Source organism: Bradysia coprophila, unplaced genomic scaffold (genome assembly GCF_014529535.1).
Source record: "Bradysia coprophila strain Holo2 unplaced genomic scaffold, BU_Bcop_v1 contig_350, whole genome shotgun sequence".
Classification (NCBI taxonomy): Eukaryota; Metazoa; Arthropoda; class Insecta; order Diptera; family Sciaridae; genus Bradysia; species Bradysia coprophila.
The window spans coordinates 6,344,204-6,631,687 of NW_023503608.1; the positions used below are offsets into that span (position 1 = coordinate 6,344,204).

At 34.9% G+C, this 287,484-nt stretch overlaps 22 protein-coding genes and 6 long non-coding RNA genes across 56 annotated transcripts; 13 read left to right on the top strand and 15 right to left on the bottom strand.

Moving 5' to 3' along the window:
• Positions 1 to 2,344: 2,344 nt before the first annotated feature.
• Positions 2,345 to 4,855, bottom strand: LOC119080485 (delta-aminolevulinic acid dehydratase). 2 transcript variants are annotated; one of them, XM_037188874.1, is made up of 8 exons: positions 4,826 to 4,855; positions 3,767 to 3,900; positions 3,543 to 3,690; positions 3,217 to 3,389; positions 3,111 to 3,154; positions 2,812 to 3,044; positions 2,631 to 2,747; positions 2,345 to 2,567 (listed from the first exon to the last, which is right to left on the bottom strand). In XM_037188874.1, the coding sequence occupies exons 1-8, from the start codon at positions 4,838 to 4,840 to the stop codon at positions 2,412 to 2,414; spliced, it is 1,020 nt and encodes a 339-aa protein (XP_037044769.1). In that variant the 5' UTR covers positions 4,841 to 4,855; the 3' UTR covers positions 2,345 to 2,411. The 2 variants fall into 2 exon arrangements, with proteins under 2 accessions (XP_037044769.1, XP_037044770.1); XM_037188875.1 differs by lacking the exon at positions 4,826 to 4,855 and adding an exon at positions 3,981 to 4,110.
• Positions 4,856 to 6,303: 1,448 nt separating this feature from the next.
• On the top strand, positions 6,304 to 12,055 carry LOC119080531 (ras-related protein Rap1). 3 transcript variants are annotated; one of them, XM_037188942.1, is made up of 6 exons: positions 6,304 to 6,684; positions 8,498 to 8,579; positions 8,644 to 8,804; positions 8,870 to 8,998; positions 9,130 to 9,282; positions 10,311 to 12,055. In XM_037188942.1, the coding sequence occupies exons 2-6, from the start codon at positions 8,558 to 8,560 to the stop codon at positions 10,398 to 10,400; spliced, it is 555 nt and encodes a 184-aa protein (XP_037044837.1). In that variant the 5' UTR covers positions 6,304 to 6,684; positions 8,498 to 8,557; the 3' UTR covers positions 10,401 to 12,055. The 3 variants fall into 3 exon arrangements, with proteins under 3 accessions (XP_037044837.1, XP_037044838.1, XP_037044839.1); XM_037188943.1 differs by lacking the exon at positions 6,304 to 6,684 and adding an exon at positions 6,806 to 6,888; XM_037188944.1 differs by lacking the exon at positions 6,304 to 6,684 and adding an exon at positions 7,081 to 7,099.
• Positions 12,056 to 18,170: 6,115 nt separating this feature from the next.
• On the bottom strand, positions 18,171 to 29,914 carry LOC119080439 (probable cytochrome P450 6d5). The gene is made up of 4 exons (XM_037188802.1): positions 28,906 to 29,914; positions 28,695 to 28,840; positions 28,390 to 28,627; positions 18,171 to 18,415 (listed from the first exon to the last, which is right to left on the bottom strand). Exons 1-4 carry the CDS (start codon positions 29,874 to 29,876, stop codon positions 18,235 to 18,237), a joined length of 1,536 nt encoding a protein of 511 aa, XP_037044697.1. The 5' UTR covers positions 29,877 to 29,914; the 3' UTR covers positions 18,171 to 18,234.
• A 7,984-nt stretch (positions 29,915 to 37,898) lies between these two features.
• On the top strand, positions 37,899 to 78,372 carry LOC119080400 (probable chitinase 10). The gene is made up of 15 exons (XM_037188729.1): positions 37,899 to 38,726; positions 71,683 to 71,761; positions 71,845 to 72,131; positions 72,207 to 72,584; positions 72,647 to 73,279; positions 73,352 to 73,431; positions 73,497 to 73,584; positions 73,643 to 73,754; positions 73,814 to 74,031; positions 74,170 to 74,204; positions 75,214 to 75,311; positions 75,380 to 75,441; positions 75,512 to 76,069; positions 76,130 to 76,331; positions 76,490 to 78,372. Exons 1-15 carry the CDS (start codon positions 38,724 to 38,726, stop codon positions 76,702 to 76,704), a joined length of 3,048 nt encoding a protein of 1,015 aa, XP_037044624.1. The 5' UTR covers positions 37,899 to 38,723; the 3' UTR covers positions 76,705 to 78,372.
• Positions 44,713 to 65,269, top strand: LOC119080575. Its single transcript, XR_005088345.1, has 4 exons — positions 44,713 to 44,862; positions 50,456 to 50,465; positions 63,776 to 63,780; positions 65,258 to 65,269. It is a non-coding gene; the product is annotated as an uncharacterized LOC119080575 (long non-coding RNA).
• On the bottom strand, positions 58,402 to 59,361 carry LOC119080570. Its single transcript, XR_005088340.1, has 4 exons — positions 59,267 to 59,361; positions 59,061 to 59,210; positions 58,800 to 58,991; positions 58,402 to 58,739 (listed from the first exon to the last, which is right to left on the bottom strand). It is a non-coding gene; the product is annotated as an uncharacterized LOC119080570 (long non-coding RNA).
• Positions 60,901 to 61,740, bottom strand: LOC119080568. The gene is made up of 4 exons (XR_005088338.1): positions 61,639 to 61,740; positions 61,427 to 61,576; positions 61,167 to 61,358; positions 60,901 to 61,105 (listed from the first exon to the last, which is right to left on the bottom strand). It is a non-coding gene; the product is annotated as an uncharacterized LOC119080568 (long non-coding RNA).
• LOC119080572 lies at positions 63,101 to 64,699 on the bottom strand. Its single transcript, XR_005088342.1, has 4 exons — positions 64,608 to 64,699; positions 64,118 to 64,267; positions 63,861 to 64,052; positions 63,101 to 63,796 (listed from the first exon to the last, which is right to left on the bottom strand). It is a non-coding gene; the product is annotated as an uncharacterized LOC119080572 (long non-coding RNA).
• A 2,998-nt stretch (positions 78,373 to 81,370) lies between the features above and the next one.
• Positions 81,371 to 82,335, bottom strand: LOC119080529 (NADH dehydrogenase [ubiquinone] 1 beta subcomplex subunit 5, mitochondrial). The gene is made up of 3 exons (XM_037188940.1): positions 82,190 to 82,335; positions 81,809 to 82,026; positions 81,371 to 81,743 (listed from the first exon to the last, which is right to left on the bottom strand). The coding sequence occupies exons 1-3, from the start codon at positions 82,284 to 82,286 to the stop codon at positions 81,492 to 81,494; spliced, it is 567 nt and encodes a 188-aa protein (XP_037044835.1). The 5' UTR covers positions 82,287 to 82,335; the 3' UTR covers positions 81,371 to 81,491.
• Positions 82,336 to 83,293: 958 nt separating this feature from the next.
• LOC119080391 (DNA topoisomerase 2-binding protein 1) lies at positions 83,294 to 88,831 on the bottom strand. Of its 5 annotated transcripts, none has more exons than XM_037188706.1 (17): positions 88,731 to 88,831; positions 88,538 to 88,675; positions 88,318 to 88,475; positions 88,014 to 88,254; positions 87,707 to 87,937; positions 87,231 to 87,641; positions 87,014 to 87,176; positions 86,392 to 86,948; positions 86,064 to 86,319; positions 85,318 to 85,692; positions 85,105 to 85,245; positions 84,963 to 85,033; positions 84,565 to 84,895; positions 84,213 to 84,340; positions 83,954 to 84,145; positions 83,647 to 83,888; positions 83,294 to 83,580 (listed from the first exon to the last, which is right to left on the bottom strand). In XM_037188706.1, the coding sequence occupies exons 2-17, from the start codon at positions 88,658 to 88,660 to the stop codon at positions 83,388 to 83,390; spliced, it is 3,813 nt and encodes a 1,270-aa protein (XP_037044601.1). In that variant the 5' UTR covers positions 88,661 to 88,675; positions 88,731 to 88,831; the 3' UTR covers positions 83,294 to 83,387. The 5 variants fall into 5 exon arrangements, 4 of the variants coding, with proteins under 4 accessions (XP_037044601.1, XP_037044602.1, XP_037044603.1 ...); XM_037188707.1 differs by having other exon boundaries at positions 88,538 to 88,665; positions 88,712 to 88,795; XM_037188708.1 differs by having other exon boundaries at positions 86,392 to 86,950; positions 87,016 to 87,176; positions 88,538 to 88,813.
• Positions 88,832 to 93,981: 5,150 nt separating this feature from the next.
• Positions 93,982 to 95,382, bottom strand: LOC119080506. Its single transcript, XM_037188907.1, has 2 exons — positions 94,366 to 95,382; positions 93,982 to 94,298 (listed from the first exon to the last, which is right to left on the bottom strand). The coding sequence occupies exons 1-2, from the start codon at positions 95,004 to 95,006 to the stop codon at positions 94,079 to 94,081; spliced, it is 861 nt and encodes a 286-aa protein (XP_037044802.1). The 5' UTR covers positions 95,007 to 95,382; the 3' UTR covers positions 93,982 to 94,078.
• An 802-nt stretch (positions 95,383 to 96,184) lies between these two features.
• On the bottom strand, positions 96,185 to 103,795 carry LOC119080411 (mediator of RNA polymerase II transcription subunit 25). The gene is made up of 15 exons (XM_037188748.1): positions 103,330 to 103,795; positions 103,047 to 103,269; positions 102,835 to 102,980; positions 102,381 to 102,766; positions 102,245 to 102,319; positions 102,156 to 102,183; positions 97,767 to 97,922; positions 97,613 to 97,705; positions 97,393 to 97,555; positions 97,160 to 97,336; positions 97,026 to 97,100; positions 96,821 to 96,961; positions 96,636 to 96,755; positions 96,489 to 96,566; positions 96,185 to 96,426 (listed from the first exon to the last, which is right to left on the bottom strand). The coding sequence occupies exons 1-15, from the start codon at positions 103,620 to 103,622 to the stop codon at positions 96,292 to 96,294; spliced, it is 2,289 nt and encodes a 762-aa protein (XP_037044643.1). The 5' UTR covers positions 103,623 to 103,795; the 3' UTR covers positions 96,185 to 96,291.
• LOC119080438 (probable cytochrome P450 304a1) lies at positions 96,338 to 101,646 on the top strand. 2 transcript variants are annotated; one of them, XM_037188801.1, is made up of 8 exons: positions 96,338 to 96,449; positions 99,580 to 99,831; positions 99,888 to 100,182; positions 100,242 to 100,516; positions 100,578 to 100,758; positions 100,962 to 101,079; positions 101,137 to 101,281; positions 101,343 to 101,646. In XM_037188801.1, exons 2-8 carry the CDS (start codon positions 99,756 to 99,758, stop codon positions 101,522 to 101,524), a joined length of 1,272 nt encoding a protein of 423 aa, XP_037044696.1. In that variant the 5' UTR covers positions 96,338 to 96,449; positions 99,580 to 99,755; the 3' UTR covers positions 101,525 to 101,646. The 2 variants fall into 2 exon arrangements, with proteins under 2 accessions (XP_037044696.1, XP_037044695.1); XM_037188800.1 differs by lacking the exon at positions 96,338 to 96,449 and adding an exon at positions 98,295 to 98,464.
• Positions 103,796 to 103,922: 127 nt separating the features above from the next.
• Positions 103,923 to 105,687, top strand: LOC119080440 (lethal(2)neighbour of tid protein 2). The gene is made up of 2 exons (XM_037188803.1): positions 103,923 to 104,291; positions 104,466 to 105,687. Exons 1-2 carry the CDS (start codon positions 103,988 to 103,990, stop codon positions 105,674 to 105,676), a joined length of 1,515 nt encoding a protein of 504 aa, XP_037044698.1. The 5' UTR covers positions 103,923 to 103,987; the 3' UTR covers positions 105,677 to 105,687.
• A 2,306-nt stretch (positions 105,688 to 107,993) lies between these two features.
• LOC119080464 (PDZ and LIM domain protein 3) lies at positions 107,994 to 127,731 on the top strand. 10 transcript variants are annotated; one of them, XM_037188835.1, is made up of 12 exons: positions 108,050 to 108,212; positions 108,338 to 108,515; positions 112,816 to 112,964; positions 113,025 to 113,147; positions 113,206 to 113,398; positions 120,748 to 120,894; positions 120,999 to 121,052; positions 122,440 to 122,540; positions 122,740 to 122,778; positions 125,793 to 125,949; positions 126,230 to 126,277; positions 126,912 to 127,731. In XM_037188835.1, the coding sequence occupies exons 2-12, from the start codon at positions 108,399 to 108,401 to the stop codon at positions 127,002 to 127,004; spliced, it is 1,221 nt and encodes a 406-aa protein (XP_037044730.1). In that variant the 5' UTR covers positions 108,050 to 108,212; positions 108,338 to 108,398; the 3' UTR covers positions 127,005 to 127,731. The 10 variants fall into 10 exon arrangements, 8 of the variants coding, with proteins under 8 accessions (XP_037044731.1, XP_037044738.1, XP_037044733.1 ...); XM_037188838.1 differs by having other exon boundaries at positions 108,034 to 108,515; positions 126,896 to 127,731; XM_037188836.1 differs by lacking the exon at positions 122,740 to 122,778 and having other exon boundaries at positions 107,994 to 108,515.
• A 675-nt stretch (positions 127,732 to 128,406) lies between these two features.
• On the top strand, positions 128,407 to 131,076 carry LOC119080469 (venom serine protease 34-like). Of its 2 annotated transcripts, XR_005088331.1 has the most exons (9): positions 128,407 to 128,541; positions 128,610 to 128,824; positions 128,874 to 129,074; positions 129,197 to 129,398; positions 129,759 to 129,953; positions 130,023 to 130,174; positions 130,243 to 130,399; positions 130,534 to 130,644; positions 131,039 to 131,076. XR_005088331.1 is itself a non-coding variant. In XM_037188847.1 (8 exons), the coding sequence occupies exons 1-8, from the start codon at positions 128,517 to 128,519 to the stop codon at positions 130,557 to 130,559; spliced, it is 1,173 nt and encodes a 390-aa protein (XP_037044742.1). In that variant the 5' UTR covers positions 128,407 to 128,516; the 3' UTR covers positions 130,560 to 130,654. The 2 variants fall into 2 exon arrangements, 1 of the variants encoding a protein (XP_037044742.1); XM_037188847.1 differs by lacking the exon at positions 131,039 to 131,076 and having other exon boundaries at positions 130,534 to 130,654.
• A 627-nt stretch (positions 131,077 to 131,703) lies between these two features.
• LOC119080447 (excitatory amino acid transporter 3-like) lies at positions 131,704 to 134,817 on the bottom strand. The gene is made up of 3 exons (XM_037188812.1): positions 133,885 to 134,817; positions 132,073 to 132,720; positions 131,704 to 132,010 (listed from the first exon to the last, which is right to left on the bottom strand). Exons 1-3 carry the CDS (start codon positions 134,405 to 134,407, stop codon positions 131,748 to 131,750), a joined length of 1,434 nt encoding a protein of 477 aa, XP_037044707.1. The 5' UTR covers positions 134,408 to 134,817; the 3' UTR covers positions 131,704 to 131,747.
• An 867-nt stretch (positions 134,818 to 135,684) lies between these two features.
• Positions 135,685 to 137,878, top strand: LOC119080459 (zinc finger protein OZF-like). 2 transcript variants are annotated; one of them, XM_037188829.1, is made up of 7 exons: positions 135,685 to 135,944; positions 136,241 to 136,365; positions 136,421 to 136,661; positions 136,823 to 137,083; positions 137,198 to 137,441; positions 137,503 to 137,630; positions 137,693 to 137,878. In XM_037188829.1, the coding sequence occupies exons 1-7, from the start codon at positions 135,822 to 135,824 to the stop codon at positions 137,825 to 137,827; spliced, it is 1,257 nt and encodes a 418-aa protein (XP_037044724.1). In that variant the 5' UTR covers positions 135,685 to 135,821; the 3' UTR covers positions 137,828 to 137,878. The 2 variants fall into 2 exon arrangements, with proteins under 2 accessions (XP_037044724.1, XP_037044725.1); XM_037188830.1 differs by having other exon boundaries at positions 135,690 to 135,944; positions 137,198 to 137,438.
• Positions 137,879 to 138,529: 651 nt separating this feature from the next.
• On the bottom strand, positions 138,530 to 141,803 carry LOC119080407 (zinc finger protein 271-like). The gene is made up of 7 exons (XM_037188738.1): positions 140,186 to 141,803; positions 139,898 to 139,989; positions 139,764 to 139,839; positions 139,620 to 139,709; positions 139,481 to 139,564; positions 139,215 to 139,384; positions 138,530 to 139,084 (listed from the first exon to the last, which is right to left on the bottom strand). Exons 1-7 carry the CDS (start codon positions 141,759 to 141,761, stop codon positions 138,665 to 138,667), a joined length of 2,508 nt encoding a protein of 835 aa, XP_037044633.1. The 5' UTR covers positions 141,762 to 141,803; the 3' UTR covers positions 138,530 to 138,664.
• Positions 141,804 to 143,291: 1,488 nt separating this feature from the next.
• Positions 143,292 to 165,959, bottom strand: LOC119080436 (serine protease inhibitor dipetalogastin-like). Of its 2 annotated transcripts, XM_037188794.1 has the most exons (9): positions 164,946 to 165,957; positions 162,619 to 162,621; positions 145,589 to 145,770; positions 145,487 to 145,517; positions 145,349 to 145,424; positions 145,087 to 145,294; positions 144,683 to 144,993; positions 144,432 to 144,617; positions 143,292 to 144,364 (listed from the first exon to the last, which is right to left on the bottom strand). In XM_037188794.1, the coding sequence occupies exons 1-9, from the start codon at positions 165,004 to 165,006 to the stop codon at positions 143,821 to 143,823; spliced, it is 1,602 nt and encodes a 533-aa protein (XP_037044689.1). In that variant the 5' UTR covers positions 165,007 to 165,957; the 3' UTR covers positions 143,292 to 143,820. The 2 variants fall into 2 exon arrangements, with proteins under 2 accessions (XP_037044689.1, XP_037044690.1); XM_037188795.1 differs by lacking the exon at positions 162,619 to 162,621 and having other exon boundaries at positions 164,946 to 165,959.
• Positions 165,960 to 180,314: 14,355 nt separating this feature from the next.
• LOC119080545 (pupal cuticle protein Edg-78E-like) lies at positions 180,315 to 181,904 on the top strand. The gene is made up of 3 exons (XM_037188960.1): positions 180,315 to 180,387; positions 181,369 to 181,446; positions 181,508 to 181,904. The coding sequence occupies exons 1-3, from the start codon at positions 180,376 to 180,378 to the stop codon at positions 181,802 to 181,804; spliced, it is 387 nt and encodes a 128-aa protein (XP_037044855.1). The 5' UTR covers positions 180,315 to 180,375; the 3' UTR covers positions 181,805 to 181,904.
• A 1,271-nt stretch (positions 181,905 to 183,175) lies between these two features.
• Positions 183,176 to 188,161, bottom strand: LOC119080547 (larval cuticle protein III/IV-like). Its single transcript, XM_037188962.1, has 3 exons — positions 188,007 to 188,161; positions 183,679 to 183,747; positions 183,176 to 183,613 (listed from the first exon to the last, which is right to left on the bottom strand). Exons 1-3 carry the CDS (start codon positions 188,016 to 188,018, stop codon positions 183,329 to 183,331), a joined length of 366 nt encoding a protein of 121 aa, XP_037044857.1. The 5' UTR covers positions 188,019 to 188,161; the 3' UTR covers positions 183,176 to 183,328.
• A 9,813-nt stretch (positions 188,162 to 197,974) lies between these two features.
• LOC119080507 (ras-related protein Rab-26) lies at positions 197,975 to 232,860 on the top strand. Of its 9 annotated transcripts, none has more exons than XM_037188910.1 (7): positions 208,253 to 208,465; positions 224,735 to 225,198; positions 227,895 to 228,005; positions 229,564 to 229,672; positions 230,134 to 230,244; positions 232,348 to 232,486; positions 232,558 to 232,860. In XM_037188910.1, the coding sequence occupies exons 2-7, from the start codon at positions 224,941 to 224,943 to the stop codon at positions 232,664 to 232,666; spliced, it is 837 nt and encodes a 278-aa protein (XP_037044805.1). In that variant the 5' UTR covers positions 208,253 to 208,465; positions 224,735 to 224,940; the 3' UTR covers positions 232,667 to 232,860. The 9 variants fall into 9 exon arrangements, with proteins under 9 accessions (XP_037044810.1, XP_037044803.1, XP_037044805.1 ...); XM_037188913.1 differs by having other exon boundaries at positions 224,789 to 225,198; XM_037188909.1 differs by having other exon boundaries at positions 208,253 to 208,443.
• A 1,718-nt stretch (positions 232,861 to 234,578) lies between these two features.
• On the bottom strand, positions 234,579 to 238,661 carry LOC119080418 (sodium channel protein Nach-like). The gene is made up of 17 exons (XM_037188758.1): positions 238,292 to 238,661; positions 238,141 to 238,214; positions 238,056 to 238,083; positions 237,759 to 237,829; positions 237,678 to 237,689; positions 237,267 to 237,318; positions 236,793 to 236,934; positions 236,670 to 236,729; positions 236,499 to 236,593; positions 236,306 to 236,446; positions 236,078 to 236,249; positions 235,980 to 236,019; positions 235,853 to 235,924; positions 235,356 to 235,525; positions 235,232 to 235,299; positions 235,035 to 235,144; positions 234,579 to 234,978 (listed from the first exon to the last, which is right to left on the bottom strand). Exons 1-17 carry the CDS (start codon positions 238,642 to 238,644, stop codon positions 234,617 to 234,619), a joined length of 2,022 nt encoding a protein of 673 aa, XP_037044653.1. The 5' UTR covers positions 238,645 to 238,661; the 3' UTR covers positions 234,579 to 234,616.
• Positions 238,662 to 240,858: 2,197 nt separating this feature from the next.
• On the top strand, positions 240,859 to 249,760 carry LOC119080406 (protein Smaug). The gene is made up of 6 exons (XM_037188737.1): positions 240,859 to 241,052; positions 241,622 to 242,314; positions 244,144 to 245,099; positions 245,165 to 245,399; positions 248,341 to 248,957; positions 249,315 to 249,760. The coding sequence occupies exons 2-6, from the start codon at positions 241,752 to 241,754 to the stop codon at positions 249,476 to 249,478; spliced, it is 2,535 nt and encodes an 844-aa protein (XP_037044632.1). The 5' UTR covers positions 240,859 to 241,052; positions 241,622 to 241,751; the 3' UTR covers positions 249,479 to 249,760.
• A 914-nt stretch (positions 249,761 to 250,674) lies between these two features.
• Positions 250,675 to 277,096, bottom strand: LOC119080431. Its single transcript, XM_037188788.1, has 12 exons — positions 276,765 to 277,096; positions 262,805 to 262,865; positions 261,564 to 261,773; positions 261,428 to 261,496; positions 255,492 to 255,672; positions 255,315 to 255,398; positions 253,446 to 253,579; positions 253,239 to 253,372; positions 252,941 to 253,174; positions 252,715 to 252,877; positions 252,252 to 252,441; positions 250,675 to 252,192 (listed from the first exon to the last, which is right to left on the bottom strand). Exons 1-12 carry the CDS (start codon positions 276,785 to 276,787, stop codon positions 252,008 to 252,010), a joined length of 1,668 nt encoding a protein of 555 aa, XP_037044683.1. The 5' UTR covers positions 276,788 to 277,096; the 3' UTR covers positions 250,675 to 252,007.
• On the top strand, positions 264,735 to 284,103 carry LOC119080581. The gene is made up of 3 exons (XR_005088350.1): positions 264,735 to 264,747; positions 267,313 to 267,315; positions 283,929 to 284,103. It is a non-coding gene; the product is annotated as an uncharacterized LOC119080581 (long non-coding RNA).
• Positions 280,664 to 281,117, top strand: LOC119080578. Its single transcript, XR_005088348.1, has 2 exons — positions 280,664 to 280,768; positions 280,850 to 281,117. It is a non-coding gene; the product is annotated as an uncharacterized LOC119080578 (long non-coding RNA).
• Positions 284,104 to 287,484: the final 3,381 nt, after the last annotated feature.

Here is a 287,484-nt window from a genome sequence, read left to right on the forward strand (position 1 = left end):
CACACGACAAAGGCTATTTCTCCAAGATGTGCATTAATTCCAGTGCTTGGAGATCAAATATGGTCTAAGCTGCATACGCCAAATACGTTCTTGTTTACAACAAAAACCAGGACAACCTTCAATATCATATGCGGTAATAAAGCGACAACGTGTTACGCGGAAGGAGCGGGCATTGTTCGATTGGATCCTCAATGTGTACTACAAGCAGCGAACTACGAAATTACTTCGGAAAATGATGTTGATTACGGAGAACTTCATATTGTCATCCCTAAGCTAAATATTTCCGATATTCTAATCGAAATAAAACCCAATTCATCAAACGAACCTACACATGAAACAATGCAATTGGACGAACAGATGGCGATATTGGAAAAGGCAATTCACAATCAGAAACAACAAATGCAGACATTCCCTACTATCAGCGTCCATGACATTCACCACTACACAATGGTATATGTTATTGTAATTTTGCTTATTGTTTTCATTAGTCTATTTATTTACTGGATGCTCAAAGTAAGAAAACAGCAAAGTTTCACAATAGAAACAGTTCCAGTGACTAATATAGAGAAAATTCCAAAAGACGAATCATTAAATGTCACTTTTAGTGCATAGTCATATGTATGTTATGGATAACTGACCTAAATTTTATTTTTTGAATTAACTACTAACTGTGTGCATTTGTGTGCATTTCTTAAGGAAACTTTTGTTGTTTTCATTGCATTGTATACGTATGTATTAATTACTTGAAAGGCAGCTTATGATTTTTCCATTGTGTGTACTTGCCTATTTAAATTTTTCATGCTAAAAAATTGAAAATTTGAGTGGAAATAGAATACGCAACGGTCAGGAGCAAGTTAATTCTTACATCTTATTGTAATCCTAGAATAAATCCTAGAACTTATTTGTTGAATTAAATATTCAACGGTCGGGAGTATGTTAATGCTTGCAATGATAATGATATAAAATTATGTAAAATTTCTATTCAATTAGATCACATATAATAATTACAATATGCGCGCGCATCTTCATGCTCGCGCATGCGCAATGCATTAACAGTTCAGTCGATAGAATTGTTATACTTGAATCATATACGCGACATTATGAACAATTATATGCGCGAATGTAAACATTGCAATCATTAACGTGTAATATGAGATGCATTAAGCGAAATATGTGGTAAAAAGATGTTAAATGATTTATGGTATTCATTTCTTGGAAATGTTTATAATTAATTGTCTTTTTTTTGGAAACATTTATTCCGGATAGTTTTCGGTATAAATGTATTAACCAAATTATGGAAAAGGATGAACGTCACATCCGGTGCATTGCTTTATTACTATGTGAATCAAGCGTTAAAATACTTCCCACGATAATTATAAGTGATTGTAATTATAACAATAAGTTCTTTGTTTAGAATTAGTATAAATACTGTATCCATTCAATGGATAAGATCAGAGTTTGAGGAGAGTTTGAGAAGTATTCAAACAGGAGAGTTTGAGAAGTATTCAAACAGGAGAGTTCTTTTAAAAGAATCAGTTAATAAAGTAAAGTTTATAATTAAAATAAAACATCTTAGTCTTTTTATTCGATAAAAGGATAACCGTAGGAAAAAGCTCCTACGGGTTAAACAACAGTTGCATGTATAAAATCCCATAAGAACTGTCAAGTTACGAATATTTCGAGAATCGGCACCCTGGTTGTTTGTTCACCAATCAATTTTACTATGAATTGGTTGAGATGACACTTAGCTCAAATTATTTAGATTTTGTGATTCTCTTTTCTCTTAAAGATTTTGAATGTGTGTAGGTATTAGTGTCAGAGGTGCTGATAATTCGTGAACTTCTCAGATGCAATTGTTGTAGACTTCCTTTACTAGCAAAATTTATGAACATTCTTTTGGCAATCATTCACTTAATTCACTAAGAATAGAAAAGCGATAAGCGAGAGATGACGCTTTCACTTTCTATAAGTCAAACTTTATTCTCACTTGAAGTCTTCTTTTACGTCAAAGATGGCAGAGTAGGAAACTGCAGTTGATTTAGAAAGTATGCGAAGCGAAGTCCACTTGACTTTTTTGGTGTGATGATCATGTAGGAGTGACATATTTACAAAGCAAACTCGTGTCAACCCACCTACATCCAGAAAAATGCTTAAGATATCTTGGTTGTTTCCAGAGTGAATAATTCCTAATCTCTTCGCTATGGAATGAATAGAGTTTTTCTTTCACGTTCGTACAGCAAGGGCGTTGCTATTTTACACGTATTTGATAGTCAAAGTTATCATTTAATTTTTCTGTCTCCAACCAAAAATTTCCGCATACTTAAGGAATGAGCAAACGACATGAAAAAAAATCAATTTATTTTTCTTGCATAACTTTGACACTATTTCATTGTCGATACACCGGTCTCACATCACTTTATCAAATCTAACAATAATGGCGTAAAGTACGTTATTATACAATCAGCTCCGGCACGTCTCATCGACGTAATCACCTCCAAAACAGCCGAATTCTTATCGATTGCGCCACTGGATGCGCCGTGATGAAGCATTGCATATTCACCGGAAACCTGCAAAGATGAAAAATGTTTTCTTAATTCGTTCAACAAATGAGACTTCTTCGTCCTTCAAACCTGATAAATGAACATCGGTAGATTTGGAAATTTATTCTTTGTATCGCGTACGATGTCCAAGTACGGTAAGCCTGGTTTTACCATTAACATATCAGCTCCCTCGGCAACATCTCGCTCCTATCAGACAATAATCAACATTACAAATGAAATCGTTTAATTTTGTTAGCAATTTTGAGCTTACAGCGGCTCGAGCTGCCATTCCACGCGATCCAGGCGGCAATTGATAGCCTTTTCGATCGCCTGAACCCGGAGCCGATTTAGCTGCATCTCGAAACGGTCCATAGAAACAGCTTGCAAATTTAACGGCATACGACAGCAATGACACTTGCTTCTCCAATTTGTTTGCTATTAGGATTTGTTTGATTGCAAAGATTCGATTGTCCATCATGTCGGAAGGGGCGATTATGTGACATCCTAAGAAAAATGTATTAATCAAAAATGTTCGTTTCAATTACAATTTAGAAGGGACTCTGAACTAACCTGCTTTGGCGTAAGCCAGGGAAATTTCTGCCAGACGTTTGGTACTTTTAATCAAAATTTGGGAAAGTTAAATAATCCAGTTAAACATCATGATCATATCCTTTACCTTAAATCATTGTCGATGACATTATCCACAATAATACCACAGTGCCCATGACTCGTGTAGGGACACAAACACACATCGCAAGCAATGACAAGATTGGGAAACCATTTTCGAAGCTTTGGAATTGCTCTAACCACTGGATTGTCTTTCGAGTCGGCAGATGATCCCAAATCGTCCTGAAATGATTCAGAGAATATTCGTCAAGCTACTACAATGAGAATCGGTGTGGTAATTAGACGAAATATTATTGATTTTAGCAAGGTACGACAAGTCACCAGTAGAACGCGAAGTTGAACATATTTTGATTAATAAGTCCTAAAATTACTCACCTTCGGTGTACCGTCCATAACACCGAATAGGAGCACCGACGACAGACCATTTTTAACTAGAGGTTCCAGGAATTCCTGCAATTTATTGTTGCCATATCGAGAAACTCCTGGCATACTAGCTATCGGTTGAATAGCATCGTCGTCCTCTCTGCAATTATTTTGATCGTCTTCAAATGTTACATGATCCTTCAGGCGCACTTTTGTTTACTCAATTCAATACTCACACAATAAATATCGGATACATGAGATTATGTGGCCGTATATCAACATTGGATTCTTGCCATTTCCTCAACGTAGGATGAAAAATCGAACTGTGTAACTTAGTGAATTGCATGCTGCCGGTTTGTTTAGAATTGGGCTGATGGGGATTGAAATCAAATCGGTTGATGTGGCGGAAAAAAATTATTGTTTCGAATAACTGAATTCAGAATCACTGACACGTAAAATGCGAAAAAAGAAGAGAAAGTAAACACACAAAATATCAGTCAACTACAGTCATGATGAATTGTCTGTTTGTAAAAAATCATCGGCAAAATGACAGTCAACAAAAACTTCAGTGCTGCTGGTACTATATTGCTTTATAGTCCAGGTAAGTGACTGTGGACCTATCTGTCGTTCGTTTGTTAGTGAACATTTGAAAAGACAAGTTAAAGCTTTAAATGAGTAATTCAATTACGAAAATTGTGTGTTAATCTTCGGCAAATTTAGCCCTACATGTAAATGTAATCGCCCTTCGCCACGACAGAGTAAAGTTAACCAGGCAGGAGGGCTGATTGGACTGGGGACCTGAATGCCATCGTCGAGTGCCATCGTCAATATCCAGTGAAATATTCCACTGTTCATACCTAGGTAGAGAACGTTACGGTAGAAATAATAGTAAACTTACAGAACTATCACTCAACAATCGGAAATCTATGAAAAATATAACCGAGTTCTGGTTCTGTCATGCCGATCAGGAGGGGTAATTAAAATAAATTCCTTAAGTTTCGTCCCATAACCTTTATTCAAAAACTCTTAAGATTTTTTTTCTATCAGACGTAGATCTGATCTGCAATCTTCATGAGTACTTAACCTGTTACAGACGACAAGCTTATGACAAGTATTATTATCGTGTCTCTTACTTCCATCGATCAAAGTATCGGTTTAATCTGTTGATTTCAAATCTAGTACTTCAATTTTGTTGAACGTGCATTTTACTATATAAAGGACCATATTACCCAGAGCTTGTCATTATTTTCGTCGTCGTTTTCGATAACAGATTAATAACCTATATGTGACAGTACCTGTTGAACGTTCATTACCACAGAGCGTCTGTGCAGAGTGAACGTTGTACAATTTGTATAAGATGTCTGGACTATAGATTTATTTTTCGTTTTTCTATTGGCAACAACTTATTGTGCATGGAAGGAAGACGTAGAGTCAGAAAGGTACAGAGAGGGAGAGAGCTCGCAAAGAAAACTTTTTCGACAAAACATGACCCATGTGTAATGTACACACATTTTGTGTATGATAACACCGCTTTGTATGGGTATGATCCATTTCGTTTGTAAATCACACAAATGTACGTTCTAGGAATGTATATAATAATGGTATATTAAGTCGATGGAAATTGACTTCAAATTAAAAAATGACGATAACTGTAGCGATAGTATTAATTAATTAGAGTTCCCAAACCTGCAGCATAGATAAACGTTTTTTCACACGAACCTATAGCTGGTAATCTATTTTATATATGAATAGTGCAAGCGATACGAATAATATAATAGGAACAACGTCATCGTTTAAAATTTACCGGTTCTTCTTTGTGATGTGGACGTTTTATGCATCGTTGATTTTACATTCTTCATTCTTCTCTTGTTGAACAGCTAAACACACACAGTATATCTTCATAAAACATGAATCTTTTCGAAGAAGTCATACTAGTTTAAATGCTCACTTATACATGGGAACACTGATAACTCTCCAACACGAAACGCTACATTCTCATTTTTAACGTGATAGATCGCTTTGTGAATCAAGTCAATACCCGCACTGGTTTTGGAATTACAAAGCAGTAGAAGCAATCTATTCGGATTATTACATTCGGTATACAGTAAATAGTAAAATGTCGTGGAGGTTTCTTTTTGCTCTTTCCGCAAATCTTTTCATGTTTGCTACAGAAACTTTGTTGAAATGATTATGGGTTAGTATCGCCTTTGAGAATCTCTTCAGAGTTCGCTACAGAAATTACGTAAAAGGAAGATTCTGTTCTTATGAATCGTACTCGTTTCTCTTAACGTACGTATTCTTTCCAACTAGCATTCAAACAGTTAGTAAAAAAAGATATCTGATTATCGTCTGAGCACGGCAGAGTAAAATAAACCAGGCAGGAGCATTTCATTTTTAAAATGTCAAATAAGGGACCTAATACACGGGATGAAAATGAACTCAAATGAACACTGACATAAATTGGAAAATTTTGTTCGCAAAAAATATAGGGCTACTAGATCAATCAGGTCCCTAGTCAAATCAGCGCTCCTGCCTGGTTAACTTTACTCTGACGTGGTCTGAGGCTAGGAATCGGTAAGATTAGGAGATTAGAAACAAATCTCCAGCAAATAAAAAGGATCTTGGATATTCGGATTCAAAAGGGTTCTAATCAACAGATTTCTGATCCTCACAATATGAAGACCAAATAATCACCGTCCACAAAACATATGTAGGATCAATTTCTGTTAAACCTGTTCACATGCTGTGTGTGAAGGTATTTCAATGTTCAGAGTGGATTGACATTTAAAAAATGAACATCGTGTTGTATATTAAAAAAAACACACAAAGCCAACACAACCATAGGCAAATACACGTATCCCTGTAGTGCATATGTACTTGTTGTTCATGTCACGTTGCCAACTTGATAGACAAGAAACGTATAACTTTTAGTGACTCAGAAAATATAATATTTGAAGTCAGTAAGGGTGTGTATGGGTGTGAAAAAGATTATTAGTTCGGATTAAAACTAACTTTTTATTCATAAAATTGTTTGTCGCTTGTTCACAAAACTAAATTCGATCCGAAGCGGTTCCAGTGTAATAACGGAATAACACGTATGGTGAAGAATTCATCAAGAAAAAAAATTTTGATCGTGAAATTTTTGTGTGAAATAGTAAGTGAACCGATTGCATTTGAATTCGAATGAATTTCCTTTCTCTACGGTCGCGGATACGTCTTTTTTTGTATATATGATCCATCAAGTTGCTGTTCATGTGTGTGCACTTTAATGGTAGTACAATAATGCCTAACCGACGACCACAAGAATTTCGCAAAATTCAACTTTGTGACTTTTTGTCTTTGTCTTGAACAATTCTTGGTAATTACAAAAATTTCCGTCGAAGTCTCAAAAGGCATTTCCGATAATTAAAATGAAAACAATTTACAAAAATTCGAATGTTCCTCTTGGTGGTTATATACATTACTGTTAGGAGCCCCCATAAAAAATGTAAAATTAATGTGGACTGACTCATGTGCGGTAATAAATTCGTCGCATGATTACAATTGAAATAAATTGTTAAATAATGACGGTACACGCTCATTGATTATTTTTTTGTGTGTGGATTTTGAACGTTACACAAGGCTAAATTTGGGTAGTGCATGGTAACCAATAAAACCAATTTCGAAGCATTTAGCGACTATATTTATATCGGAATCGAATGTGAAACAAAAAGTTTTTTTTTCTTCGGTGGGTTTTTTTGCGGTGTTATCGATTCTTTTTATGCTCTAAAAATAAATTACAATACAACCGAACTTTTTGCATAGAGATGACGAGATATTGAAAGTCATCGATGGGATAATAATCGTCAATCGTTATCAAAAATCATACACTACCACTACTATACCACTACTGTTCAGTGGTTATATTATACTTTATGAAAACAAAACTAGATGAGAAGCACTGACTTCCCATACATTTCCCGAATCTCGTGATTTTTGATCATTTCCATATTCCGCTTAATATTAGTGAGTCATGCTTCCTACATCTTTAGAAACATTTCAGGGAAAAACATTGCCATAATCTGTCCAGACTGTGTATTCAATGGTACCAATGGTGTCACCAGCACACATGGTTTGCATAAAAGTTTAAAGCCGCGATTAAATTGAATCAAGCAAGTGATCTTTCATGATTCTTCGTTGAGACCTCATCGGTGCATCAAAACGCCACGGACAACCTTAGAGAAGGTGACTGCTGGTTTGAGTGCATCAGCGTATGATAGGACAATTTCTGAAAAATATTAGAATTGACCCATTCCTTCTTCCTATCCAATAGTCACGTTTTTTCATTGGATCATTACTTTTGTACCCAATACAGGTAGCAATCATTATACATACATTCGACTCGTTGGAATTGCACCGGCGACCATTGAGAAGAAATTGGAATCGCTGAATCTCGGATAACAAATGCTATTAATGATTTAGATTGTCAAATACTTTCTGAGAAAATTAAAAACATTTTTGTAATTGTCCAATCGCAATGTTAATGGTTTTGTCATAATTTGGTGCCAACAACTTCCCCACCTTACTTTGTAGACATTTCGTAGATAAAATTTGACAAAAGAAAATTCAACTGCTGGACATACCAATGAAACATACCAAAGATTACAAAAATTTGATTTTGTTGTGTGAGTCGGTCCGTTCTAATCGAGCTGACATTCAAATACGTAACGTTATAAAATCGTAATTATGAAATGGTTATCAGTTTTGAGTCGTTAAATGAGTTTTTTAAAGCATTATCTGTAAACAAAGATTAATATTTTCTTTATTGGAAGTAGATAGTTACCTTTCAATAAAAGCTGACAAAAATATTTTTGGCTATCGAATTTCAACCTCAATTTAAGTGTTTATTTAGGGAACTAATCTAAAGGCATTGCAACTTTACAAATCATCGACATTAAAGTTAAAATAAAGCAAAATCTCTTCTTCAGGTCACCTTAAAAACGGAATACTGAAAACCGCTAGACAGCAAAGTGCAAACGGACGGAAAAATGCGTGAATACAAAATAGTTGGTACGTATCGTTATATCCTGATTGCAATCATGATGGTCATCTTCAAATAATTTTCTAATTACAGTTCTTGGTAGTGGTGGTGTGGGAAAGTCAGCGTTGACAGTGCAATTCGTACAGGGCATATTCGTTGAGAAGTATGATCCAACGATTGAGGACAGTTATCGCAAACAGGTCGAAGTGGAGGGACAGCAGTGCATGCTCGAAATTCTCGATACGGCTGGAACTGTAAGTGAAAGGTGACCTATGTCGGTGTTAGGGGCAAAATTATTTTTTTTTGTCGTTCAATCTAGGAACAATTTACTGCAATGCGAGATCTATACATGAAAAATGGACAAGGATTTGTGTTAGTCTATTCGATAACAGCTCAGTCGACGTTTAACGATCTACAAGACTTACGGGAACAAATATTAAGAGTCAAAGTAAGTGCAGCATGAGGTAGAAGTCGTAATATAACTAGCAATTGTCCACAGGGCAAATATCTGTCAATTTTTTATCAAGACGTCCAAAAATATATTTTTTTAAAATTTTTCCCCTTTTTGATTTTGAATAGGATACAGACGATGTCCCAATGGTACTTGTAGGCAACAAATGTGATTTGGAAGATGAACGAGTGGTCGGAAAGGAATTGGGTAAAAGTTTAGCCAATCAATTCAATTGTGCTTTCATGGAAACATCAGCCAAAGCAAAAATTAGTGTTAATGATGTGAGTATGGAAAACCGTTTTCAATCGAAATGAGAGTGTACTACAATAAGTAAAACCCAATTTTAAAATCGGTCCAAAAATTTTGCATTGTGGAAATCGTATCAAAGCGTATCGTAGCTAACCCTTGTGCACAGGGAAACACTTCTTTCAAAACTTTGCTAATGTGTAATCAGACTAATGTGTCAATATCAAACGCCATCCTACTTCGGTTGACCATTTCACCATATCGGAATCAGAGGATGGATACTTGTACGATTCGGACGTTAAGATTTGATGTAGCTTACCGACTTAAATCTAATCTAACTTAAAAGATAAAACAAATATGGTCAAGTTTGACGGTAATGAAATCTTATTTTCTAAGGGAGAGTCGAGAGTGCCCATTCCTCACAAAAACATTGGCCGAAAACATGCTTATCTCTTGCTAGCCGATATTTTATGGTACAGTACGGTTTCCAAATTCTTACATTGACTAGTGTGAATGCGATGCACCCGTTGCAATGTTGTCTCCGACTCAGAATGCAAACTTCTCACTCGTCAAAACAACCAATTCTCCTTTAACTAAATCACAACAATGGTTTATGTGAATTTTCGAATATCAGATACCTTATTTACAACAACTTAAATGTATAAACGGAACATGATGCTTACGATGTTTTTAAACTTTCAAAGAAACTTCTATTAATATTGGAAACGGAGATTTATCAACGGAATTTCATATTTCTTATAATTCGCTAATGTGACATGTCCCGGTTCCGAATTTAATTATTCATACAACCAGTCTAACTCAGGTATGAATCAGTCCTAGTACTGAAATTGCGTGACGAAAACTATCAGATAATTTTGACCCCCTGGCCGAACGGTTTTGAACTTTACCTCTCACTGCTGCACTTAGCAGAATTGTAAAACCATCAGTATCTAGACCAAAAGATTGGATTTGCTTCATGAAGACCTTGTGGTGCACTCAATGACGTTCTCAAGCGTTTCTCTGTTTAAATTCATGATTTCTTAATGTCAATTTCCATTTTCAGATATTTTATGACTTAGTTCGACAAATCAATAGAAAATCACCGGAAAAGAAACAAAAACAAAAAAAGAAATCGATCTGTGTACTGCTATAAGTAAGTGTTTGTAGTTAAAATGGTTGACATAAATTGATTTTTTCGTTGGTTTCAATTTCAACTTATAAAAAAAGTTCACATTACAATTTACAAAAGGTAAATAGAAAATCATTTAGCGGATGTTTCCAAAATAAACCAACAACAACAACAAAACTCCGTTTGGATATAATAATTTCACAAATTTTGTTTTCTTTGAATTATTTTTTTTTATTTTCATTTTTTTTATTAATTATTTTGCTGCATTTTTTCATTCAAAGTCGAAGCATTTTTCAATGTTTAAGTCTTAGTCTTTTTTTCCTACTTTATTGGTTCATTCTTATCGAAAACAGTTGTTAAGACTAAAATTAAATTTACAAAGTCAACACACAATTATGTCGTTTAAACGAAAGAATTTTTTATTTTTGTTTTCTATGATTTAATTAGCCAACAAGCCATTGATAAAATACGTGTCAAAAAGAAAACTATTATTACTACTGCAGTTAAATAAAGATTATTTTTAAAGGAATTTTTTATTTAATCTTTTTCACTTCAAATAGCACAAAACATTTTTTGTTCGGTTAAAACGATCAGAAAATTTTTAGTTAAAAATTGAGAATCTCAAAATGATTTGAGTTCATTTCTCAACCAGCCAATTAAGAATTTTTTTTGCCAACAATGAAAAATTATTCCAAAATTAAAGCACTGTGTGTAGCCTCTATGAATGTTGTACATAATACCACACAAAGTAATATGAAATCTCGAGACTCCGGCACAATCCACTGAAAACCCAATGAAATGGAATAATATCATCAGTCCTTTTTTGAAGTCGATGAACTGACCATATATCCCAGTATTGGAGGAAATTATTCCGTTGAATTTCTTAGATTCCTTAAATTTTCTATATTTATTGAAACTTCTTCAAAAACTTCCATATCTTGTGCAGATTTAGCAAATCCAATTTTTTTTATTTCTAAGTTTCGGAATAGGTCGACCGAGGTCGACAGCGGTCAAATATGGTCGCGATCTGAAAATTCAGGTCAGGTTAGGTAATTTTTTTCAAGATTACCTGACCAGACCTGAACCTGAATTTCTAAAACCTGTCAGGTCAGCTTACCTGTCAGTTCAGCTTTTAGGCATATCTGAAAAATTGCACCGGTCGACCTGATTTACCTGACTTGACTTTCACTTTCAGTTTCAGGTCAATGCAGGTCAGGTTAAAATTTTTAGAATCAGGTTGAGGTCAAAACAGGTTTCAGGTAATTTCAGGTCAGTTTCAGGCAAACCTGTTCCGAGCCTTAATTCCCTTACCTTCCGCAATCCCAATTTTACCAAATATTCATCACTAAAATTTCCTTAAATTTATCCTTACTTTTGACCAAAATTCCGGTAGCACACGAGCCCTGCATAATTAAAGAGAATTCGTTGAAATTCAATGAAATTTAGCGAAATAATTTCCTCAAACATCACGATGGTGACAAAAGGTGACACACTGTCGAGAGATTATCTATACGCAAAAAGGTTCCCAGTTTGAAGAGCAACATAATTTATTTTCCGCTTCTACTTAAAATAATTTTAGCCAAAATTTACTGCTTATGAAATTGTGAAGAAAATATCAAGGCGAAATTCTGTTGTCAAGCAACGATGTAAAAATGATTTATACAAAAGTAAAAGAAAAATTTAATTAAAGAAGAAAAAAAATAATTTTTTACAAAAAAAAAATTAATTGTATTGTTAAGGACCAGGAATATAATTCAATACAAAAGAAAAAATGAAGAAAAATCAATTGTGCCCTATAATAAGTATTAATCTTTAGACATATTATATACATATTATGAACCCATTAATTAATTAATTTACAAATTTTTATTGCTCATTCAATCAGTTTTTTGCACCTTAATCAATAAATGATAAGAGTCAATTAATTTCTGGCGAAAGAGCACCAAAGATAAATGCAAGGGTTTCATTTATTCTCTATGCTGCGCACATACAACTCCTTTTAGCCACTGGTACGATAGTTTGTCAATCAATTGTACACGAATCCGGCGAAAATTTGGTATGAGTCTCGCCTTGGGGTCTCTTGGAGCAGTGTTATCGTCTCGGTCATTTTTAAGCACTCACCTTGTCAATCTCGATATAGAAATATTATTATTTTGACGATTGTGGCATAAGCCGAAGGCGGGGGATGCACCTACAAAAATCCAAATAATATCCAAACTTGCAAAGACCGTCCGGAAACAAGTTTCAACGCTACAGACGATCTTTCGGGAGGTGCAGCGAGTACACATGATTTTGGTACATAGTTTCTTAAAATTTTACAAGACTTGAGGAGTTTAGACTTCTTTTCGTTAATCTGTTTTGAGTTGTATTGTCATCTCAAGAATTAGCAAAATAATTGAAGAATCAGTGGCTATTCTTCATGGCTCCAAAATGATGCCTTGAAAGAAATGGGTTATCGGTCAAAGCTGGATGTTTGAGTTCAGGACTACCTGATAATGAAATTTCTTGTATCAGAAATTGTATCGTCACCGTGCAGTTTAAAATTTTCAATACGGCCATTCCCTTGCTAAAACAATGTTCACTGGGAAAAATCTCCTAATGTTGTAAATTTAGTAGTTGATTGCAAATGCATTCGAATTGAATGAAAATTATTGTTAAATTTTATAGAATTAGATAAAACTTAGAGCAATTATCAATACCTTAAAACACGGCCATATTGAAAAAAAAGCTTCTGCGTCGCCAGCTTAATTGGTACTTCGTTTAAGTATCGGTTTTTGTTTATCCATTGATCATAACGCTTTCTTTCGGATTTCTATCTTCTTTTGGTTGACGAACTGTTGTTCACATCACCACTTTCGATTGATTCATCATTGTTTTTAGAAAAAGAAAATGAAAATTATTTTTGTATGGCTTTGTTATCGATTTGATTTATTGAATGTAAAAACAAATTAAAGACAAATACGAGAGGTTATCTTTACATTAAGGTGACAATCAAAAAATAAAGAAAATAAAAAGGAAAAAAGTTCTTATGTAAAATGTTTCTACAAGTAAACTTAATGAAAACAAAAAATTTAAAAAAAAAATAAAATGAAACGCTGAATCAGCTGCATGAAACTTATATATACAATTTATATAACAATGGAGAAAGGAGAAGTAAATTAACCAATAAACAATAATTACATTTTAACGTTGTATACTTCCCAACTATTTTAAAATTTGGAACAAATGATTTTACTGGAACAGAAACAAGTATCATCGCAGTTCAATAGATTTTAAGAAGAAAATCCACAAATGAAAACAAAAAATGAAAGAGCAAATTTTGTGCTTTTATTTTATTAGTTTTTAAAAATGATTTTACGTTTTTTTTTAATTTTTAAATAAAATAATTTCTTTTTAATGCGAACAGACACATTTATTCATTTTGATTACAATTTTTATCAATATTATACCCGAGTTATCAAAATCAATAAAAAAAGGCAAAAATTGTATATTTTACTGAACCAAATTTTATTGTTGTTTCGTCGGATGTTCCAAACCAGCCAATACTTTCCTAATACTTCTCCCGTACGACGGTGAGTATGCAAATTAGCAACCGAGAGCATTACCGAAACAAATTTTATGTGGAAATATCTTTCAAAAAGTGTCCGGTAATTTAGCGTCTATAAATTCAGTTCTTTTTACATTTCCATTCCTTGTAAGGAGACTAGATTTATGAATGATGATTAAGTTAGTCAAACAGTGAGAACTCTACGTACATCTCGAAGATGTGAAAAATCAATAAGTGGTTGCAGAACTATACATTAGTGAGGGGAAGAAGAAACTCAAATGTCAGCATCATTAAAACCGAATCAGAAAATGTCGATCACGATGAGAAAAGATGGTCAAGATTTGCGGGAGAAATTGTCAAACAAGCCTGTCTTTTGGCACAAATAGCGATAGGAAATTTTTTGTCTATTTCAATGAGAGAAAAAACCTTTGACAACTTATTTTTAATCAACCTAAAACGTTATTTGAAGCAAATAACTGTTCTTCGGTATGCCTATCAAATGCTCCGTTTTTTTTTTATTTAAAAAAATATATATTGCCCAAAACGGACAGCCCAATATAAGGTATTTGACCGAGAGTGGGGGGAATCGAAATATTTTCAATTTTCAATCTTTATTGCTTGAATCATATTTACAGAAAGCAGCCAATATCGGTTTTAACTCGAGTTATTTTATTGAAGATTGATCCTTTGGCAGAGTAACTAAACAAAAATTAATTAATTTTAATAGTAGATTATTCACCACTGTCCACATGTTTATTTAGACACTTGGGGAGTTGTTGCATGAGCAAACGGCGAATGTTATAACCCCAAGTGTCTAAATAAACATTTGGACAGAGGTGAATACGCTATTTTATCTACCGACGGCGAAATAATAGCACTTTTTCACTGCTATTATTTCACCTAGGTAGATAAATGAGTTTTTTCAACATTTAGGATCACGATCACCAACTCGGTAAAGCTTCTGCCCTAGGGGTGGAAGTAAACTATTACCTCAATAGTAAGGTAAAATTGTTTTATTCAAAAACGTGAGGTAAAGTTATCATTCCGTCACGGAGCCAAAACTTTACCTCAATTTTTGGCTTAAATGACCTTATTTGGTTTTTTTTTTGTAATGGGGTAAATGATGGAAATGGTACTTCTTGTGTGAAATTTATCGATCGAGGTGTAGCTGAGATCGGTAAACACATTGCGCCATTGGTAAGTAATGTACTATTAAACTTCTATCCAGGAACACGTTTCACTTACGTATGACATCAATCAAACATAGTATTAAGGTTTTATGATTTTTTCTATGAAGGTCTGTAGATTTACCTAAACATCAGCAATTGCAACAAATATTATCAAGTGAAAAAGTCAACTTTGTAGTGAATTTGCGTCACGTTATTAAATTATTAAATAATCCAACTTTTTTGTCATACAAAGGTGTAATTACCGGAGCACTGTTTATTATAAGTTGAACTGTCTAATTGAGCAATAGTTTTTACACTCGCCAAACCATGAAAACACTGAATATCACGCGTCAAAAGTTATCGGAAACCACACTTTTATAGTTCTCTCTCAGCAGACCTTGCAAACAGGTCTAGGGATTCAGACGATGTGTTGCTTAATGGTGGAGTTTGTTTATGTTATTCGTCAAAGAGAGAAATTTGATACGAATGCGGAGCTTACTCTCCGTATCAACGAGTAGTGTGATGCACATCGAACGATCAACTCGTTCGACTTTGTATCGCGTATTTTCGGTTTCGTCTTGATTCTTATTCTTCTTCTAATTCATTTAAGTTTAACCTTGAACGATGTGTACCAATGTGATAGAAATGCTTTGTATTTGGTTTTGTTGTTTGTGTATTTCATGGTGCATCACTTGGATTGAAACCACTCAATCACACAGTATGTGTGTGAATTCGTATCCCACGAGAATTATTTTTGCAAAAATTATTCTCTCGGTATACGAATTCACACGTATACTGTAATTTCGTGGTTTCAATCCAAGTGATGCAAATAACTATTGTGATCTTTTTGAATGAAACAAATGTAATGTGGAGAATATAGGGAACGCTCTGTCTGAGAAGAAAATTCCTATTCACCAAAAAAAAGCTGTGGTACTAAGATCTTGATGTCACTCAATGAATTGAATGAAAGAAAAAGTGTCAAGTCAAAGGAAGAATGTTTAATTCCTGTGTCACTGTTAGGGAAATGATAATAATTCGTCGAATCAGACCAATAATGCGTGTAAACCAATTTTCACAGTTAAATTGTTTTGAATAAGAAAAATATAATCATGTTCTTACAGGCCAGACAGTTACGTAACTCATAAAAAAATAATTTATCTGCTCCATTGACCTTCACTTGTTGGAATTGCGGAATAATACGAAAATGATAAATACACGTGTTATAGGCACTTAAAATGTTTCATTTAGTAGAATGACTTTTTCGTAATTCAGTGACGAAAAGTCAAGGTACGGTTGCCTTTATTGAGATTAAACCCGACATATGAAAAATAATTTTCCATGGTTGACCCACGTCACCCTACTGAACACAATAAAAGATTAAATATTGAGAACTTATTCAGGAGTACAAAGAAAATTAACAGGCCGAAGTGGGTTGCTGCAGTTTCAAACGCAGAACTATTCGCGATTAGATCTCGTAACGTGTATGAACTCTGTTGAAATTCTTTTCAGGATTTTTTTTTAACAAACCTATTATGGTCATTCTCGTAACGCCTATGAACAAATTGATTACACAAAAATTATGCTGCCACACTTGCCACAATCACATATATCTTCAGCGAATCATTTTAAACAATTCAATTCCATATAAATCACAGAGTTCAAAGCACAATGTCTAGATTAGCCTCAATAGTGTCGTTTTCATTTATTTCAAAATTGACACACCAAACAGTCCCATCCAAAATCCAAACATTTCGTCACCATATGTTATGCGAAATAAATCAAAAAAATGTTTACAATTTTACAACAATATAATCCCAATAACAAAAATTTGCCTTCACATGTGGACAGAGAGTGAAGAACCTCTTTTTAGTTAATGCAAATTTTTGCGGAAGATAAAAAATGAAATGAAATACACACGAATCATTATCATCACCGCAGAGCGTGTGTGTAAATATGTACTTCTTGGGGCAACAGTTTCTCATCACTCAAATGAAAATTATAAAAATAAAGTCTTAGCATATCGAAAAATGAAATCTCATAAAAACAAATTAACGCAAATCAATTATGCATCACGTATCAGTTTTCGTACACATTTTTGAAATGATAATTTCTTCAGCTATGTTATCTAACATTTCTATAGGCATTATTTTACACTGAAACGATCGATTGCCTATTGTATAAGCTTTAACGCCAGCTTCATAAATAATAATTTGAGATTCCAGTTTCGATTAAACGATTCATGATTGAGATGATAAAGCGTTTGATGGGGAATCCGATAATCGATTTACGGCTAGCTTCAAATTAAGCAACGCACTTCAAGCATGAGTGGTACTTTAAATGGGGTACTGAAACTTGACAGTGTGTCACACAACTGTAAAATACTGTACAAATATTTTCTTGTAAAACGGAGTACTTTACTCAGCTGACCTATATGATTATTTTTGCTCAAAGTGCGTTATTTTAAGTCAAGGCACTTCAAGCAAAACTGATCATAGTCGACAGCTGCCAAATCAACTACTATTTTGTATGAACTAGTTTTTAGAGTGTTTTACAGTTATATGACATACTACAAAGTTTCAGTAATCTATTTAGAGTACCACTCATGTTTGAAGTGTGTTCTTTAAGTGGAACACATTCAAATCTCAAATCCGTATTTATTTCAGAAGAAATTTAATCCAATCGAAGATTTGATAAAGAAATATCGAAGTTTCTGATTGTTTTCCTTGCTATTCAGGATTTTTTGCCGGGAATAATTCCTTTACTGAATGAATCTGGCACTAGCCGTAGGAATTGTTAGAAAGTCGCGCATATCAGTCCCAAAACATCAAGGGGTCGCCGACTTCATAATAATTCCTAGAAGTGGATGTGACCGCTCGGAAAACACATCAAATACAGCTATTGAATCTATTACTTGATTTGACTAAGTATAAACACATTGTTAACTGGAAATCATCTTTTAATTCTTTCGTCGTTGTCGATAACATATCATGTATCAGTATCATGCATAGCAACAATATTAAAAATCATTGTACCGGCATAAAAAGGTTGAAAAGAATTCCGCGGCGAATAAAATTCATCAAGATTCAAAATTTAATATGAAAATTAAGGACAGCCCAACCCATTGGTATCGATAAAATTACCATTATGCACGCAAGTGAACTTTTAAATTAATGCCAAATGTTGGCAATTTAGCCAAACATAACGGACTTATTTCAAGCTCTTTTTCAGTGTGTGTTTCGTGGAGTTCGAATCTAAATTTGCGCAATAGAAGCACAAGTCCTAGCTTTGTTTGTAGCTTGGAGAATCTGAAGCCGATGCAACTGCAATTTTGAAAACAACGAAAAGCTATACCGCAAATCGTGGTCCAAGGTCCAACAGATCTGGACCACGCACAAGTCATGTTACAAAATTTGTACGAAGAATCAAGCAAAGTCAGTCTCAAAATGAACGTATCGAAAACAAAAATCATGATAAACATAGATCATGACAGGGACATTAAAATTGCAAATTGTATCTTGGCCACAAGTTTATGCCAGGTCTAGACAATCAGACAGCAGAGGTCAAAAGAAGGATTGGTCTTTGATGGGCAGCTTTCGGAAAACTTATAATGATTTTTAAAAGCAAAATGAAGCAACACTAACTTGATCGAAATATGAAATCGTCTATGTGAACTCAAAATCGGACTTACCAGTCGAAATTTCAAGTGGTTCTTCGGCCACCATATCTTTTATTTCGTCCATTATTTTGATTTCCAATTTTGCCATTGCTGCTTGCATTTGATCATAAATAAGATCACAAATAACTGTTGTGTCAATATGATGCCAACGCATGATTGAAATTGTAGTTCATAGATGGCGTTAATCTAAACATACTGCACTTCTCCCAGTAGTGCAGTCGATAACGCAATTTTTAATACAAACGTTTACAAGAGTTTTGCACTTAGATTTCACCCAAAAATATTTCTAAAAGTATTGTAACAAGAAGAGACAGGAAAATATAGCAAAAATAAAAATTTCTCTTCTTACTAGGACAAAATTGGAAGTTTTTTGGATGAGAATTAAGCATAAGACTGTTGTAAACGTCTTGTGTTATCGACTAGACTACAGCGTTTATTTTTGAACGTACCTTTATGCAAGGTTCTAAAAGAATCAGGTTAAGACAACCCTGAGTTGAATACGAAGGTGGTGACACACAAATTGAGCTACGAAGTTGATGACAGAGCTCTGGTTGTATTATGTCAGCCCGATTTTACTATATCTAATTTTCATGATTCATAAAATAATTCTGTCTTCGTTACCTGTGTACAACATAGGTCCATAACGTAGAAAAGGTGGACATTTATGTTATTTGAGTTTTCAGTTGACTTAAGGCCAGGTTATGCATGTTGACATCTGTGCGATAGTAAACACCATAACCTGGCCTTTGAAGGCCAAAAAATTACAACGATGACAATATTTCGATACAATTGCAGAAAATTACGATGGAGAATGCTTACAAATGTGACGTATGTGAGAAGATTATCAATACTAGAAGCAATTTCATAGTTCATATGAAACGCCATGCTGGTATGAAACTTATTAATTGAAAACGTTCAATTTGCCTAACGTTTTTTTTCCAATAATAGGCGCAAAGACCTTTCAGTGCAATCAATGTACTAAACGCTTTGTCACATCTACCGATTTACGAGTGCATTTGGACATCCATGACGGGGACAAATTATATTTATGCAATGTGTGTAACAAATCGTTCAGCAGTAAACGATATCTAACACAACATCTAGAAATACATCTGGGCAAAACATTTTGTTGCGAGCCTTGTGGCAAAACTTATAAAAGCATCCAGAGCTTACAGCGGCACCGAAAACAATCACAGTATGTTACTTAGTTCTACTCTCTATTGCAGTCATCCAATAATCCCACTTATCATAGGTGTAAATTACCATCAGCCTCTAAACAGAACGTAAAGCTTGCCACACCCTCACAAAAGGAACCATCACCAAAGAAAATTGAAACGCCTGTGCAGAACATTCAGTCACACAATCAGCATATTGAACCAGAAATTCTGTCTATTCATGGGCCGTGGATACCGGACGCTATGCCAGAAAACATTTTCGTTCAAGTTGTGATTCATTTTGTGGGCGATGACGGTATTGCCTGGGCAACATTGGCGAACAAAGTAATCGACAATATAAAACTGCTGAGATTGTGCAACGCAATTCCTCCATCTGCAGATACTATCGACCGAAAGCTCATCAAAGTGAATTCGATATATCTTGTACCATTCGACAACATTTACCATCGTGGTGTAGTTTTAGAACCCATCACCACCGAAGACACAGTATCCATCCGATTGATTGATTTTGGTAAGTTCATAATTCAATCAAATATCTAATAATCCAAAATTTACATTTTATTCTTCTACATACAGGACATAAACTTGATGTGGCCATCGAACATTTGAAGCCAGCTCCTCCATCCGTGCACAATCAGAATCCTTATGCATTTGCAATCAAATTTAACCCATCACTCAAAAATGAAATACCAACATTCGTGAAGATTAAGAAAGTGTCCTGTGAAGACAATATCAACACCGTCATTGTTAACGACGAAATGGAAGAAATCACGAAGATGAAATATGCACAGGTGCAACAGGAAGTGGCATCAAATATTGATTCAGAAAACAAACTACATCAACATGAGTACGATCCTGAAATGCCATTGTGTAATAGAACGGACGAATACGATCCTGCTCTGCCAGCGTATGATGATCCTCTAGCCGAGTACGATCCCAACTCACCTGCTTACAATGATCGTCTAGGATACTACAAAAGTCGATATAACGTAGTTAAAAAAGTCAATTCTTCGGAAGTGAAGCAGACCACAAGAGAATATATTCGGACGATTTTTTTAACTTCTCGACATGATCTGTTAGCGGAAAAAGTGGATAAGGAGATTCGTGGATACGCAATGCACATTCATAGTACAATTCAGCGACGTCGCCATACAGTAACTTTGCCAAAATCCAAAAATTACCACCGAAAACAGCTTATTCATGCCGATCAAAAAATGCTCTCCAATCAACTCTTCATACGAACAAGAAATCGAAAATTGACTATATAAAAGGTCATACAGTAACTTACGTCATTTTTTTCTTTAGCCCAAATGAAAAAGTACTGAACTAATTTAAATTGAAGAAAAACTGAATAGAATAAGCTAAGCATAAGACGAAGACATGTTTGTATATTCTGTAATAAAATGCAAAAAAGAATTAAACTGGATAAAGAAGAAATGTGTGACGTGTTTCACTTTTATTTCGAGCACCAGTACCAACCAGTGTAGGGAATAGTGAAGAAAATTTTTTTTTTTTTGTTAGAAAATTTTCCATATTTCCACCGTCGTCCGTCTCATTTAAGGTGGATATTTTCATGTAGGTTTGTAGGACGTCAGAAGCACTTTCATTTGGTACCAGTGGCAGCGAGCACCAGTACCAACCAGTGTAGGGAATAGTGAAGAAAAAATTTTTTTTTTTGTTAGAAAATTTTCCATATTTCCACCGTCGTCCGTCTCATTTAAGGTGGATATTTTCATGTAGGTTTGTAGGACGTCAGAAGCACTTTCATTTGGTACCAGTGGCAGCGAGCACCAGTACCAACCAGTGTAGGGAATAGTGAAGAAAAAATTTTTTTTTTGTTAGAAAATTTTCCATATTTCCACCGTCGTCCGTCTCATTTAAGGTGGATATTTTCATGTAGGTTTGTAGGACGTCAGAAGCACTTTCATTTGGTACCAGTGGCAGCGAGCACCAGTACCAACCAGTGTAGGGAATAGTGAAGAAAAAATTTTTTTTTTGTTAGAAAATTTTCCATATTTCCACCGTCGTCCGTCTCATTTAAGGTGGATATTTTCATGTAGGTTTGTAGGACGTCAGAAGCACTTTCATTTGGTACCAGTGGCAGCGAGCACCAGTACCAACCAGTGTAGGGAATAGTGAAGAAAAAATTTTTTTTTTGTTAGAAAATTTTCCATATTTCCACCGTCGTCCGTCTCATTTAAGGTGGATATTTTCATGTAGGTTTGTAGGACGTCAGAAGCACTTTCATTTGGTACCAGTGGCAGCGAGCACCAGTACCAACCAGTGTAGGGAATAGTGAAGAAAAAATTTTTTTTTTGTTAGAAAATTTTCCATATTTCCACCGTCGTCCGTCTCATTTAAGGTGGATATTTTCATGTAGGTTTGTAGGACGTCAGAAGCACTTTCATTTGGTACCAGTGGCAGCGAGCACCAGTACCAACCAGTGTAGGGAATAGTGAAGAAAAAATTTTTTTTTGTTAGAAAATTTTCCATATTTCCACCGTCGTCCGTCTCATTTAAGGTGGATATTTTCATGTAGGTTTGTAGGACGTCAGAAGCACTTTCATTTGGTACCAGTGGCAGCGAGCACCAGTACCAACCAGTGTAGGGAATAGTGAAGAAAAATTTTTTTTTTTGTTAGAAAATTTTCCATATTTCCACCGTCGTCCGTCTCATTTAAGGTGGATATTTTCATGTAGGTTTGTAGGACGTCAGAAGCACTTTCATTTGGTACCAGTGGCAGCGAGCACCAGTACCAACCAGTGTAGGGAATAGTGAAGAAAAATTTTTTTTTTGTTAGAAAATTTTCCATATTTCCACCGTCGTCCGTCTCATTTAAGGTGGATATTTTCATGTAGGTTTGTAGGACGTCAGAAGCACTTTCATTTGGTACCAGTGGCAGCGAGCACCAGTACCAACCAGTGTAGGGAATAGTGAAGAAAAATTTTTTTTTTTGTTAGAAAATTTTCCATATTTCCACCGTCGTCCGTCTCATTTAAGGTGGATATTTTCATGTAGGTTTGTAGGACGTCAGAAGCACTTTCATTTGGTACCAGTGGCAGCGAGCACCAGTACCAACCAGTGTAGGGAATAGTGAAGAAAAAATTTTTTTTTTGTTAGAAAATTTTCCATATTTCCACCGTCGTCCGTCTCATTTAAGGTGGATATTTTCATGTAGGTTTGTAGGACGTCAGAAGCACTTTCATTTGGTACCAGTGGCAGCGAGCACCAGTACCAACCAGTGTAGGGAATAGTGAAGAAAAAATTTTTTTTTTGTTAGAAAATTTTCCATATTTCCACCGTCGTCCGTCTCATTTAAGGTGGATATTTTCATGTAGGTTTGTAGGACGTCAGAAGCACTTTCATTTGGTACCAGTGGCAGCGAGCACCAGTACCAACCAGTGTAGGGAATAGTGAAGAAAAAATTTTTTTTTTGTTAGAAAATTTTCCATATTTCCACCGTCGTCCGTCTCATTTAAGGTGGATATTTTCATGTAGGTTTGTAGGACGTCAGAAGCACTTTCATTTGGTACCAGTGGCAGCGAGCACCAGTACCAACCAGTGTAGGGAATAGTGAAGAAAAAATTTTTTTTTTGTTAGAAAATTTTCCATATTTCCACCGTCGTCCGTCTCATTTAAGGTGGATATTTTCATGTAGGTTTGTAGGACGTCAGAAGCACTTTCATTTGGTACCAGTGGCAGCGAGCACCAGTACCAACCAGTGTAGGGAATAGTGAAGAAAAAATTTTTTTTTTGTTAGAAAATTTTCCATATTTCCACCGTCGTCCGTCTCATTTAAGGTGGATATTTTCATGTAGGTTTGTAGGACGTCAGAAGCACTTTCATTTGGTACCAGTGGCAGCGAGCACCAGTACCAACCAGTGTAGGGAATAGTGAAGAAAAAATTTTTTTTTTGTTAGAAAATTTTCCATATTTCCACCGTCGTCCGTCTCATTTAAGGTGGATATTTTCATGTAGGTTTGTAGGACGTCAGAAGCACTTTCATTTGGTACCAGTGGCAGCGAGCACCAGTACCAACCAGTGTAGGGAATAGTGAAGAAAAAATTTTTTTTTTGTTAGAAAATTTTCCATATTTCCACCGTCGTCCGTCTCATTTAAGGTGGATATTTTCATGTAGGAAAATGGACGATGAAATGAAAAAATTAAAGAAATTTTACAAAAAATTATCTTTGAAGAAGGAAATTGTCTTATCAGAATGCAGAAATATTGAATCAACATTCCACAATCACAATAATAACATTTCACATCTCAATGACTCGATTAGAACGCTTGATCCGAAATTTAATACAGAAGTTTTCACATATATCAAAGCACCTTTGCGTACACACACCACTTATACAGATATACCAGTTCCTGCCAGCATACCAGCTCCAGTGAAACTACCTGATGATATCGACATAGAGTCGTTGCAGATTTTTTGTCAAGAAGCTTTAGCTGACATTGAGATAATCGAGAATGCAACTAGCAAATACAGTGAAATTGTAAAAACACAATCGCAAATCATTGAAGCACAACAAACAAAATTGCAGCAGATACAGCACGACCAGAAACAAATGCAAAGTTCAAACTACAAAAAATACCACTCAAAAATTGTCCTGGGAAACATCTCACAATTTAATGATCTATTATCACAACCGCAACACCAATGTGTCGGTATTGCAGTCTACGCATCAGCTTACTGCAGCCATAAGAACGTTTCCCGTTGGAATAGAAATGATCTGGACAGTATTGTGATTCAAGGCGACCATTATTATCGTCATTGCTATCAACATATCCCGGATGCAAGAAAACACAATGGTTTAATAGAAGTTTGCGACTTAGTAAATTGTGACCAAATTACTAATTCACGATTTTGTGACGATATTTCCATCGATGGTAAAAGTTACCATTTACATGTAGATCCATACGGATGTGGAAATGGAAGATTCAGTAAAGAGGACTTTAAAACATCCATACTACAATTCGAAGAGCATCCATACAGCAGAGCTATCATTACAGAAGCAACAAGATCATATGCACTATTGAAACATCGAAAAGACGAACAACTTCCGTACACTTACATATTTTTCGACTCGCATGGAAGAGACAACAACGGCAGAAATGCACATGTTTTTGACCAAGAAAACGAAAACAAACAGTCATATGGCAACGTTTGTTGCATGTTTTTTACGAGAGACGAATTTATTGAATTCTACACTGAAGAATATCAAAGGACATCGTCTAAAATAACCATCATACCAATAACATTCACAATCGATGGCATTCCAAATGAAGAGACATTAGCCATTATTCCTGTAAGCAACTCTGAGCAAATATTCAAAACTAGATTCACACTTTCTAACATCTCATCCTTTTTTTAAAGATACCTGCATTGCTAAACGTTGAACCAGTAGTCGTGAATGAAGTAATGCAAATAAATGAAGACGATCAACGGTCCAGTCCACAATCCGAACGGGAATCGTTCCCATCCATTGAAATGGAAGACGATCAACGGTCCAGTCCACAATCCGAACGGGAATCGTTCCCATCCATTGAAATGGAAGACGATCAACGGTCCAGTCCACAATCCGAACGGGAATCGTTCCCATCCATTGAAATGGAAGACGATCAACGGTCCAGTCCACAATCCGAACGGGAATCGTTCCCATCCATGGAAATGGAAGAGGATCAACGATCCAGTCCACAATTCAAACGAGAATCGTTCCTATCCATTCAATTTAGTGAAGTATCAATGAATCACGCTAATATTGAAGACCAGCCACATCAATCATTACCAACAGTTAAAGATACTCATTCAAGCCCTAGCAGTAATCAAAATCAAAACGTGTGTTATGAACCACCTGCGTACGAAAATAGTGAATTGATCTTTGAGCAGCAACCATTATTGGCAGACGTTGACTTCCGTCAACTCATTCAAAAATTGTTCAAAGAGGTTATTAATGTTGTTTCACAACCTGTGAACGCAATCAGTCACAAAAAATGTAATAATAATGATTGCAATGTCTGCAAAATGCTTGCAAACGAAGATCGAACACGCGAGTGGATGCAGAAATTCAACATATATCCAGCCCAACAAACAACGTGTCATTCAAAAGGAACATACTTCATGGGACATACAGAGGTTAAAGAATCTTACGCTGGATCTACTGCATACACACACAAATCACGTCAAATTAAGCGCTTCAACTTACCACAACCCGGCTTCGAAGAAGGTCCTAAGAAATGGTGTTTTGTTGCATTTCCTTCAAATAATAACGCAAATCTGGATCTTGTACTGGAAGATGCTTTGATCATTTTAACCAGATCAGTTCGTAATAACACGCTAAATATACTGGACACACAATCTAACCGACGTGCTGGATTAAATTCATTCCTGAACAATAACATCCAGTTCAAGCCTATATATCAAAGTGTAGCCTTCTTTGAATGGTTTACAAAGACACGCCATCAAGATGCACCACATTTTCCAGCACAAAGAATTGTCAATAGGCTGCTAACAGCTATCAGCATAAGTCAAACGGCAAATAAAGAAAGCAACCGCGTTATTACAGCCCATCGTTTAGCCGTATTCAAACCGTACCAAATGAGCACTAATCGAGTTGCAGTGTACAACAAGATCAAACGCAGTGGTTCCGCAACAAATAAAAACATTGAAAAAAACCAAATATACGGATGGAGAAATTTGCAAACACCACAGACGACTTGGCAATTCCAAACATCGGCCGATACTATGTTCCGTCGATGTCACACAGACTGTCCAGTTTGCACATTCATGGAAGATTTCCTTCGATCTGATTATTTAGTCATGAACATCGTGCTTGCGATTGCAGATGAGAAACATTTACAAATAGTCGTAATGAACCAATACACGCCAGGATTGAAAGTCACTTGCAATGGAACGTCAGGAGACGGAAATAAGCAAAGTGGTGTTTTCCATTCAATAATTTTTGAGAAAGTCAATCTGCAATCAACACGTCCAATCGAAAGACAACCTCCAATTAATAAAAAAATGGATCGTTCATGCGCAAATATAACTCGAATCTTTAATAAACGCAACAACATGATAGCATTACCCAAACCACAACCTTGCCACATTCTACACTGTATGGCATGTGCCATGGTCGGTGATTCCGAACATCCTGTATTAAGGACACTAAACTTGTGGTATAACGAAGCAACATTTTGTTATTCATCTGGAATCTACATCATGATCAACCATGCGAGAAATTTAATAGAAGCCGGATCAACAATCAAATTTTACTCAACAAGAATACACAAAAAATTTAATCACGAAAGAGATCTGTTCCACAAAAACCGAGAAGAATGGAAATATTTCGGTCTCGGAACATCGGGAGACGCAGCTACAGATCGTTTTGTCGAAGATATATTCACGCTACTAATCAATCGACAAAAGACACACAACCGAATTAACCGTTCATTAAATATTTTTGAAATGTCACGTCGAAGAACAATACATCAATTGATTCGCAGCAACGAATTATATTCATCTCTATACAGCACAAAATCGTTTTACATTTTGCTGTTTCAAAACTTTATACAACCTTAAACAAATTGCCGGATAAATTTGGTCGAAAATTAATCATTACAAATTGATTTATTTCAATATTATGTCTTACTATTCTCTGAAAATGAATAAAATATGATTCACTGTGTTATTGTATACGGAAATATAATTGAAATTATAAGTCAACAACCTCATCTCTATTAACCTGTTACAGACGGCTGTCATCTGTTATCGACAACGATAGTAATAATAAACGACAAGCTCTGACTAAAGAGTTCTTATATAGCAAAAAGCAAGTTCCGATGAAACTAAAGTTTAGTCCAGTGCTATTCATTCCCCGATCAAAATAACACAGAGTAATGAGTCAAAGTTTTCCCTAAAATATGTATGCTTTGTGCTTACTAACAACATTTTTATTCAATAAATTTTGCTTCTATTTCGGAATGAGGTAAGAGTATCGACTAAATTGGTATTCCATGAAGAATCGATCCAAAACAATGATTCTAATCTCTACTGCAGATTCGGTCAAATGCAGGTCAAATTGGGGATCGCGACGATGATAAAAAATTTCGAATTTTCATTCCACGAGAATACGACCTATCCCTTATTTGACTTAGAAATTATGTATGCACTTACACATTACCGTACTTAAATAGTTTTACAAAAAGTATAAAAATATTGGAAAAATTTGAAAAATATTTTAATTTTTAAAATAATATAATATAATTTATACACGGAATTAATGAATTAAAATTTGCGTTGACAAATGCAATATTTTGTTTTTGTTTGTTTCTTGCTAATACTCACGTCAAAATGAATTAATTTTAAAGATTAATTTTTGGAAATAATTTAATTAAATCCATTTGTTGCTTATACGATAAAATATGATACGAACAGCTACGAGGGCCGTCCCCGAACGCTAGGAATGGTCTTTCGACAAATGGAACCTTTTCTTCTCTAAAACGTTCCGGTTTCCATTCCATCGGGTCTTTGTAGAATTTGGGATCCATTTGCAGTCCGTCCATCGAAATCATGATTTGCGTTCCCTTTTCAATTACTATATTTGTGTCTGGGATGTTGTAGTCTTTTACGCATAGTCTCGTGACAAATCCGAAAGGAGTATGCTTACGTAATGTTTCTAAAAATCATTTTTTAAAGAAAAAAGTCTCAAAAAAAAAACAAAAATCAGAAACTTTCGAGTGTACCTTCAATACAACATTCTATGTATTTCATATCAGCGAGAGCATCATATGACAATTCTCCGTTGTGTTCTTTGAGAACTGAAACAATTTCTTCGTAAACTCTTTGTTGAAGTTCAGGTCTTTTTGTGAGTTCGTAGAGACAAAACGACCTAAAAAATATCAAAATTGAGCAATTGAGTTCATTGATAAAGTACTTGCTAATGAAAATGCTAACATTGTTGCACTGCTGGACTCAGCACCAGCGACGAAAAGTAAAAGTGCTTGTGCGGACATGTCACTAACACTCATCAAATTAGCTCCTGTTGTCGTTGATTTTGTTGTCCAATCATCGTCGCTTTCTTTCACTTTGCCAGTGTTTTTTAACTGCATTAGCAATTGAAAGAAATCCTTACGTGTGACATTGTTTTTTTCACGGAATTCTAAATTTTCCTTTACAATGCCTGTCATAAAGTCACCTACGTCCTTGTCCACGAATCTAGTCCGGAACAATTTTGCTATTGATGGAGCAAATGCTGATGCCGTATTACGGAACGCATTTATTACGGTTGGTTCAAAAAATCGCTGTGTATACTGCCGGAACTCGCAGTCGCGTTCTTTAAGGCAATCGATGTCAATCCCAAATGAAACGGTTGCAATGACATTGGTTACAAAACGAGCGAATATATCGCGCATTTCAACAGCCTCTCCACTTTTTGCATGTTCATTAATCACACTCTCGAGCGAATCCCCACATTTAACGACCGTTTCGAACATTGCCTTCAATTTTCCAGTAGTAAATGTTGGAGCCAGCTTTGTCCGGAAATTTCGCCAAGAATCACCATTTTGTACAAGCATATTGTGTGCCATCGGATCGACATGTTCATTTACATACCAGCCCCGACTGGAGAAATTCTCAAAGTCCTTTACCAAAATGGTTCGCACCAATTCTGGGTCACGCATCAGCAATACTGGCCTGAGGAGGCTGTACGCACCGATAAATGGCTCTGAAGTACTGTCGTAGACCTCTTTAATCTGATCGTCGATGGAGATTCGTTGTAGAATTCCCTTCGCAAATGATCCAAATGGGAATGTAGGTTTTAAATATGGAACACCCCTTCGTTTCCAATAACCATATGCATGTTGAATGTACAACCATGCGAGCAAAAATGCACTTGCTATTAAAACTAATGCTGTAGTTTCTACCATTTCTTCTTGATCCGTATAACTCGAAATGCAACCGAACACTGTACTGATTGTCAAACAGACTTGCTTTTAAAATGCAAATAGATGGCTGATAAATGATAATTATACAATGCTTGTTATTAACATGTAAATATACGGCTGATACTCTTATCAAATCCTTAGCAGTGTTTTTTGAGTTATTTGCAAGAAAGTTCTTTACGAATTGTATGAACAATCAGGAAAGCAGACAGTACGGGACTAGATAAGATAAGATAATCTATCCGGTTAGCTGATAGAAATTGACTAAAATGGTTGATTGAACGCATACCGTACCTGGGACGTAATATCAGGGAGGAAAAAACCCGGAGACAAATCAATTCAGTAGAGGTCGCAAAAATCAGAATTTCGGGTCAAAGACTGATTTTATAATTCCATACAGGCCTGACGAATTGCAAATCCGCTCTGTCCGGTCTCAGCCCACCTGTTCCTATGCGCCTAATTAAATGTAACAGTGTTATGAGACCTACTTCAGTTGTTTGTTTTCTGACTATTTCAATTGACTTATTTTTAATGTTTGGATCTGGACGATAACCATTTAAAAATAAGCAATTGAAGATAACCATTTGAGTGGAAAACAAATTCCATTTATGACGTCTTGATCCAAGGTCGTAAAGTAGGTTGCGCAAATCGCACCTGACTGCGTAATATTCATAGTTATTAGTAGATTATTCACCTCTGTCCACATGTTTATTTAGTCACTTGGGGAGTTGTTGCATGAACCGAAGGCGAATGTTATAACCCCAATTGTCTAAATAAACATTTGAACAGAGGTGAATACGCTATTTTATCTACCGACGGCGAAATAATCGCACTTTTTCACTGCTATTATTTCACCTAGGTAGATAAAAGATATTACTACATTTTTCAGAAATCGTCTTCCACAGTTTTCAAAAATTGTAACAAAAAAATTAATCGGAAAAATTTAGTAAATTTTGCAAAAAAAATGTAGAAAATTTTGGACAAAAATTTTTTGTGCCTTAGGATCGTAATTCGACGTTTACGACATTACTATCGAAAATAGAACATTTTGCATCGAATGAAGAAAAATAGAATTTTTCGGTACTAATTGTAAGCTGGTCAAATACAACTGTCGGTATTGCCTGATGACAAATGTGTATTTTTGAAATACATATTAATGCAACATGTCGAAAACATATTTCAGTTTCCCACGGATGAAAAGAATGTATTACTTATATCCAGTCAGAGAAATGAAAACAGCTGTTGTCATTTCTCTGTACCTAGTACATAACACTATCAGGAACAGTTACACAAGCTGCAGTTACTTAAGTGTTAACTCATTATCTATGTTTCGTGTTACAGAAAAGTTAAGGTAAACGTGGTAAGCGTCGAACGACGACTATTCAGTATATAGAGATGGAACGAACTGGAATGTAAAAAATCATCCTTCCTTTAAGGCCGATGAAAGAAAAAGCATGCAATCCTTGTGGATTGCATTCGGCTGCAACGGAGAATCGTCGTATGACAATCACTTGATACTATTAAGAAAAAGTGAATGCATACATTTCAAGTGTGTCGTGTCTGAAGCTAATATTATAAAGAGACGAATATAGATCGTTTGCATTTTTAATGACAATGTGGAACGTATTATTAATGTGAAACAACCAGCAAGTGCTGTTTATTCACAAAGAAATAAAGCAAAGTCACCACGAACGTCATCGTATGCGGAACGAAAATAATGCTGCGATTGCAAAAAGACTTACTGTTGGTAATTTCTAATCGCACGCGCGTCCGAATAGTCGAATCCAATGTAAAATGGCTATTCGCACGCGCGTGTGAATAGTCAAATCCAATGTGAAATGGTTATTCGCACGGGCGTGCGATAATAATACTGTTGTCTTTTCATTCGATTTGGTGAAATCATTTTTTATATTTTTCCTTTTTAAGATTAAGGATCAAGCTATCGAATGCGCCATCTTTCGGGAAAATCCGGTACCATTTCGATTTTTGGCGACCTCTCAAAGTTTGTCAATTTACACTGAAAACACACAACGATCGAATACTTTTGAACTGTAGTACCTCGGAAATTCTTCTTATTGTCTTGCTAATTGTGTAGCAGCTCTCAAGATCGAGGAATTTTTGAGTAGTGTTGTCCGGGCGCTATACATCAGAAGTTGACACCTCTGACACTGACACCAATCGGTAAAGTAAGGACACTACGTAAATTCCATGTGGAAAAAGAAAACCGAGTAAGTTTAGCTTAGCAATGTGAAAAGTGTGCTGACATCGCCTTCATTCTCATAAAAGCGTTGAAAGGAAAGAGTCCAGAAATTAAGCAATGGAATCATTTTGACGGACAAGGCTGTCGGGCTATGTAAAGATCAATTTAAACTAGTATCGAGATAAGCCTCGAGGGTTGTGCTCTCATTAGGGATCATGATGACTCTTTGATGACATGACTGTTACAATTAACGCAAATTACGGAAGTAAAAAAACCCGTAGTCAACACAGAAGTAAAAAGTAAATCGAATTCTTTTCATCATTCCATCCGGCGAACATACTTCTGCAAATTGAATTTCTGAAAAAAAAAAGTTGCAAATTATGCAATTGTTTTTATTCGTTATTCATAACCGACATAAACCAGGTATATGTACTATACTAATGTGCTACAGATAACAGATTGTTAAATTATTAAATAATCGACTTCACAATGTAATAAACGTTGAACGAACTGTATTGAAATGAACACCCATATTATGCCATTATATTTCTTGTAAAAGACATTAAACTTATGAATACATAGAAGCCAGTCAACAACATAAGACAAGATCAACAAAATAAAGTCTCTACGCCAACATATAAGCTTCGAACAGTTTTTTTTTTCTTATTTCTTGATCATGTCTTGTTGGTACTGTTGGCTTACGAGCCGAAAGCATTTAAAAGCTTCAAAAATATATGTCTTTGTCCACGGTACAATTTCGAGTCGTGTTACTTCATAGCCCAGCCATGCCTACGTTCACTCTTTGTACACATATGTCTTGCATTGTGTGTTTTAGGAGTTAGATAAACGAAATTTTGTGAACATTAAACTTATATTTGAAAAACTGTTCCAAAAACCGTCGCAATATATTTGCTATCTTGGTTTGCCGAGCCGTATGCCACACAATTGTTATGCAATCAAACCGAAATTTGGTGGACACGATAATCGCTTTAATACGTTCAGGTTTAAGATAAACTGATACACAACAGAAAATATCAAATGCTATTGATGTAATATGCAATTCTGTTGTGCGATTGTATAACAACGCCGCGATACACAACATATTTTTTTTTATTACACATTTATGAGGATTCCAACATCTCATCGTGTTTTTTTTTGTGTGTGATAAAATTGAATGGAATTGAGATAAATAATTGGAAAAAAATGTATTCTCACCGCGGAGGATTTTTTGTGATTTGGATTTTGATATCTAAGATTATGGAAACATCTTTTGTGATACCATAACTTCCTAGTGTGCTTTTTTCTTACATTTTGATGAACAATGTTATATGTTATTCACACATGCCATTTATCATTCCATCAATATGACCATAAATCGTCGAAACAACATTTTTCACATATGAATTGAACGGGTGCAGCTGACGGCTGACGTAAATTTTGACTCAAACTTTGACCACTCAACAATGCTTGAAAATATCATCAGTGATGATCACCAGTAGTGTTCAGAAATGAACCGCCCCGTCCAACAATTTTGAACAGTTCTTTTTTTTTTACTTTTTTAGACAACCAATATGCCTGACAGAAAATTTAAAAAAAAGGTTATCGACTCACGTAGATTTTTTATTTATCACTCCAGTAAATTTCCGTGTGGAATCGAATGTATTTAAAAAAAAATCGATAATCACGCTGCCAATAAATTTATCGCATTTTTTTTCTTTGTCTTTACAGTTAGATACAGTGAAATTTCAGCATGAATTTGCTTTAGCTGTTTTTCAGCTGATAATGAAAGCATAAAACAGGTATGGTCTATTCATACAAACCGGAGGACATAGCGGTTTCATATAAACAAACTCACCTCTCATGAGAGGTGAGTTTCTTCATATGAAATCGCTATGTCCTCCACTCCATACAAAGTTTGACATTCGACCATACCTTGTGTTGACGTTCATTGGTTTATACGTCTTTACAGTTTTACCAGCAACACACACGTGCGTACAACAGCTTCGACTGTATAAACAGTTTTGATTGTATGTGTGGATCAGCTGAGAAACAGCTGAAGCAAATAATGCTGACATCTCACTGCCTCTGACTGTAACAAACTCACAAATATTATTCACCTGATTGTAACGTGTCGATTACATCGCTCTTTATCTCTAATATAAAACCAAAGCAGCTAGCAGGGTAATAGAAAAAAATAAAGTAGTACTTTAATCGAAGTATGCGAATATTTCCATACCTTTTTTTTCATAATGTCATTGCAAAATTACCATTAAGGCTGCTAATGGTATTATTGGTATCAAAAAACTACTCTATTTGACGTGTAAAAACCTCTATTACCCTGCTAGGTGCTTTGATAAAACACAAACGAATCAAATAAATTCGTAGTTTAAAGTAGGGAAATATGGATTGTGGATTGTCGACAATGAAGAAACTTCGAGCAAAGGAAGTGACGATTGTTAAAGTATTTTCTCAGCTTATAAAAAGACCGGTAGACGGTCTCTCTTTCTCTTTTTCGTACCGGCCTTACGCCGAAATACTAGAGAATAAACATTATCCAAACGATATTGTCCAAAAAAAATTTACATTTTGACATAAAAGCCATTTCATCTAAAGTCGGTGTAAATTAAAACGTTTCGGATAAATAAATGCTCCATTGGGGCCGAGCTGTTATTCCGTGGTCTTTGGTCGAATGGTAATAGACTTAATGGCCTAATCGGAAGCCAGCATCGGAAGAGGAACATTTACGAACGAATCTTTGGTCATTTGAGCGTCCTACTAAGTAGTTGAGAAATTAATTCTTCGGTAAGTCAGAACGAAGGATATCTCATGGTAAGCAGAATTGATTGCACCATACAAAGTAACTAGAAAGAAAACCTTTTACATGATGTGTATTGGACGGTAGATTTAAGTATTTGTGGTACTCCACGAGCGCTTATTTCTAAGAAACCAAGTCTAAAACACTTAAGGAAATGTGGATGCAGCATGTTGAATTTGTTAATAAATAAAAGAGAATGAAAGATTCTAATATCTAATGTAAGTTAGCGTATGCGAACTTGTAGTCTTAGCGGCAAGCACAATATATCGAAAGGAGACTTGGATGCAGAAAGCAACTTCTCTCCCAACTTCTAATATAATTTGGTATACAGTTTATAGTACAAATATTTCCCGATTCATAGCTGGATTAACAGATATTCTTGTGCAGTAAGTCATTCCAGCTAGCAGTCTCGGTCCAACAGACAGGCTAAAATGATAGATATGTGTTGTGTTTGAGGTGCACTAACTGAAGCAAACTAATCAATATTAAAAGAAGTATCAAACGGCTGATGAAAATGTTAAATTCAAGGAAAGGTTAAATTTTCGGCAAAAAAATCTAATTGGAATCAGTCCAATTAAAACAAAGGCAATCTTTCTAAAGATTAAGATTCGACCTCAATAAAAAGAAATTTCGTAATAATGCTTTCTCTACATTTCTTTTCAAATCTATTAACACTTAATAGTGACCACTAAAAACAAACAAATTGTTGCATAAACCGAAAACAGAATTCGGTGCATACAACATTGATATGACGGTGCACAATCGCACATTTGTTCAGGTTGATGAAAGACATCAATCAATGAAGACGAAAAAAAAGAAAGTCTTTTCTTCTGAATGATAATACATATATACAATGTCAAATGTAAATGCAATCGACTTACATGTTGACCAGGCGATCATTTCCATTTCTTGATTGATTGGAGAAGCGACAGGTTTTTCGGTCGACAAAAAACAAATTTAAAAACTGTAGAGCTAGAGCGTATAATTGAAGCAATTAGCCTTTTTATTTTTATGAATTGTGCTAAAAGCATGCGAAGTTTATTGTACAGCCTTAATTAAAAGGAAATTTTCCTGAGAGGCCATCTGTTAATACTGATTTCAGAAATAAACGCTGTATCTTACCAGCTGTATCGCTAGATGCTGAATATTACCAGTTCGTTCCGATATAGGAAAAATCATGTTGACAGAGATGAAGAAGAAAACTTGAAATCAGTCTTTTGTTAGATCAAAAGTAGTAATAGATCCGATAATTAAACTTCTGATGTAAAACTGGCGTCCGTGAAAGGTAAATAGATTCGTGACTTAAAGTATGTGGGTGGAAGGTAAAGAAGTTGGTGTCGCCTGTTCTGACGTCCAAGCGGGGTAGGGTAATCTCGCACACCACACAAATTCATGGTGTGCGAGATTCACCTCTAAGTGGTGAATCTCGCACAGTCATGACTTTTCGTTACATGTCGTAAAAGGACGCATACTATGATCGCGTGTGCGAGATTCCCCGACACCGTCCAAGCTAATAAAAGAGTGTAAGGAATATGAAAACGAGTCACGTCGTAGGCGAAGCTAATTAAAAACCCGATGGAAATGGCTGGGTCTGCCTTTTCTTCGTCACGGATCCGATTTACCTCAATACCTCAATCGCTATACGTTTGAGCGCTGAAGGGTGAAGGCTAGCTAGGCCGAGCGATAGAATGACGATGAACGAGGAAAGCACACAAAATTCTTCCTTCCCGAACCGAACTGTATATGGTCCAAAGAACTAATCACCATAGACTGGGAATCACATTGCTAGATTGGTAGCGGCGATAATTGAAGTGTGGATTAAACAGGCGTCTGAGTGTATCTGCGGGTTGGAGGATGAAATGGGTATTCATGTTATATGTGACACCGGATCGTCACAAACTGATAAATCCAAAGAAAATATTGAAAGCTATAGAAAAATTAGATTTATGTTTTACCGTTTAGAGTTCCAAGGAAATCATTTTAGCTTCTCTGGCGTCCGGTTTTATCATCCATTATCGTTAACTGAATTCAGAACATACAAGTGTTCCGTGGAAGGAATCAATCGAGAACCTATAACCTGAAAGCATAAAGTTATTACACCCTCAACTATAAATGAAAGATTACCAATTCTCCAATTCCAATCAGTTTCGAGGCTCCATAATTATATCTACGTTTGCAACATTGTTCGGTTCGAAGTGACTGGGTCTTTGATGGATTGATTCGTGTGATTTATTGTGCCAACGTACTTTTCAATTTCCATAAATCGTTGCATGGGTGAGTCATTTGAATTTGTTTGCTTTGTGTCCGAGAAATATCTTGTTAAGCAACGAAAAAGTAAACGAATTCTTGCTTTACGCTACACACTCATTACTTAATTCAAATACGCCGTACCTTTGCTAAGCTTATATTATTACACATTAAATGTATACTCGCATATATATTGAAAATATTGAATGGAAAACATAGAACTAATATTGTGTTGCATAAATGTAGATCTAAGAGAAACTAGACTATAAACCAGCCACTACTCAAACCTCCAACAAAACAAACACTTTCAATTAATTGGAAAAGGAAAAAATAAATAAATAAAAATAATGGAAATGTTTGTTAGCTTTGCGAATTGATACAAAAAGCATTTGAAATCGAAACTTTATAAGAGATAATGATGCTTGACTACGTTACTGGTATCCCCTACCAAACCATGCATCGTATTTTATTCATATTCTACTGTACGAAACGTACATATATTTAATCAAACCGGACGACCCTGCTCGTTATATATACGTATAGAAAAAGAAAGGCTACCAGCACCGTTCCAAAAAGCAGCACAAGGTATATACATGTAAAACATCGACTCAACACCACCGAACCGTTTACAAACTTAAAAAAAATAATAATAAAATTGTGCTCGCACGAGATATTGAATTGGCCCCACTCCCTACAACATTTTAATCTCCGCTACTAAAAACCTATTTACTATTATACCAAATCGAACAGGGGGCACATATATTGCCTTTAATCGGTTAATATACGAAATAATATTTTGTCTTTTGCTTTCTGTCCAATTTCATTTCAGTTCATTGCGTTCCAACAATCAGTGACGACTTTTCGTTTAAAAAAAAAGTTTTTTCTTCTTTTTCATATATTCAAAATTGAATATCGCGCTAGTGGGCAACCTCACTTTGCCGCACCGTCGAGAAACTCTTTCTTAGAAATCACGTCTGTTCGTTTCGTATCAGTACCAAAACTAAGTTCGTACCGTTAATAAGTGTCAGTTGAATCTGTTCGTACAGAAAACGAATCGTTAAATTTTTGAACATTTTTTTTTACTTCAGTTGAATGTTCACCCAATTATCGTCTGGGATGCATTACCTTTGGATGATGGATTTTACCAATTAACAATTTCCGTTTCTTTATTTTGTTTTTGGAACTGAAGTTAATTTATTGAGAGGAAGAAGCGAAAAAAAGAAGTGAATTTGGATTGGATCGGTGAATTAAAACTCATTCCGAAAGACATTTTTCATTGTGAAAAGTAAAAAAAAGTAAAATATTGAAAACAAAATAATAAACAAGAAATATTGTTCGCAACAACGAACTGAAAAGCGAAACCACACACACGTATTATTTGGATTAAAGTGGATTTTTGTTGAAATAAACGAAAAGTGGAATAAGTGAAACTCCTAAATAAATTGTGTCAAATTATATGCTTGTTTAACAATAAAAGAGTGTTTGTGTTAAAGAAAACGAAGATAAATTGTCTCGAGGAAACCAGTTGATCCATCTTACATTAACGACTGTACAAATATTAAAAGAAAAAATGGTGAGTGGATTGGTTTTTTTACTTTTTTCTTTAAAAAAAAAATTATTCAAATTTTCATAAAAAAAATTGTCTAAAATGTGTATCTTTCTTTCAATCTATTCAAGTTTTGAGGAAAAAAAATATATTTTTATGACAAATCTTTATGCATATATGAGAAAGTTTTATGAAAATGAAATCGAAAGTACAGCAAATTTTTATATATTTAATATTTATATGTAACTTCACCTGGGATAGCAGTTAGCAGCAGTAGAGTAAAAAACACACACTCGACTTCTACATATATGTCCGCTTTTGTATAATACTATATGGGGAAAATTGTTATTTGAAATTTACAATTTGAAATGCACAACATAATTATAACGAAAATATGTTGCCTGGTTGCATTTTCAATTCAGTATTTATCATTCCAATCTTTTATGGAAACGGAAAATTGAATAATTGGAATGAAAAAAGCTTTCACAGACGGCATCATATAGAAACATATCGAAACAAATAGACAGAAAATCTTTTACTTCATTTGTTTGCCCGTACATTTTGCAATATTAGACCAACCGATTATTAGTTCATTGCTTTATTTCGTCATTATCTACCTAATTTTGGAATATCTCAAATTAATAGGTTGATGGTCTCGTTACTGAATTAAACAAAACTCTTTTTCAATAAAGTCAATCACAGTGTTGCATGCAAAAATAGAGACAACAAAAGATTCCTTTTTTATCTTTTTGACCTCGACTCGGGTTGATAATCTGACATCTGTGCTATAAAATTCGACACTTTTTAAGTAAATGGATAAAATGGAGGCCACATAACTAATGCATCTCGAATTTTGCTCAATATTATTACAAATGGACTGAACACACTTCTTCCTTACATGTTAACTTAAATAAAAAAGCCTAAGAATCAATAAGTTGGCCAAAGGCTTTGACTCCACATTCATGGATCATAAAGATAGAAACTAGTTCAAACAAAATGTTATTCTATTTGCCTTTGACTATGCAGGGTGCCCTCAGTACTTTATTCGCATGAAGTTTGACGACTTACAGCTCTGTATGTAATATCTCAAGTCTGTTATATATGACATAGAAATGAATAGAAATTAAATGACGATCACATTTTTTGTTGATGTCTTCTTCCATTACTCCAATTTCGCCTTGCAGCCTAATTTTTGTGAAAAGTCTCTCCATAAATTAATTTTCTAAATTTACATAAATTTCAGTAAAAGTTTTTCTTCCTCGAAAGTATGCGCTTAAATCATTTCACGTCTGACATGTTCATCTGATATAACTTTCCACCGATCTTTTTTCATCTCAATTACCGTACATTGTTTTTTCATTTCATTTTTTATTCACATTTTTAATATAAAATTTTCTCGATAAAAACGAAACAATGATTTTCGGTTTTCCTTCGTTAAATTTCACAAAGAACTGCATTCGATTAACCCAAATAAATGTTTCTGAGAAACAAAAAATTGATGCCGCGTTATTAATTGATGTGTAAAGGAGAAATAGAGTGTTTTACTTTGCATCAATGCTGTAGAGTGCTAATAATAATAATATTACATTAATCAATCCACTCTCATCACGCACTGCTTTTGAATAACAATATACCATTAACACGATTTGGATACAATAATTTTCCAATTTCATTATAGAAACGTAATATCATTTTTTTCTCTCTTTTGGTAATTAAATTTTTAATGAGGAAAGCATGTACTTAATGTGTCTATGTATCTACTCAGTTCAGTCGCATTATTACATTTTTACAATATCATCGTTGCACACATATGGCTTGGCATAGAATTTGTGACTGCAAAATGTTTGTGAAGCCGCAGTTACGTCGAAGTTAATAAATATAATGCAACGCAATAATATATGTTAAAATTACCGAAAGTTACGTATGTGAAACATTTTACCCAATCAACATTTCCATTTTCATTGTTTTCAAACAATGGATCGTTGATGTGTTCTCAGCATAAAAATGCACTCATAATTTGACCAAATTATCTAGGAAAATATGTAAAACAAATTGCAGAACTGTCCAGCAGAAATTAGTTTCAACTGAACTCCGTCTTTTTCGTATATTTAGCAGTTCGACGTTTCTGGTTTTTTTTTCGCTCATCGAATTCGAAATTGAACTTACTTTCATTTCGAGATGGAGTTTGACGTTGGTTCCGGTACCGGAGAAGGGTTCCAAAATTTAGAAGCGTTAGCGAAGGTACATTGTATATGATCTGCAGTTGTTGCAAGAAATTTTGATCTACAATCTGCGCGAAAGTTTGTTTATTTTCGAAGGGAAGGCTCGCAATCCGAGACGAGGGAGAAGGTCGTATCCCAACTGACGGCAAGGGATATAATCTTAAGTAGATTAAACAGTTTTTCGCAACTTCCCCTTGATTCCATCCTTAGACCGACCTACTTTACAAGCTCCAAAGTTTCAAATTTTTGCTAATGACTTCGGAAAAACAAACGTTGGTTAAAGATTTGTTGTATCTGACCCAAAGCGCAGCAAACCTTATTGCGGCGCTCATATTACCACACAAAAACTGGCGCGAATTAATCTATGTAAACTGTAACATTTTACAATTAACAATGCTGCAGATAAATATAACAATTCTTTTTTATACGAAAAAAACAATAAATATTGGATTGTGCAAGTAAATAAAAATTCAATTTAAAATTATTTGCAACTTTTTTTTAAATTCAGTTCAGTTCATTTCTTTCAATTCATTCATCTTGGAATGACTATGAATAAAGCTGATTTATTACGTCGATGGTGTATATAATACAACAATTTTATGTTGAGTGTTTTATTATATTTGTAATTTTTTTCTTTTTCTTCATTCTCAATTGTACCATTTGGTCTACTTTGAAAATATAAGTGTTTTGGCATGATATGCATGCAACATACATAAATAATGGTATACCTATGCATATCTATATTTATGTGTGGCGCGATATTTAAGCTAAATAGAAACTCGCGAGTAAACTCATTTTAATATGAAACCATTTTATTGAAATTGATCGATATAAATACAGCATCTAGCAATATTTTATTAAAATTCTTATACAAAACAAATTTTCTCTGAAGAAATAATTCACTTTTGTCTAACAAGACGTATAATTTATCAAGAAAACGGAACAAGATGTAGGCAAAGCAGTATTTACGTTCAGTTTATATGCTGCTATGAAATCGGAATATTACAAACATTTTTTTTAAACTTATTCCGTAACGAACCAACCGTTGTCTAAATGCTGAAATTCTAAGACTAAAAGAAATAATAAATTCGAAAACTGTAATTTACTGATTGACGAAAATGTGTGGACCGGATAACCTTTCACAGTAGTATTATTATCGGATCTAGTACCTCTTTTGATCTAAATATTTTCAAAATCTTTTCCTATACTTCTTTTTCAACATTCATTTTGCTATTTAATTTCAGATCATCAGCGCTTATCACTTTTTGTTGTTGTCGTAATCGATAACAGATGAATGCAATTCACAGTGGGTTTGAGTTACTAGTGAAAGGGTGGATCCGTGGATTTATTATTCCTCTTGATCTAACAAAATTTCAAGAGTTTGTCAAGCTAACATTTCAGTCAGAGGGTATCAGTTACATTTGTATTCGTTATCGATAACATAGGAATTGCCGTCCGTAAAATGTCGAACAAATCATATTAAAACCTACACTTAACACAATAACATTTTATCGGTCTCAGTTCGCTGAAGAAGCAGGTAAACTTTCTGTTGAAAAATTTACAATTTTAGAAACTCCTCTACATGAATATGTTTTGTCTGTTTTCTGAGCTTAAGTTTATGAATTGTAAGAGTTCGATCCTCCTATATGTACGGCTTTACGTGAGTTTTATGAAAATTAATGTTCGTCGTATGAACACATCGAAAGAAACAATTTTTTTTAGAAATACATGCAGCGCATATTTAATGAATTACTATGGTTGATTTGTATGCGGATGTTATGTGACTTTGCGTCTGATAATTCGAGAAACTAACTCAAAACCATCAAGGCTAATTTTTACAAAATTTGTGGATATTTGAAGAAAAAAAATGGATTGTCCTCAAACGACATAGAACCTTCACTTCATTTTTGGGATAACAATCATAATGGCATAATGGCTTCTATGATGTACATTATACCGAAACCTGTACCACAATGGTAATAGTACATTACTATACCAGTGAAGTAATTTGATATCTCCTATCCAGATGAGTAAAAGTATCCGAGGGCTTCAGCCCGAGGTACTTTTACTCATCGTGATACGAGATATCAAATTATTTCACGTGTAAAGTATAACGTTTTACTTTACGAGCGAGGGAAAAGGTTTTCACTAGTGAGGGAATAGCCACTTTACCTCACTAGTAAAGTAAAATATTTCTAATTTGTTCGCTAAAAATTGATATCAATTTAGATATAGATCGTTAACATTATTTAGCGTGGTTTCGCTTTGACTTCAAAGTTAGACCTAATTGATAAATATATTACTTCTGCTATTAAAACGTGCTGTTTTTCTTAATAATCTATTACTTCATTGGTTTTATCATAAGTTTTCCTAGCCAGAGACCGTCGTTTATTTTTGTCGTCGTTCGATAACATATGACTAGTCTAAGATATGAAACACAAATCTCGTCTGTTGAAGCATTGTTTTCTATTACAACCACATAAGGCCCCATAAGAATCACTAAATATTTCCTTACATCGCCAGTGATATTAGAACTTTAAATAATATTGAAAATCCGCGTCGCCACAGTTGTGGATTAATCCTAAATTCTTTTTATGTTATAAGAATAAGTTGGATTGAATAATAAGCTAGTTAAATAACAACAATTGAATTTGAGCTACACACATTCTTTTCTGATTGTAAATGCTGTAGATGCCTAGAGATTACAAAGCGGTAAACAGATACACATTACCCACATGCGTCCTCTATTTCAAAACATTTTTATTTTTAATATTTGTTTTATAAAATCTTATAATTTACTGTGAAAATGTCGTAACATTTTCCTTTATAACAATTATATTGTTTATTCGACTTGGAGGTCGTCCATGCCTCGATGTATCATGTCGAAATTTACATACTACATAATATACATCGCGGTGCATTAAACGATACTTAAACTACGAGAAAATATTAATAAGAAATCCATTATATATATGAACTTGTGTATTATATCTGCTAACATTTGAGTTAAAATTTTGCGTAGATATTTGGCGTTATAGAAACACACACAGCCAGTGTTATGTAGACGGATTTCTTTGTTACAAAAAAAAAATAAGAGTCCAACATGAGAATAGCGATTACCATCGAAATTGTCAAATGGAATTTATTTAAGGCGACTCAAAATCTGATAATAAGTAATAATTGCCTGGCAACATTGTGTGCTATGAATATTCAACAAAATTATTAGACACTTTATTTTTGAGACTGTGTGTGACCAGGGAATTATTACCATTTTGCATAATCGGCAAGAAGGCAATAATCATGGCAACACTGAATGGAGTATATTAAATTTATTCTTTGTTGTTTGACTTCTAATTATGTGAATTTCACACCTCACCAGGTCATTTATTAAATTTTCTTGGCAATAAATTTTGTCATTTTAATTTCTAATTTTATGAATGGAACGTGTTCGTTCACGCAAACCGTAAATTTAATTTTCAAATTGTTGGTACATTATAATGGCTTGATGGTGCAATCTGTCAACTTCGGAACGATGATAGAATTAATATCATTTTTTAACAACAAAGTTGATTTCGATTGAACAGGGAAAAGTTATAGCATCGAGGTTTTTGACTGTTGTGAAACTGGTTGAAAATTGACTCTGAGGTTTAAAAAAAAGCAGGCAAAAGAAGGTTGTGGCCTTTCAGCAATAACCTTTTTTTGTTGTTGTAAAAATTGTCTCGTTTTCGTGTGGTTATAAAATTCACACGAACACTAGTTTATCACTAGTTATCACTAGTTTTCTGATAGTAGATTACTATTCCAGGGAGGTAATTTGATATCTCCTATCCAGATGAGTAAAAAGCATCCGAGGGCTTCAGCCCGAGGTGCTTTCACTCATCGCGATACGATACATCAAATTATTTCTCGTGTGTAGTATGCTATTTTACTTTACGAGCGAGGTAAAAGGGTTTTCCCTACAGAGGGAATGGTCCTATTACCTCTTTAGTAAAGTTAAATACTAATGTCTTCGCCCATCGTTACCCTAAAAAAGTCACTTGTACCCTTAGGTATCATGTTGTTTGATATATTTTCATTTTATTCGTTTACATCGAATCTGTTACCACTTTTGATCCAAGTCATCAGGTTGAAACAAAATCTTTTACTTTAGTCACATCATCGACATAGGTTTTGCTATATAAGTGAAATATTACGCAGAGTTCGTCGCTTATTTGAGACGACGCTGTCGGTAACAGATGAACTGACCGTATGCAAGAAGTATTTCTACTGTCCAATTTTCTTTTTTTCTACTAAATTTTCGTCGACGCGAATTTGCTTAGATACGATTCATTCGACAAACTCAAAATTTCGGTTACAACATCAGCCATCGTATTCCATATACGATATATACGGTTCTCGCTAACAACAAAATCGAACAATTAATCAAAATTAATTGGCTCAGACCTTCTGATTAGAGAAATGCCGCCAGACCTGTTATAACAATAAATCTGTTGTAATGCCTAAAAGTCTCACAAAAATATCACGCTATGATTTTTGGTCATAATTACTTTATAAATAATGGCATAGTGGTAGTGGTGTATATAAACGTTCATATATATAATTATATGAAAATCTATTAACAGCCTTTGCACCAAACTGCATTATTGTTTACATAATAACACCATTTATTTCCTTGCTTTACATTAATGTATAAAAGTGTGCGCTATTCGCGATTTTGTATAAGAATTTGTATACGTAACTGCACACACCAGCATGGTCGAAATTATCATGATTAATTAAAATAAAATCTCTTAATTCCTCTTAAATATTCGAATTAAATGGTTGTTTCTACACTTCTAGCTGAGTCGATTGGCAATACAGTAAATTGTATCCATTATAGTATAACCATTACAGTCGATTTTTTGTTGAACCGGTTACGATTTTTATTTTTAATTTTCGTATATTTTTGTTGTGTTCTAAATTTTTAGCAAGCTAACCGCACAATATGGAAGTCGTATGGAGATATAATGACCTTTAATTAACAATCATATTTTTATAAAGTGCGACCGCTTGACTTCAATTGTTGTCTGTGTGTTATACATAGCTACGAGTTGATTACATTATGTCTGGTACTTAACCGAAATTTTGTTTGCAATTTATTATGCTTCCAAAGTGCACCAGTTTTTCTGTTCATTTTATAATTTATTCAAAATAATATTGGAATTATAATGTAGAGGTATTCACTTCGACCGAATTTTTGATTATGAAATTTTGTTGCTTTTTTTCTCTTTAATTTTAATTATTATCGAATTATTTAGACCCAGTCTGTTCAAGCACATCTACACTGAAAATGCGATAACCGTAACCAAACCGAATAAAGTAATCGTATTTTCAGTCGCTTTGGTGCATGAGAACACGAGCGTTGGTTGATTGCGGAATGCGGAAAATCAAATCAAGATTTTGAAATAGATTCAGAGTAATAATTAATGGCCGGAATGTGGATAAATGTTCTTTTGAACAGATTTCGTGATGAATTTTTATGCGGAACAGCATTTATGTAATTGCATTCCGACACCGACAGTAATTGTTACCCACTTCCGATCGGACATGTTTCCTTTACTTGAGTAATTGCCGATACTTTAGTTTAGTTAACATTGGTGGTATATGTATCAATCTTCATCAACATGTGCACTGTGAGATATAGAATAAATTAAATTACACAAAATCAGTCTATATTGGTAGCTTAGAAGAGTTTTTGTTTGCCTGCTGCCAGCAAACGACTCATTACCGTCTCTCTCAAGACTAGGTTTTCGCAGTTTCTGATCACAAGCAAACAAAATACGGTACTGTCTTGTTGGGAAATTTTTGCTTCGTATTTCGCATGTATTTCGAGCTGAAGGCGAGCCTTCCCACAAGCTTTAACCAAAAATAATGGTAATGCCTATTGAGACAAGTTAAATCTTCTTACTGGTAAAAATCACAAATTGAAATAATTAGAGTAAGTCCGATGTGAACAAAATAAAACTATAAATCGACAGCAACTACAAAACTAAGTGAAACCAAAGAAGTGAAAGATTTGGCATAAAACACTAGGTGATTCTTTGAACGGGAGAATTGCGCAACAGAGATGGTTAACGTCGTTGTTCTTGGAAAACACTAGCGAATCATAGCTGAAAATGATACTTCTAATCCATAATCAGCTTTCTTCATCACTTGTTGAGCGATGCTTTGAACGATTTAGTAAAATGACTCAGTGGTGCATCTCAAGAACATTTTGCACGTCTTTGATGTACCATTTCACTATTACGTGTATTGCCATATTGAATTGTAAACAAGTACATTTCACTTCGTGTCTATTAGAGAGGTAATCTCACAAAGGTGAATGTGACAAATTTTAAACTTCTGGTATTTACCTAAGTTGCTAATATTGTCAACATTCTTAATGCAATTCATCACCACATGCAAATCTATGGACGAAACGATGATCGTGCATTTTGCACTGCAACTTAGTCTGATAATTTTCACGAGAAAATCCCATTAATGCATTAACCATTCAAACAATCGATGTGTTATTAGCAATTGATTTATTTACCTTTCATTTCATGACATCGGATTATGCATCGCTAAACACATAATAAACGCGATACTGTAGCTGAAATGAACTTTCATTGCATTTTACTATATAGTTAATGTGGATGTTTGAATAACAAATTTGGTCGGTTTTTTTTGTACAATAAAATGTGCAAGTGCAGCAAGCACATTAAACATGTCTGCCATGTCTGCATATATGCGCATGTACACAAAGTGAAACATTATCATTATGGAATTGAATAAAATTTTTGATGTAAAAAGAACTTTCTACCATGGATATGTGGTGTGGTAGAAGGTTTTTCCGAATGTTAATATATACAAACAACTGAGATCAGAGAGATGGGTATTCATTTTTTTTTTGTTTCGTGTGTTTTATGTGACGATACCCTCGTGGGAATGAATGATTTTGAAATGGAAAAATCTCATTTTTCAATTGCGGATTTTATTGCAATGACGCCAAACCATATGTGAGAAACGCGTTGCGTTTTTTTTTAATTTGTATTTAAATTCTCTTTGGTCGTGTGTTAACCTTTTTGTAGATGATATTCTACGATATCAGTTTTCTGCTCAAATAAAAACGGACGGTTTTTTATTTTCTCACCACAATAATATGCAAAACATAAAAAATTATTTCTCTTTTTAACATTTTACTTTCACAAATGCTTATAAATTAACGAGGAAGTTTGGATTTGTGATTGTTATCGTGCAAACTTTATCCCTGATGTGCATAATTCACCGAATTTTTTTTTGTCTACTTTTTTCAGTCACTTCAATTTGAATTCCACTTTGAAACAAATCGATTTAATAAAAAAAAACAAAATTTAAAATTTTATTGATCTGGTTCGGATTTTGTTTTAAAGACACAAAAAAGCGGTAGACCTTGATTCATAAATGTTTCGTGGATACAACGTAAATGTGAAACAATCATTTTACACGTTGTTTATCGAGAGAATGAAACTCACATTTTTTTTCCTTCTTTCAAGTTTGTTTGTTTCTCTCGGTAATTAAATTGAAATGTGAACGTATTGCCACCGGATCAAACGATCTTAATGATATATGATTTAGTTACTCAAATGCCGGACATTATCAAATTGTAGCAATGTTAGTTCTTTGATAATTTAATTGCCATAATATGTGGTCTGAAATGTTACCTTCAATTGTTGGTCGTGTACTCAAAGCCATGGAATATCAACGTCTTATTCTAATGTCCTATTTATCTCCACATGGAAAAATTTGGTTGTGTAAAATGATGAATCGTACGACGAGGAGGAGATTATTGATATAATCATCTGGTCTGTTACTTCTTTCTATCTTATAATCATTTTCAACAGATTTACTCAAATTCTTTTACTTCATTTGTTGTTACATGAATTTTGCTATATAAAGACCACTTCAGCCGCGAGCTCAGCGATTGTCGTCGATGTCGGATAGCAGATGGTGTCGTAGTCATTTTTATGTGTAAGTCAAGTCATCTGATTTTTCGACAATCTGATAGTTGAGTATAAGTTAAAGGACAACTTAATTAAATCTTTCAACGTAAGCGACTCCGACCTAATTAAGAAATCGGGATTTCACAACATCAAAAAAGAACCTAAAATTACTGCGAAAATAGAATGGATAGACATTTACGTATTTGTATTGTTTTGAAATCATTCACATTTTCGCATCGAATGAAGTGAATGTTATCTTATTTCCCATATCTCGCTTTTCTTGAACATATAACATACACTCTGTCGAACATCGTTTACATTACAATATGCATACTTAAATTACAAGATTATCGTGATTCAATCACTCACTTTACATTTTAAAAAAAACTTAATTCTGCTTATGCTTTACGAAAAAGAGGTTTTCATCGAAAGTTGCAGTTTTTTTCTTGCTTTTTTCTTCTCAAACAAAAAACACAAACATCTTTTGTTTTGTGGTGCTTTTGTCATTTTTTTTCTTCTTAAAAAATTTTGAAGAGAAATTTTACATTTACCAGAAGTAACCAACTTAATTGGATACACATAGAGGTGAAGATGATATGACTTTCATTTAAATTTTCATGTCTGCAAAAAACATAATAATAACTTAACAATCGTCGGTCGGGTCGTCGACTTAATACGCGATGAAATTTCATGCACATGTCGAGTTTGTCAGCGGTGATTTATTGTAATATTTCAAAGGCATTATTCGTCCACAAAATTATTTATTTTGAATTCAAGGTGTGCATAATACACTTTGTATAAATTTGGCGAGGCAATCATGTGCAAACAATTGTTGGCTTAAAGTAAATTTGACTTGGTGGTTTTGATTGTTTTGTTGGATCAATTTCCTATTCGACATTATGGTTTCCGAAATTTCGCACTTGTTCATTTGAATAAGCAAAGGTAACCAAACGAGAGAAAAGCAAACAATACGCATAATTTCCTCTTGTAATTGCAAGATCCGTATGATTTGTTAGAGGATGAAAGTATATTTACAAGACCTCACAGGCTGTTGTGAATGATTATTACATTGAAATTTCATTATTCATAAGATTATCGATAGAAATTACATAAGGTATCCTCACCCATGGTAATTGATAATGTCGGAAGTCAGGAAGTCATTAAGTCTTGCTTCGCTTCACTTCTTTTGAATAGGAGGTAACCTAAAACCAAATTCAAAATAAACCTGAGCTCATTTATGTGAACTCAGACCCCTGGAAATTTCAGTCTATATTCAGGCAGTCCGAACCTCTTCTAGTTTATTTAGAAAAGAAATTCGAAAAAAATCCAAACTCTAAGTCATGTGGTGATGCTAAGTACTGGGAACGTCAAAAAGGGACAAACAAACTCAAAAGGTGCTACGAACTTAAAGATTATGGACAGTCAATTTTGTCAGATTTTTACTTCTAGTTACCTTCCAAGCATAATGAAAGTTTAAAATTTTTATTTGTGTATAGCATACGCACGAATGCTTGTCGATAGCCATACATTTGAGTTAAATATTTGTCTTAAAATATTTAGCATTACGTAATGCATATGTGGTCGTTTATGTACATAGACTAAACATTTTTTTTCCTATTTCATTATAAAGTGTGCATGACTGGTAGTAAAAAATAAGTGGTAAAAGTGATTTAACGTCTCAAACACCAAATGCTCTGCGAATTTTGTAATAATACAGTTCGTTTCGGTTCAGTCGCTTTGAAAATACGTTTTTAGGCTTTTGATTTATAGTTAAAGTTAAACGTTTAACCCCAATGACTTTTTATCACTGAAAGATGATTCAAGAAATGTTAATGCGTTTCGTGCGTTATGCTGATTGTTGATTGAGTCTAGTACTGCGTGGATTGCAGGTGTATTTTATTCTTTTCAATAACCTGCCAAAATTTCATCAGATTATGATTTTAAGCGTTTTTTTTAATTTAATAACAAAAATACGTCTGAAAGATCAAAAGTTCAGATTTCTTAGCGCGTAAATTTGTCGAAAAAATTCCACTTTGAATTAAGTCCGGAAATCATGCAGTGAGAGGTATATGCGATCTATTTAAATAAAAACAAAACAAGAACCAGTTAGATGAACAACAAAACCACATCAATTCCTTGAAAATAAATTTCAAACTGTGATACGAAAACTCATAATCATTCATTCTTATGTAAATTCTTATCCAATTTATTTATAATTCCTAATCGTTCTTAATTATGCTGAAAAATCTTCATATATTTATGGTATCAACGATATCTAAAATCATGTCCTTGCTCAGCCCATATATCACCGAAACCGAGATATGGCTTTATTTGAAATACAAAACGAAAACGCTTCTTGTTGTTTCTGGTTTTAATGAGCGACTTGTTTAAATGCCAACCGCTTGAGAATGAAATTACTTAACTCTGGCGAACGTAATAGTGATCGGAGACTGTGCTGTGTTTCGATGTTTTAACCTTATAAAGATGCATACGTATTCCGATGTAATTAACGAGCTTAGCGTTTCATACAAAATCTTTTACTTCATTTGTTTTGGCATGCTTTTTTCTGTAATGTGCTCAATAAAACAGTTGACTATGTTGCTGAAAGAACGTTAGAATCCTTACATCATTGGACTTGGACAGATATATTTCTAGTATTCCGCGATCTCTAAAGTCTCCAAAATTCACTTCAATTACTTTAATATCTTGCCTAATAATTCTAATAACCTTACATCATATATAAATAGTAAATAATTGCTTAGCTTAATTTGATCGGGAAAAAAATGTCGAAGTTAAATCATTTCAATATTCCGACAGAATGTACAACGTACACTAGCATTACCAAGTGATATTTTTGGTCATTTCATTCTTGTAAAAATTTTACACGTTTTTCAGATAATTAACCTTGTTCAAACCGTACTGTTTTACAAGAGTTTTGGTTTCTTGTTATTTATTTTTCTTTATGGTCTTTTCAATGGTAAAAGTCTCTGTGGAAAAAAACAGATTTCAAGAAAGACATCAACGAATCGACAAACCTTGCGAATATTGTTAGGATGATTATAGGTTTTGTGGAATTGTGTACCTAACTCTCTAACGAATTCTCTAAACTTTTACAAGGTAAGCCCATATTTGCTCGAAAATTATTAATATTAACATTACGAACTGTGTTGGTCAAGTGACGTGAACAACGTAAATCTAATTATCAATCAACGTCTGTTACGGTTTACAGTACGATGATCACGAAAAATGTTTTGTAAAAAGATTGCAGTTCGCCCCGTGCCTCATCCTTGAATTTGAATCGCTCTCATTTCGGATTAGCTTTAGTTGAAAAAACGAACTGCAGCATTGAATGTATAGAGTTGCAGGAAATGTTTGTAGTAAAATTACAATCACTACAACAAGGTATATATCATTTATGAATGTGAATTAACTTATCATTTATCGTGATGGAAGGCTTTTGCAACAACTGAATGCAACGCTTGAACTTTACAATACCAGTAGCCAAGTAATTTTTAACGTTTGCCTGAACACCCATGAAATATACCTGTTGTAATTTTGAGATCTGGTGTGGAAGTGAATATCAAAGTCCTAAATAACATAGGAAGTGAAACCACTTGATGGATTCAATATGCTGCTACCATTCTAATTTAGTGTGGAAACAAGCGTTTCAATTATAGCCTCGAGACTTTTAAAGCGCTCAATGTTTTTCATGATTGAAAGAATCATTAGACGGGTTGGCACTTCGATCCATATTGCTTGTCGATAGTGGTACTAATGGTAATTGAAGCATAGGATTCCTTACTCTTTTATTGTGTATGTGACAATGTACAGGGAGTACCAGTTTTTTACTTTTAACAGTAAAAATAGCCGCTTTCCCTTTTCCCCTTGATGTAACTGTTGACAATTTTGTAAGTGTACAAAAAAGAAACCGGTCTCGATGGCGGAATTAATTTCGCATCACTTTGCCACGAATAAAAAAGTCTTTTAATTAGAAAAAAGCTATTTCGAACAAGTGGCACCAATAATAATGCAGATAATTTACATTGTCATGAGTGGTTGTGCTAGACGGCATTGTCATGTAAAGCGATTCGAAACCTTGAAAGGAGGTGTGCCAGCACAATTAAATTAACCGAATGGTCGATATACATTTTAATGCAAACAACACTAACAAAATTGTTCAGTTCGATTGTTAAACCAATTTTATTCGGTTCAGTAATCGGTTATGGTTCAAACTAAATTTAACTTCTTACCAACTGGAGTTCAAAGTTTAGCTTTCAAGAAGCAGGTTCTGCAGGTTAGTTTTTGATGATAGCAGCAAAGTCAAAACCTGATGTTTACAGGCCTGATGCATAGAATTTAGAATGATGTCTCATTAGAAAATATAACATGAACTTACACCAGTCATTTCAAAAACTTTTACTTTTTTTTATAGTTATGCGAAAATACATTGAAAGACCATACGTACATACGCGTACCATTCTATTATACCACATAACGATAAGCTCTGTCGCGACTAATAATCATTTGAAGCATATTTGTATACCCGTCCGTCAAGTTGTTTTATGATGTTTTTTTTTCTATCTCAAAAACTCGGCGTTTCGTTCATATATATAATCAATACGTTAATTTGCAATAATTAAGATTATTGAATTGACAAGAGAAAATTTATTTGATGTTGATGTGGAGATAAATAAAATAAAAAATAAGGACAGTGTGCGTACACCTCGTCGTTCACATAACACCCAGCCGTGTTGATGATGTTTGAGAAATAAATTGACTGTTTGATACAGGTGAACAACATGCAGTCAATGATACGCAGTTAGTGAAATCATAGAAATTTATAGACAAGATTTCGAACTCAGAAATGTAATACAGTGACGAATTAGAATTGATTTCTTTGATTTCAATGAACAATACTAAGTACTTTTGGGTGATGAAGCGTCAGTAAACGACATATCCAACGACATACCTCAAAATATATTACTACCGATAAGTCATATTCAACATTACCGAAAGAAATTACCTCGAAAAGTTTGAATTTAAGAGAATTTTATATCGAGACAGAAGAGTACAGTGAAAAATGTTGATTTTGAGTGCAGTCGATGTCAGTGAAATTTAGACTTGAATTTGCTTCTGCCGTTTTTCAGCTGGTCCACTCACACAAACAAATGTTACATGACTTCACATGCTGTGGTTTTCCCTAGGGTTGAAAGTGGCTTGTTAAAAACAGAGGGAAAACAAGAAAATTGGTTAAATTTTCAAAAGCTCATTACATAACCAATATGTTTTTATGTGAGCTATGCGGGTGAAATAGTTACACGCACGCGCGTGGTAGTGGTAAAACCGTATAAAGACGTAAAATCAGTTTTGTTTGTAAGAGTTGAGTAAACAAGATAAAAAACAGTTGAAGAAAATCTATTTCTAAATCTAACTGACGTTTATTGTAAATTAAAGTTTGAGTTGATGACCACTATTATTCCACGGTGCGCCTAAACAAAGTTTAAATGAAAAGTTTGATAACATGTGGGTTCTCTTCAGAAAATTGTTTTTGGGGTCAAAATAAAACTTTTTTGTTCTGGCAGAAAAAATTCCGCTGAGCGGTTTTTAAGAAAATTGATAAAAACTACTCTTCTCCATACATTGTCAAAATTTTCGTGAAAGTGATGAAAAAAATTTGTTGGCTACATGCGCAAATTTATTTTTTACCGATAAACCACACTATTTTAAGCAAAAAATTGTTCTACGGTATGTCTCTAAAAGTCATAGTGTTTTTATACAGCCAATTAGGTCTTCATTTTTAGTGAGATTTGGCACACCAAGTTGGCTATATAAAAAACACTATGACTTTTAGAGACATACCGTAGAACAATTTTTTGCTTAAAATAGTGTGGTTTATCGGTAAAAAATAAATTTGCGCATGTAGCCAACAAATTTTTTTCATCACTTTCACGAAAATTTTGACAATGTATGGAGAAGAGTAGTTTTTATCAATTTTCTTAAAAAGCGCTCAGCGGAATTTTTTCTGCCAGAACAAAAAAGTTTTATTTTGACCCCAAAAACAATTTTCTGAAGAGAACCCACATGTTATCAAACTTTTCATTTAAACTTTGTTTAGGCGCACCGTGATTCGTATGTTATCGATAACAAAGAGAAATATAAAGGACTCTGATTAATGAGATATAGCAAAACTATAACTTGAACTGCATGTTAAAAGAAATGAAGTAAAAGATTCGATGACAATCGTTTGAAACTTATAAAAACAAAAGAATGCTGGACTCGATGATAACATTGCTTTTTAATGCAATAATGCAGTAAAAGGTTACCTTAATTTCTTCTGGGAACACTCAACAAAGCGGTTTTTAGTGAAGATAAAGTTTTTAAAGACTTCGTGTCAGACATAATATAATGGTCATGACCAATCGTTTAGAAGACAATTCTTTCTTCAATACATAGCTATGTTTGTTGCAAAGGTAACAAGTTATTTGCAAAAAATGTCGTTGATGACTAAACTAAATCGTTCGAGTTATTTTGTCTATGTGCAAAGGTGAAATACTTTGCATTGAATTGTCGTTTTGATAAAATTAAAACACAAATCAAACATAAGAACTGTATAATTCCGCTGAGTTATTTCTTTTTTCTTACTACGAACTAATCATTTTTATGTATAAAGACAGCAAGAGCTATAAACTTGGATATTTATTTATAAAAAAAAATAAATTTTGGTTCAAGGTTTTGCACACAAATGCGGTGATATTATTTATTTTAGATGAATGGATAGGTTATTAGACGACTAATGATACAAAACACATAGAGACTTCTAAAACAAATAAATAAATCGACATGAAAAATAAAAACGTATAAATAATACCAAAGGTCAACGCGCAAACATCGAAGAGATCGAAGACAATATATTTCTTTAAGATCTGTTGGTATTTGTTTTGTTTTACTATCGCATTTGTCTCGAAAGTCGTCAGAGAGATCGTTGATCGATTGTGCTTCAAAACGAGAAGTTCAAAATTCATTTCTTGCAATTGACTACGTAGGACATCATCAATTCCCGCAGCTAACATTTTCTTTTTCTTAATTAATTTGAATGGATTACAAAACAGCGAGATCAATATAAAAGTTCCGCTGCTGAATGTTAGAGAATTTATGGAACACTTGTCGCTTTTTGAACTTTGTTTGATGCAACTATTTAACGGTTCGTCAAGGTTTATGCGAAAACGTATTAGACGAACACTAATTGGTGTTGTTTATTGGACATGAATTTCAGTTAATTTAATAAATATTTTGAAACTCGATATAATGAATGAATGAATTTGGTGATGTTTTGTGGTGTGGTGGATCAGCTTTAAAAGATTAAAATGGAGGGTTTTGCAATTTACATTTAGTATGTCGATCCGCGGATATACAAGAATTAGAATTCAAAGTTTGAAGATCCTAAAAATTTATCTTTTCATAACTTTTAACGAAACAATTCAATGACCCTGACGAATTTGCCGATTTAACAATTTTTCCGCTGATCTATGTATGACTACATGTGAGAAAATGTCTCGGTGAAGGAATTTTTGCATTTAATGGACAAACCAACAGTGTTTTCGTCAGAGAATTCAGTTACTATACTATTCTGGAAGAAATTATTTATTAAAATAACACAAAATTGTAACTGTTAACCTGCTGAGTTATTATAAAATCATCAAAGACTAACTCAGACTGATAAAGAATGTAAATTTAGTGCAGCGCTTCTTACCTCTCCCTTCACATTTGCTGACATACCAAAATCATGCATAATTACTTATGAGATGTACAATTCAGCTTTGTTTAGAGCCTAATCCAATGAATATGTCGAACGCTGACGGGTCACCACGAGGTTTACACCCAACTGAGATCTATTTTCAACATTGGTCACAATTAACATCATATGCGTATACACACAGCCCGGCTCCCCTACAAAATCCGGAGAACTAAAATCCGGAATTACAAAATCCAGACAAAAAAATCCGGAGGCTTCAAAATCCGGAAGCCTCAGAATCCGGAAACCTCAAAATCTAGATGCTTCAAAATACCGAATTACAAAATCCAGGTTAAATTTGGTGCAAAAGCACATGTGCCTGCACCGACTCGGTACAACAATCAGGATGGAAGGAAAAAGCTGTATCTAGAAGGTACAACTCTTTTCTTTATAGAAATAGAATAAGTCCATAAAGTTGTGACAATTATAACAGTTGTAATGGTTGTACCTAATTCATCATAAAAAATCTGTACTAAGCTAACTTCAGACACATCAAAAACACCCGGACAAAGTGTCATTGAACCTTCAAGGGGGGATTCTCCCCCCTTGACCCCCCTCAGCGGGGGCTGCCGCCCCTCGACCCCGCTTTTTTATTTTTCTATTTATTTCAAGGCCTGCGGCGCTGATTTCATCCATTAACTACTAAGCCAAACCTAGCAATTAAAGAATATATTTCAAGAATAACCAGAAGCAACTTTTTATATTTTCCCACTTGAAATTACAATATTCAATTGTCAATGCAACTGTGTCAATTACAGTTGGTAGCGTCTATATTTTATGCCTTTTCTGTATTTATTTTGCTTATCCCTTCTGTCAACTCTTGACAGCATTTCACGTTTTAGTACGTTTTCTTTTCCTGCAGCGAAAACCATATCTCAGCAAAAAAAAATCTATAATTTTTATCAAACAAATATCTAGAAATGACGGGTCCTACTCAGGTGGATGAGGATTTACAGTTTTGGACGCCATTTTTTAGAACTTTTTCGCAAAACTTCCGAGGTCGAAATAGCTCTCTCTTTGCTCAACAGTTATACTATCAGATCTCTACGTGAAGATGGAAGAGTGACAGTTCTGTAGAAGATTGTTGAATGGTATCCGTAAGCCTAGAGTATACACCGAATTAAATCCCTGTGTACATTGACAAATGTGATTCTAAAAAATTGCAATAATTGCAACAATAGGAACAAGGTCGTTGAAAATGTCAATCGTCATCCACAGAGAAACAACACAACCTCGCATTTACGTTTTAATGAATGAATGTTGCTGTGGTTATGTTTGCGTCTGTGGATGCTCTCGTTCGTTTTCGTCTTTTTAAAACTCTTTTTTTACTATACTATAGGATGGAACAAACCTATGGAAAGTGTGTATTATTTGCCTCCGACGACTTTTGAATTTTCACTGCCACTGTGCCAATTATGTGACACTGCAGTTTCAATACTATCACTAATAGCAGTTTTCAGAATTTTGCAAAGTTCCAACATCTTCGCCAAGCTAACATCTTCGTCAAAGTTATCCGGAAAAAATCCGGACGAAATCCGTAAAGTTTAACATCGATCAGGATTTTGAAGCTTCCTGATTTTGAAGTTTCCAGATTATGAGGCTTCCGGATTTTGAGGCTTCCGGATTTTTTTGTCTGGATTTTGTAATTCCGGATTTTAACTCTCCGGATTTTGTACGATTACCACACAGCCCCTGTATATTTTCGGTCACTTCTTCTTTATTTCAAAAATATCTTCCAAAAACCACAAAATATTTGACTTCTTAAAATTACAGAAATAGTTTGGTCCGTAATTGGAATCATCATCGGTTGATATTTTTTTTCAATTTCTTCTACTCAACCTTTACGCCCTTTTCATACACAACGTGAGAAATATTGTCAGTATAATCTGGCTACAAAAGTGGCAATGGAGGAAACGTCCGACGACCCTTTCTCGTACATAATAATTTCAATTTTATATGTACCAACGTCCGCAATTCTTGGGATGACATTATAGTTAAAGCCACATTGTCTCGTTTCATATTTACGCTGAAATCACATCACATTATTAGTAATTACATTCGTTTATAGATCCCGTCGACGAAATACTTTTTTCAAAGCTAAACAAAACTTTTCATTTCCATTACGTGCCGGTATATCTGAACAGTCTTGGAGGCTCTGTTCTAGGGATTTCCAATAATCAGATTCTAAATGTGTGCAACAAGCATCTCGAGGAATTTTGTACGGCAGTAGGGTGTACTTACTGGTACCCTTAGAACTAATATACGCTTTCAGTTCACACTACAGCATAGAAAAACAAAATTTTCTCATTTCTCAAACATATTCAACGTCATATTGGAAGTATCATACATCGTAGTTATCGTTAAGATCTGCTGTTAAGTCGACAATGCCACTATTTCCATATGTTGTTTTATTGAGACGTGTTACCTTCAGTTGTGTGGTGACAATCCCAGTTTGCGAATTTTCAATCGAAACTAAGTCAAATGCAGACCAGAATGCCTTCGAACATCAGTACTTAATATTTAAAACAAAATTCCAACGTAGACCATCCTAACCTGTACACTGATGATTGTAACTGCTGCGTACAATAAAATTGGTCCAGAATATACTCGAAAAATACATTTTCCCATCGTGGTTTTCAATTGAGGATTTAAAATTCAAACTGAAGTATGTGCAGATACTTGCTTGACTATTTATAGTCTCGAATGAGATTGATTTCAATATGCAATGCATGTTGCGTTATCTGCTAAGTTACATGTTTGATTGTTTTTTTTGTCAATTAAATTGTTAGACAGGATGCTCATGATTTTACTGTTTAGCCCCGTACGAAGTACAAAGGAGCTCATAGGATTACGATTCTGTGTGCAATTGATGGAATTCGAAGCAGAAATGTAGTCGAAATAGTGAGGTTAAGTTCGAAGATGAGAATATTCGGGGTCGGCCCTTCGTGAGTTAGGGCCGCCTAAATGTTTTAAGGTCTTTTAAGGATATATACGGCAAAATAAACGATGGAAATGTAAATGAAATTGTCGATACCAATTCAGGAAAAAAAGTTTATTGAGCAACTTCTAAGATGTTCCGATTTTCTAATAATTTCACTTTAACTACGTTTACGGGTGCAATAGGCTGGTCAAATTAGGGCGACAGACCTACGCAATAGATTTACGGGTTCGTACGGGGCACAGTCGCAGCAAACTGGTCTGACGGCTCGTTTGAATACTGATTACCGTTTTACATGCGGTTAGCACATCACTAATATAATTGAGCATGTACTTTTTCCAACTTAATCCACAAAATCGTTTACTTAAACAGTGTTGTAACACGCATTTATAAGGCTACATTGTCCAGGTCACATCGCTTCATCGCTTATTTGTTATTTTGAAGTTAAATGATATAGCCCGTAATGTTGGCCAAAATACTTTAAACGACACAAAAATATCCTACTATTTGTATTGAAAGTTTCAGCTAAAGCGTACCAGACAAAAGAAAATGCTCAACATGTCCATGTCTTGTCATGATATGGCTCCATGACTAGCAATCCATTACTTGCAATACTAAATGCGACTAAATTGAGTTAGACGTGTAAGACGAACCGAGTAGTTTACCGGGCGGTGAAAATGAAAAATTTCCATGTTATGGATCTCCTTAAAAAATTGACATAAAATTGCTCAATAATGTTTGTTGTCTGCTCCGCAAGATTTCTGACCAGTGGCGAGTGTGTGTAATATCAAATTCGTTGTAACATTTTTAGTATCAAAAGCAATTGACATATAGGTGAGGAAATCTCTACATTCTCCCCATGGGAGTCTAGAAAAAAATACGAAATTTCTACTGAGATGTTATCACGGGAAACGTTAACAAAATGCCGAGTTGCCAAAGGTTTTTGAAATAGAGAAAATAGGGTTATTCACACATAAAAAATTTCTTGCAAATCATCAGATATCAAAGTGCTACCAAAAACCTTTTCTTTTTGAATCAAACAATCAAGTGTTTGAACTTCAACCAACTGATATAGGTCTATCTTCAACGTTGACCTTACTTTTCCCTCTGTTTATATGTCGTAAAATGCAAGTTGTACAGTATACCGTCGTTTATTGTTGGTCACTTCGATGGATATATCCTGGAGAAAACTTTATTCTTTCTCCACACCAATGCAACCATATATCAATTAAAGATAACATTTTTGCCCAATAAAACATTTTATTTGTAATTTACATTCTTGTTACGCAATGAGAGAAACATTTTCAGTATAACTTAGCAACAAATGTAGCAATGGAAGAAACATCCGGCGATCCTTTCTCGTACATGAGAATTTCAATTTTATATGTACCAACGTCCATAAATTTTGGGATGACATAATAGTTAAAGCCAAAATGTCGCACTTCATATTGACGCTGAAATCGTATCACATTATTAGAGTCAATTAATTGTTTGTAAATCGCGTCGACATAATACTTTTGTCAAAATGGAACAAAATTTTTCATTTTTTTTCCGCGGCGGTATATCTGAACAGTCCTTGAGACTGTTTTCTATTCCTCTCCAATGAGAAGATTCCAAATGTGTGCAACACGCATCTCGTGGAACCTTATACGGCAACAGAGTGTATTTGCTGTTACCTTGGGAACTAATATACGATTTCATTTCGCACTACAATAATACAAATTTTATTATTTCTCAAATCTACTTGGATTGTCATATCGGAAGTGTGTACGCACATCGTAATCATCGTTAAGATCTGCTGTTAAGTCGATAGTTCCACTAATTCCATACGACGTTTTATTGTAACGTGTTATCTTCAGTTGTGTGATACCGATTCCAGATTTTGAATTTTCAAGTGATACTAAATCAAACGCAGACCAAAATGCCTGGATTGGAATATCAGTAAGGCAGTAAAGAAACAAAAATCTGATTAAAAGATTGTAGATACCTGAATACCACTTATTGTCACTGCGATGTACAATAAAATTGGTCTAGGAAATAAGCGAATACTATTCGCCATCGTGATTCATTTACAATTGAGGATTACAAGTTTCAACTAAAAGTATGGGCTGCAGATATTTGCTCGATTATTTATAGTATCGAATAGTATTGATTTTGATCTGCAATGCATGTTACGTTATCTGTTACATGCTCGATTTTTTCTTCGTTAAAATGAAGCTTAACGACCATAAAATTCGCTTTACTAATTAAATTGTTTGACATGATTCTATTAATTTTGTTACATTGCATGCCAATTAACCTTTTACACACTGCAAGCATATCCCCAGTATCAAGTCTGAAGCAGACTTTCTGTTACTTCTTTGGATCTGTTGAACATGATTTATGCAGAATGTTTTACTTCATTGCTTTTACAATACATTATGCCATGTGAGATTGAATCAGCCAGAGTACATCGGTTTTTTTGTAATTGGCTATAAGAGATGTCCTTGGAGATGACATTGTAGTCCGTAAAGGATAAATTGACAGGCCAGACAATATTCTATAGATTGCCTCTCGTAATGTTTTTAAATGGTTATGAGCAACAAGAAGTTTCTATACTACAATTAGAGACAGTGAATCATCAGCATGAATCTGCTTCAGCTTTTTTACAGCTGTACCACTGTACCACGCATACAATCAAAACTACACGTGCGTGGTAGTATAACTGTATATAATGACGCATAAACAGTTTTGATTGTTTGCGTGGATCAGCTGAAGCAAAAAGCTGAGATTTCACTGCCTCTGACTGTATTTATCCACGGCAGAGTAAAAGTAAACCTGTCAGGAGCGGTTCATTATTGAAAAGTCAAATGAGGGAGAGGGACCTAATACACTGTATGAAAATGAACTCAAATGAACACTGACATAAATTGAAAAATTTAATTCGCAAAAAACATAGGGCTACTAGATTATTCAGGTCACTAGTCAAACAAGCGCTCCTGCCTGGGTTACTTTTACTCTGCCATGATTTATCGGTTAGTCAAGTCTTAAAAAGACATTAGTCGAACACGAGGGGTGGATAAACGTAAATTATGTTCGAACCTTGTTTTTTTTTAAACAAATGTTTTCTTGTTTTTTTAACCGTTTTAACCGTTTTTTGTTGTTTATTTTAGTTTTTTCTGTTTTTCTGTTTTTCTGTTTTTTTGTTTTTTTGTTTTTTATTGTTTTTTCTGTTTATTTTTGTTTTTAAAAGTTTTTGTTTTTGTTTTCGATGGCTTCGAACCTTGTTTTTTTAGTTTTTCCACCCCTCGGTCGAACACTAATTTTATAGTTGTTTATTGGACATGGCTCCAGCCAACCGAATAATATTTTGGAACTCGACAATTTTGTGATGTCAGAAAAGGCTGTGATAACCCAGAGTTAGTTCGGGTAAAAGAATTACAATTCAACTTAAAAAACAATTCTGGCATTTTTATAGCTTTTATTACTTAATTTACTCTGACCACGACACAATATTGAGCACGGTTCGAGGGGAAACAACATTAGCAAATCGTGGGACGGGGTTCGGGCGAATAAAGGGAAATATTGAGCACGGTTCGAGGGGAAACAACATTAGAAAATCATGGGACAGGGCTCGGGCGAATAAAGGGAAATGCAAGTAAATAATGGATGAATAATGGGCGAATGGTCAAACGTTAAGACAAGATTTCTCATTGTTGTTTCCCCCTCGCACTAATTTTAATAATTCATTCTAATTATCTGTTTTTATCGAAAATTGGAAGTTGAACAAACAACAGTTGTATTTATTTGGTAACTTGAATGGAGATTTCTTGTGAATTTTTATCTTTTTTAGAGTCACTATATTATTTGAGATGTGAAATCTTTTGTATAAAAAAAAAAATGGGTGGTGGATGAATCGGGTAACTCCTAACCATAAATTTAAAGATATCAATTGTTCATAAAAAAAACACGTTATCTTCAACATTTTACATTTCTGCTACACGACGAAACCAAATTCAGTATAATCTGGCAATAAAAGCGGCAAAAGAAGTGTAGTCCGAGGATCCTTTCTCATACACTAACATTACAAATTTATATGTACCGGTAGAAAAAAATTTTGGGATCACATTATAGTTGAAGCCAAGTTGCCGTATTGTGTATTTGCTCTGAAATCGCATAATTATTGGTTTTATTAATTGAGTTAGTTCGTAAATTTCATCGACACGATACTTTTTTCAAAGCTAAACAAAACTTTTCATTTCCATTACGTGCCGGTATATCTGAACAGTCTTGCAGGCTCTTTTCTAAGGATTTCCAATAAGCAGATTCCAAAAGTGTACAACAAGCATCTCGAGGAATTTTGTACGGTAACAGTGTGTACTTACTGTTACCCTGGGGACTAATATAGGCTTTCACTTCACACTACAATTCGAACGTCTAATTTTTTGTTAAATACTTGAACCGTCATATCGAAAGAATGTACTTACATCGAATATCTCGCTTAGATCTGCTGTTAAGTCGATAGTTCCACTAATTGCATATGCAGTTTTATTGTAACGTATTACCTTCAGATCTGTGATAACCGTACCAGTTTTTGAATTTTCAACAGTTACCAAGTCAAATGCAGACCAAAATGCCTTCCAATAAGAGTAATGTAGTAACACAAAGTAATTTTCAGTTAAACTGTTAGATTAATGCAGAAAGAAACAAGGAATAGAACTAAGATGGTACAGTAAATGTCCTTCAAATTTAAACATGAATTTGAAGTTTTAAGCACTTTGATTGTATGAATACGAACTGAAGCAAATTCTTGTCTAAATTTCACTGACGTCGACTGTACGTTTTTTTAATGTATAAATATCAATCCAACGGCGCTCGAATTTTTTTTACAATTTTGTAATATAACTAAATAAAATCCAGTTTGATTTTATAGAAAAAAATGAAATAAATTGAGATTGTAACTGGCGATATCCTAACCTGAACAGTGACCATTACCGCCGCGATGCACAATAAAATTGGTATAGAATGCAACCATAACATAACCATCATGGGTAAATTCGGATTTGAAGTTCTAACTAAAGTAAAAATGCAAATATTTGCTCGGCTATTTATAATCAAATCGAATGACATTAATCTCGATCTGTATTGCATGACACTTTATCTACTACAGGTTCGATACTTGTTTCGTGTTAACATGATGCTTTATGACTCGCTATGTCAATTAAATGGTTAGACATGGTACTATTAATTTTACTGCACTTACGTTTTTGCAAACGTCACAGCTAATTTATATATTTCAAAGAACTGCATTGCATAAAAATACAGATTCTGACTGTACCAGCTGGTGCTATACCAAAAATTTGAATAATTTTGCTAATCCATTATCTATGTGTCTAATACGAATCCGAATGCTAAAATAAATGAAGTAAAAGATTTTTCATTAAAAAAAGCCAATAAAGTCAATCGAACGAATTTTTAGAGTGCCCAGAATTTTTCGACGAACGAGTGCTTCTTGTCCCAATCAATGACATTTGCCACTTTTCCAGTTCATGTTTAAAAAAAAATCTGTTATAATTGACACTACCTACCGCAGGTTATGGTTTTATTTTCGACGAAATACGAATTAGTGTTAGGTATAATGCAATCATTACCGGTCTGGCTCACATTAGCCGATCGACTCATTTCACATGTCATTGGTTGTTAAAATCGAATGAGTTTCGTTGCAACTCGCATACCACAAATAATGGATATAAACATCAACTGAAAACAACTTTAAAAGGTTGTTCCGGATCCAGGAAATAAATTCTTAGTTCGAACAACTACAAAAGTTATTATATTGTCGACCATAACATTAGTCATACAACCTACAAAGTTTTACAGACATACCGCCTTTTTGTTTCAATTTTTCGCTTTGTATTGTGGTAGTACACAGTCAACGGAATATCAACCAGTCGAAATAAAAAGTAGTTTTACTGAAACTTCCTCAATTTAAAATTTATGAAACCTTTTAAAATTGATTTCATTTTCGTTCCACGTCCAAGGTAACTGACCTGATATAAATAAAAGGTTTTTTTCCTCAACAATATTGAACAGCTACAGCATTATATGGTCAAAATTTATATCCAAAATAGTTAAATCACTTTTTTATTGTGCCACTGCACGAAGAAATTAAAATTATTAAATTCGATTTATAACAACGCGTATACATTATATACATACAATGTTCGCTACAATGTTAACGTAATATATCTTGCAGCCAAGTAAATTAGTTGTTGATTGACTTTTGATTTCGTTCAGATGTTTAGCCTTTGGCACTGCTGGTATTTTTGTTCGCCTCTCGTTCGTTTTTTTTTGTTCACCAAAGGTATAAAGCCTCTAACAACAAACATTATTGTAATTACATCAGTCAGACAATCAATCAATTACGGACACACTATCCCAATTGATTGCTGTATTGAAATTGAATTTAGTTGTAAATAAACAAAACGTTTCAATGGATGGTAACAAGAGAAATTTCTCATTTTTTACTTTCGATGTTAATGGATAGCAACTAATGTCGATACACTCGGGTGTTGATACTTTTACAAATGTAATTTCTGTCGAATATCTATCAATACGTGATAAAATCTACTTGCTTGGAATCTTTCTTTCTTTCTTTTTGAAGTTGGTGAGTGAGTAAAATAGACATCAACGAAATTGTGAATTTCTAATTTTTCACTGATATCAATGCTATGCACTATGCTGATATTTATTATGATATATCTCATGATATTGGTTTGTACATTCATTTTTTTACCATTTATTGAGAAAAATTGAAAAGTTCTACAGTTGCCTTTGGTTGGTATTATCGAATTAATACAATGATTGTCGTCACAGCTTTGTTGTCGTAAAAATTCTAGTTGGAGAATAATTTTTTTTCATTATTCTTTTAAATGAGGTTTCATACAACAATCACAACAGTCACAGACATGCATATGCATATCACTAAATGATCGAGTCTATTGCTTCGTTTAATCGAAGCATTTTCAACAGATAAAAAACAATCGTTTACTTCATTTGTTCCAGCATCAGTCTTCCTATATATATGACCTCATCAAGACGACTTCATCACTTATTTCTATCGTCGCCTCGATAACAGGGTTTTTGAATGATTAATTGGGCTACGACACGACGAGAATGCTGACTCTCTGCTGACTGATATAATGCTACCAATTCTGTTTATGTCTCTCATACTCATTTACCGTGTAGCCATTAAATCAGAAGCTCGTCTCCAAGCAAGAATATGACTTCTTTCAGCTTTCTTATAATATTATGATTTAATCGCAGCCCTCCATAGGCATATCAGAAGCAGCAGTTTTACTATGGGATCTATTACTTCATTTTATCGGTTTATTTTCAAAAGATTGATTTCAAATCCTTTACCTCATTTTCTTCAACATATGTTTTGTTATTTAAGACTCAGCATTAGTCTGTTTGTCTTTTATTACTGAAAGACGGTAACAGATGATAGCCATCCGTAGCAGGTTAAGAAACAAACCTTCTGTAAACAGATAGGCACCTGTTATCATCAACAACGACAAAGTGAGGAGCTCTGGTTAGAACGCTGTCTTATAGAAGAACGTATTTTGAAAGTGGGGTAGCAATAGATTCTACATAAGGTACGAGCCAATAATTTCAACAAAGGAAGTAACAGATTTAATGATTATCTATGATTCGCTGTAATCTGTAATACGCTTATCGTTTTTGTTAAAGATTAGTAATTTATTATATTAAATAAAAACAAAATATTAAAAAAAACCTAATCATGTCTCCCATCTCACATTTATTCGATATATATTCAAATTTAAATAATGATTCTATCTGTAAAACGTCGAAACCAACTCGAATATAAAACCTCTCTCAATAAGAATTACCTTGACTTATTATTACGATCTGAGACATGGGACTTAAATTGAATGTTTGGAAATGAATGAGAAAAAAAAATATTTTCTTTTAGGAGACAAAAAACGCATTATTATATAATTAACCATAATAAAAATTAATAATAAATAATAATACGTTTACGAGAAGAAAAAAATATTATTTGCATTTTGTAAGTCTATGCCCATTCAAATCTCGCGTCTTAACTAATATGTATGCCGGTCTATTGAAGTTTCTTTATTTTATCCATAAAGAGATTATCATAAATAATTCGAAAGATTTACACAATGGACACTGAAACACATTTTTTTTCTCTTCATCGTGAGCAACACTTAATTCATGTTTTGTCTGCGGCTATTTAATATTTTTAAACAATATTTTGTTGTAAGCTCATTGTTTAAACAGATATTTTTTTCTGTAACTTATCGTGTTGAATAGATTCAAAATATTGATGCGGTTTATATTTTATGATTCTTCAATGTTTATTATGTTGGCTGGTGTGTCTTCACACAAGACGTAGAATAATTATGGGTCAGGTTGTATTTCACGGCTAATCTAGATTAAGTTTATGGTTATTTGTGTACGAGCAATTTTTTTTAAACAAGAAAATCGATTTTACTTAGCTTGTAGAACGTTCAAGGATATATTCCAATACAACAGAAAAGCCACAGGGAAACGAAATAATTTACGAGCTCAATACATCTTGATCCTTTCGCGCACTCAATCAATTTTTGTTTTGCATTTTTTTACGATATATACAATGAACTTGACCCGATTCATGTTATAATATGTATAAATTAAGTGATCGCAATTGCAAGAACATAGTCGAACAGAATATTTTTCTAGATTTATAATTAAACTTTAGATTCGCACAGAACATGATGGCGTGTTCAGATAATATAAACATCTGCATTCTTATGATTCGTAATTGAAGTCTAATAAGGAGTGATGTTAACTCTATCCCAATTTACCGACAACAGATGAAAACAATGAAAAATTAAAATAAGATTTTTTTCGATAATATTTTACATCAAGCTGAGAAAAATTGTACTCAGTCAGCCATTCGAACAGTGGATTAATAAACCAGTACGACAGCCAATGGTCAACAGCCAATACTTTGTCAAATCATTTTTCCACCCGAGGAGGACCGCACTGAATTTGCAACCCTTTTGCAACTCTTTTTTTTCCACGTGCAACTGTATGTAACTCTTTTCCTCGCTCTTTTCAGTGCGGTCGCCCTCGCTTCCATCTATTTTTTTAAATCTAGACTTTCATTTGTTAAAAAAAAATATGTGCAAATCTTTACCAACCACATCAACTACTTAATCAGAGAACATGTCACTTTTCCGCGTGTGTATACTCAAAAGAACACACAACTACGCATAAGAAAACGGCAGATCCAAACTAAATCTTCTAAGTTTGTAGATTATAATCCACATCCACTAACAATGCAATTAAACTGAATAGAAGAGCACATGAAAAATGTGTACATCATCACCATCCATTTTTGGATCAAGGATTGGCGATCGATCATCTATCTTTACACATTTTCAATTTATTCACTTTTTAAATAAACTAATCGCAATCGGATATGTATCATTCGGAACAAAATTGTAAACAATGTTGTAGAATGCGTGTGAACGAACCTCTTATTACCGATTTGTATTCATCGTATGCCATTGATTCTTAGATCGATATCTAGAGGTTATTCCAAACCAACTGTATTCAAATTAGAATTTTGTTTTCAAATTAAAACATTTTCGTCGTTTTTTTTGAGTGTCCGCTAACACCGAATACATTTGTGTCAAGAACTTGATCTCACTTCCTTATGTATAACGAAGTAGACCCCATTTACATTATACGGCTGTAACATCTGTTAACGCCAGCGATGACCAAAATAAACGATGTGCTTTGACCGATATGGTCTCTTATATTCCTGAATGTATGTTAACACCAATGAAGTACAAGATTTAAAAAATTACTCTCGTTTTTAAAAAGTGCTAAACTCGACATTTATTCTGGTGCTTGCCGTCTGTGAAAGGCTTCACTTATTTACCATTATAATATGGCAATATGTCGATTTCATAACGACACATAAAACCAAATGTGACGTAAGTATCCGTGATTTTCTGATATACAAAAACAAAATATTAATAACAACATTTCATGTATCGTAACACCGCATTTCTGCACCTTTTAAAAAAAAAGTTTTAAAAGAAGTACCATACATTGACGAAAGACACAATGGTGCTGTTGGGTGATATGCGGTGATACGAAATAGCTCACCTGGGATATACACTATATTATAGAGACATATAATACCAAACGACATACGCGCAAGCATAAAATTGACGTTCTGTTTTCAGCAATATTATTATATTTCTTTATTATAAACTTTTTTTTTTATTTTATTTTTACGTAATTGGCAATTTTGATACGTTTTTTTTCTACATATTATGTGATGCGTTAATTGCGAGACAATATTTTTGTTATATCAACGAACGAAAAATTGGGTTATCATTTTATATCATTTTGGTTGAGAAATCGTTTTGGGTTTTGAGTACACTTCAGAGGTAGAAGAGTATAAAATGGCTCAAATTTGAGCAAAATTTCTTGAATTGAAAATCGAAACTTCGTTGCCAAAACTGTTATTTATACCACCAAAATCTTCACTTTTCAACTCACAGTGACGAAAAGTATTTGTAGCCTTTCTTTAAAAATAAAAAAAACGTTGTATGCAACTCCGTGATAAATACTTTTTTGACACACGATGTTGTCTCAATCGGCCTACATCTAAATGTCTAAATAGCTTTAGTGACAAAATAGTTATTTTCACAGCTCGATAATAAATGCTTTTTTGGGCACTAGATGTGTCGATTGTCACTCGAGGCCGCAGGCCGAATGTGAAAATATACATCGTATGCCTAAAAAAGCATTTATCATCGAGTCGTATACAACGTTTTTCGCAATAAAGACAATGGAAAGTCCTACGTTTTACTTTCGCACCTTGTCATTCAATGTACTATTACGTGACTAGGGATAAAAAGATGAAAAGTAGTTTTAGTGTGAATTTTGTTGATCCGAGGCGAAGTTGAGGTCAATAAACACACTAAAACGACACATTTCATTTTTATCCCGAGTTATGTAATGGATTTTATCACATACGCGCGGTGTTCGGATGTCAAAATTACTTACCTAGAAGTTTAATTCAAAAATTACACTTCAGTTCTATGTTGTTGTCTCGTTTTCGCTTATGTGATAAAATAGAGTACACACTTGTCACTATCAGTCTCGGCAAGCCTCGACTTCTTCGTGACAAGTGTGTAATAGTCATTTGTGTACCTGTTTTGGACGATTGATTTTAGGCAATTTCGCGGATTGTAGGCCGAACGAAGTGAGGTCTACAAGCGAAAGTGCCTTAAATCAACCGTCCCAAACAGGTGCACATGTGAGTTTTCATGCAGAGGGCCGGAAACCCGAGAAAATTCGAAAAATTGCCCTCATTTTCGGCCCCGAAGCATGAAATATATATTACATGCTGAGGGCGTCGAAAGTAGTGCTTCAAACATGAAAAGTACAGTTTTCGACGCATGTAGCATGTAAAATTCATTTTTTTGCAAAATTTATACGTTGGATAATTGTAGACCAAACTGATGTACGTATTACCGTCTAACACACAACTTATTAATTATATGAGCGGCAAGCCCGTCACTATTCCCAACTATCCATTTGTCTTTTATATGTTGACCTTATACGTTACATATCACGTAAAGTCTTATAGCATTTTCGAATGGCTTCTGAGTGAATAAAACAAATATTTTCATTCTGTTCTTTGTGATCACATCAATTAATATCTGTTGAAAAACATGCCCTACGAGCGTTGCTACACAATTCATGCAATTGGTTTGTCGTGATTTATTATGCGCAATGTATGTTGTCAGCAGAGTTGGTTAATATGATAACTTAAGCTGGTTGCTTTTAAGATGAATGAATATGATGTTAAGTGGGAGGACTATTTGATCATGACAATATTCAATTTTCCATATTATAGTCTCTTTGCACTTCACGAAATTATAACGTAATGAACTTTAACAGATCTTAACAGTCAACCATTTTTCTTTCATTCTTGCAGTTACCTCCACGGTTAATTAAATTAACACTTGTGACATGTCTACTGGTAGCAATTATTTCTCAAACAGACTGTGCTGAAGGTAAATTGTTCGCATAATGAAATTGGTTGCCTTTTTTTCGTTCATTTTTCAACTTTCACTATACTTCATTCCTTTCCATGCAGCACAACGAAGACGAATTCGACGGCCATCCAGTCTATCCAATATCACAGAATCAGCAAAGAAACCAGAAGTGCGAGTTCGTTCAAGTACATCGACTCGATCGGCATTTGTACCGCTGAAAAAAGTGGCACAAGATCGTTCCGATCAACAGCCAGCACCATCGACAAATCGGTTTCGCGTACGGTCGAAACATCGTGGTGTCATTGGGGCAGCCAGTGCGGCTATTGCTACGACAGGAACGGAAGCCGTTCTGAGCCAATCGAAATCGAAAGACAAAGATGGATATAAAGTATGTGGCTGAGAGGCTGGGGAACCACGATCATCGAAAAAGTTAAAATTAATTTTTGCTCCTTACTTCCATTAGATTGTTTGCTACTACACCAACTGGTCACAGTATCGCACCAAAATCGGTAAATTCCTTCCGGAGGACATACCGGCCGATTTGTGTACACATATCATCTACGCATTCGGATGGTTGAAGAAGGGACGTCTCAGTTCGTTTGAGAGTAACGACGAAACCAAAGATGGCACTCCTGGCTTTTACGCACGAATCGTTGGACTGAAAAAAACCAATCCAAAGTTGAAAGTTTTGCTAGCTATCGGTGGATGGTCATTCGGAACGCAGAAATTCAAAGAAATGTCTGCAACTCGTTACGCTCGTCAGACATTCATTTATTCAGCCATACCGTTTTTGAGAAGTCGTGGATTCGATGGTCTGGACATGGATTGGGAATACCCAAAAGTCAGTTGAGCAATAATCAACGTCAAGTAACTCGTTACAAAATATCTGTTTCATATTTCCAGGGTACCGATGACAAGAAAAATTTTGTTTTGCTCTTGAAAGAATTGAAAGAAGCATTTGATGCCGAGGCTCAGGAAATCTTAAAACCTCGTCTACTGCTCTCGGCTGCTGTTCCAGTTGGACCAGACAATGTCAAGGGTGGATATGATGTACCAGCTGTCGCCAGTTACCTAGATTTCATTAATTTAATGGCATACGATTTCCACGGCAAATGGGAACGTGAAACCGGTCACAATGCTCCGCTGTACGCTCCATCTACCGACTCGGAATGGAGAAAACAATTGTCCGTTGACAATGCTGCTAAGATCTGGGTTAAATCTGGAACGCCGAAAGAGAAGCTCGTTATTGGTATGCCGACTTACGGCCGAACATTCACATTGGTCAATACAGCGAAACATGGCCCGAACTCGCCAGCTAGCGGCGGTGGCAAAGAAGGAATTTACACAAAAGAAGGCGGTTTCTTGGCGTACTACGAAGTGTGTGAAATTTTGTTGAACGGGGCTGTTTATGTGTGGGATGATGAGATGAAAGTACCATATTGTATCGATGGTGACCAGTGGATCGGCTTTGATGATGAACGATCAATTCGAGTGAAAATGCAATGGATCAAGGACAACGGTTATGGCGGTGCTATGGTAAATTGGATCCTCAAATTTAGCAGATTGATGAGCATTTGAACTGAAATCTTTAATTCTTTCCTCAAATAGGCGTGGACCGTTGACATGGATGACTTTTCCGGAAACGTATGCGGTGGAAATGTCAAATATCCACTCATTGGTGCAATGAGGTTGAGTTGACCATTTCGTTGAAAGTCCGAGGAGGATGACTAATTTGTTGAGTATTCTATTTCAGAGAGGAGCTACGCGGAATTTCACGCGGAAAGAATGCCAAAGATGTTAATTGGTCAGAGGTTGCAGCAACGTTTGACGACATTGAACCGGTAAATCAAATGTAAAATAAAGTATCTTCCCACAAAACTCATTCGTTTGAGATTTTAGGTTGCTGAGAAACCATCTCCGATCAAAATTTCTGTCGACGAAGTTCTGCAAAAAGTTCGTAAGCCAAGCAAAAACAAGATCAAAGCTGGTCTGGCTACAGTCGACAAAAATAGTAAGTTGTCTTGGCAATCGTACCCTAACAGTATTTTCCAACCAAATTTAATTTTACAGCCCGACCAGGTCAAGTATTTTGTTATTTAACCAGTTGGTCAGCGAAACGTCCAGGCGCTGGAAAATTCGTACCGAAAGACATAGACGCTAAGCTGTGCACACATTTGGTTTATGCATTTGCAACACTGAAAGATCACAAACTAACTGAAGCTAATGATGACGATCCGGAGAACTACGACAAATTGATCGAAATGAGAGAAAAGAATCCCGATTTACAGGTGAGTTTAAACGTTGGGTAGCATTGCAGCTACTTTGTGGGAACGACTGTTCTCCATTCGTTTCCGTGTCTATAGCACCTTATGCGTCGCTCATAAAGTGATTACCAATTCTAATCGTTTTAATATTCTCTGTTCCAGATCCTGTTAGCTATTGGTGGCTGGGCATTTGGCAGGTTAGTGAAATTGACCGTCATATTATGGTGGTTTTTTTGCAAAAATTGTAAAGCTTCGTGGATTGCATGGTAAAATAAATATTTTGGCACTAAAAAAACGTCGAAGCCGCTAGGATTTAATTTTTTGAATTTTTTTGAGCTGGCGCAAATTCATCAAAGTTTCGTCAATTTGGTTTAAACTTTGATTTTTTTCGTAGCCAAAAACGATCAGCAAAACGGTAGATGTATTTTTCTAACACGTCTTTGTGGCTAAGAAAATTTATGCTGCAAGATGGAAAAAATTGGTGTCGCTGTTCCCAAGATATGACAAAAAAAGTGACCCCCAAAAATTAGTCAAATTTGGCGTCTACCTGACCAACTTTTCGCATATTTTAACTTTTACTTACAATTTCGATCTCTATTCATAAAATGGAGAATTTTTGTATTTTTTCGTAATTTATTAGCAAAGAAAATGGTCATCAGTCATTCTACGGGCGAGTAGCTAGATTTTAGCCCAGTTCTTCGGCAAGTTCTCCGGCTAAACTGAACCAATTTTCACAAACTTTTTTCCCCTGATAGGTATGATTGTAAACTATCATTTAATGCAATTACCAGTGTTCGTCAACCCGTTTACAAGACAGCACACTCGAAAACCTGTTCCCGTCGCCTAAAAATATCACTTTTTTTGTCATATCTTCGGAACAACGACACCAATTTTTTCCATCTTGCAGCATAAATTTTCTTAGCCACAAAGACGTGTTAGAAAAATACATCTACCGTTTTGCTGATCGTTTTTGGCTACGAAAAAAATCAAAGTTCAAACCAAATTGACGAAACTTTGATGAATTTGCGCCAGCTCAAAAAAATTCAAAAAATTAAATCCTAGCGGCTTCGACGTTTTTTTAGTGCCAAAATATTTATTTTACCATGCAATCCACGAAGCTTTACAATTTTTGCAAAAAAACCACCCTACGTCATATTCGCTAAATCAACCGCAAATTGCAATAAATCATTTTGTCCCATTTTCTAGCACACCATTCAAGGAGTTAACATCGAATGTCTATCGAATGAATCAATTTGTCTACGAAGCTATCGAATTTCTCCGGGAATATAAATTCAACGGCTTAGGTGAGTAGTAAATTAAAAAGACTGTCCAATGACCCAATAAGTAATTTAAAATCTTCAATGGAAAATAGACGTCGACTGGGAATATCCACGTGGTGCTGATGACCGTGCTGCTTATGTAAGCCTACTGAAGGTATGTCTTGTTCAATTGTTAATCATTGATTATATGACCTTCGGAAATAAACTTTTAAAAAAATCCACAGGAACTTCGATTGGCTTTTGAAGGCGAAGCAAAATCATCCGGCCAACCCCGACTACTGTTAACGGCAGCTGTGCCCGCATCGTTTGAAGCAATTGCTGCCGGCTACGACGTACCTGAAATATCGAAGTACTTAGATTTCATTAATGTGATGACGTACGACTTCCACGGCCAATGGGAACGTCAGGTCGGTCACAATTCACCATTGTTCCCACTTGATTCGGCAACTGGCTACCAAAAGAAATTGACCGTGGATTACAGTGCACGAGAATGGTTAAAACAGGGTGCACCAGCCGAAAAGCTATTGATCGGAATGCCGACGTACGGACGATCGTTCAACTTGGTGAATACTACACAATTCGACATTGGTGCTCCGGCGTCAGGCGGTGGTGTTGCCGGTAAATTCACCAACGAAGCCGGTTTCCTAAGTTACTACGAAGTTTGCTCCTTTTTGGCTCAACCGAATACAACGCTGGTCTGGGATTCGGAACAACAGGTACCATTCGCATACCGGAACGATCAATGGGTTGGTTTCGACGATGAACGATCATTGAAGACGAAGGTGAGTGGTATCTAAAAGAAAAGATTTTCTTTTACTGATCAACTGAGTTATCTTTTGCAGATGGAATGGTTGAAGGAACAAGGATTCGGTGGTATTATGGTTTGGTCAATTGATATGGACGATTTTTCGGGTCGTTGTGGCGGCGGTAAATATCCGTTGTTGAGGAGTTTGAACCAGGAGCTTGATGGCTATAAAGTAAATCTTGAATACGATGGCCCATACGAAACACATGGTCCTCGGGGTGCATACACAACAAAGGATCGTAAGTGCAGAACAGAGCCTATTTTCCGTCCACCTAGTTCCACCTAAAAACCAATTTTAGTCACTTAAATAAGACAACACACTAGTCTTTAAAACCCTCTCTCGTTTTGTGCCATTCATTTTTAAAATTAAATTGAAATCAATTTCTACTCCAAACAGCAAACGAAGTTACCTGCGAAGAAGAAGACGGTCACATCAGTTACCACCCGGACAAAATGGATTGCAGTCATTACTATATGTGCGAAGGAGAACGAAAACATCATATGCCATGTCCAGCTAATTTAGTTTTTAATCCATCGGAAAATGTGTGCGATTGGCCGGAAAATGTAGAAAGTTGTCAGCACCACACACAGGCACCACCAACGAAAAAATAAAATCTTTTTTCTTTCTGTCTTGTGTTTATTTAATTAAATTGTTGATCTGATTTTATTTAATTTTCTTTCTTTCTAATTTTCCGCTTTGTCATCCACTGTCTTTCCCATTTAACCATTCACCGACGGCAAGCCTATCACCAATCACCACATATTGAAAGAAAAATCTTTTAATTCATCAATTTTCACTTATTGTTTCGACAACATTAGCCAGAGGTCATCGCATATTTTTGTCGTCACTGTCGACAACAGATAAAATAGTCGTCTGCAAAGATAAGCCAAGGACCGTAAATGCAGATAATTTTACATGCAGTTAAGAAATTGGAAATCTTAGGAATTTCCTTGTTCACAGACGGCAGACATACCAGCAGTTTTACTGTTGGATCCATTACTTCATTTGATATAAGTATTTTTAAGAGATTGATTTCCAATCTTTTACTTCATATCTTTAAACATTTTTTTTGCCATAAAGACCGCATTATTTCGAGCTTGTCACAGATTTCAGTATTCGTTATCGATAACACATTGCCGTCCAGAACAGGTTAATGGAGTATTGACAGTCTCCAGTTTTTCCTTTCACATTCGAACACTTGGGATCCGAATGCTAATAAATTTTTCATTCTCTATGACTATACTTTCTAGATCGTCTTACTTTCTCTATCTCTTTTTGTCCTTTAAATTATTGAATTTTAATTAAATAAAAAAAAAAGAAAATCACACAAATTACTAGAATTAATGCTCCTATAAGCCGTTGTTAGATTACGTTAAAATGCATCGAGATCATAATAATTTCACCGGAACCACATTTTCTTACTGAATGAAAAACTTCTCTTCAATGTGGTCGTTATTTACATACATTTTGTCCTGTGTGTGCCTGTGTAGAGCGGGAAGAAGCAGTTAAGCACAAAGTTAAACAATTGAAAATTTAAAATAACAAAAAAAAGAAATTTTCCATTTAAAAATGAGATTTATTAATGGACAAACTAAAAACTTCTTTTTCCAAACTTTTTCAGATTTAATTTCATGAAACAAAATTAAAATAAAATGGAAATATTAAGAAAATGTATATAATCTGTGATAAAATTATATAAATAACTGTATATATACATACAATACATTTTTTATTTAAAAACGAAAAAGAAAAGAAAATCTAAGCAAAAAAAACTATAATTTTTCCATCAAACTTTTTTGGAACTTTGTTTTTTCATAAATCCGAAATTCGTACAAAAAAATAATTTCTTTTTTTAGATACAAAAGAGACTGAAAATTGTGCCCTTTTTTGCTATAACGACGAAACAAAAAGTTTTCAAGTTTACCTTCTAAGACCAAGTCGAAGAATAAAAAGCTGAGCTTTTCTTACCAGCCAGTGTTACCTTTTTTGGTGCTCGCGCTAACTTTGATGTTAATGTACAATTTTTTGTCTTCATTTTGTTTAAGGTTAAATTAACCTTTCACAGACGGCAATCATATCACCAGTATAATTATATCAAATGATTGATACAAAATCTTTTACTTCAATTGTTTTAAAATACACTGCCGTTAACAGATGAAAGAGCCGTCTGCAAAAGGTTAATTCGTTTTGTATTCATACTTTTTTTTACATAAAATGTTGACCACTTAGATGTTTTTGTATTTTCAAATTACGATAAATAAAAAGATTTAATAAAAAAATGTGTTTCATTTTGAAAGAATGCAGAGGTACTTCTTCTACTTAGTATACACCTTTGAGACAAAAGAGACATATTTAGTCTGGAATTACCTTGATTTGCATTCCTTTTGAAGAGGCATCGATGCTTTGCTGAAAAGCATACACGTGGGCGTTTTTTAAATACTAGATTTTAGTTTACTTTTGATGATATATCTTTCCACCAGAATTCATTTTCAAAAATGTACGACCGCAATAACGACCACGGATGTGTTAGCTTTTAAAAGAAAATAGATTTGGATTGTAGCAAAGTTTCAGCAGCTCTGAGAAAACTCAACAGTTTATGAAAATTTCGTTTAGAGGCACCGGTACTTAGCTGAAACTGTAGTCTACATTTGTGTGCATCGTATTTCATTTTTAATGATATCTTTAAATCAGAAACCTTTCTCAAAAATGTACGACCGCAATTCCGACCAAGAATGTGTTAGCTTTCAACAGAAAATATATTTGGTTGCAGTTGTTTGACCAGCTCTGAGAAAACTGAGCAGTTTAACGAAATTTTCATAAACTGCTCACGTTTCTCAGAGCCGGTCAAACTGCTACAACCAAATGTATTTTCTGTTGAAAGCTACCACATTCGTGGTCGTACATTTTTCGAAAAGAATTCTGACGAAAAGATATCATCAAAAATGAAACACGAGACACGCAAATGTAGGCTACAATTTTAGCTAAGTACCGATGCCTCTGATGTACTGCAAAATGTACAACTACGAGGGCTGTATCTGAGGTCAGATTTTTCAGAATGATATATGCAGAGTGTTCGAGAATTATTCTAGAGAATAAGGTGAGTGTTTGCATCATATGGTAATACCAAGGCAGCTCTCTAGAAACCGAGTACACCTTGTTTTCAAAATTATGAGACCTAAAATCGGACAGTGTTTGCTTACAAATTTTGGTAAGTTTGGTAGAAGTGTATGAATACAGCGTACAGAAATTTTCATGCTTCGGGGCCGAAAATGAGGGAAATTTTTCGAATTTTCTCGGGTTTCCTGTCCTCTGCATGAAAACTTACATGTGCACCTGTTTGGGACGGTTGATTTAAGACACTTTCGCTTGTAAGCCTCACTTCGTTCGACATACAATCCGCGAAATTGCCTAAAATCAATCGTCCAAAACAAGGCTGTATACTTTGGGGAGGACCGCCATTTTATTAGATACGCGGGAACACACCACTTCTGATGATTTTACATGTAAAAAATTTCACCACATCATCAAGACGACGAGAATCATCAGAGTAGGTGAATTTTTGTATGAAATTGGCCATTTTATCATCAACTGTGGTGTGTAACCCGCGTATCTGTATCTGCGTGACCTCCCCAAAGTATACAGCCTTGGTTGTAATCGACCAATGGTACAAAACTTTATTTTACCTGGAAGCCCTGGAAGCCAGACTAACATTACGTTATGGCAGTGCCGGTTTTTTAACGTTGCGATTTGGCAACGGACTAAATGCAACATTAGGACTCACCCACAGCGCAAGGCTAGTAACAACTCTGTGTAATAGACCAATGGTACAAAACTTTATTTTACCTGGAAGCCAGACTAACTCCAGGGGTGGCGTTATCTAATATGCAGAACAATCACCAAAACAAACAAACAAACAGAGCACAATTACTCTTCCCTTGCACGATTGATTTTAGGCAATTTCGCGGATTGTAGGCCGAACGGAGTAAGGCTTACAAGCGAAAGTGCCTAAAATCAATCGTCCAAAGCAGGTGCACATGTGAGCTTTCATGCAAAGGGCCGAGAAAAAATCAAAAATTACCTTCATTTTTGGCCCGAAGCATGAAAAGGAATAAGGTGGTATTTTGACAGCGTCAAGACGAACTTTGTTGCTAGAGAGGGTATTGGACTAACATATTTGTAAACTTGAAGATGAAAATGGTACATCTAGAGGTCATTAATTGGATTGGTAATTTTATCCGTTTTCAGATTTAGTTTCGTACCAATCATGTGTGAGTAGAGACCCGATGTAATATGGAGTTTTTAATTAGTCAATGTGACACCACTACACGAATATGTATAAAACTTACACTCGCGGAATTTTGAAAACCGACACATTTTCTGTTTCGTGGTTTATTGTTTTTTTTGTGAATTTTGCATTTATTTTTAAATGGAGAAATCAGAAACGCAAGAAACACACAGAAACAGAAAATCTGTCGGTTTTGAAAATTCAGTGTGTGTAATGTGTTGAGGAGAAAAAAGGTCGAAAAAAATCGATTCTACGGCCCATAGTCTATTTATTCCCAATGAATGTAATAATACCAATCTACGGACCTCAGCTGCGGCAAATTGTGACACAAATTGGGTTGGAGTTAACGAGATATACCGTTACTTTTATGTTATGTTCATGTCAGCTATAAAAATACGTCGATATTACCATTAGAGAGAAACTTCAAAAATGATGTCATGGCATGACCCACTGTAGTCAGTTTCAAGTTTAGCTACTATTTTTGCTGTCAACACTAGCTACTCTTTGTAGCCCATGCGAACAGTAAATAGCAAAAATTTAGTTAAAGTACATTACGTCCGAGGTTCCAAATTTTAATTTTGATTAAAAGAGCCAACACATCTACTAGATGTCATCTAGTATAGGCAAATAGCATCCTCAGTGGACGATGAATGAATAGTGTTTAGAATGTCGTTCCCAGTTCTGAAAGTTTTTCTACGAGAAACGATCGAATTGCAAACTCTTATCGTGTTTTCAAAGTCAACATAAAAAGGAGTATCTTTACAGAGGTGCCCATACGCTTGGTAACACTAAGACACGTGTTACCGACTGAACGACTAGCTGCCACGTACATGGAAGTGAGGCATATTGCTTTATCAGTAAAATCAACCGTAGAGACGACGTAACTTTCTGTTCTGTTCGTAATACTCCAGTGGATATTTGTGACACCCAATAATATTAGTAACTAATAAACATAACATTATGGCATGCACGCGAGTGGAATAAAAAACCACCATTTTTGTCGATCATTTTTATTGACCATAAACTCAAGAGCGCTAGCATTCAGTTAACGAAACTAAATACGATCCTATTTCGTGGTATACACATGTTGCACACCCAATCAACTGCACATAACTAGTACTTAGTGCCTTGAATCGCCTCCATTTTTTCCATTTGTTCTTTCGAAATACGATGATATTTTCCAATAGCCGGCTTGTAGTAGTAGGATTGATAATCGTGTCGCAATGCCATCTTGTTCTTAATTTCGTCTTCGACTTTCCGCAACATCATGCGCTCCTTTTCCTCCGCAACTAAATGTAAATATTTCTCGTACTCTTCTTGTGGTGATGGGTACATATATCGCGCGAGGAACCGTGAAATCGGATGCTATAAAACAGAGATCGAACAAAATGCATTTCGGTGACCAAGGAATCGTCATATGTTTCACTTACTCGATGATATTCCCAATGTTTTGGAACGTATCCCTCCGGAATCGGTGTTAGTTTAGCTGGTCCGACAAACACGTTGACGCAAAAAACAACAGCGCTTGCAGGTATCACACCAACCATAACAAAGAAATGGAATAAATCCTTGAACTTATCCCATTGAAAACGGGACGGTCTGATGACAAATTCCCGCGGACCATGACCGCCCATTTGTCGTACGATGACTGGAACATTTTGATTTTATTAGAAAAAGGAATTGTTTTGATTTTTGCTATGGATTTGGTTGCATAATCACACTGTTGAAGTGAACTAAACACTAGATAGATGATTCCTTGAGGATAGGACAACACTATGCCTATATGCGTAGAATCTAGTCGATTTACGTACCATTCTGTGTTGTTTTGGTAACAATGGGAGTATTTATTGCCTTTAAAAGTGGAATATTTCGTCCCGAAGAACGTAAAAGGGTACTCCACACAGCCATGTTTACTTCTTCTATGACAGTTGTGACGGTTGTGACAGTCGATTTTTTTCTCTTTCGTTTTTCTCTTCGAAACACTTAGCAGACGAATCGCTTCCAAAGCCAGTCGAGTGGTGAACGTGGTGAATGTGTCCTATCATAGAACTGTCAGGCACCAAGGGTTATTTACAAGGTAAATATATGAACGGCCACACTATATTTACCTTGCCATAACCAAAAAGATTTGTTGACAAAATGTTCACAAAAGCATTGAGGTTATGTCTCGGTTTATGCTCTCGTTCGTTTTCGGCTTGTCAAAAATCGTTTTTACCGTACAATGGAACAAAGGCCAAAGTGAAGTCAAAGTCAGCCTCGGTGCTTGAGAGTGCTATGAACGGAAATGGGAAATGGGAAACGGAAATGGGAAAATTTAAATTTTCTAATTTTGTGAAATTGTGTCAGAGTCTTTAGCCATTCGATAGCATTTAAGCTGATTATGTCTCCTATCATTCTACGAGTAAATGCGTCCGCACTTGAAACGTAGGTCAACAACCTCGAGGCTGTTTAGCATTACAATAGCCATGACCTGTTCTGAGTCGGTTGAGATTAGACCATATCTTCCGTAGTAGTTATCTTCCGTGGTAGTGAAAGGTCTTAAACGCTGCTTTTATGTAGATACAAGTCAAAGTGGGCTTATTTAGATTTTTGTATCGCTGGGTGGGCTTGATCCATTTGACTCGACCCATGTCCTCTCCAGAATCGAAACTACTCGTATACAATTCTTTTGAAAGAAGTAATACTTGTTTTCATGCCACGGATCAAAATTAAAGAATTTGTTCCCTAAAGTAGTTCTCTTCATAACAGCAAACAATATGTGATTCTTAACGAAATTGTTCACATACGACTGTGTATTCGACAGCAATGATAACTTATCTAAAAGCAAGGAAGTAGAAGATTTTGCATTTTGGAAGTATCAAGATCGGAAGATGTAAGAGAATGGTGACGTGCTTGCCGCTGACAAATAACAACCATTTTTGTTAACTAGAAAACGTATTGCCTCCGCAAGAAGGCTCTTATTCATTTATTTTTTTCGGTGAAAATTGAAACAAAACAAAAACCATCAAATCATCGAGCTGCGAAATCTTTAACATTGGGCATGACATCTTGTTCAACGCAGGCTTGAATATACAGCATAGTGACTATATGGACGCCAGCCGCTATTAATGCACCTTTCTCAGCAGTCGACATCTCAGCCATTCTTTTGTCGACGAAACAATGGGTGATGCCCTGAAAATCCTCTTGTTTCGTGTACGGCTGCCTGATAGAGACATTTAAATCGTAAATATTAGGCCAAAATGAAGGTAAGATTGCAAGTTATCCTTACTTCAGATCAACAACCACACCGCATCCGGCTTCAAGAAGTCTTTTGAAACTGTCTTTTCGGTTGGTGTGCAAAATAGCACGGATGCTGGAGAATATGCCAACCTTACGGTTCTCTTTCTCTGATCTCAATTTCAGCTCCGTTCGCCATTTGTAATTCATTCTGGCAATATTTTTCGTTTTCACGTCGATATCGTTAGGGAGTTTAGGATCCGCCTTCGGATTTCCCCATTCGTATTCCTCCTCCTTCAAAGCAAAGGCAATTGAAAATCAACACAATTTGAATAAAAGGTCGCCGTAAAAGGAATTACATTCAAGAAACGACCAGCTGCGAAACTGTCTTCAATGTAAGCAGGACACAACAGCCAGCGACCAGATGCTATAACTGAAAAAGTCTTTTCGCTCTGATTCAGTTTCAAACATATCAAATGTGTGCAACTCGGATCAAATGCTGACGACTCTTCACACACCGTTCCGCCCAATGCCTCGATTTTCTTTTTAAGCTGTAATCGATATCGACATTAGCGCACAGGAACACAATATTAACACAACGGGATCCGGGATCATTACCTCAGCATCAATCGTTGTAGCACCCAAACTGAATCTCATTGGTACGGTGGATGTGCTACGAGATTCATTTACATGTCGCTCGGACTCCCAAGGAGGGTCATTCCAACCGACCATTTCGTCATGTTGTTCTGCAAAGGAAAATCATTTGAATAACATTTCAATCAGTTGAACAAAATCATGGGAAATTCTTGGGAAACTGTAGACCCATTCGCAATCGACAACAACATTAAGGGTCCATTATACCCTGCCTTATTAGAAACAGGGCAGTTAGACAGTATTTTAATGACCAATGTGTCTTTCTTTGATCGATAATGGCTAAACAAGGAAACAGTCAGACAGTCTATGCACTCACCCTTCGGATTTTCTTCTTCATCTGTCGGTGAGTCATGTGTTGGCATTTGCTGCGTAGATGGACAGGACGTTCGACTGCTACGGTTTTTGATACCCTCCACTTCCTTCATGAAATTTATAACTTGAGTAGCACCATCGCCGCTTCCCTTTTCTTGGCCGGCCGTAGCATTATCCTGTTCCACCACAGTCGAAGCAGGCTGAGGTGCTATCTCGTGATTTTCTTGAGGATTTTCTTTTTCACTTCCCTGATTAATAGGTGCTCTTAACGGAGTACCGTCGTAGTCTTTGCCGAGAAATTTACGGTACATCCGCTTACGATATTCCACAAATGGCTGAATAAGATTTATGTGAAATGGTGAGGTCAAAATTAATTTCCAATTTTCAATTGCCACAACTTACCGTACTGTCTGGAGGCTTTGGCACTTCAACGAAATTACGATCGATGATATCGAAAACATTTGGCAATATTTCTAACAATCGGAAAAGAAAACGAGAGAATTAGTCACTTCAATTGCACAACGCAAAGAAGATAGAAAATTACTCGATAAACTGGGTGGTGGCGAGTCAGTCGCTTCTTCCCTTTTACGACGCTTGGTCAAGGGTGTCTCGGCCTCATCGGCTTCTTTGTACATATCGTAAATCATCTTTCTAGCTCTCGGCGACTCTATACAATCGACAAGCTCTGAAAGAGATGAAATGAAATCGATCTTCGAACCGCGACACGAAACATGATCAATTATTAACGTTCACTCACCCGTTATTGGTGTTATAACTGCATCCGACGGCGGCCGTCGTTCTGGTGTTTTTGGACTTCCAGGCGATCGGAAATGGAAAACGCTCTTAAGTGATGTGACTCTGGGATGTTGTGCCGGTGTCATCGGACTAGCAATCTTGTTTTCAGACACCTTTACATCGTCAGCATCTACAGCCGGTTGTATCGGATCGGTGGTTTTGTCATCACTTGCTTTGTTAGACTTTTCGAATTTCTCAGTCTGTTCGCTGCCCGCGTTATCAGAACTATTTTCTTTCTCCGTGCGCTTGGGATCAGCCACTGCATATTTTTCCATTGGAACGTTGGCCCGTTGTTTGAGACATTCTCTTAGCCATTCGCACGTGACAACTGGTAAATCTAGAAGTAATAAACTTATGCTTAGTAGTATCGACAAAGACGATAAATTCTGGCCAGTCTCAGCTCATATAGCAAAATGTGTGCTTCAAGTAATGAATTAAAAGATTTTTGAATCTGACATTCAAACAAATGACTGCAGCAAACCGTTGCAGTTTATAAATATTATAACTTCGATAGTGCTAGAGTCAGGATAATGCGAAATAGTTGCAAAATTTCTGCGGAAAAATAATTTTTTGACAAAGTTTCCCCGATTCGTATATTATCGGCAGATACATCTCTCTGGAAATGGTGCTACAACTCTACCCATCTTCTACCTATTCGAGCGGTTACATCCACACTAGAAGCCCTTATGTATGCATCCGAATACTTACTCCATTTGATCGCCCCAAAATACTTGTTTCCAAGTGGTGTCGGACATATCAAAATTGGTTTTTGGTTTCGCATGTAACGATCATTCACGACACCCCCCAGTGCTTGCGCGAGCGAATACAAAAAATCCCGTTCCGGTGTTGTGTACGTTGAAAATACTATCGTCAGACCCGACAGCGGCTTACAGTCCTCTCTGACAATAATAGCCCGGTGATAATATTTGATATCGACGAGTGCATTGCTGCCCAGACATTCTTGCTGTGGAAGAGAAATTAAAAAAAAAATATTTTCAATGATCTTCACACGTCTAACAGGTAATATACTACTCACGATCCACAGCTCCGTTACTATTTCTTTAGCCTTGTATCCACAGTCCCCAATGTCATACGTGTCGCTTGGAACAATCAGATAATTTACCGTTTTCGAGAAATCATTTACGTCAATGGTTGTTCCACCAGCTTCTTCAATTTCAGTTAACAATTCCTGTGTGCTCTCTTCACTGAATGCAAACAAAGCGAAAATCACACCGCGAAACAGATTCGGATCGATCTGGTCAGATTCTTCCGCCGTTTCACCGCATACATTCGTCTCCTCACGCTGAACATTCACTGCCTTTACGATCGTCGGCTGTGAGTATTGATCCAACAGTGTTTTCTCGTTGCGCTTCTTGATTTCTTCATCAACGTCGTTCATATTCAACATTCGGGGCACATAGCCAGGCCGACGAAATGGATTCATGTCTTCGATGTTCTTTCTGCTCGCAGGTGACGGAACGGTTTGAACGGAATCGTTGGTGGATGCTTGCAATTTGTAGATAAATTCTTTCGGATCAGCACAACGTTTGGCATTGATGCACGCAGCCAGCCAGTTCATCGTAACTATATTGGGGCTGACGAATGAATTTACATTTAGCGGTAATGTGAACATGAATTTTGAGTCGGTGATGTTTCTTACTCTTCCAACGACTTTAAATAGGTCAGCTCGGCCGTGTTCGGTTTTCCCACAATGACGTACTCAACATCCGGACCATGTTCATCGATCCGAGTACCTCCACCGATGTTGATGATTTTCTTCAGTTTATCGGTGTCAGACGCATCGAAGCCACATAACCAAATCTGTGGGAAAATAGGTCAATTAAAGGGAATCGCGGGTATAAAATTATCACTCACAGTGCAACCGTCTAGACATCCCTTAGCATTCTTAACTAGACCAATATCAATAGCGTTCAGAACTGTTTTATAGTTCGACTGCTTAGGTGGCGATTTCTTCATTGGAGTTAATGCCGACGTCGTTTCCGCAATCGAAAAATCGCTCATGATTGCCGACAATTGCGTTCCATCCGGATTGAAAATGTCGGTGCGAAGTGTTCTGTTCGTTGCTTGAGTTGAATTTAGAACATCGTCTCGCGAAGCGTGTCCTGTGTAAATTCGGTAACTTACAAATGGCAACATGTATCCCTTCGAAACACTATCCTTGATCCAATCGACCATCAAACATTCTTTTCGACACTTAACAGCTGCTTTGAATTTTTGACTGTCTTTCTGATTCGGTTGGGTGATAAGTATGTCGGTGACTTTGCTCTAAAAAAGAATATCCGAAATGAGACAAACAGAACTATCGCATGTACAAGTCAGTCAAAACCTGCCTTGAATGATCCCGAATACGTGCCCCCGTTACTGTTGATCAAGTTAGCTATTTCATTCTTATCGGCCTCTGTTATTCCAGTCGATGTGATAACAAGATTGTGGAATATTGGAAATTTATGTTTCTGATAAAATTCGACTGTGCGGTAGGAATCATCATCAATTTTACTGAGATTCCACACATCGAACACCCAATTCTCCGACATAATTTTCATATTTCTCGCAGCGGCTTTCTGAACGAAAGAAATTTTATTATTTGTGCGTTGGTTTGGAAAAGCTGCAAACTGAAAAAACAGACAGAAAACCAACCTCATACTTTGGAGACATTGCTGTGTTTGTTATCAAGTGAGTGGTTGACTCTATCAGACCCCCTGACGATAAACCACCCATATAGCCAACCAGCTTGTGAATTTCAGCTCGTTTTTCCATACTGATCCCGGATAAACAGACGATGAAATCTTTCATTGCCAATGTGTATATCGGTGAGGAAATGTTTGGAACGACGTCATTTGTTAATTGACAATTAATGAGCACTCGCGGTCCAATCACTCTACAAATGTATTTGAATCGAATAAAAATAAAAGAAATTCTACCGACTCATTGCAGTCCTTACATTGCCTTGGTGGACGACAAATGATCAAATGATTCCCCCTCGAATTCTTCCAGTATGAAAACATTCTCTTTGGTCAGTGTGAGAGCATCGAAACTCAGGCACTCAGCTTCGGACAGCCATTGCAGGTTTTCGGTGGATGACGAAAAATCTGTTATGATCTGAACCGATTTCATGAGTCCAAATTCGCATCGAATACTAGCTAAATGAGGCCATGTCTTACCTTGAAACTGTATTTTAGATCTTCACTTGCATCGTCGATCGATCCCGATTTTGTGACGAAATAAAACTTGATTTCCTCTTCAGCAGCAGTTGATTGCATTAAATCGGTCAATTTTTGCGACATAATTGCAATATTTTTGTCACCAATCAATGAACATTAGGAAATCAAATAAAGGGACACTGGCTATCTTTGATAACTCTTAATCCTCTCTCAATAAATTGTGTCAATATTTGGCGGTTGAAACTTTACTTATTCTCTGCCTGTTTTCGGAGTGAATGGATCGAATCGATCCATATGAACATATGAATTGAATAAATTTTTCGGTTAGCGCGAAAAGAAAAGTGCGAAATATATACTTTCTGATTCTGACATGTACCAGTATATGGGATATTACCTTGTGCTGGATAGGATACTACTGAGAAAACTCAGCAGTTTATGCAAAGACCCAAAAAACTTAGTGACATTCTTTAAATCATTTTTTTATAATGAAAGGTTGTATGAAGCCATGTTGGCTCATTTTTGTGCAAATGTAGAAGACAAGATCTACAATTTTACGTCGATACAAAATGAGCCATCATTCTGAGCTTTAAGCTTTTGACTTTTGAACAATAGAAAAATCTGTCACTATTACATTGCTATTTGCTATGTAAATCAAGCCTTACACTAATCATACCTGTTTAGTGAAAAATGTACGAAATGGTTATTTGTGTACCTGTTTTGGACGATTGATTTTAGGCAATTTCGCGGATTGTAGGCCGAACGAAGTGAGGCTTACAAGCGAAAGTGCCTTAAATCAACCGTCCCAAACAGGTGCACATGTAAGTTTTCATGCAGAGGGCCGGAAACCCGAGAAAATTCGAAAAATTGCCCTCATTTTCGGCCCCGAAGCATGAAATGTGTATTTTATACAAACTGGTGGTGAGACCAATGATATGCACGTCAACACAATGTATGGTCGAATGTCAAACTTTGTATGGAGCGGAGGACATAGCGATTTCATATGAAGAAACTCACCTCTCATGAGAGGTGAGTTTGTTTATATGAAACCGCTATGTCCTCCGGTTTGTATGAATAGACCATACCTGGTTTATACTTTCATTGGGCGAGACCACATCAAGATATGAAGAATGTCTTGGACAAAAATATCCCACTAAGTCTTACGATTTTAGGCAAACTATTTTCTCAAAACTGGTCAAAACTGTCACAAACAAATCTTAAGGTTGGTTTAATCAGCCTATTTTAAGTAGCTTGAACATTCTGAAAGAACAGGTTAGGACCAAGGCTGTAAACTTTGGGGAGGTCACGCAGACCGCCATTTTATTAGATACGCGGGAACACACCACGTCTGATGATTTTACATACAAAAAAAATTCACCACATCATCACGGCGATGACAATCATCACAGTAGTTGAATTTTTGTGTGAAATCCACCATGTTATCATCAAGGCTGTAAACTTTGGGGAGGTCACGCAGATACAGATACGCGGGTTATACAACACACTTGTGTAATTTCTGTATTTTTGTTAAATTGAAGTCGTCATATAAATTTTCATAAACGTAGACGGCGCCACATAAAAATATTTGTGTCACCGCCTTCGAGATCAACTCAGATGTGTCTGAACCTGTTCTTTCAGAACATTTAGGCAAAGTATATAAACAATATGTATATTTACCTTGCATTTAGGAACATAGGAAATAAGAAATTCCTAACAGTTATGATGTAAAATAGTTATTTATGTCACTCCAGCATCAAACTTAGATGCCTCTGTGGCATAAAATGTTGTATGCAACTCGATGCAAAGCACTTTATTTATTATCCTCACAATGTGTACTATGACACATGACCTGCGGCTTCGTGTCCTAATTAAACATCTAGAGCCTAATAAAGTACTTTGCACCTCGGTTGCTAAATTACTATTTCGCAATAAAGGCTATGGAAAGTCCTACTTTTCGTCACTTGTTGCGAAAACTATATTTCAGGTCTCCAAATCAATTTAACATAATTTTTATTGCCGATCATAAATTTAGGTTTTTCCAGCTTCGTCGTAGGCCGACTTTAGTGCAAAAACGTGACTACAGATCACACTTATTGCGGTCGGACACAGCACTGCAGAGCTGTGGGTCGGATCATATCGTATTAGGTGTCAATCGAAAGCTTAGAGTTCAGGGAAGAATATAAAACAAAATTTTTGTACGGATGAGCTAGAACGTCTCACGTTTCAATAGGGGTCAGTTTTTGTGTTTTTTTTTCTCGAAAAAGTGATACTGTTGGCTGCGCGACCACTTAGCCTAAGTGATATATGGTTCCAATCTAGGTGTCTACGTCTAGTGATGACATCCCATACCATTAGTTTACATGTATCCGGATCCCGCCGTCCTACGGACCTCTTTGGAAATCGTCAATTTTTCGGAGTAAAATTGCTGCTGGTGCACTCAGCAGAACTTTTTCGAACATATCGATACTGCTAATTTTGTACCTTGTCGAGGCTAGTATTGGACCATAATTTTATATTTATTCCCGTTACTCGATAGAGTAACGGGTCTGGTAAAAAAAATTAGTTTGTGTGTCCGCTGCTCGAGATCTGCTGGTAATAGATATAATACTATTGCAATAATTTAGTAGTATATACTCCTTTGTGTTGCAATACTGCAGTATGATTTACTATATATAATATAATATATAGTTTGTGTGTCCGCACATTCACCCCTGGGCACGGAGGGTTTGTGTGTCCGCAGCCGAGAAATTCTGACACGTTACATTACACTTGCTGTTTATATATTGCAGTACTGCATATAATACACAGCAGTACTATAGTACAGCAATACTTTATATATTATAATAAATAGTTTGTGTGTCCGCACCCGTCCCCAGGGCCAGCTGAGTTTGTGTGTCCGCTGGCCTCGGAGGGGTCAGCCGGTGGGACCTGCGAGGCCATTTTCAAAAAACGGCTTCTGATGGGTCAGCCCGTAGGACGTCCGAGGCAGTTTTTCAAAAACGGCCTCCGATGTGGCAGCTGGAAGGACCGCCGAGGCCGTTTTTCAAATATGGCTTCCGATGGGTCAGCTGGGAGGACCTCTGATGCCATTTTACAAATATAACCTCCTAACAAACATCAAACACAAAAATCGGTAAGAGCAGCCTAAGAATAACTTTGTGAATTGCTACTTCGGAGCTCATTTCCGACACACTATAAACAAACAAAACCTAACTTATGTTATATTATGTGTTACGAAATAGTAATTTATGTAACTAATTGCGAAAAGTGGTATTGTTTGTCACTAGATGTGTCACATCCTTTGATAAAAACTACCAATTTCGCAATATGTTGCATACAACGTTTTCTGCAACCAGCTGCGATAAATTACCTTTTGAAATGCAAAATTTAAATCAACCTTTAACCCCTTTAACATACATTCTACACGAAGGAAATATTGTATGAACGATCAAGTAGACCGCAATTTTGTACGCTTTAAAAATTGGTTCACTGCGATTATTTATCTCAATAGCCGAATGGTGAAAAATAAAACACGGAAAACCAGAGAAAAAAGACCATTCGATCGCCATTCCAAATAATGCAAGAAAAAATTCAGTTTTCGCAGCGCAGTTGCAGAAAATACTATTCTATCACTTACAAATAGTCAATCGACAAAAAGTCACGAATCATAATGGACTTATGTAAAATTGATGTAAAGTATATAGATAATTAATGTAAAAATTGTGTAAAAGGCATGGATAGTTTGTAAAATTTATGGAAAAGTAATGGATCAATAATGCATTTTATAGATGTATCTATCTACACCATTTGATAAATAACCTTTATCCATTAATTTTCTATAACTTTACTGGATTTACACAAATTTTCCAAGATCTATCCATGAATTTCACACGGATCGTGATTGATGTAAAGTTGATGGATAAATGATGTAAATTATGGAAACATTATGGAAATTATGTATATATCATGTATTAAAGCTAGAGTCAGTGAAATAAAACGATTTTCCGGTGGGTATTTATATATTTCTTTAATTATACAAAACTTTTTCATAAATTTTTCCACCAATTTTAAGTGATTCTTGATTTATGTAAAATCGATGGATAAACAATGCAGAAATATCCAAAACTTTTACATAACACACATAGATTTTACATTTACTATCCATCCCTCTCACATTATTTTTACATTATTTATACATAAATTACATCAATTTTACATAAATCTTTCATGATTCGTAACTTTTTGTCGTTAAAGAATCAATAGATAATGTATTGAGAACTTTTTCAAAAAACGCTCTTGAAAGTTCTAAGTGTACCGAGTTATGTTAGAAATCACAACGGAAAGAATCATAATTGATGTCAGTTATTAATTGATTATTTTCGAATATTATTAAACGTAATTAAACGTAGGACAAGGGTCAAAAATCGATAAAGTAATAATGGATTCAGTCATGCCACCATTTACATCAAAAACCGAAATTGCAGCATCATAAATGTACCATCCAGAGCAAAATCATTAAATAACATATTAGTTTTACGAAACTATCAATTCGAATCAATATCATTGAAACCAACTTACGATCAGTTATAAAATAATCCCTGAGTCAATCATTGTTAAGTGCAAAGATTTTGATTACGCTTTGAATTACTGGAAAAATCAACATCCAACTGCCGCTCTTCCAATCAACGTAAATTTGCAACAATTATGGGATTTACCATTCGTTAATGAAACTGTTGAATATATTTCAAATTCTGACACAAAGACGAAAGCAAGAATGTTAGCAGTTACACAAAAAGAATGTGGCGGGTGGTTACAAGCGCTCCCATCGCCTTATTTGGGTACGTTGATGGATTTGGATACATTAAGAATTGCTGCTGGTATACGGCTTGGAGCGGAAATTCTTAAACCATATACTACTTGTATATGTGGACACCCTGTGGATAAACATTTGTACGCCACATAATTCTGAACGATCTGATAATGAAAGCCCTTGCGACAGCTGGTTTTCCTGCAATTTTGGAACCACCAGGATTGATACGTAAAGACAAGAAACGTCCTGATGGGTTAACAATTACACCTTGGATGAATGGCAGGAGCTTGGTTTGTTCGATTAGTTGTAAGGAGAATATTGCCTAAATACACTTTCACCCCATCCGGTGCAGTGCATTTTTCTCTGAGGTAACACGTAAGGTGAAAGAAAAAAATTCTTCTACTAATGACTAGCATAATCCAACGAATACCAAAAAGCTATATTCGGAGACCCGTTGAATTTCAATTGGTCGACGTTTTCGTAAAGTGACCCTTAGTCTATAACATGCGCTCAACTCAAGCACATTTCCACCGGTTGTGCTATTTATATTCTCCTTAGATTTTCAAAATGTAAGATCTTGTAATCAGAACCAAGAGGACCTTGGTCATTCAGTTCCAATTAAATGAAACTGCCAATGGTGTCAGTGATAAAAGATATTTTTTTTTCGTGAATAAATGTAAAATAATGCACAGGAAAACCACAGATAAAGCGAATTATCATTTGAATATAAACTTTTAGAAATCATTCAGTAGGGCTCCGAACAACTGTTCATATTCTCGTTTCACTTCGGTTTTATATGCAGCCAATATATGGTCGGCATCAGTTACTTCCCTCAATGGGTGATCTCTGAATGAAATTTCATCTTCCGGTCTCTTGTCATAAAAGTCGTTGATTTTCCCACCAAATGTAACGTCCTTTCTGACCTGGGCTTCGTAAGAATAGTCGTGAACATTGCTATGACAACGAGAAAAGTAAACCAAATCAGTCAATCAAGAACGATAAAGCCTAAATGAATTCTTACTAAGAGACTGATTGAGTTCTCAACATTTTGATGTTGTCCAATCTTTCTTGAATACATTTATCCTTGAAGCAAAGTAGTACGGGAGTTGCGACCTTTGTCAATTCGTTCATTTGGCCATCAGTTAGCCATAGTTTTGAGAAACTGCGAATAATTCCAGCAGAGATGATGAGGCACGGACACGAAAGAAAAGTGTTTCGATAAAATGACCCATTTTCATCCGAGAAACATCGGATAATTTCTTGGCAGGATACAAATCCCTCATTTTCAGCTATGCTTCGATTATCGTCTGAGGTCCCGTCTTGAAGCAAAATCTGGATATTTTTATTCAATGTTTCTATGTGCGTTGCTAGCGCTGTCAATCGTTGTGCCGTATCCTTATACTCAGCCGACGCAGACTGTTTCAAAATGTTCTCACTGAGTACGGATTGACAGCAATCCAATAGAGTGAACAATCTCTGCAGAATTACCCAATAGTCGGGTGGAAGGTCGTCCATTGATGCTTTGACGATGTAATAAATTTTGTTGCGTAGGTCTGTGAAATTGTATTCGTTCGGTGGAAGTTTCGGAAAAGTAGCAATTGGATCTGGCACTTTGATGGAAATTATATAAGATTTGGAGTGGTCTGATTGGGCAAGACCCATTTTCGATAAAGCCGGCACTTCGTACTGTTTCAAGCGATACTGGTAATACAAGCCACAAGCTTTTCAATTTTGCATCGCCACTATATCACACCCAAATGACTCACTTTTCACTGAATTAAAATCGAATGTCTGCGAGTTCAATTGGTCATTTACAAAAATATAGTTGGAGTAGTAGTATTCTTAATCAATACATCCAAGTGATGTAGAAGAGTTTGTTAAACTTGATTTATGGCGTAGTGCAATGGACCGTATTCGGCCAGGTTGAATTTTGTTGTTGTTTAGTTTTAATAGTTCAGTTTTGTCTCATAAAAAAGGTGTCACTGTCCCACTGACGGTCTTAATGAACAGGTTTTTCGTAATTTCAGGTTTGAGAGGTACCAATTGCCAACCGTCACAGTGTCCCAATGAAAATAAAATTTCTAGGTTTTTGGATGACAAATATTCAACAGCTCACTGAGCTCACTTTAATAATAGACTGTCTGGATTTTCCAACCTGTCACTGTCAGAAAAATTGATTAGAGAAACAGCGCAATTTATTTGAATCTATAAAAAAATGGAAGTAGACCTGAAAATAACTTCTGAGATTTTGAAGGATCAAGGCCTATTTTAAGGATGTTAAATCCTCGATAATTCTAACGTTTTTCAGTCGTCTGAAACGACAATAGATTGATCTAAGTACGTCCGTTTTTATGGTTTTTTTCATACGTTTTCCATGCTTTTGCCACCAGAATTCAGAAATTTTGTGAATTGTCTGGAATTTGAATCCTTAAAAGGCCATCTTTGGCTTTTTGGCAACCAATATTAAATGGGAACCAAATGTAAACATCGACTTCGTAATTTTTCATCGTGTGAACAGACTGATGTGCTGAGTGTAGTGAAAATGGAATCAGATCTACCACAAAACTTTTACATTTTCATTTCTTGAACTTTGTTGTGGTGCATGCGAATACCAAACGACTCTTCGAATTTTCAAAATAATTTTCTACTTTGCGTTGTTCAAGGGAGTTAGGGTTTGAAATGGTTTGAAGTGAGTTAACTTCACTTATAAACTTAACAGAAAATAGTGATTTATCTACGGAGTGTCGCATGAAACAGGCTCCATCCCTTTACTTCTTAATTCAATGCTATCCCTTCGCCAAGAGCAAAGTTTCGTTGTCCTGCACCAATAAACATCAACATTTTGATTGTAAATTCTTATATTAATCCCATTAAAATCCTATGATTAAATCCAGTGGTCACTCATCGTTATTCATCGACCCTATGCTCCGTTACAAAATGGAATGCCTCACATAAAGTCGAATGATGATTCATCGTACGGGGCATTCGGATTTTGTGGTCGAACGCCCATATGCGGACCCATTCCTTGTTGATTCTGCATACCCATCACGGGACGGTACTGAGAATTTGGCGATTGTGGTGGCTGTGATTACAACAATTTGTTTAGTAAGTACAAGACAAATCGATTCATCGATCAAATTCTACCTGCTGTTGAAGTAAGTGTCGCAAGCCGGGATTGTTGCTCGGCAGTACCGGACGCATCATGCGTTGTGCATTGAGTAACTAAAACACGAATGATTTCAATTTAAAGCGACGAAATTTACGATCTTTGGTTTGTTGTTATATAATTACCTGATTGGCTTGTTGTGGATTATTTAAATTGGCTCGCTGTTGTTGTTGCTGTTGTTGCGCCTGCTGCTGTTGTTGTTGCTGTTGCATCATAGCGTTTGCCGCATACCGTTGATTGTGATTCTAAATGAAGTTTTGATTTAATTCAGAGGCCAAAATGGTATAAAATTCAGATCTTCACTGATTACCTCAGCCATTTTGAAGTCTTGTTGCTGAGCTGCCATTTGCATATTGTTCGACATGTTATCTTGCATTTGTTGTACGGGCATTTGGCCGTATCCATCGAAACTTTTAAATGGATCCGATTGTGTACCTGGCTCTAGTTTAATCTGATCGGAGAGGAAAAGTAAAATATTGGCTAGTCAAGGTACTCATTCGTCAATCTAATCTTACTTGATTGTTCGAAGAACCAGGTGCTCCTGGTGGTATCGGTTGAGTCGGCTGTCCGGTTAATTGGCCCTGTGGATTCTGAATATTTCAATATTTCAAAACTCTAATCAATGGACCATTGAACTATTCATTTTTACCTGACGAATTCCCTGCTTCTGTTGTATTACTTTACGCAAGCGGTCCACAAATCCAACCTGATTGTTCGGAACAAAGCCGAGAAAAGCTTTCTTTTCCGGTGTGTATAACAGAATCAGAACCTTAATGTCACAAGCTACGTTGTTCGCTGGCGACATTGTAAAATGAACGCAACCAGCCTAAATAAAATCAAAAATTTATACCCTAAGTTGATGGAAAAGTTTCAACAACTTACGAAACCAGAGCTCATGACTTTAGATAATGCCTCCAAAGCTTCGCAAGCATTCGGATGAAAAACCACTGTTTTTGAATCCTTCAAGAATTGTCCGCCAATATTTCCAACCAATTGCTTCGGCATCAGCTGCATAATCAGCCTGGACGGCCAGTTGTCGGCTTTTCTATTTCAATAAAAAAAAATTATTTTGCGCCCGAGCCAAATGAATCAATTATTTTACATTTCCAGTTCGCCATCCTTTATGTTAGCAGTCACATTGCAAGGAACTTGTCTTGTGACCTTCGGTTGATCAGCAGCTTTCGCTTTCTCAATCCTTAGATAAATGAAGAAAACAATTAGATCAAGCAAGGCAATTTGATGTTTCATTCGTTTACCATTCCAATACACCGGACCAGATTTTCTCTCGTGCTGTTGATCCGGTAGGGGCATTTGGTGGTTTTTGCTGAACCAAAGGTGCCTGTTGTTGTTGCTGCTGCTGTTGTTGTTGTTGCATTTGTTGCTGCTGTTGTTGTTGTTGCATTTGCTGTTGCTGCGTAAGAAAAAAAAAATTTGCAGGAGGACAGATTGTAATATTTCATTATCAGAGCAATAAAAAAGTTAGTGATAAAAATTCGTAAGATAATTGCATCAACCACCACAGACGCAAGACCATTTATCAGTATATGATGCATCCTCCTAAGACTCAATATTTCTAATAGCTCGATAATAGAGTCTTCCACTTCGTTTCTTTTTCCATACATTTTGCTACATTAGCCCACTTAACCCCGAGACTCATCATTCATTTTTGTGTTCGCTGTCTCTAACGGACTTAAGCCGTCATTCATTCAACTATCGATCATTTTGTCCGAAATAACAAAGAAACAAACGATTAACTGAAGTGACCCACACTTATAACGATAAGAATGAGAAACAATCAGTTGAATTTTACCCATAGAAGTGAACAAACGTAAATCAAATCAATCACAATTTACTTAAGAAATGGCTTCGTTGGTGCTACTAGCCGTTTGTTTTGGAATGATTGTGTACAAAGCGTACAAATATATGTTCTTTAAGCCGCCGAATTTTCCACCAGGTAAAATGCAAAGATAATTGTGCTGTGAACTTTGTAGACTATAGCGTGAAACATTTGGGCAGATCAAGATTTTCGAAATGATTTTTTTTGTTCAAAAGTCGTCTGGAAGACCATTTGTGCAGTTTTTATTTTTAACAGTCTAGCAGATCAAGTGATTAAGCAAATACATATTTCATGCTTCCGGGATGAAAATGAGGTCAATTTTGGATTTTTTCTCGAGTTTTCTAAGACACATACGCAGACTATGCCCTCGCTATAACCTTCGATGATATGAAAGTTTCCGCTCGGTTATTTTCAAACATCACCATGAGTGGTATAGTTTACGATGTACGAATCTTAATGTTTATCTGAACGACTGCTGCAATATGTATATGTGAAATATGCACAATTATGTGGACGAACAACTAATTGTGAATTTCTATGATGTTTTTATAGTTCAAATATGTGCTGGTCAGTTTTTCTTGATTGGCACGCCGTGAAAACGTAGAAAATCTTTAGGCGGAAAACACAAGAGCAATTTTGCGTTGATAGGATGGACAATTATGCTGCGTTTTCCACTGTAATTCGATATTCATCATAGGCTAAACAATGGAAAACCCAGCGAAAGCTCAACTGTTCGTGTGAGGTTTGATCGAGGCGAAACCGAGATCAATGAACTCACGCGAACTTGAGTTTTGTAGGAAAAATACACAAGAGAACTGAATGCAGTTGAATCAAATTCCTGATAAAAAAACTTAAAAAATTTCGAAAACAATAGACGGCCTCCATAAGTGATTACACCATGGAATTACGCTTCATTATTTTTTGTGACTAGTGATAAGTGAAAATTCGAAAAGAGATACGTTAAATCTGGTACGAATTTTATAACATCAATTCATCATCATAAAGTCGATAATAAAATCAGAATGTAGTGATTACTCGAATAAGTTTACTATCTGCACTGTTTAGACGCGCCTGCAAAAAGAATTCTCTCTGCACAAGTGTTATAAGAAGGTGTACACTGTACAGCTTGGGAATAGAATCCTCGCACTGTGATGTCAGAGAATTACAACCGAGATAGCTTTCGACAATTAGATGCAAAAATATTTTTTTTTAAATAACTTTAACATGCATAGGTCCACCGCGTATACCATTCTTTGGGGCATATTTATTCCTCCTATTGATCAACTACCATGACATCCAACATTCAATCGATTGGCTTTGCAAATACTACAAGACAAATGTTCTTGGTCTATATCTCGGTACGTTTGCTGTAGCTATTGCAAATGATGCCGCTAGTATAAAAGAAACTATGTTCAATACGAAAATGGATGGCCGACCGAACATACTATTAGGACAGATACGACATCCGGACAATGTTAACAAAGGTTTTTCTTCCTGTTTTCTCTGCAGAATTTAGTGATTAAGATCCATTATTCGGCAGGTGTTTTCTTCACGCAAGGTTTATTCTGGAGAGACGAGAGACGATTCACGTTAAGACATTTAAGAGACTTTGGTTTCGGACGTCGATTCACAGAACTTGAATTGGATTTAGAAGACGAGTTGAGGCAATTGGTTGAAATGATTAAGTATGGTCCGAAATATCCACATGAAGAAGAGCTCTTTCACGATGGCATGGCATCATGTCCCAATATTTTCAATGCGTTGGCTGCCAATTCATTTCTGAAAGTTATGTGCAATGAACGGATTCCCAGGGATAAACAGGGCATCTTGTTGCGGTAAATGAATTTGGAATTTCAAACCTTTTTCGTTTAACTAAAATCTAAATCAAATTTAGAGCAGCTAAGGATACATACAAGTTTGCGAAGCTTGGTCAGAGCTACGGTCGAATGATGAGCATATTACCATGGGTTGTAAACGTATTTCCAAACCTATCTGGTTATAATGAAATAAGGCCGGCTGTCAATGGTCAATATGAGTTCATGAAAATGTTCGTTGACGAACAGTATAAAACGTATGATGAGAATCACGAGCGTCATTTCTTAGACGTGTATTTCAAGGAAATGAAAGCAGCAGAACGAAACAAACACTTTCGAAATGCAGAATTTAGCTGTAAAAGCAAATGTGAAAAATGGTCCGTTTGATCAATAAGACAATCGTCCATTTCTTTTAGACGATCAGCTCATCATGACGTGCGTAGATTTCTTTATGGCTGCGAGTGTTGCAATACCCCTTGCTGTTGCATACTTGGTCCGCCTGCTCATTTTGAATCCTCATATGAAGCAAAGAGTTCAAGGCGAAATTGATAGAGTAGTTGGACAATCAAGGCTACCTAACTTGAGTGATAGAACGGAGTGAGTAGGTGTTTAGATCCTGGATCTGTGACCTGTATTCCGTATCTCTACGAACGTCTTGCAATTTGTTTTTAAATTGCTTGTTGACAATATGGTTTCACGCATATAATTGGCGGTTCTGAAACTGAAAAGGTCGCAGACTCTCGGCCCTCTTTTCCGTATTTTTAAAAATCGAGATTTAACTTCCACTTCATTGCTCACAGATTGCCTTACACTGAAGCATGTATTAGGGAATCGCTTCGATACAACACTCTTATTCCGAATGGTATTCCCCGTGTCGCTTTGGAATCAACTACGTTGTCTGATTACGACATTCCAGCTGTAAATATTTCACAAACATTTTTTCCAACAACAAAATAAATTAAATTATTTTGCCAGAATTGTGTCATAGGTATTGGATTGAGATCGGCACATTTGGATTCGAATGAATGGGACAATTCTAACAAATTTCAACCGGAACGATTTTTAAACAATGAAGGAAAATTGGATTTAAAGAAAGACCTGTCTATACCGTTCGGTGCTGGTGAGTTATTTATTTTGAGTCTCATCCGAAGACAAAACTACTGCAACCTTTATTTCACCAGGGAAACGATTGTGTGCCGGTGAGACTCATGCCAGAAATTTAATGTTTCTATTAACGACTACGATTCTACAAAACTTTGACATTTCTGTGCCTGTTGAGTCGAATTTACCTCGAGACGGTGACTTTATTACGGGAATTGCGTCTATCGTTCCAGACTTCTTCGTAAAATTCGAAGCAAGATAAAGTTTTGAATAACAGGCTGGTCATCTGCTCTAGACAGTGACCACAAATACTCTGGTTAAGGTTTTACTCACATAGCAACATGTATATTAAAATGAAGTACAAGATTCAGTACCATAAACATTCTTCACCTTTTATAAATACCTAAACTTAGCGCTAGTCCACATCATCACAACACATACGAAGCAAAAGAAATCGTTTCTTCGGAGACTCAGAATTACTTTTCATTTCAAAAAATGCAAAGCAAATTAAAGGTCGATGGATTACTGACTCTACGGGCAAAGGCCAGACAAAATAGAAAGTAGCTGTAAATGTTCAATGAAAAGCTCGAAGAAATTGGCAAATGGTGTCACACAATTTTGAGTGGTGGGTAACCCCTCCGGTAAAAGCAAATTTCTTGAAGCAGATTAATAAGTTAAACGTTGTCTGAAGTAATGAGCAGACAAGGTGAGAATAACCGAGACATAAAATTCTAACTTACAATAGAATCAAACATACCTGTTGTTGTTGTTGCTGCTGCTGCTGTTGTTGTTGCTGTTGCTGCTGCTGAAAACAAAAAACATCGAAAAAAGGCAATAGGATCTTTCCCGTTTGAGAAATGATAACTAAACTTACTTGCTGTTGTTGCACTTGTTGTTGCTGCTGCTGTTGTTGTTGAAGAACTAAACACAAGATAATTTGTAAGCAAACACACGTCAAAAGAACCATGCAATTAAGACTTACCGTTGGGCGCATTATTCATTTGCATTTGCTGTTGGTGCATTTGGAATCGTTGCACATTAGCCATTTGATTTTGTACTGAAAGTCACATTAAAATTGAAAAACGATTCTGTTAAGCCTAAGTATCGAGTATACTAACTGCCAGGTCCCGGTATCGACGGTGGCGTAGACAATTGTGAAATTAGTGCAGAATTGGAATTCGGGCTGGGTTGTTGATTTTGTGGAAACATCATCGATCGATTCGGTTGTTGCATACCGAACCGGTTCACTTGCATCTGATTACCGTAAACCATTTGTGGATTTTGATTCGGTCCAACGTATGGTTGATTCATTGGTTGATTTTGCTTGTGATAATCCGCGCCATTGTTGCCACGAATCATATTACTTGGCTGTTGGCCCGACATGAGGTGTTGTTGTTGATCCATTGGCATATTTTGCTGAGCTGGATTCGATACGGTTGATAGTGGACTGGGCTGCATTGATGGATTGACGGTGGTTAGTGGGCTAATTGGTCGTTCTTTGAGGCTGAAGAAAAGATTCGAGAATTTTTAGTCGAAGAAAAGAGTAGTTTCTGGACGGAGAGCTGAACGAACCTGTATCCTTTCAATAAGACCAAATGTCTTGGATCTTTCGAGTAATTTTTGTTCGGTAATGTGGAAAGATCTCCGTCAGCTTTTTCAAATAATTTGAATAAAATTCCGATCTTCCGCGGCGATATAATCGACAGGTTGACGTTTTGCTGAAACAAGTGAGTGTGCAGTGAGTGACCAATGGATAACAATTGTCCCCTAGACATCAAACAAACCTCATGAAAAATAGTCGCCATCTGTTCAACAGTTTTGTTCTCATACTGCTGGCATTCTTGTACCGGCATTGAATACGGTGCACTATTGCAAATCAAAATGCAATGCTTCTGTACCTGCATGAATCGATCGTCTCGCATCTCGTTCATGTCATCAAAGCACACCAAAGTTGTGGCCATACCTTCAGCTAAATTGGCATTGGACTCGCTTTTACCTCCCGTCAGTCTGCATACCAAATTCAAATCAATATCGATAAAACTGGGCTACTTAATCGATTACACCTACTCCAACTTCTCAATCACGCTCATTGTCTTCTGTGCAGTTTGGAACGGTCCGTATGTCACACAAACATCAGGCATACAAGCCGTTTTATAGACGACAACGCCGTACATTAAACTATTTGCTTCCGACACATAATTATCGCGTTCGCGTTCATCGGTTATGCCTCCTTGGAAGTATTCCAAAGTTGGTCCGATGTAATGTTGCTTGATTTCATTCAGGTAAGCACCGTTCACTGCCGTACCCTCTATGAGGAATATTACGTTGGCAACGTTATCGAAATCGTTCGTCGTCACCATTTCGAATGGGTAAATATGGACAGAAACGAAACAATGAAATGTATTCCAAGTTTACTGTACTGTTTTCAACTTTCCACTCTACCACCCAAACAAATTTTGACAGACAGAAATGCCTATGAGCGAAAATGTCACCGCTATATTATCAGAGACGGCGGAATGTGGGGTAATTATGCGATGTTTATGAGATTGTTTTGATGTTTCGAGTGTTTCTCCGACTAGTGCCGCAACTGAGCAAAATCGAACAGCTGTTCGAACCGTGCGTGTGCGATGCCGTCATGCGGATTATCGCCAAACTAATTTGAACACATGTAACTATTACGATATGTTGACATTTTGACACATAAAATAGAATCCCCGGTGTCCAAATGGGGACCATCAACGCTCCAATTCAAAAGAATGCCAATAAAACGCGTACAAATTCACGTACAAAGAACCAAACGAATAAGCTACGCCAATTCTACTCGAAATATGTAAATTTGGAGTATGCCAAGTCATTACTGTTCGACGCATCACAATTGCATATCGTTTCCATTGGAATTCTCTTTGTTGAGCTGGTTCTCAATGTTTTGGTGGTACAAAAAGCTGGATACACCGAAATCGACTGGAAAGCGTACATGCAAGAATGTGAAGGATTTCTCAATGGAACCACCGATTATGGACAGCTTAAAGGTATGTCTATTTAAGTACTTTAGGTGTATGCAATTTGGGACTCGTTTTTCTGAATGGTTGAAGCGTGTTATAAATAGACATCGAACTGCTCGACAGTAAAAATAGATTCAATATTGCGGATCTCATTATATTTCTCATTGATTGATTTATGAAGATCCTTTTTTCCATCCACAGGCGATACTGGCCCTTTGGTGTATCCAGCTGGTTTTGTGTACATCTACTCGCTGTTATATTTCGTAACATCACAAGGACAAAACATTAAACTGGCCCAGTACATTTTCGTCGGGATCTACTTACTTCAAATGTACTTAGTGTTACGGATTTACACTAAGACGCGAAAAGTACCGCCGTATGTGTTAATATTCAGTGCCTTCACTTCGTATCGCATCCATTCAATTTACGTGCTGCGTTTATTCAACGATCCGATTGCAATTTTGCTACTGTACATAGCGTTGAACTTCTTTCTGGATAGCAAATGGACATTGGGCAGTGTATTCTTCAGTCTGGGCGTTTCTGTTAAAATGAATGTCCTACTGTTTGCTCCTGCCATTTTAATGTTTTACCTGACCAATTTGGGCTACATTAAAACAATGGTTCAGTTGATTGTGTGCGGTGTCGTTCAACTGATCCTGGGCGCTCCATTTTTGGCAACCTATCCGGTCAATTACATCAAAGGGAGTTTCGACATCGGACGTGTGTTCGAACACAAATGGACCGTCAATTACCGATTTCTGAGCCGATACTTTTTCGAACACAAATATTTTCATCTTGGACTGTTGATCATCCATCTGATGTTGTTGGCGGTGTTCGTTCGACCTTGTTTCAAATATATGCAGAGCTACACTCGCTTGAGAATGTTGGAGAAGCAATTCCAGCCGCAGATTGATAAGAAAAATGCCGAATTGAAGCAGAACGTGGGTAAAAAGGCCAAAGTCGAAGACGATGAAGACGATTTAAGTGTCGAGCAACAGAAATTCCTTGCCTCGTTTGAAAAGTCAATGCAAAATGCTTCCGGAAAAAAACCAGTTAAGAACAAGACAAACGATGACGAAACACCGGACCGATACGAGATATTCTTTGAAAAGGCAACACAATTGGTTGTTCTTCCAATATTTTTATCAAACTTCATCGGAATAATATGCGCTCGAAGCTTGCATTATCAATTTTATGTTTGGTACTTCCATAGCTTGCCATATCTTGCCTGGTTTACGGAATTCGATGTTACAGTTAAGTTTTTATTGCTAGGATTTATTGAATTGGCATGGAATACGTATCCAAGCACTGACTTCTCCAGTGGCGTACTACATGCATGCCATTTAGTTTTGTTGTTTGGTATAGGGAAACATTTGTTCAAGAGGCAAGAGTCTGAGAAAATTAAAAAGTAGTTGACCAAAGAAAAGACGTTTTATTCTTACTGCTTCAAAGAATCAACACCTAAAATGTGAAATGGGGCGAAGGGTCGGAACTAAAATCGTTAAGCTGAGATGGAATCGGCAAGCTAGTACTAAATAAAGAGTGCATACTATTCGGGTGGGCAATGTCTAACCATTTGGTCTGTCCAAAAACTCATAAAAACCTTACGAACTGGTTTTAACAAAAGAATTCTTCTGTTTTATTGTTTGTTAAGGTTTTATACGTTTTAGAGCAGTGGTGACACCCACCTTTGCTATGATAAGGTGAAATTTTTATATGGAAAGCGGGTTAGTTAAAATTCCAAGATTTATATCCGAGGGGAAAACTGCGCTGGAAAGTCATGGTACGAGGCCCGGAAAAGTCACTATACATGTGCACGTACAGTCAAGTTCATTGGTTCAGCTTGACTCTCAGCTTCTCGTTCACATCTCTAAGCTTAACTCAAGATAAGTATTCACTTTTCGTGAGTTTCGTTTATTTCAATCGTTTTATTCATTCCAAATACATTTTACATGACATTATCTCTTTTCATTTATTTCCTTCTACACCTACACGTAAGAGTCTTTCTCATGCTTGCTAAGGAAACCGAAAATTGACACTTTTTGCTTTCGGTCCCCTCAGCAAGCATGAAAAACTCTATACGTCACACGAAAATGCGTGAAAGTGACGTAAATAACCATTTCATTCAGGCGGACCAAAAACGTCTCATTCCCTCACCAGATAGAGAGCCAAAACAACAACTTTTTCTCATCTTTTCTTCCACGTTTCGTTCCACTGGCATAGCTTTTCGTTCCCATTCACGTCGCATAAAATTCGTATCTGTCACTCGGAACTTCGAACAAGTTGTATGAAACAAGAAAACAAGCCATCGTCGATTTTTGGAGGGTATATAGTAATTGAATCAGGGGGGACCCTCCTGAGTCATTTGCATCAAAAAAAATCCTCGCAGTTTTCACGCCAGAAATCATGAAAAAATGGTCCTCACTAGGGTGACCAAAATAGTTTTTGTTGCATATCACCGACAATACGTAACGCATTTATCTGAAATTATGGTCATTGGTGGAGGTGTTGACGCCGCATATGCTGGCCTTTAAAACAATTCGAAATTTTTCGTGTATGTGGTGCAGTAGTTATTTTTGGGGAAAAAAATTCCAACTTTTGGAGAGTGTTTAAAATAAAATTACAATTACAGACTTGGAAGATCTGGGTGTCGTTGGGTAGGTAGTGACCTCTATTATCCATGACACCATGAACCTACCGCGGCACAACTTTCGTTGAGCTTCAATTTTGATTGAAATGTACTAGCACAAAAGTTCTGTAGAATTCCATTTTTCTTCGCGTCCATTTTAATTTTTCTTTAATTTCTTTAATTTTTCTGCAAATAAACGCAATTCTGATAAAAATCATCGTCAGAAGAAGCTTTCACATCACTCACAAAGAAAGAACCCTGTCATATTCCGTTCGTTGGGTGGTTGGAAGAAGTAAAAGATTTAATATGAAAGATTACGTTACGCGAAACAAAAGAAGTAATAGATTTAACTGTTAGATAGGGCAACTCTTGCTATTTATAAAATGGTAACATTATTTGAAGAAAACGTTTAAGCTGTTAAGCTGTTTGTAATATTATCATTTTTTAAATTCCACTACAATGTTAATGACTCAACGTTACTGTTAGTTTTCCTGCTAGAAGAAACCAAAATCTGATGTTTATGATTGCAAATGTATACTTTATGAAAATCTGTGCAATTTGGGTGTGGTAAAATCAAAATTAAAAATTAATAATTTTTGTTTCGCATTTTTTACTTCACTGTAAGTGTATACACATTCGATGTATAGATTTTACTCTGAATAGAACGCAGACGCAAAACGCATTTTCTTCTCCCTATGTGTGTGCGTTTTATTTGTTGTTGTTTTAGATTTTAATTAATCGAAGAATTAAGTGAGTGCTTGGTCTTTGTTATATATTTTCCTTAACCATCACGGTGCTCGACACGCTAAAAATAGTTTATCTGATGCGATGACAATGTGAATAAAAATACTTAAATTCACCTATATAGAATGTTGTCGATACGACACATCAGCACTATCTTTTTTTGTACAAACAGGGGTCAAGGATTAGTGTTTCAAAAACAAAATTACAGTTTAATTAGCCAACGTTTTGTGTGCTCAGGATTATTTTTTTTGTGTATTTTCTGTAGTATATATATAAACGACTATATGCGGTTAAGATGGTCGTATATGATCCCTATATGTCTGAAGAAAATCTGTTTTAATCTTAAATTTCAAATGTATTGCACTTTAATAATATAAAGTCAGTTGGTAGTATGGCATATTAAATTTAGTACTTGGATAGCTTTCAATACGTTACAATCCGGAGTTCTTGAGTTGTACGCGTGTTCGTCGTGGCTTACAGTAATAAATAAAATTTGAAATCTAAAATTGCTGCAACATATTTATTTGAACAGAAGTTTTATTATTTGCCCTGGTTCTATTCGGTCGATTATTTTGGTGTGTATTTTCACTCTGTTAATATTTCGTATACACAATTCGAAGCGAAATTATTATGAAATTATTGAATGTGTACAACATATCAGTTTATTAATAAAAATTAATTGATCTCACTGTGTTTCCAGTTTCATTAAATTTTCATTAAAATAATTTGTGTGTGACTATCAATAGTTCAATTGGGTCAAAATGGCCCCAAAATTGCACGAATTTGCAGTTCTACTTGTGAGAGACGGAAAGCAAACGCCATGGGGTATTCGTTTAGTCGGTGGAAGTGATTTGGATACGCCGCTCATTATAACCAAGGTAGGTTCTCTGTCGTAAAAATGTATTCAGCTTCGAATTTCGACTTTATTTACGTTTTTACCCGGCGAAATGACTTCAACCAAGCAAATATGATGTCTTTCGCTTTTCAATGAAGAATATCAAATTGTCCCTTACACCATGCACTCATACTAGATTTATCTTTTATTGAGAATGGAAGCATCAAAAGAACATGTTGAATAGTGAATCCTGACACGCCTATCACTTAAGTTTAGCAAATGTGGAATGGAAATGAAAGCTGTACAACTGTAGCTTCACAGATGTACATAGTCGTTATTGCCAAACTGGAATAGGAAACTTTTTATGCTATAAATAATGTTCCTTTTTTTGGTTGCAAACTGAAGGGGTATTTCATTGCAAACAAATCCTAGAAGTGAACTAACGGTCTTCCCTTTTCTCATGTTGATTGATCGCATGACTATAATTACGTTCAAAATCGATTTGCTGCCAAAGTATTTTGCACTGCTGTTATTTGATGACGTATTTAGCTATTTAACGTCACTTTTGATTATAAATTGAGAAATTATTGAAATGATATCATCAGGCCAAAAATGTTACAAAGATATTTTCTTCCATCTATTTATCGATTCATAATCAAGGTTGAGAGAGACAGACTTACAATTCCAGAAATTCCAGATTATTTTATTGAAGGCCGAAAACTCATCTCAGCAATGAAGTCAATTGAGAATGAGATTGTTATACCGGACTTAGATTTAACCTACAGACACAAAAGACTAAAATTACTTATAAATATTTCGGTAGATTAAAAATTTAGACCAACTTTTAAATGTTACGGGGGGCCGTATCTAATGCTAGTTTGTTAACAGATTTTTAATATAAACCGAATAACAGTGAGTCCGTTCTGGTAAAAATGTACGTTTATCTCTTTAGTGATTTATCAAAGCACCTAGCAGGGTAATAGAAAAAAATAAAGTAGTATTTTAATCGAAGTATGCGAAAATTTCCATACCTTTTTTAGACCCGTACGAAGTACTGGGGCCTTATAGGTTTACGCATACGTTTGTAACACGTCGAATTGGACTCCCTGAGTAAGGGGAAACCTATTGTGGTTGTCTAGAGATGCCAAATCCGCGAAAAAAAGTCCGTCTGTCCGTCTGTCTGTCTGCACGATAACTTGAGTAAAACGCATCCGATTTTGAAAATTCTTTTTTTTTCCCGTTTGGTAATGTCAAAAGACAGGCTAAGTTCGAAGATGAGTGATTTTGGATCGACCCCTCCCGAGCTGTGGCCCAATAAGTGCTTTACGGTTTTTCGAAAATATCTCCGGACATTTAAACGTTAAACTTGTAAGTGATACGTCAAATAAAAGGTATTTACAATACCGATCGACAAAAAAAAAGTTTATGGAAATCGGATAACCGACTCGTGAGTTAGACCCCTTGGTGTGGAACAGACACAGGGCGGCAAGCAGTTTTTGCTTGTAGGTCGGCCACATTTGAACATATTTCGTCTGTTTTAGCTTTATTAGATAGGTATTGACCGTACCAATCAGGGAAAATTTTTTTTATGAAATTATGTTCTCCGGAGCGTGAGCTAGGTCTCTTGGAGTGAGCTCTTATCTGGCTACTCGGAAGTACAGTGAACGTGGTGTATTTTGACAATATCTCGAGTAAATTTTGACCGAATTTCATGAATTTTTTTTTGTTTGAAAGGTATTAACGAATGTAAAGCGTCTGTACTATTTCCGGTCTCCTAACAAAATGGCTGCCGCTGCCATATTGGATTTTAGTAAAATAGAAATATCTTGGGAAAAATGATACTTAGAGAGTTTCTGTTAACATGGAAATAATTTGTTATGTGTGTGGGGTTTCAGGGATTCCATATACGGACATCTATATATACCTATATACAGCTATATTGAGCTATATACAGCTATACAGCTATATAAAGCTATATAATAGCATATATTTATCTGGGAAAGGTTTATTTATAGTGAAATATAGTTAAATATAGCGGTATATAGCTGTTTAAATAGGAATTTATGAAATTTGTCTTCGTACGGGGCTGTCTATATTGCCTCCGGCAATTTAGTTGTATATGATAACAAGGTAAAGAGTGGATAATGTAAGTGATTTAAAAGGAAGAATAGTTTTTCAGCAGAGAAGAAAATGAAGTAAGAGAAATGAAGAGTTTCACATTAAAGGCTTTTGCTACAAATAGGTTTTTCGTACGGGTCGGCGTTAGCTATGTTTTTCATAATGTCATTGCAAAATTACCATTAAGGCTGCTAATGGTATTATTGGTACCAAAATACTACTCTATTTGACGTGTCAAAGCACTGTCAAGCACCGAAGCTGACTTTGACATAGCTCAATTAGAAGGCCAAAAACACACCTGTTGACTATTTTGTAAAATTTTTTGATAGCCATTGTATGAAAAAGAATAGCCAACTTTGATCGGTTCAGTCCTCTATTTGAGTGACGGCAAAGTCAGCTTCGGTGCTAGACAGTGCGTTGGACGTGTAAAAACCTCTATTACCCTGCTAGGTGCTTTGGATTTATGATTCCATTTGTTAAATTAGTTAATAAGGTAGCCCTAACAATTCTTACGCTAGCACATATCACACAAAAAACCGTATGATGTGCTTCAGGATTTTAAGATCTGTCAAAAATATTTTTAAAAAAAATCAATCAAAAGTTTTAGAATGTTAATATGGCATATAGGTCCTGGCTCTTTTTTTTTGTTTTCCTTTTTACATCTTAAGATTTTTTAAACTGGTGTTTGATGATATATTAGCAGATTAGTAGTTGTCGGATATTTTTATTTTACTAAGAACGAAGTTTGATCTACAGATCATCTTCAAGGACGTTTGAAATGCCATTCACGTTAAAAAATTTAATACAAATGAATGAGTGAACGAACCTTAAGGCGCATAACCATTAGGCTTTACTTTCGTTGCATTCCCAACAATTTTGCACCAAAAAATTAGACGATATTGAACGATACGATAGTTAGATGTGTATAATATATGGCGAACAAGATACCGGTAATCGATAAAATACTGAATAATAGGCTGGGTCGATTTTAAAAACTTGAAAATCCACTCCTAGTGGCATGTGTAGCTTGCCAAAACTAGTCAAACTGTGGCAAAGCCTTGTAGAGGCTGAAATTGACTGAAACAAACAAAATCAACTTAATTTGAAAAAAATCGGTGCAGTCGAAGTGAAAAATGTACATTTTCTATATAAAATTGGGGGTATGTCAACTTTGAACCACCATAATATACAATAAACTTCCTCAAATTTGATTAAATATTTCTGTTAGACTTAGAATAGGTAAAAGCGACAATGATGTATATTGTCGGAATGTCTCAGATACATTACTTTATGTACTGAATATAGTCAATGTCGCTTTTTCATATGGATAATACTTTGGGCAAGTACCCGTGGCGCCCAAACAAATTGGCGCCGATACGTTTTTCTACGCCTCTGACTTATAGACAGCCCTTATATTATTTCGTACTCTGATCGTCGAAGGCTAGGACTTAAAGTTGAGCTAGGTTATAATTTTATAAAAAGTAAATAAGCTGACCTGATCCTCGTTTCATTTTAGGTCAGTTTTCAGAGCACTGGATAATTCATAAAAAATTTCATGTAAACTGTCAATTTCAGGTCAGGTTATTGGTCATATTAGGTGCAGGTCATAACTGGTTCTGATACTTCAGTAGGCCTGACCTGTTCCTAATTTTAGATGATTTAATGATACAGGAAGAAAGGTAAAGAACTAAATTTATATCCGACCAGTGTTTTCTAGCTTGGTGGACAATTTTAAAAATGTTGAACAAGTGACTGGTAATCGCTGAATTCCAAATATATCTTAGAAAAACCGACAGAAAAAAAAATAATAATTGGGTGTTAACGATCCTCTCTCAACGGCTTAGTACGCAATCGAAACAACAACGGCCACACCATTTATTTAAAAAAAAAATATTCAAAATACAAAAATTGAAATAGTTTTCACACGAAAATAGTTTTGATGAAAATCAAAGCTGTTGTTCACTGTATCTGCTCGCATGAATCTCATAATATGAAACCAAGGATAAAGAAATGAAATAAAGGTCAATGCCTCAATGTTACTATACATCTTTTACCTACGAAATCGTATGTGATTCGAATCAAGTTTTCATTCAAGGACTCAGACATTGACATTTTTTTATTGTTTACAAAATGATGTAAGGCCGCTGTGTTGCCGTAGAATTTTCATTGATAAATTTATAGTGTTTTTCACGATTAAAATTAACAGATCAACTCTTTGTTCGAAGGTTCAACTGGGAAGTCCAGCACATGGTGAATTGATGAGAGGCGACATTATAACAAAAATTTGCGATTATGATGCTAGAGACCTAACACATCTAGATGCCCAGAATCTGTTCAAATCCGCAGCTAACTCAATTCCTCTGGTCGTCCACAGGTATAGAAATTTTGTGAACCGATACCAAGAAGTTTTCATGTAAACCATTGACGTTTTTAGGGACAATAAACTGAATGCTACCCATAATATTAGTAATGGATCATCGAGATGTTCGTCTGCTGTTCCACCATACAGCCCAACAATAAATCTTTTGAGTCCAATTCACTTTGATCAACCACATAGGTATGTATTTCAGAGAGAGGTTAAACAGAGCAGGGATTCACATTTTATTTTTGATAAGGGGTCCATCACCGCTACCCACATACGGTGCGTACGAAGCTGCTCTTGAATCTCCAGTTAACACACTTCCTCACACTGAATTCCCGAAATTAAACGAATCTGGTGGCTATGTCACACCGTCGTGCTTTTCGCCAATGCCTACTCGGGACTATCAGCAAGAAGCTGCTGAAGAAACAGCGTCGATAATCAGTCAGGTTAGTACAATGTCTGCTATTTAGTTGAAATATGTTAAAGTCGAACTGAGTAGGATATAAAAAAATGTTCAAAAACTCGAATTGGTATTGCTCATCCTCGACATCAAGTCAACTATTAAGTTTCAATCTTTGATCTTCTCACCAGTTTTTTTTTTACAACGAACCTTACAACGAACAATAAGGCATCAGTATAAGATTTTTACAGCAGTGAAAGTGTATGAGCAATGAGCAACAATTAATGTATAGATTTTCTATTTGAATCATATCTAACAATCAGTTTTCGTTTCTTGTACCTACGCGTAAATACGGGTCGGATCCTTTTTACTCAGCAATACAAGTTCTTCATGTTACTATAAAGCGGTGATCTTGAAGGGCCACTAGATTTTATAAATTTGTAAAACAAAAGTTTAAGTTATCAGGTTGAAAGTACAGAAAAAGTTAGTGAAATTTAGCTACGAATTCCTGATTCCTCAGCTGAGTCACTCATACAAGCAAAAATGCTCATACGTCTTTGTCTCTATACGGTTTTTCCACTACCACGTGCATGAACTATTTCACGTGTAAACACGCTTATATTAGGCAATTCTGTGTGTATCAGTGGACCAGCTGAGAAAATTAAAAGGTGTATTCAAGTGTCTTCAAGTGTTTTGGAGTTCTACTTTCAACTATTGTGTTGGTTTAGCATATTGCCCGAAGCAAATTCATGACTAAATTGCACTGACGTCTACTGAACCCATCTTCGAACCGGAAATTTATTGACATTATCATTTTTACACTAAATGTCCTTTTATGCTGAACGTTGCATCAGTTTGTCTTGTCGCATGTTAAGTTCAGTGTCATGATAAGTCATCTGTTCTCGATAGCGACAACAAAAATAAATGATTTTCTCTAGTGTTGTCTTATAAAACCAAACTGAAGGTTAAAACTAATGAAGTAAAAGATTTAGAATGTGAGGGCCGAAGACACAATTGCAATTTTGAGTTGCTGAGATGGCAATTATTTTGAGTGTTCCATTGTAGCATATACATATACGCAGCATAATTGTGAAACTCAAAATTGCTCGTGCGTTTTCGGCCTGAAAGTATATACTTTAAACATAAAAGAAACAGATTCAGAAGCAATGCCGATGATGTGCTCGCCGTGTGAGCAATCTATAGTGTTCAGACAAATTTCGGTTTTAATTTTTTAATTTTCACTAATTTATAACTCAAATCTTGGCGAAATATTAAAATGAATATATTTTCAATTTGTGGTCGTTCCTTTGGTGCAACCTGAAAAATGCCATGACCCAAGTTATTGTAAAAATAAAAACAATTTGCAAAATGATTTAAATAAAAATCTTACACCAAACTTTTACTGGAGCAAACGTATGCCTCAGATAAATCTTGTCAGAAACGAAAAAAAAAAAATCAAAATAGTTCTCTGATTTGTTACACGCTCGTATTATACAATGTATACGACATAACATTTTGACTACGAGCAAAGAAAAAAAAAACTTTTCATCTCATTTCTCCCACCAAAAAATACTTTTCTAATACAAAATTTCCCGCATGGTTATTGAATAAAATCGTATTTTTCGCACGATATTTTTGGATTATCAAAATTTTTCAGCTGGCACTATTTCAGTTCGTGTTGGGAATTATTAAAGGATAGATCGATTTAAGAAACATTTCGTTACGGTATTTTGTTAGTAGAGAAATGATTATTGGAAAAATTATTTTTGAAATTTAAATTAAATCGATTAATTTTGCAATTCGAGTGCCTGCAATAATAATTATAACGGCATAAAATTTTATTGTTTTTATAAAAACCAATATTTAAATCGAGATTTTATTATCATTTCCGAAATGGAAAATTCATTTAATTTCTTGAACTAAATTCGATTTTATTGAAGAAATAAATTTGAGTTTTCCGTTTCGATTAAAAATTTATAATTGAAATTAAAAACAGTGAAATTTTTGGACTGAAACACGAGTGTGTGACAGGAAACTTATAAATTTTCTTAGCGACCAAAAAAGACATTAAATTTAATTATAAAAATGACTTCATACTATCGCGTAAGGAACGCATCTATGCCAACAAAATACATCGTACATCCTCATTATGCTGACGAAAATGAAGCTCAAATTGACTATCAAGTAAGACCAGTAATTAATTACACTAACTAAAAACATTTTTGAGTATAAATTCTTTGCATAATCATTTTGTTACATAATTCTGTTTAACGAGACATAATCTGTTTGGTGATGAGAAAAAATATATGAAATCATGAGAAATGAAAGGTTCAAGGTCAAAGGAAATGTTTATTCCAATGTGGAAATGCATCGTCAAAAGTAGAGACTATTTTCGTTGCAATACGATTTCTCGTTCGGCGTTATTACTTAATACACTTAATAGCCAACAAGTAGGAGTGATATTTTCAGCTTCAACAATTTTTTTTTTAAATCTACATTCAACTTGAAGAAAATGAAATGAATTTTAGATTTTGTCTGTCATGCAAAACAGAGACGAACTTAGTGGAATGACTCAGTACAATTTAGAGAACTGAATAAAATTCAATTCGATTTCAAACTATCGTGAAAACTCTGATAGCACATTGAATCATTTAATGAATTAAATGGACGCGGAAGATAGAAGCCGCTACTAGTTAATCTTATGATGATTTACTGAACGATGGCCTTGTTGTTTTTGTTGCTCTTAAAATGCGAATTTTTAACATTTTAAAATTTACTGTGCACGAAATCTAGCAATTTAAAAATAGTAAGAAAAGGTATGGTCTCAACAAAACGCGTCGTCAGCAGCAATGTCAATTCTATAAAATTTTAGACCGTCGAATAAATAAGAGCGACTGAACCGAACTCATAAAATTGTTAACGATGATGATTTTTCAACTCCTAGATTCGTCTCTGTTCAAATCTGCTGAAAACATTCTTTACAAGCACCCAGTGTCAGACTGTTAAAACCGATTCTATTTTCTACTTTTTGCGTTGGTTGGAAATTATTTCTTCTCAAATTAATGTTTTGTTTATTCGAAATATTTTTTTTTTCTCAAATGAAAATCGAAATTGAAAGACGAAAATGAAAAATTTTTATTTGAGAAATTTGTAATATGAAAAATTATTTTTCCATTAGATAATTTTGCAGGGTTTCCCCAGAGATTTTTCTTTGTTTTGTTCTTAGGACCGACAGCTTTAATGACTTAATAAAAAATGTATTTTTAGGTCATTCCTAATCTGAACCAACCTTAGAGTAATTATACCTAGAGAGGAAATTGGTACGACGAAATATGGTCCCAACATCAGTTTGTATAAGATACAAATTTCGTATAATTTTACACCAATACATGTATGCGTTTTCTTTGTATAGTTCAATTTGCCCTCTTAATTAAGAGGGCAAACACATATACCGATAAACCTTTCGTATTTGATGTTGGGACCACATATTTTACGTAATTTTGTTCGAAATTTCCTCTCTAGGTATAATAACTCTAAGGAACCAAGGCATTTCAAGCATGGTTGGCACTCAAAATAGGGTACTGAAACTAGACATTGTATCAAATAAATGTAAAACAATGTAAAAACCATTTTCACACAAAATAGTCTTCTATGATCACTGTTGCTTGAGGTGCGTTGTCTCAAACCATATTTTTATTCAATCACTCAAGATGAGCAAAAGCATTTTTAGCTATGATGTTCTATGCGCCGCGTATTGCATTATGAATTCACGTTTTTGTGAAAATTTAAGTAAGTGCTAGAGAGGGTGTTGCAAAGGCCAGAGTTCTTCGTCATAAAGATCTAATAGATCCATATCCATGTGGTGTAATTTTCAATGAATTTTCATAACAACAATTTCGCTTTACTTGATCTGTGGATACGATCTACGGGATCTACACAGTGAGCGAAAGTCAGTTGACTCCATTTGTTTTTGACCATAAAGTAAATCTTAGTCATTAGTTTTCTCATTTGACAGCGGTTGAAGAAAGAGACTTCCCTTATAAAATTGTGTGTGATTCATGTATGATTGACCATCCTATGAAGCGAATCGTGAATTATGACTCAGTCGATGCTATTGAGTAAATCGATGGTAAGAGCCTAATGAAAGTTTTAGGAAATTGATTGACATGCAAATAACATAATGACAAATTTAAGTATACAAAGGAAACAAAATTTTAAACTAGAATGGCATAAAAAGACACACCTTCCTTACGGACAGCTTTTCCTTTACATACTTAATTTTCTAAATCTTCTGCTTACGTCGCGAGCAGGTGTGAAAATGCTACCGAGAAATGAATGTCGACAATCGCATAATCTTTACCTAAATATTCTTCTCCGTTACGCTTACGCTCACGTACGACTTAAATTAGATCAAGGCTGATAGCAAATGTATAATTTTGGAATATTACACGATTTTCGTGTACTTACTCATTTCATGTTAAGGCATTTATAGTTAGAGAATCAATCTTTTATAGCGTATAGCGTCTAAGTCTATTGCTTTGTTTATTTTAAGTATCGAAATCTATTACTTCATTTGTTTTAAAAATATATTTTTCTTAATGAGACACTACAAGGAGAAGATGATTGCTTATTTTTGTCATCATTGCCCGTTTCGCGACTTCTAGAAACGTAATATATTTGTTAGAGGCTCAGTTCTTAGTTTCCCAGTTTTTTTTCGTTACTGTCGACGAGAACCGAAAGATAAATTGTAATAGTAAGCACATGTTTAAGAATCATTCAAAATTAATAATGAATGAATGAATGACGAATAATATACACAGTAAAATAAATGATGAGAAACAAGTAGTCAAACGAAATAATCGATTTGAAGTGCTAATTGCATCATTCGCTCGAACGAAACGTGGCCGCGGTCAGGTTTTAATTAAAAACAAAATAATAAAACAAATTACCGACCCAGTTTCTTTCTTGGTATACTAATAAATTTAACGAGATTTTTTATTTTGTGAGATTATCTGTACATTATGCAGCAACTACTAATAAATGTTAATCTTAGCAGATATTTTAGTAAGACGAAAACTTTATTAGCGGAATTTATAATTAGAAAAGTAGCTCAGTTTCTATTAATCATGGATTTTGAATCGATGGTCGCAGGCGGCATCCGAACAAATTCTATTGATCAGTTGAGTTTGTGCATTAAAACACGTCAACGATTTTCTCACTAATTTTTCTTTAGTGGGTGTAACATACGCCTTTCTCCGAATTTCCATAATCTCCTACTTTCCATTCCATTATTTTCGAGGAAAAGTTTATTAATTACAAACAGACGCTACTAGAGGAGGTGAGATGTTAGATAGGTTTGATAACAAAAAATTTCGACAAGAGAAGAGAAAAACAAATCAAACAAAAAAAAAGTTTTTTTTTAACGATTTTGTTTGATTTCGCAATTATAAACAACGAGCACGATATGGTTCTATTTTGGTATATCGAACACACCAGCAACATCCCACACCCGTGAGACCGAATGACGTGATACGTCATTCTCTCTTTCATTCTAATGTATTCGAAATGGTTTTTCTGCTTTCGTTAGATTAAATTAAAAATTTGAAATGAAAAATTTTCATTTATTTTTCGCATTTTCTATATCAAAAAAACGCTTAAATTTAGATCATTTAACAAGGCAACTGGTGGTCCGAGAAAATTTGACGAGCCGCCTTGTAATAAATAGTGGAAATTAATTTGTCGGTACCTTGGTCTTGATTTGTTCGGAAGGCGTTATAAGAAATATTTGATGGTTATTGTGCGATGCTGTCTCTAGTAGTTGGACAATGTAGAAGGTCCCAATTGAAGCTCTCTTGAGGGAGCTAACAATTGTTCGAGAAAGTTTTTACGATTGTAAATATCTAAGATATTGTTTTCCTTACTAGAAAAGCTATTTCCGGTATTACATCTATAAGTTCAGTTTCACTTTCAATCGGTGAAATGGTTGCAAATGTTTAAATGGTTTATCTTAATTGATTGAAAGTTGCTTACGCAAGTCGGTATAAGGATTGATGACTATGGTCCAAATGGTATCTAATGAACAGTATCATCCTCCAGATACTTAAGTCATCAGTTAAATTTACAGAAACTGCTGGTCATCTGCTATCGACAACAACAAATATATACGATAGTGTTAAAATTATTGAAGTAATAGATTTTATATCAAGCTTAGGACAACCTTGCCAACAATGAAGTAATAGATTTAATGATTTTATTGAGTAATTTCGAGTAGGATCATTGTATTTCTTAATTTTGCCAGGTTTTAGGGACATTAATACATTCATAAAATGCTTCCTATGGGTCCTATGGGTTCCACGTAAATCCATGGAAAATGTGGAAGCATATTTAATTCCATGATTAAAATTGTTTTTTTAGCTCTTCCTGTTGATTATTTGTTACGCTTATCGAACCGTCGTTTAGCATTTGAACAGATTTTAATTCCAATCAGGTTATGGGCTTGTAAACATAATATAAATCGTTGTACTGCAGTATTGAAAAACAAGAAATATTTTAACACACAAAAAACTTCCTTCTCGAGAGGAAACTACTTGAAAATATTTACGATTAAAGCCGAAAGATCTGATCGATAATCGAATGTAATTTACTTGAAAATTCTTCCCGCCCAAAACTTATCAACAAAATTCAAAATTACAAAATAAATCCTATTATGAAATCGAAATTTTTGTTGTCAATTACACCTTCAAAAATAAAATTTCGTCTCACATTATTATTAAATGAAAATAATTTTCATCTTGAAAGTTTTTTTTTTCTTTAAGAAATTACCGAACCAATTCTATAAATATCGTGGCATTGACATAGCGATGAAATGAGCAATGATGAACATGAATTCGTTTCGAACACATAAATAACATTATGATCGTGTTTATTATTATTGGTTTTTCTCTGCGCCATTACGTATAATATTTACATGCCACCGAAACTAAACCGCAAAAATAAGTAGCAATGTGTACGAATGTGGAAAGAAATATTATTTCCTTGATGGTCAATTAATGCGTCTCATCGTAAATCATTTGAATACATGCGAGTTAATTTATGGTTCTACCACTGACACTTACTGTGGTCGGGAGGACTATACCATTGATGGTTGAAAAGAATTTTGTTAAACTGCATCTTAAAATTGAATCTCGTGAAGAAGTTGTGAAGTGAGGAGATGAAGCTTTCAGTTTTGAAGCACACATTCTTCAATAATTGCACCTTCCAGCCCAGTAATAACAATCTTAGATAAATTTTTTTAACGAATTTTTACTGAGCTCCAAATGTGATGACCATAGACTACGAGACATAAGCTACGGTGTAAGATGAAAAGGATTAATTTTCTGTTTCTTTTCTTTTCAGCCGTACCGAACAACACCACTCATTTTACCAGGAGCCAAAGTTAAGAAGGACTGTACGCCAACAGAATCTTATCTCCGACACCACCCGAATCCAGCAATGCGCGGACCAGTGCATCACAGCACGGATGATATGCTAATGAAACAAAGGGTAAATTTCTAAAAATTGAAAATAATTTAGAGAAAATTCTTCAGAAAATTTTTAAGTTAAAATCAATGAAAATAAAATGTGCTACTCTATTACCAATAAATAAGGTTGCCGATACAGTATTGCATCGTGTTGTGGGAGAAGACTCGAGAAGTGGAAAGGTTCTTATCGTTTTTTTGTTCGTTAATGAATGTTTTTTTTTGGCAGATTTTTTGTAATATTTTTTTTTCTTTGAGATTTACTAAATTTACATCAAAGACTTAAACCGTACAACAAAGAAAAAGAAAGCTCATTTATCGAGTCAAATATTAGTTTTTTAAGGTCATGGAAATACTGACTTTACTTTGGAATAAATTTAAAATAAGATTAAAAACGAACCACTCACGTCATCTACAGCTCTTGCAGCTGTTTTCAATATCTTTTATTGATTCATATTCATTCAGTCGAATAAATTAGATTTACCGTCTGAAGCGGTGTGCAGATAAAAGTTAATTTGACAATAATTATTTTGTTAATGAAAGTAAAGAGAAGTGTGCTTGAAGGTATTCTGCTGAAGCCAGATTTACAGAACCAGCTAAAAAAATTTACAGAGTAACTCCTTACGCAGAAATGATATCAATCGAAATATACAATAATATAGACCTCATGTGGATTAGACGAAGCCCACATAAATGCTGCTTTGTAATAAATAAATCTTTGAAGAAAATTCAGTATTACTGAAAAGACAGAACTCATGTTCAATCATATCGTGCGACAGATAGTTGGACAAGAACATATTTTTTATATTTCTGCTTAACGAAAAATATTAAAATAGTCGTGTTTCTCAGCGATATGAGCACATCAAGAGATGAAGGGAAAAGGAGGAAGAAATTTACGTTCCCTGACCCTACTAATAAAGTGAAGAATCTAATTTATTGTTGAAAACGTATTTTCGATTTATTTGATGAATGGCTTCACCTATATTTCAGTTTTTGTTTAAAAAAAATGAACCGACGTCAATGGCTTTCACTTCTTAACGTATAGTGACGTTACTGACATTTTTTTTTTTCAAAGTATTTTTGGGTGACCATAATATCATTTCCTCACGTTTTCGTGAGGATAAGAGACGATATCACCTTCTCAAGAAAACGGTACATTCTTAAAAGACTTTGCTGCAGAACGATTTTTGGCTCAGAACAACGTTCTGCATCTATTTGCCAAAAATACCGCGGTAGAATCAACGTTATAGAAAAACTATGTTCCACCCAATTTACAGCTTTGTATAATATCCGTGTTTCGAAATCATCAATCTCACAGCGAAGAAAGGCCGAGTTATACAGCCGGTCGTCTAAATTCAAAATTATATCTTGAATTTTGTTATATTTTTCATTCATTACTAAACAAAACATTTATTGGATTCAGTGCTTGAATGTATATAAAGCAAAAAAGGAAAAAGAAAATTGTTCATCCAAATAATTTACATTTTGGCTCTTCATAATTATGTTACTACCATCCGATGAGATAAATAAACAGGAAAATTTTAACTCATTTATCGATATATTTATCTAGGTGCAACACAAGCAATTCAACTCTCCCATCGGATTGTATTCGGACAGTAACATTGAAAATACAATCAGGCAAACAGTGCCAACATCATCAGGTTCAACACCGTAAGTATTCGTTTTTCTTGAACGTTTGGTATTTAGAAGAGAGTTCCTTAAGGAAAGTAAGTGAAGGCCTTCTCGCGAATAATTTGTTTTTAAAGACAAATAAATAGTTGTGTAGAGTAGTAAGTTTAGATGAACGAGTAGACTTAAATGGATCAATAATTTATTAATTAGACAACTTCTTTTTTGAACAAAAATTTAGATCACATACGGAAAATTCTTTGCCCTCAAAAATTAATGGGTAATTACAATCACATCAGTTGTTGTTTTTTTTGTATTTTGAATCAAATTACATCCAGACAAATTTCGCTGTACAGTTTCATTATTGATTCATTCATTTTTGTAATTTACCACTGAAAATGGATTTTTTTTTGTAAAACAAAGGAAGATCTGTAGGATCTGTAGAGCTAGTCAACTGAGAAATAGATCAAACGAGCTTACACTATCAATTAGTCATAATTGTAAAGAAGGGGAAAACCTTCCAACCTTTGATATGATGTTTTCTGACTTAACATTATACCAGTACCAACGACGTTATATTTCCAAGAATTGTCTTATAGAAGAAAGTCAAGAACAATTGATCGGAGGTTCGATGGTACTTATCTCATCAGTGTAGTATGTAAGCTCTTCAAAAAATTGTAGAGTTCCGATTTGTTAATAAATGAAAAATCGCTAGCGAAAATTTCTACTAAAATCGCCGGGTCCGTTGCAATAATTAATATTAAATGTGCTTTGGTCTTAAACGATTGAGCTTCTTGTAGAGTAGATTGTGAATAATACAAATAAAATTGCACAAGCTTCATTTGATGAGATGTTTGAGTTTTTTTTTGTCCAAACACAGATTAATCTTCTCGTAATTATCCGAGACAATCAATCTCATTTTGAAGCTGGAGATTTTCTCATGTAAATGTTATCATACATATTTGAATTTGCGGTCATATTTTGAATCGCGGCACAGAAAGGGCAAATATTAGTAATCAAGCAAACTATATTTTGCACTCTGAGCTGTAGGCGTTAAATCACTCGAAAGTTTTATACACTGTTTTATACAGACATAATAACTATGCACAAGCAAATAAGTGAATGACGAGTGAAACATATACTGTCACTATTTATGGTAATGGCATAGGTAGTACTGATTGATTTGAAGAGGAACATTCTATTCATATGCAGGCCACCAAGGTTGAATTAAAAGAGGTTGACCATATATGAAAGCAGCCGTTCCTATCCTTAATTGGGTCCCTAATTTGACTTTCGAAAATGTAACCTCTCATACCTGTTTAATACTTTACTATGTCATGCTATTGCGCTAAAATTATAGAAATTGAGACTGCCTTAAGGATGATATCGCCTCCAGCTCGATTGAAACAAAAAAAAACCTTATAGAAACACAGCTACTAACAGACCCTATATTGTGACCTCTTTAGGAAACTAGCTCTGTAAAAAGACTCTCATTTCTCTCCAAAGAAAATTTTAGAAAATTTAGCTAATTTGTCCAAAGAATTTGGCTACATAATTAATCATAGAATTTTCATTGATTTATCTTTTCTGCAACAAAAACACAAAATCTTGGAGCAACAACAACAACTGCATCAACAACAGCGTTATTCCAATAAATATCCCAGCTATCAACCACAAAGTTTTAATCGACCCTCATCATCATCGAATGATTTTAACAATAATAACACTTACTACCCCCCGAACCTACAAAATCCAACATGGCGGAATTAATTTGTTTCTTGTTTATTGTGTCTTTTATCGTTATTGGTTATCCCATTATGTTATACTTCAATTTGAAACAAGCAAAATACTGAACGATTGCAATTTTTTTTCATGGTTTTTGTGTTCTTTTTTCCTAATAATTTTCTAATTTTTCATTCTTTTTTTCTCAAAATTAATTCTAGCAACAACGAAAATTTTGGTTTGCTTTTTTAATTCTGAAATTATTTTTAGATTGAACGTTTAACGGTCTTAATTTTTGAATAGAGTGGGGTCGACTAATTTTCACCCTACTTTCAACAAATCGGACTCAGATTAGCACTATTGAAAATTTTACAAAAATCGTACGGTAAACCATCCAAAATTTTTAATTTGCCTCGAGCGTAACGAAAATCTCTAAAGCTTCGACACGAACAAGTCAAACTAATTTCATTTACGGTATAGTCTTTGTTATAGCTGCTCTTCATGGAATAACATAAATGTGCAGTTCGGGTGAATTTTTCATTAACATATTTAGGCGTGTGGACAGTATCTCTATTCTCCCATAGGTTATTTTGTCATCTTTAAAGACCACACTTTATTCCGGCTATTTTTTTAATCTTTTTATTTAGTAAAGAGGAAGTAAAAGCTCAATTTTAGCATGGTAACAGTTTACATCACATTTTACGTTGAACTTTAACGGTTAAAGGTTGTGTAATAAAGTTTGTGGATTGTGGAATATATGGAAATCAAACATATTTGTAGACATTGTTACTGTGTTAAATTTCGAGCCTCCTTAATATTTTGCTATAGCCATTTCCTATCTCTATTTTGCAATAAAATTATTAATAAAACGTGTGGATTAGATGCGGACTAATTAATTTCAATAAAAAACTTGCAAGTTAGCGTCGATATTTTCTAAGATGGTCGTCCTTCGGTCTCTTCGATTATGTGGCTGACAATTGTTGATTAATTGAATTTCACCACATCTAATCCATACAACTCTGAAGTTCCTTAGTTTGAGTAGTCTAACCTAGAAAGCTCTATCAATAAAAAGAGACGGCAAGCTAATACATTGTCTCAAGGTAAAACCTAATAAAATCCTGCACTCAATGAACAAAGTGTATCGTTTTCAAACGGTCTCACGAATCTTATAATTTCAACGACCAGTACAAAAATGGAGATAAGATTCTTAATTCGATTATATACTATACCGGCGATGTTCATCAATTAGCATGATTCTTCCTTTATTGCCTCGAACGAAGTAGAAAATGTCTGTTTAATGTAAGGAAGAATTCATCGTTTATGAACGTCTCCTTTGACTAATTACTGCATCTCATTAACCATTTTTTTTAATTCACGTTAATCATCCACTGTTCTACCTTCAAAAACAACACACACAATAAAAAAAACATCCAAAATGTCAAAATTTGTTTAACATTGTCGAACCTTTTTATTTATTTTCCCCCTCTCCAACTACTACTTCTACTACCAATACTACAAACCAACAACCATCGCAAAATACCTTTTGTGTATCCGTATCAATGAACTTATCAGCTACAAGAAAACTGTTGTCTTCGATCCATCCAAAAGCGAAACCTATCGTGCATTGCAAGAGGACCAATACGGATATGGAGAACGGGTACAAGAAGTACCGATACCTGTGCAAACTAGAGTTTATCAACCAGGCGTCAATCGCTTAGTACCAGGAAAGGTAATTTGGAAAGTCACATCCAATTGCAAATAGTTACCTTCGTTATTTTCTTTTGCTGTTGCGCTATTTCTCGAAGAATTAAAGGCACAAATTCATTTCAAATGAAAGTTTACAAAAATAAAAAATCTACTACTTCAAATAGTGCTACTTTGGAATACATTGAACGAAGATATAAGTAAAAGAAAACGACTTAAGTGTACCTACTCAGAATTGGAGGACACTATTTCCATTAATTATAAAAAATTATGAATAAATTTTGTCTCTGATTTACAATATATAGAAACCACAAGCGAGCTATCCACCACCCCAACCTCAACAATACCACAACGTTAGTATATTCTGCATCTTCTTTATTAGTTTGCTTTAATTAAATTAATTCTCCTCGATTTTTTATTAATACTTTCTCTTTTGTGTGAACAACAATGATATTCTACAAAGTATACTGCTAATCATCACATTATGTTTTAAAATTTAACTGTTAAGTCGAAATTGTGCTGTTTTTCGAGTAAACTGAAGCGTTTCAAAATTTAACAGATTTTTTACCCAAAATTGTGTGATCTTAAAACACTAAATAATTTAAGAGGGATCGCCTTGAACAATCAGGTGTTCTTACTAGTAGCCAAACACACATTCATCCAGTACGTTTTAAGAAACCGACGAACTCTTCGCATTCTAATGTAAAGCAACTGGCGACGAGCAGTGCAAAACCAATGAAGTAAAAGAATTTGTGTTCAGCACAGCTAGTTAACTTAAACTAAGGCAGTAACAGATGTCCTGATCACCACACAACGCGATACGCTTGGCGTTTATAAGGGGTTAATAATAAATGGCGATTCCTCTTATAACCTTTTGGATTTTTTTAATCAATAACAGTCACATTCATAACACACCCATAATACAAAACAATTTCTATGTTGTAATTGAGCTAATATCGTTTTGAAAACAGCGCTATTTTTGAATAGGTCAACTCCATGGGCGACTCGAACGACACTATCCACCAGAGCCATTCATTCAAACGATTGATGTACAGTGTCATGGGAGAGACCGATTATTAGTGAGCTGATTTTACTGCAGGCAAAATCAGATAAAATCATTTGTGTAAATCTCAAATTAAAAAAAAAACATTACAACATTTTTTCCCTTTCGAATTTAACCCATTACTCAGTTTAAATTAGTCAAACAAAAAGTATAAAAAAAAATATTTAATTGTGTACATTTATTGCAATCGAAAAGTAGGTACAGTGCCTAAAAATATTTTAAATTTTATTTTAAGCGTGTGCGAAATGAAAGAAAAATAAAACTAAAAAAAAATAAATTTATTTTTTGAGATATTTATTTTCAACCCAAACTTTAAAAAAATAATTAAATAATTTTAGTTATTTATAGTTTGTTAATTGTATTTGTAATTTTTTTAAATTTTTATTTTCAACATTTTATTTCGATTTGATTCAGTCAGATACGAGTTATATATCGAGAGTGTCAATTCTAGTCAAAAACTAAATAAATAGAAGAAATCAAAATTTCTCTAAAATATTTAGAATTAAAAATTTTATTTAAATAAGAATCTTCTTGACGCTTAAAAATATTTCAAAAAAAGAAACTCAAAATATGAAAGCTATTTCGGATTGTTTGACGCCATTACTCCAATAAAACTTTTGCTTTAACAAGGTAAAATTGAAACGAGTTCCAGAGCGACAAACTCTGAACTGTCTAATTCAAATAATTCAATATATTTTGTTTATTTATCGAAGTTATTAAATAAAGTATGGGTAAATGTTAAAAGTGGTTTTTATTTGTTCTTATTGGAAGTGGATGGACTTGCTTAAGTGTACTGTCAATGTCATAATATAGTGCTTATTGCTTATCTACGATAATCTAAGATGTCGAATGTTATCCAGCATATATTATCAACTCGATGTAATGCAAATCAGGACCATACTTTCGGGATGAATTTGAATGCTGCGCCATAATAAATACAGTACAACTCACAATAGAATTCTCTGTGGTGACAGGGTCCATTATTGGTAAAATTTACTGAATAACTGAATTTTACCAAAATTTACCAAAGTTTACCAAATTTATGTTTTGATAAATTCACTAAATATTCGGTAATAATTTCGAAAAGAGGAGTTTAGTACTATAGACTGGTGTCTGCAGATTAAATTTATTTAACCTATCCATTGTGAATGGTTCATTGGTTCATTTAAAATAGTGCACACTACCTGTCTCGTTGTCTTAAATAATGTTTCACGGAAGGCAAGTATATCACCAATTAATATGAGTCTACATTGTAACATTTTGAAAAAATATTTGAGGTCGTGCTGTGGAAAATACAATACCTTCAATAATTGTATACCTACTTTGTCACGCTCATTTAAAAGTATAGATGTACACTTCAGGTGATCAAACACAGATGTCCCATCATTTCGCAATTACGTCAAATGGTTCCTTTATCAGTTTAAAAATTCATGTCACTTACTTCGTCGGATCATTTACATTCCATCTGCTGTAAGTATAAAAAGACGAGTCTACATTACTTAAAAAGGGATCATTGAGACTAAAGAAAGATGAGGCTCAACGATAATGGTTTAAGTAAGTGCAAAAAATAATTATCACCGCAAGATACTGTCCTACTGGAACATTTATCTTATTTTATTCAGCGAGAATGTCCGTTATCCTGTACATTTTGACACTCTTAACGCAATTCGCTGTTTGTAAAGCAGATTGCAATTATTATCAAACACTAGAAGCGGGTCAGACGTATTACGTATACAACCCTGAATATCCTAACAATTACACTGGCGAAAATACCTGTGTTTGGCAGGCTGTCTCACAAGACCCAATTAAATTGAATTGCACTGTAGACATTCCTGCGGTAAGTGGTTTGTTAGTTGTTTTGATTCTATCTCATCAAGCTTTCATAGAACACGAACTGCAACAAAGCTCACTTGAGTATCAAATTTAACGAATCTAAAGAGGAAAAATACTGTGGTAGTGGAACGTTAGTGTCAGAAGGAAATAATGTAACTATTCGATTTCGTTCGTCAAAATCTTCTCCAGGCGGCAGATTTCTGTGCGCACTCGAACTCGAAACATCAAGGAATTGCAATTGTGGTTGGCGAAAAGTAAATTTTTTTTACATTTCAAGATCGAAGCACCTAAAAAGTTTCAGATGTTGTCGAAGTGACTTGATGTTAATTATTGTTGAAATGTCAAGGCGATGTTTAAAGGGCTATTTACCTCATAGGTGCCCAGAATAGTTGGTGGAATGAAAACTGGTGTAAATGAATATCCCATGATGGCTGGTCTTATTGACTCAACACAAAGGGAATTGTATTGTGGAGCAACTATCATCAGTTCTCAGTTTGTTATAACGGCTGCGCATTGTGTAGAAAACAAAGACATTTCTACAATTGGAGTTGTAGTTGGCGAACACGATGTCACGACAGGTATGTTTTTCATAAAACCGTCCGCTGTACCTAAGTAGAACGCGGACAATGGTCACCGTAGGACTTTTATTACGCTAGATTATAAAAATTGTAGCAAGTACTGCATAAAACCGAGGACACAGATTTGTTTTGTTGAGCTTAGTGCGTATTTAGTTGAACACGAAAACGTGACTGTACATTTTAGTAATGAGTTAATGTATAAGTCAATGGATACAAAGTTGAAAAGGTCAGTTTTCGTGTGAATTTTGTTAATTCGAGGCGAAGCCGAAAACGTTACTTTTCCGTTTTATCCCGAATTTGGTAATGGATACAAATTGAGTGGCACAAGTTACTGTTACAAACAATATTCTTTTGTTCAAGGTTCCGATACCAATGCAACAAAGATTTTTCGTATAAGCAATTGTATTATGCATCCTCGATATGAGGCGGACCACAATGATGTTGCTGTTTGTAAGATTATCGGAGATATTCAGTTTAGCGCAGAGGTTGGACCAGTTTGCTTGCCTTTTCAACACAGACGTGATAATTTTTATGATGTTACTGTTACTGTATTGGGTCTGTTAAGTTTAACAGTATTTTGTAAACTTTCAAATTACGTTTCCTTTTTCGTTAAAAATTAACAAGGCTGGGGTCTTTTGGAGTTCGGAGGTGCCAAGAGTTCAGTATTACAAGAAACAAATCTCAAAGTTATCCCTATGAAGAAATGTCGGGATTATTATCCAAATGCTGATAAAACACATTTATGTGCATTTGCTTCTGGAAAAGGTGCTTGCCAGGTAATTAGTTCCATTTATTTTCGATTGGACGAACATTTCGGGATCTATTTCAATTTGCTAAAGAAAAGATGGACTCTGGCGGGCCCATATTATGGCACAACCCTGTGACAAGTAGATCCGTTCTGGTTGGAATTATTTCTGGTGGTATTGGCTGTGCGTCCGATGCTCCAGAGCTCGGAGTTCGAACTGGACATTATGTTGACTGGATAACGTCCGTGACACCAGGTTAGATATGATTGTAATGTATATTTGAATTGGTCAGAATAGTTGAGTGTATTGTTGATGAGAACTGTACTTCTAGGACTATCTACTATTTTTACTGATTCAATTCACTTAAATTAAAAATTCGTAAATTTTAGGTGTTCAATACTGCAAAATAGAGTGAACGCTAACAAGTGGCAAAAATCTATATGAGGATGTTGCTGCACTCGACATGTTTTCAACACTTTTACTCTTAAAATTCACTTTAGGTAGGGATGGGAGGCGTTCAAAATTATCGATAATATCAATCGAAAGAAATTATCGATAATTTATAATCATATCGTTATCGATAATTTAATAATTATCGATAATTATCAAAATATCGAAATTCAATAGTTATCAAAATATCGATATTTTGATATTTATCTGAAAATTCATGATAATATACCGATATATCAGAATATATCGATAAATATCGGATTTTCGGACCGAAATATCGATATATCGAATTATCGATATCTTGATAATTATCAAAATATCAATAATTATCGATTATCGATATTTTTTTGATAATTTTCGATAAAAAAAAGTCGATAATTATCGATTATCGATAATTGATAATTATCGATAATCATTTTCATTATCGCCCATGCCTAACTTTAGGAGAATCAGAAAAAAATAATTAAAAGAATGAAATGGAAGAAATATTTTGTAAATTTACTTATTGATTTATTTGGTTGCAGTGCATCTACGAAAAACACTACAGTTGTAGTAGTAGCGGAATATCAGAAAGTGGAATAGCTACATTATTCAAAATTTTTGTGAGGAAATACTCAAGGTTCTGAAAGAACAGGTTATGGGTGTAACTATTCCGAAGGCGGGTGTACACTGTACACACATATTTTGACAAATAGATACATTTTGTTGAACAGACTCATTACAGATTGTTTGAAATGTCAACTTGAAAAAAAAACAGATTTTATCAAGTTGACATTTCAAACAATCTGTAATGAGTCTGTTAAATAAAAAGCATCTGCGTGTCACCGCCTTAGTGATCAACTCAGAAGTGTCTTAACCTGTTCTTTCAGAACCTTGGAAATACTCAGTACTTTTTCTCAACGATTTTTGTCTAGCGCAGTCCTTTATGCCTAATACATCACGTTGAAATTGAGTGACGTCACTTTATCCAATGAAAATATACTTTTATGGACTTTAACCAACGCACAGTGCGTTGCTTTAACGCGTTTTTGTATTGCGCTTATCATGGAATCATAATGTGGAACATAATCACAGATAAGCATAGTCGTCAATTACACACAAGTAAAATGCTAAAATCATTTCGTTTAATAACAAAGAATTTCACTTGCAACATTCACAACCCAGTATCGTTTACCGAAGTTAACTCCCCATTAGACTTTTGATGCGACTCTTCCGGCTCCACTTCAATTTGTGCCAATTCGTCTTTAGCATAATGTGCTATGATTGCAGCTCCATATGCGTCACCCATAATATTTACCACAGTTCTAAAGCGATCCAGCAACCAATCAACAGCAATAATTAAACTAACGTCCTCAGCTGGCAATCCAATGGTATCCAATACCATGACCATCGTGACAAGCCCTGCTTGTGGTATACCTGTTGCATAGATTTATCGTGTAAATATTAATTCCAAGTGCGGCGTGTGGTGTAATAAATACCTGCTGCGCCTATACTAGCTGCTGTAGCCGTAATAGCAACGGCAATTACCTGGCCAAAACTTAACGACATGCCACGTAACTGTGATATAAATATTGCGGCTGTAGCTTCGTACAATGCTGTGCCATCCATGTTAATTGTTGCGCCAATAGGTAATATAAATCGTGTAACACGCTTATCGACTCCGTGAAAGTCTTCCATGCAGCGAATAGTCACGGGAAGTGTAGCTGAACTAGACGACGTACCGATTGCAGTTGCAATAGCCTGACCCATATTCCTGACCAATATATATGGATTTTTACGAACTGCCAGAAAGTAAAGAATCGGAAGTATGACAAATCCGTGGAAAAGAATTCCACCCAATACGGTGACGAAGTATAATCCAAGCTGTCCCACCAATACTGCCAAATCGTCAATTTCTATCAGCTTGGCACAAATCAAAAACAGTACACCGACAGGTGACAGCCATATCACCCAAGATGTGATTTTCATGATGATGACACTGAAATCGTTGATGAATTGTTGCACATGAATTGCCTGTTCTTTGAGTGAACTGATTGCTATTCCAAAAGCTACAGCTGCTACAACACAGCCAATTATATTCATTGAATCTACATAGTCCTCACCCATTTTCCATTTGTAAATATCAGCTGAAATTTGAAATTAATTTTATTTCTGAATCTCTTTCACGTTAGTTGGTGTCAGCAAAGATTTTTTTTAAAGTATTTTGAAGATTACTTTAGTCAGTTTTAAACATATCACGACACGGCGACCTCGAAGGCATAATCTTCATTTTATGTTCATTAGAACCAGTAAAGGTCGGTAAAGTTGATTAGGAAATTGAAAGAAAGGTACTAGTAATGACTTGGTAGCAACACATGTTAATTAACATCAACATTATCGCCAAATACGTTGATGTAGGGTGTTGATTATCGTATAGTTATAACTTCGGATATCATTGCTTGCAAAGAAACGTTGACTAAATGCATGGTAAATTTATGATGCATATATGCGCAATCTTTCTATAGTCCATTCATTTCTTGGGAATTCGATAAACATTTTATCGTTCAATAGCACTAATAATTTGTCAATTATATTCTTCGACAACGTTATCAATTAACAATTTGACAAGCAAATAAATTACTGTTTATAGCAACAGAGTTGGTTTATTCGATGTTAATAAATGAATTACTCAAGTGGAAGCGATATAATGTAACTTAACCTTCTACTGAATACTAATCATTCATTATCGATTTTACCCAATCCAAAAATAAAGAACTAGCTCTGGGCTAATATGAGCTTATATGGCACAAAGCATGTTAACGGTTAAAAGAAATGAAGTAAAAGATTTCTCATCGATCTCTTGAAACTAGATCAAAAAAATAGAACCTATAATGACAGTGCTGACATACTTGCCGTCTTCGAAAGGGTAATGTTTATTTTAAGTAATGATAGAGAGCTACGTGTAACTAAAAAAGCTACACAATGTTTTTGAAAATTAACTTCCGATGGTCTGATAGAGAATTCGACAAGGTGAAAAATGTAGTACACAAAGGCAGAGACGTAAATAGCTGACTTGCTGGTGTATTGCTCTGAATGAAAGAAGGACATTCATCAGGAGTCCAGCTTGAATGAGATTCTACGGAAAAATTCTCTGATTCTGTAAATGGATGTATACGTGAGACTTACTTGAAAATTTGAGATGAAAATAGGTCGCATCTGTGACAATTACTCACCTCACTAACCCACAATTAATTTGAAGGAACATTTTCGACTTATGCGAAAGTAAAACTACCATCACTTTAACAACTTACGTTCGTCATAGCCGGCAGGCGCTGTAAGGACTGTTTGGTATTGTTGAGTACATGCCTGCACATAATTCGGTGGAAACATATTCCTCACCAAATCCAGCAAAGTGTCTACAGTCGTCACATTTCTAACACTGATTTCTGGTTGATTTCCTGAATCACTGCTTCGATTAGCACCAGGTTTTATGGTCACTGCAAGCACTATTCCCAAAATAATAGCTATGGTCGTTGTTATTACATAGTAAGTGCCACCTACTCTCGCCATTTTTCCGGACACTGATAGATCAAGAGTCCCGATCGCAGCTATCAGCGTCGACACAATCAATGGGAGAACTAGACCTTTCAATATTCTCAGGAATAGATCTCCGACAAATTGAATATAAACCACTTCGCGTTCCGTCCACGTTCCATCTCTGGTCGACCTTAAGATAATACCTAATACACTACCTACCACAACACCAATCAGGGTGAGGATTGTCAGTAAATTTGTACGCATGCACGACATGCATTTCACTCGTTTGTTAGTCATTTCTTTTCTGTTTGATCAGTTCGTTTAGTTTATTTTTTTATCAATTCCGGTCGCTTTCTTTGAAGTTAGATCTTAAAGATAGGCAAACACAAAAACGATTCTATAGTTTTATACGATACGCAACGACTGAAGTTTTATATTAAATTCAGCTTAGCACACGCAACCTCATCCACTGTACTACTCCGAATGTCTTACAGTACGTAAGCTGCTAAAATAATATTTTATTTTCCGCACAAAAAGTAAATATCTTAACCGACAATATAGATAAGTGATTATCGTGAATCATTAAGAAAGAGTTCTTGCCACGCTAACATTGAGTTGTTGTGGATTATTGATATTTTATTACCAAAAACGTTTATCTCGGTGGCAATATAAATTGCTCACATAGCAATTAAACGATCCGAATGTGTGAACGTTTTCGTAATATTGGATCTGTTGCTCGTTCAAAAATGTCAATTGATCTTTTACCTTTCGGATGGCGTCCACTGATACCGAAGATTCACTTATAAAAGAAAATCAGTATTTATCAAAAGCCAACATCATGATTATTATCGCCATCACCAATTCTCGAGAAATAATTGCAGGAATTCATTTTAAAGTGCTCTTATAAACATGCTCAACTTTCAAGTACGCTTATCCGATATTTTGTTAACTTTAGTTGGTCACGTGTGTGCAATATAAACTGTGCGATAAGTGTGTTTGGCATATTGAAACAATGGGTCGTAAAATAAAAAACTCTACGCCGTTACACAAGTTGTGAGGTGGCTGGTCAAGAGATGCAAAATTTTTAATATCTACCGCTTTGTTTGTAATTCTATTTTCTCCTGAACCAATTTAAAGAATTATCTTTTTTGTGACTCTCTCCTCAAAATTAAAGATGTGTGAACTTACCTGCGTTGATCGCACATGCTGTAGTCGGCCTAAAATAGTTGAAACTAGTTAACGCTTCTTACTTTGTCAATGTTTCTAACTAATTTGTTGGCAACTGTACTTTACAGTTCTTCATACTCGGATAGAGTCATTTTTTGCGTTCGCAACTTGTTAATGACATCTTCAGCATGTAGACAATATGAAGTAAAACCATCTCAGATTACCTTTATTTTCAATCAAGTATATGAATGACGCCCTGGGTAGTTCGATATATGAAAATACTGAAGTGTTCTCTTAGTAGCTCTAATGTGCCTGGCTAGGTTTCGAACCCATGGACTGCCAGCTTAACGTACAATTTTCCAAATTTAAAATTTATCGACCAAAAAAGCTACAAAAGAAGTGTGCAGCACAAGTAAGTCTAATATTCATTGGATGCGTACATTCGAAATAGCAGGAAAAATGAGAATTTTGTTAAAACACCTATCAAAACAAAACACTGTCAGCTTTTGCGTGTCACTTTTTGAAACTTAAATTGTTAGTCGAGATGAGTTCTAAGATGTTTTGTCGGGCTTGTGGGAAGCAAATGAATATTGATTGCCAAGGAATTTATCTATTCGGTCGAAATACGAATATTTTGGAAATATTCACAAAATGTACATCGTTGAAAGTAAGCTATTCCTCAACTTTTCGCTGGCGACTATGTCATCGTTCCTTATCGACCACGAAGACATAGTTTCCTTATATCAAAATTCGCCATGTTAAAACTAATGAAGTAAATGAATTTGTATCAAAATGGTTTTAAACAAAAGAAGTTACAGACTCGATAATTATACTAGTGATATACTTGCTTACAAGTAGAAGGTTCATTGAACTGGACATCGAGTAACATATTATTCTGATCAGATTATATTCTTAGAATCTGAGACTTTAAAATTTTAGATTTAAGAAAACATATATTTTCAGATTGATCAAACAGACAACTTACCGGAGTACTTATGTGATAAATGTGGTAGTAATCTGGATAGGTTTTACGAATTTATTATAAACTGCGAAAAGACTGACATATTCTTTCGACAAAGACTGGCTAGGTGAGGTAACGTCCATGATGTCTTGTCTCGGTAACATTTGAAATATTTTTTGCAGCCAAGAGTTCTCTCACTGTCATGAAAAAGGACGCGTTTCTGTGACATCTGCACAGGATATCGAAATATCAAATGTCGAAGCGATATCTACACACGATATCGAAATATCAAGCGATTCAAGTGTTGACTGTGTAACGAAACCCATCGTTCCAGGTGGTAAATATGTCTGTGTTTATTGTGGGAAAAAGTTTAAGAGAAAAGAGGCTCTTGACGGTCACATTAGAGAGCATCAAGGATTGGATGTAAGTGTCAAAGATAGGATTCAAACTGGGTTGTCTTCAAACTCACTCTTTTGATTTGAGAATGACTTTTAAAATGTAGTCATCGTGTCTCTAGGAGTTTTTAAGAATTCAATTCCCACAGGATTTTTTTTCCACGAATAAAAAATTATTTTTTCTCACAGCCATTCGAATGTGAACAGTGTGGAACAACGTTTCAAAAACTAAGGAGCCTGATCCTTCACACAAATGCCAGACACAACGACAATTTCCAAAAAATACCATGCAATTATGATGGATGTGATAAGGCATTTACCACAAAGTTTGGATTAAATGAGCATCTGAATAACATACACTTGGGTGTCAGAAAGCCCAGAACGCCTTCCCAGATTTCGTATATATGCGAACTTTGCGGAAAAACTTTCAAAAACCGAACTTTGTTGAAGGTAAATTGAACAGAATTCACGGCAGAGTAAAATAAACCTGTAACTTTACTCTGTCGTGACAGAAATAAATCCGATATCTTCCTCTAAACGTTGTCGTTTCCGACTCTACCATAGAAACATTCATATTCTCATAGTGGCGAACGGCCTTTCGCCTGTATATATTGCGCAAAGACATTCACCGTCAAGGACAAGCTAAAGAATCACATTATGCGCCATGAAAATATAAAGAATTTTGAGTGCAGTCATTGCGGAATGAGAAAGGTGACAAAGGCCGAATTGAAAATTCACATGAACAGTCATACAACAGGAAAATTGTATCCGTGTCCACAATGTCCTGCTGTTTTTACACGTGATGGTTGTTCAGATTTTACAAATTGTATCATCAAAAGGACTAATAATCTATGTTGCTTATTTCACAGGCAATGCAAAACGACATTTCCGTATCGTTCACCGCGGCTATAAACCATACAAATGCACCACATGCGAACAGGCTTTCAGTAAAAAGGAAACTCTTAAGCATCACGAGATGACACATTCGGGTGAAAAGGTAAGGTAGGTTGAGGCTAAGAGTAGATATGAGTTAATTGGAAGTTACCTCCTTGAAACTAGCCACATGCCTGTACATTTTGCGACCGAAGATTCATCCAACTCATCGCTTTAAAAAAGCATCTCAAAGTGCACAATAAACATGAATTAGTGCTGGCAAAAAGTAGTCCTCAAATCACTGACAATGTGAGCACCTGATGCATGATCTGAAATTCGCCAATGATTCTCTTTTACATGAATTTCCATTTTTATATAATTAGCTTTACATTAGTTCGTACATTAGTGGAGGATGTATAAATTATTCTATATAAAATGCTCGTCTGAGTAATGGGTTCAGCTTTGTTGTCTGTGGTGTTACAAGCTTCTTTAATTTATTTTAAAATATTTTTAAGTTAAATGAAGCGACCGAAAAGTAATAGCGACAAATGAAGAAATGAGTCGAAGAAGTATCAGTAGAAGTTGAAAGTTGACATAGTCGGGATTTAAACCGACGGAGATCCAAACAAACTATGGCTCAAATGAATCGTCGTTCCATTCTGAGAATTTCGTGGAACAACTTTTTTCCCGAAAAAATCTGGTTGGGCTCTCAAGGCTCTTAGCATGCATGCATGCATGTTGTAGTTATTGATAAAAACCGATTTTCGCGACAACTTCGAAGAAAATTTTTCTAAGAGCCATGACAGCACAACCAGATTTTTTCGAATTCGACTTGTTCCACGAAATTCTCAGAATGGAACGACGATTCGATTGAGTCATAGCTGGTTTGGATCGCCGTCGACTTGAATCCCGATTCCATTTAAGTTCAAAATTTAGACAAATCGACTCAAGGTTACACGAAATAGTAACGGTAATGGCTGAACAGGTCTACTGACATTTTTTTCAATTCGAAAAACAAGTTCGATTGGTGCAAAGGGTAAATTTGAATTTTTATTACATTTAGATAATTTCGTAAATATATAATCGCTGCTCTATATCTATCTTTGTTGAGAGTCTAATGACCATTTGAAATACTAAACAGCTCCCTAGGTAAATCTTTTACAAAATAAAATTACAGCTAAAAGTACTGATAGTCTGATCGCCACTCATATCGTTTTGATGCGTTCGAACAACTGTTATCGATTCGATGTCACTATGACTGACTTCAGTTATCAATTCCGATTGGTGATGCTGATCGGACAATTGCATCTGGTGTAGGTTTCCATCGTCACTAAACGTTATATCGCTGAGGGTGTACGTTGGCATAATTGCAGCGTTGGTTTCATCTTTCACCTCGGCCACCGACACACTAATCTCTTTTTTGTGCGTTTTTTGGTGACAATGCAGGGCATCGGAGCGCCGAAAACTTTTCCCGCAAATGTTGCATTTGTGCGGCTTTTCGCCGCTGTGAATCATGACGTGTTCTCTGTAGTGGCCACTTTGAGAAAATGCTCGATTGCAAAATTGGCAGACGTAAGGCTGTAAAATTGAGAGTCACATTAAGCAAACACCGTTGCTATCAGCTTAAGGCCACGTTAAAGCGGTTAACTCTATCGGCATGTTTACATGCGATGTAAGGCGTTTTAACCTGGTCTTAACAGAAACTCACTTTTTCGCCTGAGTGAACCCGTTTATGTTTTTGAAAGCTACTCAAATGAATGAAACTCTTTTTGCACACCTCGCATTCGTAGTTCTTAATCCCGATGTGAATCTTCATATGGTCGACATAGTGACCAGATGCGTAGAAAGTTTTCTCGCATATTTTACATTTGTACGGACCTAGAATGCAGATCAGAACAGGTTCAAGTTCCATATATGCTTATTACAGCTGTAACCCTGTGAGGCTACAATAGAAATATAATTTCAGAAACTTACGTTCGCCAGTATGTGTTCGATTGTGAACGACCAAATTACTGGAGTGCTGGAAACTCTTTCCGCATGTGGTACATTGAAAAGCTCCTAAAATTGTAACAGAATTATTGTGGTGCAACTATAAATGTATTCGACAACTTACGTTCACCAGTATGGACATAGTTGTGTTTTTTAATGCTTGTAAGGTGGGCGAAAGATTTACCACAAATTTTACACACATATGGACGTTCACCTTAGCAAAATATGAATATTTAAAGGGAAACTCTTCTTTAAAGTCTAGACAAACCTGTATGGATCCTCATGTGCTTTTGACGATCGCACGATTGAGCAAATCTTTTATCGCAGAACAGACATTTGTGGGGCTAAAACATGTTATTAAAAATTATTTTTCGAACAAGATTCTATGGTAATTCTATTAACCTTTCCATCTGCATGAATTCGCATGTGCTTAACAAGATCCTTCTTTTCCCTGTACGGAATATTACAAATGGAACAAGTCTCGGTGTTCGGACCTAAACCAAATTTTTAGTTAAAAACAGTTTTATAGAACTAGGCGAAAAAACTAGAAAAAAGAGACCGTAACACCTTCATCTTTGTCAGATTACTGGGATGTTACATACACAACAAAAGTCGTACATCTACAGGCTTCTCTGCTAATCAACAGGTGAAACTTCAATTTACAATTTTAAAAAATCTGTTTTCAATTACCTTCGTGTCTTTTTGTATGCTTTCCCAATGAATACAAGTTCATAAATGTTAACCGACAATATTTGCATTCGTGCCTTTTAACTGGATGATTGAGAACATGTGCAGCTAGTTCGTTTGATTTGGTGAATGTTTCAACACACTCAGCACATTTGAATGGGCTATTGCCGTTGTGATCTAGATTCAGATGTTCGATCAACTCCTGACGTGATTCGTACATTTTATTGCAACTAGGACATTCATGTTTCGGTAGGACGGTGATACGAGTATTCAGTATTGCTCTAGCAAATGATTCCGACGAATTCCGGTCTGCGGTCGTCTGGATATCCTTTAACTGATCTAATGTGTACTTTCCGTAGTGGTTACGCTTGCAGTGAATTTCTAAAGTTTTTGCTTTGACGAAAACTAGATCACATAATGGACAACTGTACTTTCGAAATAATTCCGTGAGCTTTCTCGTTGTGTTTTCAGGAATGTATGGTGGACGTTGAAATAATAACAGCCGCAGCGATGGAACTGACGAAGGGATTTCTCTGTTCATATACTTCGTTACCAACTCTCTTACATTCAATTTGAATACATCGCCGTCCAATTGAACATCTTCATTCTCTGGGATTCTTTCCATTTTATTTCGATCCACCTGAGACGCCACTTCAGCTTCAACCACAAAATCAATAAGATCCATTTCGTCGGCGGCAAAGCAGGATTGATGACTTTTATGAACGTGATTGGTTAAATTCTTTGAATGAGCAAACATTCGGTCACACAGAACACACGAATAGATCGATTTTCCATCATGGACTCGAATATGATTATGCAGATCCTCTGACCGTGAGAATCGGAGCGTACACTTTTGGCATGCATACGGTTGTGTACGTGGTGTGGTATGCGTTTTTCTGTGTGAATTCAACGAAAGTAGCGATGAAAACGTTTCGCCACATTCGGAGCAATTCAGAGAGACCGATTGCGTTTTGTGGTCATGGTCGTGTTTGACAAATTCATCAGTCGACGCGAATAAATTACCGCAAACGTAGCAGTCGAATGAGATGTTTGAATTGTTGCTATGCATGGAAGTTGTATGCTTTACAAGACGATCGACATCGAAAAAAGCATTCTCACAAATGGTGCATTTGTATCGCACGTCCAATTCAAAATGCTGGCTCACGTGAGATTCAAGCTCGCTGAGGACTTTGAAGCATTGTAGGCATATATTACACTGATACCGTTCGGACTCAGAAGTTTTCCGATCATGCTTACGTACATGATTGGAAAGCTTGTCGATATGATCAAAGGTAGTTTCACACACATCGCACTTGTAATCTGATGCACCGTTGTGCTGATTTGCACTGTGCAGTTCGCACGCTTTCTTAGTTGTAAACGACATTTTACAAACGGGACAATGGAACTTTCGTTGTTTAGTTTTAGTATCAGCTTTCTGCCTTAGTTCAATGGTGATCTCTGACGATTTCTGTGAATCCATCGTGGAGGTGGCATTTTTCGCTGATGACCTCGTGCATCTTAAATTCGTTTCTGATTGGGATGGTTGTATATTTTCTACTGATATAAATTCAACGTTCATTTTATTTCCGAACAAAATCACGCCGATAACAAGAATTATATTTACAATAAACGCGAATTGTCATTTTATGTAAACAAAAATCAGCTGATTTGATATGCCTTTTGTTTTTGACAATAGAAAATTATTTTCATAGAAATCGTAAAGATGGCACGACCATCATTAAAAAAAAGATATAAGATTTTGAAATTCGTTTTGATATTTATTTACATTTTAATTCTTTCGAATTTCATATCTTGATTGAAGCAGGACTATTTCCATGAATTAATCATGTTCAAAAAGAGTCGTAGTCTTCACTGTCGTTGCTTCTGACAGCTTCCAATGAAGACCTCATCTAGCCGCCTTCGAGGAGGGAAGTAAGTGATTTCTTAATTCAGCCTTATATTTAAGACCAAATGAATGTTAAAATCAAGGTAAATCTAGTTAGATGCCAATGACATCTTCTTCTTTTTTAATGGTTGACTACGATTTACTTGTATTTCACAAAAATATTTTCGCTATTTCACAACAGATGGCCCGACTTTCTATTCCATTTTTTGCTTTCAACGAAGGGATGAGATGGCGTTTCAATCGAACTTTCGTGTCACCGCACATCTGATTCGGTTATATATGGCATTACCTCCTCTCTATATTTACCTTGGAAGTGAACTACAATAAACAGTACGAGTGAGGGGATATAGGCGGGTTGTGAAGAAACCAAAGTAAAGACATCATTGAGTTTCGAAAAGTTCAGTCATAAAGGAAAAAGTGACGGAGATTTCTAAATCTGTCTCAACTCATATCGCTGAGGCGACGATTTCAAGCTTAATGTACAACAGTTTTTCCGTTGAAATAGGTTCTCTCAAATACCGTTGATCCTGTTTTCGGATTTTAGAAACAGTGTGCGCCTTGGTACAGGGATATAATAACTCATTACCTATGACATTTGAGATAAAAGAGTTCCTGACTGGATAAAAGCTTCACACTAGTCAAGATAAAGATGTCCAAATTGAAAGCTTGTTGTTATGTGTTGATGGGATAGCTTAGTGTTTGATGGAAAATCTTTTACTTCATTTATTTAAACATACATTTTACTATAATTATTAAAAGACCATATTAACCTAACCGTAAATCATCGCTTATTGTTGTCGTTGATAACAAATGATAAGTAGTATAAGATAGAGTACAAAGAAATCCGGTACCCCTCTCGTCGCGACACTGGCTCAAACTCAAAAAAATATTTCGAAAATTCGAAAACCATCTCCATTTGTTAGACCGTTCCTGAGTTTTATCGTGTTAAGTATTAATCAAAAGGTAATTTCAAACGAGCCTACGGCCTCGAGTGACAATTTACACATCTAGTGCCTAAAAAAGCATTTATCACTCGATTGTATAAATTACTATTTTCCAACGATGGTCAACAATGGTCAAATACGACTATAAACAGCGAGAGAGATGCCTTGTCGGTACACTTCCTATTGCCATGTGAACTAGACATTGACTGAAATCACTGTGCAAAATGAAAACAATCAAAATAGAAAAACTGATGAGCTAAAAATTTTTCGAATTTATTTTATTGAATGGATTCGTAGAGTCGACGTATAAAAGAGTGGAACATAATAAATAACAAATAAATTACTTACAAATTACTTAGAGTTTATGTATAGCAAACGAAGTTGAGTTTTCGATTAATTTATTTAAAAAGCACCGCATACTACACTGAGTGAAGTGAAACTTCGGCAGAATATATGGCAATATTCCGCTGTTTTAGCTTAAAAAAGTGAAAAAGTGACAAATGGTCCTAATAATGTTTCCAGTTGAATTTCATTTCAGTCAGTGATGTACACCCCTGCTTAAATGTGTACGATACGATAGTGCAGACTTTATTTTGTGTAATCCAGTCTAAAACCCGACAAAAACATTTTCGTACAAAATTTGTGTACCGACAACTTATCACCTATCAACAATTATACATTCAAGACTTGTACAATGATGATCCAAAGAATAAATTTCCGTGTAAAAGCAGCTCCTCTCGCAAATTTTTCTTTTTACGCAAACGTTAATTATCCGTTATCTTAAACACTTAATACAAATAGTTCTGTGATGGTTCTTCAGGCTTGTTGCAAGCTCCGTAATGCCGTAACTGAACTAAACTACGCGAACGGCAATTTTCGATTGCCAAAAAGCATTCGTTGGAATAGGTTTTACTGTCGGTACCACAAACGGGGTCGAAATCTTGGGGACACATTCGATTGCAACCCTTAAACGAAAATGAGGTCAGACAGCGTTTCAATGGCACAACGAATATATGTTTTCCGCAGTTGTCTTTTTTCATTTGACATTCGGTACGGTAAAACTTGTTATCGGATCCACAAACATAGCTCTTTTGCTCGGTGTCACAGTTGGCATTGCAGGCCGCTGTTGTAGGACAGTTTGATAGCGAAACTGGTACGACACGACTGCCACATGTTTTTTCTTTTAATTCACACATAGAACGATAAGCGTTGCCATCAGAACCGCATATTGGACCCGTGACTTTATCGTCGTCGGTGCAATTCTCGTTGCATTCGAAAACCGTCGACTTAAGCTTGGTGCATGCGCCAATGTGGGCTAGAGTTACTCCTCGTCTGAAAAAAAATTGAGATTTTTCGATTGAATATGGTTACCTATCCTGGGCAAATGTGTAAGACTTACAAACATGTTGCCTGCGCAAGTTCACATTCCGATTTGTATGTTTTGGAGTCAGTTCCACAGAATGAGTCGCTTCGACTTGATAATAGTCCAGCGTACTTCTCTTGACATGACGAAATCTGTGCGCAGCGATTCAACCGTAATTTGCAACGATCCATGGATACACTTTGGATCTGCTTCCTTTGTGTACTGAACGAAATTGGAACATCTTCAATAGCTAGGTCGTTACAATTCACCCAATTCAGACAACTCACCCACAATTCAACATCTTTAATTCACAACTGGAACTGTAAATGTTCCCGTCGCTTCCGCAGACCATTTTCTGCTCGGTTTTCGAGCAATCTGTCGGACAGTCGTCAATTTGGTTTCCAGCTGTACCAGTACGTTCCTGCGCCATACAGAACGATATTGGTACCTCGAAAATGTGTTTCCCGCAGTTTGTTGCCCTCATTTTACAAGCTGAAGCATATAATCGACCATCGGATCCGCATGTGGGTCGTGCAACTCTCCAGCAAGACTCTCGGCACATTCGTGTACTCTGACAATGTTTACGATTCGTTCTGACCTTGGAAGCAATTTGATATTGTTAAAATGTTTCTGCGTTCTGAATAGAGTACAATATTTATGAGAGAACGACTGGAAAGCAACTGGCACTTACAACACCTTGACCGCATGTTAGTAGTTTCATCTCACATGTTGAATTGTAAACATTTCCGTCGGAAGCACAAGTAGGACCATCTTTCGGAGCACTATTACAATCAACTGGACATGATTCGCGAATAGCGCTGGTATTGCTGCACGATCCGACATGAGCTAAAGAAACGGCAGAGGTACCAACACGACATGCCTGGACACGAAGCATGCATCTAACAAACACAGATTTAGTGGAACAGTTCATGTTAAATTTGAAGGAGCATTACTTGTTCAAATATGTGCGACCATCCGTACCACAGACGGGATCTTTTTCGGTTGGGCATCTATGCAAACACACCGATCCTAAATGATTTGATAGAAAATTAACAGTTCAATGGAATGCACATAAATCAACCTAAACCAACCTTCCGAACGTTCACATCCTGCTGGGTCTTCCTGAAAACATTGACATTTTTATTGTGTCTTTTTTGTGCCCATACAATTGAGCATGAAACTCATATAATTACCGTTACACCGACAACTCCGTTCCGGGAGCATGTTTTCTTCTTCATTTCACAGACATTTGCATAAATGAGGCCATCTGAACCGCATACTGGTTCGTTTGGTGTACTTATTGTGGGACATGATCGTGGGCAATTCGCTGATATTGCTTTATTTTGTCGAGTTTTGACTGCTGCTGCTGGGTGTTCTGTAAATGGAATTTGAGATAAATGCTAAGGTAGACTTTTGATTCATCAACTTTTATCAGGGTAGTTGATCTTGAAGACAGATCTGTTTTGTTGGAAATTATAAGGGATTTCTCCGTACAAAATTCATGGAAGTTCACTTATAATTCATTAGTTTAACGTTAACTATTACATTATCCGGCATAAAGCTTACCTAAGTATTATTTGTCCTAAATTTAAAGCATCTTGTAAAAATGTAAAATTGTCATACGAACTAAAAGATTGTAATTTCAGGCAAAAAAAAATTCTCAAATTTCGTAAATTTCCCAAAAATTTCTCAAAATATTCTCAAATTACTCAAAGAAAATTTCACAAAATTTCTTTAAAATAATTAAAAAAATTCTCAAAAATAGTCCCTGATTTCAGGTAATCAGTGCAAAGCTGAGAGACCACCCCAAGATAAGTGAATTAGTTCGGTCTTTTTTGAACTGTAGAGTAAAGGTGCGCATCAATTATATTAATTTGGCTTGAGTTCAGCGTATATAATTTAACGCTTAAACTTTCGTAATGAAAAATTCTAAAAAATCTTTAAGTGAAAATCAATAAATTGCATTGGGCTGAAAGAGATCATACAGTACCACTTCATTTTAAAACATTTAATGGGATAAACGAACAATTTGCCATCTTGTTTGCCTCCATTTCGAATTCAATTAAAATTTTCAATTAACTTCACTTTGATCTTTCGACAAATCGTCAATCATTTTATGATTGATTTGAACCGCCACAGTATTATGTTTGCCACTCAGAAAATGTAGTACATCAATTGCATCGCTTTGTTAAAACAAGAGGAGATTGACGCGGCAGGCGCGTTAGCAATAGACTCGCACGTTCCGAAACTACAATTTTCGCAATATTTCCACACTTTTAGTATAGTTGAGTGTAACTGCTATTACAATCACAGTAGTCTTTATTACATAAATTAAATTTCGAAAATGGTACAATTGTGAAATCACATAATATGAAGAGTACTTACTATTAATAGTTAAATATTGATAGTCAAATGTCGAACAACGTAGGCGCAAGCGGATCATACATTTTAATCAGTCAAGTCTTGACGCTCGCCTAGTTAACATCTCCGCTAAAACATTCTCTTTCAACTATCAACTATTGATAGTTGACTATCAATAGTTGAGGAAGAATGTTTTAGTGGAGATGTTAACTGGACGAGCGGATCATACATTTTAATCAGTCAATTCGTGACTCTTGTCCAGTTGACATCACCGTTAAACATTCTACCTATCCAATATTGATAGACAACTATCAATAGTTGATAGTTGAGGGAGAATTTTTTGGCGGAGATGTTAACTGGACGAGCGTCATATATTGACTGATTAAAATGTATGATCCGCTAGCTACTAGATTGTTCGACATTTGATAGTCAACTATTGAATGTCAACTATCACACCATTATGTGATTTCGCAATATTTCCATATATTGCGTAATTGAATTTATTACAGAAATTTACAGCAACACTACTGACAACTTTCAAATATAAATATTTGAGTTCTGATCGAAAAGGCTCACCCTTTATCACATATCAGACATACGTGAGAATGGTAGTTGGGCAGAGTGAATTCGATCGGGACTAAAAATCTGAATGGAGTGATGTGTGTCGTTGCGCGAGAAGCTGTGACCTATCAATTTTTGAGTTCTGATCAGAAAGTCTCACCCCTCTATCAATTTATCGGACTCAAGTGATAATTGTAGATGGGCAGATGGACCAAAAGTTTGGATAGTTTGAGTGTGTCGATTCAACAGTCGTTTCATATTTTTTTTAAAGTTACGACACACGGACAGACAGACGGACGGACGGTCGGACGGTCGGACGGACGGACGGACGGACGGACATGGCTCAATCGTCTTATAATATCATACTGATAATAATTGCCCACTACGATATAGGCCGTTTTCGATTATTTCACTTACTTACACGATGGTGGGCAAAACATATAGACTCTCACGATTTACTTCGTATCGTGCGAGTCTAATGAGAGATGATCTGTGTCTGCTCACCTATTTATAACCCGAATCTGATAGTTAACATTTGATAGTTGAATTATCAGAGCTTTGGGTTATAAATAGATGAGCAGAGACAGATCGTCTTTCATTTAATATAAAGCTGTCGACATGAAAGCAACTTATTGAAACGTATTGCTAATTCAACCATCATCTACCAGCTATCATCTACCAACTATCAGCTATCAGTATAAGTTATCAGCTCGTAGGGTAGATTCCTTGCTATAATGGTTCCAAATCCAGCCTAAGATTTTGGATCTTCCACTAGCAGACAATGGTGGACGCCTTCGTTAGCCATAACACAAAAGCTTATTAACCACTACAACAATACAATGACTCCTAAGTACTTGGATTTTTCCATACGAAAGCTAACCAAAAAGTCTTTCTGGAGGATATCTCACGACATAACGAGTCTCGATATTTATGACGCAAACAACCATTTTACTACAAAAAGTGTTGTTGTAGTTGGAACTGGCGGACACTAATTTATATGCTTATGCATTAATTGCAGTCTTAGTATTGAGCTTCCTGCGAGAAACATCATATCATCATACGTGGTAATGAGCACTTCATATTTCCAAAACTAATGGTTTTGAACCTTCTGTACATTCGATCACTATGGTGCGATAAGTGTGGTGTTGCCAATTTTAAATGGGACTCCGAAGCAGATTGCTTGAACTGCGATATTGTAAATATTCTATAATTTTACAAAAATTATGTATTTTAAATGTAAACAATCAAGCAAAAATGTTGCTCAATAAATTATTCACACAAAAATACATTTTATTTGTTAACAGTCAAATTCTAGGTATGGTTGATAGGTAGAATGTTTTAACGGTGATGTTAACTGGACGAGCGTCATGAATAGACTGATTAAAATGTATGATCCGCTAGCCTCTACATTGTTCGACATTTGATAGTCAACGATTGATAGTTTAACTATCACACCATTATGTGATTTCGCAATATTTCCATATATTGCGTAATTGAATTTATTACATAATATTACAAAAATTTACAGCAGCACTAGTCTATGCGCAGCGCTCGTTCGGTGAACATCTTTGTTGAAGCATCTTAAATATTTGAGTTCTCATCGAAAAGGCTCACCCTCTATCACATATCAGACATACGTGAGAATGGTAGTTGGGCAGAGTGAATTCGATTGGGACTAAAAATCTTAATGGAGTGATGTGTGTCGTTGCGCGAGACGCTGTGACCTATAAATTTTTGAGGTCTGATCGAAAAGGCTCACCCTTCATCAATATACCAGACTCAAGTGATAATTGTAGATGGGCAGAGTCAAAAAGATCGGGATCAAAAGTTTGGATAGTTTGAGCGTGTCGCTTCAACCGTCCTTTCATATTTTTCTAAAGTTACGACACACGGACAGACAGACGGACGGACGGACGGTCTCACGGACGGACGGACGGACGGACGGACGGACGGACGGACAGACGGACGGACGGACGGACGGACGGACGGACGGACAGACGGACGGACGGACGGCCGGACGGACGGACGGACGGACGGACATGGCTCAATCGTCTTATAATATCATACTGATAATAATTGCCCACTACGATATAGGCCGTTTTCGATTATTTCACTTACTTACACGATGGTGGGCAAAACATAAAGACTCTCACGATTTACTTCGTATCGTGCGAGTCTAATAATGGCATTGGCTTACATGCACTAACTCTCTTGTCTACATATCCATACTGATTCTTACTTAACGAAGAAAAAGAATGCTCAATTGTTTGGCGGTAATTTTTCTGTCTGTGCAATATTAATAATGATGATGGATAGGCATGTTTATTTATTTATTTACTTCCATTTAATTATAATGGTTTACAATGAGCGAACAATGTTAACAGTTAATGAAAGAGCATGATAACTTTACCTTTTGTTTATTATTTGTGTTTACGGTCTAATGGCAATGCCATTTTGTTAAATGAAAAAAAAAACAGATTTGCATCGTATAAGCATCTGAGGTTGAACGAATTAGTGATCATTTACAAACCGCATAGTGTTGCCCTCACGGTGATGTGATTAGTGTTTTTCCAAACGTTATACACTGTATAATATGCACCTCATGTATCGGCAGATTCAATCTCTTGCATCTAGTCAGGCTCAACTTGGCTTGGATAGTGTCAGTGATGCTGCATGTATCAAAGACGTTATAAATAGCAAGAAAACATTTATCAAAGGCGTCAGCTCTCGTGAGCGGACTTGATATATTGTATAAGAACGTAACTTGTCCAGTGGAATAAGTCAGGCAGGCAACTGTGATAGTTTTTGGACAGAATAATAGATGTAATTAGTTAGGCAAAAATTCAGTAAAGTGATTTTTCGTTTCGTGATGTTCTCAAGCTGATGTTATCTAAAGATCGAAACAGGTCTGGTTACCTGAAAATATCTGATACTGTTTCGACATGAACCCGATACGGTCAGTTAAATATGACTTGAATTTGAATAAATTTGGTAGTCAGGTCAAACCTGAAGTATGACAATTTTAAGACTCTGGTCATGTAATCTAAAGTTAACTGAGCCATTTTTTAAGACAAATTAGGTCAGACTAATTTTTGATCTCGATCGACCCATTACGGGCTAACGTTTCAAATTCGAGTACTTTGCACAATACAACACAGTCGGCGACTATAAAATAGGTTATTCATCTACACACCTAGTGCCTAAAAAAGCATTTATCACTCGGTTGTATATTAATAACTATTCAGAGTCACCGACTGTAAGTGAAATGGAATATATATTACACACTTGTCACGAAGAGGTCGAGGCTTGCCGAGACTGATAGTGACAAGTGTGTACTCTATTTTATCACATAAGCGAACACGAGACAACAATATAGAACTGAAGTGTAATTTTTGAATTAAACTTCTAGTTAAGTAATTTTGACAGCCGAAAACCGCGCGTATGTGATAAAGAATGTTTTCATACCTAGGACCAAAAAAGTGCGACTTCGTCAAAAATATTATTCGTACCACGGACTAAAAGTCTTTTTTAGCGTATTCGATTCCAGAATTCGCCTTCGACCCGTTCCGGAAACTTCTCACACGCTAAAAAAAGACCTTTAGTTCTAGGTACAAAACATACTATTTAGTGCAAAGGAAAATTACTTTCGTATAGAACTCTCTCATCGCAACATATCTTTCCTTCAGTTTATCAGTCACTCCTTCAAAATTTAATCTTGAATTAATTGTAACTGCCGTAAAATGTGTTATTATTTTCTATGAAATGTTTTGTGAAGATTTTCTTAAGAAATCAATATTGTAATTAAAGAGCTGAATTCTTTTTCATTCCTCATTTCATGGGAATTTAACACATCATATAAATACCATTAAACAATAATTATTTCTGCATTATATAACTTTTATATGATTTTTAATGTGCGTGATGATGATGGAGATTAAAGATGAGATACATTAGTTAGTAGAGATAGATAGAAACGAAAGAAAAAAAAGTGATTGCAATTAAGTTCAATTAAGTTTGACAGTAATGAGTCAGTTTAGCCGATAATTTATGATGTGATAAATGCACAAAGTAACGGACATCAACAGGTACGTATATTCTTATTCTCAACGAAAATTCGATAACAATTACAATCAAATCTTGTCCATTACACATTTGTTAGATTCTTAGGTTCGTCGTCTAAATCTTTCGATTTGATATTTTGTCTCCCTCTCTCTCTCTCTCTTCACTCAAACTTCACTTAGTTCTTTCGTTCTCTTGGTTAAAAATCATTAATGAATTTCGAATGAAGTTAATGAATTTGATGTAATCAATCAACTCTGCGTTTTAAAGAAAATAAATTTAATCATTGCGATATAAAAAATAAGGCGATTTTTTCTGTTATAAATGCACTGCGCACATTTGTCGAGTGCATTGCACTCCAATTAAATTATTTAAGAAAAAAAATTCATTGGAAAGACATGTCAATTTTGAATGAATGATTCAAATCAGTAACCGTCAATCATCATATAACAAAATAAGTATAAAACGTTAATGGCAACTGTACGACGTGGTGCATTGCACTTACTTTTGGGTGTTTTAGCAAAAAATAAATAAATTATAATTGAATGAACTGAATTGCGTTTTTTTTTTTTCACACACTGACGTAAGTAGGAATGCTACCTATTATCATAGTAAACCCTGTGAACCAGGGCCCATTTTAAGGAAATTAAATTCTTACAGTTGCTAACTCTTAAAACCCAGCCACTATTGAGAATTTTAAATAAATCCAATCCACATTCCATAATTTTGGCAGTCGTCAAAAGTACAAGAGCTGCAGATATAAAAAGTAAAATAATTTGAGAGATGAATATACCTTCTCCTCATGATATCAAGGGTTCCGATATTATTTTGACAATTTCCATAGAAAATATGTGTTGGCAAAGCACCTAGCAAGGTAATAGAAAAAAATAAAGGATACTTTAATCAAAGTATGCGAATATTTCCATACCTTTTTTTTCTTAATGTCACTGCAAAATTACCATTAAGGCTGCTAATGGTATTATTGGTATCAAAATACTACTCTATTTGACATGTCAAAACCTCTAGTACCCTGCTTTGGGTGCTTTGGTGTTGGTCAATAGACTGGTTTTGCAGAATAAGTTTTCTACATTAGACAGTTTGCGCAAATGACGTATAATTTATAAGTCAACTTGGTAAAAAATTTTTTGAATCGGACACACCATTTTTGTTTCCGGACGTTTATGGTGCTATCGATAGGTAATTTCAAGGTGATCATTTCGTAGAAGAAGAATTTTTTTAAAACGACCTCTCCGGCTCGGGGCGACTCTAAGAAAATTTGAAAATTTCAAAATCATGACTTTTTCAGAAAATTTTACACCGGAATGAAGCGACCGGTCGGTTTTGATCTAATGGTAGTTTGTAGAGAATTGACAGACGATTCTAATAAAAGTATCGTCGGGTCGAAAGGTTGTAGCTGTGAGTCAGGGTGAGACATCAAAGTCCAATTTTAAGGTTTTGTCAATGAGCACCCCAACCGATTTTTCATTTTATTGGCTTAAAATGAAGGCTAGCACATCCCATTTAACATTTAAAAAAATTGGGAGGGGGTTTTTCAATTTTTTCAACAAATCTTAAAAAACTTTCTTATGGGTGCCCACATTCCTGAGATTTTTTAATGGAAATGTATGGGAAGTTCTCCTAAAAATGAAATTAATTGCTATATACTGGTTGTTTCTGGTCTACCGAACAATTATATGCACTAACAAAAAATTTAACATTTTTACTTTGTGAATGTGGACAACTTTGACTGATTTTCTCACCATCGGGAAGCTTTCCGGTCATGTCTAGCTCATCCACTGCTGGGTATGGCTTCATTTGCTACTATATCGCATAGCCTGAGACCGCACCTTTCCAAAAATATCAAACTTGCCCTATTCGCAATCTGGCTTGTATTCTTTACGATGTCAAATATGTGGGTAAGACGACCTACTCGAAAGATCTTTGAGGCAGTTTTTTATTTCCAATTTTAACCGAAATAAAGTTACAAATTATGTCAAATAAGGTTGTTATGGACTCATTTAATGACGTTTACACGCAAGGTGATACATTCTGATATTTCTTGACAAAGTTCAGGTCTATAGACATAAAGATCATTGAGTACTTCTGGTCACTGAATGACTACTGAAAGTGTTAGGAAATATCAGAATGCTTTAGCTAAACTGATTTTTGTAAAATTTTGTAGATATTAGAAAATAAATTCCTTGAAATAGACCCTGCTCTAAACCCTTTTTGGAATCTGCTGTTTCTCGTAAAGTTGATAATAGTTTCAAGTCCTATCATATAACACAGTTTAACGTCTGGACTACAATGGTTTCCATTCCATAGCGGAAATTGAATGTAAGGCTCGTTCATCTTCATCTTAAATTTGTCACTAAGCCGACTATTCAATGCTGAGTTCCATTCCACTCAGTGTCAAGTAACTTTTTGAAATCTTTCACTGAAATGAGGAATGTGAATCCTGAAGAATTGTAATTTGGTGAGTATTACTTATAAATATACTTTCAATTAAATCTATATCACTAAAAGTAATAATAGAACATGAAGTAATTTACTGGTACATCAAATGATACTCGAGGGATTACTTTCTCTGGAATGACCACTGGAATTATCCCTTTTACAAATATTTTTTGGATTTTGGATTTTTTGGAATGAAAATATTGATAAATTGCACTATTTTTAACACTCAAACAAAAACATTTATTTATTACCATCCATAACTAGCCAAAGCGGCACGGAATATCTCAAGTGTTAAATGAAAGCGCAAATAATTCTTGGCGGTTGACTAAAGTTCAAAACAATTTATGCATTTGCAAAGTGTGTATGCTGAAGCAATTTCTTTTGTTGCAAAAACTACCATTTTTTGTAACTCCCTTATCTCGAAAAATGTCTGAGAAATCAATGTTAGAGATGTAGGTCGTTGATAATCTCCTGATACGCCACATACTTTAAGAACGGTCACAAAGTTCTTTCAAAAATTACATTGTCCACTCAACTTTCGTGTTGACTAATTGCCTTTAAAAAATGTCCAATGTGAAACATTTCTATTAGATAGATGTGTGCCAATGGAAAATTCTCACACATTAAAGCGGTTAAAAATTAAAAACGAATATTTTAAGCTAATGAAATAAGCTAATAACTGAACAAGTGGCCTAATCGTTGAGTGTTTGAAATTCGAAAATAAACGACAAAAAATTATACATAATTGAGTTTAAAATTCTATAAGTCCATAAGTAGACGAAAGAAATTGCAAATATAAATTTTGAATGAATTACGCTGACACAATCATGGTGTACGTTCTTCAATCTATGGCTTAAGAATAATTTCGTTGTTGTCTTTGCCGAATTACCGTGTCCATGTAAGTGTGAAACGCATAATATAACAGAATAAGACGTTTTTTTATCAACTTGTAGCATTAATTTAGATCTCGGCAATGTTTCATTTTACACAATTTTTACGAAAAAGAAGAGAAAAACGTTTTGTTCTTATTTGACTTAATTCTTTGTTACAAATAAATACGGTTAATTTCGTGACGAAATAAATTTAAGAATTACGGTCACTAAGAATTGGAATAAAACATAAAATGTGGAAGTTATGAGGCATTAAAACAAACAAAAATCTGTTATATTTGTCATTTAACTGTTTCCTATATACTTATCATCTATAGATCTACACCATTTTATTTGCGATGAGCACAGAGAAAGAAACTTTATTCAAGAATATATTGCTGGATAAATTTATATTAAAACAATAATTAACGATCGTGTAATAATGCTGTGTTGTTCACTTAAATCTTAATAGATATTTGTACCGCATCTGATTTTAATGGGATGTATCGTGTTGCGCACTATATGTGGTGATATCGATACAAGTCGAAGGCGAGGGAAATGTTGTACATCACTTTAGTGTGTGAGACGTTTTGACAAAATTAGTTTCTGCAATTCGCCCATTGCTCAAGACCAGAAATCCTTCTCTTTGTGTTACGAGATAGCTGCTTATGTTACAAGTTCCGTGAAAAGGTCACTATATATAAAATTGTCAATAAGCAGTAAATCTCAGATGTCAGATGAAAAAAAGACTCTAAAAAATGAGGGATAGCTCGCTTAGTATGTGTTTGTTACATAAGTGGAAACACGGGTATTCAGGGGGTATAAAAGTGCCAATGCATGTGTGCCAACTTGTAAAATAGAAACTCAAAGCACACTGGTAACATAGCTTTTCATGTTTCAAGCACTTCTTTCGACGCCCTTATCATGTAAACTCCATTACATAACTCGGCTTCGCCTCGGATCTATAAAATTCACACGAAAACTCTACTTTTCATATTTTTATTCCTAGTCATGTAATAGTATTTGTGTGTTTATTGACCTTGGCTTCGCCTCGGATCAACAAAATTTACACGAAAACTCTACTTTTCATCTTTTATCCTTAGTAATGTAATGTATTTTACATGCTAAGGTAACTATCGTCACTCACAGTTTGAGTTTTATCGACTGTCGTGTGATCTTATGTAGGAAAATGTGAAAGAAGTAATAGACTCTATTTTTATTGGTGGATAATGCTGTGTTAGGATTTAGGATTGTGTACACTATAAATGAGTACGTCATTGTTGCGCGATCCCTTACTCAAACGTAGAATACATACAATGCCAGGAATATTATACATATTAATAGTAAATCTCATGAAATGCATTATTGATTGCTACAATCAAATTCATGGGGATAGCTTCAAGCCTTCACTTAATTATGAAGCTGTTTGAAGAGGATAATATTTATAGCACGTGCATAACACATTCGTTGATCATATACAGCTACAATATGCCCTAAAGCGACAATATATTGAATTCTCATTAAACTTTCAATAAATTGTCACTTTACTCAAACCGTGTTTCACTGAAAATTTCTAAATTGCAATTGTGCATTTTTCGAAAGAAAATCTCATTTAGCAAAATAAAACTTCCCATGAGGAATGGATTGTATTAACACAATGATGCGACTTTATTACAGCAATTTGTGTACTTAATGGTGGAAAAGATCGAAATAAACTCTTTTCCATTCTGTGATTGATGTCAAATCGAAAGTATAAATTGCATGTTACAAGTGAAAATTCTATTTCAAAAAATTAGTTTAGTGATTTCAATTGAGTCGTAATGTGTTTTTCCCATCTGGGTCAAATGAGCTCTTTGTTTCGTTTATAAAATTGAAAATTATTAAGCATCGTTGATGAGGTCAATCGCTATTAGTCAGTCGTTATAGATACCGACACATGATGCCATTTATCTGTGCTATGTCTAATCGATTTATCCGTGATGCATAAAGTCAAATTACATTGAAAACTATTTCGAAAATAGTTCGTCAGCAAATTCTTTTCGATTGTTTTTTCTTGACATCAACGGCATCATGCTACAAGATTAATTTTTGAAATGTTTGACTTATCAGAGCAACAGAATTGATGGTAATTATTTCAAATTATACATGCAAATTGTAACGTGTTATGAAACACGCGTCGCATGCTTCTGTACTAAATATTTTAATTTGATTAAAACTAATTATAATACGAAAACTTATGTTTCGCTTGCGAGTAGTCACTCGTGATAATTGTTATTCGTAAGTATTTTTAATTCAATAATAAGTAATAAGTAATTTTACTATGCTGGTGCATGTAATAAGGCTATTACATGTATAGGCAATAGCCTTTACATCACTCGCATAGTAAAACGTCGTACTACACACGGAAAATAAAGTGATATCTCGTATCACGATGAGTAAATGTACCTCGGGCTAAAGCCCTCGGTTACTTTTACTCATCTGGATACGAGATATCACTTTACTTCCCTTGCATAGTAATGTACTATTGCATGGACATGTAGTCCTTCCATCAAAAATATAGTTATTTGCTCCTTCCAATAAGAAATGATTCAAATTTCAAAGAGTCGAATCGAATACTTTTGCGTGAAAATCCTGTCATCGACAGCGACGACAAAATCGATAATGTGTCCTTAGGGACAATGTATGTCAAAACAAATGAAGTAAAAGATTTCTATGACAAAGAAATTATTTTTAGTCAATTAAATTAACATATTTAGTACTTGTCGCCAATAGTTTCAGTGGTGGGTCGAGGTTGCTGTTCTTCATTACAAAACTCTCCTTTAGAAGTTAGTGAACTAACCTAGATTTTCGCACAAAATTGTAGCTTGTCATGACCCGTTAACATTCTGATGTTCATAATTTATGAATAGCCTAAAACTATAACAGCCCGATTTCATTCTTTTCCTTCCACATGTATTTCATTACATGAAGGGTGTGAAATATCTTTTTATTTCTTCCACTCCACACGAATGATTGCAACGGCTGTCTTTAAGTTTCTTTCGTTGGAAACTTGTGGAACGATGTAGAACAAATAAAAAAAATGTTTATGTTTTGGTGCAGAAAGTTAGCGAGTCTTGGAATTATTCTTGTGATTTCGTTCCTTTAGATGCTCCTTTTTTGGCATGTAGCCCTCACTCCATTCAAGCTGCAACTCGCAAAATTGTATAAAATGAATAGTTCAAGACATATAGGTAATAGTTATTTATGCAACAATTTGCGTAATTGGATTGTTTTCGTCACTAGATGTGACGTTATCAAACGAGCGAAGCGAAACGTATCTGCGTATATAGTGGAGCAGAGCTGACCTGCTTGAAAGTTGACAATAGCGTGTAAATTTTTGGAGACAATGTATAAGAATTTACTACATGAAAATACATCAAACACATGAAAGTAATGAAAAAATACGACTTCTAAGGATTGCTGCAAAAAATTTACTGTTTAGTAAACTTTCAAGCAGGTCGACTCTGCTCCACTCTATACGTTTTGTCAGTAAAACTTAAAACTGTTTCCAAAAGCTCCAAAAGCTTGCAAATCGAAAAAACCGTACAAACGACCTGAATTTTTATTGAAAAATGATCAGGACATAGCCCTCTAACATAAATAGCACACCGTGCCATTCAAAATGCTTTGAATATTCAGACGAATAGAAATTTTTTGGCAATAAAGTTTTGTTTTCAAAAAATGTCATGAAAACGGTTATTCGCACCGAACACACATGAAAAACGTTGCGTTGACATAGAGGAAAAATAGGAAATTCCAACTCGAGCGATTTATGGCCCACGCTTCGCAAACTTTACTCCTGTTGGATTTTCCTATCGTCTCCCTCGGTAAACAAATAACTATTAATTACGATGATACATAACATTTCTTTTTTACGAACGAAATTTATGCAAAGTGCACTTTTATATTGAATCCAATTCTTTGGAATTCTTAATTTTATTGATAGCTCAGACATTTATGTACTTTAATGCCGCATATACACAGTGTGAGCAACTCCACTTATGCCTCAAGAAAAACACCGTTCATTCATTAGCCCCGTACGAAGTACAAAGGGGCTTATAGGATTACGATGCCGTGTGTAATTGATGGAATTCGAAGCAGACGGTAAGGGCAAAGTGTTTGCCTATGTTCATAGATGACGAATCTGCAATAAAAATTTTGTCTGTCCGTCTGTCCGTCTGTCCGTCTGTCACGTCGATATCTTGAGTAAATCAAATCCGATTTCAACAATTTTTTTTTCCCTGAAAGATAGTCGAAATAGTGAGGCTAAGTTCGAAGATGGGCATATTCAGTTCGGCCCTTCGTGAGTTAGGGCCACCTAAGTGATTTAAGGTCTTTTGGTGATATTTATGGCAAAATAAACGATGGAAATATAAATGACACGGCAAATGATAGGTATTGTCAATACCAATCCAGGAAATCGGGTAAGTGGGCCGTGAGTTAGGGCCTTAGAAGTGAAATGCTACTAGGGCCCTATGTGTATTTCACATATAACTCGAGTATATTTCATCCGTTTTTCGTAATTTTTGTTTCATTTGGAAGGTAATCAAAGGCCGAATAGAATGTTGTTGAAAAAAATTTTAAATTTGGGTCCTTGGACTAAGGCCACTACTAGGGCCCTGGAGGTAATCAAAGGCCGAATAGAATGTAGTTGAAAAAAAATAAATTTGGGTCCTCGGACTGAGGCCGCCACTAGGGCCCTATGCGTATTTTACATACAGCTCGAGTAAATTTCATTCGTTTTTCGTAATTTTTGTTTCATTTGGAAGGTAATCAAAGGCCGAATAGAATATTGTTGAAAAAAAATTAAATTTAGGTCCTTGGACTAAGGCCACTACTAGGGCCCTATGTGTATTTTACATATAACTCGAGCAAATTTCATCCGCTTTTCGTAATTTTTGTTTCATTTGGAAGGTAATCAATGGCCGAATAGAATGTAGTTGAAAAAAAATTTAAATTTGGGTCCTCGGACTGAGGCCGCTACTAGGGCCCTATGTGTATTTTACATATAACTCGAGCAAATTTCATCCGTTTTTCGTATTTTTTGTTTCATTTGGAAGGTAATCAAAGGCCGAATAGAATGTAGTTGAAAAAAATTTTAAATTTGGGTCCTCAGACTGAGACCGATACTAGGCCCTTCAAAAAAATAAAATTTTATGGCGATTTGAAATTTTTGTTTCATTTGAAAGGAACGTCGTACAGGGCTTCGTAATTGCGCTATGCGCAATTTGTAAGATGTACATATTACATAATAATTTTACTTTAACTACATTAACCGGCGCAATAGGCTTACGATCAAAGTAGGGTGACAGACGCACTAGGGTCACGAACGCAATAGATATACGGGTTTGTACGGGGCTCAGTCGCAGCAAACGCTCCGACTGTTCTGATGGCTCGTTTAATTTCAAATATTTGTTAACCATGATTGATGTCCAATAAATAAAATTTATTGTGGTTTCCGATATGGTAAAATTGAAAAAGAAGAAAAGAAGAAAAATTCTAGTTCACCGATTAGACCATGCAATAGGAAAGCAAATACACTTACGGCATAAAGTAGAAAAATTAAAATGCCTGAGAATCATAAAATTAATTAAACTTTCGTTTACAGAAGCCTCCAGCTGTTTTTATTGTAACCCGCCAGTCCATTCCATAAATGCTTATGAAAAAAATATGTTCAAAATGAATTAAATTAACTGAAAATATGTCGATGATGTGTGCACGTATAACTTGTGTGGATATAACATAAACATTTTTTTTTCACATTTTTTCTTTAATTTGCTGGTATTTTTTTATGGTATTCAATAAAATGAAACCATTCCAACAAACCATCTCCAGTAAAATGATTTCCTTGTTTGTAGTAAAGGTCTCACTTTATCAATTAATTAATGAATGCAAGAAAACGATTTTCGAGCGAAAAATAAGATGAAAAAAGAATTCATCGATTTATAAATACCGTGCGAGTATAAATATTTCTGTACATTGCTCGCGGGTAGGTCGTTATAATATATACACGAAGGTACATTGAAGAGATAAGCGTATTATCTGTGAATAAAAGCGAAACTCAACTGAACTAGATTCGGTCCGGTTTCTCGTTCAGCAAAATAATTACTTTCGTTGTAATTGCGGTGAGTGTAAGGAAAAAGTGCTGAACGTTAACTCTACTTAGCATTAAACAAAAAAAAAACGCCGATCGAATTATACAAATTTCACTCATAATTTTGTCCTTGACATTGATATAACCAAAGTCTTGTCTATTTGTTTTTCTCTACATAAATTATTCCTAGTCAGACGAAATGGTTGTGCAAGCAAAAAAAAAAAACAACAACTCACATAAGGGAGTCTATTGACTTTCATGTATGTACATATATTTGTGTATAATGCATTCTAAACTTTGAAGTTTTTGTTCCATTCCGTTTGTGTCTCATCTGTTCTTGCTAGTTCAGATCTTATAACAGAAAACATAAAATGCATTTAAATATTGCCAAGCCGTTGCCATAAAGACGCATAGATCAACATTATACAAAAATTAATTTATTCAGTTTTGTCCCGAAAGGTAAATGACTCTTTATTTCAACCCATTTGATATGATTCATTTTAAGTATTAGAATTTATGTAATGTACGTGTAAAGAAAAAAAAAACCTCACAAAGTTAATCTAAGTATCGCATTGTGACTAGTATAATGTAATACGTTTACGTATATTATGTGGATGCTGCCTGCACACTGCATGTTATATACATACAATCTATGCACTAGGTAGATGAATAAATGTATCTGACTTGATATATGCATTCGAGTGGCCGGAATTTTAACATCTCATATATGAGGTTACAACTGAAAAATTATAAGAAAGACACTTTAAAAGAGACAGAGATGATTTATGGGCATTTTGGTGACCCGAACGAATCGATGGTAATTGTTAATTTATTTGCGACATAGTCATATACGTGTGTGTTGTGTTCCTTTCGGTATCATCATTTGGATGCGATCGTTAAATTCAGGAATAGTTCAGACATTAAAAGAATTTAATAAATTTAATAAAATTCCAGACTTCATTACAATCGGGAAGGATCTAGGGAAACTTTTGATTTATGTGGACGCGTTCTTCGGGATCTAATTTTGAGTTGACGAAAGTAGCTTTAGAAACGTATAGACCTTTAACCAATGGCTACATCTGTTGTTATCAACGAAGAGTTTCGATAATTGTCATTTTGAAATGTTCGTCTTCACATACAGTTTACAGAAATATGTTGTCCATAGGAACATGATAAGCCGATTGTCTGGAGCTACAGAGACCCTCAGGAATCACTTCAAATCTACTATAGCCTCAGAAAGCATTTAACAAGGTTTAAAGCACATCTTCTCCAAGGAAGGCATTTTTTTCACGTTTACTAATGTTAAACTAGTGTTCATATAAACATAAAGTAGATCTCCGATACGAGGATACGTGATTTTTATAAGGAAAAATTCAAATTTATTGTTTACACAAAGACATTAGCAGTCATGAAACCTTTGATGTTTTCAGAAACGCAAACACTTCAATCCCATGCGAAAACGAACCATTACACCGCTTATGTTTGTACGAGACTCCGCGAAAAAAGAAGCTGTAATGCGTGGGTATGTGACACTCTGATCTTATGTAAATAAATATATAAATTGCCCGTACATTTTATAAGCGGTAGTTTTGTTGCAAATAATTTCTGCAAGTTGCAACAAACAATTTTACATGTTAATTTAATACTCGGAATGGATCAACGTCTCCCGGATTATACGGTGTTTCGGTCGTTTATTACATCTGACGTTGAACAAATCAGATATACGTTTATTTATTCATTAGAATTCCACGTCGTCAATTGACTAATTACATGCAGATGATACGTTCTTATCTTGATGATACTTCTTGTCCTATGTTATACGGGTAACACACAAACATATTAAATTGTATATGCCGTTATATTTATGCTATCTACAGATGATTTCATTTTTTTTTCAAACGAAAGTACAAATGACTGCTACTGATTTTAGACCTATTGTTTAAGTGTTGTAATTAAAATTGTCATGACGAACTGATTGAGATTTTCTATGACAATTATCACCTCCGTGTAAAGTTAATATGATCTGTGTCGTTTGCTTATTACTGCTTATATAAATATGTCCAAGTTGGATAATCCGACCTAAAATTCGTGTCCTGTTAATTTTTCACTATTTTGCTATTTCGTAGTACGTGAATATTTGAACTCAATGATATTTTCATCGAAGCTCCCCTATTTTAACCCGGGATCTTTTACGGTCAGCTGCATATCTGTTATCGACAACAACTAATACTGAGCGTTGTATTGCAAAATGTATGTCAAAGCAGTTGAAGTAAAAGATCTGTGAAAATTACTTTCATCCAAGTCAAGTATCTAATAGATTTGTGAACATATCTCGTAATTGAACATTTTTTGCGTCAGTCAAAATTTTTCTTTTGACGAGTGGATGTGACTTGGGCGGGGTTGCGAAGTAAAAGCACATTTTATACGATAAAAGTTTCATTTACATTGCTATAACAAAAAAAAAAACTTTTTAAGCTGCGAGCGCACTTACACCGTTTAGCTCTCCGTTTACGTTTTAACAATGGAAAGTGGGAGGAGCTGCCATTGTTCACTCGTAAACGGAGTGCTAAACGGCGTAAGTGCGCTCGCAGCCTTAAGGGTCTTGGCAACAGCGAAAGACTACAAGATATGATTAGTCCAAGACTTTTGTCATTCGTGGGTATGTAAGTAGGTAAAATAGTATATTTTCTACTAAGTGATGAAAAGTAGAATTTTTAAGGATTAGTCAGTCGTAAGCTTTTTCTAAAATTCAATGAACAAAAATAATTCTCATCTGTTCATCATTTCGCAAAATTTAACAACAGTTGTTAACGTATGTTAAATAACACTGACATAGGATGTGGGATGAATTTGATTGAAAAAGCGATGAGAGGCGAAATTTTATTTGTAAAGAGACTTCATGAAAGGCTTGCATTACGATAACAAAAAAAATGAAAAATGCAACACAATTTCTACAGAAAACATCTTCAGTAATTCAATTGTATGTTCGAAATTCGTAAGTTTATTCTTTGAACATTTCAAATAGGAAGACAAAAACCATGGTGAATTAACTAAGTGGTATTTATAAAGAGATCTTAAGCTTCTCAACCGATAAATAATTTTATTTTCTGTTATTCAATTGAATCGGTCGTTGTGTACACAAATCTTCACACAATGCAACACAACCATAATTTACGAATAAAAGAGATTCGGGGAATGCAAATTGGATCTTTTATTGATTGTCGGTTAATTTTGCTGAAGAACGAAAAAATTATACGCTTGCAGCGCATGTGACACAATTTTAGTTAATCGAAGTACAGAACCACGACAGAGTACTCGGCTTACTCTGCCGTGACAGAACATAATTTGTTACATAAAACATTGGTTCTTTTCTAAAAAAAGTTCATCTTTTCTACTCGTGAATCTCTACAACTTGCAACCAATTCTTCAATTGCCAAATGAGAAAAAACTAAAACCATAAAACCTTCCGAGAAAACCGAGAACATTTTTACGGAAGACCACAGCATCTTCTAGCACCAGTGATGACGAAAATACATTACGAGCTCCATCTAACGTCGTCTTATATAGCAACATTCATGTTAAAACAAATGAAGTGAAAGATTTCACTTCAATCTGTTGAAAATACTTTGATCAAATAAAGTTATAGATTCAATAAGTATTCCTATTCTTGACGTTTGTGAAAGGCTAAAATATAGGACTTTAGCAAAATTATATTTATTTAATAAGAGCAAACGTTTTATGTAGTTAATTTTTATGAATGGGTTAGCAAACCAGGCAAAGTTGAAGTTTTTAGTGGCACTTAAATGCGATTTAATTTTTTTTTTGGAAAACATTTCTGTTTTTATTCAAAAACAGGTTAATGTAAGAATCATTTGTCGATCCTACTTTCTTTACTTTCTTCAATTGACGATTTAATCTCCAACCATTTCAAAATATTCGAGTCGTGAGCCACTTTAAACATAAAGAATCTGACAATAGCGCCAAAGAACATTTTCTTTTTGAACAATATGTGTATTGCAACCGTTCGTTATTAAAAGAAATGAGAGGTCTATACGCACGAAACTGACGAAACTTAAAAAACTTTTATTCTAAATTTAAATTTTATCTTACCAAGTCCTGATATAACATCCAGCAGTACAACAACAGCAATCGTTATATTCCACAGCCACATCTTGATTAGTCACAAAAATATGCAGTCAAAATTGTAATCCAAATAGATGTCCGAATAGAACAATGTTTAAATAACTGTCCACAGTGATATCAGACACATAGATTTTATTTATCGTCAAACATAAATTCTTTTCGTTGTTTTAGTTAAATGAACATTTTCAAATTGTTAAGAAAAAATAATTTTTTAATCGTAAAATTCCGCGACACTTTTTTTTTAGAAAAAATTGTTCACCTTATTAATCAATTAATAGCAGACGCGATGATCGGTGCTACGTGCAGCAATTGAGAAAGGAATACGGACAAAAAAAAATGTAACGAAGAAATTTTCAAAATAACTCAACGAATAATTGTCTTTTCCTCTTTGGCGATCAACTGAGATTTTTATCTAACGCCTTTTTCATATACGTTCACCGTAGATGCACAATGATAAAATAGAAGAATTGATGCACCTCAAGTAGAAAACGGTTTAACGTCGAAGAAAACACCATATATCCACCATGTATGTATGTTACGAATAAGACTAAAAATCATCACTCGAAAGTATTGACTATAACTGAACACACGAACGTTATATGTTGTTAATTGTCGGTTATAAATGTGTAACAAGAGAGATGAAATCTCTTTTTATTATCCGTTGTTGGGTCTAAGAAAGAACCAAGAATGAATTTTCATTGCCAAGGTTTACTCAATTTATAGAGAAATTGTGTAGATGATTGCTGGTTGAATTGGTATACATTATTGCAATGGATGTCGTTTCGAAGAGGCTTTCTCTCAACAAATCGCTTACATGTTCCGTTTTCCGTATAGTTAAATTAAACTTCACAATATGCGAGTACGAGAGAAGGAAAGAAAGAACAGAAACGACATTCAGTGAACAGTTTAGCGTTAATTCACATTCATTTAATTAAAATAACGTTTGCTTCACGTCGTCAACGTGAATCAATATTTTCGTCTCTGATACCCAACACTCGATCTTACAAACACACAGGGCCACTGCTAAGTGAAATCAACCACAGTGAAATGTAGAATAATGTTGATTCAACCAACAATCTCGTATACTCTCATTGAAGATTGGTTCATGTTGGTTTCGATGCTGGTTCTTTTACATTTTATTTTGCTCGCGCAATTCGCCTTCAAACTGAATGCAACATGAATTTTCGTGAAATTTTAAATTATTATGTATGATGATGTACATAGGCATAAAATGTACACACTTTAGTGGACGTTAAACCGCCCATACATGTTTTTTTTTGTATATTACATGTTGGAAGGCAGACGGTTGCGAACGATGAACATCGAACATTTGAACGTAATTATGTTTGCATTTGTACTCAAAGTTTTCAACTAGGAAAAATTGTTGAAGGTATTTCTGGTCCTTAAATTCACCAATTTATTGATATTTTTGATGTTATGAAGTTAGATGGATGAATAGCTATGATAGTAAATGGTTTATTATTGCACTTTTTTGGTGATATATGACAAGTATTAAGTTCACTTTAAAATTAGTATTTGTCTTCTAGTGGTCTCTAAAAAAAATCTTGTATAATGTTCTGCCTTCGCCTTTAAAATAAGAAAAAACTCTTTTCTACCTTTTACGAATGGCTTTTTGATCTGTTACTGTTATCAATAGCAACAACTAAAATAAGTGATGCTGTCTTGTGAATAAGAATTATGTTAAAATAATTGAAGTAACAGAGTTCGCATTAATCTTTTGAAAAGGCTCTGTAAACAAGGGCCCATTATTTATATTTGTGATATGCTTTCCGCAAGTGTAAGGTTACAGTTTGCTAATTCAATTTAATTTCAATTGAATTAACTATAAAGTTTTGTTTTACAGTTCAGTTCCTTGTGTCAATCCGCTCGCTTGACGTTTTTCGAGCTTTTCAGTTATCATATACGATTGTGTAACGAAAAGTTGTGGAGCAATTTTCCTATTAGAAAATTAACTATTTTGGCCAACGGACTATTTTGAGTGTGATCAGATTTTTGTTGTCATTCACTTGTCTATATAAATGTTTCATTTCGCGACCCACTCTTTATATTGACACTGAACAAAGCACAATATATTTTGGCAGACTTTAAAGACAATTTTTATGAAACATATTACAGGGGACGCCAGTGAAATTTACACATGAATTTGCTTCAGCTGGTGCAACATTTTCGAGACCCGATCCGCGACAGATCTTTTAATATTTTTTTTTAAATATGATTCTTGATGGGTTAATACCAACACCTTCATTTTAACAGAGTCTTTGTTTCTCGTTAAGCCGACTAAAATATGCCTACCTTCATAACGAAACCCTTGGCTCAAAAACAAGCGTTTTTTAGAACAGCTTTCGTCCTAGCCGAACATCGTCGCATACGTTTCAAAACGTGAACTTATAAGGCAAAATGATATGCACGCGGCTGTCTAATGATGAAAATTAATTAATTGCAACATTCTAAGTCTTACCGAATGTCAGGTTTTTTTTTGTCCTGAAAAGAACATTAATCGACAACAATCTATTAACTAAAATCGAACGGCCGGAATAATCTTTTATCAATTTAATTCCTAATGCAAGGTGGAGTGATACATTTTTATTACAACTTTCTTATGGTTGGAAAGCGTCTGGTAATCTCGACGGCGATACCTTTGAATATATAAAATAAATTACAGAGCACGATGTACGAAGAGATTTTATCGCAAACACTTTCTTTTTTTACAACGTTAAATCCTAAATTAGTGCTATAGAAGGGATTCATTTACTGTAATCGCTTTCAAATTGTCGCTTTAATGGTTAAACATTTGAAATTCAATTATAAGTTCATTTTAATAACAATCTCCGATCCGAAATGCTATCACCCATTATTGTGCATCCCACAATTGGTATATAGAGGTAGGTTGGCAGTATAACGTAGGTATCGTATTAAATTCCATATTATTAAATTCAGTCAACCGTTTAATCTGAGTGTATAACAACAATAATCTTCTCGACTCAAACTAAAACTTTGCAAACATTAGCATCTTACGTTACATTTTATATGTTTTGTTGAGCACATACCGCAGACTTTTAGATTAGATTAGATTAGATTAGATGGGAGGGTGTAAGCCCAGCACCTAAGCCTCAGATGGGCCTGTTGTGCTATTGTACAAGTCTCTTGATCATATGGACTGTGATTTTACATCATATCTCTCCCGACTTAGATTGTTCACAAATCGACCGTGTGTTAACGTCCCATACGTTGTGAATTCTCCAAGCCGTGGGTGGTATGCGAATACCACAACCATCACTAATTGACCTGTACATTTTCCCAAAGATGGCGCTATCAACATTGTCATGTTGTAGCTCTTTCTACTATTGACATTATGTCGATATGGTTTCTTTTATGGAGAAAGCGAATGTTGGGTTTTTTGATATTTCCGACTTTGTTACGGTCACGGCTATTAGTTTTAGGTAATAGCAAGTGTCTAATCACCATAGGCCATGAGTTGCCTCTTCGTATAAATCGCCATGCCACCATGTGACTGAACTCGTTCTGGCGTTGCAGGTTGTAGCGTTTGAATGATTCGTATTTCGTCATATCCCTTGACATCCATACAACGTATCAATCAATAGATCTGTTAAACCTCGCGGTCATTTTGGAGTACAAGATAGTTTCTGTATCTTGGGATTGTACCACAGCAAATTTGTAAAAATTTGCTATGTGGTTTTGGGGTGTCAAATGAGAACCCGAGGCGTTTGTACCTTACCTGCACTAAAATTGACTGCCAGATGCCATACGGCAATGTGTCATTTTCGTACATTAATCGAGCACGTAATTTAGCATTAGCTTCTGGTAGAGTCGATTGTTAATCCGTACACCGACGCCACGAAGCACATGTTAAATAACAAAGGAAATAACACAATTGTTGATATCGCACAATGAGGCGAGAACAACTTTATTGATCAAAGAGAAAATGACCTACGAGAACAACACTTTGACTTCGTTAATAAAACCTTTAAAATAATTTCACCATTTAACCATTACAGCAAAATAAAAACACCAAAGCCGTAAAAGTTGGCACAGAAATTAGACAAAATCGAAAATGAATTCACACACAGCCACACAAAAGAAACACTTTTAGAGAGCAACGCATAAACACGTCCGTTCTCTGTGACTGTGACTGTGCTACTCTCTACCGCAGACTTTAGATTCACTTGAAAGACATTTTTCCGTTCTTGATTTCAATGGTTTTCAATAAAGTTTTTTTTTTCATTTATGAATAAAAAATAAAATCTTTCTTTAACCTGCTGTTAAAGCCATCGAGTTTACATTACAAATTTCATTTCAATATTCAAAATAATTCAGAATAAACCGAGTATAAACACATCTCGATGACCGTTAATTATTTTGCATCGATTTCATCGTATTAACGCATCGCTGAACTGCCAAAACATTGTTCGTACTTTCTTCACGAATATTTTCGTTCCAACGTAAATCGCAAAATGTGCACAGAGTTTTCGCATTTTTTTTAAATAAAAAAGATATCCCCTGCAGCTATAAATCTTAATTGATGTCTGGCGATGGACGATCACATTAGAATATTTTTGTTGGAAATATTTCCTATAATAAAGTTGGACAGAACACAGACATGGATTTACATTACAATAACAGTTTATCAGAGGGTGAGAAGACTGATGAGAAAAATATTAGTTTTACTCTTGGTATGCTCATGGAAATACTTCATTAAATCAATGTTATTAGAAATGGAGTACTTCAACGCTCTTATCATTTAAGTGTACTTGACTCGAGTATCCAAACTTTCTCCTGTGAACATGAACACTTCGATGACAACATTGGACGTGAGGACTTGGCAAGAAGTTTATTGTTGTACTAATCCCCTCATATTGTTCTCTTTGATAACATTCGGTAACATCCTCCCTTCCAATACCTTACTTTAAACTAGTTGGTATTCTGAATGTAATCAGTGTCTGACACACCATTTGGTATGCTAAACCTTAGTACGCTCTTATCATTCAAGTGTAGCGTATAAACCTGATTTTTTGTGTGATTACTGACTCACGCTACGGGTCTACAAATTTCAGACGCACTGTCTAAACAAGGAAATAATCTACTACTTCAGTTTTTTCTTTCTACAATTGTATTATAACTATAACTTCCTTGTTTTCTAACTTGGAATATGCTAATCGTAATCGTAAATTACGGCCGTATCCGAAATACTTTCTTCCACCGTTTCTGACCAACAACAACACAACTGTAGTGTAATTTTAAGATAATTTTTGAGGGAAGAAATGTTGGATCGAGATTTCGCATCAGAGTTCAAACTCTTCTGGGCGTGTGCTGTGTACAGGCGACAATTTGACTCTACATAGTCCAGGTTACACTATATTTAAGCCTTTCAATTAAAAATTAATCACACGGCAGAATATTTCGTTTCTCGGAGATTCGGAACTGATATTGGAGTTATTCTGACCAATCGATATTCAACAATGTTTGAACTTTTGGCTCATTTATTGCGTGAATTTAATACTGGCTAAATCATCCGAATCAAGAAGCATTAGTCGCATGCAGTCTAAGATTAAATTTGTAATATCTCAATATCAATTGAAAATTATTTTATTTTCTCGACGAAACGGTGGTCAAAATGAAAACCGACATCTCATAATGCTAATGTTTTAATATTGGGTTACATGGTACTCATGTGGAAATAATACGAAAAATTATTATTTTAATAATAATGAAGACCCGATATCTTTTATATATATATATATGTTTGACTTCGAATGGATGGGATGATGAAGTAAAGTATGACCCACATAGATGGTAATAAAAGAGACATACTGAGAACGTGTATGATTAACAAATGTATTTGTATAAATAAAGTCAATTTTATAAAGTACCTTGGGCTAATGCATTGAAAATTGTTTAACGTGTGTACAAGTGTACATACAATACCTACACTGAAGACATATAATCGACCTATAAGAAAATAAAGTAAAAATTCTCTTTTTTTTATGAAAGTGGAAATAAAAAGTAAAATATTCCGTGATTTTCGTTTTTGTTGTTATTTGTTCAGGTAAAGGTTAGTAATTGGCGGTAAATTAAAATAATTAAAGATTTTTCTTGCCATGGCATTTGGAACAGTGAACAGATGAAAGATAACAGTTAAGATATCACTTGTACTTCGATTTGAATGAAGACGTTTTGTGCAACTTCTCGTTATAATTATTAATGAAACGAAACAGTTTCTTACTGTCGATGGATAAATTTGCGATGATGGTGTAGAGTGTTGAGGTATATATCGCATTATATACCTTCTCAATTCACTTTATTTTTATTTTCGAAAAAAAAAAAATAAAGTACAAAAATCAGCAACAATTAGAGCGGAAATATTTAAAACAAATAAAGAGATCTAGAATAATGTGTAATGTCGCACTAATTACGATGTTTCTTTGATGCGCTTTAAGAAATTATTGACTACATGTGATGATATTATCAAAGTTATAATCACTTCATTGAAATGATCTACGATGTACGATCGATGTTATTGATTTATTCTCTTCGTAACTTTTTTACAATAAAATGCGTGAATCATACGATCACAAGAGGTACGAAAAGTATGAAATATGAATGTGTTGCCTTCACAGACAAAAAGTCTAAATGTATGCTCGTTCTAAAATTACTATCTTGATTCCGTAATTTAAAAGTGTTGAGAGTGAGTGAGTGTGCCGATTTATACCTGATCAAAATTGTCTCTTTGATAGTTTATACTGATCTTTTTACTGTATTGTTTCGAATGGTCTGTCAAAATACTGCTATATTTGATGACATTAGTACCATTATTAGTATTGTGATTAATACCGTAATGCAAGGACTATTTTGAGAAATCGCATTCTCTATGAATTTTCAAATTTCTCATAATTCTTTAAAAATTCTCAAATTTCTCAAAAGTTCTCAAATCTCTCAAAAATTTATTAAATTTCACCAACTTCTAAAAACCTGTCAAAATTGTAATAGTTAGTAGAAATGCACCAGAATCAAATAAATTTATGACTTATAGCCAATAGTTCGAACAATATGAATGAAAATGGCAGCTAACATCAATAGAAATTTAATGAATATTTCATTTATTTACGTTAGGTTCGGAACACGTTACTTTTAGTCAAGTGTAAAGGCTTTAGGCTCTTTTCTGACAGCTATTTATTACACACAATTTTTTCTTAGTTCATGAGCTACAATCTGACTATACTAAATCCTGTGAATCCAGCTATAAAGTGTCAATCCTTTATGCTACTTTACAGCTGGATTCACAGGATTTAGTATAGTCAGATTATAGCGTGTCTGTGTGATCTATAGCATTCCCATAAAAGTGTCTGAAGCTTTAGAACTCGCCTAAAATAGTAACCTGTTCCGAACCTCATTTAAGAGTAATCCTACATCATGCGGCCCAGTTAAAAACCGCGAAACTAATGTCTACATCTGCTAATATATATGTAGCAATCCATTGATCGTCCCGTGACTGAAAAACTTGAAACCAAATATCTCGAAATTTATTGAACTTTTGTTAGAACATCTTACATTCCTTTAAATTTGGTCCACTAGCAAATGAGATAAAGATCAATGAAGTTTGCAATAAAAGTCATACAGTTTGTTCATTTCATTTTTACACAGTTTGACTGGGTACATTTAAAACTCTGACATATCTAAAACTGTGTAAAAATGACATGAACAAACTGTACAGATTTCAAGCAATTTTAAAACGATTTTTTGTTCATTACGGGATAGGTCATGAAATACGCCATCATATTAAATAGTAATTTATGCAACAAGTTGTGAAATGTAGTTGTGTGACAAAAACAACTACTTTCGCAACGTGTTACATACAACGTTTTAAGCAATTTTGTCGCAAAATGACTTTTTCATGTATTATTTCAAGGTATATTGATTTACTTTTTATCACTAGTGACAAAAAGTTATATGGAAATCCTTTTTGTCACTAGTGATAAAACATCAAAACATTGAAATGATGCAAGAAAAAGTGAACATTTTCCGACGGAATTGTATAAAAGTATTATGACTACTCTCAGAGATACTTTCGATTGCATTTAAGAATTATTGCAGACCTGTATTTCAATAGTTTTCTGTTCGAAAATAGTTGAATAGACGCAGAATCTGCTCAGATGATTAGAATATTCCTTATCGGGAATCGGACCCGGATCATTTTGATGGAAGACTAGTATGTAACCACTGATACTCACTGATTAATCTCGTCACAGAGATGATATGCTAGGTGCTATGGAAGTAAATAATCATTGTTCATCGACAGTGGTCCCGGTAGCTCAATCGGTAGAGCATAGGACTCATACCCTACCCAAGAGGTCCCGGGTTCGACTCCCGGTGCAAAAAAAATGCTTGCCTGGTTTTATTCTAATCACTTGGTGATTAAGCACTCGCTATTAGTTATCTAATCGTTATCGTACAGCCACCGTAACAAAGTCGCAAATTTCAAAGAAATCCAATATTCGATTTCTTCGCAACAATCACGCCATATTGACATAATGTCAATGACACAATTCACAATATACAACAGACTGTAGGATAAGCGCCATCTATGATCGACTAGTCGCTCATTGGGAAAATGCATGAGTCATTAGTGATGGTTGTGGTCTTCGCATACCACTCTCGTGGCTTAGAGAATTCACAACGTATGGGACGTTTACACGGTCGATTTGTGAGCTATCTGAGTCCGAAGTGATATGATGAAAAATCACAATTCATATGATCAAGTGACTTGTGCAATAGCACAACAGGCCCACTAGAGGCTTAGATGTTGGGCTAACCTCCTTCCCATCCAATCATCGACAGTCAAAATGAGCTATGACAAAAATCAATTAAGATCTAATCAACCCCATACTGCATACCTATTATACATAATACAATTACAACGATAGTTAATGTTTTCCCTTGATTCTCCTGAATCAGACCAGTTTCCATGGTTCTGGACAAATAGAGTAGGGGAATTTTTGTTAAGAATATAAGCCACTCCATGGGTGCAATTTGTGTCATATACAGGTACAAATTTAGGATTAATTTTAACATGTATTGAATAAAAATAAATTAAACACATTTAATGTTAAATGTAAAAAATAAAAAAAAAATTTGAAGATTAGAAAACTTTTTTGTTTAGCATATTAAAACTGAACAATTACAGAAAATCATTTACGAATCTGTTTGGTCTTCATTTCGAGTACAAATCGAAAGTCTGCATAGTTTGTTCGTGTTAACCCTGCGGATCTTAAATAGTTAAATAGTGAATCTAGTTAAAATAATGAGTGAAATCACTTGTTATTAGAAAATAGCCACTCACGTTTTGCTTTCCTCTATTCTTTTTAAATCATGCGTTTCAGATTTAAAATGTAATGAAGTCATTACAAGTCATTTTCTCACTACTTTAGCTTGCGTTGTTGTGGCGAACTTTTTCGTAAGTGAATTTAAAAGTGACTACCCGGAGAATCACAAGAGTCAAAATGTAACACTAAATGCCTATTTTCGATAATTTAAATTCTCAAAATTATCAAAAGTCTATCGAAATTCTCAAATTTAGTTTTGGAGAACTTTAATAATTTTTAAATTATCGACAATAGGCTCTGGCTGATCTTACACATTTAACCATTCAACCGTATCGTCAGTGATATAAGTGAAGCTGCTACTTATTATGGTCAACGTGTTTTCATCAGATTTGATCGAAAAATCTAGTGCTAGCTAAATCCGCATTCATCAACAGAAACAACATACAAAGTTAAAAGTTATGGAATTGGGACACTTCACAGTTGCTTACCTCAGTTCATATTTGTAAAATTTTCTCATTCGGGTTCTAAGCCACGATTTCTCTTAGTAAAATCATTAAATGAATTAAACAAAATCTCGCTCGCTCCGCTCGCGATTTAAATGCCTTGACTTCACTTGATGGTTAGTGTTCGTGTTAGTTTTGTCAACAGGAGCGTCGAATAAAAAAAAAATCGCTCGCTTCGCTTGCGTCACAAACAGTAAAACTTTGGTAAAACAAAGTAGTCTAGCTACTATTAGCGAAAAAAATAATTTTTCATCAAATAAAGCGATGATCAAAATGACTTCAAAAATTAGTGCCCCTAAAACAGAGACAATAGTGCCCTAATCACGAATTGGCTCTGCGCGGAAAAATCCTTATTTTAGTCCCTGATTTAGGCTATTTAGGACGACAGCAAAATTCGTCGTTTATTTCAACCGCTTACATCAACAAAATGAGGCTTTGGGGCTTTAAGTTCTTAATTCTTTCGTCAATACAGACATAATACTGTACATAACGATGCAGTGTATCATCTTGAGTGATCATATTATATGGTTATTGACAAACAACAACGCTGTAGCCTAATGCATTATTTAAGAGAATGTGGACTTTTTCTTCCTATCCTAATGGTTGTTTCAAAATTTATGTGATTTTTTTTTTATGGAATGTTGGAAGTAATGTGGCATGCATTGAAATATGTCACTAAAAACCTATAAGAATCTCTTGCATAAATTACAATACACAGCGAAACCAATTATAGATGTAAATTTTAATGAATCAGACAAGTCTCTAAATTGTCCTACTTTTAAAGTACCTATCCAAGCAAGTAGGCTAACACAACTTGTTTTTCCAAGATGAACATTATTTGTGCATTGGTTAGCTTGAGAGTAAATATTGGATGCAGTTGCATAAATTTATAAATATTTTTTTTCTTCTTCCATCGTCTCTATATGCGATGCTTTCTGAGATATGGATATCGCTGAGGCACAAAGTGTTTAGTTTTGAAAACGAGTAACATGTCAGTTTCATTAGATGGCTGGGTGACGGTTAATGATGATTGATTGATTGAATTAAATTAAAAATGAAAGTTTTTAAAATGATTATTGAAGCTGAACACAATCTGTACTGGATACGATAAAATGTTCAACAGTTTGGTGTCAACGTGATAACATTCTTTCATTTCATAAATTTTCATGAATTAGTTATCATGGATCACTAAATAGTAATTTTTGCACCAAGTTCACATGACAGTATATTTAAGGCGAAGTTTTGAGATCTACTATTTGATCAACAAGGAAATAGATTTGTCTGACAGATTAAACAGGTTATGTAAATAAGGAAAAATGTTAATTCAGCTGTTGTCATCATGTATGTACACATATAAGAGAAAAAACTACTAATTTACAAAGACATAGAGCTACCGAATCTATTACTTCTTTTGGTTAAGGTATTCATAGAATGGATGAATAAATTTTAACGCACTCTGATATGAAAATGCAGCGAGTTGACCAAGTACAACACTGTCTTTGATTTGGTTGCTGTTCGTTTCATTTTGAATTTGCAGCAGACTTATGGTGCAAGATGAAAGCTGTTTACACATTTTGAAGTAGTAAACACCTTCACCTGGCCTTTACGTCTTTCTTTCAATTTTGAAAAATATATTTCTTTCCTAAAATCTAGTACTTTTTACAGTGAATTGTTTCATTCAACAACGTATAACTTTTTGTTTCTTGGATGCACAGAAAGATTGGAATGATGTCATAGGATTGTGTTAAACTTATACAACTCGTACAATTTTTTTAAGATATAAACTCAGAAGCAAAACGACCAACAATACCAGTCGGTTATAAATCACATTTCATTCTCCATTCTTTATGGTAGATTTAATGCACTATCTTTAAAATGGTTTCAAGAAAGAAATATTCATAACATAGAGAGCATTATAGCAATATGTACAACATATGGAAAAGCCTTCACTGAACAATTCCTTTCTAGATATTTAAACGCATTCCCATTAGTTTTATTGGATAACTTCCACTAGAGCGAATCGTTTAAATTGTTTGAAAAAAATATATGCTAAGAATGCAAAAGACTAAACTGTTAAGGTACATATTCGACTTATTAAACCGCTTAACTATTCATTTTTATTTTATTTAGATATTTCAGCTGGTTTTGAATCAGTGTTATATATGTTTTTCACATCGAACAGATGACTTTTTCCATCATGCATCGTTGTTTGGTTAGATGATACAAAAAAGTGGGTGAAACCGAAGATTAATCGATATAATAACAACGTTAACATAGATTAAAGCTTCAACTTAACTGAGTTGGAGCAATTTTGGTCATTAAAAATTTTTATCATTTCCGAAAATCGTTTCAGAACACACTCTGAAATGAGAGTATTTTATCATCAATGGGAGTAGAGGGATTCTTTTGAAAAACAGCCTACCGAAATCGGACGCATTTTCTTGTGGAATTTTTTATATATACCTAGAAAGGACTTCGACCCTAGAAGCCAAAACCACTTTCAAAAAAAAATTTAGAAGCTTGTGTGGCTGGTGAAAGGTGAGCAAAAACCGAAAACTTGCACCGAAAGGCAATCACATGTTTTATTGAGCCGAATAGCGATTTATTGGTTTTAATCACATTTTCGAGTAAAAATATGTCTGTGAAAGTTCCATGTGCTTTGAGAAAATTGTACCTTTGATGCAAATTTGGGGCATCGGTACAGTTTTCTCAAAGCACATGAAACTTTCACGGACAATTTTAATTTTTATTCAAAGCTGACATATTTTTACTCGAAAATGTGGTCGTACATTTTTTAAAGGGGGCTCTCGTAAAAAGATATCAGCGATCAAAAATTTCGAAACGCAGAAATGTATGCTAAAATTTCAGCGTACGCTCGGAACCTCTTAAACTTTGTTCTTTGCGGTTATTTGGTAAGTATCCGGGATATTTTCATCAGTTTAGAAAGCTGTAAAAGTTGGAAAAATTTGATCGGGAATCTTCACTAAAATGAACTGTAGTGAGTCAAGTAAAATTCTGTTTCATTCTGTTAACACTTTAATTCAAGCAAATTTCCTGACAGATAATCGCCCAATGAATTTGAACGATTTGTGTGACGATGTTCTGTTCAAAATTTTCTCGTATCTGAACTTGGAAGACGGAATTCGGCTACCGTTAGTCTGCAAGCGCTTTCAGTGCTTCATTCTGGAATATAATTTGCCAGTGCCAACAACGTCATCGATGGAATTGGAAACATTAAAACTGTCGTCAAAAAGGAATTTCAGCTACGATCAAGTGTTCGGAAAACTCGGATCACGTCTGAAGAAGTTTACGATCGATGCAAGTGAAGATGCATTTGAAGTGGATTTGATCATGAGATCGATTGGAAAATATTGTCATAAAGTAGAAACGATGGTTGTCCGTTTCCTTTATGCGAATACTGTGAAACACTTGCCTAAATCGCTGCGAAATTTAACTGTTGGAGACTTTCGTGCAAAAAGCTTGGATGTCAGCGCCTTGCTCCATCTTGAAAAACTCAGCCTCATGTCCAGTTATGCATTAGATGAAGTAAGAGTTCATCAACCGATAAAAGAATTCCATCTCCAGCTACGGCTCGGGGATCGTAGATCCTGCCAAAATTAACCGATTGACAACAAGGGTCAGCGAGAAGTTTGCCGTAGAATTGCATTCGAGTTATTCTCACGAGAGGGATTTTTTTGCCGGCAGTAACGACAGATTTAAGACAGTTCGACTGAATCACCTCAACCAAATAATGAATTTGAAGCTTTTTACGATGAATTTCTACTTCGCCGCAGTCGATGGAATAAATCCAACAAATATACGTAGCACGAAAATGTCATGCAAGTGTGGACACTATGTTCCTTTGTCCATGAACACTTTGTTCATACTTTTGAATAATTACCGTGGACCAAGGTCGACTCCTGCTACTAAAGTGGTGCGGTACTGCGGTATGCACCAGAGACAAATTTAACAGTCGAATTCGAATTTGACGATTACGAGGATCGGTACAAGTACTTTGAAAGATTGCGTTTGGATCTTTCCGTTTGTCATTACGCATCCGTCGAAGTTGGGGTAGTATTGGATTAGCTACCTTTTTACGTGATTATCACTTGTGATGTCGGAAACAATTGATTACGATTTTATTACTATCAGTGATTCCACTATTTTACTCTACTTTTTATTAAATTAATTTAAAAAATCAGAGTTTTTTTTGTAACAAACAAAAATAAAAACTATTCTTCTAGTAATCTTCTGGATTTTCTTTGATCGAATAAACTGTTTTTTGGAACCATCTGTCAGAGGTAAGTTGCTAGCAACCCTGGACAAGACGTCTGCTTGTTACTTACTACTTAGTCGACGGTCATTTCGTTTCCTCAACTCTCCTTATTGAATAGCGCAGTTGTTGTCGACAACTTTAGTTTATTCAGTTTTTTAACAAACGTGCTGTTTGTATATTGAACCGAAGTATGTAATGATTCCTTTAGTGTCTTACTATCTTGTTCTGTAATGTCACCATACCATCCACCTACAAGTTAATAGTAGATTGCGTCCTTATTTGGAACTTTTAATTTTGCCAAAGGTATGGAATATTATCCTTGCTTTTATTTATTTATTTTGTGTTATAAAATTGACACCGTTTCAAATTTATTTGAATCATCTCCCATTCCATGTGTTCATATGCATAATAATGCATTATAGACAACACCGGCAATCAAACAAATAATATTTGCCACACATGCATAATTTATTCGTAATCGTGCGTTATGCGCTTGTTGTGTTATATGCTTTCTTTGCAACAAAAAGCATTTCAAATTCACTAGAAAAACAAACCTGAGCCATATTTCAATCAAAAAATTAACAAATTTTTAGAATTAATTTGAATAATTTTCGAATTTAATTTATACCACAAGTTGAGTTGACAAAAGTTGTAAATTTATTTTCCTTTATGCGGGATTTTTATTGCGATTTGGCAAGTGGTTATGGTCATACATTGTCTTCTGATTAATTGAATGAAATTTCGGTTTTATTCATAAAAATGTTGAGTGTTTTTTGTTTCACTTAAACAAAATGTAGTTCCGATAGACGATGCGCCGTTCATTTTCAATGTAGTCCTAGTCGATATGGCTGTGTATTGATCAGTCGAAAATATTTTATGGAACGCGTGGACGGTTGATTAGGTGACCGATTATGTCGATAGTTTTAGGTTGGTCGTTTTTGATTACGCTTATCGATTTATTTATAATTTATGTGATTCATGTAACATGCTCGGATTTATTTGAAAATTTATTCGTCGGGAAAGGTTCAGGTGATGAGATTTTGAATTTTGTAATTTTTTTCAGTTCAGGTTTTTTTGGTTGTGTGACAAAAATTATTTAACTTTACATCGACGTTATTTGGGAACTTTTACCACTCTTTAATTTTCCATTAATTTGGAGAAATCATCTTTCGATATATAAACGATAGCTTTTTCAAATCTGAAAATAGTGTCACATTTGGTTTTGTCTTGGAATAGTGGAAATCGTGTGCCTTGTAAAAATGTTAAAACTGGTGAGTTTGGAGAGGTTCATAGTCTTCAATTGTTGTGATGATGTCATTATATCAAACCTGTGCTACGATCAGTTTTCATTGTGCAGTTGTGGTAAAAATGACATGCCCAGAGCCTACACCGTTTCCTTCAAGGATACAATATCAGTTCTCCAAAAATGGTGCACAGTGAATGAAGATGCCATCATTATTCAGAGTGCAAACAGTGAAGAAGTGTGAACTGTAAAAGTTCTAAATTTTTGCCATTTACTTAGAACAATGTGGACGTTGTGCACTACATTCATCTGAATCTAGTACTTCAATGTCAATACATTAGATTAGATTAAGCAGGCCCGGACATTACATAGTTGATGTCTGACGGAGCCCGAAGTGTTGTTTGCTTTTTTACATGAAGCAAATATTTTGGTTGTCGCTTTATGAATGTCGCCCGTTAGGTAGCCAGTCTGGCAATGAGATTAAGTGGGTGGTGTCCGTGTCAGATACTCATGTGCCTAGGCCAGCGATGAACCTGTTTTGCTTTTAATTAAACCTTTTACATTATTAATAAAATTAAAAGGCCACATATTTACAACACATATTCAGGGAATGAGTTAAAAAAATCGAAAAATGTGTCTCAAATAATTTTTTCAATAAAACAATAAAATTCTTGCTATACTCTCAGAGGCACTATCAATTCAAAGCACTACGAATGTATGTGGCGAGCTCATGAAACTCGTTGCTCCTTTTTTGTTTCAACATCACTATTAACATGGAAAATTCTAAAAATTTTGCAATTACTGGGGTCAAATGGAAAAACCACTTGTGCTTTTCGAAAAATCGGAATTCGATCCTTATCATTTTCACCATGTTTGATATATGGAAAACGGAAACAGTGCCCTGTCCTTTTCATCGAATTCCCTGCTACTCATACTGGCATGGTGTCGCTTTATCATTTCTTTATACACGAGAGGTCATTTTAATTATTTAAAAAAAATCGTTTTCCAGTATTACCTAGCGGCTTTACTAGTATGTGCATCAAGCGATCACATCAACAAGAATGCTCAAATAACGAACTGGGCAAATGTAAGATTAAAAACCAAACAATTTTGAGTAACAAAATAAAGCAAAATATGTTCCAAAAAAGGGTTTGAATGCTGATGGTACATACCAATACGGCTATGAAACAAGCAATGGTATTTTTGTACACGAAACCGGCATTGGTGGACTTGGATCTCGTGGCTCGGCTTCGTGGTTTTCACCAGATGGTCAACCGTTTCAACTTCAATGGACTGCTGATGAACGCGGCTATAATCCAGTTGGCAACCATTTGCCCACACCGCCACCGACACCGGACTATGTTCTGAACACATTAGAGCTCATTAAACAGAACCAACCAAATTACGATATCTTAAGAAACATTATTAGTGCAAAGCAACGATAAATTATTCATTTTATTTAAATATTTATCATTAGGTAATTAATTAAGTAATTTAACTTCAACGTATTTATGTAACGAAAATAAAGATGAAATGCATCCCTTAGCTTCGCTTTGTATTTTACCTCACATATTTATTTTTGTCTCGCCGCCAAAATTCTATGGAAATATTAAGAGGCATCGGTGTCTAGCTATAATTGTAGCCTACATTTGTGTGTCATCAGGATTTTTTTTTGAAAAATGTATAACCGCAATAACGGCCACGAATATGTTACCTTTCAACATAAAATAGATTTGGTTGTACTACTACCGTTGTAGCAGTTTCACAAGCTCTGAGAAAAGTGAGCAGTTTAACGAAATTTTCATAGACCGCTCAGTTTTCTAATTACAAAAATTATGTTGGTAAACAAATGAAGTAAAAGATTTTGTGTGAAACTGTGGGAAATACCTAGATCAAAAGAAGTAATAGACTCGGTGGTGGCATGTAACATAATACATCGACTGCAAAGGATAGTTAACTGTGAACTGAAGTAACTTTTTCCAAAGAGTTTGGTTATAACGAGAAATAATAATTTTGAATCTTACGTGCAAATATTACGGAACTCATTTTGCTGCTGATATGCGTAGATCAGAAACAGTTTAATTAATTTGTGGGGTAAATTGAGTGCGTTGAGTGTCATGTTTGCATTGGTAAAATATATTTATCTCTAGATCTAGCGTCTTGGATCACCTCAGATAGGTTAGTGTGCGATTCTAAACTAGGGCAAAGGGATCGAAGTTATATGGCGCAGAACACTTTCCTGGATACGGCGGACTGGTAGGATGCGGGCAAAAATAATAACAGTCTGAGAAGTCGTTAATAAAATAGCCATCAGGATAATCAGCACATTTTGGTGGACCCGGAGTCTATAACAGAATGTCAATTAACAAAATAGAAATTCACTTCACGATCACAGCTTAAACTTAATTTTGCTTATGAGGAAATGGTTCAAGCAGTAAACGTTTCGCTACTAAAATGATAAGCTAAATCCATTTTTGTGAGAGAAATTGACGCTGTACCAGTGTTATCGGTGATCGGCGTTAGAAGTAAAAACATTAATAAGATCGAACGATTTATGGCATTATCTATCCCTGTGTCAGTTTTGAAACATCGTTGCAACTACTGTTATGCAACGGTTGTGTAACGATTGTGCAACCTTGATATTCTCTAAGGCAGTTGTGTCGTGTCTACGTTCCTATTCTAATATGACACCACCAATAGTGTGTCAATTATGAAAGTATGTACGTGAAATCTGTCGATTCAAATTCATTTCCCGCTTGAATCTTATTCGAAGTGATTTTTCAATCGCGAGCTTAATGTTAAATGAAAACAGAGAATTGATGAGTAATTAATTTATTGACTGGGAATATCTTAACTATAAATATCCATCGATCGGTTTATTCACTAAAGCTTTAATTAAATATTATTTTTGGTTTTTACTTAAAATAAATATCGGTAAATATTTACAACACGACGTGCAATCCTTCCACTTATTTTCGTCGAGCGTATTTATCTTGGTCAGCCCATGGATGCTCTTTCATGTATGCTAGCGCCTTTAAGATGTACGGTGGTATTGGTGGTCCTTGTGGTAAAAAGTTACCCGACGGATTGTAACCATTCTGGTCAGCTACATAACTGAATTGTACACCGATTCCATTTTCATCCGTCCATTGAGCGGCGCCTTGGGCAACCACACCGCCAATGCCAGATTCTTGAGCTACGATGCCATTGGATGTTTCGTAAAAATATTCATATGAACCGTCCTCATTGACTTTCTAAGGAGTGTGATTAGAGTGTGTTTAAGATTTTCTTTTTATTTTTAATATTTTTTAAATATTACATTTGTAAGCTGTTTTACGTGTGCAAATTTGTCAGCTGAGGCAATAGCTATTACAGCTGTGAGTACAATCTGAAATTGGAATAAATTATTTTTGGGATTATTATAACATCAAAAGGCAGCGTAATCCCATTAAAATAAAATAGAAATTGAGCTACACTACAATACGGTTTTATCGGGTTTACTGCGTGCAAATGCACATATGCGGCGTACTTGTATACTGTAATTCAACGCAAATGGTTCAAATGCTTCTACAAAAAATACATTTATTATAAACTCGAAGTTAAAATGTCTAGCACTTTACATCGTGTACTTAGAAGCAAAAACATTTAATTTTCATTTCTCTTATAATTCGTTAAAGCGACATGTCCCCTTTCTGTATTTGACGATTCATATTTTCTTTACGAAAAATATGAATTTTTTAGGTTTTTACAGAAATTCAACTTTTTACAGATGCGGACGGATACGGAAAATTGTAAGTATGAATTAAAGTGGAAGCAAATTAAAATGATCGACTCCAAGTGTATCCAGCTTTGAAAGCCAGTATAGTCTTGCATACCGCCCATTTGAACTGTTTATATTGCATTTGTTAGGTTTATTATTTGTAAACAGTTCCAATGCACACGTATAAGCTCGACTTCGAAGTATAAACGTGCGCGCGCAAGCTCAATACATCGAAAAAACATTGTGAATATTATACAAATCGATCGAAAGCTTTTTATTTAGTTCTACACTCGATTCAAATCACGATACATTAAAAATCTTCATAATCGTTCATTTCAATTTACCCTGCCTTTAGTAGATTCGCATCGATCTATAAGAAAATGATTAATATAACGAAAAAATTCACAACTAAAAGAATTATTAAACGCAGCGGACGCAGAGTCACATATGGGTAGTTATTCACGGTATTCTCATATCACAGTTCGTTGATAAATATTATGCACCTGTGTCACCTAAGCCGAAGGCGCGGATCATAATCCAACTAGTCAAAATAAACCTTTAGAGATACGTGCATATCATTTTTTATGTGTCGATGCAAAGTTAAATCCAAACTCCCTCTCCGATCTGATGCATGATGTTAGACATACCACAAAATTCAAATTCTGAAGCGCCATTCTCTTTGGAGGAAATCAAATGATGCATTGGACGAGGTACACCTGAAGTACTAGAAGTATTTTACAATTCCTACCATCTACCACCAACCAAAACTAAGCTCAATTGATCAGGTATATAGAAACCGTACCTCAACAAACAGCAACCTGTTAGTGACTCAATTTCGCACAAACACTTACTTCCTGGTATTGATATAATTTTTTTTAAATCAAGTAGGAAATCAATTTAAAGTAAATACAGATTTAACAAGAAACGAGAATTGTGCACTGATTGCGACTAAATATTCATTTAAAAAATGGGAAACTTGTTTCATATCATATTTTAACAAATCCTTCTTTGATCTATCCAAGTGAAAAAGAAGAGAGAGAAAAAAAACCGACTTATAATTTGCTATCATGTTCTGACAAATTATATTCGCCCATATAAAGTGTCTGCATAATAAATTTACATAAATTGATGGCAAAAGCATATACACGTAAATTAACGATCAAAAGAACTTCCCATATCTGTCAAAATTGCTAATTCAAATATGATTGAGTTAGCTTTATTGGCTGTGTAGCATCTGTTTGTTGTAGCTTCAGTTTTAATTCAAATAAAAAAGAATCTTTTCTACGAAAGATTGCACGATGTTTACATAATCAACGTTGAAAAAAAAAGAAGTCGCGTCTATTGCATAACATCAGCAGAACATACCGCGATCAATCATTGAAATATTTGTCGAACAATAAAAAATATTTTTAGATTGACTGTATGATTTTTGGGCTTGTCTGACTGTTGAATGATCATCTGTGCTGAATATTAAATTAATTGGACCGATTAAGATGCTTGAAAGATGTCATTAGTCAAACACTTGAGACTTCTTTTTGTAGGAAATTTTTAACTAACCTTCTTGACTGTTAATAAGGTGTTTTCGGTAAAATAAATTATTTTTTGTACGCGATTGCCTTGAGTGAAGGTTTAGCAAGTTTTGTGGAAAAACAAACAATGCGCTCTATCTGTTGATGTTAATCAAATCCATTTTTTCTTCAGATTTATTGACTTTTAATTTGTTACTCAGATATGCCACGTTTGGATTATAGGAAAATAAGTTACATGAATTAATAGCATAAGAAGTGATCGTTTTATTGACCTGATCATCAAGTTATTGTTATAGGATTGACCATTCTATGCTATGAATCTTTTTGATTCTAAGTTTAATGTAAAAACCGTTCAAGGTTTTTTTCCTTTGTCTGGAAACTTTAGCGTTACTTTTGAAACCTTTTGTCCGAAAAAAAGTTCCCTTCTTTATCACAGCTATAGTTTGATTGGTGATACGATATAATTTTGGTGGATTTTCTGTCTATGCTGTAGGGAACACCTTGAAAACTCAAAGTTCCGGAGAACTACCAATTTATAAAAATTCCTCATTGGTACTTAGATATTTGAAATAACAACTTATGTAAATTAACGAAAAATGGTTAAAAATCGGATTAAATAAATTTTTCCGAAATTTAATCGTTACGTCTGACACAGAAACTCTTCGGAATGGGGCACGGGACTCAGTAATAGTTTTTGTCAAAATCGGTCAAAATGTAATAGAATGAGTATATAATATCGTGTGTAATGAGTTATTTGCAAAAAATGCCATTTCCCCGAACAAAAGTTGTCATTTATACGGAAATGAATGTACGTAAACGTCGCCCCCTAGTATAACATTTTGTAAACTATTCCATGTCCTATTCACTTAAACGACCAGATATTAGCTGTTGAATAGTTGTATTTTATTAACTGCCTAATTAATGAACTGTTTCAATAAAATCTTAAAATTGAACAGGCTGTTTAAGCGTAGATTTAACATGAAGGATTTTTACGAATCTTCATCGGACTTTCTTTTAAAGAATTTTCATTTTAGAGAACTTCCTTTGATTAAAAATATCTTTCGAACACTATACCTTGTGGTGTACGGAAGGATTCCTATTTTTAACACAAACCATAAACCAAGCTTTAAGCTTAAACTTTTCAAGCATTAAATACAATGATCGAATAATTTGTATACAACTTTGAAATTTAGAACATACCTCATGTAAAATTTCCGAATAGGAAACCGTACTAATTCCTCAAAGCTGTTATATCATTGATAACGTTTTGAAGGTACAGTTTCCACTACAGGGAAAAACATGATCCACTAAGGAAGATTACACGAAGGTGTGAGCAGTTAAACACGCTGAAGTCGCGTGGACATCCCTCAAGTTTACCACGTACCGACTTTAAATGATAATAATTAGCAACTATTAGCAATTATTATCTTCACCCGAATTCGTCAATCATTAAAAACAATTTATTGCTTCAATGTTCTTCTCAATCGTCCCGCATGAGAAACGCACTCTAACTGAGCGTCCTCGAACGAGTACAAGTCTATTTTCACACATCTCAGTACATTTATAACATTCCACGTTGTTCGTAGCTATTTACGATACAAACACATTAATGGTGGTGATTAAGTGCTAAGTAACGTGAGATACGAGCCGAAGGCACATCCGGCAAAATATGTGAACGTCATTATTGTTGAACGACCCCATATCCTTGGAATAAATAAGATGGTAAAAAGTTACTTCTTCAATAGATTTTGAATCCAAGAGATTTCTTGTCCTGCCCAGTCATCTGTTCTCCACAACAACATCAACAATAAACATTGAAGTCTGACTAGCGTTTGCTCTATAGCCAAATGTCTGCATAACAAATGAAGTCAAAGATTTCTAATCAGAAATTTTCGACACCTCTAACAAATGAAGTAACAGATTAAATGATTATATTTTATCAAACGTTTTCCGCTTGTGAATACGGTTAATGTAGAAAAAGAAATTGAAAGCTTAATTTGTTACCGTCACTGTGAAAGGTGTTTCGCATCGCAAAAACTTAGCGCTATTACAAGTAATTATGACACAATACGACATGTAACAATGCATTATCACTAAGTATATTGCAACTGTCTTGCGTAATTTAATTCTTTTTTTTTCGACATAAAAAAATCCCAAATTATGACATAAATCCACGATTCATTGAAAATTGATGACCATTGGTAACGCTCTTACTAATACCCATCAAGCCATGGTGTTATTACAATCGCAAACAGACGAGAAAAAAAGAATGGTATGGATTGCAGTTCAAACCACTTGACACCAAAAATACAATGTACAAACACTGGAAATTATTAAATTTAATTATCACTCACTTACCAACTTAAACATTATTGTGCAAAAATAAATTCAGGCAAAAATAACAAAAATTAACAAATAGAATGAAAAAAGAGTCACTAATGATGTTATCGATCGGTTAAAGTTTGAAATAGCACTGACCGATAGATCACAATGCTAGATGCTTTTATATTCAACGCCTTTTTTTATTTCGTTAAAAACAAACTCATAATTAACAACTCCTAGAAATATGATCGCCAGTATCATTCTCAAATGGACGGGACAGAGAGGTGATCATCACTCATCATCAGATCGTATATTTTGGTAATTTTTGTATGATCGATTTCGGTGTATTTTTAGTCGATTTGTTATCCACTCGACAAAACACGACAGAAATGTTCCATCGATTTTGATAAAAAATAAACTGCGCGCGCATTCTCTTCTGAACATTATGAACATGAACTTTAAATCAACCAAGGTTGTTCTGTGTGCTTTAAAGCGTCCGCAAGGTCTATATTACCATTTCGTTGGTGTGCTGTTTGAAGTGACCAAAAATTATTTTTTGGGTGATGAAAATTTTGTAATCGATGCATTCGCACGTTAGACTGTATCAGAATGGAAAGCGAATGTTAAGTCAATCGGCTCTGATGTGTTGCGATATTTACGTTCCGTTTATATAATTAATTGAAGAGAAGTTTTTTTTTCTCTGTGGTTTCGGATTAGCATTTGATTACAAAAGAATTAGCGAATATGTTGAACAAATTATCGGACACCTGTGTCTCAGGATGGAAGATTGATATAATCCGTGACGTTAATTATGACAAAGTAATGGATGGAAAAAAGGAGACATCTTCGGTTGACTAGATTTAGTGACTTACTGACTCACTTATTGAAAATCTTAAGCTCTTATATATACAGACTTAAGCTATGCTCAACCCTAGACTTTTTTTTGTCGATCTTTAACATTTGAATATTTAATTAAACTTTTAATTAGCACTAGCTGACAAAAAAGATTTTTTTTCTCTGATTTAAGCTAATGATCCAGCACAAAGAAAAGAATGTGTAGATGAATGGTGAAAATAAAAGTGGTTTATGTCCATTCGAATATATTCGATGATGAAATTATGAATATTGAAAGGTGAATGAATCTTCAATGGGTTTTGTATTAATGTTTTATTAAATCATTCGTTTTGAATGAATTTAAATTTATGAGAATTTTTTTGTAGTTTTCTTTCTCGCAGGAAATGTCAATAAAATGGTCAAGCTTCTTGTGCAATTGGTAAATATTTTGAAAATTATAAATCAACAAAATATTTCTAATTTGGATGCAATGATCTACGACTTCCATTGAAAGATTGCAATCTTTCTATCAAAAAAGCTTGTTTGAAACGACAAATATTAATATACGTTGGCAACATTGAATAGACTGCAAGAGGATATTACAATTATAATATGAGTGAATGGAATATAATTTATGAGGTTATCTCTTTCTCTACATGACCGTCTCCATTCTCCATACTTCAGAGTGTTTCGCCCAATCTGTGTTTCTAATGTACACATTGAGCGATAAGTATATCTTTGAAACAATATTTATTTTTATTAGGTTTTACTGAGTGTGTTTAAAATTCTTATCGACGTTAACTCTGTGGCACTCGTACGAAACTAAAGTGATTTAAAATACGTATCAAGGTACCACCATACCTATATCATTTAACTTCTATTATCATTAATTTTTCATCCGTTTACCTTCAATGCTTGAATTTTTGATACATTGTACGATGGAAACGGGTATATTATTATATGTAGAGAAATGTATAATAATGGTCTCACCAGCCACGTAGTTGATTTTCTTTAAATATTACCAATGTAGCTTTTATAAACAGAAAATTAGACATTATTTGAAACTGACAGGAAAACTCAGGAAGCCTCATTAGGTATTAATCTACTATTGTTCGAATTATCTAAGGTGATAACAAATATAGGCGAAATATTCGTACTAGGTCCAGAAATAGCTAAAAAAACCTATATTTTCTACTCGAACTCTATCGTACTTGTCACATGTCAAAACAACAAATCTACAAGCAAGGACATAATATACTATTACAAGATAACTTGATAAGAAAATCCACAAATTATTACTTTAAACTACTCAACTACACTGTTAGGTTTACAGTCTTTATTTGAATTCAAAAAATATGAAAATCGGTTATAATTTAAGCGATTTATAGCTATCATTCTATTACCGAATTTCTGATATGAGAATATCGCGACTTACCCATATACGACGCTGCGTTTGGTTCAGAGCAACCAAACTACTTTTATTAAGGTGGTTTTAACATCAGAGGAAAGTCGGTAATGATCTGTTCTGACAGCCAAAGCGCATTGAAAGCTATAAGCGCATACAAGATTTGCTCGTCTACCGTCCTTAAGTGTAGGGACAAGCTTCAGGAACTCGCCGAACACAATTCGGTCAAACTGGTTTGGGTCCCAGGCCACAGTAATATTCAAGGCAACGAAATCGCCGACACTCTAGCGAAAGCGGGTGCATCAAAACTAATATGCGGACCAGAACCATTCCTAAAAGGACCACCGTCATTCTATACAAATCTAATATCTAAATGGAAAAGCAAACAGTTCAAACAACACTGGGACTCAACGAACCACGCCAGACAATCAAAAAACTGCATTAAGATCAGCGCCAAGAATGCTAAATATCTCCTCTCACTTAGCAGAAAAAACATAAGGAGATTAACATCCATTCTCACTGGCCACTGCTTCCTAAATAATATGGGCCTATCCCCAAGTAGCTTGTGCAACAACTGCGGAGACATAGAATCAGCCGAACACTTTTTATGTAAGTGGCCCGCTTACATCTCAGCTAGAGCTAAAAGCTTTGGAGCCTACATTCTCCCATACAACATAATCTGGAGCCTTCCGCCCAGCAATATTTTGGATTATCTAAATCGCACAGCTAGGATTTAGGTAACCCTGTGGGTATGCACAACAGGCCCATTAGAGGCCTAGGTGCTGAAGTTTCGCTTCACCCATTCTAACTAACTAACTAACTAAGGTGGTGAAAGAATCAAGTAGCCTTTGGAATTTACATGTACATTACAGCGTTGTCCATCAAAATGTGAAATAGTGTTTGTAGAATACAAAGAAATACAGCGTGAATTTGATGCAGAGAGCTGAGAGTTTGTTTGCTAGAGAGAGTATTGTTCAGAGGCTATTTTTGAGAAATAGTTTCTTGAAAAATTTCTCGAATTTGTATTGAAAATTCAAGAAAACTTTTATGAAATTCGAGAAATTTCAAGAATCTATTTCTCAAAAATTGGCACTGGTTTGGTTTGTGTTTGACACTTTTATTTTTGAATTTGCAGTGGACTTACAGTGTGAATTTGGAAAATATGCCAGGCTCACTTCAAAATGGTTCTAACTAAACTCATAATATAATATAACTGATTCTCATAAACTGTTTCTTTCCTTATTGACATCGTCATGACCTTTCGTTTTTTAAGGTAAATAACTGTTTTTTAATTGCCCACTTCCGTAGATATGTGCGAAAAAAAACATGAAAACACTAAAATATTTTTTTACATCTCTCAAGCTTAAACCAATAATGTCAATTACATCTTTAATGTAAAAAAAAAAAACAAAATCGATTAGGTAATCGGTATAATCAAATGGCGCTCAACGTACGTATGAACATACCCTTTCCCCACAAATGACACGTTAAACATAATAGTCCTAAGCCTTTCCCACAGAGATGTAAAAAAAAGTCAAATCTGATAAAAATCTAGTTAATTAGAGTCACGATTTCCCTATTCGAACTCTAACACACGTTTCAAATCAAAGGTGTTTTTTTAAATGTGAAAATGCAGTTATACAAACAAACAAACAAAAAGCTCACAAAAATTCGTATAAACATTCAAATAAAAATAATTGATAGCCGGCTTTATAATGTGATATACATAATAAAATGATAATAAATCTTTCGTGAAGTTCATCAACATATAATCAATCATCAGCGTTCGTCGTTAGTCATTTTAGTCATATTAGTCATTTGTAGTCGGGAACATTGATCGTTCTGTTTAAACATTGAATAACTATTCAAAAATTTACTTGGACGAGTCAGAAGCGTCGGTCTCAACACTTGTTTTCATTGTTCTGGCTTTTAATTTTTAATTTAATGAAACGATGAGATCTGCTACTTCATTTGTTTAAGGTATATTGTAATGTTAGATGCAGAATCTTGTTGCCTTGATTTATCGTTTATTTTAGTTGTTGTTGTCGATAATACATAATTGGCCGTTTCTAAATTAATTTATTCGGATTGACTGATCGTCGTTTGTGTTTGATGTTGTTCTAATCAAACGAGAGAAACTTAGGATGAAAACTGTGCTTAAAGCTATAAAAAATAATGGGAATTTCTATTAGAGCGTCATATTCCGTTATTATTTCTGGGATAACCAGTGAATATCTTCCTTATACAAATATTTTAGGGCAATCGACCGTAATTTTCATAAAATTGGTACCAATTGAAAGAAAATATTGGTAAATTGAATTATTTTTAACGCTCAACTAAAAACTAATAACGTCCGTCAATTACCAGCCATTGTATAATGCTGTCAAGTACAGTTTTAGTGAGAAGGTGGAGGACGAAAGATATTTTGGCTTCGGATTTTTTTAAATATCAATTACTTGATCAATTATCAAAGTAGTGAAAATCTGCATGAATATACTAATGTTTCGGACTATACCTTGCCGTTTGAATTAGTCCCCGTTCTAAATTTGCAGACAGTCGGATCAAGTATTTTACATAAAATTGTAGGAAATACATTGGCTCAATACGCACTCATATTTATTTAAAATTTTAGGCAAAAATGTTTTCCGTGTTCGACAAGGCTATCAGAGATTTTTTTGTTAAATGATCTGGAACGTTAAGTTCGGATTATGTAATCTCTTCGTTGTGACTAAATTAAATTGGCAAAACTTTCAGACACTTTTAGATTTTTTTTAAAATAAATGACTGAAAGTGTATGTCATAGAAATAATGAAAATTAAAGACATGCGAAAATTTGGAGTAGATAGTGGAGGTAGTAATATACTGCACGACTGTACCTTAGAAAATGTAATAGCAACGTTGATGTACCCTGTATTTATATCTGCTTAACCGTCTTAGGTTCTTAAAGTTTCTTAAAGTCATTAAACGAACATATTGTGGGCAACATCACTAAAGAGCTTATCTCCGGTATCTCAGGCACTACTGAATTGATTTTGATAAACTTTTTTTCTTAAAAGTTAGTAAAAAGTAATGAATTTTGAGCTTCGCATAAAATCAATCTTGTGTATGGTTTGGAAGGTAAACTGAAAAGCCTCTTATGTCACTGAAAGTTATGAGAATGGAGCACGATTTTTCCTAATGTTTTCTATTTTTGTAATTCGCTGATTGACATATTATTGGGCTATGGCCTGTTTGTTGATCATTAAACAGATAAAAATAAAATAAAAAATAAATACCGCTACTCAACGAGTTACAAAATCTTTTCGTCTTGAACTCATGACCATTCAAAAATGTCGAAATTTCACTAGCTGTAGGCCTAGCCTCGTCAGCTTCCTATTGAGAGAAGATATTTTAATGCTAATCACTCCTTCCGAGGTGGAAACTACTTTGAAAAAGGACGGCTAGGGGTTTGACTTCGGAGACTTTTTTTTTGACTCCTATGACTTTTTGAATAGATCCTAGACCTTCCCCTGAAATCGACAAATTTTCATGACTTCGTGAGTCACGAATCGTGACTTTCCCTGACGTCATTTTCCGTAACTTTTCATTGCATTTTTTTTTTATTTTCGTGACTTTCCGTGACGTCACTTTCCATGACTTTAGTAACTTTTTTCCTGACTTTCGAGGGTTTCCGGTACTTTTCTTGTTTTATCGAAGTCTTCATCCAGTCATGAGAGTAAACGTTTGTACTTCAATCATACGTCACGTCCAGCGTAATCTACGAAACCCCGGCTTGGCACAATGTACAGATATTTTCTAAAAAGGATCAAGGTATTTGAGAAGAACAGATGCCTGAGACTTGCGATCAACTTCTGCAGAACACGAAAAAATTACATGTTTATTTCCAACGACTTGCTACAGGAAATTACAAAAGTTCTAAGGATCAACCATTTCAAGCATAGACCTTTGCTACAGTTTCTGCAAAGTACGAAATTTAGTGACAACAGGACGATAAGGTATTTGGGAAATTTGACACCGAGGGCATTATTAATATGGTTCACAGGCCCGACTTGTTCTTGCTTGCCGAACTTTCTGGACAAATTTGGCACTTTTTTCGGCACTGGGCCAAGACTTTCCGGAGTTGTTTCCTTCTCGAGTTCTTTTACCCGTTGCGACAACAATCTACGTCAGTGCGGAAATTGACTCACTTGATCATGTGTCGGGTATCATTACTTATATTCCGAGATGACAACATAATTGCTCACACACAACAATCTAGAACCTGTAAACAAGTATTAGAGGCAGAGCTACTGTAATCTGATCGGCTATTTCATCTGTTATCGACAGAAATAAGCCATGAACTCTATCGTGAATGGCGTTATCAATGAAAATGAAAGAAAGAGGAGGGACGAACGATTAGTATAAAAATAGAAGAAGAATGAAAACTTGTAAAATGAGGAAGACCTAAACCTTTTTGGAACACGTTTTCTACCACTTTTAGTCAATGTAGTATAAGATGCTGGCTGGTGATTGGGGTAGAAGCTGTCAACAACGAATCTATTATCTGTACAAGCATCCAGCGTTCACCTGTTCACATTCGCTACCATAACTGCTACTTGTCTTTTTTCTTCTATGTAACTGAATCTGAAAAAGACATTAACTGGAGACACAATAAACGAAGCATTGCTAATAAATTGGTGCTTAACATCTGAACCAGCAATTTTTCAAACAAACATCTAAACGCGAAAAACTTGACATATTAGCTAAATACCCACTACACGTCTCATTGATAAATATGCCATTCTGTTCAGTTCGATAGAATAACCAATAAATTATTCAAATATTCAATTTTAATCACTTCTTCCACATTAATAGCCATTCTCGGATTGTGCAACCATTAAAATTTATGTATTTCGGATCACACCTTTCGCATACGTTTTTTTTCTTCTTCTTCTTCTTCATAGAAATAAATGTTAAATAGCAGCACCATTCGTATATGACCTTAAGTCGTCGCCGAAAGATGCTCAGTTTTCGTAATACTTTTAACTGTACTCGATACTCGACTGTACACTAAGTTTGACTAAAACCAGCCGTGTCTTCTTCAGTTGGTGTATAGATTCAACCAAGTCATAAACGATGACTATTCTTAGATTAACATGGCTATTGCAATTAGTACAACAAGAATTTAACATTAGCACATTTTAATTTATTGAAACGATGTTCATTGGTCTAGTAGCATTTCAATCAATAGATGCGTGGTGGAGCACACACAATTTCAATATCAATGTCATTTTTTATGTTATTGATATTTGGAATAAAATGATTTCTAGGTCAATTTCGAGTCATAAATTTGTTATCGTTATGGTGCTTTGAGCTTTTATCAATATTATAACGATGATCTGATGATGTTCATGATTTGCATATAAATCTTTCGCTGATTTGATTTTTTTTGTTTATGTTTGAAATTCAAAATTATTGTTTTTTATTTAGATCGTTTCCATAAGGTCAGGGCTGTAATTATTTTGATTCGATTTTCATCGGAAAATGCAGTAAAATGGCATGCGTAAAGGTACATACCGAGTGGTGTGACCCGGTGTAGCTGATAAACTTAAACATCTTTGAAATCGGTCAATAGACTCTGATTTATGTAAGATTATGCACCTCTTGCCAACAGTACAGTTTCATTCTCGCAGGGTGCTGCAAGTAAATTGTTTTTCATACCTAGGACCCGTCGTATATGTAAAATATTATTCGTACCACGGAATTAATGTCTTTTTTAGGGTATTCGATTCCTTCGGCTCTGTCTGAAAATCTATCACACACTAAAAAAGAGTTTTAGTCCTAGGTACGAAATGAACTATTTCATGTGTCGGACCGAAAACGGTGGTTTTGCAGAAATTTTCTCGGATTTTCGGTCCCTTACATGAAGTTGTATGCGTATCTTTTGTGGACGGTTTGCTGAAATTGCTGGAAATTGCTAAAATTTGCCTGAATTTACCGATATTTCTTTTAAATTCAGTAATTTTATGGTAAATTTCGGAAACTTGCAGTAATTTAAATACACACACGGAATTTTGAAAACCGACACATTCTGTGTTTTGTGGTTTATTGATCTTTTTGTGTATGTGTATGATTTTCAAAGAGCTGTTTAATGTCTGAAAATTTTCCTAATTACGAAATCTGTCGCCATGGTCTGATGACTCATCAGTGATGAGATGTTGGAAAAAATAATTCTTTAAAACTTTTGAGGAATTAAGAAATTACATTGCACTGTCGTCCCTCAGATCGAAACAGTGGCAGAAACCATTTCGCTAATTTTAAAGAAATCTTTACTGAAGTCAGTCCCCTCTGCGAAAGCAAATGTTCACTTACAAAATTTTTTTTGTGATTACACGCGTCGACAATGACATTTCGAATGTAATGTACAACTAAAAACGCTAAAAACTTAAGTGCCCATTCCACTCAAAAAAGTACTCCGTGAGAGAGCCGTTAGAGCGCCGTGAGAGAGCAAGCTGTCAAATAAACAAAGAAAAATTGAAAAATTTCAATTTTGTCTCTCACACGGAGTACTTTTTTTGGTAAGAGGAAACTAAGCATTAGAATAGTACATTACTGTCTTGCTGGGACAATTTTACAAACTTACCCCACCGCTCAACAAAAATTGTCGCAGCTTCGAGCCGAAGGCGACACTTCGAAACAAAAAAATTCCCAGTAAGAAAGTATCTTATTTTGTTTCCTTGCAGCCAAATACAAAAGACTAATTTTGAGCTAGACGGTAATGAGGCGAAAATAAGCAAAGACCATTGAGGCAAATATACTAAATAGACATAGAGGTAACTCAATAGTTGACAGAGATAAATTTACTAGTTATTTGCACTCACGGAATTTTGAAAACCGCAAAGCCACAAAACAGAAAATGTGTCGGTATTCAAAATGCAGTGCGTGCAATGATGAAGAGTAACTTGATATCGACTATCATCTGTTATCAACGGCTGGACGACAGAAATAAACAGTGAGCTCTAACTAATGAGGTTTTATATAGCAAAATGTATGTAAAATACAATGAAGTAAAAGAGTCTATCCGACATTAGTCGATCCATTAACAAGTGGTGTAACAGATCCGTAGAAAATGTTAGCTTCAAATGGTTTTATGTTTTTGTTCCCTTCTTTTTTTGAGTTGACTAGCTGATATACAAATGGGGTCACATGCACAATCAATCACTACATTTAGATTGTGTTTGCCTTCGGTTCGTATGAACAAACAACAATATAATATCCTCGCGAATTATGAAAAAAGTAGGGATTCGAATTATAAGCAAGCATTTTCTATTTTAGTAACTTTTTGAGCTTTTATTTAAACATTGAGCTTAAATGTTAACGGGCGCTCAATCCATTAAAGCCACTAACTGTATTCCGTGTCGTTTCTTACTAAATTTATATCATTTTTATGGCACCGCACACCTTGTATGACTCGTCAAATGCCTTTTAATTAATTCTATATTTACAATCCATCACTTTACCACACGAAAAATGAAATCAATTTCCGTACATCTTCACAAAGTTTGTGCTTATCATATACAACATCTATATGCATGCATTTCCAACCGGGTGGATGAATCGGTTCAACTTTCGGCACATGTGTGTATATTGTACAAAAGACGACTATGAATATACAACATCAATGTACGAGCGCCTATGAATCTTTCTACTTACAATTTTAATACAATTCTTCAACATATTTCTTAAAAATCGATAGATCCATCAGTTTTTACTTCCGCAATGGGGGTTACGATATACAGCGTATATATGTATCAAAATGCGTATGGAAAGCCGAACACATACAAAAGTTTTTTTTTTATTCATTCAAGCAATAGTTCACTGTCAGGCTTTAAGGGCGCACGTTGTATGTTTTGTAACGTCAGTGTTGTTGATTATTATTATTGGTTCATTATTGTTGCACAACGTACGTACAGCATAATAGTTTGTTAGTCTAAAGTTGGCCTTTGCAATTTGTGTACAGTTCGCATTGAAACTTTTAATTAAATGTATGCAAAATGTTGCTGATAACGTGTGACTATAGAAAAATTTACAAACATAATTTTCCATTGCAATAATGTTCCCAGTTGCCACATACACATAAGTGGCTGAAAAAATAGTTAAATATTTAATTGTGGAAAGTTTCTCGATGTGAAAAGTTTTTTTTTTTTTTTCATTTTTTAATGTCTGTGCGGTTGACTGAATGAATGAATGGAAACTCATTTTGGAAAACATTTTGTGACCGTGCCTATTCAAACATAATTTTAATGAAAAATGTTGTGAAATTTCCTTGGAAAATCAAAACAAACTTGACAGATCTCCAATACTACTACCCTACATTGTTACAGTTACACGGCCCATTTTCATGGATATATTCGTAAAATCGTAGACACACCTTGTGCTTTGTACACACAATCGATATTCGAAAAAGCTTTCTTCGTTATTTTCATTCATCTTTGTTTTACACACCATGACGTCAAGCGACGATACTTTTGATATGAGTGACGATGTGTTTGAAGAACCAGACACACATAACGTTAGTAAAAGAGCTTTGAACGTCGATGAGTTCAATGACGAACGAACTGCATCACCGACCGGCTATCCGGGTTACAAACCCCCAAAAGAAGCGTTACGAATGTATGCATTGGAGAACGAAGATGGTGAAGAAAATCATACAGATGGATGGAAATCGTATAAAATCGAGGACGGTGATTTTGATGAGACCGTTGTACATAAGGTTAGAGCATTGATGTACATTCATGTAGAATTTGTCTATCTATCTAAATTGTGTGTACAAGCACAGTACTCTTTTTGTGGTTTCAATAACACCAAAATAACGTAATGATGAAATATGATCTCATTTCCAGACGATTTTACTGGGAGATAGTGGTGTTGGAAAGACAAGTTTCTTGGTGCAATATAATACTGGCGAGTTCAGGGCTGGTTCATTCTCAGCAACAGTTGGTATTGCTTTAACGGTGAGTTGAATAAATTGCATTATGTTGTCAGTCCCTATCCGATGAAATTGTATTATCGCGAAGCCAGTACGGTGGTTATTGATTTGAGAGGTGAATGAAGTTTAGTAAAAAGTATGAAAGGTCATTGTTGTGCGTGATACTGTTATTTGTAATGTTGTTCCTGTTTTGTTGCGATGATCGAATAATATTTGTTTGAGCAGATGGGATCCATTATCTATTACTTCAAGATGATATTTTAAGGAGGTTTTTAAGTGATGTTTGTTAAAAGTTCTGCGGAAATTGATTATTCGTTTCACCCAATTCGGCGGTTAGTGCTCTTTTAGGCAATGTTGTAAACTACCAGGTTTCGTTGCAAATTTGTCCATTCGAGTGCCACAGTCTGGTAGCTTACAACGTTGTAAGAGTGATTTTTTTCAAAAACATCCTACCTTAATCGGACGCATTTTCCAGTAGACTATTTCAAAAACCGAAAACATGTACTTTTCGGACTAAAATTTCTCCAGTTACACGACACGTACAAGGACGTGTGGGGTGTCATAAGATAGGTTATTTCGCGTACTTTCAGGGCAAATAGGATATTGTATGGCTGGGAAGCATCTGTAATGAAACATGAAATCTCTAACATTTCAAATTTTCATATTTCATCGTAGATGCTTCCAAGCCTACATAGGTACCTGTTTTCCCCGAAAGTATATGCAACTACCTATCTAACCCATCTAACCCCACACGTACTTGTACGTGTCGTGTACCTGGAGAAATTTGAGTCCGCAAAGTGCATGCTTTCATGTGCATGTTTGGATGGGAGATATCCGATGAATTTTTGTACTCGTCAAGAGCAACATTTAGAAGGTAATCCTACCTTTCGAAGGTAACCTTTGTCTACGACTGGTGAATTACACAAGTGTCTATGTATGCTTTTATGTTGGATTGGTAGTGGGAAGGCAGACAAAATATGCATATTTTACGACAAAGCGTCAAAGAAATGTAAAAACGACCATAAATTACGAAAGTTTGACTGCCATCAAATATTTTTTAATTATAGAAATGGAGAAAAATGAAACCTTTGATACGAACGCACACTAATGTTACCAATCTAATATCCGTTTTGTCTTTTCATTTGGTATGCCAACACCAACAGCGGACACATAAACATGCATAATTATCCAGGACATAACCTTAGTCATATCTGGTTTTGTTCACCACATCCTCATATAGTTTCATATTCACAAAATTTATTTGCAAAGTAAAACGTACGCTAGGTATATAATTAGTGTGGTGAGCTTGTGACCATACCATACCCGAATGCTACACAATTTGTATGCCCGGATTTTAAATTGTGTATCCATGGCAATGACCATGATGATGGAAATATTGCGGTGATGGGATGTTGCAAAACGTTACACACTCAATTGTTGTTTACGTTTGACATTGGCAATATTATTGTGGGTGTATGCCTACAGATTTTCCCGTGATGCATTTGCTGGATGCGTATTTATTCGTCGGGAAAATGATTATGTTTATGTGTTGTGTTTGTGTGTACAGTACACACCGACACACAAGGGGGATGAATGATGGATTTGATCTTGACACAGTTTTGTGGGTTCATAATTCTGTTGGATTGAATTATTAGATTTATGGTATAGATGAGATTATTTTAATATTAATATGCTGTTGGCGGGATGTTGAAAATGCTGGCGCTCCCCTCAAAATAGAAACCTTTTTTCCACACCGTTGGCACGTAAAATTTAATACGCAACTACAGGCAAATATTTTTCTATTTGACGAGTGGGAAGTACACACTCGGGATACACTACACTGTAGTGGCATTATCGTTTTGAACACCGTTGTACGATGGAACAGTCCCGATGCGTTTGTCATACCGTTTGTGGTTTTGTGAATGTACTTTCCAGATCGGGAATTCTAGTTGGTAATGTAGAAATAACAGTCTTGAATGATAAAACTGGGCAGTGATGTATCGAAAACTGTAATTTTAATATTTTGGAAGTAGCTCTTCTTTTGACCATCTGAAGCTGCTTAAAAATGAACATTGACCGGATTATGGTCGATGTTTTCCAGACCACTTCCCTCCAAATTGTGTTAGAAATACGTATGGACTTAAACTTAGCTTTTCATTGCCTTAGGGCGAAAAAAAGCTATTTTCGCCCGCATTTTGCCATGCTAAAGAATAATAATTTACCAATAAAACTTTAGTCACATACGACTAGACTATTCATCTGTTATCGATAACGACGACAAAAATAATGACAGGTCTTGTTAATTTAGTAAAATGTATGTTAAAACAATTGAAGTACAAGAATTGAAATCAACAGATTAAAAATACTTTGATTGATGGAAGTAATAGACCCAATAATAGTATTGGTCATGTGTTTGCCGTCTGAATTAGGTTAATGTCGGCATGATAAGGTTTGGTTATATAACTCGGGGAACCAAAAAAATCATTTTCCCCTTGTTATGTAAATAACTATTCAGGAATTAGGAATTAGTGGTACGTATCGATTGTGTCAACGCAAAACGGTGACTAACATACGTACGCCGAGCTTTCTATTTTCTTCGCACAAAATGTCTATTCTGTCGCCTCCTGTTTTGACAGAGGAGAAAGTAGAAGTTTTTTCCCTGAACTGTCACCTTATTTTTGGTTTTGAAAAATTGAACAAGAAATTGATGTTTTTGTTTTGTGTAGAAGAACGGTTAATCACACCTTACACATATGAAATACGTTGTGTTCACTTCTTCAAGAAAATAGGAAATTTCAAGTCGATCGATTCGGAACCCTCGATCCCCCTGGCCGAAAAACTTCGCTTTTGTTGGAATTTTCTTATTTTCCTTCCATCGGTAAACAGACAACTATTACTGTCCGGGTTGTCCGGGTCTCTCTGGTCAGTTGATTTGTTTTTAGACAGAATCAACAGAGAAACCAACCGTCTTCGACTATTAAAAAACGATGTAAATCATAATTTATTGACAAACCAATATTTGAATACGAACATTTTGATCATTGAGTCTTGAGTCGATTGAAAATGTTCAACATAAAAGTGAAAGACGAGAGGGAAAAAGCAAACACAAATAAATGCCGAAATTTTGTTTAAAATATAAATAACTCGAACCACAATTCAAATAAAAAGAAAAACCGAAAATATTATAGGGATTATAAAATGTTCGCAAAATGATTTCATATATACAACACAGAGCATACAACATCCTTCGGGGTGTATTTTTGTATTGATTTTACCATTTCACTCATTTCAAAATCATTTCAAGACGTAAAACGTATACAATATGCATAATCGAACAGTTAACCTTCAGACGATTGTATATACACACGCACGAGCCCTTTGGAATATTGACAATTCAAAGAATCAAACAGATTGTGGATCTGTAGATCAAACATATTCAAACGGAAGTGCCTTTAACGGAATCGCAACAAAGTAATTGTCGCTAAGATAAACAACTTAAAGTGTGAACAGAATTTGGCGCAATAAAAACGAGACTAATTCGTGAGATGACACAAATCCTTCTTTCCAAGCATTCTACAAGCATCGTTCACGAATGTTTGTCTGCATGATCCAGAGCTAGTTGAACAATAAACAAAATGTTTGATATCTACAAATCTCAGCCCCTACATGCTTATGATGTATAATAACATACGAACAGATGAATAGACAGTTGCCTAATGTGTGTGCTCGTCAGATTAACTGGGTTAGGAAATGTTAAAAGGGGTTTAATGTGCGATGTTATGGTCACTGTATGTAATACGTGCGTAGATATAAAATCGGGTTATGGTAAACATGTTATAATTTGAATGGAAGCAGTGAATATAAATTTGGAAACTTTTTTTTTCTTTTTGTTGTGTGTGTGTTTAGCTGGACTGAATTACATTTTATTTTCATGCTCATAGCAAATATTGATTTCTGAAAAGTAAAGTATTTGGTTTTCTTGAGAGAAAACAAATAAACGAGGAACAGGTTGGTGTGGTGAGGTTCTTTTTTATGAAAATAACAAGCGAATGGGATATGTTTCGACCAGATACATGAAACGATACGATAAAGTTGAAATTGGAAGGGAGCGGCAGAAATATCTAATATTTTGCTCGTTTGTATTTACTTCGTAGCTGCTTCATCTGTTATCGTCAACGATAACAATAATAAGCGATTTAGTCTTGCCAATGTAGTTTTATAATACAAAATTGATGTGAAAACAAATGAAGTAGAAGATTTCTTGTCAATCTCTTCTAAATACATCAATCAAAAGAAGTAACAGATTCACAAATTATAGTACTGACATGCTTGCCGTCTGTGAAACAAAGTGTACAAGAAGCCTTGCATAGCCTCTAGGACTTTAATTTTTAGAACAACTTATTTCAATTCAAGTCTAATTCTAATTTCTTCTAAACTGTTGTCTTTATTTAAATTCAATAAAATTCTTGAATTTAACATTACAATTTTTAACGATTTTTTGAAAAGACGCTTTTTGTGGTCGGGCTCGCTGTGGACGAATTGAAAGACTTTTATCGAAAAATTAATTTTGTCATTTTCTCTCAACTCTAAAATCAGAGAACATGACCGAGTTCTTTGTCTACGAATTTAAAAGAATCGAAAAACAAAGAAGTAGGAAAGAATTGACGCCTTTTTGTCTGCCAAGAATTTATCTTAATTCCGATACGGTTTCAAATATCCCAATCATTGTTTCATAACTTTATGGTTTATGAGGTTGTTGTTGTCTAAAAGCGTATGACGATAATATCGAATATCCTCAAGGTTTTTATGCAAAGTACGACGAAATGGAGCTTACCATCTCCACTCTATGCATAACTCCAATAACTCTAATACTCCCCACAAAACGGCATAATACAACATATACCCAACTGTATTTCGTGACGGGGCTAAACATTTATGACGAGAATTCTGAAAAGCGCTAAACAGACATTACATGCTTTTATGAAGTTGGAGATGGATGTGTTTATCAAAAAAAAAAAAAAATGGAAAATCAAAATTGAAATATACCTCACAACAGTACGATTTCGTGTTGTTTTCGTTTGGTACAACCAAGGAAAGACCGAGGGGTAACCGACTCGGGAAATTGACTACACACCCTCAAAGGAATTGCCGGAGTATCCGGTAAATAATTGGAATTGATGGAACTGACCGGAATTGATCTGAATTGGCAGGAATTGATCGGAATTGACTGGAAATATGTGGAATTGAAAGTAAATGAGAGTAAATGCTGATAAGTGTGATTATCGGAAAGAAGGACCAGCGAATGCAAAACCACTTTATTTCCTTTTTGTTTTAATTTTAAAAGCCCCCGCACAATAAATAACAGTGTACAGTGTTGATCAGTTCCATTTTAGAACAGGTCCAACGTTCTTTTATGTTCAAAATATGCACACTGAAGGATTCTTCTTCAGAGGATTCTTGTGAGTCAGATACGGAAGAGTTTGAGCCGCAACAAACAAGGGAATATTCGTCGAGGGAATGTTAGGCTGGGGCATTGCCGATGCGAAATGCTCCAGTCTCAAACCAAATTTACAAAAAAAATGCATCACCGACAATATCATCTATTCCATCAACTTTTCAAAAGCCTAATGCTCAAAACAAACGAGACATTGAAAACGTGTTTTGGTCCTATTTTTCATGACGAAATTTTCGAAACTGTCAAATGAAGTATGTTTCATTTTCATATTGCAACCGGCTTATATAGACTTTTCTCACACACAAAACGTTCCTCCGCACAAAAGTCCATCCTTCATACACACAAAAAAGGAACATTCTCCGCGCAAAAGTCCATGCTTCATACATACAAAAAAGTAACATTCTCCGCACAAAAGTCCATCTGCTTCATACACAAAAAAAAACAATTCGTTCCTCCGCACAAAAGTCCATGCTTCGTACATACAAAAAAGTAATATTCTCCGCACAAAAGTCCATGCTTCAAGCTTCATACATACAAAAAAGTAACATTCTCCGCACAAAAGTCCATGCTTCATACACAAAATGTTGCAAAAGCCCATCGACCATAATATATACACGGAAGAACACAACGCACAATAATTGCGTGTAACATTTTATGGACGATGGGCTTTTGCAACATTTTGTGTATGAAGCATGGACTTTTGTGCGGAGGAACGAATTGTTTTTTCAGATGGACTTTTGTGCGGAGAATGTTACTTTTTTGTATGTATGAAGCATGGACTTTTGTGCGGAGGAACGAATTGTTTTTTTTGTGTATGAAGCATGGACTTTTGTGCGGAGAATGTTACTTTTTTGTATGTATGAAGCATGGACTTTTGTGCGGAGGAACGAATTGTTTTTTTTGTGTATGAAGCAGATGGACTTTTGTGCGGAGAATGTTACTTTTTTGTGTGTATGAAGCATGGACTTTTGTGCGGAGGAACGTTTTGTGTATAAAGTCGATGGACTTTTGTGCGGAGAAGCGATTAAAGAAATAAAAGGAATTAAGAGCAATTAAAAGGAATTGACAGGAAGTACCTTTAGAAATTGAAAGGGTATCGAAAGGGAATTGAAAGGGTATCGAAAGGGAATTGAAAGGGAATTGAAAGTGAATTGAAAGGGAATTGAAAGGAATTGAACGGAATTGAAAGGAAATAGAGCGAATCCGGCAATTAGACGAGTTGGTCCGGTAATTGAGGTAATTAAACGGAATTGAAAGGAATTAGAAATTGATTTGCCACCATTTTGGCCAGTCGGTTACCCCTCGGGAAAGACTTTTGCCTCCCGGCATAAACATTTTTCGGCACACAAAAAAATTTGAAAAGAAATTGAAAGAAAATAAAGAAGAAAGAAAATCAGCTCAAATTATACGTAAACCAATTTTTTTTTCTTCACAGAACATCAAGTCACTTTCTACACGCAAAATGTATTACATGTTGAAAATCGTCCCTTTATTGTTAATATTTTTGTGTGTGGCGGAATAGAGAATTTCTATATTTACGTGCGAAAATACCTTATCAATATGAGCTCACTACTAATATACCGTCTCCATATCCAACGCTATTAATATAAGCTGGCTGATAATATGGGAAAACTTTTAATGGGGTGTCATCGTATCTGATAAAATATATTGTGGAACACAAAGGTTTGCACAAAGAAAGAATCCGTAGATTTTTGATCAATGGATATGAAGGAAATTGGTTACTGCTTACATAATGCACAGTTAAGTAAATAAGTGATTTGAACACATCTTCTGGAGAGCCGAAGAGCAAGTTAATATATAGAAACGCTCTGTTCGTCTCAGGTTGAAGTGGTGAGCTTCTTACTGAGATCCAGTCTGTTTTCAAGGCTCGACGTCATTCATATTGCTAACCTTTTGCATGTCCAATAAATGTCGAAACATCGATGGTAGAAAAAACTCTGGCTAATATAGTAAATTCAAATTAAAATGATCGATTCTTAGTGTATATACATACCGACCATTTGAACTGCTTTTATTACATTTGTGAGGTTTTCTTATCTGTAAACAATTCCAATTCACATGCATATGCTCGACTTCAGAGCGCGCAATCTAATACAGAGCGATTCTTTTGAATTTCGACTGAACGAAATCGGCGCTACTTTTTCCGTGATTTTCCGGATCTTCCATACTTGGCTGGAGGTAAGCGGCCAAAAGTCGAAAATGGGGTTTCGTAGTCCTAATTTCATTTCCGTAAAGTGGCGAGGACACGGGCGCGTATGGGTTCGTTGGAAAGCTAAGGTCGAGTACTCCCGGGACAAATGTTATATTCAAAAAATTTGATGATAAAGGGCCGAAAATATGACCATCGGAAAATTTCTCAGATTCGATGGAACCTCGGTGAACTTTGACGAGGGTTGTGACTTATATTATTTCAATAAATTATTATTTATAATGAATGCGGAGGACCTCAGCTTTACAGCACGTGCCAAAATAAGTAAATAATTTTATTTCTTTTATTATGTTGCTAAACATGAAAGATTTTTTAAATAAAATTCCTAGTTCAAGGACGAATCTCGGGACAAAGTAACAAAGAAAATGTAAAGTTCATTGTTACCCTCATAATGTTTGCTTTAATCATTGTTGTATCTGAGCCAAAAGACTCGAGTTGCATAGTCAAATAGGCGCAGCGCAAATCAGACGAATTTCTGAATTATTATTTTTATCGCACAACGACGCAAATACGATGCCTGTTGGAAAAAATTTCTTGTGCCTAAAATAAACCGCCTACATTCCAATGAAAATAAGTCTCTTCGTCTAATTGTATAATTCCAACTTCAAATGAAAAACGTAAATTACGTTAATTCTAGTCTTAATATAAATTCTTTGAGTTCTTTCTTTCTGAGCTAAAAAACAAAAAGAAAATGTAAATCCAACGACGTATCAAATGTTCATTCTTGTTGAATCGAAGCTTTCGAAGCTTGTATCATCGAGATAGATATTTAAACAGCTGTACTTATTGACCCGTAAATTGATTTAAAAGGTTAATAAGCCTAAACATTTTGCAAAACAAATATATCTATGTTGAGAAGACAGCACATCAAAATGTTTGCATAAAAAAGGCTCTTTGAAACGTTTCCAGTCGAGTCTAGTAAAATCCATCAACCTTGAAATTTGTTTGTTTATTTGCTCGTACCGAAATGACGTAAACATACACACATTGTGACTTGCTCGGAAAAGTGCACATTATAAAAACCTAGCCAACAAGCATGTGTGTACATAAATGTTTATTGCATCAATAATTGATGAACTTGATCATGTATATACGCAAGTGTATGCAAGTGTATGCTTCAAAGCATTTCTTTCTTTTCATATCCACAAACACGAGAGGAGTTAAATTCAAAAGTTGTTTTCATAGAAAATAATAATAAGCTCATCCAGTCTGCGTTACTCTTACCATATATATAAATGAACGACTCTATTTACCCTTCTACGTGCAAAAGAAAAATGTTATCAGCTTCAGTTCACCTCACGATTCTCTACACACATAATATATACAGCATATTTTGGTAGTCTGTTGTGAAATTCTATCGTGTATTAAAACAGGGGGCTCACATTTTAATGTGCCGAGCTTTCGAGTGCGACTGTGCGAATCTTATCACGGCCTAGAGAGCTTTATTCTTGATGTAGCGTAGCATCATTGTATCTTTGCATGAAAGAAAATGTTCACATTCAGTAACAAGTTTGCTGTTGAATGTTGCAGTTGGAAATTGGTGTCATGTGAGAGGAAGTGGTGATATTGAAAGTGAAAATAGTTTTGTGTCGTTGCATTTTTGGTGTGTGTATGTGTGGTTTTATAGTCACTGTGCAACACAGTGCAACGGAAATAAATTGGAAAAAATAGGAAATTTGAGCAAAGATAAAATTTGAAATGAAATAAATTATTCGAAAATGATTTATTTGAACTTTTTAACGTCAACTTTTATGAATAAACTTTTCCGATAATTTTGCCAGCAATTTATTTTTTATCACAATGCGTATTAATGTTGTATCTTAGTTAATTCGAACGAAACATGTTCGCTGAAATGAATGTCGAGATAAAAAGCTTTAACGAACATATGGCGAGGATTTTGAGGGAAATGATAGCATATTTCAGTGACACAGCAAATAATTAAATTTAATTTTAAATTCAAACATAAAATTTGTGAAGAAAATTTTCGGAATTTTTTTTTCTCGCATAAGCTTAAAGTATTACGCGACATCTAATCAATTTTGCAAACAATTTATTAGAGTTCTGAACATAAACATATTGGAGGGTTGATTTTAATCATTTTTCTGGGGAAAATATGAGAAAAAAAAAATATTTTGTTTCAATCAGATATAAGTCGTTAGTAACTCGCTGAGATTGTTTTGCCAATTTTAAATTTGAAACTGAAATTGACTTAGGAGATTTGGTGAATGACAAGAGTGAACCAGCAAATATGTAGCGCCAGCACTCGTCCATATAACAAGATTCAATCAACGATGTCAGACTTCCTGTGGCGTTGATGAGTATAGCCACTCAACAAGACTGTTTTAAAAAACATTTAAGATTTAATTCAAAATTTTTAGCTTCTGCTGGTCATTTCCAAAGGGAAAATAATTTTTGGTACAAATAATCAATGTCTCAGCAATTAGAAAACTGGTCTTTTTTTCTCATCTCCTAAATTTAAAATTTCGAGTTAGCTCTTCTATCTGCCGCTGCTGGTCCGATACTGGGTATATATGTTATTCGATTATGTAAGTGAGCTCGGACCAATAATAGCACATGACCCATAGCCTTAGTTTGTTCATCTGTTGCATCCATTGATGCCCTCAAAAAGTTTCTAAGAAACAAGATGCTGATCATAGTTGAGTGTGTTTCATAGCTACTATTATAGTCACTAATTCGTGTGGCAAGGCGGACCAGCGCTATTTTTAGAAGCTAGACCACAAGAAAAATTCTAGGCTTACGAATTTCACCAGTAGTTCATATCGTTAACTCTTAAAGGGTGTAGGTATACGGTTGGACTTATTGTCTGCCATCAGAACCAATTTTTGTAAAGAAAATATTTTCTTGAATTTTCGATTTTTTCTATTGAAATTCCTTCCATATTTTCAAGCAACTCAGTGAATTATTAAAGAAAATATTTTCAGAAAATGTAAATTAAACCAAAGACCTTTACTCAAAAGATGGCAACAGACATTATCAACAATAAATACTCTTCATTTGACGATGAATCATTTCATATGTGTGGTGTACTTGCCATTTACAATCGCGATTATTACATCTCTCTCCCGCTAACGAAAGCCGTCTCCTCTTTCCCATGCAAATACCTGTTAATTGAAATGTTTTAAGGTTTAAAATTGTTTTCTCGCATAATTTACATAAAATCCTTACAGACATAACCTACGTTCATTATACATAATTCGTCACATAAATAAATTTAAATTGTAAATTCTCCATTACACTTATCGTAAAACAACACGAAATAAACGAATTTTGAAAATGATGAATACGACGAAGCATTTTCGGTAGACAAGCGAGTTTCATGAGGGACTCACTTCAGTCTCATAATTGAAAGATAAAAGCAAGTAGCTTGGAAGAAGACGAAAAGCAAAGAAAATCCCAGTCACGTTGATTTCACATGCGAGTGGTGCCTCATTAATTTTACTGATTACTCTATAACTAGAGACGACAGTAGCCAGTAACTTTTCAGATTATGAAGGGACGAACAGTTAGAGTATTATAAGCAATAATTTCCACTTCAATAATTCCGATAATTATTTTAACTTTGCTATGAGCTGTATTCAATTTCGTATTCTTAAAGTCCAGTGGCGGAAGGCTCAATTCCGAAAAATGAATCTATCAGCAGTTCATTACAAAAATATTATACAGCCACTCAGATATGCAATTTCTGAACAGAGATAATTTTACCCTCTTTAAGAACCTTTAAAAACTCTTTCAATCTCAACGTTGAATAACAACACAATTTCGTCGAAACGAAACATTCGGTTTACGACCTCATTATATTCGACTTCCTATTACAAAATACCATGCGTATACTACACGACTGCCAAAACTGCCTTACACTTGGCGCGTTTGATAGGTGTTTCTAATGGAAAAAAAATTTGATGTCGTTAAAAAGGGGCCATTATAAGTGATTTTTACGACGGTAAAAGACTCGGCTATAACATTGTTTATTGGCAGTATTGTATTACGAATTTTAGTCGCACATTCAATTTATTTCAGAAATTTGATTATCTTTATTGCAAGACAAGAAAATCTATAGCTAATAATCAAAATATCGTCTTTACGTTGCTGAAATGATTGAACGGATTTTTTTTTTCTCATTCACAGAAAACCCTCTCATAATTATACAGTTTGTGTAATTATGGAATTTACCACGAACAAGGGACGGGAAGTCAATAGCAATAATGACGATATTTTAGCTAATTAAATGTGGGCAAAATATACTGATGAGCTTTGAAGACAATTTGAACAAATTCTGTTATATTTTGCTTATTTTCGGCTATAGATTCTGCACTGCAGTCGTACCGACGAACTACTCAAAAAAAAATGTGGCATTGACACGTCTTAACGTGACTCATCTAATTAGCAGCAAAAGTAAAACGAAATTTTCTTACCAATTGTTACCTGTTACCGCAACAAACGGCAAAAATAAACGATGAGCTCAAGACGTCTACCTTGTGGAAAATGGGCTCCAAAAACGAAAAAACCGAGAAAATTTTTTCTTGGTTTTTCGAAGGTCTACTGTTACTGTAGGATAATTCGGTACATAAGAGGTCGCAAAGTGACGTACTGATGTCAAAAATAGATTTATGAATGTGATAGTAACGTTTTGGAACACATGCCCTCCGTCGGACTGTTAGAAGAGACGCTAATTACAGGCTTCGTTCCTATGAGTCTAGGTGTGAAGCTCACGGGGGTGCATGCTAAATCTGTGCGCCCTTTTCGTACACGATCTTCTCAACGGACGTATTGATGCTCCCAACCTGGCTTCGGAGTTCGTCCTTAACTGACCTTTCAGGTCCTTCCATTTTCATGAGTTTTTGCACGTTCCGATTCATCACACGTTTTACGACTTTTCTGAACCGGTTTGAAATTTTCCCAGGATTTTTAACAATTTCAGTCGTTTAGTTGACCCACACTGACTGGTTTCAGTATTTGCTAAGACACGATCCTTTTTTTCTTATTTACATTTTTTGTCATTTTTGTAACAATTGTTGGTTTTTGTTCTAAGTTTTGTCAGGTTTCGTTTGAGAAACTATTTTACTGTTTATAATTTTCAAGAGTTTGATTGATAATCGTTTATCATCAGTTGGCGAACACGCTGTCGATGATTAATCGGAATAAATACTGGCATTTAAGGAGTACATCGAGGCTGGTCGAGTTTTGAACATTAAGTTGAAATCTCCACAAGCCTCGATGTTCCCCTTAAATTACAGTAATTTAATCTCTTCATTTTACGAGGGAGGGAAGGTGGAAAAGTCCTTCACTCGCTCGTAAAGTAAAACATCATACTATACCAGTGAAATAATTTGATATCTCGTATCCAGATGAGTAAAAGAATTCGAGGGCTTTAGTAATTTAGAAATTACTTCACTGGTATAGTACTATTAGGCGACCAGAATTATCGCCCAGGGAATTATCGCCCAGACAGATTTTTTCAAAAATTAATTGGTATTATCACCCGGGGAATTATCACCCAGGAATTATCACCCAGCTCGATGGGAATTATCACCCGGGGAATTTTCGCCCAGGAATTATCACCCAGCTCGATGGGAATTATCACCCAGGGAATTATCACCCAGGAATTATCACCCAGACTAACTGGGAACTTTCACCCAGGGAATTATCGCCCAGGAATTATCACCCAGCTATCTGGTAATTATTCCCCAGCTATTCAAAGCTGAGGAATTACAGCCCAGTAAATTTAGAATTATCACCCAGCTTTTTGAAATTGAGGAATTATCGCCCAGTAAATTTGGAATTATCACCCAGCTAACTGAAATTGAGGAATTATCGCCCAGAAATTTGTGTTTAAAGTATTACTGAGTCAGCAGTAACTTTTCAATTATGTTAAAAGATTGATCACATTTTCGATATACACATCTTTTACTCCTATTACTCCTATTAATTTGCTCAGTGTGTAAACTTTATTGCGAATTTACGTTTGATCCAATCAATTGTGGACCGTCTTATGTTAATCTCATTGGACCTAATCGATCTTAAATGGATGCACTTTTAGTCAAACTAATTGTGCATCAACTTAGAGGCATCTACAAGTAGTCTAGCGAATTGTGCATCATCTCAAGTGGATGCACATTTAGTCTAGCTAATTGTGCATCAACTTAGAGGCATCTACAATTAGTCTAGCAAATTGTACATCATCTCAAGTGGATGCACATTTAGTCTAGCTAATTGTGCATCAACTTAGAGGCATCTACAAATAGTCTAGCAAATTGTGCATCATCTCAAGTGGATGCACATTTAGTCTAGCTAATTGTGCATCAACTTAGAGGCATCTACAAATAGTCTAGCAAATTGTGCATCATCTTAAATGGATGCACATTTAGTCTAACTAATTGTGCATCAACTGAGAGGCATCTACAAGTAGTCTAGCGAATTGTGCATCATCTCAAGTGGATGCACATTTAGTCTAGCTAATTGTGCATCAACTTAGAGGCATCTACAATTAGTCTAGCAAATTGTACATCATCTCAAGTGGATGCACATTTAGTCTAGCTAATTGTGCATCAACTTAGAGGCATCTACAAGTAGTCTAGCGAATTGTGCATCATCTCAAGTGGATGCACATTTAGTCTAGCTAATTGTGCATCAACTTAGAGGCATCTACAAATAGTCTAGCAAATTGTGCATCATCTCAAGTGGATGCACGTTTAGTCTAGCTAATTGTGCATCAACTTAGAGGCATCTACAAGTAGTCTAGCAAATTGTGCATCATCTTAAATGGATGCACATTTAGTCTAACTAATTGTGCATCAACTGATAGGCATCTACAAGTAGTCTAGCGAATTGTGCATAAGATGTCTAGCTTAGTCTAGCTAATTGTGCATCAACTTAGAGGCATCTACAAATAGTCTAGCAAATTGTGCATCATCTTAAATGGATGCACATTTAGTCTAACTAATTGTGCATCAACTGAGAGGCATCTACAAGTAGTCTAGCGAATTGTGCATCATCTCAAGTGGATGCACATTTAGTCTAGCTAATTGTGCATCAACTTAGAGGCATCTACAATTAGTCTAGCAAATTGTACATCATCTCAAGTGGATGCACATTTAGTCTAGCTAATTGTGCATCAACTTAGAGGCATCTACAAGTAGTCTAGCGAATTGTGCATCATCTCAAGTGGATGCACATTTAGTCTAGCTAATTGTGCATCAACTTAGAGGCATCTACAAATAGTCTAGCAAATTGTGCATCATCTCAAGTGGATGCACGTTTAGTCTAGCTAATTGTGCATCAACTTAGAGGCATCTACAAGTAGTCTAGCAAATTGTGCATCATCTTAAATGGATGCACATTTAGTCTAACTAATTGTGCATCAACTGATAGGCATCTACAAGTAGTCTAGCGAATTGTGCATCATCTCAAGTGGATGCACATTTAGTCTAGCTAATTGTGCATCAACTTAGAGGCATCTACAAGTAGTCTAGCGAATTGTGCATCATCTCAAGTGGATGCAAATTTAGTCTAGCTAATTGTGCATCAACTTAGAGGCATCTACAATTAGTCTAGCAAATTGTACATCATCTCAAGTGGATGCACATTTAGTCTAGCTAATTGTGCATCAACTTAGAGGCATCTACAAATAGTCTAGCAAATTGTGCATCATCTCAAGTGGATGCACATTTAGTCTAGCTAATTGTGCATCAACTTAGAGGCATCTACAAGTAGTCTAGCAAATTGTGCATCATCTTAAATGGATGCACATTTAGTCTAACTAATTGTGCATCAACTGAGAGGCATCTACAAGTAGTCTAGCGAATTGTGCATCATCTCAAGTGGATGCACATTTAGTCTAGCTAATTGTGCATCAACTTAGAGGCATCTGCAATTAGTCTAGCAAATTGTACATCATCTCAAGTGGATGCACATTTAGTTTAGCTAATTGTGCATCAACTTAGAGGCATCTACAAATAGTCTAGCAAATTGTGCATCATCTCAAGTGGATGCACATTTAGTCTAGCTAATTGTGCATCAACTGAGAGGCATCTACAATTAGTCTAGCAAATTGTGCATCATCTTAAATGGATGCACATTTAGTCTAGCTAATTGTGCATCAACTTAGAGGCATCTACAAATAGTCTAGCAAATTGTGCATCATCTTAAATGGATGCACATTTAGTCTAACTAATTGTGCATCAACTTAGAGGCATCCACAATTAGTCTAGCAAATTGTACATCATCTCAAGTGGATGCACATTTAGTTAGACTAAATGTGCAACCATTTAAGATGATGCACAATTTGCTAGACTACTTGTAGATGCCTCTAAGTTGATGCACAATTAGCTAGACTAAATGTGCATCCACTTGAGGTGATGCACAATTTGCTAGACTATTTGTAGATGCCTCTAAGTTGATGCACAATTAGCTAGACTAAATGTGCATCCATTTAAGATGATGCACAATTTGCTAGACTAATTGTAGATGCCTCTCAGTTGATGCACAATTAGCTAGACTAAATGTGCATCCACTTGAGATGATGTACAATTTGCTAGACTAATTGTAGATGCCTCTAAGTTGATGCACAATTAGTTAGACTAAATGTGCATCCACTTGAGATGATGCACAATTCGCTAGACTACTTGTAGATGCCTCTAAGTTGATGCACAATTAGCTAGACTAAATGTGCATCCACTTGAGATGATGCGCAATTTGCTAGACTATTTGTAGATGCCTCTAAGTTGATGCACAATTAGCTAGACTAAATGTGCATCCACTTGAGATGATGCACAATTAGCTAGACTAAATGAACATCCACTTGAGATGATGCAAAATTTGCTAGACTACTTGTAGATGCCTCTAAGTTGATGCACAATTAGCTAGACTAAATGTGCATCCACTTGAGATGATGCACAATTTGCTAGACTACTTGTAGATTGTATATATATAATTGGTATTTATAGTCTTAACGGGAGTGTTGTATTAAGTGAAACGCACTGCTTGACGATATAATATGGAATGATTCTTTATTCACTTAAGTAACATATTCATGGTTCTTATACTAAAGAGAGAGAACTTACTTCTCTCTTACTTAATATAGTAAGGGGCACTACACCATCCCTCTTCGGCTAGATTGGTGTATGCCAATCATATTATTATTTATTTCGTACATTATTTATTTCCTTTTGAAAGTTAAACTTTTCTTAGTCTTAAAACTAACCATTGCTTATAATTTATTAATTTTTGGGATTTGATTTCACTTTGTGAGATTGCGACTCTCACCGTCCCTTTTTTTTTTTTAAAGAAATTTATGATAACATAATTTCAAACTGAATTGCAGATTGAAATAAAGATTAAATTGTAAATTAACCCTTAATCTTTAACCTTAATTTAAAAATAAAACTTCACAATAAAATCATAAAAATATTAAAATCATTCTTTTATTTTTGTGACGATTCATTCATATTTTCGGACTCTATCTTTATGCACAGTTTTCAAAAACTTGTCGCCATCTGTGATCGTAACATTTGATCCTTGGATATCCTTAACTATGAATGGACCGTCGTAGCGTTCCGAATGTTTATCATATGGCTCCTTAAACAACTTTACTTTATTATTTAACTCTAATTCTATCGGTTTGGCAGAACGGTCATAGTTCATTTTGTTCCTTAGTTTCATCTTGTCAATAAGATTTCTGGCGTCTACGTGTGCTCTTTGTAGTCTGCACTTCGCTTCCCTGCTAAAGTCATCGATATTATAGATTGGGTCAATTCGACCATCCATCCAATCGAATGGGAGCACTGGGCTCTTACAAAATATCAATTCATAGGGGGAGTATTTGAAATCATAAGACGCGTGATGGGAGATATTATAACAGAACGAGAAATATTTTGAATATTCTTCCCAGTTATCGAGCTGACCGGAAATGTAAGTTCTGACATACTCGTTAAACATTCTGTGACTCCTCTCTGCTGTACCCACTGTCTGATGGTGATAAGCAGTGGATTTGCTGTGGGTCACATGGAAAAGGACCCATAGTCTTTCTAACACTGAATTCACATATTCCGTTCCCAGATCGGTGATGACCTGTTTCATCAGGCCGAAGATTAACACGAAATTATTGAAAATAGCTCTGGCTACCGTAAGAGCCTGTTTGTCCGGAATAGGAATGATTACCAAGTAATTGCTTAAATCGCAAATTAACGTAATCGCATAGCGATTTCCATTAAGGGAAGTAGGCAATGGGCCTATGGTATCTATCACTACTACATCAAAGGGGGCCTGGGGAGTATTTGTTAATACGAGGGCTTCTTTGTTCTTCACACTGACTTTCGTTAGTTTGCACTTCGTACAACTTTTGACAAAAGAGGCAACATCTCGCCTCATGCCTTTCCAGGCATAATAACTCCTTAAGTTTGCGTAGAGTTTCTTGTGACCTACATGTCCTCCAAAAATCGGATTGTCATGAAAGTACATTAAGAGTTCATTTTGTTTTGTCTTATCATTGATCAAAATCGGGCTTTTAATTAACACTATTCGTAGTTTATTCAATTTATTTTTGCAAATTTCTTTAAAAACGTTAATTGATACAAATTTGAACATAATATCGTTTAGCGACCACTGAATTTCGTTAAAATTTTTCTTTATCGCAATTTCTTGTAAACTATTAATTACTTTCTCGAGAATTGATAAATCATTGCGTATTTCTACCGGAACTTTCATACTGATCAGTTTCTTATAATTTTCGTATATATTGAGCTCTATTACCTCGTCTTTACTTCCTTCTGTACGCGTACACATTATTCGAGGTATCTTTTTATTTATATGCGCATTTAATTGTTCAATTACCGGTACGTAACTTATTTCTTGTGTTTTATTTAAATTTTCATTGGTCGTCATTTCATTTTCCTTTTTCAAATTTCTTGTTTTGGATCTTGTCATAACATAGACTGTCTTTGTTTTTCCATATAAATCTAGTAAATCTTTAATATTTAATCGCGATAGGGCGTCGGCCACTACATTCTTAGCTCCACTAATGTGTTCTATTGTGAAATCGTAGCCTTCGAGGTCCAGCCTAATACGAATAAGTTTAGGAGACAAAGTCTTGTGCGTAAATAGATAAATAAGTGATTTATGATCTGTACGGACTCGGAACGGTACTCCGTACACATAAGGTCTAAATTGGGTCAAGGCAAAGTGAATGGCCAAACATTCTTGAATTGGAGTCGATTTCACTGCGTCTGCTTTAGACCATGACTTTGATGCATAATAAATTGGTAGATCATTGTCGTCATGTAGCTGACTCAGTACAGCCCCACAACCTGTTATTGAGGCGTCGACTGTGACTATGAAAGTCTTAGAAAAGTCTGGGTAAGCTAAAACTGGTGGTTTTGTCAAAATTTCCTTTAATGTATCGAAACTTTCTTGGCATTGTTCAGTCCATTCAAAGGTCACGTCTTTTTTAGTCAAATTGTTCAATGGTTTTGCTATAGTCGCAAAATGTGGGATGAAACGTCGATAATAATTTGCGAATGATACAAATCTGTGTGCAGCGTTTTTGTCTGTGGGAACTGGATAATTTTTAACTGTCTCGTGTTTCCTAGGGTCTGGCAATATGCCATCAGGAGTACACAAATGTCCTAAAAAGGTTACTTCGGGCTCGAAAAACTTGCATTTATGAGGATGTATTTTCAAATTTCTGTCTCGCAACACTTGAAATACTGCTTTGAGATTTTGTAAATGATGCTTCTCGCTTTTCCCTATCACGACTACATCATCAATATAGAGAAATGCCTGTTCTGGGGGATACCTGAAAAGGCAATTGTCATCATGCGAGTAAATGAATTCGGTGAAACGTTTAACCCGAAAGGCAAAACTTTCCATCTGTATGACCCAGTACTAGTACTAAAAGACGTTATGTCTCTGGAATTCTTTTCTAATGGCACCTGGTGGAATCCCTGGAACAAATCAATGACCGAAAAACATTTTGCGTTTCCCAAACTATCTAATATCTGATCCATTCTAGGCAGTGGAAACTTGTCTGCCACTAATTTTTTATTAACTTGGCGATAATCCAGACATAGTCTCCATCGTTCACGACCATTCAAAGGGGGTTTCGGGACTAAAATCAAAGGGCTATTATACTCGGATGCGCTTGGTTCTATTAAGTCATTTTTTAAAAATTCATTCACCTGAGCTTCTATTTCATTAATCTGGCTGTGCGGTGTACGGTAATTTTTTATATAAACCGGTGTGTCATCTTTTAACCTTAATTTTTGCTCATAAAAATTGTTTGTGGTCATCTTGTCAGTTTCTAATGCGAAAACGTCCGCATATTCTTCTATCAACGGGAAAAGCTGTTCTTTAGCGTAACTAGGAACTTTGTTTTCTAAAATTTTCAGTAAAGTTTCTGTCCTTTCTTTAGAAGAGATTTCCTTTTTCGTTGTGTAAACCTTATAATCTGACAACTTCTGAATTGGTAGACGGTCATTTTTCATTATTTGTACTTTATCCGTAGTATTGAGAATTCGGATCAACGGCTGAGCTGAGCTAATTATTGTGCGAGCTGTGAAGACTCCTGCACTAATTTCCCAAGAATCGACCCACTGGGGTTCTAACACTTCTTTTTTCAAATTGAATTGTCTAATTACCTCACTTCTCGCGGGTAAAACTATCGTATTTACTTCGGGACCTTCCCTTATTGGTACCGTAATCATTTGTTCGTTTAATGTAAATCTAAACGTCATATCTCCGTAATTTATATTGCATCTAAAATGTTTCATGAAGTCTTTACCTAGGATCCCATCTGACGGAATATTGAATTCATTTGGTACTACATGTACTGGAAAATTTACTCTAAAATCGTCATTACCCAACGTCGCATTCGTACAACCCAAAGTCGTTATGGGATCTTCCGTTATTCCTGTTATGTCAATCAAATTTTCTACATCTAATAGCGCTCTTGGGCGGACTGCGCAAATTTTTAAGAGAGTTATGTCCGCCTGCGTGTCAATTAGGAATGTGCATTGTTTATTTGAAATCGAACTACTCAAAACTATAAAATCTGAGTAGTTTGGGTTCATAGATAGAACCTTCCTTTGGACTATTGAGACTGATACGGCATCATTGCTGTTGTTTCCCCCAGCTGCTGGTATCGCTGAGGGGCTTCCTCGTTTCCCAAAGCCTCGACTATTCTAACTGAGTGATTCGGATAATTTTGATAATTCTGATAACTTCCGCGACCACGACCACGGCCACGATTCCAGGATCTTCCTCTACCATTATTACCTCGACCATTGCCGTTTTGATGGTAATTATTATTTCCACCATTCCATTTATTATAGTTTCCATAATTATTACCGTAATTACCGTAACCACCACGGCCTCTACCTTTTCCCCGTTTACCTCTAAACTGTGCCTTGTATGCTAACACTTGCTTTTCCTGCTTTTCGGTAGACGATTCTAAAATCAGTTTAGCAACTACTTCATCAGGATCATTGTATTGAGACGCTGATAATACGGCTTTAATCAGATCACTTCGAGCATTCGCCCGACACATGTCAATAGTTTCATCTACACACATTTCTCGTGCTTTGACCTTACCAACACCTTCCAACACTAAAGCTCTTTGGAGTGCTTCACTCAATTTCGTCGCTTCAAGGGCAAAGTCTTGAACCTTGAATCTGTCAAACTTCAAAGCCTGTAACCTACTCTTTACTACTTTAGACGTCTCAGGTTTAATGCCCACTTTAAGTCCATCAATTATTTCTTGAATAGTTTGTGGATCTTCAGGGACTGATTCCATAGCCTTATCTTCCAATTTAGTCATTAAATATGTTATCAAAAGGGTAACGTGCGTCGTACCTGCCATCTTCTCGAGAAGTTTGATAGAGTTTATGAAAGCTGTAAGGGCTAATGGGTCACCTGCATAATTCCTAGAGATAGTTTTTCCTGCCAAGGCAAGAAACTCTTCAGCTGATTGTACCATTTCTGAATCTGAGTCTGAATCACCTTTATCAAGTACTTTTGGGTCAATTTCTTTTACTCCGGGGGGTACTACAATGTGTACTTTCAAAGTTCCAAACAATTTGAGAAGACGATCTCTAATTTTTGTGTGAAATTCCGTACAATAAGTCAAATGGTCTTCTTGCAGATCGTGCGTTCTTATCAACTTTGTCGCAGCGTTATATACTTCAATAATGTCTTGTAAATGTTTATCGAAAGTTTCACGTTGAATTTTCCTTTTAATTGAAACACTCAGGCATTTATAAATTCTTTCAAATTCTATTCTGTGTTCGTCTAATTTAGTACTTAATTGTGTCCATGTAGTCATACTTTGCCAAATAAAAAAATACTTATTCGTATCAACTTCACCAGATTTCCAACAATATAAACACATCAAATGAATCTATTCGTTCGGGCTTGACAATAAAACCAAATTAAAACCAATGACAAGACCATCAAGAAAAATAAAATTGAAAAATAAACAATTAAAAATTCCGTTAAATCAAATAAAGGCTTTGATTCAAACGTTTCCATTTCGTACCATTAAATACGCTTTGTTTGCTTTATCAATCACAATGTTGCAATTATTTTCAAAATTTATACATCCTGTCCCAAACTTAGTATCGTATTTCTTTCATAAAATAATACCAAATACCGATTGTAAGCGAAAAAAAAATAATTCCAAAACTGCGCGTGTAAAGAATTTCAAAACTGCGCGTGTTAAATTCGCTGACATCAGAAAAAAATATTTTTTCTTTCTTTTTAATTAGAACAACTTTTCGTCGTATTTAATATTTCCACATCCTGTCGCAAAATAAACAATCGTTCTCATATAACATCGATTTTAAAACGTAAGCATAAAATATAATTTTCAATCGCGTGTCGTTACATATAAAAACTTCAAAATTTAAAACATTTTCTTATAAAAAAAAATCAAATTTTAATTTCCATAACTCATACCTGTTGCTATGTGTATCTGTTTACCCAGGGCCAAATTTTGTACGACCTTACGCGCCTGTGCGATCTATGATTTTCTGTGCCTTCGCTGTTGACTTAGCAATGTTCTCCTGTTTTCCACGGACCCCACGGACCAAATTTGTACGAATTTTCGTGCCTGTGCTCTTGGATGTCCATCAATTCCAGTAATGTTATTTGTTCATTTATTTTTCAAATCCCGTCAAATATTGTTCGTGGTTTATTTTTCTGTTTTTATATTCAATATTCAAATTTGGCGTACTTGTCTCTCACGCTTTACGATACACTTTTTATGTAACGTGTAAAATTTATAGATAAAGTGAATTGCCAATAGTACCACTATTATTAATAAACAAATGCCAGTGCTGGTTTTGTGTTCGGAAAATTCTTGAATTATATTGACACTATTAACATCAGTATTACTGTTAGTACCATCCGTTGTGGCGGTTTGCGGCTTTGAGTCAGATGTGCCCATAATTTATTCATTTAATGATTCACTTTATTAATAATTATTTACTTTGCAGTACAACGGTTTCACTAACCCGACCACTTATCGTTTTTTTTTTTTTATATCACTGTCACTGTCGCCATGTATATATATAATTGGTATTTATAGTCTTAACGGGAGTGTTGTATTAAGTCCTGTCACGGTCGCCATGTATATATATAATTGGTATTTATAGTCTTAACGGGAGTGTTGTATTAAGTGAAACGCACTGCTTGACGATATAATATGGAATGATTCTTTATTCACTTAAGTAACATATTCATGGTTCTTATACTAAAGAGAGAGAACTTACTTCTCTCTTACTTAATATAGTAAGGGGCACTACAAGATGCCTCTAAGTTGATGCACAATTAGCTAGACTAAATGTGCATCCACTTGAGATGATGCACAATTTGCTAGACTACTTGTAGATGCCTCTAAGTTGATGCACAATTAGCTAGACTAAATGTGCATCCACTTGAGATGATGCACAATTTGCTAGACTATTTGTAGATGACTCTCAGTTGATGCACAATTAGTTAGACTAAATGTGCATCCATTTAAGATGATGCACAATTTGCTGGACTAATTGTAGGTGCTTCTAAGTTGATGCACAATTAGTTAAACTAAATGTGCATCCATTTAAGATGATGCACAATTTGCTAGACTAATTGTAGGTGCTTCTAAGTTGATGCACAATTAGTTAAACTAAATGTGCATCCATTTAAGATGATGCACAATTTGCTAGACTAAATATGCATCCACTTGAGATGATGCACAATTTGCTAGACTACTTGTAGATGCCTCTAAGTTGATGCACAATTAGCTAGACTAAATGTGCATCCACTTGAGATGATGCACAATTTGCTAGACTATTTGTAGATGCCTCTCAGTTGATGCACAATTAGCTAGACTAAATGTGCATCCACTTGAGATGATGCACAATTCGCTAGACTACTTGTAGATGCCTCTAAGTTGATGCACAATTAGCTAGACTAAATGTGCATCCACTTGAGATGATGCACAATTCGCTAGACTACTTGTAGATACCTCTAAGTTGATGCACAATTAGTTTGACTAAAAGTGCATCCATTTAAGATCGATTAAGTTCAATGAGATTAACATAAGACGGTCCACAATTGATTGGATCAAACGTAAATTCGCAATAAAGTTTACACACTGAGCAAATTAATAGGAGTAATAGGAGTAAAAGATGTGTATATCGAAAATGTGATCAATCTTTTAACATAATTGAAAAGTTACTGCTGACTCAGTAATACTTTAAACACAAATTTCTGGGTGATAATTCCTCAATTTCAGTTAGCTGGGTGATAATTCCAAGTTCTCTGGGCGATAATTCCTCAATTTTAAATAGCTGGGTGATAATTCCAAATTTACTGGGCGATAATTCCTCAATTTCAAAAAGCTGGGTGATAATTCTAAATTTACTGGGCTGTAATTCCTCAGCTTTGAATAGCTGGGGAATAATTACCAGATAGCTGGGTGATAATTCCTGGGCGATAATTCCCTGTGTGAAAGTTTCCAGTTAGTCTGGGTGATAATTCCTGGGTGATAATTCCCTGGGTGATAATTCCCATCGAGCTGGGTGATAATTCCTGGGCGAAAATTCCCCGGGTGATAATTCCCATCGAGCTGGGTGATAGTTCCTGGGCGATAATTCCCCGGGTGATAATACCAATTAATTTTTGAAAAAATCTGTCTGGGCGATAATTCCCTGGGCGATAATACCCGTCACCTTTCGAAAATCGTCATCAGACGGAAATTATTGCGTATGTTTTGTGTATTATAAAAGACGAATGAATAATCTATTTCGATGGGGTCGATGCAAATTAACACTGCGAGCACGAACGCGGACATAAATAGAAGTAGCGGAAAATATCTTTTTCTGAGTCATTGGGCTTGAATTAAGTTTGGGAATAAAACTTCGTTCATTTAATTTTAATTATAGGTTTCGCGTGGAAATGAAGCTTTTCCTTCATATAATACCATCTAAAGAAAATTTTAAAATAAAAACCGAAGCCTATGTACCTATGTTATTGATATACTATACACAAGAAAAAACCAGTCATATATTCAACGACATTGTAGATTCTAGGCAACGTACAGCTCAGCTAAATAGGTTGAGTGTATTGTATAAGTATTTCCCCGCATTAAATGTTGGACAAGCAAGAGTAGAGTGAAATATGTGATAAACAAGAAAACTTTACCAATTAACTAGCCCTTCGAATCTGTAACTATTACGATACAAGTCTATGAGGCATTTACATCGAAGTATTTGTGAAAGAAAGTTGACAAAATAATGATGAGTACACTCTTCACTCATCAATAAAAGTAACGTTAGAAGAAAAAATATTTTTTTTTTTCAATTTAATCTTTGCTCTGAAGTGATGGTTAATCAATACAAAGTAACTGAACTGTAAAAACACATCAAATTGCCAGCCGTGACAATCAATTAGATTTTATGCAAAAAAATATGTTAGTTTCAATTAACTGTGAACTGAGCGCTTGTAGTACCTGCAGTGACCGAATAGACTTTTTCTACAAATAAAAAAAACAACAATAAAGGCAACCACCGCACAACCACCGACACGATGAACAATCACGCGGACGGTGACTTCGACCAAACGGAATTTCAACCTCGACGCGAGTCTCTCGTCAAACCGACATGGCATAACGTGTGTCCCGGTCAAGTGCCACCGGATACATTGGAAAAACTGAATCTGCTGGGACATAGTGTTCACGAGACAACGTATCCGATTCTGAAAGACAACAACAATAAAATCAACAACAAGGTTGCCATTACCACACAGCAACGGCGTCAAGTTGAATTGTTTGACATTTTTGGGAAGGTGAATGCTATAGACTATTATGTAGATTGGCTAGTCGTAACAAGATGGTAAAAGAAGAAGCTAGCTACAGAGACCGAGCGACCTGAATTTTCCTATTTTTAATTAGAAAAATCAACGAAGACATTTGTTGCGTGTAAGGACGTTGGCAAGTTTTATATAAAATTATGTCCGCGTCGAAATGAACGAATCAGTAGCGTGTTCTTGCTGCGAGTAACAAAAGTCCCAGCAAATATTTTGAATTGAAATTAAATTCGAGATGTTGCAGACTAACATAATATTAATCTCATTATGTTGTCCATCTGCTATCGTGAATCGTATCAAAATGTTATTGTCAAAGAAAGCTGGTAGACTCTTTTGAAGACTTAAAAAAATTGTCAGAAAAAAAACCGATTCTAACAATTGGATTATTGAACTCCATCTCCTTATAGACAACGAATGTTATTCAGTAAAGTCGCTGTTCACAAAGTGAAATTTATTTACTTAATTCCTTTTTCTTCGAATGAAAAAACTGTTCGCTATTCTACAACATGTTACAAAACGCACAGAGCGTAAACTTTCTTTTTTCTTTAAATGTTTGTCCTCATAAGAAAGCAATAAAATGTTGAGTTAGCTATGGCGATAAGAAGATTATAAATTTTCGGCGTAATCAAGGAACAAAGTAAACAATCAAAGCTGTGTCAACACAGCACAGAAACACCGAAACACTGTGTTCTACATATCATGTATACGTAGTTAATCGACGAAATTTCCTCATCGATAATTTCATTCACGTTTCTCACATCGGTAAAATGATATAACAACAATAATTCAATCTCTTCACAAGCGCTCTTCCTTCCAATCAACGAAGGAAGAAAACATTTTCCGAATCCCAAGAATTATTTGTTGTCAAAGGAAAATTTTCGAAAATGTATAACTAAAATAAAATTAAAATTATGCGGATAGCTGAAGCAAATAATCGATTTGATGTTTATACCATTTTCGAAAAGGTTATTTCCACAAAAAAAAAAGTTTTTGATTTTTTTTCTGTAGATAATGTTCTCTCGACTATATTTATCACACAGAGAAAAGCAGTCAGTTTCTAAATAAAGAATGAAAATCTTTTGTTTTTCCATCCACAGTAAACCCGGCCAATTTTATGATTTTTTTTTATCTTCAACCGAACATGAAAAAAATCAGCACTCGACAACGATATTAAATGATTGGATATTGTGATTGAAAATCGTGATTTTTATGTGGATTGACCAGATTTTTTATGTTTATATAAAGAAAGACGCTATGTAATATTGGCTGGGGCACAACCTGAACCACTTGAACGATAATTTACCCGTTCCATTTGATTGTAAGGTACTCGTAGCAAAGCTTTCGATATTTTTACAACGAACTGGTTTATTAAATTCTAAATTAAACAGAGTCTTTACAGAGACTTTTCTTTGTTCTTTTGTTATACTACCTACAGCCACGGAGTCAACAGTTTTTTTTTACGTTTGAAGACTTTGATCAGGCTGTGTGCGAGAATAGAATTTGATATACAAAATCGTTTTCCCATCAGTCAGTAATAACTTTGAAGATAAAAGAGTAAGACTTCCCAATCAAATATGTCATGTCAGCCCAGTACAACATGCTGTTTCCGGAATATATACCTAAACATAATCGTCTCGGCTAGGACACATATAACGAAGATGACTGTTAAGTCGATGGATGGGGTCATTTTCATAGCTATAATTTTCTCAGTAATAAACTTGTGTGAGCGAGTCGCTTAGAGTTTATCAAAGTTTCAGGATTATCAATTTTTTTAGCAAGGTAAAAACATAATTTTTCAAAGCCGATTGATTTTTGCTGGTAATCATTCATCGGCCGATGCCAAGAGGTTTCTACACATCAGTTCTACCGGAAAGAAAATTTAAGCCCTACTACTATCGACTGTCATCTACCATCAACTTACTTATTATCACAGATAGTCCTTGTCTAGTCGACAAATTTTTACCAATCAATAATAGTATATTATGCCTTTGCGACCAAAAAGGTATGTTTTTACCTATTTTTTGACGTATTCAGAACCGTGGTCAAAAAGTAGATTCATAAAAATGTTGACACAACTCTAACGAAAAGTGTGAAGAAATAGTACATTTCGTACCTAGGACTAAAAGTCTTTTTTAGCGTGTGAGAGGTTTCCAGACAGAGGTCTGGAATCGAATACGCTAAAAAAGACTTTTAGTCCGTGGTACGAATAGTATTTTTCATATTGGACGGATTTTCGGGTCCCAGGTATGAAAAACTGTTTTCGTTTTGGCTATCCATCTGGTGAGAGAATGTGACGTTTTTGGGTCGCCTGAATGTAAAGAATTCAGAACCCCTGTGTCGAGTTATCTATTAGAGATGCGAGGACTGTGAAAAGTGTTTTTTTACACCAAATTCCATAAAACAGATTCAAGCTCGCTAGCTATTACAATATCGTTTCTTGGATATGCAATGTCGAGTTCAGCTTCTTATTGCCACCCTATCGTAAGAAAATGATGAAAAATTAATTAATCATAACAATGCCCAGCAGCAATAATAGGAAATGTGCGTTCTCGCGTTTTAAGAAAAATATATGAAAATCTGTTCTTATATTTGTTACGGCCAGCTCGTCTATAAGCAATTAATCAATGAAATTCCCATACAAATATATAAAAAACAAACAAACAACAAATCAACAGGTAATGCTGTTAGGTGATTCTGGTGTCGGCAAAACCTGTCTCCTTGTGAGATTTCGAGATGGTACATTTCTCTCCGGCAATTTTATATCAACCGTTGGCATTGACTTTAGGGTGAGGAGTGAATTACAACCATTTAGATGTGTATGTGTGTTGTGGATCGGAAACCAAATGGATTCGTCAAACTTAATTGATGTTGTTCTAGGTGTTTAATTATTAAATGTTTTGATGTGTTATTGTAACATTGATGAGTCCTCTCAAATATCATCAATACGTGTGTCAATGTGTAAGTATTTAGATAAGCGTAATTTGGTAAAATGTGTTTTTTTTCTTCGGTTTATCGTTGATTAAATGTTTGACTTCCGTGTATTTAATACGCCCGTGTACCTGTACCAGTATTACATGTTTTAACACTTTAATTCAACCTTCTTCTTATTCGCTATTTTGTATATTATACACTTGATACTTGAATGTTATTCTATCCTTTTGGCCTTCAGCGATTTATTCAATATTCTTTGTTTGGCAAATTTCTGGAAAAATGTTCACCGTGAAAGATCTTATAAGGTGTTATGGGATAGAAGTGAGCTCTCATTTCTTGGGAAACAAAGACGATTTGCTTAAAGCTCTTAAATTAAAGGTACTTGAGTTAAAGACGTTAATAATTTCAGGCATATAGCATAATGCCTCGGCATTTCTTAGAAATGATTAACTAACAGACGTACTTTGAATTTTCTCCGAAGTGTCTTATGTATTATGATTTGCTGAGAAAATTGGAGATTAGATTACATTAAACTAGGTATAGTCAACGAATTGAAATGAATTGGGAACACCTACTTCATAATTGCACAGACTTTAGATAATGGCATTTTTCTCCGAAGCAATATTTAGCACTCTTCAATGGTATTTCCCAGTTATACTTTTGAGTAGTGAATAGAGTGAATCCATTTTTTTACTTAAACTTTCACGAAATGTTAGACGTGCAATTATAAAATCTGTTATTCGAATTCGGTTCGTTTAAAATATCGCTTAATGTTTGACACAAAATCTTCTACTTCATTCGTTGTGCATTATGTTCATTACAAGATCACCTTGAACTGCACCAGAGGTTATTATTCATTCTTATCGTTATGTTGACGATAACAGATAATTAGCAGTGTCTGAAAGGTTTTTTATTAATATGGAAAATGTATGGGAGTAACTTCCTAGTCACATACCGATGGGTATTCGGTAATATTGACTTCTTCTTCCAAGGGTGAGTCACTTTTACCAACTTTAAAATCCACATCCATTGGATAATTGAAAAAAACTAAACTTGTGGCATCATTACTTTTTCGTATTCGCACACTTTTGAGCACGTGCATTTGAAAATCTGTTTTTTATATGGAAAATCGATTCAAGTGTGTGCAAACGAAAAAGTAATGATACCACAAGTTTAGTTTCTTTCAGGTACACAAGCCGTTAAATGTGCAGACTTTGGTTATCGCTTTAAAGAACTATCAACGAAGATCACTACAAGCACTTTGATATTGCTAGCCTTCTACAGTTTCATTTGATAATGTGAGCATCAGCTTCTTTGTCTGAGTCTCAGTCTTGCCTTTAAAAAAATTTCTAAGTTTCATTCAAACATGGCACTTAACTTACCTACTATTATTAACAAAATCTCTTTTTCTAGAATAAAATTGTTTCGTTGGATAGTACACGCGTCAAACTCCAAATATGGGATACAGCTGGACAGGAGCGATTTCGGTCGGTAACACATGCATATTATCGCGATGCACACGGTAGGTATTGTAAATTTAAAAGAAAAATAACAAAGAATTTTATAGAAAGAGTTTCGTTTAAAAAAAACCTTCGGAAAACCTTCGTTTTTCCAGCTATATTTTCCATGAAAAAGTTAAATCGTCTAAAATTGTAACACTTTTTCATTGGTCCCATTTTTGACATACCTAATTACTCCTCACTCACCCCTTAAAAATTACTCAATCATTAAAACTCCCACATCTCATCCTCCGGATATGTTTCAAAAAGTAGGAACTTTTTTTTTTGTTGCGTTAAGTAAAACGTTCGTAAATTTTTAATTGAAAAAAAAAGTTCATATGTCGTTCACTCAACCAACAACTAAATTCACGGTAAAACTACAATGTTAACACATTACATCACATACTAAATTGTTCATAGGACTCATTTTACACAAAGCAAATAAACTAAAAATAAAAATAAAAACTTTTCCTTTCTTTTCCAGCGTTACTCCTGCTGTACGATGTTACCAACAAAGTGAGCTTTGATAATATTCGGGCATGGTTGGGTGAAATTCGAGAATATGCTCAAGAGGATGTTGTTATAATGTTATTAGGTAAGGGAATTACAATGTTTTACTTAGAGCATTCGACAAAGTAACTTTATTTTCATTGTACTGTGAGGGGTGTGTTGTTTTTTGTTTGTGGGTTTCATAAGCAATTTTATGGTTGATAATCTTTTATCCGTAACGGGATATGGTAGACCCCAAATAGTAATTAAATTCTAATCTTTCATATATTGAAATTTCACGAGTATTTATTGTTGAATATTTTCAATGGACCCAACTCCCAATTTGAATATTCTTCCATTTGCTACTTTTGTTTAAAGTATCGCCTAAACACAAGATTATTTTTGCAATCGATTTAAATTTTCTAGTCCCTCTAGAACTTCATGATTGGTTCTGAATTTTGATTCGCCAAAATCTGTCACGTGATCTCTTCAGACATTAAAAAAATTCTGAAAGGAGTGATAAAACTGGTAAAACAAAAAGCTTAGAATTTAAGAGTGAATTCGCCAAAACTTCGAACAGTCGGGATTCAATCGAGATATGGCTCAAATGAATTGTCGTTCAATTCTGAAAATAACGTGGAACAACTTTTTTCCCGAAAAAATTTTGTTGGGCTGTCATGGCCCTTAGAAAAATTTTTCTCCGAAGTGGTCGCGAAAATCGTTTTTTATCAATTACTCCAACATACAAAAAGCGAATAATGTTAAATTGTGCACGTTTATGAAGGTCAATGAGCTGAATATTATTAACCAACAAACGCCGATGTTCGGCCCACCCAGCCGCCGCAACAAGTGAAAAACCTCGAGAAAACAGAAATTTTTGAAGGGCGCTTTGACGAAATTATTTATGAAAAAATGAAATAAGTTCAAATCATTTTTTAACACTCAGACTATTGGATATTTTCTTTCGCTGACGTAGAAGTTGTTAATTCCAACTACTTCATACATAGACAATCATTGTAATCCGGTTAATAACATACTTTAGTTACTTCATTCGAAACATTTTATCAAATTAAAGCACAAACTGGATATAATGACACCTGTCTTGTCTGTCAAACTTTTCCCACATAAGTTCCCAACGATCTAACTAACCATGTCTTGGAAACAAATGTGCATCACTTCAAACAGTGTTATAGTTTTCTAAGTAAAATTTAATACAATTTCACACTTATCAAGCTAATACATTGATTCAATCTGAGAACTGAATGTACTTGTGGGATAGATACATGGTACGAAAAGTGTACAACACCAAGCGATGTACGAAATACATATATTTTCACATGCCACTATACACTCACGTGTTCGAAGTTTTTTTTTTCTTCTTTAAGTTTCATTCAATTCTACATCGTTTGCTTGGAAGATGAAATTCTCGCATAATAAAATTACGTTCGGATTCATCGTTTTGTTGGTTCATTGCATAAACTGGAAGATTTCCTTCATTAGTTTAAAAGAAAAGTTTGAAAATCTTCGTCTTGTTTTTGAACATCGAATAAATAAATAAATTATTTTGTAATTATTTCTATATCGTAGTGTAAGTCTAGCTTTCGGTACGGGGTGCAACGATACGAGTTAATTAATTTAATGGCACTGGTAACAGCAACGGAAATATTGGCTTTTTATATGGAGCCTTACGGCAGCTGTTATTCAGCTGTTTATGAATAGTAGATTTATTACAAGTTATTGCATCGACTGTTGTTACTTAGATGTGTTACTATGTAGATGTATGTAGAATGAATTTGATTTGACTCACTTAAGTAAAAACCAAAGCTTACAACTTTGTTAAGCTAAGCCAGCTCTAGTGATTTCAGTGAATTCGATAGTGGTTCAGCACCAGAAGGAATGAAGACATATGCTATGTATATCACCACAAATTGCAATAGGAGTGATTCAGCCGCATATGTTTTCTTTTGAAAAAAAAAAAAAAAGATTCGAGATAAGGGAATAATTTTTAGCTGTTAATTGAAGTTAAGTTTACCAAACAGAAAGTGATTTTCCCTCAAAATATGTCCTCGACTCGGGTTTCAACTAGTCATGCAAGCATTAGGAAAACGATCAGATTTATCGACAAAACCGACGAATTCTTATGCTTCCCATCCTAAAAGCACTAAACCTCTTGACATCTTGATAAAATTTCGTTAATTGTTTGATTTAGGTAATAAAGCTGACTGCCCAGAGCGTGAAGTACGCAAAGAAGATGGTGAACGCTTAGCTCGTGAATACAATGTATCGTTCCTAGAGACATCAGCTAAAACCGGCTTAAATGTAGAACTGGCATTTCTGACTGTGGCCAAGTGAGTTTGATTTGACACTTTTCAAATTTTGAATGAAATTTAATTTTCTTTTCTCTGCCGTTGATATGTAGAAAATTGAAAAATCGGAAAAATGACATCATAGACGAATCAAGATTTAATGTACACGAATATGTCAAAGAACACACGCAAAGACCATCATGTCCTCCTTGTAATTTGTGAAAAATATATCACGTGACCTACACAAACAATAAAAGAATCAACTTAAACCATTTTTTAGTAGAAAATGTAGAGTAAAAGAGAAATATATATCAATGAAAATATGTTCATCATTAGGTGCATCTATATATATAATATACCTATCATCACTGTGTCAAACAAAAAAAAAATCATAAACAGATTGCTTTAAAAAAAAATCATAAAAACGTGACAAAAAATAGAAATATTTAGAAAGCCCACAATGTACCACGCACTTAGGCGGCGTGTGAGTCTTCACATAACTATCATGAAAATAATTATTTTTTTATTTATTCATTCACTGTTTGTTTAGCGGAAAATACCCCTATGCTTTGTTGCCAAAGAAAACAGCTATACCAAAAATGATAAAAATTAAACAAAATTATAATGTAAACTCCTGAAGGCACAAAAAAAACCACAAATGTATAAAATGAAAGAGACCAACAATATATATATATAATACAACTTAGAGTGTAAAAATCAAATAAAAAATTGTTTTAATTTGCGATTAAGGGTATTGTCAACCGTACGAAAGCCTGTACCAATCTGGGAAAAAAATATACGAAAGTTTTCAACGTCAGGACATTTGCTTTGCACAACTTCTACCGTGGTATACCTAATGTATTTTTACAACTCTAGCGTATGAGGGGTCTTTTTTTTGACTGGTTCAGCTGGTTTCACTGGTGGCCTTACATTTCGACTTTAATTACGAAAAGTAAACAACTTTTTATTACTAGTGACGAAAGGTAAACAACTCGCATTGCTCATTTGATAACATCACACCTAGTGATGAAAACAACATCTTTTCGCATAACGTGTTGCATAAATTACTATTATTGCATACGCTCGATGTTTCCCCAAATTGGTATAATTGGTACCTAGGTATAATTACTCTGAGGGATTTGATTAACAAATCACAGGAAGACTCGGTTTTTCAAATTTTTACCTCCTGTTTTGTTTGGTAGTTCGTACGTACCATCTTGAAGTTGGAAGTTTGTTAGGCCGCAACGAATCTAATACATGGGGAAGTTCGTACTCGCCACATGTGGTGACTTTGCAAATCACAAGTGCGTTTTGCCATCGAACACGTTCCCTACTTTTCACAAATGCGCCTATTGAGGAGGCCGAAAAAGTTAAGTATTAAGTTTTATATGCTGCCTACTGGGGACGAAAGTTGAAAAAGCATATAATAGTTATTTACGTATCGATTGAAGAGGCCGTAAGAGTTACGTATTAAGTTTGCTGTAGGACGAAAGTTGAAAAATGTAAGCCCAAGGGCCGAAAGTGACAGAAAAATGTAAGCCAAAGGGGCCGCCGCGTGGGCCTACATATCTGTCACTTTCGGACCGTGGGTTTACATTTTTTTCTTTCGTCCCGCAGAAGGAAGCATATAAAAGGCTTTTTCATGTGTCGGGGCCGAAAATGAGGGAGTTTTGAGATTTTTCAGATACACCGACAGATACACAAATAACTAATAATCACACTAGTCAGTAATGGCCAAGTACGTGAGTTATTTGCTGTGCGGAAATCGCAATCTCCGTAAATATTAGGTAATGAATAATTTTCGTGTGGTGCTGCGAGTGAAATTATGCGTGACGTTTGTTTGTCACTTTTGTTGTGTAATTAAATCTGGACTTTTCAGCATTTCAAACGACACAATCGAAATAAAAGGAAAATGATGAAACTGCCCAGACACCATTACAAAACGAAATGTTCGGTGGTGACACCGGTTGAGACATACCCACATACCCGACTTAATATTATGTGACGAAGGTCAGAAAGTTTTACCTAAAGTAACGTTAAGAATGATAATGGATTTTCTACGAATTCAAAAGATAGTTGGTGAACTAGTCCGAACCTCAATAAGAAAAAATGGATTTGCTATTCAACAAAATAGAAAAACTTTTTCCGTTACTTATATCCATCTCAAATCATTTATTTCAAATAAAATCTCTCACCTACAAAAGTATTGTTATGACCCTGACTCTGAAGTTTTTTGAATGCATCGACACCCTTCGCACGAACAGTAAATGGTTCATATTCGATGATATTCTTACCAAATGTCTGTAGCTTTGAGTCTGACATCGTCGACTTTTTCAATGGTGCAAAGTCTGATTGTTTCTCACTATAATTTGGCTTATGTTTTTTCACAGGAGAAACTTGTCGCGTCGGTGGTTGATCTTTTTGTATGATTGCGACGACGCGATTAAATAGGCGCAAAGTGAAATAGTAAACCATTTCCACCAAACTCAACACGGATCCACCCAAACATAGACCGAAAATACCACCAAATGCAGCTGAAGTGAAATGGAAAATAGGAAAAGATTTGACAGAGAATTTTTTGTTAATTCACCTAACAGACCATCCCATGTCATATACATATCTCGTCTGTATTTTATGCAAGTTAAGTCTTTGAAATGAACACTCAGTGTGGTTGCTTCGTGTAAATCGACTAGTTTTTGACTGAAATGAAAATTTTGAAAGATAAGATCATGACCATCATGGGAGACAGGAGATCATGAAAATTTAACTTTCCCAATCTTGTATTACTTGATCGTTGTCGAATTCAGTTTGTCCTCTGGATATCTTCTGGATAAAATGGTTTGAACCTCGTATCTCTAAATGAAACGACATTCAAAACAACGAGCTCTACTGTAAAATAAAGAATTATTACATGTTCCGAACAGCTCGGCAGACACGAGCACTGCATCCCGAGATTAGTTTCATTTAAAGCGTCAATGTTAGCTGGTGGCTGAAGACTCGAAAAAATATGTCGATTATCTCGTAGACATTTGACATCGTGCAACGAACATTGACGATATCTCTTGGCATATACCCTTATATCTAAAGAAATCAAAATTGTTTTAACATCATCCTTACCTCCTTTAATTCTTATATAATGAGTCAAAATGTTACAGACGGCAAGCATATGACCAGTATTATTATCGGGTCTATTACTTCCATCGATCAAAGTATTTTTAATCGGTTGATTTAAAATCTTGTACTTCGTTTTTTTAACATGCATTTTCCTATATAAAGGACAATATTCCCCAGAGTTTGACATTATTTTTGTCGTCGTTATCCATAACAGATGATTAGCCGTATGTGACAGGTTAACAGTGTGGGTTTTTTTCCATATGCGTGTCGGATCATCAAAACAAATCGCATTACCTGACTCTGGATAGTAAAACGGCAAGCAGTCACATTTTGCTAAGATTGTATCCACAGTGCACTCGTTCATACCTATTATATAAAATGCTGTCATTAATTGCCAATTTTTATCATGAGAAGATCATACAGCTCTGGAAACTGTATTTGTTTGTGGTGCGTAGTTTTTTCTACAAGAAATAATTTCGATAGAACCGCACAAGAATCTCATTTCAATTCTCACTCAACCTCGTCTTCGAACAGACAATTTCTTTGTAATTGCGGCAGACCTCTGATTTGTGGCTGACTCACGATAACTGATGGTAAAACGGCAATCGCTAGGTCGTAACCCGGCTGTCCGATAGATGTGGTCACTTCGGTTTGTGGAAAATCTTCCGGATCGTGAATGAGCACCTTGGCTCTGAAAATTTTGTGCTCATCATCATTGTCATTTATATCCCCTTTGATCATACTAACCCATAGAACGACTTGCTATATGCCACGTACGACTCCTTATCGACATGAATACGTGCGCTCAGACCGACATTCTCGCCAGCACCAGTGACTCGGTAAATGGGACTGGACAACTGATCGTTTACAGTATCACTTGCTGTGTTTCTTCAAAGCAAATTTTTTCTGTAATTATCAAATTTGCAACTGAAAAGCTTACATTTCCAGCGAATCCTTTAATGCTTTGTAGTTGAATGAACAACAAAATCCTTCCGAACTCTTTGCAACTCGAAATATTGTGTCACAGGGAATGATCTTGTCGAACAATAAGAAATTGAAACAACTTTTGAATGAAAAATTGAAAAGATTTATTTTTGCGATATTTACTTACTTTTCCGAGCCAAGCACAACTTTTTATCATTAGATTACATGGTTGCATCAATTCAAACATCTGATGAAGATTTCAAATTAAAAACTTTTTAATTTTACATTCAACTCGGCACATAAAACTTACTAGTTTGTCCGTTGTGTAACCCATTTCCTCCAGAATTTGATAAGTTTTCAGATATAAAGCATCAATGTATTCTGGAGTTATAAGTTTGGCTAAATTTTCAAGGAATTCGAGCACTCCTTCTTTTTCTAACCCTTTTTCGATTCTGCAATTCATTACAAAGTTTATTACAAAAACTACATAATACGTTCTTTAGCATTAGGTTTAGCATTAGGTTTTCTGCGTGTATTTTTAGGGTTTTAAAACTTTTTTTTTGTATGGAGTGTCTGTTTTCGTAGACTACCCTCTCCCCAAATTCAGAGGTCATTTTTGAACGCTCCTTAATCTGTTGGAATAATGTTATTCCAAAAAAAATGAAAAATCGTTCTCTGAACTACTCTTCTTCATTATGATCTCTTTGTGGACATCTTTTTGGGAAAATAAGATGGAGAGAGAGAAGAGAGAGAAAATATACCTGTCAATCTCTGATATACTTACAATTTATCCGTAATATTTTGAGCGGCTGGGGCATACACTTTGTTTATATTACCTGAAATTGGGAGAAATACTAGAACATTACTACTAGCACAGCACTGCTACTAGCATGAACACTGAATTGACAAGTGTCAAATTTGGAGGCTTTAGTGATAAGAGCTACCGCTTAGGATTGTTTGTATTGTATGTTTTAACTCATACAACGAAAGCAAGTCATATCTGTAACAACAGAAACGCAGTGCCTACTGTGATTTCATCAGCCTCCGAATATTTTCTATGTTCATGCTAGAAGCAGGGCTGTGCTACTAGTCATGAAAAATTGACAACGCGGCTAATATTGGGCCTCTCTTTTATAGTTGGTGCGTGAATTTTACTAAAACAGCGAGAGGAGCATTTCCAGCTCAATATACTTACAAATGGTTACGGCTACAAGATTTAAGCAAAAAAATTAGAGTAAAATATAAAACGTAAATAGCAAAGCGATCAACAATTAACCTGGAAACGGAAGATTCCATATCGGATAGTTATTTGTTTCAACAGTCGTAATGGTCGGAGTGGTCTGGAACCTATCATCATATTTCAAGCAATACATCAGTTATGATACATCAGTCAATGATTGAAAATACAAAAAAAATCAATTTTCCATCAACTGAAATGTACCGCCGAATAAACCGACCTTCCAAGGTCGGTTTATTCGGCGCTATTTCACATTGAATGGAAAATGGATTTTTCATCATATTTCAAGCAATTATTGGTTATGATACATCTAATAGGCTAGTCAATGATCCATACCTGTTCCATACTAAGCCCATCAGAACGACTATAATTATAAAAACAATTTTTATCTATTTTCAAAGAAAATTAATTTTTCCTCAACTTGCAAACACTGCTCCAACAATTACAGCGCTGGCCCATACTGTTAAACTTATCAGTTTCCGCAATCTCTTCTGTCTGATATGTAGAAGGATTGGTACATTGAATATGATACAAAACAACAAATTTATTCGAATGAGATGAGCTAAACCTACTTGCTGAATGTCGATCCCAATTCTTCGATGTCGGCGACAATATACTTCATTCCATGCAGAGTGGTCTCACGGCAAAACGATAGTGTCGTTTGGGTCAGACCTTCGAGGAAAATGTGCCCCCTCACGTCAAAAATATTTTTCGAAAAGCTGATCCGCGGATGGCTCAGTCGAGACTTTGAAATGCGTCCGTTAGTGGAATTTTTCGATTTGCTGTACTCGTTCAGCTTACTATCGCCGTGCAGATTATTGCCGCCATTTTGATGATGTAAAATCGAGGTCATTTTGTTCATGTGTTTTGTGGGTTTTTTACTTTTCTCTTTAGCTTGCGAAAGATTCAATTCCACGAATGTCATCACGTGAACAGATTAACGGTTTTCTGTGGGATACAAAACTCCTGTTAATCGTATTGAAATAATTACCGCAACGCAAGTCTCACACTTTGTGATTTTACCCGCGAGTAAACTTAGTTGGCAATATTTCTCTCCTTTTCTTTCCATCAAGGGAAAGAATATGGTCAATATGTATATAAAAACAATTACAAATATCGCTATAGGAAGGTTTGTTCCATCGTACGGTATTCATCGTGAAGTTTTTTCCATTTGGAGAAGCTAATTGGGAAATTTACATCAGCCGGAAGTACTCAGCGGGAAGAACTTCCCGATATGTTCTTCACGCTGATACAAACTTCGCAATGAGCTCTTCCCGCTGATGCCGATTTAAGTAGTCATCGAAAAAAACTTCCCGATGATGAAAACTACCCAATAAGTTCTTTCTGTTGAAAAAAACTTCCCGATGAGTACTTATCAGCTTATAGGGAAGTCTTTATGATTCATCATTTATTTTCCCATTATGCAGGGGTAACTCTTATACAAATTTGTGCATAATTTCAATGACCCACAACAGTAAGACAAAAACAGAAGAAGAGAAATAGAAAAGTAAACAAAAATAATTTACCAAGTTTCAAGTGTGAGTGATCATAGCTGCTGAAAGTACTCTATTTTACATGAAAATGTTTTACGTTTGTATGATTCACTGTCTAGTTTCAGTACTCTATTTAGAGTATCACTCATGCTTGAAGTGCGTTGAATTTACACATAAAATTAATGAATGATGAGCGGAAAGGACTCTAAAAGTCTTGATTAGCGGGAAGAACTCATCGGGAAGCTTTATTAGATCCGATTCAATTTTGCTTTATTCAAACTTTACTTTGATTATAATGGAGACTTTCTGATCAATTATACTTTATATACAACGAACTACAGGCTTATGAATTTAAATTTTTTTGCAAATTTCCACTCCGTTTGCGTGACAGTTCTTTTGTTCTATTTTACAACTGTCATGTATACGGAGGCTAGACGGAGTGCTCTTTTTAAGTGGAAACTTTACTTAAGACTTTGGCGTCTGTGTAGTTTCAAATAGGTAAACCATTCTGCCGTAATTTGCATGATGGACTTTAAATGAGGGAAATTTAAATAAAGGATACTTTTATTTTAAATTTTCACTAAGTCTCTTATGCAAATTATGGCAACGGCTTTATTTTTGCATCATCGAAAACCAATTTTCAAATAAGACATTTCGACCAATGTTTCGATCTGTGAGAAAATTAAATACGTCTTTTGACGTTTTACAGTTGAAAAATACCATTTCTCATCAGGCTGTCTCCATGGCTCGCTTTACCGATTTGCACACGAATAAGTCTAGCGAATCATAATTGAAATAAATTTTCAATTTGTTCCTAAGCTCAACCACTCGTGGCGAGAGTGTGTGCCAACCAATTTTCATAGATTTCGACTTTTAGCTTAATTAATTTAGGTGAATTAAGTCAGAACTTTTAAGTTTTTTTAATTATTTTTATATGCCAACATGACTGGGAGAAGATTAGAAATTAGCTTCTCAACAAAGTGTCTCTTCCACAAATTCAAAAGTCAACATTAGAAAGTCCTGAAAAGATTACGACAACAAAAGATTAACACTAAAGTCTTTACGAAAGTGCAACAGAATCATATTGACGTCACCGGGAAGTTGGTTGCGAATCACCGGGAAATTTTGGTCATAATTTTTGTATAGGGAAGTGTTGGCGTGGTTACCGTGAAGAAAACATTATTTCCATTCCCTCGGTAAAGTTAACTTTACTCCACGGGTGCCAAACTTTACCTCAAGTTTTTGAGTAAAATGACTTCCATCTCAATGGGACAAAAATTGTGAAATGGCACTTTTTGTGTGATTGAGGCGTAGCCGAGGTCGGTAAACACATAAGAAGTGCTATTATCATAATTTGTCCCATTGCTAAGTAATGTACTATTGCGTATCTGTTGGTGGACGGTAAATTTTGGGCGACTTCGCGAATTGTAGCCCGAACGAAGTAAGAACGACAGAAGAAAGTGCCTAAGATCTACCGTCCACATCAGATGCATATACAACTTTTCATTCAAAGGGACCAAATTACGAGAAAAATATTATTTATTTCTCAATAGCAGTTTCTGTTCCTTAAATTCAAAATTATCGATATTTGCAGATTTGCATGTTGCACATAAAACTGAAGATGTCGCTGTAAATCTCATCATCTTGACAGTTCGTTTGGGGTTTCAACCAGATATCACCGAACTCTTTATTTTACTTGGTGATAATTCATTTTAGTTCGTTTTGACCATTAGATTGATTACATCCAATATGATTGGAACGTAACTTGTGCTCCGTTTTTGTTTTACAAATTTGTGAGATGTTTGTGAATGTCCGTTAATCATCATATACCTAGTTGCAGGTAAGCCAAATAATTTGCGAAAAATTCAATTAGTTTCACGATTCCAAAGTTTGATTTAGTTTTGTGAATTTCGTTTTAACGAAGACTTTTTGGGGTTTAATCTGTGATTTTGATTGTTCTTTGGACGAATTCTTTGATTCAATTCAAAGCAGTATTTTGCTTACGGTACCTTAAACAAAATGATAATGGTAATTATGGAGCGTAAACAGCCTCCGATGGAAAAACAATAATTTTTGGATAACATAAAATGTGCGCCATATTGAAAAGTGATACAGATTTTTGTTTGGGGAATTTTTTTCTTGCCAAACTTTTTTTTGCTGTTTTCGTTTTGTCATCCAATGGAAACGCAGTAATTTTGCGTAATTTTCCAAATTAAATTGAAAACCATGATCTGATCACTTCTTTGGTGTCACAGTCACACAAGGTCGTCATGTTGCAGACCACAATTCTATACAATTTTACTTCGTCTCTTTTGTGTATATTGTGTCCTTCTCCAATTGTTTTGAAGTTTACCGTTCGAATTTATTCACCGAAAATTGAGCGCGAATTTTTTCTTCTTTCTTTTGCAGGTTGAAGCAAATAATCCGAAATTGATTTCGCATTTTACATTTGACCCAGCACGCCCATCAATATCATTTTTATTTGTGGATTTGTTTATTATTTTCTGTTTATTTGCTACTTTACTTTGACAAAATCATCATGAAATTTGAAAGTAAACTAAATGCAACCGCACCAACCATATTTTCGGAACAGCTAAGCAATGTGATAGATCTGTTCCAACAATGGAATGACTGTGAACGGGCGGTCATGCTGTTCGCTGTATTGAAAAGAGTACCGTTCCCGCTCACCAAACTCCTGCAATCGGTCATCGAGACGAGCCTGCAACAAGCTCAATGCAAAGAGCAGGCTAAAATCCTGGAACGCAATGCCAATTGTGCGAAATACATTAACAGCCTCAGTGAGACGTACAAAAGTTTAAAGTACAACGAAACGCAGCTGACGACCGAATCAATATTTTTTGCATCCGACCGCAGCATTGACAATATCGACAAATGTTGCGATAAAAAAGAGGAAATTCTCCGTGATATACTTAAAATGATGCCAATACTTACGATCGGTAATGATGAGGCAAAATCGGCGTACTTGGATTTTATACCTATGACCGTTAGCGACGCTACCAGACGAATTGTTAGTTCCACTTTAGTTCAACAAATATTTTGCTACGTTTTAATCCATCCAGCGTTCTCAATCGACGACCGAAGGTGAGTGTTTCGATTCAATTTTTTCTTCCAATTATTTCCCTTCGAAAATTTTCCATTTTCCACTTGCCTGTCTCTTCAAATCAAGCAAAGAATAAATTCCCCATTGAGAATAATTTCCCATTTCTTGGATACAATCAATTGAACTGACAAGTTAATTGATACGAAAGACCGACTGTAAATTATGTTCCGTTTTTCCATTACATTTTTAATGACGCGCCAGTTAGAAAATGATGGCTTTTTTACGGCGATGGTGTGTTATTTTTACCCGTCTCACCTTGAACTTAATATGTCGTTCGGATGTTAACCAATCGTTCATTTTTCTTGCAAACTAATTATCGATTTTTTAAAATCGTAATGTGCGACAAATGTGGCAATTGAAATTTTACAATTTTTTTTCCCTCCGCACAAAACGGTTCATTTTTCATTGTGCTCGCATTCATTTTAAAAATACTTTTGTCCGTTTACACAATCAAATTTGCGCCATTGTTGTGGCCATTCAAATTCTTCTGTTATTCTACAATTGAAATATTATATGATTCCGTACCGGTGGTTGGTGGTTGTTACGTGTTTAGTGTGCACAAAAAGTACTTTGCCCACATGTCAGTCCACATTTGTGGTAACTTTTTCTTTTTTATTTGACTTTCAATCAGACTTCAAAAAGCTTATGATAGTTTGAGGTTAGCTTAAATTGTTCATCCAGGGTCGACGCATTGTGTAATCTTTAGTCGACAAAACAGAAATTTTGAAGTAGTACAACGATACCGTTTTACAGGGTCGACGAAAAAATTCTGTGCAACCTTTCGGTATTCGAAAATGCGTCAAAATATTTCAGTACCACTTAGTACTGACCCCTTTACATGGGTCATCGCTAATAGTCATTTGTGTACCTGTTTTGAACGATTGATTTTTGGCAATTTCGCGGATTGTAGGCCGAACGAAGTGAGGTCTACAAGCGAAAGTACCTTAAATCAACCGTCCCAAACAGGTGCACATGTGAGTTTTCATGCAGAGTGCCGGAAACCCGAGAAAATTCGAAAAATTGCCCTCATTTTCGGCCCCGAAGCATGAAAAAGTATTTTTTTACTTAGACCAACCAATAAACAATTCACATCGATCGAGGAAAAGACAGCATCCTCATTAGACTCAATTGAACTTCCGCATTTTTTTCCCAATTTGAATACTGAAAACGGAATTGTAATGCTTCGTCCACCTATTGTGTTACCATTTGCCCCAATTTTAAATTTTTTAATTAATTTCGAAAGCTTTTTACTCTCTTCATTGTATCGATAAATTAGTTGTTGTAATAGATCATCACGAAAAATCCAGTAAAATCTACTCTTCGCGATGGAGGCCTGTACGTAAATTTCTAACGAGGACGACTAACATATCCTTTGTGGTACAGTTAATCGTTAATATAGTAATATACTTACAGTATTCCATGTTCACATGATGTCGATTAAAATTTGATCAGCCCTTTACAATGTCGTTCTTCTTCCTTGGTTACAATTCGACTGAACGTAAATTTCTTCGTTCCACAGATGGCACGTACCGTAATTCACATTCGTTCATTTATTGCCACTCTAAAACCAATTAATTTATTGTCTACCGACTTTACTAAGTGCATAGAGTGACACGAGGCCAAAGTCATACTACGCACGCTACCCAATTAGTTTCAATAATTTCGGTAAATTATTTTCTAATTTCACGTCGATTGTACATCTTACTGTTCTCATTGTATGGCAACAATTAGGAAAATTTCTGTGAAATTGGGTCAATTAGATTTTCCTGTCGAGATAACAATGTCCTAACTCGATCTCATTCATTTTCAGTTCGGTGGTTAAACATTTGAAGGTCTTGGAAAATCACATCAGTACCAACGAACCGAATATATTTGTCTATCGTAACGGTGCATCGCCCACCAGTGAACCAACAAATCCATCAACACCGTCCAATTGGCAGGCAATCGCTCCACCACAATCCAAATCAACCGATACGATACCGCCGCCATCACCATGGGGCAGTTCTCACCACTTGACGCGTGGCTATACTGACGACAGTGACTACCGCAGCCACAAATCTGCCTCAATTTCTAGTTCAGTGAATAATTATGAAATAGAGGACCGCCATACGTCGTTCCTGTACAATGGCAAAATTGTCAACGATGTCGACGACACCAATACATCCAACACACAGCTCGGTTTCGTCACATTGCCCGGCCTAACCAAGCATTTAATTTCCCCGGGAACGTTGGAGCACGTGAAAACTCGCCGATCAAACAGTTTAACAACCACCAGCCCAGTGACACGGACATCGTTCACACAAAATGCATGTGAAAAACAACGAAGCGTCTCACTGTCCGGCATTAGTACTTTGAATTTTGGTGGATCCGACATATCCATGCTGGATGAATCCAAACCAATCTTTCAATGGCCGCAACGCCATCACGTCGGCATGAGTAATATCACACCGTGGCTGAAATCATTGCGATTGCATAAATACGTTTTTCTGTTCTCACACCAAACCTACGAACAAATGATGGAAATGACCGAAGATCATCTGATGAACGTTACAAAGGGTGCCAGACAAAAGTTAGTTAACAACATACAAAAACTGCGGGAGCGTTACGCTGCCTTGAGTCAGATGGAAAAAGATTTATTGTGTGGACAGATTACTGTTGCCAAAGTGCTGGAGGAACTCTCCGCATTGGTTATTACGCCTATGAAGCCTATCGAACCATTTGACAAACAGGACGTACCCACACAGTTCTTAAAGGTGGTAGATTTGGGTGAGTTGATCACGCAATCGAAGTGAAAAATCAAAATTTAATCACGAAACGACATTCAATTTCAGTTTACACAAAAATTACTACCAAACACATTGTACCTCAGGACGAAAACTACGTCAACCAATTGATGTATATACTGGACAAAGCTATGCATAATGAAGCGTTCGTTGCTCAAATCAATCTACTGAAGGAGCGTCGTCACAATATGCAACGAATTAAAAGTCAATTTCCACCAAAAATCCATTATTCCAAGAGTAATGAAGCGTCTGCATCGACATCAAGTAACATTCACAGGCAAAGGTAAATTCTTCTGAGGTTTTTTTTCTCCTCGTTTTCGTTTCTTTGTCAATTTTTCTGTTTTGTTGTTGTTGTTGTTGTTGGTCGTGTGAATTTATAAAACATTTAATGTGTCGCAAATGAATTGTGAGATTTTAAGTTGGCAGACTGAGGGGAACTGGAAATTTCGGCTGGTACGAAATTTTATTAGATTTACAAATTTTAATTGTCTTGGACATTCGTTAAGAGACAATCGATGTCACGACTTCTTTTTAGAAAAGAAAGCTCGATTAGGACTCTTGAAAATTAAATTTTCATGAATTGTTCTTGATTAGACACACCCAGTGAACAAAAATTGATAGTCTGGCATTGTGAGCTACACAATGCCTGGTAGGAAAAACGATTTATGATTGAAAGAGACTGAGCTCCCCTATTTTTCTTCGATTTTTTCGATTAATTTTCGCATTGCTTGAGAAGAGAAGGCCACAAAGATTATTGTGATGTCTTCGCCGGGTCCATTTTATTGATTTTTTTAAATAGAAACTTTATAACTTTCTAGAAACCATTTTCTGGAAAATAGGCTCTGGTCCCCGCACATCATCGCCATCCGAATTACATTTCTTAAGTTTAACTTCTGGGATTTGCGAAATATTTGCAATATTATCGTCAAACCAGCGATGTGAAACCTTTGTCCCTTTATGTTATAAATCAAACGATTGTAGACGCATGGATTTAATTGCGCTCTCGTGACTCATGGTAATTGAAACAAATTGATAGATAGGAAAGCGCGTCTGCAAATTATACCTTTCCGCGGTATCGAATATCGACACGAGTTCAAAGTTAATTCTCGAGAAAGTGATACCAGAGGGATGAGAAATAGTGGTATGTAAATCAGCTCTGCTTAAGACAATTCGCAAAGCGGATAGTAGAGTTACAATCAAGAAAATTTCAATGTTGTTTCATAACAAATGTACAGGTTGGGACATTTCTTTTACTTCAAATTCCACTTCATCCATTATGTGAAGATGATATTGTTCCGTACACACGGTATATAAGAAACAGGATTTGAAGCAAATGCTCAATAGCATCCGATGATGAAAAACCATCTCAAGTTTACAAAACTGCACGGAATCGGGACTCGCTGTAAATCATAACTCTTTATTATCAAAAGTCCAATTTTCGTGTGAATTTTGTCAATCCGAGGCAAAGCCGAGGTCAATAATCACACAGAAATTCTACTTTTCTGATGGCGCCGAAAAAAGGGCTTGAAACATGAAAAGTACGGTTTTCGACGCATTTAGCATGTAACAAACTATTCTCGACCCGCAAGGGTGTAATAGGACGTTACTGTACCAGTGAAGTAATTTGATATCTCGTATCCAGATGGGCTTCAGCCCGAGGTACTTTTACTCATCGTGATACGAGATATCAAATTATTTCACATGTAAAGTATAACGTTTTACTTTACGAGCGAGGGAAAAGGTTTTCACTAGTGAGGGATTAGCCACATTACCTCACTGTTAAAGTAAAATTATTTGCCCATTCGTTACAGAATAATAATAAGGAAAATTGCACCCGTGTACAATTGAGTGTCGTCGATACGAATTGTTACAAATACTCTTAACTCACAAATGAATGAGATTATGGTAATATATTACGCTTCGGAGCCTCTATTTAGGTTGGTCCTTAGGATGGTTTTCTATTTGTTCAGATTGAAGGTTTAAAACCAAAAATGTAAATTTCTCATCAAATGAGATCAAACGAAAACGGAAATATCAGAATGTAAGGAATAGTCTGCCAATAACCTATATGTTCTGATAACGGTTTTACTTTTCATCCTGTGTGTGTATTATGTATAATGTGTGTGCGTACTGACTCAAAAAGAATTGTAATTTTGTTCCTTGTCTATAAAAGAATATTTAGATTTGTTGAATTATTTATTAAAGTAAACTTTAAGTAATTCTATTTATTGGACTTATTATCTAGCTTAAGTCGAAGTAAATTTAGTTTAAAGAATTAAAACTGAAAAGAAAACAACAAGAAAAACCAGTGAAAATACACATATTGATGAAAGTGGAAAGAAAACTTGTTTTGTTAATTCAAATTTTTTGTTAGTGGGTCATTGTTGCGTGTCATTGATAGCTATACCATTCCTCTGCAAAAGTGACAAGAAATTCAAGCTGTAATCTTTTGACGATGTTACCCACACTAGATGGAAGAACCGTTGAACAATTTTCTTCTCTGCGTGCTTGCTACTGCGGATTACAAAACTATTTCCTGGAGCTTTGAAGTCATTATTGAAATCAATTTCAACTCAAATTTTTCTATGGAAACTTTGAAAGCCGATGGTACTACTGGACCAATCGAATGAAGATTTTCAGCATTAGGTGGACTTAAATTTTGTTGTGTCATTTAAGTCTTAAGGTTTTGTGATTGTCCGTACAAAAATTACTAACCCAAAACGAGCTTTGTAGAAGGTTCCGTTATGTAGTTGTTAATTGTCCTCGTCGATTTGTCGATTAAATAAATGTTCTACGTCCATCCCACGCATCGATTGGTAGAGTAATTCATGTGGTAAGTGTATGTAATTGTCCCGTATATAGAGGACGAAATCTGATGAAACCGAGTCGAATATTACTTCAACTATAAGTGCAAATTAATCAAGTCACATAGTGACCGGTTAAGCGTCGTAATCTAAAGGTAAAATCTATTGAAATAAACAATGCCAAACTGTTGACATGCAATCAAGATTTCATACAAGGGTCCACCAGGTGTTCCTTTACAACGCCTTCAAAAGCATTCGTAAATCAAATATATATTTCATGTACAAGCTGTTAACTTGAGCACTGAAAGCTTCGAAATCGATTCATCATTTTTTCGACTACGTTTTTTGGGTACCGGTTATTCGACAAAATTATGTTGCGCTCGGCACCAATTATTTATAAAATTTACACATTCCTTTCAGACTGCGTCCAATCAAATTTAACGATTACTTTACGCCATTCCCTAAGACAAATCGATTCGCTGGCAACCTTAATCCAGGATTATCCTTTTCGGACGTAACACAGTTCGACTCGTTCTATGCAGGTGCAGGACAAAATCAACCGCCACAGCGTACCGATGATCGATTTATATTCAAAATTCCCGCTGTGCCAGCACCAACGAATCATAGAAGCCAAACTATCAGTGGATCGATAGAATCTATTTCATCCGGATACCATTCGGATAGTACTCCCATTGGGATGGGAAACATTCGTAAATGGCTGAAGAGTCATCGATTGCACAAGTATACGTGGGTGTTCGAGAACGTCAACTACGAGAAAATCTTTACATTTACGGAAGAACATTTGAAAAGTTTGAGTATCACCCAAGGCGCTGCACATAAATTAGCCAATTGTATAGAAAAATTGAACACCCGAGCTGAGACCTTGAAGCAGACCGGATTGAATTTGACACTAAATCGCATGTTCGTACCCGAGGCAGTTCTAGTAATGGATTCAATAGTGTTGTCTCCAATGAAACCAATGCGTTTGAATTGTGATACCGACGTTGGTTATCAACTGTGGAACGTAATCAATCAGGGTGAGTGTTCTTTCTGTCTGTGGATTGCTCGTTCTTAATCGATTGAGTCTTGACAACGAAGTTTTTTTTTTTTGAATCGCTCATTTTCTCATGAAGACACATTTTATATATTTTCAATTGCAAGAATGCAAATCCTTCTAAAGTCCTCAGAAGTCTATAAAATTTCCAACGTTTTGATACTTTTAGAATTGCAAATTGCAACAAAACCAATCTGTTACTTCATTTGTATCTGCAGGAAAATTTCTGTAAAACCTTTTTCCAAAGACAAGATCTGAGCAAAATTGATGCACTTTCACATCAAACACTAAGTTTATTCCACCAATTCCAACGAATAAAACTCTAACAATCAATTTACAGTCTTCAAGCTACTCGCCTCAAACAGTTACGACGAAGACACCGTCCTGAAATTTACACGGGTTGTGGACTCAGCAATGGGCAGCGAAGCATTTGTCGATTACATTCACATAATACGGGATATGAGAATGAAGGTGGCCAGGCTTGGTAGACGAATGATTCGTTAGATAGAATCATTTTCCAGAATGGGGAGACAGATGATTCGTTTGAATCATCTCAGCATATGATATACTTTAGTGATTAGATTATTTGTAATTTATAAGGCACATTGCTATTACGACGTCATTTATTGTAAAAAAGAAAAACAACAAACAAACCGCCCAGTCATTGGATATCGTGCATGTTTGCGGTATTTATTTATTTTTTGTTTTTATTTTAGAAATGAATTCCTAAATTATTTAATTGAATTGACTGTGTACGCAAATACAATGAATGATCGAATCAGAAAACAAATGATATTTTTATTGACACAAGTGCAACCTCAGAAACTGGAACTTCCAAATTTAAGTTTTTATGTCCACCATACCTCTTTGAAAATAGTCCCTCAAAGCCCATCAACGGTAGCAAGAACAAAATTGTTTTTATTCAAATTGAATGTGAGAGGTAATCATTTATAAACCAGTTCTACCATCCTTCTCATCGCTTTGAACGTAATGTGCTCGATTGGAACCATTGGAACTGTGATTACAACAATTGGCGCAACGATTTTGATCTGCATTCTCTGGACATTAATTTCGGTAGTGACCGCTTTTCCCACAGTTGAAACATTGAATTGATTTCTTGCTGTGTGCTGCCATTGCAGTAGGATAGTCTTCGCTGACATTCTTCGGTTCCATGCGTACGTCGCTGAATGTATTCGTTTTTCTATTGGTGTCGCAATCCAGCAAACATTCTTTCACGAATTCCATTGTCGAATTTGAATAGACGTGCTTCCAAATTGTCGTCCTTCTTCATCTTTAACGTTAACAATTGACGACGAAGAAACATACTATTGGAGTCGTTAACAGTTCCATTCGAGGTTCCATTTTGCAGTGGGAAAATGTTGAAAAATATTTTTTTTAAACTTTTTCCTACCATATCATATCTGTGAGACTTGAACGGATCAAAACTCTTCCGTTTGGGGTGGCTCGGTGAAATTGTATTTTTCCATTTAAATCAGCATGAAATGCCCGATCTGGTGATACTCTGCTCATGTGCGACAGAGGTCGTTAACAGTTCCATTTTGCAGTAGGAAAATGTTGAAAAATATTTTTTTTTTAAATTTTTCCTTCCACTTCCGCTTTTGTTTGATATAGCAATCCTAGCTGATAATGGTGCAGGAGACGGTTTTATTTGCATGACGTAAAAAAAGAGCTTTCGTTGTTCCTTACTCAATTTTTCTTTATTTCGCTAAATTTGTAAAACGATAAGTTCACATCAAAATCTTAAATCAGCTTAAAATCAATTATTACTGTAGGTCAATTAATCTCTAATCGTAAAATCATTAGAATCGAATTTAAAGCGACTATTTACATCAATAGAAGAATAGTTATTTATGCCACCGAGTGATAAATGCCTTTTTAGGCATTTGATGTGTAGATTGTCACTCGAGTTTTCGGTCTTAGGCCTAAGTGTGACAGTACACATCGTGTGCCGAAAAAATCATTTATCACAGCGTTGCATACAACATTTTTCTCAAAAATTGCAACAAAAGTTTGACTTTTCGTCACCGAGTTGAGAAAAATTAATTTTTTTATTCCTAATTCCATCACCAAAATTTGCCCAAAATTACCAAAAATGTTTATAAGCCCCCGTTTTATCATATTTATTTACAACTTAAAAATTCTTGCTAACTTATTCCAACTTAAGACCTTAAATCAAAAACAAAAATTTGAGTAAAAAATGGAATGCGAAAGGGTTTGAATTGTTTTCACTGAAATTCTTAGGAAATAATATCTCTACGCTAACGATAATTTCAATCGGCTCAATCTGTCTGCAACAAATTTATTGGATTTTGCAAACGTTAAACTGTCCTTTTACTCAAGTTCTATTCGATTCATGCGCTCACAACTTCATTTCTTAATGTAAAATTATCGTTAAGTGGCTGTGATATACCAAATAAAACCTCACAAACTGGCCTGTCATTCATTATTTATTAACCTAGGCGACATGAAAGTATATTCGATAGTGTCGCCTAAAATAGTGACAGGTATGTTTAAAAGCTAATGAAGACAAAGATTTCGTGTCAATCTGTTAATAAAGAGGGTTTGAACAAAGAAAGTAATAGATTTGATAATTATGTTGGTGATACGCTTAACGTTTGTGAAAGGTTAAAGATTTGTAATGAAACAGGAGAAAGTCTGAGTCTTTCTTATTTCTAGGTTTTAAACTTTAAATTAGTCAAAGTCATTTTCTGCATCTCTTTTCATCTGAACGAATAACAGAAATGTCTATTTGCGTATTGATTTATCATGTACTGACCATCATGTACTGTTCATGATCTCCTTCCAAAAATAAATCCAACAAAAATCGGTACCAATCAAATGAGCGTCAGATTGAAATTATCGATCAATTCTAAGTATAAATCACAAATGGAAGTGACGAATTTCTTTTTTTTTGTTCTTTTTCTTCAAAAGAGTAAACTAAAATAATTTAAATTAATTTTCTATTTATTGTGTCTGTTTGGTTCTCCATTTTGGCCATCCATCATAATCATATCAGTCAATCTGTCCTTTATGATTTACGTACGCATCATAAAGGCCGGATTCCTTTTTACGATCGCGCAGCTTCGTACACGTGACGAACAGTGATATTGTCAAAATCGACAATAAAATACCGCTGCCAGCCGATAATGTTGCCAAAACCGATGTTTTCATGCAAGACTCGTACGGTTCTTTGATTTCTACGTCAAAATAATTTCCTTGTTTATAAAGAACAAAAGAATGGAAAAGTAAATCTCACTTCGAATGTCATTTGTGTCCTCTCCTTCGCCCTCCTGTAGTACTCGTAACGATTGGAACAAACTTATGTTATCCGACAATGGAGCATCCTTCTTTTCTGACGTTGTGGAATTCGAATCCAAAATTAGTGTTTGGTTGGACACATCACGTTTGGCCACTGTTTTCAGGTTCCTCCAATGGCACGGTTGACTCTAAGTGAGTAATAATCTGTTGTAATATAATGTACAAAGGGGACAATAACGACAGGGAGGTAATTTGTTGCCACCCCAGAGAAAATTAGTAAAGGAAAATTGGAAAAGAACTCTCTAAAACATATTACGTTAAAAGCAGTGACTCTACTCTGGGAATCTTTAATAGAAGTCGAAAGTGTCCTGACTCTTAAACATTTGGCGCAATCAAAGTTGAGTGACGAAAAATTATAATTTGCATATGGCAAGGAACATGAAGGATAAGTGTTAACATACCGGGCATCGACCATGACACATCCGAACATCACATTCTATATATAAGGCTGGCGACCCAGTGAACCGGAAAGTTTTCATGTAAGCGTAAACTTGAGTCTCATAAACACCAGTGTCTGACCATGTACCACGGAAGCGTGAGATTAACTTATCGTCGACAGGACATCTGATAAAATATATGAAAATGAATTTCCACGACAAAGTTCTGCCAATTCATCTTTGAACGTACCCATATTCGTCTATTAATTGAATCCGTTTAGTAGCTCCATTGTGAGCGTAACAATCGTTGACCACGATATCGAATCCGTCGTACTTACTTCTCATATAAATCATTAACGTTAATGGATCTCCAACCCGAACTGGTCCTGTTACTCGGTTGCCGCCAACACCGTACCCATTTCGTATTTCCATGTAGCATTCGGGCGGTGAAAGTGTGAATACAACTGGATTACCTGTAGCGACTCTGTATAGGACATTGTATAAGTGAAATTTGAATGGTGGAAATGGATAATCCGAACAGAACATACTCAACGTCTAAGAATGGAAATGTAACAGTTTTCCAGAAATCATAACCATATTCACAAGTGACTTTAAAGTGTTCATCGAATTCCTCTTCGATCAATGGGTTGTACTGGACCGTAATTGTGTTCCACATGAAATTCTATAATTGAGAACAAGTTCAGGACATTGTCGGTTTTGTATGGGAAATTATGAATATTGAGCATTTGATTTACCGTTGGATTTTCACGCGATTTCTCGTGAATTGCGTTCTTTCCGAGTGTTCCACATCGATTTAGTTGAATGAAAAATTCATAATAATCTCGACCTGAACCGTTGATGTACATGCAGTCTGGGTCGTATGCATACCCTTTAACGACAACGAAATTTTAAATGATTTATTTGCTCTATCAAAACAGCTATTGGGATAACTTGAATGTGAGAATGTTAGAAAGTTCAATTTAAGCGTGAGTGTCATAAATCCTGAAAATCGTAGAGATAGAGCTCTAGAAGCTAAATTTATTTTGAACGTTGCTTTGAGAAGATTTAAAATTACAGAAAAAAGATACAAAAAGTCGCCAAAGCTCGTCTTACAAATCCGTTTCTCGAAGCTTTGCCTTGCTGAAGTAACAAGGGCAACCGGTGGTCCCGACAAGTGAAAAATATCATATGCAGATCTCTTCAAAGTGCAAACATACCATCAAAGTTGGAACCGTCAATCTTTCGATCAGATGGTAGACGAGCAGATGGAGTCACAATAATTCCATGGCGCAATGAGAATTGCTTATGTGTGATGCCACACGTTAGCCGCATCATATGTGTAGTCGTCATCATTGAGACCAGGCTACAGCAACTTATATCGTAAGTAAGATATACGATATCTGTTCTTGTCCCGTATCTCCTTGACAATACCTGTCCAATGAGCCCATTACCTTGTATGTCCATAGCCCGCCGCGACAGTAAATCACGTATAAAAAACACCCTTTTTCGACTTTTGGTGGAAGTTCCCCAGCCAATAAAAGAATATTAAAATGAAACGACTGCGCTTTTAGACTATTGGGGCCAAGGGATATCTGGGCATGTAAACAAAGAGTCGCTTAAAAAAAGCTCCGACGGAGCCTGGTCCACTTTCAAAAAAATCCCTCAAAGTATTTTTAACTTCGTGGGACGTGAATGAACGAACCGGTAATTGGTATGCGGCTAGAGGATACTGTGCTGCGCATTGTGCTGAAATGATTACCATCCGATCTCTGGCTGAGAACCAACTATTCGTTGATTTCATTTCCGAAGTGAATAAAAATGCAGTGTGGCTTGGCGCAGAGGTTAATAATTTAGTCGAGTTTACTAATTGGTCTAACGGTGATTTTGCGAACTACCACAATAAAAGATCAGGTGAATACAATGAAAATTGACACACTTGCGTTAACATCTTTGATCTAAATCAACTGGCTTTCTACAACGATAACAGTAATGCTAACTTTGTAATAGCATGCCAGAGAAACGCGACATGGTCCGTTTGTGCGTTAGGAATAGTTATTTTCCTAACTAATGCTGAAAGGCTTTTTTTAGCGATTAGAGGTCTGCGAATTCTGGTATCGAATTTGCTAAATAAAAGCCTTTCAGCATAAGTTAGGAACCTTATGCCTTTTCATAAACGACGTCGGAAACACGCGAAATTTTTACACTAGTTACGAAAATGTTGTTGTACATTCAAAATGAATATCAAAATAAAGAAATAATGAAATATCAAAAATGATTCCACCATCATAACACAAATATGCCACGTAGAACTGTTGTACATCCTGTTTAATCGCCAGCAATTATCCTTTTATTCTACGAGATACTGGAAATAGCCGAATTTTGGTATCGATCTTCTAACGATTTAATTTAAAAAAAAGTAACGAATGAACGCCTATTTACCCCTTTTTCAAACCAATCATCACAACCAATAAACAGCAGTTTATTATTTCAAATTCTCACGATAATCAAAATTGTTTTTTTAATATAAAAAGATTCGCAGTGATGAAGATGTAAAACCTTAATCGTATTACAACCGAAATGCTAAGCATTATATGGTAATGGTTATGTATCGTCAATGCAATTACCTGCCGAATATAATAAGCCAGTAAATGAACCATTAAATCCAACACGAATTTTCATATAGTCGTCTTGGCATTCAGCTTCAATATCTAAACAACGAGAACAAAAAACAAAATTTAAAATTTCATAATTTACGTAAATTTCTATCGTAAAAATGATATCGCTTTTCGCATAAAACTAACGTTGAACTCGAGTAGTGTTGTATCGATGTCGATGATTGTAGTCTCGATCCCACGGATCCGGTCTCCACGTCTCTAAATCGGGTGCAGTATGATATGGACCTGATGGCGGTATTGATACACCGGGACGGCCACGTAATGATGTTACCGGCACATAGCCTGATGTGTCTGATAGGTATACAACCTTGGATTTCAAGAAGAGAAAAAGTAAATAATTTTAACGAACCTTAACTGATTGGTTGGTTAATTGGTCTATTGATTCGAAATAAATTTCGAACAAAACAGAAGAATCACCACCACATCTTGGTAGAGTGTGTCACGCTAAAATTAGACATTTGATAATAAATGTTTGGAAGGAGATTTAAATTGGTCGGTAATTTTTTGTCGCTTTAATACAGTCAGTAGAACAATTTGCATGATAACCGAGCCAATTTCGTACATATTGTCGCAAATATTTTAATATCAAACTAAATTTATTAACCATCTTCAATTACTGATTCTTAGCAGAAAATTAAAGAAATTCGTTACGACATCCTTGATAATGCCACAAAATGTAGATAAATTTCAAGAGATTCTCAATTGAGTAAAAACCAGTGAATTTGAGTAAACAGTTTCACAGATCTTAATAAGCAACTGAATTTTTTTAATAAATTAAATTAACATGGTAACACCCGTCAGTAATGCATATTTAAAGCACAAAAGAGTGACCATGAACTCATGAAATAATCAAGTTGTTGCTCACGCCATTTACATTGTCAAACATTTGCTTTTTACCCGGTTTACAGATTTGGTAGTGAGTACCACTCTGGATCTACATTTTTTCGCTTGAAATCTTATCTTTTCATCGATTACCATTACCCATTCTGTTTCAGCTGTTTTTCAGCTGATCCCCTCATACAAACAAATATATTTTTACGTCTTAAAATGATCAAAAATTAGTCACTAAGTCTTACGATAGGGTAATAACGAGAGTCTTATTGGACTTTATTATTTGCAACACCAGAATTTTTTACAAGCGGCAAGTATTTTGCTTGTATACCAAGTCTCTTATGCCCGTGCCAAAATCATGCAAACTCGTATACACCGTATTCATAATTTTATCTGTAAAATCGAATGTAAAAGTCAATTATGGTTGGTGTTCTAAAGATTTTTAACAAAAATCTTTTACTTCGTTTAGTTTTACCATTAATTTTGCTACATATGTTAAGTCTGAGCTCACGCATATCGAAGCCCATATGAGACTGGTTGCTGGTTGAAACTACAACCTCTCGAATTACGTGTAAAAAGTCGTTACAAGTTAGAGATCTAGTTTTTAAATGTAGGCTTTTGCAATGTGCGTAATGGTTAACCTATCTAATCTATCAGTTTATCAATGAGCATCATCCTACCATGACTTAAAATCCATATCCATCATATGTTTCGTCACATTTGATGTTCGTTTCTATTTTTTTTATAATTTTATTTGAAATATTACTTCCATTAGTAGATACTTTTCATTGCTCATTTACCACCCATTAAACAATTGTTCGTCGTTTTGCAGTCTGTGGCTCACTTTTAAGTATGCTTATAATTGCAAATTACAAAATATCCATGTGTAAATGCCTACAGTCACTGTAGTACAGCGCGTATGTTATATGCGAGCATTATGTACGCTGGCACGAAGAGAATCCCATATATGATTCGTTGAATTTTGAAGCTTCATCAACAACAGAACGCATCATGTCTAACTATACGTAAAAACAATGTTGTAGTGCTAATTGAAATCACAATCTGAATATCTGCAAAATGTTTATACGAAGAACCTCAATTTAATATGCTTGTTTTATTGAAGCGAGTTCTTTTACGTTTTTTTTAATATTATTTTCAAGAAAATAATGCTATTGCGACATCTTAACCTTATGTACGAAGGTTTGCATGTTCGACTGATTGGAAAGATAATAAAATTTTAAATTAAACTTTTTCGACAGCTTTCTATCCATAGTTTTGTTTGTGCGGTAAGAATGGGAGAATTTGGTTCTGTAATAAATTTTATCGAATTGGTTGATGGATACGTGCTGTGCGTATGATCCAATGTCATTTTTATTCTATCTGAGAGGTGATCAGATTTTTTTTGCACATCTGGTCATTAGAACACAACTAATAAAAATTAGGTAAATGACTTGCGACACAAGCACTCTTTCCTGTTAGAGCTTGACCACCAAACAGGGCTCGAAAAACGTTTTGTACATGGAAGTACAAAATCAGTATGAAAAACCAGGACGGAAACTTGTTTGATACGTCCAACGAAGCTAGTCATGTCACATGACTCATGTGTTGTCGACAGCGATAAAAATTGAAACGATGAACTCTGGCTGATGTGGTCTTTTATAACAAAATGTATGGTAAAACTAATGATGTAAAAGATTCTGTTTAAATCTGCTAATTAAGTGAAGTAAAAGATTGAAAATTATGCTCGTGATATGCTTGCTGTCTATGTTAAGGAAAAAGCGAGGTGCTGAAAAAGTTGTGAAAATCCAATATCTGTGGTCATATGTCAATTACGATAGTTTATTTAATTCATTTTATGTGACTCACAAGTTGATTTTTCGATAATTGATTGCCTATCTCTGCGAAATGTGTCCTTCAGATTTACCAGCTAAATTTTTTAGCAATGCTGCTGCCGGAATTGATTACATTATTTGGGTCATGTCTTACAGACTGGTCTTCAAGCAATTAGCCTGTTGATTCGATTTTGTTCGTATAATTGTTGGCACCTACGAAACACATGTTTGTATATTGTTCCTCAATATAGGAACGAATTCTAGTTTAAGCGAAATGGGTTTCAGTTATCAGAATTTGGTGGAAGTGTCGTAGTGGTTAATAGATGGATGATTTTATTTCGTGTTACCGAAACTATCAAGACTTAGTTTCAAATGATTTGTTCCGAGTTTCAGCCACTGCATAACAGTCTAACAAGAATTTTTGCCAATTAAAAAATGTTTAAGAAAATGAATCTTCAAACAAAAATCGTGCTCATTTCATAGCAAATCAATAATTGATTATGATTTACTTCACACAATCAATATTAACCAACATTAACTGTAACGGCAATACAAACTATAATATATAAACATGCCATTCACAATAAGTAATTTGAAAATAATAATAACAAAAACACAAACAAAACAAACAAAAACATTAGTGATCATCGTAGAAAATGACCTTGCATCCAAACGTTAAGAAAGAATTCACAAAAATATACTCATAACGATCGTCATTAGTTTTCTGTATTAGAAAATTCTATGAACAGTTTTCTTTTAATTGACCATCAAATTAACATACCAAATCATCTACCATCATTTGGCATTAAATCAAACATGCATGTCCGTATACAAATATAATATATACGAAAGACGATTTTAAAGAAGAGAAGGAAAAAAATCAACATTAAAATCGTAACACATTTTTCGTTGATTTAATATCAAAAAAATGGTTATTACCGCGCGTCGATTTCATAATACCATCGTAAAATGATGGTATATTATAGTTTTTGGTCATACTCTGGTGATTTTTTGAATAAAATTTATTGTTCCATTATGTGAGACGTCGTCATATTCCACATAGCAATAGTACATTTGTGGTGAAAGAACCGTTTTCATGGCATTTGTTCAATGGATAATATTACACTTCATATTTGAGAATCGACGAAAAAGTGACATCAATATGAATTTGCTAATTTGCTATAGCTGGTATGCAAAGGTCCATGTTCTAAACGGACTTATATTCTTCTTTTTGGCCCTGGACAGACGTGCTTCTTTTCTATTTTATTAGTTATATGAGTCTGTTTGTTAATTTCACTGTTTCATCTGGCAACGGTTTCTTTGAAGCTTTCACAAACGAGATGCGACCGATATTCATTTGATATCGACAACAATGAGCAAAATAGACGAAAAGATCTAACGACTATCTAAATTAGTATTAAACCAAATGAAGTAATAGAATTTATTGAAAGTCTTTGGTTATTTCATTATTATCTGATTCCTTCTGATACCTCCAATCAAAATTGGTTTGGGAAGTATATAGTAACATGGTAGTAACATTACCGGCTTTGTCATCTGTTGTCGCTAACTAAGCCAGACGAAATAATGTTCTCTGGATGGTGTCTTTTTGTATAGTAGAATGTATGTTAAGGCAATTGAAGTAAAAGATTTTGAACCGAAATAAGTAACAGATTTTACAATCGCAATACGCTTGCCGTTACTGAGAGGTTAAGAGGCATCGGTGCTTTGCTGAAAAGCATACATATAAGGCGATTTTTAAATACTGGATTTAGTTTACTTTTGATGATATCTTTCCATCAGCATCCTTTTTGAACAGGAAAAAAAATTGTTTGTAGAAGTTTGACCGGCTCTAAGAAACGTGAGCAATTTATGAAAATAGAGTCAAACGACTTCAACCAAATGTATTTTCTATTGAAAGCTAACACATTCGTGGTCGGAATTGCGGTCGTACATTTTTGAAAAAGGATTCTGATGAAAAGATATCATCAAAAATGAAATATGAGGCACACAAATGTAGGCTACAATCTTAGCTAAGTACCGGTGCCTCTAACAATAAATTTTATTTTGTCAAAATTTTCCTCAATCTGAAAGTTTTGATGAAAATAAAACATAATTTCCATGACTTGCACGACCAACCTTAAATAATTTAAACAAATCCTCATGTACCCGCTGGCGTAGTCTGTGCCAGAGCTTTGGAGGTCTATAATATTTCGATAGATTCATGACCCGTCAGATATAGAGGCACATCAAGGAATTTTTCGCAGATATCAAAGGCTAACAATACACAAATCTAACTGTTTGAAAGCTTCCACGGATTAATTTGAGATATAAAAATTTCATATCAACGTTTTAAAATGCACCAACGACGATAAAAGGAATCGTGGATTCGTAGCTGGTTCTGTGTCGTATATCCAAAGGTATGTTAAAGTTTGATGTGATAAGAGAAAGCTAGAATGGAGCTCATCGCTTATATTTGTGATCACTGTCGATAACAGATAACTAGCAGTGTCTGAAAGGCTGATACATCTGTATTGCGGTACGCTTGCCGGCTACAGTATTCAAATTTACAGCTTGTGAATCTGTGTCATTATCGCCGACATTTCTATAAAATTTATGAGTGAATCTGTGTCTCGATAAAAATATTAAAATCGGCAAACCTTCTTACGGTTTTTCCGATGCATATAATCATTTATTTAGGCATGTCGAACCACAAATTATCAAACAATGAACATTGGCTACCTACTCAACTAACAACCGATCCATGTGCTGTACTGTGTGACATTTATTACCATGTTCAGTTACAATGGTGTTACATTTTTATGCAACTCTGCTTGTGCCACAGGTATAGGAATAGTGTTTAGAGTGATTATACATTTTAACATAAGTGGGTGATTAATTGAGTCAGAATGCGAACTTGAAAGCTGTTAGTTCTGCGCAAAAAATGAACACACATTTTGCGTAAATTTATGCACAATTTTTTTGTCGTTTACTATGCCAATCCGTTAGCCACTTAAAACATTTTTAAAATAGAAAAAAATTCCTGTCTCTTGCATTACCTACGATTAAATTCAATGATTTTCGTTTTTGTCTCTTTTTTCACTCTTCATAATCACAGATCAGAGATATCCACTTTAAGACATGATTTATTAACGAAAATTACAAGATAAAATTACGTCGTGGTGTAGTTCGATTGAAAAATAAGATAAAAACCATATACCCATTTCCGATTGAAATTGAGACTGTCTTTAGCTCTGCTCTTTGATGGAATCGATTATCGAAATGTGATAATTAAACGAAAGAAAATTACAAGAAGACAAAAAAATTAAACCTTGAACACGACTCTTACCGTAGATTTAAATCAATATGATTATGGACCACACAACACTGTTTCGTACTCACCGGTTCTCGATGACTTTCTTCTTGGGACAAAGCCTCTCTGGAATGATTTTTACTGTCAACCAACGCTTTCTACACAAAAAAATTAAATTCAAAAGTTTATCTCATAGTACGAAGTTTGCCAAGATCGTTAGCAAACCTTATTTTTCCCATCGGAAATGGTACTCGTCCGTTTTTGTATTTTTGGTGCAGGTGTAATAGTGCCGTAAATTTTGGTTGTTATTTTATCCGATGGTCCTAACGAACTGAGGGCTCCGCTTGATGATGTACTAATGCTACTTGTTTGACCGACTATACTGTACTCAGTGGAGGTAGAATCTAACGCGTCAATGGATGTGGTGAAACATATCTGAAAATAGAAGAATACATTTTTAAAGAAACGAAGTTTAAAAAAGCAGAATATTCATTTCGGAGATGTTGTAACGATCGAAGAGTATTTCTGTGCTGAGACTTAGGAAATTGTTAATTTAAGTTGTTGATTTTCCCCTTCGGATTAGGCCTTAAATGATTACTGGTAGTTTCTCTATTGATCTACCTTCCCGCGGACCTACACCATCTATTTCACAATCAACTTAGTCTTTAAATCTCGGTCTAATTTTTATGACCAGCTTTTTAAGAAAATCGGTAAAGAAAAATCGAAAACTGGAAGTTCAAAATAAAGGCGGCTTTTCGTCGATCCTTCGGTTGACATCGATCGTATCCTTTAAGTGGTATTGGATTTTTATAATCTGGATCGAATACGAAATCTACCACAGTAAGTTGTTTAGTGGATCAATTTGACAAAACATCTACCCACAAGTTAGTTCTGTAGTTATTTGAGGCTTCACCGTTTCATGACCCATTAAATACACGATTCACCTATCGCACAATTAAAATCTCCTGATTAATTAGTCAATTATGTGCGTGGATAATTTGTTTCTTGTTGTTTATTCGGTTTATTCGTTCCCCATTCACAAGACTGATTCATTTTTAAATGGAAAACAAGATTACCTCACAAAATAGTTATCTCATTTGCATTTCCCTAATATGCAAATTTGGAACAATTCAAAATTAACGAGCAACTGCGTGTATTACAACAAGCCGCGATTTTATCTTACATCAAAAATGAAAGAAGAAGAAGTGTAATTACAAACTACTCTGATAGATAGTACACTTTTCTTAAACGAATGCGATTGAGCCATCATCGGGTACGGCTGTGTATACATACCATAAGTAGGTATTATTATGTGTGCAATGCAATATGAAAGAACTTGTTAATTTTCTTCCATTATTTTCTCATAATTTCAAATGATATATTCGATGTTGCAGTGCAGCCGAGACAAGATTAATAAATGAGTAATGAATTTTAATGTACACACTTAATAATATTTATTGTCTTACCTGTTGTATTATGATGATTGTAATTGTGATGAAAGCATTTATGCTGTGTCGCTGTTGCAATCTGAAATTTGATGGAATTTTCTTTTAAAGAATTTTTGGTATATGGAATCAAGTATGTGAAATACGGATTGGTTAGCTAATAAGTTAGTTGAGTTCAGTAAACAATTTTCCTCGACAAATTTTATAGTGAACTTTCTCAACCATTTGGTTCAGTCATAAAAACAAAACAGGATTACAAACACGCTTATATGTAATATGAAAAGGAATTACGAAATTCATAATAAATGGATTTTTATTAAAATAACTTGGAGAATTCACAAATGATTAAATTATGTATTTCAGTGGATACAGGAGAGGTCAGTGAAATTTAGACACGAATTTGCTTCAGCTGTTCCACTCATATACAAACAAAACTGGTGCTTGGTAGTGGTAAAACCGTATAAACATGTATAAACGTTACGTTTTAGCAACGGACTAGAGAAACATCCAGGAAAGCCCGAAACAAAAACAAAAAAGCTTAACAGAGCCTATCATTGCTCTTCCCTTTCCCCTACATGTTCACGTTAAGTGTAATTTAATAGCAAATGCTATCGAGACAAAGAAATCTGTTTCGACCTCAGGACTTATGTGCAGTGGCGGTCCCGGCTAGTTAGACTAGCACTCGTCAGTTGCTCCACCACACATCCTTTCACAAGACAGAACGCATACGGAACATCATGAACGAGATAGTTAGTTCTTATGCAGTTTGATACTGAAACAGTTTGATACTTGAAAACAACAAACAGCACAAGTTTTATGCTCCCATCTCAAGACCAAAAAACGAACAACCAAACCACCAAATGAAATCAACTTTCGGCTCATAAAATCTTTTTCTCTCTAAAATTTAAGCATAAATTCGCTCTTCGTGGCTTCTTACACAAATTCGTACTGACACATTCGAAGTAACAGATTTTCGCTTGTAAATTCGTCGATTTTCGACCAATTTTAGAATTACATTTTCCTTTGGCTCCTAGAAAGCTATTCGACCCTAGAAGCCAAAACCACTTTCAAAAAAAAAATCTTTGAAGCTTGTGTGGCTGGTGAAAGGTGATCAAAAACCGAAAATTAGCACTTTTCTTACAAAAATTTCTCCAGTTACACGAGCCGCATAGGGTCGTGTGGGGTGTAATTAGAAAGGTAATCACATGTACTATTGAGCCGATTATGGACTTATTGGTTTTAAAATTCATCCACACTGAAAAATGTGCAGTAAAAGTTTTCAACCGAAGACTTACCCTTAGTTCTTACAGAAATTTGTCGAGGTACACAACAAAACGTACATGGTCGTGTGGGGTATCATTTGAAAGGTAATTTTTGTCGACCTAAAATAATTGTCTTGTTAACTTGAGCATATTAAATTTTCTACATATTTCGCTCACCCAGCTCAGATGGTAAACACTCTTATAGTCGTTATTGAAAATAGACCAAATATGACGATTCAAATGTAACAACAGTGAAATTGCATAAATAAATTGAAAAATTATTGGTTATACGTATACGAACACCATAATTTATCCGCCCAACATAAGTGAAATATTTATTGTCCGTGCATCGTACACACTGAGTCGGTACCGAAAAAAAAACAGAAACAAAACAAAACATTCAGCAAAAAAAAAATTGTTTATATCAAAAAGAAATGTGCCGTTATGATGAACAATTTGAAAACGATTTAAAGAGATGGAAAATTGTTTCACACTGGTAAAAAGTTCTTAGGGGCTGCATGATTCCATCACGATGATGATATAATAATGACTTGCTAAAGTGATAATCAAAATCGAATTTTAGGTCAAATCGAACAAGCGGCACCTAATGTATCCATGATTTTATTTTCGTATTGAATTCCGTTTTACATCTTTGATGATAATTCAAGATATGGGCATTTTGAATTGTGTCTATTAAATAATGTTATGCGCTGCAGTCAAATACGTATAATGGCATGATAATACAAAGTGAAGGTTGAATCGAAGAACGAACGGTTCAAATGGTTAATAAATTTATCTTTTCTTCTTCGATTTTTTTTTTCGGGTAATGTAATTAGAAACGGCATTTAAATTTTTCGGTGTACAATGCGCTTTTTTTCCACCGATGCATTAGACTCGTTACCCGTTTAAACATATATAATAACTTATGCCTATGAAAATTAACTGCTCATTATTCGAAGAAAAAAAAAGTTTCCTATCTCAAAAATGTATGATTAATAAAATGTTAAAGAGCAGCAGAAAAAAAGCGACAGTTAGAAATTAAAGATCATGTTTGTGTAAAATATTAATTTTAAAAGCACTGAATTTCTTCCATCGTTCGAACAGATAATTCAGTTTTGATTGAACAATTTTACGCTCTTTTTTGTGGTGTATACAATTAACTTGCACACAACATAATTATTGTCGATTCATTTTATAAAATGTTTGTTAAATGCAATTATGCAGATCGAATAGATCGACTAGATCGAAAACTATAACGTAATTCAAAGTGATTTGATAAAGACTAGACATATACATTAATTGCTACAATACAGCAACTAAAAAATATCCCCAGTCATTACGATGCACTTTTATTTGTATTCATCGCACTAAGAACGCCATGTTATCAGTTTGATTTATTTCACATATGCATTAAGAATGTCATTGTTGATTCAATAAATTCGTTATGGAAACAATTTCCGAGACAACTTTCTTACAATAATTGGGACCCTTTTGTCACTCTGTAACTGCCGTTAGTCTCGTCATACTTAAATATCAACATAGAGACAAATAGAAAGGATGTGAATTGATATTTTGTAATCTTTTTCAATTGTTTGAAGTTTTTAAATAGTCATTTATGAAACAAGAATCGGATGAAGGTATATTTGTCTCGCGAACCTCGGTTTCGCCTCGGATTGGTAATCTGACATCTAGTGTTATAATACTCCTTCATACGATTTTATAAAATTAAGAAAATCGAATAAATATCAAAGATAATCATAGTGTGACGTCAGTAACACGTACATTTTTTCGCACTAGTGCTATATAAAATGCGTTCATTTTAGTTATTTATGCAATCGAGGTGCAAAGTACTTTATTAGGCTCTAGACACGAGGCCGCAGGCCGTACAACGTTTTATGCCACAGAGGCATCTAAAGTTTGCAAATTTTGCATATTAAACTGATCTCATCATAAGAATACAATTTTGGTGGGTTTCGTTTGTTTCTTTCGTTTTATTTGTTCCTCACGTGTTCCACCGCATAGAAGTAGCGTTTGTCTTTATGTTTCTTCAATTCCACACGTAAGTGTGAGTGAAACAACACTCTTTACGCTTCTTTTGTTGACAATATGTAGAACGATGTGGAACAATTAAAATTGTAGAATGCTAACCAATTACAAACTTAAATTGAGTTGAGTTTATGATGCTGAGTGGCATAAATTTATTTTACTTAACTCCGTAAGTTGCATATATCTTCACTGAATTGCAAAACAGTTATTTATACAACCGAGTGATAAATGCTTTTTTAGGCACTAGATGTGTAACCGCAGGTCGAGTGTGACAATACACATCGTGTGCCTAAAAAATCATCTATCACCGAGTTGTATACAACGTTTTTCGCAATAAAGGCATCGGAAGGCCCTACTTTTCGTCACTTGTTGCGAAAATATAATTTTAACAGTGATCGACAATGATTCCCAAGAATGGCACTTTGTTCAAATACATTTTTTATAGATTCTGCTATGTGCTAAAAATTTCGTTCTTACATCCATCCAATACTTGCGTTAAAGACAACACTATCTCCGAACTAGATATTTATTATTGGAGAAAGGTTTTAGTAATATTCGAATACGGTATTTCCAATTGACTGCTATAGTCATCTGCTCATCTGCTATCGTCAACGCATGAAGAAATAATCGCAAAGGTCTGGCTAGTACTTGTTTTATGTGAAAGTATATAAAAAAAACTTATGAAGTAAAAGATTTTTCTATCACCTACAATACTTAAGAGTGATATCGCCAAATCTTCAGGAGATTTTTTTAACTTTGTAAACAAGCGGTCTCCGATTTTAATGAGTGATAGCTCGTTGGATTCGTCTTTCAATTCTAGAAAACACGTGTCTTTCTCTTTTTCTTAAAAAAAATTGTTTTCTTTGAAAAGCGCTCAAATCACTCTTAAATGGATTTATAACAAACAAAGTGCCAGATTAAATGATCATTGTCACCATTAAATGGGGCCAAGTGTCAAAAGCTCTGTATGGCCAAAGGTGTTAATTTCTTTAATATCCAGAGTCGAATTAACATGTCAGTGATTGTAACAAAATATTTGGAACATTCTCATTAACCTGTTACAGACGGTCTTCATCTGCTATAGACTACGACAGCAATAATAAACGACAAGCATCGACAAATGAGGTCTTATATAGCAAAAAGCGTGGTCAAAACAAATGAAATAAAAGATTTGTGAAATCAATCTTTGAAAATCTTATATCAAATGAAATAATAGATCAGATAGTAAAACTGTTAATATGCTTTCCGTCTGTGACAGGTTAAAAAAGAGCTATAGTCGCCGCTTAAATAGATAACTTCTTTCGGGCAAAGGCCTTGTTGAGGAAAGAACATGAAGCGTTAGTTTTCTTCTAATCGTTGGATTACTAGAATTTAATGAAAATAATTAATATTTTTTTCGGAAATTAATTGCTTTACATTTCGTTCTATCAATTTAGGTGAAAGAACTGCGTAAATTTACTTGTAAATGCATTACATTGTTAGCGTTTCATCATAGTTTCTTGCAATATCAAAGAAAAAAAAATGTTCTTCCTTTTTCACTTAAGTTTTTCCCTGAGTCATCATCATGAAGTGTTTGTGTATGCAGAGTCTAACAACTATATAGAAAAACAGTTTTATCTTTTCACACATTCATTATTTTACAAAATCAAATACCCATAATGATACATAGAAGAAGCAAATAAAAAAAAAACGAAACCAATCAAAACATAATAAATATTTCAAAAAGAACTTTACATCAATGAAAATGTATGAAGAATGAAAAAAAACGAATAAAAAAACATTGAATCCGTTAGTCCATTATCTGTTTCTGAATTTCTCTTTCTAAGTGAAAAGTGTTTAGCGTTCCATTACACCATACCCAGCATCCACAGATTAAAGGTTTATCAACAGAAATTATGCAACACATTTTCTTAAATCGTTTGAGAATTCACACTCCTCCTCCCCCGAACAGTTCTTACATAATATAAATACTTTGTTGCCACATAACAACAGAACTGTTAAATTCTTCATATATGATCATGAAACCGTTTTTTTCTTGACCTTTTTTTATTTGAAATTCGTTGAAATTGATAAAATTATTACCTTCACGCGGTTCTGGTTCATGCTGACGCTATCTATCAAACTATCATTTTAGCACACCATTACCACTGTTTGACCCTCGGTTGTTCGATATGTCCGTAATTTTTTATCGTGAGGTGCATTATATTTACAGATTGATATGGTTTTGCGCCGGCGGGCATATTTGTCGTCGTATAAAAATTGATTATATAACCTATCTCAACCGGGAAGTGCAATGAACAGATAAAATTTTTTACTGATTTAAAGAGGAGCGAGGATGGCTTACGCATATGGAATTTACACTTCGTGTCTAATGCACTTAGAACAATGAACGATTTGCACAGATTTTAAGCTTCACATCGTGCTCATATCAAATCTAACACCAGATTGTATGTTGTCTTTTATGAACATCCACGGAAAAAATGAATGAAGGGTTGATGTGGTATTATAGTAAAAACCATGTCGAAAGATTGCTAAGTTAGTGGCAAGGTTTAGGGACGTTACGCCGAAAAATCTATCAATTGCGATATTTTTTGACATGACGAAGTTGTTCTATAGAAAATGGTATGTCACCCACGGCTCCTTCCAACAGTTTATAGACCTTTATGACGGGGATGGTGGATATGTTCTTTTGTTCAAACTTGCGAGAAGTGTCAAATGACGTAGAAATTCTTTTGTGTTAGTGTTTGACAGTTCCCTCAAGTTCATTGGACTTATCGGATTTGCGACTTCGTTTTTAAAGAGCTTTCAAAAGCTTTAAGCTTCCTCTGTATTCCACTGAAATATTCCAGTTTTCCAATATAATCCAAAAGAAAATCAAAGCTTTCGAAAGCTTCCAGAAGCACACAAATAGTACTATAATATGTTTTAGCTTAACACGGCAGTACTGTCGTATTGCATAAAACTTTCCATATTTTTACGGTCGCTAGGAATCTCGCGCCGCGTCATTCAAAGTAACAAAGACCTAAGGTAACCTTACAATGCCTTGTTACATAATTTCCTAGCTTTTTCCATGACACTTTTTCCAATTCGTAATTTTTCTCATTTATTCCATTCATAAGATTCAATTTTAATAAGTCGCTTCGAATATTGGTATATGAATTAGAAGATGAAATAAAAACTGAACAAATAAAATCGAATTTGTGATACTCAAAAATCTCAGAATCGTGAAATTGATTTCTTATTGAATGTACCACTAGAATATTGTTATCAAAAATTCTCATGTTCCCAACAAAAAAAAAGTCATTGAAAATATAATTTCCACTGCCGTGCATAACAAACCAGTGTAACGATCTCCAACTGATCGACAACCGATGAAGATCCAAAATAAAAATCAATATTCAAAACTCACGAAAAAAAAACCTTTTGAAAATATAGAAGAACGAAGAAAAAAATCAATTTATTTGCTAAGACTCCAACAATTCATTTTGGACCAACACGAAATCAATTCATTTCCAATCAAATTAAAATCAACAAAATAATACCATCAATAGAATCAATAAAGCGTATTGTATCGCCATGAAAGATTATGTCTAATTAAATGTTATGGCTATCTTCCCGAAAATTATTGGAATTAGTTATTAAATAAATAACCGCAGAGAGCGGTCATCATCTGCAAGAACGAAATAAATAATTGCCTTTTTTATTTGGATCTTTTATCATCATCGCCGGCCGTATGCATATTATAAAATAGCGTTTGACTTATTACCGAGCTTATTAGGCAAACGGTATATATGGTTCATACACGAGGTTTTTTTTGCACGAAAGCTCTTAAAATATCACTTTATCAATTTCGGTTAAAATTAATTGCAGACATTTATATCAACTGACCGCGTACCATACTTATACCTAATTACATTTGTGCTCCAACTAAAATAGAATAACGTAACTGTTCTTGATCAATAAGCACAACAAAGCACACAGCCTAATCAAAAACAATGTTCACATTATAGACCAGAACCTCGTGTTCTTGTGTTCAAAAAATGTGGAATTTTAATTTTAGAAAAATTATATGAAGAAAAAACATCCGAAATTCTCAATAAGATTTATTGAAATCTGAACCTCGTACTTTAACTAATGACAGGCACACACATGAATGTGCCTTAGACGTGAACTTGTGAAGCTCAACATAACGTAATAATATAAAGATAATGATTATGACCTATTCTGTCGCGGTCTTTGTTCCAATTCTCCCACAGGAAACGACGACCGGCTCTGTGATATAAATGACCATTAAATTGATTTTGTCTTTTTTTCGTGGTTTCACAGTTTTTATGTAACACGATAAGAGACACGAAACAATTGCCAATTGAAACGGGCACACCGCGTGGTTTTTTTCTTCTTCATATTTTCGTGTTCATAGAAATTTGGATTTTAATTCAATTAGATTCTCGTATATTTTTCATGCAATAAAACAAACGGCAAGTTTTTGGTAATTGAAATATGTAACATGATGAGAGTTCTTAAGGGGAAAAAACAGTAAACGGCTACATTACTTGATCATTAAAGTATTAAACAACCAAACTAATACGTTCCAGATATGATTTATGAATAAGGCATCGTGCCAGTCAACAACAAAACTAAAACACGTTTACAACGCTTTACAACGTTTACAACACAATATCCAAAAAACTAAAACATTCCAACGACCTTCACAAAGATTCGATATCCTTAACCTGCTACGAACGGTTATCATCTGTTATCTAAAACGACTCCAAGAATAAACGCAGTCTTATATAGCAAAACAAATGTTCAAAAAACTAGGTAAAAGATTTGAAATCAATCTCAGAAAAATATCTAGGTCGAATGAAGTAATAGATCCGACAGTAAAGATTGGATAATTTAACCTTTCACAGTCTTTATGTAATGAAATTATTAGAGTACTCATTCCCAATCAGCTGAATGTCCTTCTAAGGCTGGCAATGACAAATAATGTTATTTGTTAATAAAAATAATAAGCTCTAACGTGGTCTTATCTACCAACATTCACGTTCTGTTAAAACATATGAAGTCATAGATTTTATTTTAATCGAAAATACTTAGATTGAGTCAAGTAATCGATTCGATAACTGTAACAAAAAGTGTAGTGTATTTAAACTGATCCTAAAAAGAGAATTGACCGCTAGAAAAAGAGTAATGGATCGCAGAAAAACAAGAAAGGAAAAGAAAATTCGATCGCAGAATATATTTTCCTTGTACAAAATGATTAAATTGAAAATTTGACCAGCAGTTCCTGGAATTCTGACGACAGAGAAGTGTTTTCCGTTTACAAAATTATTAAGAAAGAAAGACTTTCTTTAAGCAGCGACCAAGTCTTATTTTTCTTTGGATCGATTCCCGTTTTTCAACTATTCCTCTTTTCTTGCGATCAGTTCTTTTTAAAGAATTCCATCTGTGAAGTGTTTTCGAGACTTTCATTTGCCAAAAAATCCAAATTTTTCTGGAGTTTTCCTGCATTATATTTATAAAAGGCAATAAAACCACTCTCCTTCTGTGGACAGGATTACTATTGATATTATACGGCAGATCTGTTTTTCGAGAAATTTCTTCATTGATATTATTAGCAAAGCTAATGACATGTTAAAAGATTATTTTTAGCTTGAAGTGATTGTGATTATTTCGAGGTTTTCATATATAGGCAACACCAACACGATCAAAAAAAAATTCGAATACCGCCCTTATGGATATGCTATTCTTTTCTCCTGTTAGGTTTTAAATAACATTGCAAAGTGACGAAAGTTGATGAATGGTATGTAGGAAATGAGGAGTCGACCAAATGTACTAACAACTTCGAGAACCTCTTCATGTAATCTTATTAGATTTGGTAAAAAAATGTGTCAAGGAAACAAACGATCTCAGTCCAAACTTGTGTTCACAACATGAATTCAATGAAATATAGAAGTAAAACATCCAGCTATCCCGCATAAAAGCCTAAAATATGTACCGTTTTCACAAAAGAAAAATCTTATTCCAACGTATTTCAGCAACAACGATACGGACTGATAGTTAGCAATAAAAATGATCTTCATATAATAAAGTGTCTCACAAATAATATTTCTTATATAAGAGCACCACGATGAGTTAATGAATTAACAAACAAAAGATCTGCAAGATTAGAACATAAAGTAAAATTGAGTCAGAGAAATTCGTTTACATCATACGAAAGAATTTCCATTGACAATGTCAATGACATTCTTTTCATTTTAATAGTTTTTTTTTTGGCGTAATTGCACTTGCTTTCATCTAGATGAATAAAAGACTGACTTGTAAGTCAAACAATTTATGAAAAAAAACGGCAGCTAAATTAAACGAGTGATTTTGTATAGTCAAATAATTTTCCCTATCTCACAGATCAGGCATTTAAATTCGGACGATTTTTTTAAAGAATTAAAGATTGGTGTAGCATTCATTATCATTGATAATTATAGCGTTAGTTGGTTTAAAGTATTATGACGATATGATTGACCATCCATTATGTTTTGTAGGCATTCCGTGAACGAAAAAAATATAAACTTTGTACACCCAACAATGTTACGATTTTATCTTTGAAATTCAATTAATCATAATTTTATGGATGAACTCAAGTAAATAAAGGTTACATCAGGAAATTAAGTTTCTTTATACACGGTATACATATATGGAAGTTAATGGTTGCACTTACTGAAAACATTTACAATTTTGTTTACAGTTTATGCAAATGCTTCGGCGCAGCATGTTTTGGTGTAATTGATTGTGAGTACTCTATCAATGAAAGTGCTTTTAAGGTATCCATAGTAGACTTGTCAATTGCTGCTGATATACTATTCTGATAAGATTATATTTATGGTCGCGGGTTCTGTTGCTCTAAGCAACCCAATTTAGGGAAGGATTCGGAGAAGCTTTGAATCAAAAGCAACAATGCTCTACTAGTCTCTTCAAATTGTCTTCTTATGACCTATTGTTTGTTGTCGTGAAAGGACTTGTTCACACAGTACAATTAAATATGATGAGCTGAAGTTACCGAGTAATGATCAGCAAAAGTGGTTCTGTACACAAGCTCTGCTTACCTCTATAGATGCAATAAATGGTAGATTACAAGTGCCAACAATCAACCTATCTCACTGGCACGAATGTACTACACAAAATTATCATTGATAAGAATTGGCGGGTGTCAAGAATACTAACTTAACATACACTTTTGGATCGCATACTCGCCGGATCACCATTAGAATAGAACTATTGACTCTCTTTTTTCTTTGAACAAAGTATTATGTAATAGTATGTTGTGTTACAAGTATTGTAATGTTGAATTGGGTCGTGTGCTGAAAAAATCTCATTACAATACGTGTAACACATCATGCTTTGTGCCAACCGAGAATTGAAATAGACAAGAGCAGAAAACATCATAATTTTCATTGTAAACAATCACTCTTCAAATTTGATCGATCACATTGCTATGCATTTTCTCAAACGATAACAACTCATACAAGTTCCATATCAACACTACAAAGTCACTTTACAACACTAAAATGAGTGCTGAAAAGAGTCGTATTTCAATTCTCGGTGGCACAAAATCTATTACTGCATCCATATCACTTTCGTGCTTTAAGCATGTTTTTTGGAAATATTTGGAGTCTAATGGAATCTCGTTGTACACACAATACAGACAATCTAAAAGTGTAACTCGAATATCACTAAAGATTTTACCTAGCGTTAGAGCTAATACTTGAATCACTAAAGTTCTAAAGTTTCTTAGTTTTTATTTTAGTAAACTTTATGTCAAAAGTAATGAATAACAGACTAATTTTGATATAAAATATACTTAAAGAAGAGCAAAGTTAGTCAGAGCTTAATGTTAATGCTGTCCACGCGACTGAGCCGTCTGTAATATGATAATTATTCAAATAAACCGACGTTTTTCGAACTATAATTGAGTGAAATTACGAGAGCAATCAAACCAAAAAGAAATATTTAGGTGAGATTCTATTCTTGGGCACAACAGCACCAGAAATCCGTTAAAATAAAGATCATAACGTCTGTCGTCATGGTTTACGTACCACAAAATTCGTCAACGAAAAACAACGTTATAATTCTGTTCGTACGAAAAATAACCAAACCGAATAAAAAACCGTACAGATAAGTTAAAAATTTACACTGCAAGTTGTTCGGTTATTAAAACCTAATAAATCAAAATGCTGGTAGTCCCTACAAACAATTTGTTCTTTTAACCGAAATTAATTATTTCGTAATTTGGAAATATTTCTCTCTTTTATTTTCTTTTCATATTTTTTTTTGGTTTTGTTTCTGCTCCATTGTGATTGCGTTCTATTCTAAAAGACTTCTGCTTTTTAAGCTGCGGAATGAAATTGTAATCAATTCAACAGTAAAAATGATCATTTACCATTATGCTAAAAGAATTATACATTACGCTTTCAATGAATTATATAACAAACGAATGTGTATGGAAACGAGCGTACATTGCTCCGGTAGCTGAAGTCAATAATGCACGTAAAATTATCAATGAAGAAATTTACATTGTTTCGTTTAGCACTTCATAAAGCACCAACCGATTCTTTGTTAGATCATGATTGTGATGATTTGTAGTTCAGTCTACGATTTCTTGTACGTATTTTGTAGATGAAAAACAAGCCGACTGACTAGTTAATAATATTAGCTTATTAGATCGGTATATCAAATATTTGCATAGAAGTGTAGTGTAATTACAGTTAAAGGGAACCAAATTTGTGTCTAATTTTTCTTCAGCTGACCAGTGTTTTCTTATGTAGAAACGTAAATATAAAGCAGTAAAAAATTGTATATGAAACTCTAAGTGATACTAATCAAAATCAGAAAGAGATTTCATAATTTCTTAGCCGTATTGCTGTATATTAATGGTCACATAAGGAGAGTTTTGCACTAACCGTCACAAAAGGACATTTCAGGCTCATGCATATCTCTCTTCATATAAATGAAGGACGTTCACACAAAATGACACCATACCCACTCGTTCGTACTTTTCAATGTTTAGTACAAAGTACAAATGTCAACTGGTTCTGGGATTTTATTCTTTTTCATTCAAAACATTTTGTTCCTTGATTCAAAGATAAACCGTTTCAACCGAAACAAATAGAACACAAAATTGTGGCATGCATTTTTCGCATTCGCTTTAACTGAAACCATTGGATAAAGAATCAGGTACACAAAGAGCAAATTCCATTTACCACAAAATAGTATCGACGTTTATCCAACTTCGGATAATTCATTTGAAAAACCAAATTTCCGTTATGAAAAGTTAATCAATCGTAAGGGGGCCCTTAAAGAATAGAAAATAATTTGTGTCGTTTTAGATGATTGAAAACGATTGAATTTGCAGTGTCTGGCACATAATGTAAGTCAAAGACGTGTTATTCAACCACAATACAATAATTTTTATTTTTAATATTCTTAACCCGGTGATATAGTGACATCAAGTTTTATTTCTCTTGATTTTATTATCCAATGATGCATTTCTCTGTGATATACATCGTTTTAATATTCTGTTATGTTTATTGTTCGATTTTAAAAATGGAAATCGTAGAGTGATCTGATTTTTCAGTGCGGGAACATAGAGCTGAGACGTAACTGATTAAGTTTTTATGTCAACGGTTTCTTGGCAAAATAGATTGATGTGTTGCCGATTGTAGAGATAGTGCTGTTGAAGAGGCATATATTTCCTGACAACTGATTTTAATCGTCTGTGACTTCTGTGTCACCTTTACCTCCTACAATTATTGTGAATTAAAAAAATGGTTCTTTGCAATGTAAGAGACTTCTTGATTCTTAGACTCGTCTAACTCTTGATTGCATCAATTATTTTTTGAGTAAAAGCTAGGACATTTCGTCAAAAAAAAAAATCTCAAAATGGTTGGTTAATGAGTATTACAGAATCCACTAAACTAATGTTTTTGGATAGTTGAAGTATGACATGTCTGCAATAAATTTAATATTTTACCGTATCTGAGAGGATAACGTAATGAGAACTGACGGTAGTGCCTTTCTCTCTAAATCAAACTTAGAATTTCCATCAATGATACTCAAACTATATCCCGGCTCATCTAATTCGATTAATAGTTATGAAATATCGACAAAAAATCGATTTTTTTTATTTTGTATAACGAAGGTGGTATCATGACTACCTGTTGCATTTGGTATAAGGACAAGAAAAATATTGTTTTTTTCTTGCATTTTCGGTTCCTGTTACTCTACAGCTCTGTACTTCTAGGATAAATTTCCGGAATTGGAGCGATGAGATCTCACAGTGCCTTCTACCAAAAGGCCTTTCGGAAAAATCGGGAAAAGATCAGTAAAATTTCAAAAAGGGCACTTTTATGGTTCTCAGTATGGCCAGTCCGGAATTGAGATCTCAAATGAAAGCCAATTCCGTTCGTTTGTAGTAAAAATTATTTTGGAGAAATATAACTTTTTTGGACGAACTTTCTGAAGCTTGGGTAATAGTGGCGACTTCAAAAATTCTTTAGAAGTTTTTTCTTTCTTAAAGGCTCGCTTAAAATGAACTTAAAACATCAACAATTTCAAAAATATTGCAAAAAACCAAAAGCTCAGAGTTTAACTAAAAAAATTTATCAAATTTCACCTACCTTTGTCCAAATATTACACCCATGATTTCGGTATATCTATGAACATTAAAGTCTGTTCGTTTAAATAAATGTTTCAAAAGAAATTAATTCGCTTCGAGGTAACAAATTGTCGTTATTATGGATGCAATTTTTAGTCGCTGTTGTTCTCCAGAACTAAATTCAAAGTGATTGTAACTATTAGGTGTCTTTCTTTTGTTACACAATTGGTTAATCTAATGTTGTCACCGCAGATGAAAAATTTCATATAGAGAGCAGTTAATGTGCAATGAAAATTATGAACAGTTAGTTACAAACACAGCGATTTATCACACTTCATACCTTCGTAAATATGTAACATTTTTTGTGTTGCTGCTATGAAAATGTTCTTTCATTCGTTCTTTTACTTTTTTATTTCTATTTTTGAGATTTGAAATAAATTTTTTTAGTTGTCTGTCTCAAACGAATATTTTTAACTAACAAAAATTTCGTTCACTAATCTGAACAAAATCAAATTAATAGAAAAGCAATTGCACTGCAACACAATTAATTAACAAGAATCCACAACAATTAATGTACGAAGACGATCTGAATTCGACCGAACAACAAAAATTTTAGTTTCACTTTTTTTAAATTAATTCATTATTGCACTATCCAAATCCATGATTACGAAACAATTCGACTTTTAATTGCGAATAAAAACAGAACAAAACGTAACAACTTTACTCTATATATCCATCAACAAGCAGATTCACATCGGAAATTTATAACCGAAAAAAAATGTATTCAATTGTTGAGAGCTCACAGGCCGAAGATTCAACTAGAAGACGTTGTTGTTTCTTCAGTGCGATGAGTAGATTTAAGAGTCGAACGATATGTTAGATTTTCTTTTCTGGTGGTGAATATCGTTTCCACTCTTCAACCATCGGTATATGTTTACTTTTGATTGAACGCTCGGCGGTGAGGCAAGTGTGAAGCGAACCGCAGAACAATACTATTTATATGAAGGTGTCTATTATAGTCGTTTTCATCTATAATTTTTCTTTTCTTTCATAGAATTTACGAAGAAGGTACTCTAAGATGATGATACGGATGATGTTGCTATGATTCAAGTATTCGTTTTTATTGTCAAGATACATCGACACATCCTAAAAATGCGTGACAAATTTTTGGTATACTCTGGCAAATATGTCATGCGTATCCTTCAGAATATTAATTTTAATGACACCTCGAATTTGAAGTATTTATTCAAAAGCGATAATTCCTTCTTCTGAACTACGACTGTTTACTGTGAACATTAGTAGAACTCAGTATCCTACAGGATTCATATATTTCCTGTCAAATTTTTAAACAATATCACAGTTTGAACAAAAGTTTCTTGCTCGCACCCACGTATTTTGGGAAAATTAACTCTTTCAAACGACAATTGTATGACGACACATTCATTGAATCTATTACTTATATTGTTTAACGTAGCGCCTCATGGCCTTATGTTTGGCTCTAAGTCTTTTACTACATTTATTTTCTTATTTTTGCTGCATAATAAAACTCTTGTCGGAAACCTTTGCCTATTTTGGTCACTGTTGTCGATAACAGATGAATAATATGCTAATACAGTGAATGAATTTTTTGTTTGTTGTGTCGAAATTCGTTTAGGGTTTACGTCCATATCGCTTTTTTCTTTAAATAATACTGAGATTTTGCACCACTAGACCAGAGTATGTTTTCAAATCGGGTGACGAAATGATATGATAGGTCACCTTCATTTCATTTATGAATCACTAGAGACATCCAAAAAGGTATGATCTACTTCATAGAGGTTTGTCATCTCTTTCACTCTGTCGCCCTCTGATGAGATATTTTAGAACAACATTATTAAATGCAAAGCATCGTAGGCTGCGTATCTCACTGTTCAAAACCAGTGGCAGAAACCTTTTTCAGCTACGATTTTATTGTGACAAGGACTGTAAATGATGGCAAGCCTGTAAGAAGTTTTTACTTGAATTTTTACAAAGTTCCACATAGCTATCGTTCCTACGTCATACCTGCCATACACCATCGTACCGTTAAAAAGCCGGGTTTTTTATTGGCTCTATTACGTTGTACGCCAAAAATCTGGAATTGCCTATTAGTTATAGGCTTTTACATAATTTAACAAAACTATGTAGAGTTGTTTGAGTCACACGCTGACAATCACTCTAAATTTTATTTTATTGTGAGGATTTGAGTTTGAAAGAAATTTAGAGTAAAAACTCTAAAGAGGCGAAGCCAAGGTCAATTGACACACGAAAACTGACTTCTTATTTTTAGTCCGAGTTGTGTTGAGGGCTGCCCAAATAGTGTTCTGAGAACCCCACAATTGTGATATGCTCTTTCCTGCTTTACTTAAATACATCTCTAGGAAAATGAACTAAATATACAACTTGATTAGAACAAGAAACAATAAGCTTTTCAGTGACAGTCGCGATTGGTATCGAAAATAGAAACAGCTAGATATGACCAAAAAATGTGGACAAATTCCGAACAGCTACAAAATGAATATTGCAAAAGAATTATTGAAGGAATTTTCATGATTAAATTTAAAACTATTTTCAATCTTTACAATCATCACCGAACAACAACAACAAAAACAACAATACACGCATGCATGCCACCATCAAAACACCAACAATAATCTAGTTCATTATCAACCCTACAGCGTTATAATGCAGTCAGATATGGGTTAAGCCTCCAAAATCCATCATTATGTCATGTCGATTTTCGTTACCTACAGAACACGTAACAAATTGAAAAACTACGTAAATTTTGTAATGAAAATTTAATGAGAAATAATGAATTGCGGTGTAAACGAATGATACACATATATAAAGCACAAAGAAAGATATTTTTTTTACCTCAGGCATCTCAGAATCTGTTCGTGCGTTGCATATTTTGCAACTATTTATATACATCAATGATTAGTTGAGAGATGTTTTCAGAATAAAAGTCAATAAATCCATATTTTTATCGAATATATGCATGCATTTCCATACATTGTGAACATATATCCATCGTCTACAAAACGTTACCACATACTTGCTGTTGCGGGATGGGTGGGATTGTAGTTTATTTTGTTGTCTGAGTCGAACTATTTTAAGTTTACCCTATTTCGATGCCAGATTAACAATTCAGTAAAGTTCGGTATTTGAAACACCTGTAGTTAAATGCTGACTGGTCTTCTAATACACATGTACCAAAGTACCTCATAAACTAGAAATAGAGTAAGAATTCACACACCTATCTTGGCTTAAACTTGTATGATGAAATTCAGGCTATGAAAAGAGAGTCTGTAGAGATAAGTAAAATAGATGAAAATCAACTTTTCAAGGAGATTAATCGCCTTGAATTTTATTGAAAATAGGAGCCAAGTGACTAACTAAAATATAACTCATATTACTCATATCCAATGGAACCGGGCCCAGTTAAGCTGTTGTCGTAAGCACATAGTTATCATTTTCTTCTGCTAAATTTTCCTTTTATCAAATATAGCAACACAGTGTCTACTACTTCATTTGTTTTAACATACAATTTGTTATAAAAATTAACAACCAGCTATAGAGTTCAGCTTGCATCCTTGTCTCTGCTGTCGGCAACAGATCAGTTACTGGCTTAAAGTTACTGTTTCCTAAAAGGGTATAAAGCATATATCTGCTGCTCGGTTATCGATGCCTTTCGAATAGAACCAGTGCTATATATAGCCAACGAAATACCACATATTTGCAGTGTGTTTGAGATGTTTTAGATAATAATTATAGACAAACGCTGAAGTATATTAATGGAGAATGAAGCAATAATTATACATTCGATTAGAACAAAGTGCTTCAATGACATGGTGACTATCAATAACTATCAATTTTCTCGTAAATTTCTGAGTGCCTTTCTTACACACGTCAACACTCCATGTTTCGCATTAGCAAAAAATTTTTTGTTGCAAACAACAAAAATTAAACCAAAAAAATAATCATAAGACACCGTCATCGTTCCTCTTTGTGAGTCAATAAATTTTTTGATATAATTTAATTCCAGCCTATAAAGACGAAAATGTGAATCGCAATAAAACATAATAATAGTTATTTGCAGTCATATATCGAAAGGCGCCGCGAAGCACTAACAATTTTTCTCAATAAATATTTTCACTGGAAGAGGAGAAAGATTCCACTCGGATGGTATAAACGTGATCGTAATTATATTTATGGTTTTCGTTTGTTATCAGGTGTGAAATAAAAGTGATCGAAAAATGTTTCCACATTTTTTTTGTAGCATGCATTTTAGTTACCATAAATTAAGAAAATACAACTTGTTGAATAGAACAGAATGTCGAATGTGAACAAGTTAGAGGTAAATATAATGTGCAATACTTACGATACATTTTTATATCATATCGCCAGGTGCAAACCAAACCTCTCTCTGCAATTATTATAAAGAACTCAATGTTACTATTATATTTTATTATGGAAAAAATTCTATGTTTTAAGACAAAGAATCTTTCAATTCATCAATAAAAATGTTAATTATTGTCTGTAGTTGTTTTTACACTTGAATGAATCAGCATTGCATATTGTTCACTTCGAATGACTTTAAGAATTTTGCCGTTTCTTTCTTTTCGTACACGAAAAAAATGTTAGTTATATTAACCTCGCACAGACGACAGGCTATACAGTACTCATATCGAGTCTGGCAGTTTTTTTGGTCCAATAATTTTTAGTAGATTAACTATTGTCCAAAATCTACTACTTAAATAGTTGGAACTTTCATTGTGCAATGTAGGAATGTTATTATGTACCACCACATACCTCATTATTATCGTCGCTGTCGGTAACAGTGCAATAGTCCATGAAAGGAACACTAGGTACAAAGATATCTTTCGACAATTCTATTTATTATTGAAACTTGAACAGTTCGTAAATACTAAGATCGTCAGTATAATATAGAGGTAGGAGTGCATATTACCGTTCCTTTTTGAAGCAGTACGTCCTTAAGTTTTGTGAGTCAATTTTTCGGTAAGAAATGTATTAGTAAATTTTGATTCAATTTTAGTTGAACTGCTTAACTAGTTCAGCTGCAAGGAAATTTCTTTATCCGAGACTTTGTTAAAGTTGAACATTAAGCCACCCTGCGGCTCGAATGATTATTCCCTTGACTGAAAGTCAGGGTCTTACACCAGAAAATACCGAAATTCCCTTGACTGAAAGTCAGGGTCTTACACCAGAAAATACCGAAATATGTGGGTGACAAAAAAGTTTACTGTGATTGAAAATGTATGAAATGGTATGAAAAACGTTAAATGTGGGTAACAATTCTTCGTTGAAGGCACGATAACTTGAGTAATTTTGAACCAATTTAGATGAATCTTTTTTTTAAATGTGTGGAACTAAAATCCCGAGGCTAAGTTCGAAGATGGGCTATGTGGGACGAAGGATCCGGAAGCTATCTCAGAAAAACAGCATTTTACACTGTTGATTATAGCCTCAATCGAAAAAGATTACTTTGATGAAATTTGATTTTGTTGCGTAGTATGAGCAAATCAACTTAAGTTTGTTTTCAATAATGTGCATGAAACATGTAGGAAGAAAAATTTCGTCAGTAAATGCGCAGCCTCTAACCGGTAAACAACTCTTGTTAGTGAACTGCTAACAAATCTGATAGTTGGACTAACAACTTGATAATTGACTAACAAATTCGATAGTTGACTAACATAGAAAGATGTTTTTTCTCAATGTCTTACGGCAGAAAAATGCCTGCTATCAAATGAGCACACTATGATTGAAAAGTGTAGGAAATTTTATGAAAAACGTTAAACCATCATTCTTTGTAGGCAATATATAATAAGTCATTCTCAATTAATTTCTGAATATTTTCTTTAAATTCATTATTCCAACAATCAAACAAAATATTTTACAACTCCGATACGAGTGTGTAGTTTGCGGCCAGAGCGAAGCGAGGGCCGTAATTCTCACGGGTCGTGTTTTTTTACGGGATATTATATTCTTCACTAAATCAGTAAAAAGTAAAAAAAAATTGTCTTTCCTTCACACTTTGTCGATTTTGGAAATATAAAGCAAAGGCGGGGGATTCCTAGGGAATTCAATGAATTCAATTAATCCTTTAACGAAATGTATAGTGAAGGCGTCTTGTTCGTTCCTAGAATTCATCCTTCTATGAAATGTAATGAGAAGGCGTTCTGTCCGTTCGTATGGAATTCATCCTTTTACAAAATGTATGGTGAAGGCGTTTTGTCCGTTCCTAGGGAATTCATCCTTTTACAAAATGTAAGGAGATGGCGTTTTGTTCTTTCCTAGGGAATTCATCCTTCTACGAAATGTAACTTAAAGACGTTTTGTCTATTCTTTACTTTTTTCATCGTTCCACATTCGCAAAACTTCGCATCTACTCTCAAATTTGACAAAATGGCAATCAAACAGAATAATAAATACCTCATACGAGTGGGAAGTTTGCGGCCAGAGCGGAGCGAGGGCCGTAATTCACACGAGTTGCATTTTATTTACGATTTATGGTTGATTGAAAATCTTGCTTCAAATTTATAAGAAAAATGAGAACTCAAAGATCATTAGGTCTTACTTGAAGAACTTCTTCTGTCAAATTTTGTTGTCATGTATAGAGTAATCGATGTATTAATGTTCTAAATTTGACAATTTCTTAGGAATACAGCATATGTAAAAATAAATTGGGATCAAATGTAGGCATTTGTATCAGTGATGCTTCGGAAGTTCTGCAATGAAATTAATCAAAAATATATTGAAAAAACTGTCAGTCAAGGGACCTGACCCTCCCAAAAGGTGGGGCCTAGTATGTGGGTGACAAAAAAGTTCACTATGATTGAAAATGTATGAAATGGTATGAAAAACGTTAAATGTGGGTGACAAAAAATCGTTGAAGGCACGATAACTTGAGTAATTCTCAAGCAATTTGGATGAATCTTTTTTTTAAATATGTGGAATTAAAATCTCGAGGCTAAGTTCGAAGATGGGCAATGTGGGACGAAGGATCTGGAAGCTATCCAGGAAAAACAGTATTTTACACTGTTGATTATAGCCTCAATCGAAAAAGATTACTTTGATGAAATTTGATTTGGTTGCGTAGTGTGTGTAAATCGTATAAGTATGTTCTCGATAGAGTTTATTTAATAAGTGGAAAGAACAATTCCATCAGTCGATGTCCAGCTTTGAACCGGTAAACATCTCCTGCTAGCCAATTATCAAATTTGATAGTCAACTATCAAGTTGATAGTCAACTATCAAGTTGATAGTCAACTATCAAGTTGATAGTCAACTATCAAGTTGATAGTCAACTATCAAGTTGATAGTCAACTATCAAGTTGATAGTCAACTATCAAATTTGATAGTTGACTATCAACTTGATAGTTGACTATCAAATTTGATAGTTGACTAGCAACTTGATAGTTGACTATCAAATTTGATAGTTGACTATCAAATTTGATAGTTGACTAACAACTTGATAGTTGACTATCAAATTTGATAGTTGACTAACAACTTGATAGTTGACTAACAAATTTAATGCGTCTACTACCAAAGAAAGATGTTTTTTTTACTCAAGGTCTTACGGCAGAAAAATGTCATGAGCACACTATGATTGAAAAGTGTAGGAAATTTTATGAAAAACGTTAAATGTAACCATCATTCTTTGTAGGCAATATAAGATATAAGTCATTCTCAACAAATTTCTGAATATTTTTTTAAAATTCATTATTCCAACAATCAAACAAAATATGTTACAACTCCCATACGAGTGTGAAGTTTGCGGCCAGAGCGAAGCGAGGGCCGTAATTTTCACGAGTCGTAATAATTTTATGGGATATTATATTCGACCAATAGAAAAATTCAATTTTACCGATAAAAATAATAAAATACCGATAGAAATGTGGTACATGTCGCTGGCACCTCTTCAGTAAATCAGTAAAAAGTAAAAAAAAATTGTCTTTCGTTCACTCTTTGTCGATTTTGGAAATATAAAGCAAAGGCGGGCCGTTCCTAGCGAATTCATCCTTTTACAAAATGTAACGAGAAGGCGTTTTGTTCGTTCCAAGGGAATTCATCCTTCTACAAAATGTAATGAGAAGGCGTTCTGTTCGTTCCTAGGGAATTCATCCTTTTACAAAACGTAACTTAAAGACGTTTTGTCGTTTTCTGAATCGACAAAAGTGAAGAAACGAAAAAAAATAAAAAATTTATCGGTCGTTTATTACCATCCACATTTTATTCACGAGTGACGGTTTTGTAAAATACCGGGGACTTCCTTTTTGTACAAAACTGTAAGAGAAGAACATCTATCGGTTTTTTTTTTTAATTTTTACCAAAGTGAAAGAGTCCTCTCATCGTTCCACATTTGTAAAACTTCGCATCTACTCTGATTAAATATGACAAAATGGCAATCAAACAGAATAATAGATAGCTCATACGAGTGGGAAGTTTGCGGCCAGAGCGAAGCGAGGGCCGTAATTCACACGAGTCGCATTTTATTTACGATTTGTGGTTGATTGAAAATCTTGCTGCAAATTTACAAGAAAAATGAGAACTCTAAGATCATTCGATCTTCGAAGGTTTATTTGAAAAACTTTTTCTGCCAAATTTCGTTGTAATGTTTACAGTAATCGATATATTAAATGTAGGCATTTGTATCAGTGATGCTTCGGAAGTTCAACAATGAAATTGGTCAAAAATATATTGAAAAAAATTGTCAGTCAAGGGACTTGACCCGCCCAAAAGGTGGGACCTAGTTGTAGTAATAGATACAATTGGAGAAAAGTGAAACCAGATACAATCTCGGACAGAAATTCTCTGTAATGTGATTAGTTCTGGCTTTTCGTCATAAGTTTGAATGAATGAATGAATGGAATTTGCATTAATCGTATCTAATTTTGGGATCTCAAAACTTCATAGATATTTGGATACATTTTTGGAACATTGAAGATTGAAACGCATAAAATTCTGACCTAAAAATTGTAGTTGCCAAAATAATTTGATCTAAAAAAGAAAACAGGAACTCTAAATAACAGGTTCCTATTAAAACGCTGTCTTTGAAGTTAAAATACTCATAGGTATAAGCTGAGATAAAAAATTAAGGTTAATCTACATTATTTCCTTTCGGGCCTTTGCTGTCTCTAATCATGTTAAATTTATGATATACGTTCGAGGATATGACCTGTCTTGTCAGCTAGAGACTACCTTATGTGCTGTACGCCTGGTCGCATGGCATAACAGAAAATTCTTTATATTTGCAGATAATAGTCACTTCATATGAATATAATAAGAGGAAATGAAAATTGGTTTGTATTTAATTAAAATTCGATCAACTGAAGGTGTTTTGTCGTTGTTTTTATATTTTATTTGATAAAAATCTACCTGAAACGTGTACAAAAGTAACATACACCACACAGTATGTGTGTACTTACATGTTGTGCGTTTATTAAATGCGAATTGATTTTAATCAGTAAATAAAATCTTGTAAAATTGTCGACTTAGAAGTGCTAAAATGCTATGATTGTTTGGTAAAGAACAATTGCTTTTGATGTACATGCATACAATGGGGATTTGTGCTGGTTCTATCCTTGCAATGTTATTTTCAGCCTTCAATTTACAAAATACGACGGCTTAGATGAGATATATCTACGATAGAATTCGTATCATTTCTGTCCACAATCTGTGAAGAAAATAATATGTTTGAAGGCTTCAAATGATATGTTTATGCTGTTCTAAGACGCTTTTGTTACAAACAAAAGCGATATTATCATTCACTAACGCCTTTCATTTCTTCTGTTTATAGTTTACTGTGACATGAGCCTGATACAGAATCTTTTACTTCATTGGTTTTGACATAATTTTTGCTGCATTATCAGACTAGTGATCGCTTTACTTTTGATGCCTTTGTCGAAGTTGAGGCCGAAGTATAGAAATGGGATGATGTTAAACGCGACACATCGATAGTGCCAGCTCTGAGACGATTTTTTTCTTTATTTGGAAAGTGTTATTTTGAAAAAAAAAACTTTCTTTTTTGAGGCCGGGTTAATTTAATTTATTTAATTTAATTTATTTAAGCCAACGGCTGACACCTACTGGCTGTAATTTACAACATAAGAATTTACAAATAGAATAAGGTAAATTCATTAAGCAAAACCGGAGGTGAAATTCGGCCCAGTCGACCCGTCGGAGCCTCGTTTCGCCTTTTGCTTTCTCACTTGATTGAAACTGATCGATCGCGTTCTATTTCGGAAATTCGCGGTCCAGCAGCGCACAACAGTCCACGTTCCATACACTGAATGATCGGGTAACCGGTCCATGTAAACAACTCGCATGATCCTCCATTCGTGTGATCGGTCCACGCAGTCAATATGGAATAAGAAAAGAGCAATTCTTAGAAAGTACAGTCAAGAAGACGTATGACAAGAACTATGAATAACGGCAGAAAAAGAAACTGATCAGGTGGCAGAAAGAATAAATCCATGCCTTCTTAACGTCTGACTCGTCAGATGCATAGATTTAACCGACGATCGAAAAGCGAACCGAGTAGTGGACGGGGTGAAAAGGTGTGCGAACACATTGAAGACTCTTGACAAGTAATTGATTGGCTCATATAGCCCGTAATTTACGCGGTGACTTTCAATGACCAGGTACCCAGTGTTGCGTAAAGGCCTGACTGGCTGATTAACACTCAACTTTGAGCGCAAACT

What these genes read in the sequence shown, in the direction of transcription:
- LOC119080485 (XM_037188874.1), bottom strand. An exon ending in TTATGGACGGTACACCGAAG is followed by an intron (nt 3,390 to 3,542) that starts GTGAGTAATTTT and finishes GAATCATTTCAG; the next exon opens with GACGATTTGGGATCATCTGC. An exon ending in CCTGGCTTACGCCAAAGCAG is followed by an intron (nt 3,045 to 3,110) that starts GTTAGTTCAGAG and finishes CATTTTTCTTAG; the next exon opens with GATGTCACATAATCGCCCCT.
- LOC119080531 (XM_037188942.1), top strand. Translation starts at nt 8,558, where the DNA reads ATGCGTGAATACAAAATAGTTG. An exon ending in TTCTCGATACGGCTGGAACT is followed by an intron (nt 8,805 to 8,869) that starts GTAAGTGAAAGG and finishes CGTTCAATCTAG; the next exon opens with GAACAATTTACTGCAATGCG. An exon ending in AACAAATATTAAGAGTCAAA is followed by an intron (nt 8,999 to 9,129) that starts GTAAGTGCAGCA and finishes GATTTTGAATAG; the next exon opens with GATACAGACGATGTCCCAAT.
- LOC119080439 (XM_037188802.1), bottom strand. Translation starts at nt 29,876, where the DNA reads ATGGTAGAAACTACAGCATTAGTTTTAATAGCAAGTGCATTTTTGCTC. An exon ending in GAGTCCAGCAGTGCAACAAT is followed by an intron (nt 28,841 to 28,905) that starts GTTAGCATTTTC and finishes GATATTTTTTAG; the next exon opens with GTCGTTTTGTCTCTACGAAC. An exon ending in CATAGAATGTTGTATTGAAG is followed by an intron (nt 28,628 to 28,694) that starts GTACACTCGAAA and finishes AATGATTTTTAG; the next exon opens with AAACATTACGTAAGCATACT.
- LOC119080400 (XM_037188729.1), top strand. An exon ending in AAGACAAAGATGGATATAAA is followed by an intron (nt 72,132 to 72,206) that starts GTATGTGGCTGA and finishes TACTTCCATTAG; the next exon opens with ATTGTTTGCTACTACACCAA. An exon ending in ATATAAATTCAACGGCTTAG is followed by an intron (nt 75,312 to 75,379) that starts GTGAGTAGTAAA and finishes AATGGAAAATAG; the next exon opens with ACGTCGACTGGGAATATCCA.
- LOC119080529 (XM_037188940.1), bottom strand. Translation starts at nt 82,286, where the DNA reads ATGGCTGTGTGGAGTACCCTTTTACGTTCTTCGGGACGAAATATTCCA. An exon ending in TACCAAAACAACACAGAATG is followed by an intron (nt 82,027 to 82,189) that starts GTACGTAAATCG and finishes AAAATGTTCCAG; the next exon opens with TCATCGTACGACAAATGGGC. An exon ending in AACATTGGGAATATCATCGA is followed by an intron (nt 81,744 to 81,808) that starts GTAAGTGAAACA and finishes TCTGTTTTATAG; the next exon opens with CATCCGATTTCACGGTTCCT.
- LOC119080391 (XM_037188706.1), bottom strand. Translation starts at nt 88,660, where the DNA reads ATGTCGCAAAAATTGACCGATTTAATGCAATCAACTGCTGCTGAAGAG. An exon ending in GCCACCACCCAGTTTATCGA is followed by an intron (nt 85,034 to 85,104) that starts GTAATTTTCTAT and finishes TCCGATTGTTAG; the next exon opens with AAATATTGCCAAATGTTTTC. An exon ending in GGTGTGGTTGTTGATCTGAA is followed by an intron (nt 83,581 to 83,646) that starts GTAAGGATAACT and finishes TGTCTCTATCAG; the next exon opens with GCAGCCGTACACGAAACAAG.
- LOC119080506 (XM_037188907.1), bottom strand. Translation starts at nt 95,006, where the DNA reads ATGGGTCTTGCCCAATCAGACCACTCCAAATCTTATATAATTTCCATC. An exon ending in AGAACTCAATCAGTCTCTTA is followed by an intron (nt 94,299 to 94,365) that starts GTAAGAATTCAT and finishes TCGTTGTCATAG; the next exon opens with CAATGTTCACGACTATTCTT.
- LOC119080438 (XM_037188800.1), top strand. Translation starts at nt 98,371, where the DNA reads ATGGCTTCGTTGGTGCTACTAGCCGTTTGTTTTGGAATGATTGTGTAC. An exon ending in GCCGCCGAATTTTCCACCAG is followed by an intron (nt 98,465 to 99,579) that starts GTAAAATGCAAA and finishes TAACATGCATAG; the next exon opens with GTCCACCGCGTATACCATTC. An exon ending in AAACAGGGCATCTTGTTGCG is followed by an intron (nt 100,183 to 100,241) that starts GTAAATGAATTT and finishes AATCAAATTTAG; the next exon opens with AGCAGCTAAGGATACATACA.
- LOC119080411 (XM_037188748.1), bottom strand. Translation starts at nt 103,622, where the DNA reads ATGGTGACGACGAACGATTTCGATAACGTTGCCAACGTAATATTCCTC. An exon ending in AGCGTGATTGAGAAGTTGGA is followed by an intron (nt 103,270 to 103,329) that starts GTAGGTGTAATC and finishes TTTGGTATGCAG; the next exon opens with ACTGACGGGAGGTAAAAGCG. An exon ending in TGGTCCGGTGTATTGGAATG is followed by an intron (nt 97,706 to 97,766) that starts GTAAACGAATGA and finishes CATTTATCTAAG; the next exon opens with GATTGAGAAAGCGAAAGCTG.
- LOC119080440 (XM_037188803.1), top strand. Translation starts at nt 103,988, where the DNA reads ATGGGGACCATCAACGCTCCAATTCAAAAGAATGCCAATAAAACGCGT. An exon ending in CGATTATGGACAGCTTAAAG is followed by an intron (nt 104,292 to 104,465) that starts GTATGTCTATTT and finishes TTCCATCCACAG; the next exon opens with GCGATACTGGCCCTTTGGTG.
- LOC119080464 (XM_037188835.1), top strand. Translation starts at nt 108,399, where the DNA reads ATGGCCCCAAAATTGCACGAATTTGCAGTTCTACTTGTGAGAGACGGA. An exon ending in AAGACTCGAGAAGTGGAAAG is followed by an intron (nt 121,053 to 122,439) that starts GTTCTTATCGTT and finishes ATATTTATCTAG; the next exon opens with GTGCAACACAAGCAATTCAA. An exon ending in ATCGCTTAGTACCAGGAAAG is followed by an intron (nt 125,950 to 126,229) that starts GTAATTTGGAAA and finishes TACAATATATAG; the next exon opens with AAACCACAAGCGAGCTATCC.
- LOC119080469 (XM_037188847.1), top strand. Translation starts at nt 128,517, where the DNA reads ATGAGGCTCAACGATAATGGTTTAA. An exon ending in CGAACACGATGTCACGACAG is followed by an intron (nt 129,399 to 129,758) that starts GTATGTTTTTCA and finishes CTTTTGTTCAAG; the next exon opens with GTTCCGATACCAATGCAACA. An exon ending in CTGGAAAAGGTGCTTGCCAG is followed by an intron (nt 130,175 to 130,242) that starts GTAATTAGTTCC and finishes GCTAAAGAAAAG; the next exon opens with ATGGACTCTGGCGGGCCCAT.
- LOC119080447 (XM_037188812.1), bottom strand. Translation starts at nt 134,407, where the DNA reads ATGACTAACAAACGAGTGAAATGCATGTCGTGCATGCGTACAAATTTA. An exon ending in GCCTGCCGGCTATGACGAAC is followed by an intron (nt 132,721 to 133,884) that starts GTAAGTTGTTAA and finishes TTCAAATTTCAG; the next exon opens with CTGATATTTACAAATGGAAA. An exon ending in AGCTAGTATAGGCGCAGCAG is followed by an intron (nt 132,011 to 132,072) that starts GTATTTATTACA and finishes TCTATGCAACAG; the next exon opens with GTATACCACAAGCAGGGCTT.
- LOC119080459 (XM_037188829.1), top strand. Translation starts at nt 135,822, where the DNA reads ATGAGTTCTAAGATGTTTTGTCGGGCTTGTGGGAAGCAAATGAATATT. An exon ending in TTTCGACAAAGACTGGCTAG is followed by an intron (nt 136,366 to 136,420) that starts GTGAGGTAACGT and finishes TATTTTTTGCAG; the next exon opens with CCAAGAGTTCTCTCACTGTC. An exon ending in GAGAGCATCAAGGATTGGAT is followed by an intron (nt 136,662 to 136,822) that starts GTAAGTGTCAAA and finishes TTTTTCTCACAG; the next exon opens with CCATTCGAATGTGAACAGTG.
- LOC119080407 (XM_037188738.1), bottom strand. Translation starts at nt 141,761, where the DNA reads ATGAACGTTGAATTTATATCAGTAGAAAATATACAACCATCCCAATCA. An exon ending in GCACATGAGGATCCATACAG is followed by an intron (nt 139,710 to 139,763) that starts GTTTGTCTAGAC and finishes TATTTTGCTAAG; the next exon opens with GTGAACGTCCATATGTGTGT. An exon ending in GGGTTCACTCAGGCGAAAAA is followed by an intron (nt 139,085 to 139,214) that starts GTGAGTTTCTGT and finishes TCAATTTTACAG; the next exon opens with CCTTACGTCTGCCAATTTTG.
- LOC119080436 (XM_037188794.1), bottom strand. Translation starts at nt 165,006, where the DNA reads ATGTGGCTGTGGAATATAACGATTGCTGTTGTTGTACTGCTGGATGTT. An exon ending in TAACATGCGGTCAAGGTGTT is followed by an intron (nt 144,994 to 145,086) that starts GTAAGTGCCAGT and finishes ATTGCTTCCAAG; the next exon opens with GTCAGAACGAATCGTAAACA. An exon ending in CTTGCGCAGGCAACATGTTT is followed by an intron (nt 144,365 to 144,431) that starts GTAAGTCTTACA and finishes ATTTTTTTTCAG; the next exon opens with ACGAGGAGTAACTCTAGCCC.
- LOC119080545 (XM_037188960.1), top strand. An exon ending in AAATAACGAACTGGGCAAAT is followed by an intron (nt 181,447 to 181,507) that starts GTAAGATTAAAA and finishes GTTCCAAAAAAG; the next exon opens with GGTTTGAATGCTGATGGTAC.
- LOC119080547 (XM_037188962.1), bottom strand. An exon ending in ACGTAAAACAGCTTACAAAT is followed by an intron (nt 183,614 to 183,678) that starts GTAATATTTAAA and finishes CACACTCCTTAG; the next exon opens with AAAGTCAATGAGGACGGTTC.
- LOC119080507 (XM_037188908.1), top strand. Translation starts at nt 198,695, where the DNA reads ATGACGTCAAGCGACGATACTTTTGATATGAGTGACGATGTGTTTGAA. An exon ending in TGTTGTTATAATGTTATTAG is followed by an intron (nt 230,245 to 232,347) that starts GTAAGGGAATTA and finishes TGTTTGATTTAG; the next exon opens with GTAATAAAGCTGACTGCCCA. An exon ending in GCATTTCTGACTGTGGCCAA is followed by an intron (nt 232,487 to 232,557) that starts GTGAGTTTGATT and finishes GTTGATATGTAG; the next exon opens with AAAATTGAAAAATCGGAAAA.
- LOC119080418 (XM_037188758.1), bottom strand. Translation starts at nt 238,644, where the DNA reads ATGACATTCGTGGAATTGAATCTTTCGCAAGCTAAAGAGAAAAGTAAA. An exon ending in TTAAAGGATTCGCTGGAAAT is followed by an intron (nt 236,447 to 236,498) that starts GTAAGCTTTTCA and finishes TTTGCTTTGAAG; the next exon opens with AAACACAGCAAGTGATACTG. An exon ending in ATTGTCTGTTCGAAGACGAG is followed by an intron (nt 236,020 to 236,077) that starts GTTGAGTGAGAA and finishes TATTTCTTGTAG; the next exon opens with AAAAAACTACGCACCACAAA.
- LOC119080406 (XM_037188737.1), top strand. Translation starts at nt 241,752, where the DNA reads ATGAAATTTGAAAGTAAACTAAATGCAACCGCACCAACCATATTTTCG. An exon ending in TTCTCAATCGACGACCGAAG is followed by an intron (nt 242,315 to 244,143) that starts GTGAGTGTTTCG and finishes ATTCATTTTCAG; the next exon opens with TTCGGTGGTTAAACATTTGA. An exon ending in AGTAACATTCACAGGCAAAG is followed by an intron (nt 245,400 to 248,340) that starts GTAAATTCTTCT and finishes CATTCCTTTCAG; the next exon opens with ACTGCGTCCAATCAAATTTA.
- LOC119080431 (XM_037188788.1), bottom strand. Translation starts at nt 276,787, where the DNA reads ATGGGTGTAATATTTGGACAAAG. An exon ending in TGGCTTATTATATTCGGCAG is followed by an intron (nt 253,580 to 255,314) that starts GTAATTGCATTG and finishes TTGTCGTTAAAG; the next exon opens with GGTATGCATACGACCCAGAC. An exon ending in AATCGCGTGAAAATCCAACG is followed by an intron (nt 253,373 to 253,445) that starts GTAAATCAAATG and finishes TCTCAATTATAG; the next exon opens with AATTTCATGTGGAACACAAT.